The following is a 287,224-nucleotide window of genomic DNA, read 5'->3' on the forward strand; positions in this document are numbered from 1 at the left end:
CAGTAAGAGTTACTGACGTGCATTTGGCCACTTCGGCGTCCTCTGAAGTGCACCAGCTGCGGTGACTTACCCTACCATGCGGAAGTGAATTCAGGTGGTACCCTACTGTGTGTGTATGAATTCAGGGGGTACCCCATGTGTGGGGCTGTGTGCTGAGTGCTCAAAAGAATGCCTGATGTTTCCGTGGCCCCAGACACCGCATAAAGCCCTGTACTGTTAGCAGGACGTGGCCACATCCACAATCTCGTGAGATCCTTGTAAGAACCTCATGATACGTATGCCACTAACCCCTCATTGTGGATGAAGATCCAGGCTCAGAGAGGGAGAGCTACTTTCTTGAGATCCCACAGCTTTGGAAGCAGAGCTCAGGCCATGACGGCTTTACGGCCCACTACAGGGTTGCTAACTGTGTCCTGTGCCACTTCTCACAGGTGTTAAACAGAGCATTTCCTGGTCTGCGTTTGGAGGCTCTGCCAGGGGCAAGGTGCGTTCCTGACCTGGCTGGATCCCAGGCTTTGGGAAAGGGCAGGTGACCTTTTCAAGGTGCCATTTCCAGCCTTCCTTGTCCCCTGGAATTCAGGCCAGACCTGCGAACAACAACCAGGTCAGTAGGAAAGCCTCCAATTTCAGAGAAGATATTCAGATGCTTGCCACAGAAAGCAGTGAAGATTGGCCCTGCCACCTGCCCTGTCCTTGCAGCCCAGAAAGGGCTGGGGGAGGATGCTGGAGGTGAGGTGGGGTGTGAGTGAACACGGAGGTTTTGTCACCTTCCTCCCATCGCTTCCACCCCACACATCCCAGAACCTGCCTCATTAAACACACTGGGAACTCTCTGCCCGCTAGACCTTCGCCCCAGTTTCCAGCTCAGGTCAGGCCCACCTCTTTGAAGGAGCTTTTCCTGGCGAAATTCATTTCCTTCTCTGATTTCACAGTGCTTTATTTGTTCCTATTTCTCCTACCTGGAGCTCCCAGGGGAGCGGGGAGAGAAAGTTCTGCAGGTGAGCTCCAGGGCTCCCACCCCCAGTTCTAAATTTGGGGATTTGACATCAGCTTTTCTTTCTTTTTTTTTAAAGACTATTTTTTTTTTTTTTAAGAGCAGTTTTCAGTTCACAGGAACATTGAAGGGAAGGTACATAGGTTTCCTACACTTTCCCTGCTCGCCACACACAGTCTTCCCCACCAGAGCGGTACATTTTTTATAATTTATAAACCTCTACCTCATAATCAGGCAGAGTCTGCCGTTTACATTTAGGATTCACTCTTGGTCTTGGACACTCTGTGAGTTTTGAAAAACGTAAAATGACTTGTATCCACTTTTGTAGTATCGCACAAATTAGTTTCACTGCCCTAAAAATCCTCTGTGCTCCCTCTTTCCCAAACCCTGGCAGCCACGGATCTTTTGACTGTCTCCATAGTTTTGCCTTTTCCAGACTGTCATATAGTTAGAATCATACAGCTTTTTCAGACTGGCTTCTTACGCGTTTAAGTTTGCCGCTTGTCTTTTGATGGCTTGATAGCTCACTTCTCTTTAGTGCTGAATGATGTTCCATTGTCTGGATATGCCACAGTTTCTTCATCCATTCACCTACCGAAGGACGTCTTCAAGTTTTGGGAGTTATGAATAAAGCTGCCGTAAACATCCATGTGCAGGTTTTTGTGTGGACATGAGTTTTCATCTCCTTCGGGTAAATACCGAGGAACATGATTGCTGGATGGTATGCTAAGAGCACGCTTAGTTTTGTAAGAGACTGCCTTCCAAAGTGACTGTACCATGTGGCATCCCCACCAGCAGTGAATGAGAGTTCCTGTGGTTCCACATCCTTGCCAGCATTTGGTGGTGTCAGTGCCCTGGATTTTGGCCGTGCTAATGGGTGTGTAGTGGTATCTCATTGTCTGGCTTTTCTTTCAATCCGAGTTTGGGAGACTGTGTGATTTCCAAAGTCACTTCTGCTCAGGAATTATGTGAGCAGAGCCTCCAGGAGGAGCGGGATTCCTGGCAGCCAGGGACTGACTCTCCTCTCACACCCTCAGAAGCCCCTTGTGCCAAACGGGAGTCTGGAATCGTTTGCTGAATTGGATTGACTTGGCTTTGTTGTTTTAGAAATGATGCAGTCCCCGTGAAGGGTAGAGGAGCTGGCACCTTGAGAATTTTTCCTAAATGAGAAAGAAAGACTCGTTTCTCACCTCATCCTAATGTAGGATTGGGGTCTTCCCTGCAGACTGGAGCTGCAGTACAGGGACAGCTCTGGGACCTCAGGGTTTGGCAGACTGGGGTTTGAATCCTGGTTCCTCCACCCATGGATAGAGAGATAGGCAAATTCCTACTTCTCTGTGCCTGAGTTTCCCCATCTGTAAAATGGGAATAATAATAGTATGACAATTTGGTGAGATGATACACAGAGCACTTAGGCTTGGGGCCCAGCTCGGGTCACGGCAAGTGCTCAGTTAACGTCGGTTACTATTACTATCATTATTGCTACCCTCAGGTTGCAGGTCTCTCGGGGCTTGAAGACACGGGAAAGAGCAATGGTCACATGGCCTTTCCCTGTCGCTGCCCTGGCTATGGCACTCACAGAGATGTTTCCTGAAGTGTTTGTCCCTGAAATGCTGATCACAGCGGGTACTCATGGGTCAGAGGAGGCATCCGGGGTCAGATAGGTTTGGGGTGACTAACCTCAGCAGAAATAAGCAGCTTTCTTTTCTTTTTCTTTAGTTTTTGATTGCAGTCTAGTTGGTTTACAATGTTGTGTTAGTTTCAGGTGTACAGCAAAGTGATTCAGTTATGCATATATATATGTGTGTATATATTCTTTTTTTGTTTTTGCTGTACGCGGGCCTCTCACTGTCGTGGCCTCTCTCATTGCGGAGCACAGGCTCCGGACGCGCAGGCTCAGCGGCCATGGCTCACGGGCCCAGCCGCTCCGCGGCATGTGGGATCTTCCCGGACCGGGGCACGAACCCGCGTCCCCTGCATCGGCAGGCAGACTCTCAACCACTGCGCCACCAGGGAAGCCCCTGTATATATATTCTTATACATATATATAAGAATAAGGGTATGTATATTCTTTTTCAGATTCCTTTCCATGATAGGTTAGTATAAGATATTGAATATAGTTCCCTGTGCTGTACAGTGACCTCGTTGTTTATCGATTTTATATATAGTGGAGTGGCAGCTTTCTTTACTACAAGGTTTCTCAGACACCCATGCAGCTTCTGGAAGGAGCAAAAGTGTGCGGGGCTTCCCAAACTTCCTTGGCCGGGGAACATCATGGCTCTGGGAGCACCCTGCCAAGGCAGATGACACTCGAAGGAAGGCTAGCACTGGGGAGTAGGGGCGGCCTTCCGCTGGCTGCTAAGACCTGTCATGATGTGGTCCTGCCACCTTCTCACCATGGTCTCCACGTCCTCCTTGACAGCCCCCCGGTGTCCTGGCCACGGCAGGCTGTTGGCAGATCCAGAACATGCTAGCTACTGCCTTACTGAGGACCTTCTACATGCTGTTCTGTTATCCCTTTCTTGGCCTGTCCAGTGAAATCCAGCTCATCCTTTTAGCCTCCTCTGCAAAGCCCGTAAAGCCTAATCCTGTAAACTCTGCGGGTAGAAGCAGGGGCCCCCTCTGCCCCCACCCCATCTTCTTCACCTTTTCAAGCCCTTATCACTGTTATGTTTCATGTCTGTGTTTCTCTTCCTCGTTGGATCATGGGCTTCTCAAGGGCAGGGGCCATCTCTCATTCCTAGCCTGGCATGTAGGTCTGGGGGCCTAGCACAGAGTGACAACACATAGAAGTCATTACTTTGATGTGTGCAATAGTATTTAGGGACGTTGCTAGCTTTGTGGTGAAGGGTAGAGTCACTGGCATCAGACAGACGTGGGTTTGAATCCCAGGCCCACCCTTTATTCATTATATGAACTTTCAGTACTTTTTAAACTTCTCTAAACTCAGTTCCCTCGTTTTCTTATCTGTAAGATGGTAATACTGTGACAGGGCTGCTGTGAGGATTAAGGGGTTCATTCACGTAGGGCACTTAGTTCAGTGGCTGCCGCACAGCAAGTCCACAATAAGGGTGAGATACCATTCTTCTTGCTGTTGTTGTTCTAGATCCAGGTGAGAACGCTTCTCCCCACTCCCGTGGCACAGACTGCCCTGCCCTTGACCTGAACCGACCTGAAGGGCAGACAGCGTGCCCTTGCTGCTGCCTTCCAAGTCTCCAGCGCGTCCTCTCCGCTGCCTGCCTCCTCTCTCCCACGGGTGAGAACCCACTGCTTTCAGCTCAGAGCTCCCGCCATCAGCTCAGCAGCCCTGACACAGCCGAGTGGGAATTTGTTTTATTTCTGAGCCTGTCCCCTCCCTCTCTCCCCTCTGAAAAAGCAATTAAACTTGTGTTTACTAGAGTGGGTGGCTGTAATCTGTCGTTTGCCCATCTTATCCTGTCGAGCTGCCCCACTTCCAGCCTGCTTTGCTTAGGCAGCGGAGGGAGATTTTGCATAATCAGTAAAAAACACGCAACTCAGAAAAGGGTGGGTTGGTTTCAGACCCGCAAAATGTGAGTACAGCTCCGGGGACCCGGATGGACCGGGTGTGTGTGGGGGGTGGGGCTGGGGACCCAGATGGACCTGGGTAAGGGGGGGAGGGGCTGGTGAGGGGCCGGGTCTTCCCTAACTAGTACATGCCTTTGCAGGGTCTTGTCTTTCTGTCCCTACTGGGCAGGGCAGGTCCCCACCCCTGACCCAGCCTGGTCCATCCCCGATATCGGGCCAGGGCTCAGAGGGGCAGGAGTTGTCTGCTGATCACACCCCTCTTTGCATACAGCTTTCGGGGGCTCCCCAGGGCCCCAGAAACCGTGTTCTCATTCACTGTGTCCTGTCCCCACCTGTCCCTCCCAGGGGCCAGTAAGGCAGAATCAAAAACATGCTGGGGATTCTGATTCCTGGCTGTGCTACGGTCCCCATTTAGGTTTCCCCAGAGCTGACCTTGACACAGGGACTTGAGTGCAGGTGGGTTATTTGGGAGGGGATTTCGGGAAGCTCAGTGAGGGAGTGGGAAAAGTGAGCCAGGGAAGAAAGAAAGTCTTAAAAAAACGTGTTTATGAGTGGGGGCTGCAGCTGCGGACACCTGGGCTCGAGCCCTCTGGGGACTCCGAGAGACTAAAAAGGACACACCTAAGAACTGTCCCACTGAGGGTTGAGGAAGCCAGCATCCTTACCCACTGGGGTAGGTTGCTTGTTAATAGCCCCCTGTGAGCCTCACCTCTCTGTGTCCACGCCCTGGCCTGGCCAAGGCCCTGCTCGCAGTGGCACTGGGCTGGGCCATGTGACTTGCTCTGGCCAATGGGGCTGTGAGCACATGTGATGCCAGCAGAGGCCTGGTGAGCACGTGCACTTAGGGGCCGGTTTTCTGGGAACACGGCTGCCGTCATAAACGCAGCCTGGACTCTCCTGACAGCGGACACCGAGGCGCCCGGCCCGCAGCTTCACCTAACCGCCAGGCATCTTCAGCCACATCTGGTCCAGGGCAGCTGCCAGATGACTGCAGCTCATGAGTGACCCTGCGAGACCATTCCAGCTGAGCCCAGCCCAACTGCAGACTCACCGGCAGATAAGCAACTGTTAAGCTTCTGAGTTTGGGGTTGTTTATTATGCCGCAGTAGGTAACTGACACATCCACGAACTCTCATCCTTCATTGTTGTGGGTTGCTGGGGTGGGTGGACAACTAACTCCCTGACACTCCTGGCTGGCCCTGACACAGATTCCTGTGGCCAGAGAAAGGCTGCGGTCAGAGAGATGTCCCGTTGGAGGTAGGATGGCCTCTCACTGTAGGGAACCTGTCCATCCGAGTGACAGGCAACTTCCAGATAGGCCAAGGCGATGGGACAGAGCTCCCGTAGCATCTGCTACAGCACCTGGCTCTGAAAATGATCCAGGGAGCTGCCCTGCAAATTCTGGAAGGCGCTCCTTCAGAATTCAACTCCACATCTACACTACACTACAAGGTAAATGCTACCTTCCCTCCCTCCCTCCCTCCCTCCCTCCCTCCCTCCTTCCTTCCTTCCTTCCTTCCTTCTTTCCTTCCTTCCTTCCTTCCTTCCTTCCTTCCTTTCTTCCTTCCTTCTTCACTGCACCTGGCACCCAGCTCCCCTACCATATTAAACACCCACCCCCCACCCACATAACAAAGGATGTGGAAAATGGGAAAGAACACAGTATTTGGGGTCAGATGGGTCTGAGTTGGCATCCAGCTCAGCTGGTGTTACTAGCAGTGACTTTCTGTCTGGCTGAGTCTCAGTTTCCTAGCCTGTGAGATGGTATACGCACCGACAGAACTGATGGAAGGAGAGGCATTTTCGTAAGTGTATAGCCCATAGTAGACCCCCAGCCAGAGAAGCCTGCTTTAGACTTGACCCCCTCCGAGGCTGAGGGGCAGATCTGATGGGACAGGAAGGAAGCAGGCTTCTGCCTCTCTTTCCTCTCGTAAAATGTGCAGCCTGGTTTTCTGTGGTGGTGGAGCATCTCCTTATTAAATAAGAAGCTCGAGTGATTAGGCTGTTCTCTGCGGCCTGGCTTATGTCTCATTTTCAACTCTTTTCATTTGTGAAGCCAGTTAGGAAGAGGCAGTTTTTGTTTTTTTTTTTAAATTAAATTGGAAAAGTTCTACTGGAATCTTTGAAATGTTCAGAGCAGTGGCTTTTTAAAATAAAAGGGAAGACAAAGGAAGCTGTCTCAGTCCTTGGGTCACACAAGAATTGTGAGGCCCCAAAAGTTGTTGGAAATGACAACCGTCTACCCTTATCCAGGGACCGGCTTTGTTGTAGAGAGAATCCTAGGGTTTGTTGCAAGGGGTTTGCCCTCCGAGTCCTCTCTGGAGAGCACTTCCAAGGAGCCGTGCATTTTATAACTATTAAGAGTTTCGTTTGTCACGTCAAGGATGTAATAAAACCGGTCTCCGATGCTTCACAGAGAACGTTATGTGAGGATGATTTGATAAAGTTAAAAGTGTTCTACAAAGGTAAGGTATTATTAGTGGCGGCTGGGATGTCCTGAGAAGGAAGGAGTTTCCCAAGGTCACAGGGTAAGTTGGTGGAGGAGCCAGAAAAAGAAGCAGAGCCTCTTCATCTGGAGTGTTGGGATCTTGGCTCATTTTACTGACATGATATCCACAGTGCTGAGAAGAAAGCCCAGCACACAGTACGTGCACTGTGAATGCTGTTCAATGAACAAATGAATACATGAACGAATGATGCTCTAACAGTCCTAGGAGCACGAGGGACCACATGACCCATCCCTGCAGGACCTTCCAACCCCATAACAGGCATTCTGGACTGGCTTCTTCGTCTGCTTATTCCTCTGTCCTCCCACCCCACAGAGCATCCCCTTTCCCCCTCTCCCCTGTGCCCACCGGTGGGAGGTTGTGATTTAATCCCACTACTTCAGCCCTCCTTTTGCTGTGTGACTCTGCAGTTTCTCCCATTAAAAGGCGGAGGGGGGGCTTCTCTGGTGGCGCAGTGGTTGAGAGTCCGCCTGCCGATGCAGGGGACGCGGGTTCGTGCCCCGGTCCGGGAAGATCCCACATGCCGCGGAGCGGCTGGGCCCGTGAGCCACGGCCGCTGAGCCTGCGCATCCGGAGCCTGTGCTCCGCAACGAGAGAGGCCACAACAGTGAGAGGCCCGCGTACAACAACAACAACAACAAAAGGCGGAGGGTATTTCCCACCCTCTGACTTTGAGTTGGGGGATAGGACTTGCTTTGGTCAATAGAATGAGGTGGACATAACAGTGAGCCTAGTTCTCAGCACGGGTCTTTTTTTTTTTTAGTTTATTTTATTGAAGTATAGTTGATTTACAATGTTATGTTAATTTCTGCTGTACAGCAAAATGATTCAATTATACATATATATTCTTTTCCATTATTGTTTATCATAGGATATTGAATATAGTTCTCTGTGCTATAGAGTAGGACCCTGTTGTTTACCCATTCTATATATAGTAGCTTACATCTGCTAACCCCCAAGTCCTACTTCATCCCTCCCCTACCCCTTCCCTCTTGGCAACCATAAGTCTGTTCTCTATGTCTGTGGGTCTGTTTCTGTTTTGTAGATAAGTTCATTTGAGTCATATTTTAGATTCTACATATGAGAGATATCCTACAGTATTTGTCTTTCTCTGTCTGACTTACTTCACTCAGTATGACAATCTCTAGGTCCATCCATGTTGCTGCAAATGGCATTATTTCATTCTTTTCATGGCTGAGCAATATTCCATTGTATATATGTACCATGTCTTCTTTATCCCTTCGTCTGTTGATGGACATTTAGGTTGTTTCCATGTCTTGGCTATTATGAATAGTCAGCACAGGTGTCAAGAGGCTTTGCATGACTCTGCTTGTCCCCTTGGTCCTCTGCCACAGTCTAAGGAAGAACACGCCTGAGCTAGCCTGCCGTCCCCAGGAGAAGGATGAGAGACCTGGGGAGCAGAGCCCTAGCTGAGCCGGCCCGGTACAGCCCAGCTCATCCCAGAGCCCCAGCCAACCTGCTGTGAGGAGCTTGATCAATGCTTCCTGTTGTCCGTCACTGAGGTCTGGTGCTTGCTTGTTCCACAGCATAACTGAGGCCATAGTTAACTGATACACCATTCAAATCTTCCAAATCTTCTCCAGCCTGGATCAGTATTTATCTCCCCTTGGAAGCCTTTCCTGACCTCCCCAAGCTCCTTAATGCATGAGTTCATTCATTCACTACAGTTGACCCTTGAACAACATGGGTTTGAACTGCGAGGGGCACCTAACATTCAGATTCTTTTCAGTCAATACTATAGAACTACACGATCTGAGGTTGACTGAGTCTGCAGATGCAGAACCATGAATATACCTGGTCGGCTATAAAGTTATATGGGAATTTTCAACTGCACGGGGCAGGGGTGATCGACACCCCTAACCCCCATGTTATTCAAGGGTCAACAGTGAATGCCTACTCTATTTCAAGCCTAATGGTAGAAGCCAGGAGTAATAAAGAGAAATAATACAGTCCCCCTAGGATCTCCAGTCTAGTGGGGGAGACACGTGCCAACAGACGTCATTGTTATTACTCTAATTATTAATGTTCCTAATATATTAGCTTATATTTGTTGAACATTTCCTGTATGAAGCACTTTGTATACGTTACTTCCTGTAATCGCCACAATAATTCTGGGAAAATATTTTATACTCATGTTACAGCTGAAAACCCTGGAGCTCAGAGAAGTTGACTTACTTGCCCAAACAATATATCTGTAGAGGATCAGGGATTCCAGCTGGAGTCAGCCTGACTCCGGAGCCTGGATTCTGCTTTGGGGATGAATGCGGTCCAGGTGTGCCCAGGTGGTGGTGACAGGGAGGGTGTAATTGGCTTTTCCGAGGCTGGTCCTGAAAGGTGCGCAAGGAGAAAGCCAGGCAGAGAAGAAAGAGCCCTGAGGTGCGGAACACCGCAAATGCAAAGGCCTGGAGGTGTGAGGTGAAACGGTCCAGGCTTGGGAGCAGAGGGAGGGCAGGTGAGACGGGGATTGGAAGAGCCACCTGCAGCCATACCCTGGGGAGCTTGCTAAAGGTAGCTTCCTGGGCTCCTCTCCAGGATGGGTTGGGGTGGAGACCAGGCACCTGCAGCTCTGGTTACGCTTTGCCTTTGGTGAATCTGATACTCCCTCCAATTAAAAAACCTCTGCCTGGCCGAAGCCTTTCCGTTCTCCCTACGTCAGCTCTCTCCCTCCTCTGACCTCTCATGACTCCTTGTCATCAGCCCCCAGCTTGGCACAGATCTGCCCCCGACTGTGTGCCGTGAGCCTCTTATCGGTAGCCAGACCGTGGGTCCCTGAGGGCAGCTAGGAGAATGGTACTTTTTGCAACCCCAAAGTACTTGTACCCAGGATGGGTGGCCCACCGGATTTGTCAGTTGATTACAGAGTTGGAAATGATGATCTGGAAGCCCCTTGTGTGAGGCCTAGGGTCTGTATAAGCGTATCATCCTCATAAACAATGTATTGTAATTACAGAACATCTTCCCCTGGTGCTTCGTTAAGTGCTTTTTATTCTTGACTTCATTCCATCCTCGCAGAAGCCGTATGAGGCACGTGCTAATTTTCTCAGCTATAAAATGTGGACGATGAAGCTCGTCGAAGGTGAGTCACTTGCCAAAGTCTCAGACAGAGCTGGCAAACCAAACCCCAGAGCCCCCTTAGCTTCAACTACCTTCCTCTTTGGTGGGGGCTCGGAGGAGGGGCTCCAAAGCAAGGCACGTTCTGAGAAGCCTTCAGGGTCAGGTGCAATCAGCCTCAAAACCAGCTGGGTTGGTGGGTAGCAGGCAGGACACCTGACCAGGGTCAGGGCCCTGGGTTCCAGTCCCGCCTCTGCCACTAAGCAGCCTGGGATCTAGAGAAGCCCCTCTCTGCTCCGTGCCTCGGTTTCCAAACCTGGGATAAAGAAGGGGATGGATCTGTCTTCTGTGTTGACCTTGCAAAGTGCAGGGGTGACGTGTGCAGTTCCCGGGAGCACCTGGCAATCGGAGAAGTGGGGTCCGCACTCTCCGCCCCCTCCCCTGGGTTGGGGTGGCCCTCCCCTGGTCCACCCAGGTCCCTGGTCTGGCCAGCTCAGTGTCGGGGGCACCATGAGTATGCAGCCAGCAACTCTGCCACGGACATCGCCCCAGCCCGCCTTCCTGGTTCTACAAAGGCCCTTGCTGAACGTTTGGCTGCTTCCAGGTAACGCTGTGAAAACCCTTCGAAAGACGAGGAGCTAATTGACGCTCATGGGGACAGGCAATCACTTACCCTTGTTATGTCCGCAGCCTCTGTGTGGGCCACGCAGAGGGCGGTCCTCCTGTACTCTCTGCAGAGGGCAGAGCAAGGGCAGAGTGTCATGGTTTTGCTGCCATTGTCACCTCTGTTTGCTGAGCTCCTTTGCAGGCCTGGACTCAGTTTACCTCTTGGTGTAATCACCTCTGCCTTCTCAGCTTCTCCAGGGGAACCAGGCCACGGGCTGTCTGTCTTCCCTGGCTCGATTATCGGGCCAAACCTGGGACGTGGGCTGCTGGGCTCACAGATTATCATTAGCAGAGAGGTTTGACTGCCCGGAGACCATAATAAATCAGTGTGCTGGAATCATCCTGAAACCATCCCCCGTCCGCCCCCCGGTCTGTAGAAAATTGTCTTCCATGAAACCGGTCCCTGGTACCAAAAAGGCTGGGGACTCCTGCTTTATAGAACGTATTTTCTAAGGCACATTTTGCTTAGTTACTTTGCTTATTGTCTGCCTCCCACACTAGAATGTCAGGTTCACAGGGGTGGGGATTTTTGTCTGGTTTGCTGACTGCTGCATCCCCAGAGTCTAGAATAGTGCCTGGCGTGTAGTAGGTGCGCAGTGAATATTCATTGTATTAGCATGGCTCTGAATCAATTCAGTGAATCCACGCAGCTCTGAAAAAAAAAAAAGGTATTGATGCTGGAGCCACTAAACTAAGGCACCCTGAAGATGACTTAATCTTTTTAAGCTGGAGAATCGGGAGGAATTTGGGCGTGCACAGAGGTCAAACTGCCGGCCAGTGTAGATGCAAAAGGGGACAGTGACATGGTGAGTCAGGACGACTGGGCATTCTATCAGCCGCCATTAGCACCTTGAGAATGATGTTTATTTGGCCAGCAATGGCCTTTGATTGTCCCTGCCCCTCCAGCCCGGGCAGGGAGAGCCGCCCCTCCGGCCACCAGATTGAAAAGAGGCTTGAAAGGCACTGCCATCCCAGCGTCCGGTTTCCCTTCATCAGTCCCATTTCTCTGGCAGCCGGTTAGACCCCTCTTCCCTCTCCCCCAGCTCTCCTCTAAGCCTCTTCATCTGACAGCTTCCAGGCTGTGATTAGGGAAGGTACTCTTCCCACTGGCCACGATGCAGTGCAGTCAGGACACAGAGGCAGTGCATGAACATAGCTTCACGCTCACGCTCTGGGCTCTCCTTCAGAAGAAGAGAGGGATACGGCGAAAAAGGAGAATATGCGGAATAAGGCAGAAAATGGGTGACGCAGCATCTCAGAGAGAACTCCAAAGTTTTCTGGTCCATTCCCCTGCCCCACGGTCTTCCTTCCCCAGAGAGCTGCGGAGTTTTCAGAGAAAGGCTCCCCAGGCGACACTTTCCTTAATGAAATGGCCACCATAGATCCAGGAGGTGGTGTTTCTCTAAGCGAGGTTTGCAGACCCCTGGTCTCAGAGCCATCCAGAGTGTGTGCAAGTGTGCAGACTCCCGGGCCTCGTTCCCAGACCCACTGGATCATAACTCATGGAGCAGGTGACCCGGAATCTGCATTGTAATATCTCCCTGTGGCTGGGGGGTGGGGGCAGGGCCACCTCCAGGTGTGATGGTTCATGAGGAAGAGGTACAGGACTCAGCATACCCCGGCTACGATTTTACTACAGTGGAAGGAAACAGAGCAAAATTAGCAAAGGGAAAAGGAGCCTGGGGGGGTTGTCCAGAGGAAACAAGATGCAAACTTCCAAGAGCCTCTCCCTGGAGTCCCTCAGGGCGAGCTGATGCCCCCAGCACTGGGTTGTGAGAACACGTGTGAAATGCTGTCTCCCAGAAGACGTCCTCAGAGACTGGGTGCCCAGGGATTGTACCAGGGGCTGGTCATGCAGGAACCTTCTGCCTGGCATGTTCCAAAGTTCCAGACTCCCAGAAGAAAAGCAGGGCTTCAGCCTAAAGCACGTTGTTTGCACGACAGGTCAGGTAATGTGAGCTGCTCTTATCAGCTGGAACCTTCTCCAAAACCAAGTTCCCAGAGGACAGCCAAGGCCAAACCTGCAAGCAGGCCTTTCAAAGGACAGCAGTCTCAGGCCTACTATGTGAATGTTTGTCTGCACCACCCACTTCCTTCCAGAGGATTCCTAGGCACTGTAAATTACGAGACCCACTGGTCTGATGGATAAAGGTCAGTCGACCAACTCCATCTCTGGTTACTGTGTGACTCATGGTAAGTTAATTGCTCACTCTGAACTTGGCTTCCCGATTTAAAACAGAGGGGATACGTTTCCTCCCAAGGAAGTGAAATTCATATCTCAGGTAACCTCCTCCTTTACTAAGCAGAAAGGAGAAGCCCCCTCTTTTAAGGAGTCCTGCCATGCCCAGGCTGCTGGACCAGGATTTGACCTTGGCTGTGACGTAATGAGGAAGAAGGAGAGAAGTAGCTGGGAGGGGCAGTTCCTTGGACGCACGAAGATTTGGACCCCAAGTCGCCCCTTTAGTGCCCTCCCCTGGGGGACTCTGCACCGAGAGCCGGGGCTTCCCCCTTGACAACTTGGCACTTGGGGTGGGAGTGGTGGGACCACTGAACTGAGCAAGACCCAGGTGCTGCCCTGGAGGGCAGGGGCCAGAGTGTGGATGGAGGCCGGCCAGCGCTCAGGATCTTGGGACACCGGGAGGGACACCCCTGCTCTGACATCAGTTGGACCTGAGACCTTGGACAAATCATGTCGCCTCATTGAGGTCCGTGTGCCTTCTCTTTAAAATGAGGCTCTAATGCCTAAGATTTAAAGAAAGGTTGTAAAGATTAAAAAAGATAATGACAACATTTTGTTAAAGAAAAGATAACGAATAGTTTTGAAAGAGATTTGGAAATGTTACAGGGGAGTTATACATGACGTAGCTCTGCTGATTCCTCCTCCCAGGGCTGGTAGACAGTTTGGACACTACGTCATTCCCACCAAGGAACCCTGAAACATCTTCCCTGAGTAGATTTCCACCCACCTGACCTTGGCCCTGGGCAGTAGAAAGAACACTTTGTTGAGACTGAGGGCTGGCTCTGGCACGAATGTGCCTGCTGACTTGGCAAGTCTCTCTCCCTCTCTGAGCCTCACTTTACCCCCTCTGCCAGATGGGAGCAGTAGTACTTCTGCCCGTTACCTAACCACCACTGCAAATTCTTTCCTTTCTCATCCTGTTCCAGAACTGCCCCCGAGACACATCTGTGCTGAAGGCCTGGGACCAGCATTTCTCTGAGGGACTGTCCAAAGGAGAGCAGAGAACACTGTCTTGGATGGGTCCCTCCTGGAGACTCTGCAGCATATTAGCGCCATAAGGGCTCTGAGAAGACCTTCAGTAAAGGAAAACTTCTCCAGCCTGTATGCTCGCAGACCTCCTTTGGGCAGAACACACGTCAGCATCCTGCAGGACAGTCTATGGCATTCTCTGGGTGGTTGCCAGGCCAGAAGGACCCAGACGAGTTGAGTGCCAGGTATATGTACCAAAGCCGGATCCACCGACTCCCCAGGTCAGCAGCAGCTCATCCTCGCCCTTGACCTCAGTCCACCTTGAGAGACGATCTTTGAGGCTGGAGTTATAGTCATCAACTCCCATTCCTCCAGCTGTTCTTTGGTTCCCAGGTGCCTGAAAGTCCCTAAAAGTGCTGCTTGAGCCGAAATTCAGAGGGCATGCTAAACCAGGTTAATTTAGGGCCCACGGCAATGAGCAGGTGTCCTTCCCACTGGGTTGGTTGGATACATGAGTTAATTTTGTTCAAGCTCCAAGAGTCTTGGGGACTTTGGTGCTGAGGGTGTACAGATGTGTTGAGGGAGGGGCCCCGCATGGAATGGGCGTCAGGGTCTGCAGGGACCTGAGGAAGGAGAGCTGCATACTCAGCACTGCAATTAATGGAGCTAATAAGGGTCCGAAGGTCAATGCCAGCCAGGGCGCTTGGCAGGTGGGGCGGACATCCCTTGGAAAACTCTACATCGGCATCCTGTGAGTCGGAGTGGAGAGCGTTTGGCGGGGGAGGGGTGCCCCATGCAAGGCTGGGCAGGGCAGTCCAGGGCAGCAGAGCAGGGAGAGGTGTCCTTCTGAGCGGCCCAAGCATGGGCAGGGACAAGAGCAGGGGTCTTGAAGCAGCCAGCATTGGGTGTGAACCTCGACCGAGACCTGAATGAGCTGTGTGTCATTGGGCAGCTTCCCTTGCCTCTCTGAGCCTCAGTTCCCTCATATGCAAATGGACACAAGAGTGACCGCCCCCCAACTCAGAGTAATGAATGGCTTAACTTGGGTTAAGTGCCTAGAAATATCTAGCACGTAAAATGTACTCCATGAATGCTACTTCTCTCCTCTCCTTTTAGAAAAGCTCAGAGACTGGCAGAAGCGTTTTTTCTTTTTAAACTTTTAATTGCACTGTAACATACACACGGAAAAGTGCATACTCTTTTGTTTGTTTTTTAATTTAAAATTTATTTCAACTCCTCTGGGGCTGGAAGTGTTACAAAACCTTAAAATAAACCTAAAACGTCTTGCTTTTATCATTTTTACTTAGAGCACCAAAAAAAAAAGATTTTGAAATAATTTGAGACCCACAAGAAGTGGTAAAAATAGTACAGGGTTCCCATGCTTTACTCAGCTTTTCCCAATGATGTCTTACATAACCACAGAGCATTGTCAAAACCAGGAGGTTGACCCTGGCACAATACTATTCACTAAACTGAAAAGTGTGTACACCTTCAGCGGACAGCCCAGTGGGTTTTCACCAATGGAACTCAGCCCTGGAACCAGTGCCCAGATTAAGAACCAGAACATGACTGGCACCCTGGAAGGGTCTCTCATACCCCCTCCAGTCACCTCCCCTTCCTCCAGGGTAACCACGGTGAGGCCTCACTTCCAACAGTATAGATTTGCTTTGCATGTTTTGGGACTTTGTGTGTGTGGACTCAGTGCATGTTCCTTTGTGTCCGGCATCCTCTCCTCACCTGCATGTCTGGGACCTCCATCCACTCTGTGGCCTGTAGCTGTAACTGGCTCGTTCCTATCACTGTGTAGGCAGAGTTTTATCAAGGAAACAACCCTGCATGAACAGGATCGCTGTCCCCAGGGTGGTCCTTTGCTGCCCTGCTTCAGTGGGGGCCAGAGGAGTCGGTCTCATGGGCTCTCAGTCTGAGCGGTGCTGTTATGGGCTGAGTTGTGTCCCCCCACATGCATATGTTGAAGTCCTAACTCACACACGACTGTGTTTGGAGATAGTCTTTAAAGAGACAGTTAAGTTACAATGAGGTCATTAGGGTGGGCCCCAGTGCAACTTGATTGGTGCCCTTATAAGAAGAGATTAGGATACAGGTAAGGAGGGATGACCACGTGAGGACACAGGGAGAAGGTGGACACCACACGCAAAGGAGAGAGGCCTCAGAAAGAACCAACCCTGACGATACTTTGGACTTCCTGCTTCCAGAAGTGAGGAAATAAATGTCTGTTGTTTAAGCCCCTCACTCTGTGATGCCCTGTAGCCCCTGCACAGCAATAGGGATGTCTCCTCCCTGGTCATCTCCTCTGGATCTGTAAGCCCCAGGCAGCTGGGCTGGTGCCCAAGATGACTGGGACGTGGGGTTGCCTGCTCCCAGGATGTGGCCTCTCTGCCCGTGCCCAGGCCGCATACCAGCTGAGCCCAGAAGAGGTTTAAGCGGTTCTTTTTTTTTTTTTTTTTTGCGGTACGCGGGCCTCTCGCTCTCGCGGCCTCTCCCGTTGCGGAGCACAGGCTCCGGACACGCAGGCCCAGCGGCCATGGCTCACGGGCCCAGCCGCTTCGCGGCATGTGGGATCTTCCCGGCTCAGGGCACGAACCCATGTCCCCTGCATCGGCAGGCGGACTCTCAACCACGGTGCCACCAGGGAAGCCCTAAGCGGTTCTTTTCTTGGAAGTTTAGCACAGCACAGAGGCTAAGGAGTGGGAGTTGCTCAGACGTTCCGGCAACCCCACAAGGGGGCGGGGCCGGCCTGTTCAGGCCTCTGCTGGGGACCCCTGAGCTGATCTATAATTTCCTCCCCATCACACTCCTCCCTCTGTCTCCTCGTGACACCTGCTCCTGCCCAGGCCTGGCCCCAACCCTCAGGTCACATCTCTCTCCCCGAGCATAGCTCAGTCCCAGCACCAGAGCGCCCCAGGCCACCAGGGAGAATGTGTGGCTCGGGCTTTCTGTGTGGCTCCGTCGGCCACCATGCCTCTCTGGGCCTCCCCTTCCTCCTGCGGGATTGGGGCTGGGGGCAGGGAGTTGGCCCAGCTATTGGAGGAAAATGTGGAAGGCGTCTGGGGACACAGGTGCGACCCTGTGCAGGGAAACAGTAGGAGTGTGGGGTACAGAATGGCACAAACAGCTCAGGATGCCTCTGTCCACTTTTCCTTCCCTTCCCAGCCGGCTGACAGAAGGTAAAAGAGCCTCAAAATTGGGCAGGGTGGAGGCCAGGGGCTTCCCGGAGGAGGTGGCTGATGAGTGTGGCAGGTCCCAGGCCCCTACTGAGTTTGAGTGTGTTTTGTGGGGTTCAGAGTGGGTGATGGGGGAACCGGAACAGAGGCGGGGAGGACATCCAGAAGTGTTGTGTGGCCAGGGGCTGGGGCTGAGGGACTAAACCAGCTGAAGCAAAGCATTTGATGACAGTGTTAGAAATAAGGCTGGGAAGGGCCTGTGCGGTGAGAGCAGGACTCTGTCCTGTCTCCTTACTTGATCGGGATCGCTTGCTTTTCGTCTTTTTCACGATGGTGTCCCGGGTACCTCAGTCAGCTCTTGCTGTGTAACAACCACCCAAACCTCAGTGGCACTTAACAAGAAGCCTTCACTTCTTACTCACTGTCCACTGGGCTGTCGCTCAGGCTGGCCTTGCTGGCCTTGGCTTCAAGCTGGGCCTTGGGCCCAGGTCTGCTCCATGCATCCCTCATCCTCTCTGGACCTTGGCTACCCAAGGTGTGTTCTCCTGGCGATGGCAGATGTGCCAGGGAGAAGGCCTAACAGTCAAGCGTATTTGAAGTCCCTGCTCCTGGTGCATCCACTAACATCCTGTTGGCCAAAGCAAGCCACGTGGCCATGTCTAACATCAATAGGGCGTGGAAGGGGAAGTACACACCCATCCTGAAGGTGGTGGGGAGGGAGACAATATTTGCTGTGCAGTAATCTAATCTACTTTCTATTAGCTTTTGCACAAAAGGAAGTTTTTTTCCCCTTAAAAAAATTCAAAAACCATTGATTGGGATGATTGCATTCAGAAAATCTCCATGGAGCATCATTTTGGGGTCTTATTCTGCACCTGGAACATCCCCTGGTGACCTTGTAGCTGACATGAATACATCCATGAACACATCCCACTCCGCCAAGGCTCCCTACTCTCTCACTGCCTCCCCCTGCTGGCAGCGGAGGGCATTGATCAAGCCTGACCGGGACCTGACAATGGACCTCATTCATTCTGGCAACAAGCTGTTAAGAGATAGAGCTTTAAAAAAACAGTCACCTGTGTTCAAAAGCTGATTCTGCCACTTTGTGGCTACATGATCTTGAGAAAGTTCCTTAACCTCTTTAAGCCTCAAGTTCTCTGTGTATAAAATGGGCACAATACTGGAACTTTTCTCTTGGAGTTCTTATGAGGATTGAGAACGAGAGAGTAGCCCCCGCTGTAGGAGCCCAGTAAGTGTTTTCTGTTCCTGGGCCAGGGGCTTTCTGGGTCCGAGGAGATAGCAGTTAGGTCCTCACATCAGGACCCACCATGCCCTTAAACCCAGGGAAGGGTCCATCTGTGATGCTAGCTTTCTGCCCCGAAGCTAGCTGCCCCCAGGGGCTGCCAAAATCACTCCCCATCCTCTTGGCCCAGAGCCCTGACCCCAGAGCACCCTGACTGTGTTGCCACAATCAAAGATGCTTTTCCTTGGATTCTGGCCACTCATCTCAACCAGGGACAGAGCCTTGAATGTCATGTCCACTTTCGGAGCTGCCCCTGTCTGCAGGCATGGACCATCTGGTCCCCAGCTTAGGGAGAGAAAAGCTGCTCAGAGCCCTCCTGACACGTCCCTGGGTGCCATGGGCAACGTGGCCAGCATGCCAAAGTGGGCAGTGAGTCCATGTGCTGGGCCGGCACTGCTCAAACCTGCTGGTGCACTGCAGTAAAACAGCCTTCAACTTAATATATGCTAATTAGATTTTAATGCCATTCAGATTTCCAACAGTAGTGCCGTGTTAGCCATGGCAAGTTATAATCATATCTAATTGGTCATTCTAACATAACAAATTTCTTGGATAAATTATTCTTTTTTTTTTTTGCGGTACGCGGGCCTCTCACTGTTGTGGCCTCTCCCGTTGCGGAGCAACAGGCTTCGGACGCGCAGGCTCAGCGGCCATGGCTCACGGGCCCAGCCGCTCCGCCGCATGTGGGATCCTCCCGGACCGGGGCACGAACCCGTGTCCCCTGCATCGGCAGGCGGACTCTCAACCACTGCACCACCAGGGAAGACCCCGGATAAATTATTCTTAGTTAATAGTCCCCCAGGAGCAACCTCAAAGCACACACACACACACAGACACACACACTCACTCATATATATATTTTAGGGGAAATTGAGAAAAAAGGACAAGATGGAAGCAGGCGCCCAGTGAAGCAAATTTGTTATTTCAAACCTGGACTAGTGCAGGACCTCAGCCAGAGCCTCCAACAAAAGCCCTTGGGGTTGTTAGAACCTGGAACAGAGTCCTGAGCCTAGGAGGGTTCTGGGTGGGATCAAGGTCACTGCCTTTGAGGGTGGGGTACCCCCCCAGGTAGACGGCTCCCATCCCAGGAGGTGGCAGCAGGAGGGGTCACCAGTCTCAGACCTTAGCCCCTACTCAGCATGGTCTGCGTCCCTCGGGGAAGCCCACCCTGGCTGCAGAAGCTTTTCCCCTCCCTCTGAGACTGGCCGCCCTGGAACTCTTCCCTGGTACAGATTCCTAGGTCCCCAAAGAGGTAAAAGGGGCACCTAATGGCTGAGTTAATATTTTCTTTACCAGGCAGAATCACTGAGTATAATTCCAGAAAAAGGGATGGGGGGTGAGTCAACCCAGTTTCTGATCTTCACGTTACCACTAAGCTGCTGTAACCCCGGGCGAGCTGCTTGGGGCCTCTGTTTCCCAGCTGGGATATGGGTTGAGACTCAGCATACATTTCTGCTTTAGCTGGAAGGAAGCGGTCTTTTCTCTGGAGTTGGAGCTTAATGGAGCACCCAGAGGGTCTGGAGTGCGAGCCTGCCCCTTTCTTTTCTCCCTTTTCTGTCGGGTCACTCTCTGTCCTCTGAGGCTGCCACTGGAAAGTGTGGCTGTCTGCATGCACTCGTCCACCTGCTGGCAGTGCCCTCAGAGGGTGGGTGGTGCAGTGGCCCTGTCCTCCCACTTGGGAGGGGAGGGGAGATGCGTGTAAAGAGGATGGGATTTCCAGTTGGGTCACCCCTTTACCCATGTGATTTGGGCAAGTCCCCCTCCCCTTTGAGGCCCCCTTCTTGCGCCATTTATTAAACGAGCATGATAGGTCCTATCTTATGCAGATTGTAAAGAATCTGAGTTTGTAACTCTAAGTTTCTCTCCCTTTGGTTCTCTTCCTTCTTCTCCATTCCCCTCCCCTTCTGCTGGCTTATTTAAAGGCACAGAATGACCTTGTGGGGGAAGGACCACGTGATCTCTTTTATCTAGTACTAAAGGAGGGAGATTAATGTTAGCATCTCCTGCCAAGTGAATGATAATGACAGGTGACATTTATTGAGCGTATACTATATGCCAGACATTTTTCTAAGTACTTTATATGCGCTCTCTCATTCAGCCCTCAGAGGTGAGTACAGTTATGATCTCATTCTAGAGACAGGCCACCCAAGCACAGAGAGGTTATGTAAATAGCCTGAGGTCACACAGCTAGTCAACAGCTAAGCCAGAATTTGAACCCAGGAGAGTTTGGCTCTATAGCTCACCTCTTTAACCACCTACTACACAGTCCTGCCTCTTGGACTGACCAGCTTGAGATCAGTAGAATATTTAGGAGAACCATCTGCCTTGGAGGACCTTCCAGGAAGAAGGAAGGAAAAGGAACTGAATTCACTGAGTTTCTGGTCTATACCTGACTCTGTGCTGGGCTTCTGACCTATGGAGGCAAAATTGCCTAATGCATCAAGCCTAGGTCCAGATCTCTTCTCCAGGACTTATTTGCTGTGTGACCTTCAGCAAGTTACATAACCTCTCTGAGACTACTTCCTTACTTGTAAAATGGATCTAATGCTTCCTATACGGCGAGGTGGTTGTGAAGATCAAACTAGATGATACATGCAAAGTGCTTAGCGCAGCCCTTAACACGTAGAGAAGATTTGGTATATGGTAAATTCCTAAATATAGGAATGTTGATATTTATGCAAATTCATGCATATGGAAACATTGCTATTTAATTTGTTACACACATCCTGTAAGTTGCGTAATTATCCCCATTTTATAGTTGGAAAGACTGAGTTCAAATGGGTTAAGCCACTTGCCCAAGATCCCACAGTGGGAATGTGGTAAAGCCGCAATCTGAGCCCTCAAACACTTTCAACCCCAAAGCCTTTCAAAACTCTGGCTGTCACTGGGGAAGGACTGTCCCTGTGGTCAGAGAAGGAAGGTCTCTCGGGGAGGTGGAGTTTGAGAAGGCAGGGGTAGGGGTACCAGTTTAGGGAAGGGCTCCTCCAAAATGCTTTTTGTCTGTGGCCCTGGGATCTCCAGGATCGATGGAGGAAGGGGTGGGAGGGAATGGGAGCCTGGGGTGGAGACCACAGCTGCCTGGGGCAGTAGGAGAGGGGGAGGAGAAGGAGCAGAGGGGAGGCGAGCCTCCTGAGAAGGTTAGCCCCAAGGTCAGATGCAGCTGGCAGCCCAGGGCTCCGCTGTGAGTGCTGACATTTAGGCCTGTCGCTGATGATTGGGCCCATTTGGAAAAAAATGCATGTGCTTTGCACATCTATTTCCTTCCACCCATCATCACTCAGGGCTGTCTTCCCTAGAGGAAACCACGGGCATAATACCTGACATAACAGCTTAAGCGCTTTTTGGAAAACTCCCCAGCTCCAGGCTGGGCTGCAGGGCTAGTCTCTCTAGCTCCGTCTCTGTCTCTGTCTCTGTCTCTCTGTCTCTGTCTCTATTTCTCTGCCTCTGTCTGTTTCTCTGTCTTTATCACACTCTCTGTTTCTCTCTCTTTGTCTCTATGTGTCTCTGTCTCTGTGTGTATGTCTCTCTTTTTTCTGCTTTTTTCTGTGTGTCTGTCTCTCTGACTCTGTGTCTCTGTCTCTCCTCTATCTCTTGTCTCATTTCTATCCACTCCCCACTTTTTCAACCTTTCTCTTCATCTCATTCAGTCCAGATCTTGGTCTCTTTCGAAGGTTTCACAGAAGCCCAATTGGATTGGAGAGTTCTCTTCCAGAATTCCTTCCTCCAGGGACCCCCTTCTCTGTCCCCTCCATCCCTCATCTCCAAATGCCTCCAAGGAGACTCCTGTCTCTCCAGGATGTCTGATCCCAGTGTGAGCCTGACCTCCAGCACCCCAGACAGCTCTCCTCGGATGGTTGTCCCTGTTCCCTCTCTCCTTCCTTTCCCTGCCCCCTTCTCCAAGCCAACCCCATCCTCGGTTTCCCTCTCTTCTCTTTCCAGATCTCCCTCCCCACTCGACCCCCGACCCACCGTCTCGTCACTCAGAACCACAGCCCTCTCCCTTTCATTTTCATCAGCAGCCAGGGCTCCTGGGGGAGCCAGCCCCGACGACACTGGCCTTCCCATCCCTGCCCCCATCCTGGAAATGTGAAAGCGCGCATCCGGGTCTGGGCGTCATGTGGGGCTGTCAGCTTCCCTGCAGGGGCAGAGCCCAGAGACAGACCCTTGTTTTTGGTTTTGTTTTCTCTGCTCTGTGTACGTGTGTGCACTTCATAAAACATATAGCCTTTCTGGGGTCAGGATGGCTACTCTGAAAACCTGGGTCCTCGTGTAGGAGCCATGGTTGACGATTCCATGTCTCCCCTCAGACAAGGTGGCTGTGGCCCCTGGTGGAGACGGCTGCTGGCATCACAGAAGCCTGCACGGTAGGCAGGTCCCCAGATCTGCTCCTGCCCAGCCAAGAGCCCAGCCAGGCTAGAAGCAGGAGGGCTGGACGTCTCCAGTCCCATGAGGTGGGTTGGGGTAGAGGGGTCATGTGACTCCTCTTCTCATGTGACTCCTCTCGGGGGTGTGTGTGGGGCCCCGAGGCACAGTACCCCAAGGCTGAGAAGACGGTGACCCCAGACCTCGCTTCTCTCGCAGGTGCACAGGCGGAGGGAACGGGCACAGCAGATGCTGAACCGCTGCCCTGGAAGCGGCAGCACTGAGAGATCGTCACGTGCCTCCCCCACTTCCTGTGACCAAGTGTTCACAGCTCGAGAGCCCAGGCCAGGGAAGGGTGGTCCTGTCTTGGGGCCGCCGCACATGGGACTGCCAAGTTCTCCTTGATGAGCCCAACAACAAGGGCTCGGCTGCCCAGGAGGGGGATGGAGGTGGCCCCGTTGAGGCCTGGCACCCTGGGGGCAGGGATGGGTCTCTGCACGGACCGACAGCTGGACTGACTGACCTGGAGCCAAATGGTGGAGGTGGCAGAACTGACTTTGATGCCCCTTCCTCTCCTACAAGACCTGGCTGTGAAGTCACCACCTCCTGGAAGCCTCCCCTGACCTGTCCAGTCAGGACAGTCTTTCACCCCTTCTGTGACCCTGTTGTATTCTTTCACGTTTTTGTTCCAATACTTACTACATGGCATTTCAGTTGCTCTTTTCCTCGACTCTGTCATTCTGGATGGATCAGGTGCTCTTTACAGTAGGATCTGCCCAACTTGTCTTGGTGTTTCCCCTGCCTGGCGTAAAGCCACAACAGGGGGATGCTCAGAGTCTGTGAAATGAGTGAGTAAGCAGGTGGACAAATAGACGAAGGGTCCGTCTCCCTGTCAGGCTGGGCTCGGTGTCACCCATCCCTCCTTCCATCCCTGCAGGCCTAGGTTGAATAAACCATCCTTTTCAGCCTGCTCAGGGCTCAACATCCTCAAACTCAGACCCCAAAGCAGACGGCCGCCCTACCCGCTGTGGACCTCGAGCCTCCCAGCTGGCTCTCTCTGGACACGTCCCCTGCCACTTTCTGTGGTTCATCCACTTGCTGCTGAGATATTAACGCACCTTAGGGGTCAGTTGAGCCCAAAGACCACACTGTTAATAAGGGAAAGCAATTCCAATTTCATGCCTACATGGGCTTCCCTCTATTAAGACAAAAAGAAGGAATAAATCTTTTTTTATTCCTTCCAGAAAACAGGCAAAGGCATTGTGTAACATTGGCTTAGGTAGGATTGCTGGCAGGTAACAGAAGGGGGAGCCGCTGGCTCACGTGAGACAGAGCAGGGTTTTGGGGAAGAAGGAAGTCGGCCGAGGAGACAGGCGGTGCAATGTAGTTGTTGCTGCTGACCTGGCCTGGATGTTTATATTAATGGATATGAGAGACCTTTCAACACTTGAAAATCATCTTCTGTACTGTTGCCTGCAAGATGCAGGCAGGCAAATATGTATCAAATAAATGGAGCGTTTAGTTGTTACATTTTTGAAGGAGAAATTGCAGTGAGGGGCCGTTTGGGCTTCCCAGTTGAAGTGAGAGTAAGTCATGGTGGATGGGAAAGCACGATTCCGGAGCATCAGGCTCAGAATGGGGGGTGGCGTAGATTGTAAACACGGCCCTGATCCGCCTCCTGACCTGTATCTGCTCATTATGCAACATGGCTTCGTAGTTCTTCTCATCTAGAAGTGGAATAGATTTCTCCACCCCTTGAATCTGGGCTGGCCTCATAGCTTGTGTTGGCCAATACAGTGCAGCGGAAGTGACAGGAGGGCAAGTTCCCTGAGGTCAATGGGGTACGACAGACGTGGTCTGTGCCACTACGAGGCCTGACCCTTAAAGTCATCCTGTGTGATTATATGAGTTTCCTACCGCTGCTGTAACAAATTACCACCAATTTAGTGGCTTAAAATGAGGAAAATGTATTCTCTTAAGAGAGTCCTGGAAGTCAGAAGTCTGCAATAAGCCTTGTGGAGCTGAAAGTGTTGGGAGGGCTGCTTCCTTCTTGAGCCTCTGGGGTTGAGCCTGGTTCTTTGCCTTTTTCAGCTTTGAGGCTGCCTGGATTCTGTGGCTCGTGGCCCGTTCCTTGCATCATGACAATCTCTTGCTTCTGTCATCCCATCTCCTTCTACTGCTTTCTTGCCTCCCTCTTTTAAGGACCCTTGTGATTACATTAGGCCCACCTGGACAACCCAGGACACTCTTCCCATCTCAAGAGCCTTCAGTTAATCACATCAGCCAAAATCCCTTTTGCCAGGTAAGGTAGCAGATTCACAGGTTCTTGGGCTTAGAACGTGAGCATCTTTGGTGGGGGAGCTGTTATTCTGCCCGTCATTCTGATCCTGCAGCCCTCTCTTTCCCTGCCCTGCAGATCGTAGAGGCCACATATTCCAGTTGGTTTAGCTGCAGGATAGAAGAGGATTACCCAACCTGCCTTGGGCTTTTCATGAGCCCCAAATAAGTTTTTATTATGTTAATCCCATAAAACTCTGGGGTTAATGTGTTACTGCAGCCTAGCTTCTCCTATCCAGATCAACACAGTCTTCCAGGGCTCTCCTTGGTGACCCTCAGGTTTTGGCCACAGCTCAGAGATGCCAACCCCACCCATCTCCAGACATTCTCAGCCCTTCCCTCCAATAGCTGAATGGCATGGGGAACCTTCTAGTAGTTGAACAGGAAATTCTGGAACCTCTACCATTGACTTATATGTGAAATTGATTGACGTTGGCCTTGGCTATGTGACTTGCTTTGGCTAAAGGAGTGTTCAAGGACATGACAGGCCAATGCCTTAACTGCGCTTCCATGGTTTGAGTTTTTTTTTTCTTTAGCTAGGATGATCTACCATAAGAGGATCAACTGTCAGACAGCCACAGCCCCTTTAGCCTAGGCCCCAGAGAAAACAACCATGGATGAGACCTGTGCCCAACCCATCCCCTGGAATTCAGCCCAGATAGCCTGTTGCTTGAAGCAGAGCTGCCCAAGTGAGTCCAGACTATATCAGCTGAACCACTTTGTCCTAAACGTAAACACAATCATAAATACTTGTTGTTGCCTGCCACTGTGATTTGGGTCCCTTTGTTATGCAGCATTATTGTGGCAAGAGCTGACTATTACACTTGGCCCTGAGGGAACTTGAATTTCCTGAGTAGAGTCTCTGGCCACTTCCCACAACTGGATTTGTGTGAAACAAGGAGCTGCCCCTCCACCCCTCCTCCAGGGAAGAGCATGCCCTCCATGTCCTTCATCATCCCCCTCAGTGCCTGTCCCGAGGTTGCATGTCCGGAGGTGCCCAGTTGCTGCTATAGACCAGGAAGAATACAGAGCCATAGACCGAGGTGGGGAAAAATGTTCTGTTTTAATTAAACTGACCAAAGAAGCCAAGACATGGACAGAAAGAGACTAAGAACAAGACTGGAAGTAGTTTAGAAAAGAAATGAAAACCAATTGCAGAGATGTCAGTGCCAGATGGAATGGAGGGAGCAGGGCTGAGCCTTCACGTCAGCTCCAGGACCACTGTCAGGGCGAGCACCAAGGTGAGCCGGATGCCAGCAGGGCCAGACGTGGAACCTGTGCAGGGAGCAGCGTCAGGGCCTGTGACCCACCCGCTTTGCTTTCTGGGGGGCACAGGTGTGTGGAGCCGGGGGACCGCAGAGCTTTGAAGGGCCCCAGCCAAGAGTCTGGACTTCAGTGTTAGGATGGGCTGGGTTCAAGTCCTAGCTCTGCTATCTGTCCCACCTGGTTGTGCGTGACCTCTTCCCTGTCCCAGGCCTGCTGGGTGGAGGTCAGGCTCTCCGGTGGCCGTCAGGACACTGCAGTGGGGACTAGGCGTGGGGGCCTTCATCATGAACTGTGAGATTGGCTCACTGTGGGAAAGGGAGGGCTGGCAGGCCTGGGGGGAATGTCTGTGTCCCATGGGGTGGTGCCCAGCTCGGGGGGCAGCTGAGGGAGGGCAGTATAAAGGGCCCCACCATCCTATGAAGTGGTCAAGGGCCCCGGATCACAACCCCATGGTCAGCGCTAGACACATCTTCTTGGGACCACGGCAGCCGAGCTCTCTGAGAGAGACTTTGTCCCTCGAACTCCCTGCCAGCTGCTTAGGGATGCTTAATTGCTTTAGTGCCCACTCCTGACCTTTGACCCAGACTCGGCCCAACTAGAGGTCAATTATGCGCCTACAGCATGAGGGAGGGGCAAGGTCATACAAAGGGGCCGTTTAGGGGACCAGAGATTTTAAGCTAGAAGCTCTGAGAGTGGAGACTTACCATTGGAGTCCTCCGTTCCTTTTGGGATATTTGGGTTTTCTGTTGGGAAGAACAGAAAGAGAACTAGAGCGTGGATGGCATTTGGAACTTGGCGAAGGAAGCCCCTCATCCAGCACCCGCTGTGTGGTGTCATGTGCACCCTCTCAGGGCAGCCACACGGCCTCTGCGGGCTGGGCGGTATCCGCCCCATTCTACAGATGGAAAAACTGAGGGAGGGGAAACAGTTTGCCCAGCGTTGCCCAGCTGCTAAGTGGTGGGTCTGGGATTTGAACTCAGGGTTCTCTAGCTCCAAAGCTGTTATGGTTTTAACCACTGAACTGTAGTGCTTCCCTGTGGGGCACCCTCTTAGGGCAAATTTATGGGACTTGGGCCCCTACTGCTCCCTCCTCCTTGGGAAAGCTCCAACCAGGGGCCTCCCCGGGTAGCCCTCCCGATCCGCTAGTTGGGCGCAGCGTACCAAACACGATGAGCCGGGTGTGTGTGTCGGTGGAGCCCAGAGGGTTCTGGGCCGTGCAGCGGTACATGGAGCCGTTGAGCTCAGCGGGAACCCGCTCCAGCACCAGCTCCTTCCCGTCAAACTCAGCGCTGCCGTCCAGGAGGCGGCTCCCAACCCGCGTCCATGTGAACATGGGCTCTGGGAAGACTTCGTTCTGTTGGTCAGAGCAGGAGAGAGTCGGGTCACAGGAGGAACCATCCTGCCGGAGCAGGAAGGGGCCAGAGGCATGGCCTGGCCAGGGTGGGTATTAACACATCTTCATCGGATGGGTTGGGACTGGCTGCCCAGACCCCAGGAAGGAAAGGACTCTAGGGCTGGAAGGAATGTCAAGATCCATGTGCCGTGTCTGCTCTAAGTTGCAGGCGGGCGAGCACATCCATGCGTGCACCCCATGCCACACCTCGTGGAAGCCAATTCTGCCGTGACACAGATTAGGAGACTCGGACCAGCTGGCCGTGCTGGAGGTCAAGGGGAGGGTCTCAGAGCATGCCGCCAGGAATGCTCGTGTCCCGTTGGTGCCTGACGACCGCCCGCCACCCTTGCAGATGCTCAGAGAGAGGCTGACCTGAAATCCATGGACCAGAATCCTCACTGTGTCCCCGACCCGGGCTCTGCTGGGCGTCATCATGATTTGGGGTCCTTTGGGGGCAACTACAGGGAGAGGAAGGCCAGGTCAGAGAGGTGTGTGTGTGTGCGGGGAGAGGAGACTAAGCAAAGAAAAGAGGTGCTGGCGGAACGGAAGAGAAAGTTCCCATCCGGATCATTCATTCATGCCTGCATTCATTCATACACGTTCATGCCTGCATTCATTCATACACGTTTCCCGAGCCCTCGCTGGGACCTGGGGATTTAACGGCGTACAGAGCACAGTCCCTGTCCTCATGGGGTTCACTCTCAGTGGGGTCAAAAGACGAGCACAAACTGGTGTAACAAGGGGTCAGATCGGAGAAGCCCAGGGCACAGTGGAGTCAGGGACACCCAAGGGGGGTGCCACCTGGGAGACGACTCAGCTGCTATAACAGGGAGAACCCTGCTCCAGCGCCCAGCCCTGCTCAGAACACCCACACTCCCACCTACACCAAACCCTTGTGAGATGCGCTCCTGCCTTTATCATCCCCATTGTATAGCTGAGTTAACTGAGGCTCAGAGAGGGGAAGTAACTTGTCAAAGTTCACACAGTGAAGAACTGGGATGAAATTTCTGGTCTCATTACCCCTGCTCCAGAGAGCCTTCTACCAGGTTAATATGCCCCGTGGGGTTTTTCTGGAATCTCTGGGTTGGAGGTGAGTGGAAGGTGGCAAAATATGGGGGTAACCATCTCCCTCCCTGGGCCTGGCCTGTGCCCTTCCGGCCTCTCTTCCTCACCTGCTTGTATCACTTCTTTCACTTCTTTTAAGTGGCTTAACTTCTCTGAACTTGGGAGACAAGATGCCCAAGGGTGCTGCTCTCCTATGAACCAGAGCACATCGGGGATGGAAGAGCCACTGGGATCACTGAGTCCAATCTCTCAGGTTTCAGATTGGGAAACAGGCCCAGGGGTAACGAAGAGGCTTATCCAAGGTCACCCAAAGAGCCAGTTTCTCTTCTCATGACGTTTGCGCCAGGCTTCTTTCTGCCAGGTCCATTCATCACTCATTCATTCATTTAACAAGTAATCATTGAGCCAACTGTGTGGCAGGCTTTGGGGCAGGGCTGGGGACGCAGTGGTGATGGAGACGCGTGCCTGCCGACACAGAGCTTACACTTTAGTTGGGGAGACATTTGACACACAAATAAGTACGTGAATAAGAAACTACTGGAGAGCCATGGCACTGTGTGGAGAATTGGACAAGTGGGGAGTGATGGTCTGAGTGTCTCTTCCAACGAGCTGACATTTCAGCTGAGATGAAGCTCCTGAAAAGGGTTCCAGGTGGAGGGAACAGCCAGGACATGGCGCTGAGGTGGAAGGTCAGGGGTGATGGGGGTGGGGACTGGGCCAGACCCCATAGAGCTCCCTGGGCCAGGGGGAAGCGATAGGGTTTTGATCAGAGTGCCATGCTCTGTGCCACTCTCCTTGGACATCTTCCAGGGGTGGCGGCAGGAGAAAAGCTTTGTCCCTAGGCCCCGGGGCTGGCCTGGGTTCTCCTCATCTGTTCCACCTGCTACCCGAGCCTCTCCTTCCCACTCAGAGCTGTCAGAGCAGAAATCAGAGCAGCTGGCAGATGTGGGTGATTTCCTAGGCACTGCCAACCAATTTCATTCATGAGACCAAAGGACTATTAATTAAACCACGAGCAAGACACCTGAAGGGCCGTGTGGGGCGGAGGGAGGCATCAGCGGGAAAGCCAGGCCTGTGAGGGGGAGGGAATGGCAGGGAAGGTGCAGGCAGCTTCCGCTGCTGCGTCCACCCACGTAAGAAAGGAGTCTAGTCTGTGTGCCCCTGGACCAGTCACTTACCCTGGCTTTCCCCAAACACAGGGTGGGAACAGCCAAGGCAACCCTTGTCCCCCCACCACACTGGGCTGTTAGGAATATCGGGAGACGGTGGGTTTAAGGGCTAACATTTGTCCAGAGCGTCCTAAGTGCCTTGCGCTCTGTGACGTGCTTTATGCACGACCTCATTTACACTTCCAACCTCTCGAGATTGTCCCCATAAGGCAATGAAGGCTTGGGGAAGTCAAGTAACTTTCTCGTCTTTTTAATGAACATTCAAGTGCTGTCAAGGTCCCCTTGCAGGTGAGAAGCGCTGCATAGGCTGGTCTGGCCCTGCGTCATTCAGTCTCCTCTTCTCGTCCTGCCGGGATGGCACTGTCCTGCTGCAGCCAGCAGGGGGCGCGGAAGGGCATCCCTGTCCCGGAGAAGCGTAAGCAGGAGAACCAGGGCGGACAACCTCGTCTCCTGGGTCAGATTCCTAACTGCCTCGGTTCCAAAAGAACCCACCCACCCACTTCGGGCCGCGCCTGGGCCTCCTGGCCCCAAGGGGAGGGAACTCACATTTATCAGGTGCCTGACATGTGCTAGACGTCATTCTAGGACCGTCTCACCCATCTTGGTGTTTACGAGGCAGGTTGCCATGAAACCCATTTTGCAGGCCGTAAAACTGGCTCCCAGGAGGGCAGTGGCTTGCCCGAGGTCACACAGCAAAGAAGTGGCAGGGGCGGGACCTGAAGTTGCACAGGTCTTTAGAGCGAAGCTTGGAACCCAGGAGTGGAGGAGGGGGAAAGCTGGATGCCTTCTTCCACGTGGGCAGCCAGACCCCTCCCCCGCTGCCCTGAGCTGCCAGGTGCAGAGGCTCCTGTGTGGAGCTGACCCCGAGAGGCAGAGGGTGGGTAGGCAAGGGGTCTGCTTTGCCCTCACTCTTCCAAGCTCGATCCTGGCAGCTGCCGACTGGCAAGAGCCTTGGTGGCAGGTGGCCCCTCTGACTCCTGCCCTCACTGCTGTATCCAGATGCTTCTGGAAGCCGGGCCAGCTGATGTCACCCACACGCTTCCACCACATGCTGACACCCACTAGCAGCTCCCGGTGGTCAAGTCCTGGCCCCTCTCTCCTGCCCCTAGAACACATCACTGAAGGTACCTGAAGGAAGGTTCTCAGCCCCCGGGACTTCCCTCCCCTCAACCCCTGGACATATGGAAAGAGTGGGAGTCAGGAGACCCAGGATTGAGGCCTGTCTTCTACTCTCCAGTTACGTGACTTGGATGAGTCAATCCAACTTGTTGGGCCTCAATTTTCTCACCTGTAAATGGGGAGAATAGACTGCTATCCTACTATTTGAGGAGTTGCTCTGAAAATGACAATGGGGGAGAGATATGAGATGGAAATGTGAAGTGGTGTGCATCTGTTCAGGGGCGTACAAAAAATCCTGATTATATAACTGCTCTCTTTACTCTCCTTAGCATTTTGCTGCAAGGAGAGCCTTGTGAAATCTCACGGAAAGCTCCTCTAGGCGCCCCACCACAGGAATTCTAGGTGTTCACTAAGACAACCACTCACCCACTTATTCACCCATCCACACATCCATGCGTCCATTCGTTCATCCAACCAAGCATTCATTCTATCCATCCATCCATCACTCTCTCATATTATTCATCCCTCCATCATATCATTCATCCATCCATACAAGCATTTGTTCTATGCATTCATCTATCATTCCATCATATTATTCATCCCTCCACCATAACACCCATCCATCCATTTTCCATCCATATACCTACCCATAAACCTACTAATCCACTCACACACCCATTCATTCATCTACTCGAACCATCTAGTTCTTTATGCCTAATCTGTGTCGATCACTATGCAGGGCAATGTTGGGGATACAATAATGAGTAACAACAGTAGCTTATATTTACTGAGTACTTACTCTGTCACTATGCTAAGCACTTTGTATGCACGCCTTGTTTAATCTTCACAACAACCCGGAAAAGTATTAAGTAATTGATTATTAGGGAAGTGTTTATTAAGTCATATGTTACAGATTGTGCTGAGCCCTGTACCATGTGAACAAGGCAGGTAAAGACCCTGCCCACGTGCAATTTAAATTCTAGTGGAAGATCCAGGCAATAAGAAAGTATATCATATACTTGCACGTGGAGATAAACGCAATGCCAGAAAGCAAAGCGAAGTAAGGAATTGATGGGGCCAGGAGGAGGAGGCTGAAATAGGGTGTTCAGGGAAGGAGCCTCTGAGTAGAAGATTTGAGCAGAGATCTGATGAAGGAGGGATTGAGGATACCTGGGGTAAGATTAATCTAGGCGGAAAGGAAGGACAGTGCCAAGTCACAGAGGTGGGTCTGAGCTGGGCATATTCAAGGAAGCGTAAGGAGAACCCTGTGGCTGGAGCAGATGTAACAGAGACGAGTGTGAGAGATGAGCACCGTGGGAATGTAATTTTAGATGTGATGGCGGTCTAGAGGATTATTTTGTTTTGTTCTGACTTTCATATATTTTCAGATGGTGAGGAAACTCACATAAGGGAAAGGCACTGTTCTTAAGAACACAATTTGACAAATCTTCATAAATGTGAACATCTGTGTCACCACTATCCCAGCCAAACTCGAGAACATTCCCATCCCTCCAAAGGTCCCCTGATGCCTCCTTCCAGTCAATTTCCACCCTCCATAGGTAAACACTGTTCCACTTTCTATCCTCAGAGGTGTGCTCCATGTTCTAGGAGTTCATATAAATGGAATCGTGCAGTCTGTACTCTTCTGCCTGACGACTCTCACTCAGCACAATGTCTCTGAACTCCATGGTGTATTAGGAGTTCATTCAACTGTATTGATGAGAAGTGGTTCATTATATGAATATATCACAGATTTGTTCATCCATTTTCTTAGTTACGGACATTTGGGTTTTTTACAGTTGTTGTTGTTGTTGTTATGCATAAAGTTGCTGTGAGCATTCAGGTCTTTGTGGACGTATGTTTTCATTTCTCTTGGGTAGATACTTAGGAGTGAAATTGCTGGGTCATAGAGTAGGGAGGGGTATTTTTATCTTTGTAAGAAACTACTAGTTTTCCAAAGCAGTAGTACTGTTTTATACTCCCAGCCCTGTGTGAGGGTTCTTATTGTTCTACGACCTTGCCAACATTTGGTGTTGTCCGTCTTTCCCATGTTAGGCATTTTCGTAGTTGTGAAATGGTATCTCACTGAGGTTTTAGTCTTCATTTCCCTAATGATGTATATCTTTTTATATGCTGATTAGCCACTTGTATATCTTCTCTTTAAATTTTGAGTTATCATTATTGATCTGCAGTAGCTCCTTATATATTTTGGATACAAATCCCTCATCATATCTCTGTACTGAGAGTATTTTCTCTCAGTCTGTAGTTTGCGTTTCCATTTCGCCACATTTCACTTTCTTAAAAGTATCTTCTTAGGAGCAGAAGATTTGGATTTTGATTAAGTCCAATTCACCAATTTTCAAATTTGCATTTAGTGCTTTTTGTGACTCTTTAAGAAATCCTTGCCTACCTCAATGTCACAAAGATATAGTCCTGTGTTTTGCCCTAGAAGTTTTATGATGCTGGGTTTTACATTGAGGTCTGGGATTCATCTCAGGTTAATTCTTGTGTGTGTGTGTGTGTGTGTGTGTGTGTGTGTGTGTGTGTGTGTGGTAGAGGTCAGGTTCATTTCCTCCTTAAGTGTGTCCAGTAGTTCCGGGGCCATGTATTAAGAAGCATTCTCTTTTCCCATCGAACAGCCTAGGGACCTTTATCAAAAATCAACTGACTGTATGTGGGTCTATTTCTGGGCTCTTTTTTTGTTCTATCAATCTGTCTACCACTGGAGGGTTTTGGGTGGGTGTGTATGTGGATTTATATTTTAGATCAATCAGAGTGGAGAACAGAAATGCACATAAGTGGAAGCAGAAAGGCCAGTTTGGGGGCTACTGTAATAATCCAGTGTGAACTGCCGGTGCTTAGATGTGGTGGTCGGAGAGGAAACCATGAGACAGGGTAGATGTGGGATATATTCTGAGGTTGAGCTGCCAGGGCTTAAGGATGGCTTGGCTGTTGGGTAGGAGAGAAGAGGGGGAAAGTGGGTGACTCCAAGGGTTCTGGCGTGATCAATGGGAAGAATGTAGTTGCTATCTACTGAGATGGGCTCTAGGACCACCAGGCGTCTGTCTTCTTAGGGGCAGTGGCATCTGAGCTGGGGAGGGCATCCCTGGCCATGGGAACAGAAGAAGCAAAGGCTCATCACAGAGAAGCATGCCTCAACCCTTGCTGGCCTAACTTTTAAAGTCCTGACCAGATGACTGGATTCTGTGCCCCGGGGTCATCTCATGCAGCCCTCTGTCTCACCCCCATGGCCAGAGTACAGGGTGCCTTGATTGTGTGAAGGGCAAGCACTCACTCAGGACCCCTTTGGTTCACACCACTCTCCACCGGCTACACCCACTGGCTCCATGGGTCCTCACCACAGCCCCACAGGATGGGCAGTAGAGCTCAGTGGTTAGGAGCATGGGCTCTGGGGTCAGACCTGGCTGGGTGACCTGAGGAGAGTTGCTCTAAGCTTGGGTTCCCTTACTTATAAAATGGGGATAATGATGGCGTCTCTCCGCTGCCTGATAGGGTCACTGCAAGGAGATCTTGGAGAAAAGCATCTTGCATACAGCCTGGCTGCCAGCACATGCTCCAAACATTTATGAGGTTACTATTATTCCCCCACTCAGCAGGTCAGAGAACAAGGCTCAGAGACCTAAGAGGCTTGAGACCTCACCAACTGACAGCAGCTGCGGTAAGACGGGAAGCCAGCCTGGGGGTCTCTTCACTCACCCACCCGATTTGGCCCCTTCGCCTGGGTGGCCCTGCTGTGTCCCCCAGTTCCCCGTGGGCACACACATATCTGTCATGCCCACTGCCTGTGAGTGGGCCTTTCTCTTGCTCTGATGATGGAGGTTGGGGGTGCACACCAGGTGGCTCCGGTCAAGGGAACCATCTGGAATCTGGGACAGGGCAGGCAAGTGCTTTACTATGTCTTGGGATAGGGGGTGGGAAGGGGGTGGAACAAGCCAGTGGCAGCACCCCGTCCATCACTGGGAGATGTGAACTGCAAGCTCACCTTTCCAGCTGCTCGGAAGTCCTTGTCTGGTCTCGTCTTTCTCATTCTCTGTGGGGGTGGGACAGGGAAGCCCTCCCGTGGGAAGTCAAGCCTTGGGCAAGAGAGGCTGGGGGTGGCTTTCATGGGCAAGGCGTCCCGTTGAAGAGTCGAGGCTGCTCTGCCTCCCAGCCTGGAAGCAGACTGTATCTTGGGGACAGGGAGGTTCAAATGCAAGAAGGAACTCTGGGAAGAATGGAGGGTTCAGAGAAACTGGGGGCGGGAGTTCTGGCAAGGTGGGAAGGCTGAGAGAGGGATCTGGGCAGGCTCTGCGTGGGGATAATCCCAGCGCCTGGCACAGGGCCTGGCCGTAAGGGGTGCTTGTGAAGTTTCTATGGCATGATGAGCAAATGGTACTCAGGGGGCAGGCACCATGACAACAGATGCCCTGAGGCAGCACAGTGAGTGGAGGCTAAGGGCAAGACACTGGGGCCACACTGCCTGCCTTTGAACCCTCCCCCACTTACCTTGCGCAACTTACTTAACCTCCCTGCACCTCAGTTGCCTCGTCTGTGATAGAGGATACTAATAACGCTGACCTCACTGAGTGACCATGAGGATTACCAATTCGGTAACTGGGTTACTAATTGTGTTCATATGAGAAAAGCAACGGTCCATGGTATATAGTAGGTGTTCAGTAAATGTTAGCCCTTATTATTATTTTCTGTGTGGGCAAGTGGCCTGTGGGAATCAAAGGGCCATTTTAATCAGACTTCAGACAACTAACCCCATAGCCAGCAAGGGTGCCCAGTCCTGGGGCTGGTAAGTTCAGTGGTTGGCATAGGGGAATTGGAGAAGGCACCAACAGACCTGGCTGGAAATCCCAGCTCTGCTACTTACAAGTTGGCGACTCAGAGAAAGGGACCCCACCAAACTGAGCCTCAGTTTTGCTCACCTGTAAAATGGGACTGCGTGGTAAACTGCTTGTGAGGAGTGAATGAGAGAATCCTTGCATATGTTCCTGGCACAGAGTAGGTGTTATATGTACATGAAATCCTTTTCTTGGTGTTTGGTGCAGGGTTTTCTGGTGGACTCGCTAAAAACAGAGACGGCCTTTGGACCCCCAGGCACAGGCTGGGGTCTCAACCCTCGTCAGTCATTGCTATCTGTCCTCAGTCATGAGGGGCCTCGGTTAGGGGCTGTAGATGTTTCCATGCAGCTCTTCACCACTGCAGGAGAGGCAGGGGACAAGCCCTGGCATCTTGGGCTCTGGGTTCAGCTGCTGGGTACCGAAAACCAAGGTCCAGAGGGTTGTGGGCAAAGAGGGCCAGTACTGGGTCAGTGTGCCCAGCTCCCTGCCCCACCCCACCCCAGTCAATACAAATCCTGGCTCTGAGAGCCTCATATTTCTAGTAGAGAAGGTTCCACATGTCCCGTCTCCCTGCCTTTACTCAGCTGGGAGGAGATGTACAAGGGGAAACAAGGATCTGCTCTGGGGACATACAGACTTGGTGCTCTGTGGGAAGAGGAAGCAGGCCCCAGATGGGGATTGAATTCTCAGGCTGAGCTATCCCTGGGTATCCAGTTTCCTGGTTGCGCCCACGTCCCACATCCCTGCAGATGACAGGGTTTCCATTGTACTTAAAAGTGTAAGCGAGAGCAGTATCCTCCCACGTCCTATACGTTCCCTACCCCAAGCTGGCAAAACTACCTTCAGTATTCCTGACCCTAATCCGACAAGCTTCCGACCTGCCACACTCATGATCCTTACCTAGTAACTGTCCCTGCACTCAAGGGTCTCTTATTTCAATCGAGAAAACCCCTTTGTCACCTCCTATGTTCCCATCCTTCCCTGGACGTTTCCTGACCTGACTCAGCAACTCTCCCTTATGAGTCCCAACTCCTGTGTCTTCTTCACTCACCCAGCAAACTTTCCTGGGAGTGTCCTGTTCCATCTTCAATCTTGAAAACCTCCCATGTTTCTAACACTGATCTAGCAAAACTTCTGTGACTTCCATATCCTTGATCCTGCTGGACCAAACTCCCCAGACCTCCCTGTAATTTCCTATGTCCTCCAACACAGCTCAGCAAACCTCCCAAATAGCCTGCCTCTGACCTCCGTGCCTAACCCCGACCCCGGCTCGCTCCAACTTCCCATCTCCGTGGTGGCCGGCAGCCCGCCCTCTTCCAAGGCTCCCCACCGCCCATCTCTGCAGGGGCCCTGCAGAGTGGCTTCCGTCGAGCCTCACCCAGCGTGACCTCTGCCTGCATGGGCATCGACAGTGCCGGGTGCGTGACCTCACAGCTGAAGAGGGCTTCGTTGTCGATCTGCGGGTTGAGCGTCCAGGTGAGCAGGGCGCGCACCTCCACGGTGCCGTCACTGCCCGGCGTACGGCTGTGGCTCAGGAAGTAGACGGGCTCGGAGCTATGGACCCAGCGGGGGAACTCGCGGCTCACCACCGTCTCGGGGATGTTCTCGGTGGTTGGCTGGAGGGGGATGCTGGGATCCGGGGTCAGGCTGCGGGAGGGGCGCTCTGTGTAGGAATGCCCGCCCCGGCTCTCAGCGTCCAGCAGGGACAGTGACCTCTGCATCTTGGTGTCGTCCAGGTCACGGTGCAGCAGGCCGCGGAAGGGCCTGCTGTCCTGGAGGGGGCCGGAGCTAGCAGCCGGCGGCTCTGACAGGGGCACTGCGTCGATGGGCTCCCCATCTCGTTTGAAATAAACCTGAAATTGCAAGGAGGGTGTGGGAAAAGATTTTGCCCCAATGACATGGACCTCCCAGTGGGCTCTCAGAGGAACTGGCCACAGGAGTCCAATCCTTCAGGAGCCTCCTCCTCCTAGTAGCCTTCCAGATGGACCGCTCTCTCCCTCCAGCACCCCAAGCGCTCTGAGTCAGCTCGGTTCAATGGGGACACGCAGGCTCTGGCGGCAGAGGCTGAGCTGGTGAGCCTCTTTGAGCCTCAGTTTCCTTACTGAGAACACCTACTTCATGAAGGGAATGAGAACACTTACTTCATGAGGCTGTTGGACGCTTAGAAACAGTGCGTGGAAAAAGCACCCTGGACACGGCCCTGGCAGCCCCCCTGGGCTCCAAGGGTGTGGTCCGTGCCCACCTGGGGAGAGCAGGTGGGTGAGAGTGAAGGTGGAAGAGCGCCAGAGATTAAGTGAGATGTCAGAAGGAGAAGGAAAGGATCTGTGTGTGTGTGCGCACATCCTGGAGGTTTTGGAGAGGAAGACAGGAAACAGGTGTGCGTGTGGGAAGGCGCTAGGTGCGGAATGAGGCAATAGGCCGCATATTCTCACTTCCTCCGCCAACAGGGAATTGGAGTTTTGAGAGGCGGCATTTCATTTAATTTGCTGCCTTTTTATTTTGGTACATATGCCAGGGGCCTGTGGGGATTGGGTGTATTTTTTTTAAATAAATCGATGGGAGACAGGGTGAGAGGAGGACAGGAAGCAGCTCTGGGGACGCTGGTGCCAGTGGGGAAAGGGAGCCGGAGGATGCGGAGGAGGACCAGGTGGGGGGGGCGAATGAAACGTGGGGTGCGCAGAGTCTGTCAGAGTTTACAGCTCCAACGAAGAATCTCTTATGCACATAATAGCCTGCTTTGGGGTTTTTCTTTCTTTCTTTCTTTCTTTTTTGAAAAGTGCTTCAAAAGCAGGTTTGTAATTTATGTCAAAGAATTCTTTCAAGTTTTGATATCGCAGGCAAACGTAAGGTGCCTGGAATGTGGGGAGATGAGGACCTTTCAGATATATATATATTTTTTTACATATATATATTTGAATATTGTACTGCTGTGTCTTAAATGGCAGGAGATGGCCAGCTCGGGGAGGAGGGGGTCTTCCTGCAGCCCCAGGGCGGTGAGGAGACTTTCTCTGTGCCCTGCAGAAAAGGAGTTTTTCTTTGGAGAAAAAGACGAGCTTGTCTCATTTTCGAGAGGGCAGACGTCTTTACGGGCTCCAAAGGGAAATCTTGGGACCACGCTCTTCTCTCGCCAGTTGCTGGCTCTGAAGCTGCTTTTTCCTCTGTGTCCTCAGGACTGTAAGGTGCAGGTGGAGGGAGATGGGCTTCATCAAAGGCTCGTCTCTGCACCCCCGCCTACTGCCCCCTGTGCCTCTGAGCACCTGCTTACTGCCCTGTCTTGGTTCTCTCCACTCCTGTCCTGTCCTGGACAGCTGGTCCTGGGGTGGGGCTGGCCCGGTCCCAAGGTCACCCCACTGGATCCTGCCTGTGAGACAGTCAAGGGTCTGGAAGGAGGAGAGCCCCTGCCTCCCCACCTTGAACTCTAATCCCCCTGCCCAAGGCTCCAGCCCCACCCCTAGTGATGTGTGAAACTCACAAGGTCAAGACTCAAAGTATCATATAAGGTTAAACTTGGCCTTGGGAGCAGTAGCCTGTAGGTTCTCAATATGGTTCAGGGAACTCTCAGGGTTCCACAGAGGTGCCTCAGGGACCCATTAGGGCAACTTGCCCTTCCTTCACTTTTAAATGTTTTCAACATGGGGCTTCCGTGTATTTGAATCAGACCAAACAGGTCCTGATGCTTCTAAAAATGCTGAAAAACAATAATGTTGCCCACAACCTAAACCTCCTCAAAGAACCTGAGGAGCAGAGGGCAGGTCTCCTTGCTCAGGGTCATTTGGTGCATGTGACGTTAGAGGCTAGAAGACAGCCCCCCACATGCTCTCCCATCCTAGCCCCTCCCCCCACCCCGCCCCTTAGAGCGGCCATGACAGTAACTCGTGAGCTGCACTGACAGGCCTCAAAGCGCTTAGGGCGGGGCTAATAAGGAGTTGGCCCAAACAGGGATTTCCCCCTCCTCCCCGCTTCCCACCTCCCCCTTTTCCTCCCTCCTTCCTACCCTCCCCAGTGGACTTGGAGCTAGAGGACATGACCTTGAGTCCCAGCTCTGTCAAGAACACAGTGGCTGACTCTCTCTACATCCCTTGCCTTCTCCGGGCCTCATCTGTCTCCATCCTGTTCAATAACTGGGATAGGGGTGTGCTTGAGGCTGGGCTCCCCTGAAGACCACCCTCACTGTGCAGTTCAAGGATTTCAGGGTCCAGGAGAAGCGGGAGTTCTCAGCACCAGGGGGCTGGGAGCAACAGAGGCATATGGGCGCCTGGGTAGGTCAGATGAGTGGACAGGGTCAAACCAAGGCAGACGGGGCAGAGTTAATTTATGCAAGCTGTGGCCTCTATCCTTCATTCTGCAGAGTGAGCACTGTGGTGACAGGGGCAGCTGGACGGGCCATGAAGGAGGGGGGCCCGGCAGGGACAAGGAGGGATGACTCCAGAGGTACTCACCGTGGGCGCCGGTTTCCCTCCCGACACGATGCAGACCAGCGTGAAGTTCTGGGCTTGGTAGCGGCTGAAGGGGGCTGGTGTATCAGCGGCCACCACCTCAATGGAGGTGGGAGGAGCTACTCAAAAGAGAAGCACAGGAAGACCAACGCTTAACTGGAAGGTTCGGGAAGAGTTCACTGATTACCTAGGATGGGCCAGGTCCCACACTGTGCATTGGGGTGGGGGACAAATATTGCACAATTCCAGGGGGTGCCACTGGCAGCAACGACAGTGAGAAGGATGTCCCTACTGGGCATACAGACAAGGCCCTGCCTCACAGGGCTTACAGCCTGGTGGGGAAGACAGCCATGAATCAAGTGATCACACGGTCAACTGTGCTAAGTGCATCAGATACCAGGAGGTATAACAGGATGTAAAGGGACCCGCGCAAGCCTGAGGAAGCGACGCCGTGCTGTGCCTGAGGACGCAAGAGTAGGCAGAGGACAAGTGTGGCAGGTGGAGGGAACAGCATGTGCAAAGGCCTCGTGACAGTTGGCTCAGGGCAGGGGGGATGGAAGGCAGGCTGTGTGGTGGGAGGGCAAGGAGGGGGGACGTGGTGCCTGCTGGGGCTGGGGAGATGTGCAGGGCACCGCTGGTGGGTCACCGCTTGCAGTGGTGTGCCGTGGCTGGTTCCTACCAGCTCCTGAGAGCCGATTGTGATGTTGCTGGGAATTTTGTGAACCAGTTCTTAAACTGCTGCTAGATCGAAACAGGCCACGGTGGGCATCTTTACGCCATGGAAATCAGCCACCATTGCAAATCAGGGCTTTCTTGTTTGTTTCTTCCGCCGTCCCCACCCCAGGCCCCCAGAGAGCAGGTTTGCCAGCCCACCGCTGGCTGTGAGTTTTTCTTCTTTGTCCTGAGAGCAGGAGGAAGAAGGTTTCAAGCAACAGCAGAGATATGATCTAAGCTGCATTTTGAAGAGACTGGAAACACAGAGCGCTGTTTAAGCCAGCGAGATGGGTCGCTTAGACCGTGGTGAGGGCAGAGCGGGAGAAGCAGATGACTTTGAGAGACATTTAGAGCCAAGAGTCTTCCCTCTTTCTTTTTATTTTCCCCCCAAAGTTGGCTTATTTTGATTGGTCCCGCTTCCCACCAGCTTCCCTTTCTGCTCTCCTCACCGCCCACTACTGGCTGGTTTGCCAAAGCAGGTGTTCCCAGGCACCGTGGGTTATTGAGAGGTCAAATGTGGAGCCATCGGGCACTCCTGGGTCCAAGTCCCAGGGAGGTCACCACCACCTCCATGTCCTTGGGCAAGTTACCAAAACTGTGAGCCTCAGTTTCCCGATTTGCTAAGTGAGATTAATCCTTGGCAGACACATTTGAAGGATGAACCAGCTAATCGATATGAAAGGGCTTAGCACGTGCTAGGAACTCACTAGTCTTATGATTCTTGAGATTATTTCCACAACTTCCTTGTCATCAGCAGGACAGGAGCCAGAACCTTACAACTTTGCTTAGGAAAGGCTGTCAGTTCTGGCTTCTTGTAGCCTTAGGTCAAGTGCAGTGGGGGACACAGAGAAAATGAAGAGGGGTGGGCCTTTCCTTCCTGCAAGGGGTTTTCACTCCAGTTAAGTTTAATTAAATCCGACAAACATTTCCTGACACCTACTAGGTGCGGGCATGGTGCCAGGTGCTCACCACAGGCACCCAGTGATGAAACGGATACAGCGCGTCGAGAAGCTCACAGTCTGGCGGGGGTGACAGACGCCTGGCAACTCTATTTTAAGGTCTAGTGAAACGAAGCCAGGTATGAACCATTCATTCGCTCAGGCAGCCGCCATGTGCTGTCGCAAGGGAAGCAGAACAAACGGGAAACAATGGGAGAACAATAGATGGAGAACTGTAATTAAGTGTGAGGTGGTAGGAAACAGATGGGAAGTGGGGTAAGGAATTCCGAGAGGGGAAAAACACACCAGAACACTTCAATTATCCACAAGTCACAGTCTGCGATCTAAGTTTTCTAGGACTCACTGAAAGCCTGGATCCCACGGCAAGAACCAACAATGACCAACAGTTAGGAGCCAGGAGCTGTTCTAAGCCCTTCACGTGTGTTAATTCATTTAATCCTCACCATGCATCTACATGGGTTTATTTATTCCCATTTTACAGATGGGGAAACTTAAGAGGTGAAGTGGCTTTCTGGGGTTCACAGAGTTTGGGTTTGAACCCCAGCACCCTGGCTCCAGGGCTCAAATACTAAGCTGGAACACTGAGATATCTTTGGAAAGAAGAAAGAAGTTCGTACCTATCAGCGCCTTTAGCCCGGAGTGCACAGTTTAGCTGCTGGGAATGCTCATTTACCCGACACATCTCAACTCTCACGGATACCTTTAATCCAGATCCTTGGAGGAACTCTTCCCGTGGGTGGCTCTACTCAACTCGGATGCCCCAAAGATCAAGGGACCATGCCAATTAGAGCTTAGAATAATTCTCTGTCACTGCTCATGGTGGCTTATGGGTAGGGATGAGTGTACCCTCCAAGAATCCTAGGCAGCGGTCCCCAACCATTTTGGCAGCAGGGACCGGTTTTGTGGAAGCCAATTTTTCCTCGGACGGGGTGGGGGGATGATTCAAGGGGTAATGCGAGCGATGGGGAGAAGCTGTAAATACAGATGAAGCTTCGCTCCCTTGCCCACCGCTCACCTCCTGCTGTGCGGCCCAGGTCTTAACAGCCAGTCCACGGCCTGGGGGTTGTGGACCCTTATACTAGAGGCTCAGGGCTAGTCAGGGGGCACCTTTAAAATCCCTCATTTCTTCTTTCTTACTTTCATTGAGCAAACAGGAATTAGACACCTAGAACCTTCCTTATAGGATTGCTTTGAGGAATAAATGAGATGATGCTTACAAGATGCCTAGCACATAGTAAGCCTGCAATACAGTTTAGCAATTTTAATTAATATTATTTATCTCACTATTATAAAAGAGATAGTATAGGACAATGGTTAAGAGTATGGGCTCTAAATCACACTACCCAGGGTTTAAAGACCAAGCTGTACCATTTGCCAGCTGTGTGACCCTGGGCAAGTTATGTAGCCACTCTGTGCCTCAGTTTCCTTATCTGCAAATTGGAATTATAGAGTACCTGGGAGGATTCAATAACAAAGTACCTGAAGGTGTTTTGAAAGTGCATGTCAGATGCATTTATCAGCCAGATTTATTAACGTTCTTTCTTTGAGGCTCTTTGCTACTTTCCGGGAAAATAAATCATCGTCTTTGCCTTTGGGACATTCACGGTTTCGTGAGGAGAGCAGAAATGCCCTGGACCTGCACTGTCCAATACAGTAGCCGCCCATCCCTGTGGCTCTTAAGCCTCTGAAATGTGGCTTTTTCAAGTTCATATGTGCTGTAAGTGTAAAATACACATTGAATCTGGAAGACAATTTTTTAAAAGCGTGTTAAGTATACCATGAATATTTTTATATTGGTTACTTACTGAAATAATACATGGGATACACTGGATTTAACAAATATATCATTCCAATTCATTTTAACTTTTTAAAGCCTTTTCTTAATGTGGTCTTTAGAAAACCTACAATTAAATATATAAATATATATTTCTATTGGAGAGGGCCAGTCTAGACCTTCCATTTTACAGGTAAGCAAACTGAGGTCAGAGAGAGGGAGACATTTGCCTACAGTCACACCGTCAGTCAGTGGCAGTGCCTGGACTGGCACCCAGGCCTTCCAAATCCTGACCAGGCTTCTTTGTACAGCACAAGTGCTCCCCCCAACACACACACACACACACACACACACACACACACACACACACACACACGTGTTCTGGAGATCTGCACCCAAGTCACGCACACCACCCACACAGACCCTGATTGGGAACTGTGTTCCTGTCCCTCGTTATACTTCTGAGCAGGTGTTAGCAATATGTACAGTTAGTCAAGCTCATAAGACAATAACGGACTTCAGTTGTATGGAGCAGGACACGGCAGAGCTGCTAATATTGGCGTGGACAGTCCAGGCTTCCCACACTCTGCATCAATGTATTCCTCAGTTGCTGTGTCCTAGGAACATGTCACTCTGCATCTTGCCTCCTGTTGCCCGCCGGAGGGCTCTGAGTGCGGGTGGTCAGGGAGCCGTCTACACCCGGGAGTCCTTGGCTGCCTCGGGATGCTTCACTCCACACGTCATCCTCTCCCCCTTCTTCCCCTCTTCCCTTCCGTTGACTACGTCCAGCACTCTTTCCCCCACAAACTGCTGCTTCTTAGGCTCGTGGTCTAGCACCTTCCCTTACTCTCAGTCTTCCCCGTGCCCATCTTCTTCTCTACTTCCATCTCTCCCTCCTTTTCCAGTCCCATTCTCACCTGTATCCCCACATCCATCCCCATCTCCATCCTTTTCCTTTTCTGACTCCATCCCCATCTCCATCCCCACCTCCATCCCCGTCTCCATCCACTTTTTTTCTTCTCCACCTCCATCCCCATCTCCATCCCCACCTCCATTCCCATCTCCATCCATCTTTTTTCTTCTCCACCTCCATCCCCATTCTCTTTTCCATTCCTATTCGCACTTCTATTCCCTTCCCCATCCCTAAATCTACTCCATCTCTATCCCCATTCCCAACTCAATCCTCATATCTGTCTCCATGCCATCCCTCCTCCAAGCCCAACCCCATCTCCATTCTCATCATCCCCATCCCTGCTACAATCTCTGACCAAGGTCAAAGCCCCCTTATGACTCTATGCCTGGAATAGATCCCGTGGCCCCCGAAGCAGTATCCAGTCAAAGACAGATGGCCAGCTGCAGTCATGGGTATAAAGGTCCTGGACGAGAATAATCCCAAATTCAAAGCTGGGCTATAGAATGAGCAGTATAGAGCAAGGCCACCTGGCTATGATCCAGGTGGCATATAATGGCAAAGAATCATTAACAAAGACCCCTAGATCACCAATTTCTCCCCATTCTTCTGAAGCAGTGCTCAATGCACCCCACACAAGTGCCTCATTCCTATGGACTCTGAGAGTGTGTCTTCAGGGATGTCCGTGCTAGTGCAATGCTCTCCTGGGGCGAGGGTGGGTACCATGCACCTGAAAGGACCCTCCTCAGAGACACTGGGCAGGCATATTTGGCCTGGGCAAGGGAGAAATAGTAGTAGTCATAGCAGTAAGAGCCTAGACAAAGGCAGAGCTTCAGAATTTACAAACCACTTGTGGATATACCACAGTACTTGTGTAACCCCAGCCCTGTGCATTAGGGAGAGCCCCTCAGTTCTACAAGTTCACCATCATGGTCAAACAGAGGCCCCTGCCATAGAACTCCCCTGAATCCACTGCCCCCAAGTCAAGCCAGTGGACTTCCCAGTTTATTTATTTATTTTTAATTTTGGCTGCATTGGGTCTCTGCTGCTGCGTGCTGGCTTTCTCTGGTTGCGGCGAGAGGGGGCTACTCTTCGCTGCGGTGCGCGGGCTTCTCGTTGCGGTGGCCTCTCTTGTTGCGGAGCACGGGCTCCAGGCGCACGGGCTTCAGCAGTTGCAGCACGTGGGCTCAGTAGTTCTGGCTTGCGGGCTCTAGAGCGCAGGCTCAGTAGTTGTGGCGCATGGGCTTAGTTGCTCCGCGGCATGTGGGATCCTCCCGGACCAGGGCTCGAACCCGCATCCCCTGTATTGGCAGGAGGATTCTTAACCACTGCGCCACCAGGGAAGCCCCCCAGTTTATTTTTGACTTTGCCTTAAGCAGAGTGAATTGCTGCTAGAAGTTTCTTCGACTGATTTTGTCCAGCATCTGGGAAGGTAAAGCGGCTTCACATCTGACACGGCCACACAGCACAGCACGCCTCTGTTCCAGGCCATTGAGGAGGGGGCAGGAATCAAAGTTATTTTAGACTCTACTGTTAACATCGACACAGTGAGGCAATGGTTGGGTGATCGGTTTTATGAAATTAACTCTGAAATATTGCGTTTTTCTCTTGAAAGCAGAACTTTGTTTCGGTCATCGTAACTCACTTTGCAGATAATGTGATGGCTCTTAGCTCTGTAAATCATCCTTTGGCTTTTGCAATTCAGGAACACAAACCTGTTGTGATATAAACCCCAGCAGATCTGGGTCTAACTGTATCTACTGGAGTTAAATTCTCTCCCCACCATGAGGCTCCCCCCAACTCCTCCCAGGGAACCAGCTCAAATAGAGTGAGGCCAAGGTTCCAGCCCAGGCTCTGTTACCAACATCCCATGGGACCTTGGGCAAATCAACTGACCCACATGGACATCAGTCTTCCCATCTATAAAATGGGTTCAATAAAACATATCCTGCCAAACTTTCAGCTTCCAAGATTTTGAGAGAAGAAGCGAGAATATGGACATAAACCTTCTACAAGGATGTTGAAATAGAAAGGGATTATTTATATTACCTCTTCAATTGCTCTCACTTCTCCCTGGGCTGGGAGGGACATAGAGGGGAAGTTCTTCTTCCTCTCAGGGGTGACCACTGTCTGGAGGAAGGGATAATCTCTCCTTTTCCTTGGGTACCTTGTGCTAAATTGGTCTTAGCACACTCCTGCTCTGGGTGTCATTTATCAAAGGGCAGTAATCAATTAGATTTTGGGGAGGAGTGGGGGAGGGAAAAGACAAGTTCAAAATTACATTATTTGCAAAAATCCATTCTTTCCTCTCAGCATGCCTGCTCTATTGACTGTCTTCTGTTTCAATCAGATACTAGTCACTATACCATATTCAAAAAAAAAGAAAGAAAACCACCCTCAATATAAAAGTGTTCATGAATATAAATATTCCTCCATGCTTCCTATTTTAATTTCTTTCTTTCTTTTTTTCTGTCCCACATCTCTGTGTCTTTCCCATCCTCGCTACCGGTCTCTCTCTGCTTCTTTAAGATGCTACTCAAAACAGCATCTCTTCCAGGAAGACTTCTCTGCTCCAGCCACACAGAAATGCCCCAGGTTCCTTCCTCGCCTTGCTCACCTCCTCTGTGCCCCGGACATACTAGTCCTTCTGTTGGTTAATTCGGCTTCATCCTTCAGGTCTGCCCTTAACTGTTGCCTCTTTCAGGCAGCCTTCCAGCACTTTCCCAGACTGGGTTAGGGCTCACCCTCTGGATTCCTGGAGCATCCTGTTCTTGTCATACCCATAGGTGCTTGTCATTCTGTCCCGGGCCCACGTCTGTTTCTCCATTAGGCTGTGTGCTTTCTGAAGGCTTTGTCTTTCTTTAACCTCAGAGCTAGTGCAAGCCTGCCACGCAGGGATTCAATTTCAATTCCTGTTTGCTTTTTTCCTTCTTTCACTTCTAGTACAGACAAGCACACAATCTGTGGAAGGAATCCCGAAAGACCTTGCAATGCCGTGGGCCCTGCCACCACCTCTAGCCTTGTCTCGACCCTCCCCCCAACACCATGCTCCAAATATACGGAGATATTTTTGGTCTATAAACACCCTAAGCTTGTTTCAACCCCGGGGCCTTTGCATCTGCTCTTTGCTTTGCCTGAAGTCCTTCACTCAGCTTTGAGCAAGGCTAGGTCCTCCTTATCTTTCAAGTCTCAGCTCAAATGCCACCTCCTAATCTAAGCGAGGTGCCTCTTCTATTCTCTGTCACAGCACCTCGTTATTTCTTCATAGAACACATCATAAGGTATAGTTATTTCGTATACTGGTTCTCACACTTGTCTTTTTTTCCAACACACCCCAGTAGTATGTAAGCACCATGAGGACAGGAACTCTTCTGTCTACTGCTACATCCAAAAGGATTTGCTCAATAAACATTTGTCAAATGAATGAGCTTGGAGGGGGGACTTAAGTGTCCTGCCCTCCCATCCCTGTCCAATTTGGAAGGGCTGAAATCTTAGCCATGTCCAAGCCCCTCTCTCCCAGCAGAAGCCTGAGGAAGAAACAGCCCACCAGCAGAAGGGGGGCTCCAGCAAGAAAAAGAGAGAAGGAAAAGCACAACGCTTTGCTTTATGGGAAAATTAAATATTGAACTGAGTAGTGACGGCAGCCAAGGGGAAAAAATACTGACAAAAAGCCCCCAAATGGAGCCGCCATCAGTGACAGGAGAGAGAAACGCAGTGTCTGTGCGTATATGAGCTGCAATGGGGCCCTTTTATGTGGCATCTGCTGAGCCAGATCACAACCCCCAAGCTTGGAAGCGAGTGGGAGCCGCGTGCCGATGCACCGGCGAGGGGTGGGGATCTGGGTCCAGGTCGTTGCCAGCGTCGGTGGCCACTGCCCAGACCCTCCCTACCTGGAGACAAGAGGCCCTTCTGAGTGGAGCGGGGTCACAAGGGTACCCAGTGGCTGCGGGTGTAGCCCATCCACCCCGCCTTCCTCTCTGAGGAGAGCTGGTTGGCAGCCCCGTTCACCGGTTCACCTGCCTCGCCCCTCCCCTGACAGCTGTTGTGCTTTCCAAGTGGTAGGAGATAAAATTAACAAGCCCAACTGGAGGCCCTGGCTGGCTGCTCTGGGGGAGCAGGGGAGTGCGAGGCGGGTGGTGCAGCGTGGGAAGTGGTGAATCGGTGAGGCTGGGCCAAGCAGGATGCAGCTCGGGTTACTGCTAACGCAGAAATAAAATCCTACGAGCACCTGTGCACACACACAGACACACACACACACATAAACACACACAGACACACACACACACATATGCATACGCACACACACAAAGACACATAAACACACATATGCATACACACACACGTATATATACACACACACACACACATATATGCACACACAGACACAGACACACATAAACACACACATATGTATAAGTGCACACACCGCACACACACAGACACACACAAGGTCAGTGGGAGGCCACAGGTCTTGAGGCCGGATCTGAATCTGCATGCTGGCGCTATTTTGTACCTGTGCCTTTAACCTGGAAGTTCTCAAAGTGTGTTTCCCGGGCCAGCAGCTTCAGAACTTGTTAGAGATGTAAATTCTTGAGCCCAATTCCAGACCTGCTGAATCAGAAACCTGGGGGTGGGGGTCCAGCCATCCAGGTTTTAACAAGCCTTCCAGGAGGTTCTAATGTAAGTTCCACAGGGGAATTACTGCCTTGACCTTCTTAAGCTTCCGTCTTCTCGCAGGGACAAGACCCACTCCAAGGTAGTGTTATGTGAACTAACCATTAGGTCCGTAGTGGGTGCTTGGTAACAGTTGTGAAAATTATTACCAACTGGGAGGACAAGGCTCAGGGGAGTTGGAGAACCTCAATCCGGCTTCTCCCGGCCTGGGCAGACAGGGCACAGGGAGAGATCCCTGGAGGCTTTCCGGCTGTATGCACTGATCGGATCAAAAGACCTCAAATCCCCAAACTACCTGCCCCTACAAGTGGAGCAACTTTCCGCTTGTGCCCTGATTGGCTGCTTGTCCACGTTCCGTGTCTTCTGATTGGCCTCCTGGGCTGCCAGCCCCAGGTGGACCCTCCCCCCACCTCCGCTTTGCTGTCCGGAGGCAGCCTGTCCAGCAGCCTGTCTGCGGCTACCGCGTGTGACTGCCCCAGCCCTGCCACGCCACTGTAGTTTATGTGGCAATAGAGTGAATGTGTTCAGGCCCACGATAAGTGCCATTTCCGCAGAGATGAAATCTGTGGGGTGTGACACGAACCCATTTTAAATAGCAGCAAGGCTGGCTATTTGGGGGATGTTTTCAATGTATCCCAGAGGTATATATAATACGCATGGGCGATTTCACCAGGTGCCATCGTTTTAGCTTTATGAACGAAGTCTCCAGAAGCCTGTGGAAGCTTGGGGGAGGCCCTGGCAAGTGGGCAAGCACATTTGAGATCTGGCCAGGGGCAGTGACGCTCAGCTCAAGTTCAACTTCAAGTTCAGGCTGCTCTATTAACCCCCCCGCACCCCTCCCAAGCCCCTGAGAACAATGGGCTGGAGCCTGGAGGCTCTGGGTGGGTCTCACGCCCTCTTCCCCAACGCTGGAAAACCTCTGTCACTTCCAGCAGAACTCTGTCCCCCTCAGGCATCGGGTCCTGGTGTTCTGGGGCTTAGAAGAGAGCTCACCCCTGGACTTCCCCACCCAACCCCTGGGGCACCTGGCTCCCAGGTCACAGGCTTTCTGCTCACCGGCAATGTGTCCCTTAGGCAGGTGCTAGCTTCCTGGGCCTCCCGCATAGGACAAGGGTGACACTGGTGCCTGCGGGTGCCTGTGAGGACTGAAGTACTTGGCTGGGCGTACTCCCACCAACCTCCCAGCAGAACTTCCCAAACCCCCAACCCCCCAGCTCCGAGCCCTCCCTTCCCATAGGACTCTGCGGCCATAGTCTTTCCTGTCCCATCAGCATTCTAGGATTGACTTCCTGAGTCAGAGGGCAAGCGAATCATTCTTGCTTCTCACTTCTCACAAAGCAATTTCCAGGGGAGGCAAGTGGGGGTTAGCGGGGAGGGGAAGAGCCATGGAGAAGGGGCGTTTTGTGGGAAAAGGATTGTGTATTATTTCCTCCTTGACATTTTACTATGAAAATATTCAAACCTATCAGAAAGCTCAAATAAATGTACAATGAACACTCATGAATCCATCACCCAGCTTCATCGATGAGCATTTAACTCTACTGGCTTTATCACACAGCTACTGGACTGTGTCTTTTCCAAGAGCAGGGCGAGGCAGAGGCAAGCTCATTCCTCTTGGGATCCAACTCCTGGCTAGGGCGGTAGGGCTTGACTTGGGGGTGGGGGAGTCTCAGAGATCCAGCCCTCATGATCTCTTCCCCTGGTCTTTCCATGGCCCATGTGCTGAGGCCTTGGCCACCTGTCTCATCTCTGACCTCTCTAACCTCATCCCTCACCAGGTCTGCTCCGGCCTCAGTTCTCTCATCTGTAAAATGGGCATCACAACAGTACCTACTGCATAGGGTTCATGTTCGTGGCACGCTTTGCAGGATGCCTGGTACTGGTAAGTCCCTGTACCTACTGGCCATCATATTTATGAACAGTAACTTCCATCACTGGCCTGAACAGTGGCTGGACTTTGCTGACACCACTCACTCTGGTCACTGGCCTGGGAGCTTCCTCAGGTAAGGACATTGGGTCATCCTGCTGACCAGGGCCCCAGCTAAGGGTAGCACAGAGCAGATCTCAGCGAGCATGGGCTGAGCTGATGTTTGAGGGGGTGACTGGTGGGGGGGGCTGGATTTGCTCAGTGAGTATCCTCCTCTGCACCCTGAGTCTGGGGTCCGTGGGGTCCCCAGCACACAGCAGGTTGGGTGAGGGGTGGGGAGGGCCCTTGACCATCACTTCTGCTCACTGGTCACTCTGAGGCAGGTTCCATGCTAAATGCTTTAATGCATTAGAGCCTTACAGAACCTAGAAGTAGGAATTATTATCTCCATTTTACAGAGGCAGAAACTGAGGTTTTCAAACGCACTGGTCCGTGGCTACTCAGCCAATAAGGACCAAGGCTAGGACTTGAACCCATGTCTGGCTTAAGCCCTCAGCCTGGCCCTGCTTCTCGCCTTCTGTGGGGTGTCTCTCCAGGCACCGGTTTCCTGTGTGGTCTGGTGAGGGGGGCTGGCCTAGGTGGGTCCTAAAATCCCCCTCCAGTTCAAAAAGTCTATGGCTCTATGTGGGAGGTCCAGAGGGGGCAGCAGAGGGTTCAATGTTAGAGAAGAGGAAAACCGTCAAAGATGGTTGTCAGACAGCTGTCAGACAGCAGGACCGCTCAGCAGAGAAGGGCCCAGGCTCTTCCTGATGGGGAGCCTCAGGAGTTGGGGTCTCTGCTCTGATGGGCCTGGGATCCACGGGAAAATCAGCTGGGAGGCATGCCTGGCACCAGAGTTTCACAGTGAATACACTCTCTACCCTCACAACTGCTCCCAAGTCCCCCGGCTGCCTCGGGGAGTTTCCCAGGCCCATCCTGGCTCCCATGGCATCCCTGGACAGACGTCACTGGATTCAGGGCCCCCTCACTTTTCCTCTCTGCCTGTGACCAAGCCCGGTGGACAGAGGGAAGGCAGGGCCCCCAGCAGCTTGGCATGCAAGAAGAACTTTCCCAAGAGGCTCTTACCTCACCTCCCCTGCTCCCACCTGGAGCACAGCAGTTGGCCTTCTATGGGCTCAGGAGCCAGCCTGTCCAACTTCACATCCTGGCTCTGCCACCTGTTAGCTGGGTGACCTTGGCAAGTCACTTACCCTCTCTGTGCCTGTTTTCCTGTTTTCCTCAGTATCTATCTCATAGGGTTCTTGTGAGCATTGTATAAAGAATTTAGACCTTTAGACCCTGGCCTGGCACCCAGTAAGCACTGAATAGATGTCAGCCGTTGTCCTTATTGTTGCTGTTATTATTATTGTTTCTTACTACCCGCTCCTTCCTGTGCCTTGGGGTCCCGCCACACAGGAGTGCTCTCTACTTGCCATGCTTTCCTGTTCCCACACCGTTGCTTACAGGGCTCCTTCTGCCTGAAATGCCTCCTGTCCTGTCTGCCCCAGCCTACTTGGCCCAGCTCTACGCCACCTCCTCCATGAAGCCTTCCTGATGCCAGCCCCTCGGGGAGAGCCTCCGTCCTGGGAGCTCTCACATCCCTCACCTTGCACCCTAGTCCTCCCCCATCGTTCTTATTTTCCATCTGCTGGAATTCTAGAAACCTGTGCCCTTATTTGTCTCCCCATCATTCAGGGACTCCTTCAGGGCAGACACTGGGTCTTATATCCCTCTCATTATCCCTGGAGCATACAGGTCAGGGTCTGGATTCAGAGAGAGGGGCTAAGAACCTCCATTTGGTCACTTGTTAGCCAAGCAATCTTGGGCCAGTTGCTTCATCTCTCTGAGCCTCAGTTTCCTCTTCTGTAAAATGGGCATAACCATGATCATTCTCTCACCAGCTGAGAATTAAACAAGAGAACACTCATAATGAACTTAGTACCATGCCTGGAACATAACAAGCACTCTGTCAGTGTTAGCTTTTGTTATTAAGATTATCTGTTGGGAAGATTATCACTCCTAGGCAGTGAGCTGCCTCCTTGTGTACAGATGGGGAGACTCAGTGAGTCCAGGGCTCCCTGCAGGCTGGCAGCAGAGACAGCAGTGCCGACCCCAACACGCGCTATACTTGGAGCGTGGTCCTGGTCTGTTTCCCCTTCTGTACGTGAGGCGGTGGGATTACTTCCCTTTCCCCAGGAGTGGCTATAGGCAGCAGACGCTCTTCCAGGGACCGGCTCACCACCTCCCACAGCCGCCCCATCCCTGCTCTCCCAGCTCCTGACTCAGCTCTGTTAACACCTGTAACTTTAGCCTTGGGCCTGTTCCTTAAATCACTGGGCCTGATGCACGACAGTTTTGGCGGCCACATGTCCCTTGTCATTAAGGGGCCTGTCCCAGGGAGGGGAAGTTTACCTTCTGCCAGAGACACTAAATCCAACTCCCAGTGGTGGAAAGGATAAAGCATCGCATGGACCTAACACTTGTCACGGTCTAACGATGCACCTGCAGGCCCGCTCTGGTGGGGTCGGGAGGCTGGAGCCGAGATGGGTGGATAGTAGGTGGAGAGAGGCAACCCTGGAACGAGAGGCGAGCCCTGGTCTGTGAGATACAGAAGGTCCAGGGAGTTGGTGAGAGCCTTGGGGGACTGTGGCCACCTGCTTGGACAATTCCAGGGAGCAGATGAATTTCTAGCTCAGCTCAGGAGGGCATGACAGGCCATTCCATGAGAGGCTGTAAGGTGGCTCCTTAGCCAGGTGGTCTGGGTTTGAAAACAAGCTCTGCCACTCACTCGCTGTGTGACCTTGGGTGAATTACTTAACCTCTCTGGGCCTCAGTTTCCTCATTTATTAAAATGAGTAAGTACCTACCTCCTAGGGTTGTGAGGAGTAAATCGATTAATACATTTAAAGTGCTTAGAGCAGTGGTTGGCCCCCTGTAACCAGAAAATTCACCACTAATATTAAGATGGATCTCTCTCGGTCCTTCCCCCATGGCAGGCACATAATAGGGGCTTATAAATATTAGTTGAAACGAGGACTTGTAAGTGTGATGAATGAATAAGCAAATGGTCTGTCTGTTTCCCTCAGAGAAGAGCTGGTGACATCAGCTCTGTGGCCCCAGGGAAAAGATGCACAAAACAGTGCATATGCTGCTTGACAAAGCGTTGCACCTTCCAGCCATGATCACGGGTCAGAGGGGTTCCACAGCTTTCCAAATCGAGCCCTTTGAGTGGATGTGCTTCAAAGGCCCTGTTTCCATCCCCAGCTCAGGGACTCAGGTCCCCATGGAGGGAGAGTGGTAATCAGAGAACATTCAGGTTCCTATTCTAGGCTTCCCTTTATTAGCAGACTCAGTGTTCTCTGCTGTAAAATGGGGACACTGATCTTGCTGACTTTCCGGACAGCTAGGAGGAGCAGCTGACAGTGCAGCCCAAATATTCCATGCTGGCCCTATTGAGAGGAGCCTCGGTGTCTGGCCGAGGCCCAAAAGGCTGCCCACACTCAGGGAGGAGCCATGTCCCTCCTGGCAGCCTTGTGTAGTGGAAAAATCGGGGGCTCTGGCTTTCAGCAGACCTGAGCTCAAAGCCCAGCCCACTCACTGCTGTGGGACATCAGGCAAGTTCTCTGCCCTCTCTGAGCCGTCTGCAGTTTGCCCCCGTAACTGAGGCAGCATAGGGCCTGCCGAGGAGTGGGTAGACGTGAGGGAGGATTGGTGAGCTAATGTACTGTGCTGGGCCTGTCGCTGAGCACACAGTGGGCTGCGGTCAAGGGCAGTCCTCCTTTGCGGGGCTGTGTGCAGAGAGGCAGGGACCGAGGACTCTAGAAGCCTGTCCAGGAGGTGGTCAGCAGGCTCTGGGCTTTGCGGCTGAAGCTGGGAAGTGACCGTCCTTGATAGATGACCCAGTTAGCTGCAAAGAGCTCCTCTGAGCCCCAAACCCATCTGTCTGGCCCCTCTCTGAATGAGGTCTCAGCCAGTGACCTCAGCTGGCTGAGGGCCCGTGGGCGGGCGGGTGGGCAGAGTGCGCATCTTTCCTCCAGGTCCCCGGCCAGGTCCAGGCACTCAAGACATCAGTGTCCGGTCTCCGAACAGGCTTTATGTCCATCCTGGAAGACCCTGGCCACCCTGGCCTCAGTCCTCTGGGCTCCAGCCCCGCCTCTGGCAGCCAAGCCCAGCCAGCTGCCTCCGGCCCCTGATGCCCATCTAGAAGCCCCGACTGGTGGGGAGGAGGTCTGCAGAGGTCCTGAGGACTGCAGCCCTGGCCTCTTCACGCCAGCGGCCCATTTTCTGCGGTCGCCGTCTGCCGAGTGAGGTCACGTGGTTTCACTGGTACCTTCTCAGGGGAACATCTCCAACCTGTGCCAGGTCCTGCCATGATCTCCACATCTGCCCCCGTCTTTCCAGTTGGTCCCCATGCCCTGTGGCTTCTGTCTGGAAACGCCTCACATGCTCAGCCTCTCCTGACTGAACCCTGGGCTGGCTCTTGCCATCTCTCCCCTCCTAACTGCCCTCCCTGCCTTCAGAACCTGCCAGCAGACCAGGCTGAGCACGATCTTCTTTAGTTCCCACAACAGCCCTATGAAGTAGGAACCTTCATTACCCCCAGTTTCTAGCTGAGGAAACTGAGGCTGGGAGAGGATAAGTCACAGTGAGACTGTGGAGGGATGGGATTGGACTCAAGGCTGCTGGATCGGTCCCTTCCTGATCTCCTCCACCAGGGCCCAGGGTAGGAGGCCACAGTTGTCACTGCCTGGCTTATAAGGCTCCCACTGGGCTGATGTCACTTCCTGCAGCTCTGATCCTATTCCCTGGCCCTACTGCCATTTCCAGGGTGAAGGTTAGGGCAAAATGGGTGAGAAGTAAGCACTACTACTCTTTTCACGAGTGCCCAGTGTGAGCTTGGGACATAAACCTTTACATTTCATGCCTCAACAGGGGAGATGCTACTGCAGTCCCCATTTAGCAGATAGGAAAACTGAGGTTCAAGGAGATTAAATAGGCTGTCAGTGTAGTGTAGTGGTTAGGTCTCTAACCACTGCTTCTGGAGCCAGGCTGCCTGGGTTTGAATCCCATTTCTGGCCTTGCTGGACCTGTGCCCTCAGGTGACATTTTTAACCTCTCCATTTTCACACCTGTAAAACGGGGAAAGTAACCGAAGACCCTACGTGAGAGGTCTGCTCTGACAATTAAATGCGTTAACAGGTGTAAAGCAGGGCCGTGCCTGGTGTGTAGCAAATGCCCCATAAGCATTTCCTGCTTTTATTACTCGTAGTTGCAGAGCTGGGTTTCGAATTTATGGCTGAAGCCAAGGCCTATACCCTTAAACACCCATCGATTCTCTAAGGAAGTAAAGGCTGTTTCTAGTCTACCTACTGAACAGAGGTGTAGTTCTTCAACTGGGGTTTTACCCAGCCGTCTGTTCCCAGTTTGGAGGACCACGGGCATTTACTGTCACTCACCCAGGGTGGGTGGGAAGGCTGATGGGGGAGGGGAGAGGGCTTGGAGGTACCCAGATGTTTGCCTGGGGGACAAAAGGCCCAGGTCTGGTCTTCAGGACCCTGGGGGCTTCTGGGGTGGGAGGTGGAGATTTGGGTTTGCACCCTCTTCCCCTCAGCGCCCCAGGACTCCTCTGCAGCTCTGGCTGGGAGGATCCCAACCCGCCCTTTCCTCCTAGCCCGTGGCCACTGCACTCGCCTGGGGCCGGTTCAAGCCCAGCAGGTGGCTCATCCTCTCCTGCTTCGAGACAAGGGAATGAGTTGATCCTTTCTCACCCAGCAGGTGTCCTGGGCTACGGAGAGGGCTATAATGGTGGCTCTGAATCTTGCCTCCCAGCTACCCTGCCTGGGGACCCCCAGGGATTCTCAGACCAGCCGTCTCCATCCAATGACTAACCTGCTCCCTGGACCACCATTTACAGCAGCTGTGCACTGGTCCCGCAGACAGCCTCCCAGGCCCCCACCGCTGTCCTGCCCCACAGGCAGGGTTTGAATTCAGCTGAAGCCCACTTTCCCACTGGCATCCTACAGAGAGGCAGGGCTGTGCTTCTGCTCTGCTCAGGCCTGGGGAGAAGCAGCAGGTCTTTGAGGGATGCAGGGTCTGCCCTCAGCCCTCACATCTCCCCATCCTGCTTGGAGCCAGAGACATTTCTCCTGCCCAAGTCAAGAGAAGTCCTCAACACTCCAATTATTGGTCCTGGGAACACGCTCCTCTTTTAGAGAGGAGGACTGGGCTGGGAATTCAGAGACTGGAGCTCCAGAATCTGGTCTCACTGCTTTCCACTGCGGCTGTACCCATTTACACAAAACTAAAAACAAAACTACCATAGAACCCAGCAATTCCACTCCTGGGTATATATCTGAAAACCCCCAAAACACAAATTCAAAAAGACACATGCACCCCAATGTTCATAGCAGCATTATTTATAATTGCCAAGATATGGAAGCAAGCTAAGTGTCCATCAACAGATGAATGGGTGAAGCAGGTGTGGTATATATATATATATATATATATATATATATATATATGGAATGGAATGGAATACTACTCAGCTGCTAAAAAGGATGAAACTTTGCCATTTGCTGCAACATGGATGGACTTGGAGGTTATTATGCTAAGTGAAATAAGTCAGACAGAGAAAGACAAATACTGTATGATATCGCTTATATGTGGAATCTGAAAAGTACAACTAACTAGTGAATATAACAGAAAAGAAGCAGACTCACAGATATAGAGAGCAAACTGGTGGTTACCTCTGGGGAGATGGGCAAGATAAGCATAGGGGAGCAAGAGGTACAAACTACTGGATATAAAATAAGCTATAAGGGGTGGGGGGGGAGGGATAAATTGGGAAGTTGGGATTAACATATACACACTACTATATATAAAACAGATAATCAACAAGGACCTACTGTATAGCATAGGAACTCTACTCAATATTCTGTAATAACCTAAATGGGAAGAGAATTTGAAAAAGAATAGATATACATATATGTGTAACTGAATACACCTCAGACTAACACAACATTGCAAATCAACTATACTCCAATACAAATAAACATTTTTTAAGAAAAGGAGAAATAAGCTACAAGGATACATTGTACAACATGGGGAATATAGCCAATATTTTATAATAACTATCAATGGAGTGTAACCTTTACAAAATAAAAGAATCTGGTCTCAGAAAGCAGAGCTTCAGAACTCTCCAGAAATCCGAGATTCTGGTCTGGCCTCAAGGAAGTGGGCTCAGCCTTCGTCACCCTGCCAGGAATGTTTTTAGCCCTCACCAGCCCCAGGGTGAGATTCTTCTAATGGGAAAGGTCCAGGAACTGGCCACGGGAGAACTTCCCATGAACTTGTGGTCCAAAGTCACACGGCAGGGGAGCAAGCAACGCACACTGGAGATAGATAGACCAATGGAATCACAATCACAATTTTCTCCTGTGTGTTTCTTCTAAGAGTTTTATAGTTTTAACTCTTATACTTAGGTTGATGATGGATTTCGAGTTAAGTTTTGTACACGGTGTTAGGGAAAGTCTACCTTTATTATTTGCACGTGGCTATCTGGTTGTCCCAGCACCATTTTTTGGAACAGACTCTTCTTTCCTCATGGAATTGTCTTGGCATCCTTGTCGAGAATCAGTTGACTATCAATGTGAGGGTTTATTTCTGTACTCCATTTTATTCCATTAGAAGAAACTCGCTCTGGGGCTGGTGAGAGCTACAGGCAGGCTGGGGGGTGACAGAGGCTGAGCCCATTTCCATGAGGCCAGGCCAGAAAACCACTGAATCGTGTACTTTAAATGAGTGAATTATAAGTTATGTGAATTCTACCGCAATAAAAATCAATTTAAACAAAAACAAGGGGGAAAAAAAAGCACCAGATGCACTTAATAAAAATTCAGTAAAACACACTGAAAAAAAAAAAGACAAGCTATGCAAAGTTTATTAACAACTGTTCTCCGTGTCCCCTGGCCTCAGGTTTAGAAAAGCTTATAGTGTGGTTTGGTGCCATTGTGGCCTCGGGTTGCAAAGTTCTACCTTTATCTGCCAACCTCACTTGGAAGTCTCCAGAAGAGACACAGGGATCCCAAGATAGAACATTTTATTAATGCTTAACAGTCCTCTGTGACGTCTAGTAGAGGGAGTGGTTAAGCGTACAGGACGCATTTACCCTTGCTCTGGCACTAGCTGGCTAGATGGCCTGGGTAAGTGATGTAACCTCTCAGATTCTTCATCTGTCCAAAGGGAAGTGGCAGTACCTGCCTTCCAGAGCTGTCGTGACTGTTCAATAAGTTCCCTTATGAAAAGCTTAGCACGGTGCGTGGCAGGTGAGCAAACACACAATGAACAGTGACTCTTGTGGTTGGGAGCCAAGAGTATGGGCTTTGGAATCAGACAGTGAATCTGCCCTGCTCCCTCCTGGGTCAGTTTCTGTTGTGGGTTTAACTGTGTCCCCCCAAAACATATGTTGCAGTCCTTACCCTGTGAATGGGACCTTATTTGGAAATAGGGTCTCTGCAGATGTAAAGTTAAAATGAGGTCATAATGGATTAGGGTGGGCCCTCACCCATTGTCTTGTGTCCTTACAAGGAGAGGGAAATTGGGACACAGGGACACAGACGCTCAGAGGGCGAACGCCAGGTGAGGATGGAGGCAGAGATGGGAATGATGCGTTTACAGGTCAAGGATGCTGCGAATTGCTGGCAACCACCAGAAGCTGGAAGAGGCAAGGAAGGACCCTTCTCTAGAGCTGTCAGAAGGAGTATAGCCCTGCCGACACCTTCATTGTGGACTTCTAGTCTCCAGAACTGCGAGACAATACATTCCTTTCGCTTTAAGCCCCCAGATTATAATCACGTGTGACGGGCAGCCCTGGGGATGCAGCACAGTCCCCAGACCTTGCTTCTGCATCTGTACCATGAGCTACATCCCTCAGTGGGACATGTCCTCAGCACCTAGAACTCTGCTTGGCACGGGGGAGCTGATGAATAAGTAAGTAGCCATGGAATTGGTTGCATGAAGGCATGAAACCCACATGGCTCGGACCTCACCTTCTTTGAGTGTCACCTTCTTAGAGAGGCCTCGCTGTCCACCTTGTTCACAATAGCCCCACTTCCCTCTGCTTTGCTTGACTACCCTCTGACATATCACAGGTCCCAGCTGTCTACTTGTTTGTGTCTGCCTCGCTTCCTGCACTGACTGTTCCTTGAGGACGTGGAATTTTGTCTGTCCAATCGCCGAAGCTGAGTTCCCATGCATACGACAGCACCTGAATGTACCAGGTGCTCCATAAATATTTGGTAAATAAATGAATGAATGAAGAATGAATGAATAAATGAGATTTAGAATGCCCGTGTGTATGGACAGCCAAGTCATCTTCTAATATATTTCAACCAAAAAGACATTCTGATATTGTTTTTACCAGACAGAATAGTTCGATACTGGACTGTCCATGTCACACGTGGACACTGACCTGGATTTGGACCCAGGTCGGCTGGACTCCAAGTTCAGTGCTCCGTTCAGAGGGTCTAAGTAGTGAGGGGGGCGCTGGGTAGTAGCGGATGGGAGAACCACTCACGGGGACTGGGGCACAGGAATGGAGAAGCGGGGGGCACTGATGGACGTGCTTTTCCTCCCCCCAGACTCCTGTAAGCCCCCTAGAGGGACAGCAGCCCCACTGGCCATCTGAGTTTTGAATGCCAAGTGCTCCCAGTTGGGGCTCAGTCTCCCCAAGGTCCCCACTCTCTCTACTCTGCACTGCTCCCCCCTCCCCCTCATGCTTGCTTGACATTTGTGTCACTAACAGCTTTTGTGCCAAAGGTTGGGATGTTTCCCCTTGGGAGCTCAGAGATGCTGTTAGGAACACCAGCTCTGATCTTAGGCAGACCTGCTGGGAGCCCCAGCTCTGGCACTCGTGTGGGTGAGCCCCTTAAACTCTCAGAGCCTCCGTTTCCTCATCTGTAAAATGGGGGTGGCAATGCCTACTTCGGGAGGTGCTCATGACGGTCACATGATGAACCATGGATTGAATACTCAGCACACAGGGCTGGGCAGATAGCCGTGCTTGATGGCTAGTGACCTTGATTATTAGCTCTGGGTTAAAGGCCCCCTCAGTGGCAACTCTGCACGGCGAGGGTGGCCAAGATACCCTGTGCCTCGGTCTTGCGGCAAAACCGAAAGAACAGCCTCTTTTGGCTTCAGCAGGTGGGAGTATCTGGGCCTCTCAACATTTAACTGATTGTAACGTCCCAGCCTGAACACGCTCCCCCGCATATCCCACGCCCCTAAGAAGAGCCTCCGAGAGCCTTCTGTGACTGTGCACAGTGCGTTCCCGGGGCCCAGCACGCAACTTTCAAACTGGCTTATAATTTATCTGCTGCTCGGATGAAAACATTTTAATGAGTGTGTGCAGCACGAACCCTCGGTGTCACCCGTGGGGCTCCCAAATGTCTTTCCCACCACAGAGCGGGGATGTTATAGGCGTGAAATTACAGCTGCACTCGCAGTTTGATCTCTACCCAGAGGCCTCTGGAAACAGCGCGTTAGAATGTTCTGGAAGGATGCAGGCTTGGTGATAGTGGGCTGGGGTGCCCAGTTCTCCGGCGGACCTGCTCTGTGCTTTTGATGTAGGTGGGGGCCTGGGCGCTCCCCACTCTCTAGGCTACCTTCTCCCCACTGTCCTGGGAAGTTTCCCTTTGACCCCCAAATTGGACAGGGGCCGTCTTGCCCCACTGTTCCTTGCACAGCCCTTAGGGTCCCTTAGGAGACCTAAGGGCTTAGGCCCAAAGGAGACCCCAGCTTTCAATGACCTCCACTTACCTGGAGGGAAGGTCTCTGTGTGCGTGTGTGTGACAAGAAAGGGTCTTTCTATGCAATGCCACAGACAGGCCAAAACCATGAGTTGACTTTAATTTTTGAAACCTGCCTTGAAATATATTTAAAGGAGACGGTCATGGGGGAGGAAGGGGGAGGCGGGGCAATTTTTAAACCTTTCTAATTGTGCCTGATTTTTAACTGACATGATCACTATTTGTTGTGAGAGATATTATTATTCATTTATTTATTTTGAAGTACAGTTGATTTTCAATGGTTTTTTTAGAGATTTTTAAAAAAATTATTATTATTATTATTATTTTAGTTGTGTCGCATGGCTTGTGGGATCTCAGTTCCCTGACCAGGGACTGAACCCAGGCCCTGGGCAGTGAAAGCGTGGAGTCCTAACCACTGGACATCCAGGGAATTCCCTGATTTACATGTTGTGTTAATTTCTGCTGTACAGCAAAGTGGTTTGGTTATACATATATACGTATTCTTTTTCATATTCTTTTCCATCTGGTTTATTACAGGATATTGAATATAGTTCCCTGTGCTGTACAGTAGGACCTTGTTTTTCATCACTTTTATATATAGTAGTTTGTAGAGAGACACTATTTATGGGTCACTCGGCCTGTGCGTGGGCCCAGAACATTCTGTGCTATGCATCATCTCATTTAATCCTCCCAACCTTGGCTAAGTAAGCCACTTCCTTCTCTGTGCCTGGGTCTGTGCAGTGGGCATAGTGCAGTTTCTGCCTCATGGGCTGACGTGGCCGCCGGGGTTATGGGAGATACTACACGGGCAACTGCCTTATACTCAGCCCCACTGTCTCTCCCAGCCCTCCCCTCACCAGTTCGGACCTTGCTGAACCTCAGAAGCCATGCTGCTCTGGGCCAGGGACAGCCACAGCCCTGTGGGGCCCAGAGCCAATCCTTTCCTCTCCCTGAGCCTCAGTCTTCTCATCTGGGAACTGGCGATAAGGGTTATCCTGGCCCTGAGGGGCCGCGGTTAAGGATCAGGTGAAATACTCTATGGGAAGCACCGTGGAACTGTCACAAACTGGCCAAGACTGAAGTGTGGCTGTCATTTTCAAACTTGGGATGTATCCTGGCTCCTCCCCTAGACATGTGATGTCTGGACAGGCAGACTTACAGGAGGATGGTCACACAGAGGCCGGCCACCCTGACACCCAGAAACAGGGCAGGACTGGACCCCCTTTCCAAGGAGCCAGTGGGCACAAACCTGTGAGCGTTCACTTCTCAGACGGGCTTAAAGCTCCCTGGAGTCAGGAACAGTGGCTGGCTCTTCTCTGTGCCAGGGCTGAAACCAAGGGCAAGAAAGAGGCAGCCACAGCCGTGCCCAAGAGCAGGCAGGCCAGAGACAATGTCAATAAAGACAGTGAAATCTGGCCTACTGAACCTCTTAGCTGCCTTGTGCTGGGCTAGGTGTTTTGCAAACCTTTTCTATTTTTTTTTTTTTTTTGCGGTACGCGGGCCTCTCCCTGTTGTGGCCTCTCCCGTTGCGGAGCACAGGCTCCGGACGCGCAGGCTCAGCGGCCATGGCTCACGGGCCTAGCCGCTGCACAGCATGTGGGATCTTCCCGGACCGGGGCACGAACCCGCGTCCCCTGCATCGGCAGGCGGACTCGCAACCACTGCGCCACAAGGGAAGCCCAAACCTTTTCTAATTTAAACCTCACGATCATCCTAGGAAGGAGGCATCCTTACCCCTATTTTACAGATGGGGAGACAGAGGCCCGGGGAAGCTAATGAATCCAAGGTTGCATGGCGGATCTGGGATTCAGCTCCAAACCTGTGTGTCCTTAACTTGTATGCAGATGGGGCATCCTCCTGTGTCTGGGGTGCGGTGACAATTGGAAGGAGGAAGGAGAAATACATTCGCATATAGATAAGAGTATAGATACGGCTGTTGATGCATGTATGATATAGATATCAATAGAGAGATATACAGAATTAGTATTTTTTGAAGACTTAGAGGTTTAGACCAGTGGTTTAGACCAGTGGTTCTCAAGTGTGGCCCTGGCACCTGTAGCATCAGCATCATCTGGGAACTTGTGAGAAATGCAGGTTCCTGGGCCCCACCCCAGATCTGCTGAATTAGGAGCTTTGGGGGTGGGACCCAGCAATCTGTATCTTCACAAGCCCTCCAGGCGATTCTGATGCTCATTCAAGTTTGTGAACTACTGGTTTAGACCATGGGCTTTGGCCTCAGATGGCTGTTATGACCCTAGACAAGTCATTTCCCCTCATATAACGGGGATTATAACATCTCCCAGCTCACAGGCTGTCGCCAGGATTCTGTCGGAAAATGCGCATGGAGGCTGGGAGCTCGCGCACTGTCAGGCACACGCCATGGTGGGGCGAGGCATCAGGTCCTGCCCGCGTGGCAAGCACCGGTGGACTTGACCCATCAGGGGACAGCTAGGCTGTAGGGACCAGTGACAAGCACGGTGACCTCTGAGCACTGGGGACAGTCAGAGGACTGATTGAGATGGGGAGGGGTTGCTATTCCAGGGAGAGTCCCACCCAGGGATGCGCTGAACTTCAAGGGGTCAGAGCCTTCCTGGGGGTGCTGGCGTGGGTGAGGGTGGAATCCCTGGCCCTGCCCCTCTCTGGTCCCTCCTGGTAGCCTCAGCCTGCTGCTCAGTAAGTGGGATCCCGGGAGCTGTCTGCCCCATCCCTGGATTGACTGCCACCTCCCTGTGGGAGGAGCCCAGAAGCACAAAGCCCGTTGCTCCTTGGAGCCTACCGGGAGCACACCACCTCCTTCAGCTGGGATTGTCAGGCCAGCTGTGCAAGCCGGGCTGGTCCCACGAGACCTCTTTGTGCCTCAGTTGGAACTAGCAGAGGAGGTTTAGGGTTATCTGGTTCTACCACCTTATTGTACGGATGAGGAAACCGAGGCCACAGAGGGACAGTAACCTGCTCAGGAGCCTTTGGTGAATGGGGGAGGAGTGCGCCTCGTAGCAGAGGTGGCTTTGAGGACTCTGGTTGCTCACAGGCACCAGAGAGCAGAGCCTCTCAGCTGGACCTTCTACACTGCCTCCATCCGTGCAACATAGCTGGCCCAGGAGTCAAGACACCCGGGTTCCGGCCTCAACACTAAGCAGCCTGATCTCACAGGAAGGTTTTGTGATCCTTGCTGTGTGACTTCAAGCAAGTTGCTTGCTTTCTCTGTGCCTCTATATCTATGTCTGCAAAATAGGGATAATAGTGCTAGTACCTCCTCTTGGGTTGGCTGTGAGGACTAAATGACATAGGTCTGGAAAGCACTTAACCTCGTGGCCTCCAGGGGCCTCCCCTGAGCCCTCTCCCTAAACTGACTGCCACCTCCCCTGTATCACTCTTGACCCCATTACCCTGCGTGATTTTCTTCCCATTATTTGTCACTATCCATAATCACCTCACTTACCCATCTACACATGTGTTTTATGTTTGTCTCACGCACTGGACACAAACTCCCAAGAACAAAGATGTTTCCTATTGCAAGTATATGGCCATTTCCTGGCACGTGGTAGGTGCTCAATAAATATCTGATGAGTAAACAATTGAGTAACACATCCCTCATCAGACTGGGAGCCCCTTGATGGGGCAAACCGAGTTTCATTTGCACCGGCTTCCCTGGTGTGACCAGCCTAGGGCTGGGTACCAAGAACACTCCTTGTCCAAGTATTACAGAAGCCGTTCCGTGGGCGGGTGACTGCAAGAGGGGAGGTTTTCCTGGCACTGCCACCTCCTGGCCATGGCCTGTCCCCTAGGAAGCCAGAACACACCGCGTGCCGCTGCTACAGGATTCAATGTCCCTCTGGAGGTCGGGCCTCTGGAGGTTTCCCATTTCCCCAGAAGCAGTGGTTTCCACGAGGCCTTTATGCTTTCATTGACTGCCTGAGTATGGCAAGCTTTGTTTCCCTGGTAAATATCATTTGATAAGAAAATCAGGGAACACAGAGTCCGGAGTCAAGGCCAAGTGCCTAGAATCCTGGCAGCAGAGCTGACCCAGAGCCCAAGATTGTGCCCGGCAAGAACGTCAGCGCTGGAAGGGGCTTCTGAGACCACGTGGAGAAAGGCTTTGTTTTACAAGTGGGGAAACCGGGGCTGGGAAGGGGACACAGCCAGCCCGAGACAGGCACTAGTATTCTTATCCCCATTTTACAGATGTAGAAATGGAGGCACAGACACAGGGTGGGAACCCAGGAACCCTGACATCCAGTGCGGCACGCTTTCTAACTTGTCCCCTGACGCTTCAATGTCCTGGAAAAGGCTTGGGAGGCACAGGGAGGGAACATTCTCTCTGCAGTAGGTATGCATCATCACTGAGATGCTGTCTCAATCCCCCTCCCCCACCCTGGAGGCTCCTGGATTGTCCTCCCCCCGGGGGAGTGCCCACCCCCACTGCACTTTGCTACAGGTGCTTCCATGAACGTGGCTCCTGGCTTTCACCTGGGAAAGGTGCCCATGCAACTCAGTATTTTCTCCCCGTGACCTCACCAGGTCGCAGAGCCTGAGGCTAGGAGATCCACGAATGATCCACTAGGCCTGCATCCCCCCCCATCTTACAGAAGGGGAAACTGAGGCCCAGAGGCTGCGGCAGGTTGCCACCCCTCGGGAAGTCTCAGTGCCCCTCATGCATTCCAATCAACATGTCGGAGCCCCTTCAAAGTGCCTGGTCCGTGAGGCTGCAGGGATGAGGTACAGCCCTGCCTTCCTCAGGTCCGAGTGTCAGTGCCGGTAGGAGAAGGGGTTCCTAAGAGGCCACATCAGTCACGCCTCAGCATGGCTGGCCTCCTGCCCTCGAGGGCAAGGGTGGGAGAGAAGAGGGTCCAGTGCCAGCACAGCAGGTGTTTCCCAGGACAGCCCCTCTGTGTGCGTGGGTACACACGCGCACACATACACACGTATGCACGCACGCGCACACACACACACACACACGCGCACACACAGGCACACGTGCACGCACACAGTGACGCCAGTGCCAAGAGCCCTGCACTCACCCATGACGTTGAGGAAGATGTTGCCTGATGCCAGGACCACCTTCTCCCTCGTAGCGCGGTCGTAGATGCCCACGTGACACTCGTAAGGACCGTTGTCAGAGATGCGGACCTCGGGCAGCCTGCGGGGAAGCAGAGGCGCAGGATGAGGGTCCCTGGCCTGGGGCTGGCAGTCACAGTGCTGCAGTAAACCAGCCCCAAAGCCCCACCATCCAGCCTTCTGTCAACAACGCTCCTGGACCCACCATGCAATGCCCACGTGCTGTGCTGGGCGCAGAAGAAACATTTATGGAACACCGACTGTATGCCAGGCCCTGTGCCTGATGCTTCAGAGGATGAAGGTGTGGGCTGTGTGTTCAACTAGAGTTGAATCTGTGCTCCTTTCAGCTGCTGAGCCAGGGATGGTGACGTGCCCGCTCCCAGGGTCCCCCCTGAGGATGACGTGGACTGAGGCGCCTGTCATGTGGTTCAGGCTCAAAACTGTCACCTAGTCCACCAGCTCACTCATTCCTCACAGCTGCCCCCGCCACAGGAATTGCTCTTCCCATTTCATAAACATGGAAACTGAGACTCCAGAGGGGATGCAATTGCCCCCCCCCCACATGGCTATTAAGAGCCAGGATGGGAATCTGAATTCCTCTCTCCACACGGCCATGCTATCACTTTATGCATGGCCCTGGAGACTTGAGAAGAAACACAGTAAAATTCTTGTCTCCATGGACCGCCCCCCATCCCGATGGATAAGGAGGCAGGGAAGCTGATCAATGCCCCAAATCCCATGGGACTATGGAGAACAGGATGGAGGTTCCTTAAAAAAGTAAAAATAGAGTTGCCACGTGATCCAGAAAACACAGCCCTGGGCATATATCCAGAGAAAAATATAATTCAAAAGATACACGCACCCCAATGCTCATAACAGCACTATTCATAATAGCCAAGACAAGGAAGCAGCCTAATGTCCATCATCGGATGAATGGATAAAGAAGATGTGGCACATATATACAATGGAATATTACTCAGCCATAAAAAGAAATGAAATTGAGCTATTTGTAGTGAGGTGGATGGACCTAGAGTCTGTCATACAGAGTGAAGTAAGTCAGAAAGAGAAAAACAAATACCATATGCTAACACATATATATGGAATCTAAAAAACACAAAAAAAATGGTCATGAAGAACCTAGGGGCAAAGTGGGAATAAAGACACAGACCTACTAGAGAATGGACTTGAGGATACGGGGAGGGGGAAGGGTAAGCTGGGACAAAGTGAGAGAGTGGCATGGACATATATACACTACCAAATGTAAAATAGCTAGCTAGTGGGAAGCAGCCGCATAGCACAGGGAGATCAGCTCGGTGTTTCGTGACCACCTAGAGGGGTGGGATAGGGAGGGTGGGAGGGAAGGAGACGCAAGAGGGAAGAGATATGGGAACATATGTATATGTATAACTGATTCACTTTGTTATAAAGCAGAAACTAACACACCATTGTAAAGCAATTATACTCCAATAAAGATGTTAAAAAGAAAAAAGAAAATGTGGTGTGTGTATACACACACACACACACACACACACACACACACACACACACACAATGGAATATTACTCAGCCATAAAGAAGAAATAATGCCATTTGCAGCAACATGGATGGACCTAGAGATTATCACACTAAGTGAAGTAAGACAAAGTCAAATATCATATGGTATTGCTTATATGTGGAATCTAAAAAATGATATACAGGGCTTCACTGGTGGTGCAGTGGTTTAGAGTCTGCCTGCCAATGCAGGGGACACGGGTTCGTGCCCTGGTCTGGGAAGATCCCACATGCTGCGGAGCGGCTGGGCCCGTGAGCCATGGCCGCTGAGCCTGCGCGTCTGGAGCCTGTGCTCTGCAACGGGAGAGGCCACAACAGTGAGAGGCCCGCGTACCACAAAAAAAAAAAAAAAAAAAAAAACACAAATGAACTTATTTACAAAACAGAAATAGACTCACACAGAAAACAAATTTATGGTTACTCAAGTGGAAAGGTGGGGGGAGCGTTAAATTAGGAGTTTGGGATTAACATATATACACTTCTATATATAAAATAGATTTCCAACAAGGACCTACTGTATAGCACAGGGAACTATATTCAATATCTTGTAATAACCTATAATGGAAAAGAATCTGAAAAAGAGTATCTATCTATCTATCTATCTATCTATCTATATAAAACTGAATCACTTTGCTGTACACCTGAAACTAACACAACATTGTAAATCAACTATATTTCATTAAAAAAAAACCCAAATCCCATGGGAAAGGGTGAGCTTATCCATGCGTAGAGTGAGCGGGGAGCAGCTGATTCTGCCCGAGGTGGTCAAGAGGCCTTCTCAGAGGAGGCGACCCATGAGGACAGGAGACGCTCCCTCAAACCTTCTTCCAGACATGTCCTCTAAAGGGTAAAATATTGGGACTTCCCTGGCAGTCCAGTGGTTAAGACGTCACCTTCCAATGCAAGGAGTGTGGGTTCAACCCCTGGTCGGGGAGCTAAGATCCCACATGCCTTGCAGCCAAAAAACCAAAAAAAAAAAAAAAAAAAACAACAGAAGCAATATTGTATTAAATTCAATAAAGACTTTAAAGATTGTCCACATAAAAAAATCTTAAATAAAAAAGTAAAAATAAAGAGTAAATATTTTAGGCTTTGTTGTTTCTACAGTCTCTGTCACAACTACTCAACTCTGCTCTTGTAGAGCAAAAGCAGCCCCCCTTAGTAAGTGAACCAGCGTGGCTGTGTTCCAATAAAACTTTATCTATAATCATCAAATCTTGTATTCATACAATTTCATGTGCCATGAAATCTTATTCTCTTTTTCCAGTTTTTTCTAACCATTTAAAAATGTAAAAAAATTCTTGGTTTACAGGCTGCAGGCTGTAGTTTGATGATTTCTGTTCTAGATCCTTCTACAGGGTCTACAGGGTCAGACCACGATAAAATGAGTTGGTTTGGGGCTTCCCTGGTGGCGCAGTGGTTGAGAGTCCACCTGCCGATGCAGGGGACACGGGTTCGTGCCCCGGTCCGGGAAGATCCCACGTGCCGCAGAGCGGCTGGGCCCATGAGCCATGGCCGCTGGGCCTGCGGGTCTGGAGCCTGTGCTCCGCAACGGGAGAGGCCACAACAGTGAGAGGCCCGTGTACCACAAAAAAAAAAAAAAAAAAAATGAGTTGGTCTGTTGTTCTCTCTCTCCATGGAAATGTCACTGGGGCAGCTCTTTCCTCACTCCTCTCTGACACTGGGTTAGAGAGAGCCAAGTTCAAATCCTGCCCCCACTGTTGGCACGCTGTGTGACCTTGTGTAAGCCATGCTGTCTCTGAGCCTCCATTTCTTATCTAGAATATGGAGCTGATGCTTTGCAGGACTGCAGTGAGGATTAAATGTGATGATGTTACTGCAAGACCTCTGTGAGCAGGAATGTCACATTAAAATGGTCGCAGGACCATTACCTGTTGTTCCTGGATCCTGTGATGCCCTGTGAGGGAGAGGGGATTCCTGGTGAGATCTGGACACTTTGAAGGGGAAGAGCCTTGACCTGGAGTTCAGAAGCTATGTTGTTGCTGCATCAGGGAAATCTGTGTGTCCTCCAGCAAGTCCCAGCCTTCTCTGGGCCTCATCAAGCAGCCGAAGGGGAGCCTATTCTGGCCACAACTTAAAGAAAGTGGGGTCTCTGTGTCTGGGTCTTGGAGGTTCTCACACCACAGCAGAAACCCGGGGGAAGAAGCTCATGTTCATGGAACCCTAGTAAATGCCAAGCATAGTGCTCTACCCACCAAACTGGCCCAGCAGTCCTATCAGAACCTCGGTGGAGGACGAGGGCGTTGGCTAAGAGCACAGGCTCTGGAGGCCTGGACGCCTGCACCAGCCCTGCCGCCAAGAAGGGGGGTTCCTTCAATTCTGCTCTTCGCGCCCACCCCCATAGCTAACACATTTCCCTCTCCATCAGCTAAGCCTCTCTCTCCATCTGTTTCTACTGAGCAATCCAACCTCAGAGTCACTCCTCTCTCCTTTCATTTCAGCTGTCCCCACCCCCATCTTTGTCTTCCAGCTACTTTTTCCTGTGACTCACTGTCCCCCACCTCCCCCACCCTCCGTGCCCACACACACACACCTGGGCGCCCAGCTTCTCTCTCTCCATCTCCGGACTCATGGAGGAAGCCCGCCCATCTAACAGAGCCTCCTTCCCTCCCATCGCCCAGCTCACATTAGCATAAACAAACACCTTCATTTCCATAGAATACACAGAGGCTGACATCTGGTCTACCGACCGTCACAAAAGGACTTAAAGAACGGGACGCTTTTCATCAAGGAAACTTTGTGGGGAAGATGCTGCCTCCCATCTCAGAAGAAAAGAACACCGTGACAGCGGAAGCAGCAGGGAACTGTCTTCCCTCTGGGAACTATCTTCTTTGTTTGTAACTCAGCTAGACTGAAAAAAAATAGCCTCTCTACTGGGCAGGGCTGCTGAATGACAGTCATCTAGAGTGACATGTTTAGGTGACACTCATAGGTGCCTGTTATAGAGGCAACTTTCTTAAAGGCCTTGCGTAGGTGACAGGTATACAGGTGACATGCTCAGGTGACAGCTCTGTGAAGAAACAGGCTCCAGGGACACATGGAGCTGGCAGCTACAGATAATAATGACACGGTTGACACAGGTGGAAATGCACAGGTAACCGCCACATAGGGTGATATATGCAGAAGATGTATTTCTGTGCTAGGGACACAGGTGACGTGTTTAGGCAATCACTACACTCATGTTCTGGTGACAGTAACACCAGCAATATGTTTGGGTGACACAACACGGGTGGTATATAAGACAGCTCAGGGTACATCTCGATTGGTGCTTTATGAAGGAGGCGGTTTTTTGCTTAGGACTATTTCTACAGCCTCGGATGTTTCTTCCTCCACGAATGGTCCTGCTCTCCGCCAGAGGTCCAAGCCACACTTCGGGCACCATCCTTGATGTCTCCCATTTCTATAATCCCCAAACACAGTCAGTGACCAAGTCCTGGATGTTCTGCATCTTAAATTAAATATGTCCTGAACCATCCTCTCCCCTGTATCTCCACTGTCAACATCTTTTCTCACCTGGAATATGGGATGAATAGTTAACTGGTTTCTCTGCCCCTGCTAATCTCCCTCCTGATCTGTGCACCAAGGTAGACCCCAGATCTTTTCAAATGCAAATGGAATTAATGGTACTCCCCTACCTAAAGCCCTTCAAAAGCTTCTCTCTGCTCTTTGAATAAAGACCAGAATCCTTATCTGGGCCAACAAGGCTCAGCACAGTTGGTTCCTGCCATATCCCAGCTCCCCCATCCTCCAGCGACAATGGCATTCTTTCCATTCCTCCCATGTGCCAAGTTCCTTTTTTTCAAAAAGAAACTTTAAATTATATAAAATTTACAGAAAATTTGCACAGAGAATACAGTCCCCAAACACCTCTCACCCTATTTCCCCCATTGTTAACTCTTACAAGACCATAGTACTCTTGTCAGACTAAGAACCATGTTAATACATCGCTATTAACGCAACTCCAGACTTTATCCAAATTACACCCGTTTTCCCACTAATGTCCTTTTTCTGTTCCAGAATCCCATCCAGGATCCCTCACGGGTGACAGTCCTAGGTGAATTGAGCCAAGTATCTTTTTTGATTCAGCACTTTTGATTGCAACAGTCTGTTTTCCTGAGAATGTTGCATTTTCTTCCCCTGGCTACATCCTTCAAGTTACAAAGGTCACTTAGAAAGTGACCACCTGGACCGGGTGGCTGTGGTAGATTGATTGCATTGACGGCCTGGATTAACAGCCTCCCTGTATCTTGCAAAGTGCCTTCGTAGTTCCTCTCACCTAGAAGTGGAGTCTATTCCCCCATTCTTGGCCTTGTGACTTGCTTTGACCAATAATATGTGGTGAAAGTGATGGTGTGCAAATTCCAAGTTTCAAAAGAATTCTCTCTCTCTCCCTCTGCCTCTGTCCTGAGAACAAGCCTCTGATGGAGGCTGAGAGCAAGTGGAGGGAGGCCCCACTTGGCCCAGCTGGTCCAGCCAAGGCCACACTCGGGATTGAACCTAGCCAACCCCAACCTCGTGAGCTATAATACATTGCTTTAAACCATCCTCATTTGGGACTGCTTGTTATGTATCCATAGCTAACTGATACAGCAGGTCTCTGCATGCCTCTCCTGAGACGTTCTTGTCTACACTGTAACTTAATGACATGTTGGTAACTCGCGAATGTCCTCCTCCCCCACACCGTGCACCATAAAATCCACGAAGGCAAGGTCTGCATCCAGCTCGCTTACCAGTGTATCCCAGGGCCTGGCCCAGTGCTTGCCATCATGGTTGGTACTCAGTCAATAGTTGCTAAATGGGTGGATGGTGAGACCTTCCAGGAGGCTATGGTGTGAGCCTCCCTCTGCTGCGAGCCATGCAGCCCCCCATCCCCCACCCCACCCCAAGGCAGATTCTGGTTCTTGTCTGCAGATCCAAGAGCTTCCAGTCACAGCTCTGATTTGGACCAATCTGCCCTTCTCAGCACCTCGTCTGAGCTTGTGCCTTCAGTGCTATCCTTCTGAAGTGGATTAAGTGGCCCAGAGACCCCCTTTCTCCAGATTTGAGTGGCATTGATCTGCATGCTGGCTAGAAGGCCTTCCGCAGACAGCAGGGCCCCGAGGGGGCGGAGGGTGAGGAGACCTGCTCTCATCAGCCAGGGGCTGCAATCGATAAACTATTAATAATGGCAAAGGTTTCTGGCGAGTTCAGTGTAATGCATTTTAGCAGCTGGAGTTTACCGACACTGACAGCGGTTCTGAAGGGCAGGCGAGTAATTGTGTTTTTGAAAATCTGGGCACAGAGATAGCGGAGACCCCACTGGCTGTCCCCGTGGCTCAGGTGAGGTCAGGCAAGAGCTGGTCACTGGGGCTTCACAAGGCCCAGGGCCAGGACTGTAGGCTGTCCACACTCAGCACAAGTATTTACACCTACTGTGTACCACACCCTGTGCTGAGCCTTAGGGGTGGGGGAAGGGGTAGACACAGAGATGCCAAGGATTTGTCTCCTGCCTCTGTGCCTCCTTGCCCAGGCTGTTCCCTCTGCTTGGACCACTTTTCCTTGCTTATCTACACAGCAAGCCTCTAGCCATCTTTCAAAGCCTAGCATGTGAGTCTCACTTTCCCCATTTATGATCCCTCCCCATCAGATAATTGAGAAGATTACGTGGGATAACTCAAGGGCTTAGCCCAAAATGGTGTGGCTTGAAAGTCCAATGGACTAGAATCACTAGATACATAGTGGTCCTAAAGCTTTACATTCAGATGCTGCCTCTGCCAGGCAGGCTGCCCTGACTGCCCACCGCTCCCTGTGCAGACAGAGTCCCTCTCCACCTCCCCAGGGCTGTGTCTGTCTGGGAGCACCTACCTATCCATATCACGCTACCTTGGTACCCTTTTGTCTTCCCTCCCAGAGAAGCATATGAGCTACTTGAAGGCGAGCCTGGCCACGTGGTAGGTGCTCAGAGAATATTCAGTGTATGAATGAGGGCGGCAGAAGCTACCAGGGCCAGGAGTTAGGTGCCCTGGGCTCTGGTCTGGGCTCTGCACCTCACTAGCTGCGGGAGGTTGGGTAAGGCCCTTGGGCTTCTTTGGGCTTCGGTTTCTCCATCTGATAACTGGGTGTTATACTATCTGCCTTGTGGGATTACAGCCTTTGCAAGGAGCTGATATTTATAGAGATTTACAATGAGAGGCGTGTTAAGCATTTTAGCCTGTCTCCCTGGATCCTTGACACTACCCCATTATAATGCAGTATATAAAACCTGCGCTGGTATGTATTCTATAGCAATAATAATATTATTATCCCCATTGTATAGATGAGGAAACTGAGGCACCCAGAGAAGAGGGAACGTGAGGAGGTCACAGAGTGAGTAGGTGGGTGCTGTGATTCGAAACCGAGCCTGATGGATGCCAGAGCCCGGGAGAGGTCTTTGGAACCCCACTGCCATCCCCACACTGTAAGTCAGATCTTCCTTTCCCAGCAAATTAATTTGAGTCCCTTGGGACTGGAATTTGCCTCCACTGCTCTTCATCTTTGTGTTTTGAGCCGTGCCACCTCTCCAGGTTTTGAGAGCCATCTGTTTCCTCCCTGCTGGGAGAAGGGATGGTCTTTTATTTTCCTAAATTGCCTTCTTCCAGCTTCCAGTGGGCCCCTTAATTCTGATGCCTGGAGTTTGCTGAGCCAGTTGTATTCACATTCCCCACACCTGATACGACTCTACAGCCTCTGATCATCTTTCCTTTCCTGACTTTGTCTTTCCACTGGGAAGAGTCCTAGATTCTCCCAGACTGGAGATCGTGGACTTGGGAGCAGAGGGTGGGGCTGGGATGAAAACAGGGAACGGATCTCTGAGTTACTTTTCCTGTACTGTCGGCAAATCAGACGATCCAGTAAGTGACTTTTGCTGAGACCTGAAACCTAAATTAATGACATGCAATTGCACTTAGAGCAGAGCCTGTCACGCTGTAGGTGCTTGTCAGATTTTTTCCCCCTGCACCATGAATGTATTAAAATTTTAAAACAAACTATTAAGCATCTACCATGTTTACGGTGTTGAGTACATAACGTGGAAGAAGACAGAACAATAGTGATCTTCCTCAGTTTACCATGAGGTTACATCCTGATAAACCAGTTGAAAATTGAGAATATCATAAGTCGAAAATGCAGTTAATACACGTAACCTCCTGAATATCCTAGCTTAGCCTCACCTACCTTAACTGTGCTCGGGACACTTCCCTTAGCCTGTAGTTGGGTAAAATCATCGAACGCAAAGTCTATTTTACAATAAAGTGTTGGATATCTCATGCAATTTGTTGGACACTATACTGAAAGTGAAAAACAGAATCGTTACCTGGGTACAGAATGGTTGTAAATGTATCGGTTGTGTTTACACTCGTGATCCTGTGACTGGTTGGGAGTGTGCTGTCCTGCCCAGAATCATAAGAGAGTCTGGTACTGCGTATGGCTAGCCCGGGAAAAGACCAGAATTCAAAAGTTGAAGCCCGGTTTCTACTGAATGTATGTCGCTTCTGCACCATTGTAAAGTTGAAACATTGTTAAGTCGAACTATCGTAAGTTGGGGACCGTCAGGCATCACTATAAAGGTGTCTTTTTTTTAGTTGAGTCTACATATATGCCTCCTCCTTCCTAGGAGAAATCAGCTGAACATTAGTTAAGTTGACCCTGGATCAAGGTCATCATAACAAGCACCGATCTCATCCTGCCATGTCTTGGGGGTAGTGCAATGTGTTAGGTTCGTTTGCCCTTACACTATGTCTCCTGGGATCCTTGCCTTTAACCAAAACATTTGTTGACAGATTTATTGAGGGCTGATTGACAAACAATAAACTGTGCATAAAGTTTGCACATTCGATGGGTTTTGCCATATGCATACACCCTTGAAACCATTGCCACCATCAAGATAATGAACATATCGCCCCCAAAAGTTTCCTTGTGTCCTTCTGTAATCCCCCCATTCTGCCGCCAATGCCAGGCAACCATTGATTCCCTTTCCGCCACTGTTTCCTAGGATCACGTTTTCAGGGTTTCATATAAATTGAACCACGGAGCATGTCCTATTTTTTGTTGGATTTCTCTCACTCGTCACTGTTATTTGAGATCCATTCATGTTGTTGCCTTTGTCAATAGTCCATTCCTTTTGAAGGTTGAGTGGCCTCCCATTGCGTGGCCATAGCCCCTCCTATCCATCCACTGACCTGCTGATGGATGCTTGGGCTGCTCTCTGTGTGACTATTACAAATAAAGCTGCTATGAACAGATGCGGACAAGTCTTTGTATGAACGTATCCTTTCATCTCTCTTGGGTTCATACCAAGGAGTGGCATGGCTGGGCTTATTTTAACATGAAGACGTTGCTCAACCGTTTTCTACAGTGAGGACTTCTCCACTTTGTATGGCTTTTTGCCTTTGCACGCTCTGCTCGGGGTGCTTCCTTGAGAAGCAGCTCATTCTCCGTGACGTTATTCCTACCATCAAAATGCTCCTCTCAATCCCTACTATCAAAATGCTTCTCTCCATCCGCGGTGAGCTCCAAGCCCAGATAACAAGTCCTGTGGGAATCGTGTGGCCACGTGGATAAAAAGGTTGGGGAGGAAGGGTGGGAGCTATGGGATTTCTCTAAGAGAAAAGTGTGCATGACATTTCCTCTGACCCTCTTTTCTTCTAATGTTCTTTCGGGGGATGGGAGCTGGCAGGACAGAGGACACAGTGGTCAGCTCCTTCCCTCCACTCTACTGACCCTGCTCTGTCTGGAACTGCTCCACTTTTGTCTTCATTCTTGCCATGTCTCCCTGCCTGAGGCCCTCCAGTTTATCTCCTCCCCACCCTGCTGCCAGAGCGACCTTCTCACAGTGAGAATCTGGCCTGTCCTTTCCCAAATTAAAACCTTCCCGTGGCTTCCATACACTGGAGGATCAAGCCCAAACTCAGTCTGACTGTAGGCCCCTCCTTGATCTGGCCCCAAACCCAGAAAGGAGGAAGGGAGAGAAGGAGGGAAGAAAGGGGTGTGTGGCCTCACATCTTCGGCAAAATTCAGCAAGTGAATTTGCTGAAGAAGACTTGTCAGAACCAAACTTTTATAATTTACCCTATTTAAAAAGCATTTTGTCATGCAAAGGTCTTCATTTATATAGACAGTACCTCATTCTGGGCTAATGAAAAAGATTCAAGTAGCAATTGATCCTTTGAGGATCCGCTTTAATGAACAGATGAGAGAGACTTTCATTTGTACAACCATTGTTTGCATAGAAACGAAGCTTCTAAGGGGCCTGGAAATAGTTCATTCTAGCAAGTAGGTTAAACACACCCCCTGCAATCCTATTAGCCTAGTGCCTGCCCAGCTTTCCGTGATGCCTGCTGGAAAGCTCTCAAGTGGAAAGTAATGAAGTTTTACTGTTCCTGCTCCTGCCATGGTTCCTTGATTGGTGGCACGTTCCCTGAGGCCTGGATCTTGTTTCTCGCTCCCTCCAACACCTGCTTACTCTCCAAGTTCAAATGTCATGGCCCCACGAGGCCGGGGCAACTATTACAGAAAGTCCGCTCCACCTCTGCAGAGTCTTGAGACAGAATTAATAAAAATGGCCGTGAAGGGGCTTCCCTGGTGGCACAGTGGTTGAGAGTCTGCCTGCTAGTGCGGGGGGCACGGGTTTGAGCCCTGGTCTGGGGGGATCCCACGTGCCGCGGAGCAACTGGGCCCGTGAGCCACAACTACTGAGCCTGCGCGTCTGGAGCCTGTGCTCCGCAACAAGAGAGGCCGCGACAGTGAGAGGCCCGCGCACCGCGATGAAGAGTGGCCCCTGTTTGCCACAACTAGAGAAAGCCCTCGCACAGAAACGAAGACCCAACACAGCCATAAATAAATAAATAAATAAATAAATAAATAAATAAATAAAAGAAAAACAACACAAGCCAAGCTGTAGAATGAAAAAAAAAGTGGCCGTGAAGTCTGGCAGCCGTGGGTGCTATTGGGATGTTTGCTAACAAGACACTTGAAAAAGGTGTGCTGTTCTCTGACAAAGGATGGGGGCGGGGGCTGAGGCATCTGCTCTTCCCCCTCCCTCGCACCTGTGCAGTTTGCAGAGCCTGGCTGGGAGCTCGTGGGCAGCTCAGGTCTGTTTGTTTGGCCCAGTTGCCCAGGTGTGCACCTGCACAGCTAGCCCCAGCTGCTTCCCCTCCCCGGCTGCCCTTTTCCTTCACAGGCCCTGGATGGCTGCACGAACGCCCCCAGCACTCAGAAATGGAGTGGCTACTGGGGGTAGCATTTGTGGCAGCCAGTAGGTCTTGGAAAGCACCTGGGGACAGGCAAGGAAGGGTCTGTCTAGACCTAGACCCTATCTCGGGATGGGATCCTCTATAGGACACCCTGGGAAGGCGCTGGGGTATAAGGCTCAAACTTGAATGTGTTCAAGAATCCCCTGAAGATCTGGTTCAAATGCAGGTTCTAGTAGGTTTCTGGGGAGGGACTTGAAAGTTTCTAACAGGCTCCCAGGCGATGCTACTGCTGCTGGTCAGCAAGCCCCAAGTCTCAGGTTCTCAGCCCTCCTCCCTTGCCTTGGGTCCATCCATCTGTTTAACCTTGCCCTCCCCCACCAGACACACTGGGAGGTCCCCTTCCATTGGCTTCACCAAACCAGCCAGAACCTAGAGCTTGGAAGGCCTTGGCACATGGTATGTCCCTCATGAATACTGTTGAATGGAATTTGCTTGAGATGGATAGATTTTGCAGCTCTGCATGGGTCCTTGAAACCCCCAGGGCCTGCCCCAAGCTGGCCACGTGGCCTCCATCACCCTCACTCTACACTGACTTGATGCTGAATCCCACTCTGCCCTCCTGGATCACACCTGTACTTGCTCCCTGTCCCCCAGCTTCTGAAAGAGGTGATGTGTTCTCAATCTTTCCTGGCCTCCTGGAAGTGAGTCTACCCTCAAGATCAGCTCAGAAAGTGAGACCCACAGACTAGACTTAGATCCAGGGCAAATGGTCTCATCCCATTTGGAGTGAACTTGGCTAAAGTCACCTGAAATGGTAAGACCTGAGCCTCCCCTGGTTAATACACTCCTGGGGAAGCTGCCTGTGAAGAGAAGTCTCAACCCCAAGGGGTCAGAAATGATTCCCTCGCTTCCTTTGGGCCAATCCTTAGATTTTCTCCTCCAGCAAGCCCTGTCCAGGAGCAGACTGGGGAGACATTCCCCAGGCAGGTGTGCAGCTCTGGGGACTGCACCAGGCAGAGATGCTGGCAGAGGAAGGAAACTCTCCCTTGAATTAATGGATTCATCCTATGGGCACAGGGTGCATGTGGAGGAGGCTGGGAGTTTTGCTCCTTTCATATCAGATCTTCCAGTCCAGCCTGGTCTTAACTAGGGCGACCAGCTAGCAAGTCCTGGTTTGTCTAAGACTTTCCTGGTTTTAGCACTGAAGATTCCTTGTCCCAGGAGCCCTTCAGCTCCAGGCAAATCAGGATGCTGGTCAACCTTCCATTTAACTAACGAGCATACTAGAGAGAGGAGTGACTTGCCTTGGTCCAGACAGCAGTCAGCAGCGGGTCAAGGATGGAGAGACCAGGCCACCTGTGCCAGGTGACCCAGAAAGGGCCCTGGGAAATAGACCCAGATGGCCCCCTGCAGCATGGTTTGAGGACTGTGATGGTGTTACAGAGCCCCTCACATGAGGTGGGGATGGGGGGCACATAATAGGTGTTCACTGAACTACCACTGGGATCGCCACGAGCCAAAGTCTCGATGAGTCAGGGTCTCATAGAGCCAGAAAAACCTGGTGCTATTTTTACGACACAAAGCCGGAGAGTGTGGGTCCAACTTCTTCCCCGAGCCAAGCAGGAGGACATGTCAGAATCTCTCGATGGGGCTGGGAGCCCTCAGCTGGAGACCCCACCACCTTCCAGACATCCCCTCTGGCTGGGGAGCCAGTCAAAGGTCTGGCCAGTCTAAACGTGGTGGGCTCACCTGAGCACACATGAGCAGCACCAATTAGAGGTGAACAGGCTGTCTCGAACCAGGCAGGGGATGGAGGGGGAGGGAACTCTGGGCAGGGGACATGGGGCAGCCGAAAATCCCCCCTACCTAGGAGCTGAGCCCCTCCCTCAGTGCTGAGAGCTTTATTACCTTCTACCTTGTGTGTTTTTCCCCTTCTTTTCAGAAACTGCCTGAACTCTTTTTTTTTTCTTTCCCCAGAACCTTTAAAAAGCCATTAGCGTGGGGACTTCCCTGGTGGCACAGTGGTTAAGAATCCGCCTGCCAATGCAGGGGACACAGGTTCAAGCCCTGGTCCGGGAAGATTCCTACATGCCGCTGAGCAACTAAGCCCGTGCGCCACAACTACTGAGCCCACGAGCCACAACTACTGAGGCTGCGTGCCGCAACTACTGAAGCCCGTGTGCCTAGAGCCTGTGCTCGACAACAAGAGATGCCACCGCAATGAGAAGCCTGCGCACCGCAACGAAGAGTAGCCCCCACTCGCCGCAACTAGAGAAAGGCCAAGGGCAGCAACGAAGACCCAATGTAGCCAAAAAAAAAAGTTCAAAAAAAAAAAAGCCATTACTGTGACTTTCATCCCCCTTTTCAACCTGAAAATGGTTTCCATCATGAAACCACTCAGTAGGTATGAAATATCTGTGGCTTCCAATTAAATGCGGGGCTGGTAGTTGGAGGGGAGATAATAGAGAAGGGCGGCCAAGGGGGAGAAGTTCCAGAACAGGCTAGCGCCCTTCCCAACCCCCTCCCTCCATTGGTCTTCCCCTCCCCCATCCAGGGAACCTCAGACTCATCGCAGGACTTGCTCCTGGCCCCAGATCTGTGGATTGGCGATTCTGGCATTAATGTGTTGTAATTGGGGCCCAATTACTCACTACCCTGACAGCTAGGCTGAGGACGAGTTGAGGCCCCATTCTGCCCCTCCGCTGACTTGCTGGCCCACCCCTGAGATGCATCCTCCTAGGTCCTAGAATTTCATGCTGAGAAGGGACCCTTTGTGCCGGATGGGAACTTACTGGGGAGGGGGGATGCTCATCCAAATCTAGCTCAGCCTCCTAGGGCTGTGTGACCTCAGGCAGGTCCCTTGCCTCTCTGGTCCTTAGCTTCTGCAGCAGAGCCACAGTGAGTCCTGAGGCTCAAACAATATCACTGTGGAAGGCCCCCCTCATTCCTGCCCAGAGCGCTGCTCCAGAGATGGCAGCTGGGATTTCCCAGTGGGCAAACAGGGAGTGACCTGTTTCTAATGTGGGAAAACGCCCCTTGGAAATCAAATTTTATCTTCCGAAGATGAATTCCTAGGAAATCATCTAGCTCTAGGGATCCTAGCGTGGGATCCCTAGATTACCCAAGCCAGGAAGTTAGTCACCAGGATGCTGGATGCTGACATTGTGGCTCACTGGTCCCTGCTGCTCTGGCCTCATTGATGCGCGGTTGATGGAAGATGGGGGTCACTGTGCCATCCCTCCTGGCCCTCCCCACCCTGTTCAGCTGCCACACTGAGCCTCAGGCCCCGAATCCCAATCCCACCTCCCCGTCTCTCTGTTGACCCCATTCCCCTGCCCCTCTGGCTGGCTGCTCGCCCCTCCCCTGTTCCTCCCATGGTGATCCCTCCCCCTCTCTCCCCCTCCCCTTCCTCTCCTGGCTTCTCTTCTCTAGCTTCTTGCCGCTGCCATGGAAATGCCATGGAAACCGCTCTCTCCGCATCCCGACTGATCCACTTAGCCCTTCACAGTCAGCCTGCTCAACTCAGGCTCTGGGCTGGGAGGTGGGCAAGGGCGGGAGGGGCCAAGGGGTCAGGACGTTCCTTCTACCTTGTCAACACCCCATGCCACCCCAGGCCCAGCAGGCACCTTGCATGCGGCATGTGCCCCGTGGAGAAAGACACTGGGTGGTGGGGAACTAGAAACCAGGCAGCGGGCCAAAGGGACCTCGGACAAGGGAAGCTGGGCAGTGAGCCTACTAGAAACGAGGCAGAAAGGCTGAGGACACGAAGCTGTGCCCGCTGCCTCCTTTCTAACCCTGCGGGTGCTTTGCTTTTTAACAAGAATGTCTGCCTCTCCGTCTTTGCTTCTGTACTTGGCAGTGGGTGAGAGCTGGCATCAGGAAGACGCCAAGCCCACTGGAACCAAGCCGGCCTTCAGCGGGAGAGGGAAGGTGTGGACTATGGCTGTCCCAGGGTTCCCCGTACTTCCCGGCACGAGTGACCACTCTGATCTTGTTCAGTGAACACAGCTGTGCCCCTACTGTGTGCAAGGCTAGGGTTAGGCCACTGGACCAAGAGATTCTAGGGGACAATTCGTGCCTTGCTCATCTCTGCGTGGCAGTTGAACACCTACTGTGTGCAAGACCCTGTGGGAGGCACGTGGAACACTGATCCCTTTCAACCCTCACAGAAGCCCTCTGAAGTAAGAAAAATAATAGTAGTAATAATAACTAATAGAGCTTCCTGTGTCAGATGCTCCCAGCTTTAATGCGCTATAGTCGAGGGATCTGGGACAAGTAATTTCACATCCGTGCCTCGGTTACCCCATCAGCAAAGATCAGTCTTCACGACCACCTCGTGAGGTAGGTATTAGTATTAACAGCCCAGTTCACAGAGGAGGAAACTGAGGAACACAGATGTTGTCTAGAACTTGTTGATGGTCACTCAGCCAGAGGATGTCAGAGCTCAGGCTTGTACCCTGGCAGTCGGGCTCCGGAGTGGATGCCTTGAGCCCCCGTGCTCACTGCCTTTCTAGGTTCTGGGCTTCTGCAAGTTCCCTCCCCCGGTCAGCGGTCAGTGGCTGGATGGAAACACACTCCCGCAGGCTGGAGAGTCATAAAGGGGAAGCAGAATGATCAGGACCTCTAAGGCTCTAGAGCAGTGATTTCTGCTCCAGGCCTCCTGCCAGCTGAGGGCGGCAGCATGGGGCCCTGGGTGCATAGCCTGGCTGTGCTTTCTGGTGACCAAGAGCAGATCGCATCATCTGCAGGGACCACTTTTTCCTGGAAGCGAACTCCAGCAAGAATCTATCACATGGGTCCCTTTAATATTGGGACCACAGTGGCCCAGAGGCCAATCTCTTCAACCACAGTTTGACAAAAGGATCAGAAAAGAGGCTCAAAGAAATGGTTCTTTACCCTTAGAAAAGCAGACAGCATGCCAAAGCATTGCAATTCAGAGAAGCCTCACCTGCTGGGGCCAGAGCCGGTGTACCCCTCCAGTGTGGCTGTCAGTCAGCCTGGCTTCCTGCAGGGAGAGGGTCAGGGGAAATATCCTCCAATTCTGAGATGGACATGGCAGCCAGCCGACATTCTGTCATTTGTGCCTACAATCACCCAGCAAGATGAAAATGACGAACCCCGCTGAACAGGTTAGGAAACTGAGGCCCAAAGAGGCCAAGCAATTTGTCTAAGGTCACACAGCTAATGCCTGAAAGAGCTGGGGTAGAGAATCAGGTCTGTCTGGCTCCCGGAGCCCAGGAAGGCCAAGCATCTGAGTGTGGCCTAGTACTCCTTCTCTCCTGTGGGATGGCCCTGGGGCTGCTTCAGAGCAGGACCAATTACCCCGGTTGAATAAAGCAGACCTTCCTTCTCCCTGCAAACCTGCAGCTCAGCCTGGAGCCCCTCAGGAGGACTTTCCCAACCAGTTCAGCTGATGGGTGACCCAGGGCCAAACCTGATTCCTGCTGTTTCATCAAAGCTGAGCTAAAAACAGCCTTGCTTTGGCAGTGGAAAATTGAAACTCCCAGCGTCCTCTTAAGGCTCTTAAACAGGTCAGCCCATCAAAAAACCCAATCCTTCAATCTGGGTTCTCTTAAAAAGTAGGGCAGGCCAATTATGTTTTACTGTCCTGAGCAACGTGGGGCTGGGAGGGGGAAGGTCAGGCCAGGGCACCCAGGGCTGCTGGCAGATGGGAGACAGAGAAGCCAGGCAGCCTCTCCCATCAGCCTCTTTGTCAAAACAAAATTAAGACGCCTGGACTCTCACTGGCACCGAGATCCCATCCAAGGTAATAGGTATTTATCTTAGTGTGTTCAGCTTTGGGCTCGATGCCATGGGGATATGAAACCTGAAAGGCCTCTTGTTCCCTGCTCTGTCTCACACCCAGCACAGTGCCTCGCACATAGAAGACATACAAGGAATATCTGTTCATACCGTCATTCATTCAGTATATTTTTACTGAGTACCTATTATGTGTCAGGGCCTGCCCTAGGTGCTAGGGACACAGCTGTGAACAATACAGACAAAAGTCGCTGTCCTCATGGAGCTGATGTTCTAGTTGAGGGAGACAGACCATAAGCAAAGCAATCTTACATTCATCACCTCCTTGTGAATTCCTTGGAGCAGCTCTATGAGATGAACAACAGTATGTAAATTACCACTGCAGTAACAGAAGCTGAGAGACAAAGTCAAAGACAAGGTCTCCTCTTCATGGGCTTACTTAGGGTCTGTGTAAGAAAGCTCAACAATTCAACAGTTATTCTCTTTTCATAGCAATAGAAGCCCTAATGGCTGGACACAGGACTACATGAAATAAAGACTACGTTTCCCAGCCACCCTTGCAGGAGGGGGGTGGCCTTGTGACTACATTCTGGCCAATGGGATGTAAGTAAAGGTGTTATGTACAACTTCCTGAAGGGTCCTTAAGGGAGGTGGTGAGTCCTTCTCCTTCCTCTTCCCCCTTCCTCCTGGCTGGAATGTAGTCCCCAGGGCTGGAGCTGCAGCAGCCTTCTTAGACTTTGAGGCAACCTTGAGAATGGCGGTCACACACAGTGGAGCATCAAAAGTGAAGGAGCTTGGGTCTCTGACACCATGGAACTCCCTACATGCTCTGGAGGTGTTACATGGGACTCTTAGGAGAAAGAAGACTAAAATTTTAACTAATTTAAGACACATTTATTTTGCGTTTTTGTGGCTTGTAGCCACAAAACTAATTCTAATGGATACAGCTTCAGACACCAGAGAGTGGTGTGGACTGCGAGGAAGAGAGAGGTCATTCCCTGGTTTAAATCCAGCTGCTACTTACGGCAGTCAATTGCTATAATTTGGAAATAACTGGTAAAAAGGCCACATCATCGTTTTTTGAAGAGAAGCCAAAAATAAAGATTTGTGTGTGAAATTTCAAAAGTTTGTCATTGATTTAATTTTAAGCTTTTTTTTTTTTTTTAATTAAAAACCCCTCAGGGTCAGTCAAACAGAACTTGTTTATTGCTGGCTTTGTCCTTGAGTCCTGGTTTGTGAGTGAGGCCCCATGAGAGGAAAGACTTACAGGGGAAACTGAAGGAGCCAGGGAGGGACAGAACTGGGACCATCAGATGCTCAGAGTTGATCCTGCCATGGAAGAGTTGGAGTGGCAGCCACCTGCAGGGTGTGTCCCCACTTCAAGCTCCCCTGGGTTTAAGCTTCTGAAATAAGCATCCTGGATTCTCAACAAGGCTGAAACAGAAACAGTGCTGTTTAACAAAACACACACACACACACACACACACACACACACACACACACACACTCACACCCCTTAACAGCAGAAGCAAAGCTCGCAAAAGTGAGCAGTGGCCGGACAGCCTGGTGAATGTTCATGGACACACCTCTTTCAACCAAAGCCTCCACCATCTGTTCGTTCTGCTAATCGCCAGTGTAAGGAGGAGATGAGCTCTTGGTGGTGGTGCTGGGAAAGTGGGGATGAAGAAAGAAGCAACTGTCCCCCTACCTGTGTTTGGGAGGGAGGGGCAAGGGCTCTCCCTCATGTCCACAGCAATGTCATGTAATAGTTACACTCACCCAAGGAAATGCCAACAACTGGGTGTGGTGTGACCCACAGTCCTGGTTTGGGAAGAGCCATCTATGGTCAACACGTCCGCCCCCTGGCTCTGAGGAAGTTCTTCCATGTAACAGGTTACCTTTCCCCACGTATCCTCCAGACCCACCACAGGTGCCTCTGCCTGAATACTTCAGATGCCAAAGATGGCAACGCTAAGAGCGTGGACTCTAGCCTGGCTTTGAATCCTGACTCCTCCACTGACTAGCTGTGTGACCCTGAGCAAGTGACTCTATCACTCTGTGCTTCTATTTCCCCACATTAAAATTAGGGGTAGTAACAGAGACCCACTATGGAATGGAGGGGCAGGGCTCGCACACAAGATAGTGAGAGAGTTGCTCATGCCACTGTTCAAGGTCAGAGAGGACAACTGACAAAAAGGAGAGTCTGTGCAGAGCTCTGAGCAGGAGAAGGACCCTCTCGGTCTCTGAGCAAGGGGTAGGAAGGCAGCTGTGGTTTCTGGAAGGCACTGGGATGCCATCCCCAGCAGCAGCAGGAGAGACCCCATTCCTCCATGTTCAGCTTTGGAACTCACGCTCTATGGCTCCGGCAGGACCATGCCCCTGCTGGGAGGGAGAGGACAGATGACGGCTCTGCTCCGGCAGGGCCCAAGGCCTCCCGGGCATCCTACCCCCTTGCTCTGCATCATTGCCTGGCAGAGCCCAGCCCCGGTGGCTGGCACAGGATGAGGACCCCCATTGCCCTCTGTCATACTTCTGTCTCCGACTGGCTGTGGGTCTTGGTTTCCCATCAGGGACTCTGCCTTCCAGAGAGTGAGCCTGAGAGGCAAGCGGGAATCCCTACACTGGAGCGTGGCTCCAACCTAGCAAACACTGAATAACTTTTCTGTGCCTGGCACTATGCTGGGGGCTTCTACACGGATCTCCTTAAACCTCCAGTGCATCCATCCATTTGCATTTGTCTCTCCAACCACCATCTATCCATCTACCCTTCTGTTTATCATCCATCCTTCTGTCTATCCATCCATCCAACTAACCATTCACTCATCCACCCAACCATTCCTCCATCCATTTGTCCATGCATCCAACAATTCTACATTGGGTGTCTACCATGTTCTACTCAATGGCACATGGAGTAATCAGTAGAGAGACAACAGTGAACAAGACGGGCATGATCCCTGCCCTCATGGAGATTACTTTCTAGTACTCCAGACAGGATTGGAACTAACCACCTAAATACATGTTTAATTAACAGTGTGATGAATTTCACGAGACATCGAGGGCACTCCTAGAATTGACAATGGGAGGACCTGACTAAGCTGTACTGGAACATCAGGAAAGGTTTTCTGAAGAAGGGACATGAACACAGAGGCCAGAAGAAGGAACAGGACTTGGCAGATGAGATGGTGGGGGAGGGCAGGCGGAGAGGGTTCCAGGTAAAGGGAACCAGATGTGCAAAAGACCTGGGAGGGCAGAGGATTGATGGTCACTAAAGAAGTGAGGGAAGATCCAGGGAGCGAGGGGCAGTAATACAAGATGTGGAAGGTGATGAAGGTTAGGGTCGGGCCATGACCTCCTGGGTCATGTTAAAGGGTTTGGCTTTTTTCTCAAGAACAGTGGCAGTCACTGAAGAGAGTAGAGGGGGAGGATGGAGGCATGACATGATTAGTCTGCATTTTCCACTCTGCCGAGGTAGAGAATGGGAAGAGGAAGGTCAAGAGCGGGGGTGGACAGACTACTTTGGAAGCTATTGCAATGTTGTCAGATGAGAAATGCCACTGGCTTGGTCTAGCTGGGGAAATAGAGGGAAATGAGCTATCTTGGAATTGATTCAGGAGGTATTAGGGATGGGACACAGTGGCTGATTGCACGTGGAAAGTGAGGGAGACAGAGGCACCTGGATAACTCCCAAGTTTCTAGCAGCTGGCAATGGTGGGGTCCTTCACGAAACAGCTGAGAGGGGACCACGTGAGTCCAGTTTGAGTTTAAGTTGCCTGAGAGACATCCGAAGAGCAAAGTCGGATAAGGGGCTGGATGTGCAGGTCTGGAGAGAGCTCAGGCTGAGGATAAAAGCCCCATCACCACTCCCGTTTCACACTCGAGGAGCTGGCCTCAGGGAGTTGGCATAACGTGCCCAGGAGCTGGGCCGATCCCAGTTCATCTCTGGGGAGAACAACATCATGAAACCCTGGATTCCAGTGCAGCTGCACTTCCTGCCCGGGGCCAGAGTTTCCCTCTTTTCTTAGATCCAGTGGCTCCAGATGGGCCAGCTTGTGCCGGCTTACAGAGAGCTCTCAGCTGACAGTGGTGTCATTTCCTTGGGGCCTAGTGGAAACAGCCTGGGAGATGGTGGATGGACCAGGGCGCACGCTAGCTGATGCTAAGATTCCCCCCACACAGCACTCCTGCACTCCCCACCCTCACTCCAGCCACAGGTCTCTGGATGCACCCCTGGCCTTTGGTCCTGCTTGTGCCCTCCGCCCAGGATGCCTTCCCCCTGTGTCTTTGTTTGGTCATCTCCCACTCCCTGACCCATCATGGTCTCTGATAAACTGCTCAAGCCCCTTACCCTCCTGCACCTCCATCAAGGAGGCCAGGTGGATACCTGTGCACTCCTGGGGTCCCCAGTTCCCATTGTCTGTCTGTCCAGATCTTCCCTGTCACCAATCCCCACCCCCCTAGGCTGTGAGTACCTCCCACAGCTCAAGAAGTGTGTTTTCTGTTGGTGGGAATGTACATTGGTGCAGCCACTGTGGAAAACAGTATGGAGGTTCCTCCAAAAACTAAAAATAGAACTACCGTGTGACCCATCAAATGCACTACTGGGTACATATCTGAAAAAAACAAAAACACTAATTCAGAAAGATACATCACCCTAATGTTCACAGCAGCACTATTTACAGTTGCTGAGATACAGAAGCTACTAAGTGTCCATCAGCTGATGAATGGATAAAGAAGGTGTGGTCTACACACACACACACAATGGAATACTACTCAGCCATTAAAAAGAACAAAATGTTGCCATTTGCAGCAACACAGATGGACTTGGAGGGCATTATGCTAAGTGAAATGAGGCAGACAGAGAAAGACAAATACTGTATGAAATTGATTATATGTGGAATCTAAAAAATACAACAAACGTGTGAATATAACAACAAAAAAAGCAGACTCACAGATGTAGAGAACAAACTAGTGGTTACCAGTGGAGAGGAATGGGGAGGGGCAATATAGGGATGGGGGAGCGGCAGGTACAGTCTATTGGGTGTAAGATACGCTCAAGGATGTATTGTACAACGTGAGGAATAGAGCCAATATTTTGTAATAATATACAGCCAACGTTTGTAATAAATGGAAAGTAACCTTCAAAAATTGTCTAAAAATTTTTTAAAGTTAAAAAAAATTTAAAAAAATAAAAAGGCATCACAAGTTAAAAAAAAAAAAAAAAAAGAAAGAAATGTGTCTTATCGCAGCCAGAATTCCTAGTTGCCCTCCCAGGTCTGGTGTATCCTCAGCATTGGTGCCAGTTTGCTGAGACGTGGGAGAGGACAGTGCTGAGAACCAAGGTTTGGCCTCAGACCACCCTGCCTGGGTCCCAGCTCTGCTCCAAGTCGTCCTCTCTGTGGCCTCAAGCAAGTCACTTCCCTTCTCTGATCCCCTGTTTCCTCATCTGCAAAGAGAGGTTCATGAAGGACGGCCCTCGCAGACTTATCTGACAATTAAAGAAATTCAAGTGTATGGAGATCATAACAGAGGGCCCAGCACATGGTACCCACATCATACACACTCCATAAACGTTTGCACTATTATTATTATTCATTAGGCACGAATCACCTTTCTACGTAGAAGATGACCTCCGCTAGCCTCCGGGGAATGAGTCAAATCTCTAAAGCTGGAATCGTGATAAGGGAGGATCAACCAGGCTGGGCTGGAGGATGGAGAGGGCTAAAACAGACTAGATATTTTCTTTGTTAAAAAATAATGTTGGGCCATGTTCATGAGAAGGCAGATGCATGAGAATAGGTTTATCAAGGTGGTTTTCAGTTCCACTGCAATTTAAAATAAATAAGTCAATTTAATGTTTACAGAGTGAGTTATGCCTTATTAGGGACACGGTGAGCTGAGGAAACTTGGCCAAGGAGAAATTTGAGAATTGGCCCCGGCCGTGAGGGTAATTACAGCAATGCGTTAGTGTGCAGTCTTGCCCAATGATAGTTTCATTCTGTCTAATTTATTAGCTTATTAGCTTTATGGTGAATATAGAAAGCTATACCACAACATGGGCCTAATTTGATCAGAGCCAAACAGTCATGTCTTCCCGAGGTGGTCTTGATAAAGGACGAGACCCCTGTTTTGAAATTGTTTCCAAGTTTTCTAGAAAGATTCAGGGCAGAGTTCCAGGCCTCTGGGTCCTGGGGCTGTGAATTAGAAAGGCAATAAAGGACAGTGGTCCAGAGTGCAGACCATCTGGTTTTAAACACCAGCTCCTCTGCTTTCTGGTTATGTGGGCTCAAGACCTTAGCTGGTCCGGGACTCAGTTTTCTCACCTGTAAAATGGGAGCAATAAATATTCCTACCCATATGGTAATCCAGAGCCCTATGGAACAGGGCCTGGCCAGATTGCTCACCACTGTCTCCCCAGAGCCCAGCACTGTGCCTGGCTCGTCACAGGTGTTTGGTAAATATTGTTGGATGAACGTGGCAAAGGCCAACATCCACGTGAGGTGCTTAGCACATAATCTCCACTACCCTCGTATCTCATGTGCATCCTGCCAGTTCTAAGGGCTTTACTAACTCATTTCAACCTCACAAACACCCTACGAGGTAGGTACTATTATCATCATCCCCATTTTAGAGATGGGGAAGCTGAGGCACAGAGAGGTAGTGACTTGCCTAGGGTCCCACAGCCAGTAAGTGACAGAGCTGGGATTCAGACACCAGGACCCTAGCTCCAGGGTGACTATCATGTCGCCTTCTGTCTTAAGCGTTCTTTAAGTTGTAGCTTTATTATTCATAACAAAGGTTCAGGTGACACCTTAATTTCAGGTGTCTAGCCTCTAGAATTGTGTGAGAATACACTTCTGTTGTTTTAAGCCCCTCAGTTTGTGGTATTTTGTTACAGCGGCCCAAGCAGACCCACATGGGCGGCCTCCACTCCAGCTGAGCATCTGCCTTTCTGAGGCTCTGGCACTGCCTCTCCCAGGAATACAACCAAAAGAAATGAATGGTCAGGTTCAAAGCAACTCCACTTGTCATCGTGAAAAACTGGAAGCAACTCTCTGCAATGTCCCTCCATGGGAGAATGGGTAAATAAACTGTGATCGAGCCAGGCAGTGGAGTACTATGCAGCAGTGACTTGCTGAGTGAAAGAAGCCTGATGCGGAAAGTGTTATCCTATATGTGTGCAGAGCAAAGGTAGGAAAGACTAGTTTAAGTGGATTCAAAAGTCAGAATCACATTTCCCTCTTGGTGGATGGAAACCTCGTGGGATGCTGGAAATGCTTTATATCCTGATCTGGGCGGTGGGTGGGCAGCAGGGCGTATGCCTGTGTAATGATTCCCTAAGCTGGGCCGTTTAGATGAAGCACTTTCCTGTGTGTATGTTATACCCTGATGTAAATAAAAGGGAAATACATAGATGGGGAGCCCCCACTGGAGAGCCTCAGAAGTCTCACAGAGGCATCTGGAGTTGCTTCTGTTGGTCTCCAAGAGGCTGAGGGTGGATGACTGTTGAGCAGCGGAGGAGGTGCATATAGCCGTGAGCAGGACGGGGGGCACTTAGTGGCATCTAAAGAGGAGTTATGACAAGTCCAGGGGCCCCCTTGGTCCATCAGCAGCTGGAGCAGCTGGCACGTGCCCCTCCCCACCCTAGATCTCAAGGGTTGGCATCATAGCCTCGGCAAGCAGGGGGGAAACATTGCGGGGAGAGCTAATGGTGCAGAGACGCAGCCCAGGTTCTCTCTCCTCCCGTGCCAGCTTCTCCTTATCAGCTCCCTCCGCTGGGCCCTGCTCTGTTCCCATCCACTCCATCATTCCTAGGGCACCCTGGGATTTTCCCCATCAGACTTCAGCACCTCCAAGCCCTCATGGCCTGTCTCCTGCACTGGTACATTGCAGAGGCAAAAAGGAGGCAGTCCTTCAGCAGCCAGCTAGAGGCAGTGGAGGGAACGGCCACCCGGGGTATACCCCAGCACCACAGGAAGTGTGGCGCACAGGCTCAGAGATGCTGAGTGATCTGCCCAAGGTCCCACAGCTCTCAAGGGACACATCTGGGCTCCCCACTCCAGTCCTCTTGACCCCAGAGGCTGGTCCTTTCCTCCATACACCCCAGACTCCTGCAACAACCAAACAAGTGAACGAACTTCCAGGCCCATGGTGATTGGTGGTGTGGTCTCGTGGAGAACAGGTACCCTCGCTGCAGACTGCCCGGGTTCAAGACTTGGCTCCACCTCTTGCCACACGCTTAACCTGGGGCAAGGCATTTAACCACTTGGCCCCTCAGTTTTCCCATCTGTAAAATGGGACCAATAACGGTTGTCTGCCCCATAGCTGTGAGTGTTTACCTGGCACGTAGGAAGCCCCAGACAAATGTTTGCTATTATAAAGAGCTGGTGTTTTTAATCATTGTTGGCTACAAAGATGAAAGCATAAAAGGTCACGTCTGCTTGGGAGCCCTTTGAGGGCATCAGACCCACAGAGAGACCCTTTGTGGGCACTTCCTGTTCTTTCTCAACGACGCTGGTGGGGAGAAGCCAGGGGTGGCAGAGCCCAGATCCCACTCAGCCGCAGCTTCTCCAACGTGGCAACGTGACTGTGGGTCCAGGCACCAGGCACCGAGTAGGGTCCTGCCAAGACAGCTCCAGGCAGCGTTCATGAGCACTTGGGCCTGAGCTCTGGCCGTTCCCAGCTGCTCTGATCCAGCTTGAGGCCTGCTTCAAATCCCAGATCTGCCCTGCAGGCTGCATGGGGTTCTGGGCATGGACGCAAGCTCTGCTGGGCCCATAGACCTCACAGGGTCATCTGGGCCATCCCCCGGCTTTCCCATCACACTCACATCAAGCCAGAAAAGGGGGGGCTCCTGCCTCTTGTCTGAACCTCCAGAGGAGGGCCCCTGGGGGAGGTGGGAAGTGGGGAATCGGGGGTGGTAGGCGGGGCACCGAGTGGTCAGGCTTGTCTGGTTGGTGAAGGAGGCAACAGGACAAGCACGGAGATGGCGACTCTGGGTTCTGGGCCTCTGACCCCTCAGGGAAGAGCCCACAAAGCAAGTTACCACCTCCTCAGCCCCCCGGCCCAGGAGGCCCACATAAGCCCATGCTGCAACCTTGGCACATGGGCACCTGGGCATGGAAGGTCCTCACCCTCATGCCCTGGACCCTACAGTCCATCCCACAGCCCCACACACTGTACTGCAACTGTCTCTTTATGCATCTGTCTGGGCCTCAGTTTCTGCATCTATAAAATGGGACGTGGGGCTTGGCCTACCTCATGGGATGTTGTGGGGATTGAATGACACAATCCATGTAAAATGTTGAAACCACGTCAGTGTTCAGCAAATAGCCCTTCCTTTGGGGGATGGGGAGGGTTTTGTTCTGCCCTCGTGTCGCCCTGCTCTGCTTAACTTGGCATCTGGCTCATCAGAGGCGCTCGGAAATGTTCACTGAATGAACAAGAGAACACCGTGTTCAGTGATTCCTTTCCCCACTCACTCCCCAAAAATCTCCAGGCCAGACTGCGGGTAGCAGCTGTACTCAGGAGGGTCACCTGGGAGGAGGGGCCGGGGAAGAGTCCCTGAAAAGCAGAAGGGAAAGCCCAATCCGTCATTCATGCTTTCCACCCTTCCTCTGTGCTGAGCTCTGCCGGGCCCAGGGGGGTGTTGGTGGGTGGTCCCTCCCTCCAGGAGCGACAGTCAAGGAAGGATGATGGGAGAGGCTCCTGAGACCCTAGGGAACAGGGGTCCTTGCTGGGGCAAATGGAGAGGGCCTCCTATGAGCCAACAACATTTCCCCTCCACTATTATTATTATTTTGCATTATGGTATAAAATTTGTCTCATACAGAAGTATATATACGTATGAAGCATATTATAGACACGCACCTGTGAGTCAGCCGTCTTTTACTTAATACCACCACGGGCTAGGTGTTAGGCATTTTGATGGTAAGAATTCCTGCAACGCTCACCATAGCTCGGGGTTGGGGGTGGAATCCTCATTCTTCTCCTACCAATGAATAAGCTGAGGCTCAAAGTCCTGCCTGGTGTCACCACAGATAGCATCTGTTAGAGGCAAACCATAGTTGCATATCTACCCGCATCATAGCCAAGAGTGATGGGGGTCCCATATCCTGGTACCCTGAACCTGCTGGAGCACTTACATAGCAGTGGCTGTGAGCCTGTATTCTGCCTCTGACCTCTCCCGTAGCTGGTGGGTTTGAATCCTGGCTCGGCCACCTTCTGGCTGTGTGACCTTGGGCAAGTCACTTAACCTCTCTGAGCTTCATCTTTTCACCTACCAATGGGGGTAGTAATAACCCCGACAGTGCAAGGATTTATGAGTCAATGTGTTAAAGCACTTCCCGCAGGGCATGAGAGCTTGATAAACACTGGCGCTGGCATTGTCGTTAGTTCTCAGGTCTCAGGGCTCTGGCTAGAGCATCACTCTCGTGGGGGAAGCAAAGATCCAGTCCATCGGTGAGTCCTGCCCGCTCTGCTTCCAAATTCTTCTCCCATCACTTCCCTCCCCCTCCCTCCACCCTAGCCACCTCTCCTCCCTGGTCCCTCTGCCTTCACTTTCACAACCTCTCCAATAGCTAAGGTGGGTCTTTTAACAACACACACATAGAAACAAGATCGACCTCGATGGCTCCACGTCACCCCTAGAGTACAATTCAAACTCTCTCTAAAGACCCAGAATGATCTCCAACAGCGGTTCTCAAACTTGCCTGCGTATTGGAATCACCTTGGTGACTTTGAAAAACTGATGTCCGAGTCCCCACACCCTTGCCCACAAAGTTCTAACTTAACCAGCGGGGCTTGGCCTGGGCATCAGGAGTGTGTAAAGCTCCCGGACGTTTCTGATGTGGACCATGGATGACGGCATTGGCCTCACCTGGGGGATGACTGGAGGCATAGGCTCTGGGGCCCTCCCCCAGACCCACGGGATGAGAATCTGTATTGTAATAAGCGATTCCTGGGTATGGAATCGTTCAAGAGGCCTGCACCCTGAGATCTGGCCTCTGCTGACTCCTCCCCTCATCTCCCACAATCCTCGCGGGGCCTGTCGATTCCCCAGCCTCTCTGGGCTTGTTTCTGCTCTTTCTTGTCGCATGGAGCTGGCTCCCATCCCAGGCCCTTGCTTCCTCCTCTGCCGGAATGCTCATTCCCCGGACTTTACGTGGCTGCTTCATCTTGCCATCCAGGCCTCAGAGAGCCCCATCCTCTCCCTGTGTTGCCAGCACAACCCCAGGAATATCAGCTCCGTGGGGACAGGGTTCTTGTCTCCCTTGCTCACCCTTGTCCCCCGAGGTCTTCAGTTAAGAAACACTTTTTAAACAACGAGTGAATAATTAGGGCAAGTCCTGACCACGGTGCAGGGAACCTGTTATCAGAACTTCATTCCACCCCCCCTACCGAGGGTGCTGCCTGACACTGGGCTTGCAGTTCCTCGGGGTTGATTCTGGGTGAAGACATTGTCTCCGAAAGGCCCCTGGTAAAAGGCAAACCGCCAGAGCTCCCTCCCCACCCCACCCCACCGGCATAGGGGCTCAGCCGCATTCACGGGGGAGGCTCCCAGAGGAGGCAAGTTCTGTGTGATGGGGAAGCTCTCCCAGCTCTTGTGATGGTCACTTCTTCTGTCTGTGCTGAGCTTGGTCCCCATAAATAGGGCCTGAGATCTACACTCCACAGGGTTTAAGCAAATGATGGGTGGGAAAGTTTTGCTGACAGTTTGAAATAATAATCCTACATTTGGATAATCTGTCAGCTCATCAGTTTAAGAGATCTCTACCGAGACCTTGTGCTGGACACTGAGGTCCTAGAGATGAAGAGAGGAAGGTCCCTACTCTTGAGGGACAAGACATCCTTGGTGATCGAGGGGGCACAGGCAGAGGGCTCCCTAGTTGCAATACCCCAGGGTATCACCAGAGGGCGGCAGACAGCTTTGCAAGCACTCCCCTCCCCTGGGAAGAAACTGGTGAGAAGGGTGCGTTCTGGGAGTCCCAGTAGACTCCTAGCGGGCTTGGGGACAAATGCAGAATGGGGGTGGGTGGGTGCAGTGTGCTGCTCTGTGCCAGCTGTGGACTCAGCAGAGTACACACATCTCAGTCACTGTGTCTAAGGTCTCCACTAACCCAAGACCCAACCACAGAGAAGTACCCAGGATCCCACCCCCAGTGCGGAATGGGGACCCACTTGGAGCCTCGGGACCCAGGGTCTGTGCTGCTGGGACAGCAGCCAAGACTCCAAGCCAAGAGATGCAAGCATGTGCAGGGAGAGGAGAATGAAAAGCATCGTGCCTGTGTGTGTGCGTGCACGTGTATGTCTGTGTGCACAGAACAGGAGGGCAAAGCCCCTGCGTGGGGAGGGGGAAATGCAGGAAAGGTGAAGATCACACTGAGAAAGGGACACCATAGGAAAAACTGAAATTCAAGGGGCAAAAGTAGAAGAAGGTCCACATTTACCAGTGGGACGTGAAGGGAGGCAGGACGCACCAGGACCTGGTGGTCCTTCGGGAGGGTACTGAGTTCCAGCCTGTGCCGCCGGTACTGGCCCACCTGGGCTGCTCATGGCCTGGGTGGGGGCAGATTTGTGTGAGTGAAAAATTGCGACCTGGCATGAGAAGAGCTGAATGCAATGCACAGGGTTCTCCTGGAGGACCGTCGGTAGCATTGATTCGCACGGAGGCAACAGGGTCGGGGAGGACGGGGCCTGGACCCACTGCTGGGCTTCAAAACGGTAAAGAAGGACAGGCGACTGCTGGAGGAGAGAAGCGGAAACTAAGATGTTAACACCAGGGGGTTGAGGAAGCGAGAGGAGGGGGCAGCAGGGGCAGGTGGAAAGTGGGGGGACAGGGGACTCTGTCGTGCTCAGTGAGGACTTAGGCAGAGCAGTGGAAGCATGTTTGCCTCAATGGATTTCTCAGCAGGTAAATGGAATTGACGCCACCAGCGGAGGCAGACAAGGAGACCTGGGAGTAGCATTTCTAGGGCCAGAATTGGACATCACTTGGTCTCCTTGGCCAGGGAGTCCAGGGGCCTGGAACTGCCAGGCAGTGTCTATTTTTAAGGTGGTGACTAACTCTGGCAGCTTCCTATCTGGAGGCATCAAGCATGGGGGGCCACAGATCCACTGTGTGTGTGTGCGGGTGCACATGCGCTCATGCGGGGGCATGTCGGGATGAAGACACAAGGTCACGTACCTTCACTAAGTCACTTGAGTCTCCAGCGCCTGGCAGAGGTCCTGGCACGGGGTGGTCACTCATGACTGCTTGTTGGAAGAGCCTGCCCCCGACGGCCCAGAGACCCCATATGACTCCAGTGGCTGTTTGAACGCCACGGCTTGGGTATGAACGCAAGTTGCCCCATGTGCAAGCTGTGTGACCTTGGACAAGTGACTGTACCTCTCTGTGCTTTCATGTCATCATCTGTATAACAGGATTCAATGAGTTTGAGATCTGCACTCCACGAGATGGTTGCTCAGGTTAAACCGATGATGGATGGAAAAAAGCTTTGCTGACTGTTTGAAATGACCATTCCATATCTGGATAGGCTGTCAGCCTATTGATTCAAGAAACCTTTACTGAGGGCCTGGGCTTCCATCCCAGGCCCTGTGTCAGGCACTGAGGACCTAGAGATGAAGAAGGGAGGGTCCAGTTCTAAGAGACAAGACCCAAGAGGGACAGCTGAGAGCAGGCGTCTCTGCAGAGCACTTCCTGCAGGCCCGACACAGAGGGTGGGTCCAGGAACTCTTCCCTAATGGATGTTCTGGGGGTGGGAGGCTGGGGATGGGGTCCAGTGAAACTTCTGGCTCAGAAAGTGTGGGTACACTCCACCTTTGGGGAAAATCCCAGGGGGCTGTGGAAAGAACGTCTTGCTCCTGAGCCCCCTGCCCCCCAGTTAAGGCCCCACTTCCCGAGAAGCTTAGCACCGGGCCCAGCATACTGTTATTACTCCATCTGCTGAGAGCTCGTGGTGTTTGGTGTGGGGACGGCCCAGGCTCCTGAAATCGCTGGTGCCTGTGAGGTCGCCCTGGACTACAGGTCACTGGCTGGTCCAGCTGTTTGGTCATCTTTAACCCAAACGAGTCTGGCCCCCGGGTACCTTAGGACATCGTCTGTCGCCCACCGGCTACCGGCAGCAACGAGAATTATCTGTGCCTTGCAGCTTCCCGCTGAAATCTTTGCCCCCATCTGCACATCGGAGCTGATGGGAGGTGCGCTGTGCAGCAGAGTTTTCCAAATCTCGCTGCCAACATCTTTACCTGGAAGACTTTTTTAAAAGACTGCTTCCCCAGGCCTTGCTCCAGGATGCTTGAATCAAATTCCGTCTTGGTGGGGCCCAGGAATTGATATTTTTAAGCAACTCCCAAGGTGATCCTAATGCAGGTGGTGCACTGATCGGCTTGTGGTGTAGACACCACGGAGGGTAGCTCGTGCTCAGGTGGTATAACTGGCAGCCTCTCCTTTAGGGCGCGGTGGGCTGTAAGGGGAGCGCTCAGCTGAAAACTTCCTGGGAGGCAGACTGCAGCCCCGACTCCTAAAACAATCCCTGGTTTTGATTTGGGGACCCAGCTGCCACTTGGGGTTGGAGACCTGGGGTGTTCAATTCTGATGCTACTCAGAGGCAGCTGTTATGAGCAAAGTGCTGAAAGGGCTCACGGGTATCCTTACAACATCACTGGCTCATTTGCTTCTTGGGTGGGAGAGAGAGGAGTGGGTTTACAGTAGGTCAAGTACTGGGTGTAACCTTGATAGTTCCCTATGAGCAGGGTCTGAGCTCGTCCACTCTCCCAGCACCCAGCACCAGCTGGGCACGTAGTAGGTGTCCAATGTGCGTTTGCTGAGTTCTCAAATAAATGAATAAATGAAGGACCATGTCCTGTGCAAGCAGCATGGGTTATGTACGTTCTGGAGACAGAAGATGTATGGTCCACTATACCGTGCGAAGAGGTGAGCTGTGGAATTCACACTTGCAAACCAACAAGGGTCAGAGGGCACGTTTTTGTGTACCAACGGTGGAGAAGGAGTTTGCCCTGCCCGCTAACAGCTGACACTGCAGAAGGGACACGGAACATTTCAAAGGGAAACAAACCCCTCTCTGATCTTTGGACCCAACAGTGAATATGTTTATTTTAAAACCAACCCCATTTTTCCTTTGGAACAGATTCCAGAGAGCTGTGACTTTGAAACCTCCGTCTGCCTACCTGGAGCAGCCTTGCTACTACTTCAGCACTTCCCTACCTGCCTCCGTGCCTTTGCACACACCGTGTCCGCTACCTGCAGTATCCGCTCCCAGGCTCCTCTTTGTCTAAAACCTACTTATGCTTCTAGGGCCACTTCAAACGCCACCTTCTCCACGATTTGCCCGGGCTCTCCATCTCTGATTCATCATTGCATTACATCTGAATCTTCCCCATGGTAGCCATCACTTGATTACCTGAATTGTTAGCTATTTATCTCCATGTTTTATCTCCTCTTTCCTTTCATCCCACAAATATTTATAGCTCCTCTCTAAATGCCAAGTAGGTTCTGAGGTCACTGAGATGAAAACGATAGAGCAGAGCCTCGGAGGAGCTTATGCGCTGGTGGGGTGGGGGAAGAGGGAGAAGGCTTTAAGCTCCATGGCGGCAGGGGCTGCGTCTTGCCCACCTCTGGGCACTGTGCCCCCCGCCCCCCAGCTCTGTGCCCTGAATGCAGCAAACACTCGATACGAGCTATCAAGAGACTACACGAACGGGTGCATCTCAAAGTAATAAAGGGAGTGGCATGCCTTTCCGTGTCCTCAATCGCCAGGCTCTTCTTTCATTTACTTGATTTCTCCCACAGCTCCCTCCTCTGATAAATATGAATTAGGAAGGTGTAACTGTGCACTCACATTCTCCACGAAGCCCCCAGGCTCTGCCCCATCCCCCCACCCTCCCAGCTGTTCTCAGCCTCCTGCAGGTTTGGGGGCAGGGGGGTGGGGGGAAATGGAGCCTGGTCACATGTTCACAGCGCGCGGCAATCAGACCTCACCTTTGCCTCCTGGCCCCTGCCAGCCCGAAGCGGTGGGCCAGCTCCCTCTCCCAGCTTCACTCAGGTTTGGAATCTAAGTCCTGAGACCTATGAAGAGACCTCTCTCTCCCTCCCCAGACCCCTCTGAGGAAAGCTTTGTCTTCCTTTCCTGACCCCTCCAAGCCATGCTCCGCTTGGCAACCGGGGTGAGCTTTACAACACAACACGTCAGACCCCAACCTTCAGTGGCTTCCAGGACGTTGAGAATAAAAGCCAACTTGTTTCCTTGCTCCCTGAACTCTGGCCACGCTTGCCCTCTGGCAGCTCCTAGATCACGCCAAGCTGCTTCTCACCTCAGGATCTTTGCACTTGCTGTGCAAAGAATGTGCTGGAATGCCCTCCCTACCTCCAGCCTGGTCTGTCAGGCTTCTTTTATCCTATAGATCCCTGCTCAGATGTCTCCTATAAGAAACCTCCTAGCACGCTCCCCCTTCCCCCCACCGCCGCCACACATACTCCACGACTCTCATCATCTCCATCACATTCCCTTATTTCCTTCATCACCTACTGAAGATATTTTTCCGTATTCTTTCAAACACATTTTTTTTTATAGTCTGTCTCTTCTCACCCCCTGCATCGTAAGACTCACCAGAGCAGGTCTGATTATGTCTCGTTCACCATTTTATCACCAGCACCGTCCCTGACATACAGCAATTGCTCCATTCCTTTGTGATAAATAAATGATGCCCGGGTTGGGGGAAGGTGAGGAGTCCTGAATTCCTTCTTCCAAAGTTTATCCCGCAGCCGTGAGAGCGTCAGTGAAAGACATCCACCACGCCTTCTACCACTAACTCATCCACTCCACAATTATCTACAAATTGTCCACACTGGGCAGGGGGTGCTGGGCTGGGTGGCTGGAGAGATGGCAGTGAAGACATCACCCCCAATCCCCATCCTCGTGGGGCTTCCAGTCAAGTGCAAGAGGCACTTTGAATACCCGGTGTCAGGGCAGTGAGTATGGGAGGGGAAGGGCACTGGGGTGCCTGGCCCAGTCTGGGCAGTCAGGGCGGGCTTCCTGGAGGAAGCAACATTTAAGCTGAACCTGAAAGGATAAGCAGGACCTCGGCAAAGAGAGGTGGGCAAGGCGTGGGAGGGGCGCACTCTTGAACCCTTGAGTCTAGATTTCCCTCACCGCCAAATGAGGGCCAGTGAAGCCTGCTTGGTGTTCCTAGGGACACCCTGGGCTGATGCGATGGGGCATGGACTGCAGCGGACTTCGGGAAACAGAAGGCACAAGGTGTGGTGGGGGGAGCAGGGGCTGGTGAAGGCTCGCTGTGATTCACCCTGACCTCCAAGGAGGTCACAGCTGCCATTTGGGGATGGCCACATTCTGCAGGGATTAATGAGTTTTGCCCACACAATCTTCCCCTCAGTGAGAGGGGGGTCCATGCATCTGGTCCACTTATGCCCGGCCTGATGGAACAGGTGAACGGGGCCTGAGGCAGGGCCTGAGAGGGCAGGGGTAGAGGATAGCAGATGTGCAGGATGCCCGCAGGTGGGACTGTTACTAATATCCTATGTCCCCACTTAGGGGCCCCTGAGAAACAGAACCTGAGACAAGGAATCTATTGGGAGCCGCTGGCTTATTTAGGAGGGTATCCCAGGCAGCTGGAAAGGGAGTGGGGATTGAGCGGGAGGGAAGTCAACACAGGTACATCCTGGAGGTTATTCAGTCCCGCTGGAGAACTCGTGGACAGTGGAGAAGACACATCTGAGTTGCCCCACTGGAGGGACGAGGGGACTGGGGTTTCATCTAACACCTCCCAGCAGTCATTGGCCAAGGCTGCTCCCAGACATCAACTCCCTGGCACTTGGGCTCCGACGTCTGCCACACCTGCCTTGTCCCCGCCATGGATGGCTCCTTCCCAGCCCACAGGTCTCAGCCCAGGGCCACCTTCCTGGGAGGCTCTGCCTGCCACCCCAGCATCTTAGTCCTCCTGGCACTGCAAGCTGCTCACCCCTCGTTACGTGATCACCATCGGACCCAGATCTTTGTGGAATGTGTCATGAAAAATTTATTGACGTCTTGCTTCCCTCGTTTCCTCTCTGTCTCCCCCACGAGAGTATAAAGCCCCGTCTTTCTTGTTCCCCACTGGATCCCCGGCACCTGCATCATACCAGGCTCCTAGTAGGTGCTCAGTTAAATATCCTTTGAAGGAATAAATTATTGTCAATTCCAAACTGGGAGCTCTGGGCTCTGAGGCTCAGAACTAGGAAGGCATTTGATCGATGGAATCTTTGGGGTGTGCAGAGGGGCAGTGACCTGCCCAAGAGGTCATGAACTGGGGCCCTACACCTGCACCCCCCAACCTGGGGACAGAAGCCCTGTCACCCCACCTGACTCCCATCCCTCCGGGAACCCCACCAGTGGGAGGAAAAGCTCTGGGATTCCCTAAGGCTCCCCTGGCTGCCCAGAAAATTGCTCTCTGCCAACTCTTGGTAATCTTCTCAGTCTCATTCTCTTCCCACTTTCCCCAGCTGAAGAGGAAGCGGCCCAGACAGCTGCGGAGCTGGGACTCTCTCTAGATGAGATGCATTAATTTGTAAACATCTTCATTTATATGTAAATGGAGTCTCACACCCCTCACAAGCCCTAACGAAGCCCTGCAGCCTCAGAAGCAGCCTCAGCCAGCCAGCACAGCTGCTCCTGCGGCTGCAACTCTCCGTGACAGAATCAGACTCTCCAAGAGGGCCTGCTCCTTCCTTCCCTTCTTCTGTGGCTTCCTTGAGGCCCCCCTGCCCTGCTGCTCTCTGCCTGGGAGACCCGCCCCCCATTGTAACCAAGGTTCCAGGAGAAGGCTGGGGAAGAAGAGAGCACTGGCCACAATTGAGCTGCTGTGTGACCTTGGACTAGTCTCTTTCCCTCTCTGAGCCTCGGTTTCCTCAGCTGTAAAATGAGAAAGGCAGTGTGGTGGAGGGGTGGGATGAGGTGGGTTGAGGTCCAACCAAGTTGATGTTGTTATAGCAGGGGACCCTTGGGCAAGTCCCTTGACCTTGCTGAACTTTGACCCCATCTGTCAAATCAGGACTACAGAAATTAATAATAATAATACCTGCCTGCATTCCCGGTGTTGTTAGTGAGGATCAAGAGAAAGAGTGCACAGGGAGGGTTTTGTGAGATTTGGGGAAAGGTGAGGGCTTTTTTTTTATGATGAGGAAAGGAGGGCTTTTCTAGGCAAGAAGAGCGTGCACCACTCAGCAACTACGGCTGCACTTTACGCAAATTATTAACTCAACTCACGAGGTTGCAGTGAGCTTCGTCCTGTTGTCATTCCCTTTTAGAGACTGGGAAACTCAGGCACAGAGTTACCAACCCAAGATTACGCTAAAGCAAGGGGGTGGAGGAGCCAGGATTAGAACTCAAGCCATCAGACGTAAGTCTCATCAAACCCCACAACGATTGTTTAAGCCAATCATATTAAGCCTGCTTTACAGGTGAGGACACCAAGGCAGAGAGAGGTCAAGGTCCTTATGGTCCAAGGTAACTCAGCAGGAAGTAGCTGAGCTGGGCTTTGAACCAGGTCTTTGCGTACCAGGGCTGTGCTCTGGTTACATGAGATGGTGGGGGTCAGAACCAAGGAAACACCCTGGAGACCATACCTGCAGCCGCGGGTGGGGGACTGAAAATGATGGTATGTGGGGAGCTGTTGCTTCCCAGAGACCTTGGTAACCAGGCAGAGGTGTGGCAGGCGGAGACGGGTTTCTGGGAAGCTGGAGGTGATCTAAATGTCCACCTGTGCAAAATCAGCTGTGGCTCCAGGATAGCTATTTGCTTCTCCAAAATGAGTTTTTACCTTTTGTTCATTTTGATGGTAACTGGTGGGTCTTAGGTGTGCTTTAAGGCACCCCAAATCATTTTGGGAAGCGGGTGTAGGAGAAATCATAAATAGATGGATGAAGGTATCTGTGTGGCCATTTGTACACCTCTTTGGAGCCCTTCACATCCACATTCTCACAAGATTCCCCCAACAAACGCTGGGTCTGAGGTCCTAACACAAAGCCCAGAGACAGGAGCACCCAGAAAGGTCCTCCAGGGGAGACACCCACCTTCCGTTCTCACCAAAGTGGGCATGGAAGGACCACCGGCCAGATTCCCCATGCAGGGCTGGATTTACCCTTTGCGATCTTCTTGTCCCATTTTCTACTTTTATCCACAGGGAAACTGACACCCAAAGGGCCAAGGAGGGTGCCCAGGGTCATCCACTCAATTTGCAAATTTTATTGTGTACCTACTGTGTGTCAGGCCTCGTGTTGAGAGCTGAGGGTGCAAGGTGAAGGGGGAGCATCCATTCTGTCCTGGTGCTCATGGTCACAGAGAGAAGGACCAACCTGTGTGTGGAGAGTGGGGCCTTATCCTCCTGGCGGGTCAGGGGTAAGGCATAAGCGGGGACGCGGCAGGCACCCACGAAGCACAGCGCGAGCCAGCTTGTCTCCTGCAGCCTCTCCCTGCGTGCCTGGTGTAGCCAGGTTGTCCTCTAGCTTCGGAGCAGACTGCCACTTTCTGCCTGGCCACCAGGCAAAGCATTTGGCTGTGTCGTGTGAAAAAGCATGCACGCGCGCGCGTGTGTGTGTGTGTGTGTGTGCATGTGTGTGTGTGTGTGCACGTGTGTGTGTGTGTGTGCATGCGTGTGTGGGTGTGTGTGCACGTGTGTGTGTGTGTGTGTGTGTGTGTGCGTGTGTTCTGGAGGAGCCGCAGCCATTGGCTTTGGGGGAGGTCGGTTCTGCTGGGGTGGCGGGCTGTCTAAAGAAGGTGTCCCACAGGAGGACCTGCTCGATTGGGTTCTGAAGGCTGATGAGGAGTTTACCAGGTGGCCAAAGGGAACAGCACCCATCAAGTGTAAAGGGTCAGAGCAATAAAATAGGATTGGGGCCTTTTAGGCAGTGGGTGGGAGGGGAGTGGGGCCGTGGGTGCCCACACGCCTAGAACACAGCAGGGCCTAGAAGGGGATCCGCTACCTTAAAGTCTTCTAGGAAAGGGGTAGGGGTAGAAATATGAAGTGTCTCCATCCCCAAGGGCTCTTCCCTCCCCACCCTGTTGCTGCTTTGAACCTAGGGTCCGGTTGTTTAGGGTCTGTTTTCCTTCCCAGGTTTAGAGCCCGTGGGGAAAAATAGGACGTATTCCACAGGCTTCTGAACCGGGTAGAGCTGGTTTACATCCCACCTCTGGCATTTCTGGCTGTGTGACTTTCGGCATATTGCTCACCCTCTCTGGACCTCAGTGTCCTCACCTGGAAAGGGGTTTGGAAAACCCACTTTGCGGGACTGTTGGAGGAGCCGTCTGGAGAGGCCGACATAAAGGGTCTGCTCCATGTGGCAGAGCTGCAACTTGACCCCTTCCTGCTTCTTCCCTCCAGGGGAGGATTCCCCTTGGGAATGGGTCCCCCTTCTGCAGCACAGCCCCAGCTCTGCCTTCCAAGCCCATGGAGGGTGATCCTGAGACCCCCCCTCCCCACTCCAAGAGCACTGTGTGTGGGATAAACATGAAAGGGCTAGAGAAGTGGCCCCCCGGACACCACCCAGCCCTCACCTCACGGTGGACTGGTACACCAGGTCCTCTCGCTTGCGGTAGTTCTCCATGTGGGAGAAGTTGGTGGAGAACATGGCGTCAAAAGTAAAGATCTTCTGTTTGATGGTGCCGCCATCCGTCACCTGCAACAGAGCACAGAGGAGTCACAGGTGAGTGCTCAGCCAGCCCTGCCACCCCTTTCCTCCAGGCGGTGAGTGGGCTCCCGGGATGCTGGGGAGATGCAGGCAGCCCCAGGAGAAGCCTCTCGGGGGAGATGTCACAACCATCACTATTATCCTCCCGGGTCATCCCCACATCACTGATGTGCAGGCTGAGGCTCTGAAGTCAAGTGCCTTCCTGAGGACCTACAGCTAAGGAGGAGTAGGGCTGCCTCTTCCTCTGGCCCTTACCGATGCACCAGGTGGTCCCACTTCTGCATCCCACTTGGCCTTGCAAAAACGACAAGCAAACCCTGGGGAGCCGCAGACAGGGCCAGAGAGTGTGAATGTGTTTTGCAGAGTCAGCCAGAGTGCCAAAGCCAACCCCACCCAAGGAGAGAGGGAATGGGGGAGCAGGCTGGATAGAAAGAGAGAAGAAATGGGGCCAAGGGCAGGCACCTGTACCAAGATCTCATACGGATTCAAACAAGCTAAACTGCAATGGTTTCCAATAAATTCTTCACGGGAGAAGACCAGAATAGCTAGGGAGCCCAGAGGAGGGGGAGGTCCCATCCTGGGGATAGGGTAATCATGGAGCGCTTCCTGCAGGAAGCAGTGCATAAGTTGTCTTCTGAAGGAAGAGTAGGAACCAGCCTAGTAAATGGAGGGAGTGCTTTCTAGGCAGAAGGGACAGCAGGAGCAAAGGCCCTGGGGTGGGAAAGAAGCATCTGTGCTCAGTGAAAGGAGACTGTGTTCAGAGTGCCTGGGGCAGAGAGGAAGTGAAGAGAGTAGACTCCGAGGAGTAAAATGGGAGCCACATCAGGGAGCGCCTGACGGGCAAAGGAACTCAACTCCCCCGAAGGCCAAGGAGGTGCAGAGTTTCAGATGCTATTCACAAGCTCCCTCTGGCTTTAGAAGAGATTGAAGGGACTTGTCTGGAGACAGGGGAACCTGGGGTGGCTAGGGAGAACCGAGTCTACTGACACCAGCGATGGAGAGAAGAGGACAGTGTGGGGGACTTGCCTGCCTCTGGCTGCCCTTGGGACAGGCCAGGAGGGGTGTCAGGAAGTCCCCGTTTCACATAGGAATATGAAGGAGGCCCCGAGAAGGCAGGGGCTCTCAGGAGGTGGTAATAAAGCCCACGCTGGAAGACAAAGGCTGCACAGGTGCCCAGCTGTTCACAGCTGATTAAAAGCCAGACCAAAGTGTGCCCTAATCCCACCTGCCGCCTGTCCGCATCCCCATCCCCGCTGCTGTGCTGCCTCTCGCTAATGAAAGTGTTACTCCACAAAGCAGCAAGGTATGTGTTGTCACTGCTTCAATTATTTATCTGTTTACTCCGCTGCAGTTTTCCGCTTGTCTCAGCAACTCTATTATGGAGTTGCAGCCTCGCTAACAGCCTGCAACAGGGAGGCCTCCGCTTCCTGAAGAAGTGGAATTAACTCCCTGTGGCTGTGTGCTGCAGGCAGGAGAGGGGGCTGGGGGTGGGGTTTCTCCAAGGGGCTTGGGGGAGGGGGGAGACGCTGGGATGGGGTTTCTCCAAGGGGCTTGGCGGAGGGGGGAGACGCTGGGATGGGGTTTCTCCAAGGGGCTTGGGGGAGGGCTCGAGATGCCGAAAGGTGCTTCCCCAGCCCAGCAAAGGCGGCCCTGGAGGTGGGTCTGCCACCTTCTTGAGAGGACTGGCCCCGGGGCAGCTGGCCTCCTTTGGGCACATCTGGACCCCAGCTGACTTGGACCACATCTGTCTGGCCAAGGTGGTAGTGCTGCTGGTTTAGGGAACACAGATTGAGTGCGATCCAGCCAGCATTTATTGAGCGCCAGCTGTGTGCCGTGCGTAGGAGACCTCTATTAGTCCCGGGGTCCCCAGGGAGCCCCGGCTGGTGAGGGTTAGAGTGATGACAACATTCACCAGCTCCAGGACCCTGAGAGGGATCAGTGGTGGGACTTCCCACTACACGGCGTCTCCTTGCCGAGCTCACACCTCTGTGTCTCCAGCAGGCTCATGCACCGCTCACACACTTCACTTGTTCCCTCTCTGAGGGCTTTGCGCTTTACTGACTGTGCGTGGGTGCCGTCAGAAGGCAAGACATCTCACCCTCTGGTCCTCTCACATTGCCTCTCACCGGTTCCCCAAACAGGGGATGATGAGAATGGAGGAAGCCTGAGGAAGAAGAGCAAAGTACCTGTAAACCAGGCCCCTGAACTGGGGGACAATTTTGCCCCCTCCTCCTCACGGGGACATTTGACAATGTCGGGAGCCAGTTTTGGTTGTCACAACTCAGGGGCAAGACGTGGTCCTTGTATCTACCAGGCAAAGGCCAGGGATGCTATGACCATCCTACGATGCACAGGCCCCAAAAGAATTCTCTGGCCCCAAATGTCAACAACACCAAGGCTGAGAAATCTGCTTGAAGCACATCTCTTTGTATAGAGCAGAATAGACAGTAATCTCCCATTTTGCAGATGAAGAAACTGAGGCTTGGCGAGGCAAAGTGATTCATCCGAGGTCCCACAATGGGGCTCTTGGCAGAGCTCTGGCTCCCAGACCAGGGTTCACATCCCAGCCACTAGGCTGAAAGGGCTGAGGATGAGCTAAGCGCCTCTCTCTCTACACTCAGCGGCTGCCTCATCAGGAGGCAGGATGCCAGAAGCCCGGCGGAGGTTTGAGTAATCTTCTCCTAAAGTCGTAAAAGTGGAAGGCATCCTGCCTGTTTGACTTGCAGCCTCGCCTCCCTTCAGGTACTGCTTTTTTATCTCCTCCTAAAATGCGGCAGCCCTTATCGTCCCAATTTCAAATTTCACTCCATTTTTTTTTTTTTTTTAATTATACAAAGGAGGAAAAAAAAATCTGTCAGTAAAACTGTCTCCTCAAATTTATTCTCCGGGACTGAGGTTTTTATTAGTGGGAAAATACACCCACACCCCACACGTACTCAACACATACCCACACACCCCAGATAAAGCACCGAAGAATTATCTGAATCGTAAATCGCTGTTTCAGGCCCAGGGACAGGGGAGTTTCAAGGACGCACCTAGTTTTACTTTGGTTTTATTTACATCTTTTTCTCTGGGGCCCGCGTCTGGCTGCTGTGGTTAAACTGGCCTCGGGCAGCCGGAGACAAGCACTGATCTCCTTCCAGTCAAGGCATCCACGGTCCCAGCTCCCTGCAGCTGGCTCTCAGACCTCCCTCAGCCTCAGGGAAGGTAAAGGAAAGTAACAGACTCCAAATTCACTCTCAGGCCCCAGGCCAGTAGGCAAGTAGCTATTTGCAAGGAGGTTATTCTGCAGTTCTTGGAGGTTTGAACCCCTCAAGACAGGGGCTGGGAGGGGGTGGGGGTAATCACAGGCAGTGGGCAGAGGGCATGGTGTAAGCCTGAGAAGATGCTGCAAGACACCTTCTCTTTAGTTCTAGAAACATGTCGCCAGGCCTAAGACACACAGGCACAGTTCTAGTCCCCATCGGAGAGAAAGAAATGAATTTCAGACACCGTTGCAGCCCATCATGAGCTTATTCACAGTCTGGTGGGGGAGATAACAGCACCCACAGTTAAGTGAGAGGCCAAAGTCTGGGAGATCATGGCTGTAGCAACAGGTATTTGCCAAGCGTCATCTGAGGCTCATGGAGGAGCCAAGAATTCCTTTGGGGGGGGGTGTGATCACAGGAGTCTTCCTGGAGGAGGTGGGCCCTTTTCAGGGGGTATCTAGTCTCAGGCTGCTTCTCCCTGCCTATGGGAGGCTTTTGAGCAAGAAGCAATACTGATTTCCCATACCCCAGTCGAATTCTTGATTTTTGGTTACTACTTTGTGCTTTTGAGCAAGCTATTTCACCTTTCTAAGCCTCAGTTTCCTCATCTGTAAAATGGGGACAACTCAACCTATCTTCTTGGGAGGATTAAACGAGACAAGGCTTGGAAAGGTCACCCAGCGTGTGGTCAATGCTCAGTGGAGACAGCTATTTTTATGAATACTAACACTTCTCTGAACCACCTCTTTTTCTGTGTCCCTTCTCACTCTTCAGGGCTGGAGAGCAGAGTATCTCTTGCTGAAAAGCCAGAGGATGCAAAAAATCAGTAAATGAAAGAAAGGGGTCCGTTTCTGGGGAGGGAGGCGGGTGGGAGGAGCCAGAAACCAGTGAGAGGGCAACTGAGAACTGGAGGGCTGGGGGTTGTGTGTGGGGAAAGCAGAGGCCCAGGAACTTGCTGAATTATTATATTATTCTATCAGCCCAAAGAGGGAGCTCGAGGAGGCTCAGAACAAGGACATGGTGGCAGGCTAGTCTCGGGGGCTCCAAGACAGTCCCGCGGTGCCCATAGTGGGTTGGGACCGGGAGATCAGGGCAGACAGAGAATGACAAAGCTAGTGGGGGCAGTCAAGGTGATGTTGGAGAGCCAAAGATGTGTGGGTTTTCCCTTCGCCAGAGGGAGATGTGCTTGTGTGTTCATTCACTCATTCATTCATTCAACAGATTTTTAGTGAGTCAATCAACAGGGCTTGAATGTGAGCTACTTCTAGAACATAAGCTCTATGAGGGCAGGGTCTTTATCTGCCCTGCCCAGGTGCCCTGGGCACCTGGTTCTTACTCAGTAACTATTTGTTAGAGTGAGTTGAACCCTTACCACATTCCAGGCGCTGGGGCACCACAAGGAAAAAGAGAAGCCATTCCTACAACACAGACCTGCCCCCAGAACAGCCTTCTGTGCCCACGCCCCAGTTTCATGGGGCTTCCCAACAGGACCAGGCCCAGTGGGGAAGGTGGAGGCACCATCCGTGCAGTGACGCCCCAGAAGGAACCAGCACGGATCTGAGGTATTTTTTCTCGGAGGTCATTCTGAGACAGGCTGGGACCTGGGGCCCTTTGCTGCAGTGCTTGTACCTAGACAAGTTTCTCCTCAAGCAACCAAATACAAAGAAACTCTATGGGACTAAAAGTAACTGAATGCATGCACCGTTGGGGTAGATTCTGGACCAAAAGATACAAAAAGACCAAAAAAAAAAAACCTATCTACCACTTCTGAAGAGCCGGGAGCAAAAACTGGGTGTCAGGGCAAAAGCAGTGTACTGCGCATGCCCCCTGCACACAAAACACCACAAGGGGACTGGGGCAGAACACCTAAGCCACCTATCTGGACACACCCCTACCCTCACCCCATCTAAGGAACCAGCTTGCCCCCCAGCTCGGCAAGCGAGCAAGGGAACCTCTCACTTGTTCTCGCTACCCCCTGCTTCAGCAGGGGCCCCAATAAAGCCTTGCCTGAATTTCTTGTCTGGCCTCTCGTCAATTTCTATTTATTGGGGAGGTCAAGAACCCTGGTCGGTATCCAGTCCCTGACTGATCAACTACACTGGACGGAGACCTGGGTTCTAAATCTCTCTGCACGTCTCCCTTCTCCGGGCCTCAGTTGCCCTAAATGCTCAATGAAGAGACGTGGGGCAGGGTGACCTCTGAGGGCCATTTCTACCCCGAATGCCCAAAGGTTCTGATTCTAGAACAGCTGGCCCTAGAGGCCACACTTATTCACGCTCGGTTTGCCCAGCCAAGGCTCAACAGCTGCCCACGGGTCCCGAGCCTGCCCGACCGTGTCCCAGGGCGCCGGCTGTCCCCGACCAGCAAATCTGGCTTCGGCCAGGCTGGGTTGATTTTCAGGCGGAGCCACCAAAGCGTGGCAAACGGACTGAGTCCTGCCAGCAGCGTGAGAGCCCGCAGGGGCCGACCAGGGTTTTCCATCTGAAAAACAAATAAGTCTCCAACTCTAGCCTCCTCCCAATGTCTCTGGGTGCCCTCATCTGGAACAGAAAAAAAAGAAGGGGGTAAAAATCAGCTCCCCCACCCCCCAACCTCCTTCTCTTTGTGTTCCACAAAACCAGTTACAGGTTGGAAATAGCTGTAATAAACTTGATATCCCACTTGTGGGCCAATCCCGCCGCGGCTGGAAAGTGTAATAGTGGCAGAGAGTGAAAACTGCTGGTGTACTTTGCTGGAGCTGTTTAAATTGCCTGCCTACAACATCCCAACTCCTCTCCAGCCGGGAAGGAATTTGATCTCCTGGAAATGGAACAGCTGAGGTTTCTGTGGCTGGGCAGTGAGAGGGAGAGTTTGCAAGGAGGGTTTTTAATGAACTGATTAGACATGGAGGAGTCATGGCGCCTGGGCTCCAGAGTCAGGCCAGCCCAGGTTCAAATCCCAGCACCGGCAGGTTCCAGGCGGCTCCCAGGCTATTAAAATGGGCAAGAGCAGGCTTCCCTGGTGGCACAATGGTTAGGAATCCGCCTGCCAATGCAGGGGACACGGGTTGGAGCCCTGGTCTGGGAAGATCCCACATGCTGCGGAGCAACTAAGCCCGTGTGCCACAACTACTGAGCCCGTGTGCCGCAACTACTGAGCCCGTGCACCTGGAGCCCACGCTCTGCAACAACAGAAGCCACCGCAATGAGAAGCCTGCGCACCGCAACGAAGAGTAGCCCCCACTCGCCACAACTAGAGAAAGCCCGCACCCAGCAACAAAGACCCAACGCAGCCATAAATTAATTAATTAATTAATTTTGCAAAATGGGCAAGAGCCATGGCTGCCTTATAGAGTTGTAGCTGTAGGGAAAGGGACACTGAAAGTGATGCATGGTGGCTAGAATGCTGGGCCAAGTGTGAAGAGGCTCAGTTCCTCCTTGGGGCTGTCACTTCCTGGCTCTGTGTTCTCAAGCAAGTCACTGATAGTCTTGGAGTCTCGGTTTCCTCATCTGCAAAGTGTTCATCGGACCTATGCCCCAGAGTGGTTAGCAACACTTTTTAAAAACCCAAATATATGTGAAAGCTTCCTGTAAAATGTGATAAGCATATCTAAAAACTTCTGCCATGCAATCGTCACCTAGAAGTCTCTTCCCCACCTCACTCAACCCCGAGTGCCTAGCATGGGATTGGCACACAGTCTGTCCTTATAATGTACGTTTGTGTCGTGAATCAACAAGTCAGCGAAGGAAGGAATGTTCTAAAGTCTACTTAGATGTGTCTCCATCCAACCACTCAGGAATTACGCTGAGAAAGCTCCCTCCGAGGCCCAGTGCAGAGATCAACTAGCGCTAGAGAAAGGCTTAGCTGGAGTCAGCCTCAGCACAGGGCTCGAGCCATTTGTGCATTCAAGCGTTCGCTTATTGATTGAGTTCCTTTCATGAGGTGTGTTTGATTCCAGGAGGGCAGCCATGGACACAGCAGGTGAGACGGTGAAGAAACATAATCATCTCACTTAAACGTCTGAGATGGGTGTCTTCCAACTCCTCCAGCAGAACCTGAAGCCCAGGAGGGCTGCGACTTTGCTGTGTTCAATGTGGTATCCACCACTCCCAGGACAGCCGGCTACAGAGGGGGCTGTCCGTCAATATTTGTACAGAAATGAACATGCCTTCTATAGATGCAAAAACTGAAGTCGCTGAAGGGCTGCCATTCACTCAGGCTGCCCAGTCTGTCAGTGGAGGAGTGAAGATTTTGAACCTGGGTCTGATTCCGAGGTCCAGAGTGGAAGTGGCCTAGGCAGTAGAGTGGATGAAGTATTGGGTTGAGGCCAGGAAGGGAGCAGGTATTCTAGGCAGAGGGAAACCACAGCAGGGTGCAGGACACCTGCTCAGAGAGGAGCAAGGAGAATAAAAATGGAGAGGAAGAGGGGACAGCGATGCAGCCTCCCCCTGGCTTACTGAGCAGCAGGAGGGGCACGGGGTTCCTGCCTTCCTTGTTGCCATGGTGACCCTGGACCACTCTTCCTCTAGACTCCCTGCCCGCCTGTTCTCCACCCTGAGTCTGCTTCTGCATCTCCTGGGCCCGGGAGCTGGGCCAGGGGAGCAACCACAGAGAGGAGAGGGCAGGCTCCCCTGGACCCTGGGGGGGGAGGACGCCGGATTCCCAGGGATAGCAGGGAGGGCTGGGAATCCTCAAGTCAGGTGCCACTCACCACTCTGGGTGGCCACATTCCACCCCCACTCCATCTCCCTTGTGGCTTCTGGCAGGGCTGGGCTCTGGGTAATTGGCTTCCCCTCGTGTGTGTGTGTGAGATCCGGTTTTTAACAGAGACAGCTGGTGTCATAAATTGCTTGTCTCATCTGGTTACCGTGCAAAGGCAGACAGCAGCTCAGGGATGAGGTGTGGGGCGGCCCGGGGGCCCGGGGGCTGGTAAGGATGGCAGGCAGAGACGCGGCGGCTGGCTTTGTGGGCACACACGTGCGCAGAGCCTATGCAAGTAGGAGGAGGTGCGTGTGCAACGGGAGTGAACACAAGGGGGTCCCAGGGGCTGCTGGCGGCCAGCTCATGTGGCTACGCATGAGTGCAAATAAGAATGCCTGTGTCCAGGGGCTTCGGGGATGGACATCTGTCAGCAGGGCGAGTGGACAAATCCACGTGCCTCTAGGCTACATATAAGGATGCGTGTGTGTGTGTGTAAAGCAAAGTGACGGTGAGAACATTTAGGGTAGTTCTAGATGTTTAGGGAAGAACATGAGGGTTTGTGTGTGTACAAGAAAGATTGTGTGTGTGCACGTGTGTGTGTGTGAATGATGCCTGTACCCACGGAGTAAGCCCAGTTTACACACCCTGTTCCCTGCTCTGGGCCGGGGGATAGGGGACATCAGCTGGGGTGGGTGTGGGGGGGCATGTGTCTGAGAAATGCCAGGCTGGGAGACACCATCACGCCAACGCTGTCCTCTTGCCACTGTCCACCCCCGGGGCAGGCTCCCACCAGTCAAATGCAAAACCACAGTCAGGACCCAACCACCTGAGCCCCCAGACTCCACCAGACACAGGATGCTCTGAGACCTCCCTCGCCATCTCCTGTGTACCCCCCAAAACCCACACTGCAGGGGCTGGCAGGCAAGAAGCAGGGGAGGCTGGAAGGACCTGGATAGATGCTAGACACTCAGACTTCTGTGCACAGCAGAATCACCTAGCCAGGTGGGAGTAGGATTTGAAAATGTCAATTTCTCTGGAAGCCCATCCCAGAGGTTCAAATGCAGTGAGTCTTGGGTGGAGTCCAGATTGGGGATTTTTAACAAGCTGCATGGAGTCAGTTGAATGCAGGCGTTGGGGATCAAAATGGAGAGACACTGCCCTAACTCCCGTGGACTCCCCCCCAACCAAGGCCTCTGCACAGCTTTCCCAGGTGCCGTACCCTTGGCGCCTGCGAGGCTCGGCCACTCAGCGTGGGAGGGACACTTGACCGTCCCATCTAGAACCTGCACGTTACAGAAGGCCAAACCAAGGCCTTCCGTGAGGGGAGAGACAGGCCCAGGGCCACACAGGAAGGAGGTGACAGGGCTGGGAGCCACGTCCTTGGCTCCAAAGCACCTCCTCTTTGCACCACATCCCACTGATGCTTGGGACCCCAGAAACCAAGGTTCACCATCAAGTGCTGTACAGATGCAGCACCGGGGATGTTCTTGTCCGTCCTCTGCCTTTGGGTCAGGGCACCCCAATCCCTGCTGTCTGTTCCATGCCTCCGGGTAATGATTCCCAGCATTAGAGATGGGCCCCATGGTCATGTAGTCACCCCAAAGACAGGGCTCTTCCCAGTATGGCCAAAGCTCTCCCCTGCCACGTTCTGGAAGAAGTGGGGCAGGGATGGAGGAGGAAGGAGGAACTTTTTCAACCACCTTATGTCTCCCTGACATACCTGCCCTCAGCCTTCATTCCTCGAACCCAAGTGACTACACTTCTCATTCATTCATTCATTCATTCATTCACTTGTTTGTTCATTGGTTCAGCACCTCCTGGCGGCCAGGCCTGTGGACAGAGGGTGTATCAGACAAGGTCCTGGCCATCAGGGAACTCCTAGAAAGGGCAGGGCAGGGGAATCACAGAAAGAAACATCAGCAGCACATGCTTGCCTGCCATGGGCTCCTCGGCATGGAACGGAAGTGGCACAGGGCAGACAAATAGAGAGCTCTGCCAGGGAGAGCTCAGGCAGTACCCACAGAAGAGGGTACACTGAGCTGTGCCTTGGAGGAGGGAGAGGAGTTTGCAGGGCAGACAAGAGGATGCAGGAGGGCACTCCAGACACAGAGGATGCCAGACAAAAGTAAGAGAAAAGGCCATGCATGGGTGAAAAGTGATGGGGAGTTTCAAGATGGATTTTGTGGGATGCTCTGTGGGATGCTGGGATGCAGAGTGTGGCCATGGGAGCTGGACCCCATGTGAAGGGTCTGGGTTTGGTAGTGATAGTCAGAATGCTAGGTTCAAATCTAATTCAAGATCTTGGGCAAGTCACTTCACATCTCCCTGCCTCAGTTTTCTCATCTATAAAATGGGGATAACAGTACTACCACCCCATAGGTGATAGGCTGCAGGATGATTTTTGCTCTTCCACATAAATTGCTTAGAAAAGAGCCTGGAATACAGTAAAGGCTCTATAATTGTGTGCTATTTTATTAGTTCTAAAATGCTTAGCACGGTAGATATGATGTAGTAGATATTATTATTGATATTATTTTGTCAGAAGGAGATGGGGAGCCACTGAAGGCTTCAAGCAGGGGAGTGACAGCTCCCACCAGGGTCAAAAAGATCCCTTTATCTGCAGTGTGGACAATACAGCTAGGGGCAAGCAGGTCTGGCTTGGGAAGAGGCCTTTGGAACAGAGAGAAGAGATCACTTTTCCAGCCCCCTTTTCAGGGCTGTGACTTGATTTTTGGATCCCCCAAGCTGGCTGGGCAGGTGCGGGTGTGGGTGGGGGCGTGGCTGAGTCTTGTCTGATCCCAGCATCTGTGTGCCTGTGTGCGATCCCCTACCTGTGACACCCCAAACAGCGTCCCGCAGTGCCATGCTCAGCGCTCGGTCCCCATGCCACCCCCTGGGCTGCCTGTCAGCGAGCACACCTGTGTGGACAGGTTGCGTCCAGCAAGGGCTCATCGTGGGGACAGATGCCCAGCTTCTGCCAGTCTGGCTGACTGACACAGTCAGGAGGGGCTGCCCATAGTGTGGAGGGACCTCGCTGTGCCAATCTGCAGGCCCTCCACACTCGGCAGGCGCTGCAGGTGACCAGCCTTCTGTCAACATGATTGGGCGCTAGCAGACCAGTGGACATGACCCATCAGCCGCCTGCGCCAGGCTGCCCACCTGCTACCCAGGGGGCGGGGCACGCCAGCGAACACTGCTAGGCTGGCACATCCTGCCCCCTGTAATTAGCACACGGCATGCGGGCAGCCGGCCCAGTGGAGCCTGACTGTCTGTCCGTCTGCAGCTGCCCTGGGCAGCCCCAGCAGCCTGCTGGAGAGAAAGAGTAAGAGCCTGGGCCCCCTCTTGGCTCAGCCACTACGTGGCAGTGGATGCTGGGAAACTTGCATTCTCTCTCTGAGCCTCAGTTTTCTTATCTGTTAAATGGGGCGGAGATGGCTATCTCTAAATTCACTTCCTGCTATTTCGTGCAGGTGGTGTTAGCAACAGGCAAACTCCGAGTAGCATAATTCTGCGATCTGAGGGGTGACACTAAGCTTATCCCTGCTCATTTATTTCTTCCTTCAACAAGAATTCACTGTGTCTCTACTATGTGCCAGAGACTGTTTTAGGTGCAGGGGATAAAGTCATGAACAGGCCAAAGACCCTCTTCTCCTGGAGACCTCATTCTAGTGGGAGGAGACAGATAATAAACCAAATTAAGGAATATGGAAGAAACACATCAGATCAGGACAAGTGTCCTACAGACAATGAAAACAGAGTGATGGATGGAGGAGGTGGGGACCACAGCAGATTAGGCGGCCAGGGGAAGCCCGTTTCTGGAGCTTAAATTTCATATTTAAGCTGAAATCCCAGTGAGGAGGTGGGGTCAGCCTGCTTGGAAAGGATCAAATTGCTTCCTGCCAGGTCCTTATGAAGTCATGTTTGTTCAGTGCTTCTGGCTTCTCATTCAGTCCCAGCAACACCCCTGTGGGCAGTGCTGTCTGCATTTTGCAGATGGGGACACAGAGTCACAGAGTGATTGCATTTGCCTACGTGCCCACAGTCCAGATTCAGCTCGGGGAATACAATCCTTTTTCTACTGTGTCTTCACAACTGACTTCTACTTTGCTGAAAACCAGCCTTAATGTTTGTCAAAGACTGTGTGACCTTGCACTTGTCGCCCCCCACTACCCCAGCTTGGTCTTAACAGCATCGTATTTTATTCCCCCAGCATTTAACTATGAACACTTTCAAACATAGAGAAAAGTGCAAAGAATGTTAACGCAAACATCCATATTCCTACCACCCACCTTCTGCAATGAGCTTGACCATGTTTGCTTTACCATATAGCTCTCTCCCTCTAGCCATCCATCCATCCACTTGTATTTATTCGGTGCATTTCAAAGTAAGTTGCAGACACCAGTACACTTTACTCCTACATGCTTCAGCACGCATATCATTAATCAGAGTTACACTTATTTTTAATTCTCTTTTGGTAAAATTTACATAAAATGAAATGCACAGATCGTAAGTGCACTACCCAATGAGCTTTGGCAAATGCATCTACCTGTGCAACCCAAACCTCTCTCATGATAGAGGACATCACCAGCACTCCAGAAAGATCCTCTGCCCTGCCCAGTCAATCCTTGCCCCCAAAGGCAACTATTATTCTGATTTTTCTCACACCATTTTTGGCCTGTTTTAGAATTTCATATAAGTGGAATCATACAGTTGGTAGTTTGTAGTGAAGGCTCTTCTCTCCCAGCATAACTTTTTTGGGATCCACCCTTGCTGTTGTGTGTGCCCGTAGCCCACTCCTTTTTATCGCTGAGTAGTATTCTATTGGAAGATGAGACCAGTTTGTTCAGCTGTTCTCTTGTTAAATAGACACCTGGATAGTTTCTGGTTGGGCTCTGCTATGTATATAGCTGCTAAGAACATTTTTATACCTGGTTTTTAATGGATGCATGTTTTTATTTCTCTTGCTACCGCTTTGTTTGCCAAACAGCCAGTTCATTTCAACAAGTGTTTTCTGAGCACCTACTACGTGTCTAGCACCTACCTGTGCTAGACATGGAGGTGAGTGATCCCAGCTCAGACTGGGGTCTTGGGCTCTGAAGCCTCCAAGGAGGCACAGGAAGTCAGGAGTGCCTGCTAGGAAACAAGGGATCTGCACGTCACCGTGTTTTATCCTCACAATAGCTTGGTAGCATGCTCATTGCGACCCCGGTTTTCAGAGGAGGCAACTGAGGCCAGAGTGTTGAAGTGACCCGTCCAAGACAAGTGGCAGAGCTGGGCTTCAAACTAAGGGTGACTCCAAACCATGCCCTTTCCTTGTCCTGAACGATGCAGGAGCAGCAACCCAGGGAGGCTGGTGATCTGCTCAAGGTCACATAGGCAGTGCCGTGACAAGAACACAGGCTCCTGTTCTCCCAGTGCAGGGCTCTTTCCCGACACCATGCTGGCTTCATCTTGGGAATCTTAACAGATAAGGTCTCAGTATTTGTTGAATCAGCATTCCCTCCTAGAAATAAGGCTGGGAGAGCTGTGTTATATAAAAACCTGGGTTATCTGTGTGTACCTGTGTCCCAGTGCACGAGCTCATCGGACTAAACTTGTTCCCTGTGCTTGCTGATCTAGGACCACAGGGTTACAGGCCCCAGAAACCAGGCAGAAGCCCGAGTGTGAGCCTCTGGCCGGTAGTGAGAAGTGACGGGACCGGTGTTGAGATGGATAAGCTATGTGGGACCGAACTCATTTAATTAAAAATAAAACCCTCAGTGTATATCAAATCAATACAATCTTCAGGGTGAATGTGGCCTCAGACAATGGTCTTGTGGGCCCAACATTAAGCAAATGAAGAAGGTGATGACAGTTGTTGGAAGGATAATTGTTGTGTAGAGGGTTAAGGATGGCTCCACATTCTTTGACACTCCCGCGCTGAGAGACAGGGGTTTATGCTCTCTCCTTCTGAACGGGGCATGTTCTGTGATGGCTTTGGCCATTGGAATACGCAAAAGTGCCAAAGCACACCAGTTTCCATGCCCAAGCCTTAGGAGGCTGGAGACTTCCGCTCCCTGTCTCTGTCCATGGTGCTGGACAGACCACGTGGAGAATGAGAGGGACCCAAAAGCCCAGCCTTGCCTGCACGTGAGTGAAGCTGCCTTGACCCCTGCAGACCAGACCAGCCGCCACACTGAACATGACCCAGTGACCCCTGGTGATGCCATTCAAAGCATCAGAATCACCCAGCCTGGCTCTGTTTGAATTCCAGACCCACACAATCACGTGATGTAATGAACTAGCTGGTGTTTTAAGATGCTGCATTTCGGTGCGATTTGTATGCAGCAATAACCACAGCTGCATGCTTCTCCTCTTGTCAAGGAGGAATTCCATCTCAGCCCCCACCTGCACACACAGGAAATGCCAGTGCCCCCTCCATTGCATTGTGAGAGCCTCTATTTGATTGGAGCAACATTTGGGTGTGCAGGGGAAGAGATCGGATCAGGTGAGATCCAGCAGGAAACAGTCCATGCAAAGAGGGTAAATGAGGAGGGTTCAACACCAGGTTTATTTACAAAGGTGTGAACAGAGCTGAGGGATCCCAGCAAGGCATGTGTGGTGGCACCTGGGGCAGGGACCAGTGGGAGCTGCTAGTTTTTTAAGGAGCAAAGGGAAAGGGGCAAAGGGGTGGGAGTTTTAACTGCACCTGAGAGAGTGGCAGATGAAGGAAAATGTCACCCAACAGGAACTTAGGTAGAGGGACACGGGGAACCAGGAGGGAAGAGCTGGAGAATAAATACACTGTCCTCTCAATTTCACCTGTCTACCCCCATCTCTTGCAGGTGCCTTCCATTAGCCAAATACGACTGGGAGTCAGCCGGCAAGAAAACCCATTGATGCTGCTAGTACAGGTCAGCTTTCAGGCACAAAGGATGGAGAAGGTAAGAGTGGGTCTAGTGGGTGGGAGAAGGTGTCCAGTGGACCAGGAATCCAGGGAGCCAAACTTGAGTGGCTACCTAGCTCGGCAAATTTCCATTAAACCCTGTTCCTTGTCTGGTTGACCCATAGCTGCATACAGCAAGGTCCCACCCTTCACCCCACCACTGCTCCCCCACCAGACAGTTCAGATGAGTGTGTGGGAAACAGTGGCATCAGAGAGGCTCCCATTCAACTGTCATGTTTCTTCCCACAGCTGCCTCATGTCTGATAACCAAGATGCAGCTGATGGGGGAGAGAGAGCTGAGCCCATCTCTGCTTCTTCATCACCACCAGGCTTCGTGAAATGGGGGTGCAGGGGAGCTGAGAAAGGAAGGCTGGTCCTCCACGCCCTTGCCCTGTGGAGTAGGTCCCGCCTGAGACGGGTCCTCCTGCGAAGCTTGGGACTTGGAGACTCTGAGCCCCAACATAGAGCCCTGGGTTGTGATTTCTCCCTATGACTCTGCTCCCAGGGCAGCTCTCCAAGAAAAAGCATGAGAGGGGCCTCTAACTGACCCCAGGGCTGGCTCTGCAGCCTGCCATCCATGCAGTCATAGGGGGCCCTGTGCTGAGAAGGTCTCACTCTTGGTTTAATGCCTTGCTGTTGCCATCTTGAAATTTGTAATCATTTTCGAAGGAAGGACCCCATGTTTTCATTTTGCGCCGGGCCACACAAGTTAGGTAGCCGATCCTATTTCCAAGCAAGCAAGAGTCTCTGGGACTGATTCCTTTGTCTTGATCAAGACCCAGCGAACTTTCTCTGAGAGTAAATATTTCAGGATTTGCAGGCTATACAGCCTGTGTTGCAACTAACCAGCCCTGATGTTATAGTGTAAAAGCAGCCATAGGCAATCTATAAACGAAGGAAAGGACATAGTTGTGTTCCAATAACACTCTGTAAAAAAAAAAAGATGGCGGGCTGGACATGGCCTATGAGCTATAGGTAGCCAACCCCCGGTCTAGATTGTAAGCCCCTCTTCTCCCTGTCTGCCTGTCTGATTCTGGTTCATTCTTTTTTTTTTTTTTTTTTTTTTTTTGGGTATGCGGGCCTCCCACTGCTGCGGCCTCTCCCGCCGCGGAGTACAGGCCCCGGACGCGCAGGCTCAGTGGCCATGGCCCACGGGTCCAGCCGCCTGGCGGCACGTGGGATCCTCCCGGACCGGGGCACGAACCCGGGTCCCCTGCATCGGCAGGCGGACTCCCAACCACTGCGCCACCAGGGAAGGGAAGCCCCCTCCGGCTCATCCTTGATGACTCAGCTCAAAAGCTTTTCCTAGCATCTCCAGGGAGAGCTCAGCTGCTCCTCTTTCGCCCTCACCCACACCACACCTGTACACGTTTATTTATTGAGCCTGAGCTAAAAGGCAAGTTTTGTGCTGAGCACAGGGGCTACAGTGGTGAGCAGGAAGGCATGGTTACAGCCTTCATGGAGCTTTGTGGTACACACCCAGGTGGGAGTCCTAGGCTAAAACCTACAGAAGGGCAGGGCTGGGATCGTTTGTTCAATACCATTTTTCACCAATCCTAGTGTAATAATGTGGTGACAAAATACACAAAGGCAAGGCTTTATGCTTACAACTTTTTTTTTCTAGTTGGGCCACTTGAGCCCCTGAATCATCTTTGAGGTGGACCTGGTAGGTGTCTTTAACAGAGAGGTTGAGCAACTTGCTCTAAGACACACAGCAACAGACTAATGATGGAGCTAGATTCAAACTCCCAGGCTGGGCCCATTTCAACCATGCCTAGGAATTAGCACTAAGCCCTGATGTCCTAACAGAGCCAGGAGGGATGCCATGGGCAGCTGGAGTCATGAGTCCCAATGAGGGGTGTGTAGATGTTCTCACTCTACAGTGGCTCAGCGCCGGAGGGGTGGCTGGTTTATTTCCTCTGGGGGAGAGAAAATTGAAAAGTCTGGTGCTGGTTCCTATTACAAGGAAACTGTTCAATAAAAATCACCCAGTATATTAAAAAAAAAATCTTTACCTGGCTTTGAACAAACACTTGGTGTTATTACAACGAAAAAAAGTCCCATTTGCTTTTCATTATAGATCTGTTGTATTTTGTTTTCTTGTCCCCAGAGAGCAAGGATTTCACTGGCAGAGTGATTAAAAAAAGAAAACAGTGGGCTTTGGAGTCCAACAATTTTGGGTCCAAATCCCAGCTGGACCACTGACTAACTGAGAGACTGAGACTGTTCATTAACTTCTCTGAGCCTCGGTCTTCTCATCTGTAAAGTGGGGATACTGCTGCCTCCTTCCCAGGGTTGTGGCAAGGATGAAATGATGATGTTGCCAATAGTTACTACTCTGTGTTAAGCACCTTCATAAGACACGTGGCCCCTGCTCTCAGGGAGCACGCGTTGTACTAAGAGAGATCAATTGTGCACAAATAAATAGAAAATCAAAAGAGAAAGACGATTTCAAGTGATCATTGCTATGAAGCAAACGAACCAGAAAGTGAGGGGCTGGAGAGGGACCTGGGGATTCAGTAAAAGGCCAGAGGAGGCTAAAACCCATATGAGGACGGACCTAGAGATTGTCACGCTGAGTGAAGTAAGTCAGACAGAGAAAGACAAATACCATATGATATCACTTACACGTGGAACCTAAAAGAATGATACAAATGAACTTATTTACAAAACAGAAATAGAGCCACAGATGTAGAAAACAAACTTATGGCTACCAGGGGGTAAGGTGGGGGAGGGATAAATTGGAAGATTGGGATTGACATACACACACTACTATATATATAATAGATAACTAATAAGGACCTACTTCACAGCACAGGGAACTCTATTCAGTACTCTGTAATGGCCTATATGGGAAAAGAATATTAAAAAGAGTGAATATATGTATATGTATAACTGATTCACTTTGCTGTACACCTGAAACTAATGCAACAGTGTACATCAACTATACTCCAACAAAAATTAAAAAAAAAAAAAACCCAAATGATAAAGCACCAGCCTTGGAAAGGCGTTTTCCAGGAGGAAGAGGTGAGAGCACCTGCAAAGGCCCTGAGGTGGTATATGGAGCTTGTTATGTGAGAGAAGAGAAAGGCAGCTGATGTGGCAGAAGTGGAGTGAGCAAGGTGGAGAGCTGTGGGCCCTCAATCCAGAGAGCTACCTCGAGCCAGATCACACAAGGTCTTAAAAGCTGGTGCAAGGAGGTTGAATTGCTGCAAAGGGAAGGCGTTGTTGGGTCTTAAGCAGGGGAATTCTCTGACTTGATTTACCTGTTTAAAAGGTCCCTCTGGCTGCTGGTGGAGAAGGGATTGTAGGGCCTATGGGGGCGGGAAGACCTGGCCAGAGGCTCCTCAGTCATGGAGGGAGACAGCGGTTCCCACTGAGGCATGAAGTAGATAGAGGCTTGGCCCCTGATCTATTTCCTCCCGCATATCTCTGCCATAGGAGGAGTTTTAATGCGTGTCTAGAGGCCAAATGGGGAAGATTCTAAAGGATTTTCAGACCTTGGGCAACTTTGAATTAAAATGCCTCTTTTGTCCAGTGAGCAAGGCTGTGAAAGGCTTGGGAAGCCCCCTTCCCCCACCGCCCCTGGGCAGCCAGGACCCCGGCAAGAAACAGGGGACATGCTTAGTCCATCAGAGATCCAGTTCCTTCCGAATCACTCATTTCAAAGCCAGAAAAGGCAAGAAGGGGCTGTCATGGTCATATAGGCAATGAGTCAGCAGCACCAATGTAACAGTGACATGATAGCAGTAATGACCACAGTGATGATAAAAGTATGTCCTGAGAGCTTCCCCGGTGCCAGACGTTGTACTAAGTACCTTATATGTGTTTTCTCACCAGATGCTCCCAACTACCTTATGAAGTGGGGCTCTTACTATTCCCACCTTACAGATGAGGAAACTGAGGCCATGAGAGGTAAATCGACTGGTCCAAGGTCACACAACCAGGAAGCATCAGAGCCAGGCTTGGAACCCGGTTGTAACACCAGTCATGTTGCCTCATCTCTTACTGGGAGGCTTTGAGTACATTCATCAGCCACCTCCCCTCCCAGCCTTGCCCCTCCGGCCTCTCAAGAAGCCCTCCTCCATTGCAGCGACTCTCTGAGTGAGAGCCGGCCAGGAGCCACCGTGGTCTTGGAGTTTCCCAGACCGGATCTCCTTGACACCTCTCCACATCTGTGAGCAAGGATACAGCAATCTCTGTGTAGGTCAGAGAGGTGGTGGCCACCTAGCTGAGAAGTGGCACAGGTGGGTTTGAGCCAAAGACTGCCCGGTCCCTCCACCATCCTGCTCCTTCTAGAGACCGGGCCAGCCATTATTGCCCCTGGTTGGTCATTTCCCACCTCCCACAGTGCCTGGAGGCACCGTGACTGCTTTTGAGCCTCGGGAAGGGGGTCTGGTGGAGGAGGAAAGTGGACAGAAGCTTTTCTGTGTAAGGTGGCCAACTGTCTAGGTTTGCTTGGGATTGAGGGACTTACCAGGATGCAGGACTTTTGGTTTTTGCACCTGGATAGTCACAAGCAAATCACAAGTTGGTCTTCCTAAGTGGAGGCCTTGGATGTGGGACATACAGTGCTAAAACTGGGAAAGTCCTGGGCAAGTAGGGATGAGTTGGTCACCTTAACTCTACGTCACCCATGAAACAGATTGAGGTTATAGGGTGACAGAGTCCATCAGTGTCAAGATAGCACTTTTTAACTGTCAGAGATACTCAGAGATGGACTGGGTAGCTAGCTATAGTGGGTAGTGAGCTCCCCATCACCAGAAGCATGTAAGCAACAGTTAGACGACGCTTGGTGGAGAGCCACTGAAAGTCCATCCTCTGTCCCTAACTCTATGAGGTGAGGCAGAGGAAAGGTCTCTCTGAGCTCAGCTGGGTTGTTAAGACCCCTTCTCACCATATTTTAGCTCCTTTTGGGCCTGCCGTCTGAGGGGCACTCCATCCCTGCTTTCCTCTACACCCCACTGGTCCACTAAGTGAGGCCTGAAAATTACTTGCACGGTTAGGTAAATATTACAGCAGTCAAAAGTGCAGCTTTGATGGGGGAGAAAAATATGTAATTTGCAGAAATACCACGGCATCAAATTACACATGGCCTCCGAGTGAGTAGCAGTGACTGACAGCTTCAGTGGCGCTGGTTCAGGTGGTTTTTTTCTTTTTGAAATCTCTGATAGACACCGATAGGAAGGAGCCTGAGATTCCCTCTCTGGTGGTGGGGACTGCCTGGAGGGCAGGAAGCCCGCTTTCACTGAGCCTGGCCTGTTTCTAGGGCGGCTATGGTCATGGTCAGAAATCTGGTCTCTAGTCAGTGGTGAGCACTGAGCAACCTCAAGGGGGCGCCTGGTTCAGGCTGTCTCCCTGGGGAAGAGGGCCTGCCTCTGCAGACCACCTACTGGGAGCCAGCTGCGTGCTAGTGCTAACGTGTCTCTATCTGAGTTATGGTACAACGGGCGCCCTCTGGCTCGCAGCTGCCCCGAGAGGGATGAAGTAGATGCCATGTGTTGGCAGCACCTTGGGGGATGTGAGTCATCCAGGGTGGCTCTCCCCAATCCTCTGCCCATTCTTCCTAGAATATCTGGGGCTGGAGAAGAAATAATTATGAGAGACCGAGCCAAGTGAACGGGACGGATATCTCAGAATTGTTTTCTCTCTTGTTAATTGAAGTCTTCGAAGAGCCACTTCCCTGAGCTTTGGGAGTGAGGGGAGAGAGGGGGTTTGGAATCTCTTAATTTGGTTCCCTGCAGGGCTGGTAATTCAGCCACCAGGAATGCTCCGAGCTCAAAGAGGTGGGAAATGAAGCTGCCAGCAGGCAGCACCAGAGCAAAGATGCTGTCTGGCTCAGCCTGGGAGCGGGTCCTTGAGGAGGAGATGCATGAGGGTGGAGGATGGGGACCGACGCTGCAAGATGGATCCCTCTGGAAGGTGTGTGGCAGGAGTTCAGAGAGCCAGAAGCATGCTTCTGAAATGCTGGAGAGCCTCTTGGTTTATGTTGAGGGAAACTGAGCTCCAGAGAGGGGAAGGGACTTGCCTAAGGTCACTTGCAAATTACAGTTGCCAAGTCTGTGGCTGTCTTTGCCTCCTGAGAAGACTCTCTTCTTTCTCAATGCTGCCCTGCAGGGAGGTGAAGGCCTGGGATCACCAGAGGAGAGCAAGGAAGGCCTCTCCTTGATGCTAGAGTGATGAGGGAGACATATCCTCAGACTGGGGAGATTCAGCACCTGCTCTCCGGGACCTGCTGGTCTAACGGCACACAAGTACTCCCTAGTCTGAGGGGAATTGGCAGGCTGATGGTGGAGACACAGCTCCAACCCTAAGGGAGCTCTCAGTCTGATGTGGGAGACAGCTCTGCACGAAGAGGTGCAGTCTCTGGACTTGGGGAAGCTTCCAGGCTGAGAGGGGACTTTGCCCGCTCCTTGCCTGAGGGGAGCCATGATCAACTCTTTCCCGTGAACTTGCTGACACTCCTCTTCCTCCTTCAGGAAGTCCTCCGGCATCCCACCCCATTACACAGGATCATAGCCATCTGGATCCTCCTTCATCCACTAGGAAGGGACTGCCAGTCACCCCAAAGCCTTGGGTAAATGTCCAAGCGGCCCCTCAGGGCATCCCACTTACCCCAGGCCTGTCATCCCGTCAGCATCATGCAGCCTCTCTCACCCGTAAATGATATCAGAGCCCATCAGAGGCTGCAGTCACCGCAATTCCATCGGACCCTCCCTTCTCAGCGCTGCTCCAGCCTCACTTGCACCTTAAGTAGCCATGCCTTTCACGTCCTGACATGTTTGTTTGCAGCTCATTTGCTCCCGGACTAAGAGGTTGCATTCAGGAGCTGGACAGACATCAAGAACAACTGACCCCCTCAGGAAAAGATTGCCCTGAACTGACAGTGGCGGAGGCTTCTCTGCACAGAAGGTCCTGGAGCTGTTGCAGCGGAAGGCAAACCCGTGTGTGTTTCAACCTGTAGACTCTGCCATCAACAGGGCTGAGGGCGATTCCTGCCTCGGGTGGCACGTGTGTGACCAGTGACTATCTCCCACCCAGATAAGCCTGTGGGACAGTTGTCCCGCTGCTCCCCTTGCCCCCTGCCCTGGAGCCCCCAAGAACGGAGGCCAGTTGCAGGTCTGATGCCTCCTGTCCTTCCATCTGCTTCTAGCTCTGGGAAGAACTAATTGGATTTGGTTTCACAAGTTGGTGACAAGTAATTTCCTCCACTCCCAAGCCATGTGTGTGATCGCCCTGGAAGAGAGACAGGCAAACCACAGCCACAGCCTCCAGCGTCCCACCTGAGCGCAGGTGTTCTTCTGGAGGGGCCGCAGGCAAGCCCTGTCTCTGGGCCCATTTCTCCTTCAGCTGCATCCCCCGGGGACCCAGGAGTCTCTAATACCCCATCCACAGCCCCAAAGTACTTACATCACCTGAGAACCTCCTACAAAGCACCAAAGAAGGAAACCTCAATGCTGATCACTCAGGGGACCGCAGGGAGAGAGCCTTTGGGGTGTATTTTATCATTTTAGAAAGACGTCTGCACTGCGGGTCAGGAGACCTGCATCTCAGAGGTGCCTCTACTACTAACAGGCTGGAAGATGAAGGCTGTTCGCTTTGAACTCAAGTTCTGTTTTCTCAACCGTAACATGACCAGAGGAGGCAGAGTAAACAAAGGGACGGAGTGATGGTGGGAAAGGGATTCCTTCCTCCACCGCTGGGCTGCACATGTTTGGAATCATCAGCAGGCATCCTCTCCTCCTTTCTTCATGTTTCACAAAGGGGCCCAGGGCCTTCTTCTCCAACCCCCCCTGCACTTTCCCTTTCCCCACAGCGGCTGCTCTGGAGGAGGAAGGCAGAGGGAATCCAGAAGGCTCTCAGAGAGTGGGTTCTGAGCAGGGGGACAGGACAGGGTAGATAGGAAACTCACAAAAGGCCAAGGAGGTGGCAAATCAGCTCCCCGCCTCATCTTCTCCTGAGCTTCCTGATTCCACTTTCTAATCCTTGTCCAGCTGAGAGCTTCCTCTGCCTTCCTGACTGTGGCCAAGCGTCACCTCCTCCAGGATGCCCACCTAGGTTGACTCTCTTGGATCAGGTTTTTCCAGTATCTCTCCAAATCTTCTGGCCCTCGGCGCTCAGTGACATTTCTTTTCTCATTACATGGGTGCTCCACCTCACCCATTAAACGACTCATTCCCATGAGGCTGAGAGCAACGTCTACGGCAACCAACAGGCAGCCAACCCCCAGATACATACATGTGTCTAAACAGCCAAGAAGACAGAGCTGCCTAGTTCATCACTCCAGATATGTGAGCAAAGAGTGCTTACTGTAACTGCCGTGGTCATTTTGTGCTCATTTGTTATACAGAATTACCACGGCAATAGGTAACTGATATATATATGGCTAAGCATTTGGGTTCCAATGGCCTGGGATCAGCTCCTGGCTCCACCATACACTAGCTGTGTGATGGACTGACCCTCAGTCTCTTCATCTGTAAAGTAAGGGTAAAAATAGAAGTCACCTCGTAGGGTGTTGTGAGGATTAAATGAGATGCTTCATATAAAGTGCTTGGAACAGAGCCTGACACATAGCAAGTGATCAATAAACATTCACTCAATACTGTGTTCCAGGGCTGAGCCAGAGGCTGCAAGGATAAATTTCCAGGTCATTCTCACCTACTCATAGTCTGACAGAAAGAAACCCTCACCCCCTGTCACTCAGCTCCACCATGGTTACACTAAATTACTAAAAACCCTTTCTTCAGTGGCCACTTCCAAGCTCTTAATCTCCGCGGCTCGAAAGAAAAACCTATTGAAGAAAATGCCTGCGGAAGGTCCGGGACCTCGGACAGAGTGGACAGGCTGGGCCTCCGCCTGCTCTTCTGTCTGGGAGCTCTAGGAAGGAGCAGGCTTGCCTGGGAAATGTGTGCTTCTGTTCTGAGATCCCTGGCTGTGTGAACCTGGTGCCAAAAATCTGTGTGAAGAGTGCAGACTTCAGGCAGCAGCGCAGCATGGGGGCAGGCAAACATGTGGACACCAGGCAGGTGGAGGCCTTCCTTCCAGCTGCCTGGTGGGCACAGACATCAGCCTGGAAATGGGTGCTGCTGCTGCACGTTAACATGGAGACTCAGCACCCCAAAGGGGGGGCTGACAGGGCACAGGGGTGCTGAGAGAAGTTGGGGGACGGGGCGTGGCAAGAAGGTGTGCCTGGGTGGGTGGGTTTGAGCTGGATCTGTGTGCCTGGGAGTAAAAGGATGGCATATAAACAATGACTTTCCAAGAGTGGGAGGTACACGGAGGACACGTGGGGGTGAGGATCTGTGCCTGACTGTAACACTGGTCCCACTGACCACATCTAGAACCCTGGAGCCAGATGTGTTCTGGAACTCAGGCCTCATTCTCCTTCTGGAACGTTGATATGCTGCTTGTTCAGTATATTATATAACCCACCCAGGGGGCTGAGGAATCACTCCGTAATCACCCACATCAATATTTCTGCAGTGAAGCGTCTAGATAGTAACACTAAGTAAGATAAACAGAGACCATAATGAGCTCCCATTGGCTCAGGCTGGGTTTTGCCACCAGGACAGTTCAGATCAGGTCCAGTTTGGCCACCAAATGGATGACCAAAAAAAACCTTTCAATTTTCAGATCTTTTTGGATTTCTGGGTTACAGGTAAGGGGTCGTGGGCTTGTGAAAATAGAGTAAGAACTATGACGTTCTGCTCAACAACCACTACAATAGCTGTTATGTATAGGGTGCCCACTGCGTGGTTGGCCCTGCTCCTGGGTCAGCTGGGCGATTCACCATAACCCTAAAAAGTGAGCATGGCCTTTCCCATTTGATGGAGAAGGGGAAAGGTAGGTTAAGGGAGTGTCTAAGTCAGCACAACTGGTAAGAGGAAACAGAAGCACATAAGAGGCAAATTGCACTCCGAGAAACATCTGGAATAAAGTGCCTAGGAACAGAGAGGTTCAGTTTCAACCAAATGGTCCATCAGCTGAATTTGCCCCTGCTGGCTTGTATGTTTCTGTTTATAAATAGAATAAGAGCATGACGGGGCCTTAAAAGTCTCTGACTTTTTGCCCAAAGTCTATCACGGTGTCCTCCTGGAAAGGGATGCCAGCAACCTGATCCCTGCTCTGGGCTCACTCCGTCCACACCCTCTCTCCCCATTTCACAGCTGGAGAAACTGAGGCTGGTGCACAGTGATGTGCCTGAGGGCACATACTGTCTTTGTGACAAGAGTCATGGGATTCTGGGAGTTCCCTGGTGGCCTAGTGATTAGGATTCTGGGCTTTCACTGCCATGGCCCAGGCTCAATCCCTGGTCAGGGAACTGAGATCCTGCAAGCCCCATGCCATGGTCAAAAAAAAAAAAAAAAAGAGAAATCATGGGATTCAAATGCACCCTATACAATATTATTATTAATGGCATTATACATTAGTTGGGCACTTGCTATACGCCAGTCCTCGTTCTGTGTGCTTTATGTATATTATCTCATTTAATGTAAGTGCTGGGGGTTAGGCTGGAAGCAAGTTTGCTACAGGTGGTTCTTTTTTTTTTTTTTTTTGCTGTACGCGGGCCTCTCACTACTGTGGCCTCTGCCGTTGCGGAGCACAGGCTCCAGATGTGCAGGCTCAGCGGCCATGGCTCACAGGCCCAGCCACTCCACGGCATGTGGGATCTTCCCCGACCGGGGCACGAACCCGTGTCCCCTGCATCGGCAGGCGGACTCTCAACCACTGCGCCACCAGGGAAGCCCCTAAAGGTGGTTCTTAAATGCTGGGCTTCTTGCTGGTGGGTTTCAACAGGAAGCTTGTAAAGTGGAAGAGGCCTCAGAGATTAGAGACTCACTTGGAGACAATAGGAGATAGGAGAGCTGGACAATCCCTTTATTCAGAGGGAGGGAGGGTAATGCAGGTTCCTGGGAATTTAAGATAATGAGCAAGGAAAACAGTCACTTTATTTAAATGAATTGAACAATATTTGGCTTCACTCTGTAAGAAGAAGCAGTTGAGGGGTTTTATTTTATTTTGGCCCTAGTAATACTACAATCTCCAGGCTGGTTATTACCTGTCACTTCCCGGGGAAGATGGAAAAGAAAATAGTTTCATCCCAGGCAATTGGAAACCGTTTGATTTGATGAGTTGTTGTTCCCACTTAGAAATTACAGGCACCAGTGCCAGGTGACCTGGCCCGGCTGGGTGGCTTTGTTTAACTGGTTACAGACAAGAGGGAAGAGGAGAAAATTTTCCTGTCTTTTCACCAGGAGTTCTCAAAATGCAGTGTATGTGAGTCCTGGGGGGGATGGGCAGGCAGTGAAAGACAAATTTCCAGGCCTCTCAGCGGTAAAGCCTTCTTAAGATAACAGCAGGTGGAATGGACTTGGTTCTCAGCAGAAAGGAAGAGCCCCCCTTAATACATGATTATTCCTCAAGGCGACGTCTGCAGCTTCCAGCTCTCTAGGGTCCACCCCTCTCTCATTCCAATTCTGGAAGAGTGCTGCTACAGAGTGCATCCACCCACTGTGTGCCTGACGCTCTGACTGCATTAATCTCATTAGATCCCCATAATGACACTGATCCCCATTTTATGGATGAGGACAGCGAGGTGCAGAGGGGTGACGGACTTGCCTGAGTCCCGCAGGTCTTAGGTGACCGGGATTCAAACTCAGACTTGACCTTGTAGCGGATGTCATTGGTGCCCATCCCCTCCACACCTACAGCTACACGCCCACTTGCTGCCATCCCCTGCCACTCTCTGCCTCAGGCTGTTTCTTTGGTTGCCAGGACAGCAGTGTTTACAACCCAGACACAGTCCTCACCAAGGGCAGACAAGGAGTTGGTGGACAGATACCCCAGTGTCCTTACCCCTTTGTGGAGGAAAGGATGGCTCTGAGTGTGGTCCAACCCTGCGATTCCAAGTCTGGTCCCTGCAGCATCAGCACCAGAATCATCTGGGAGTTTTTCAGGAATGTGAATTCTTGGGCCTCGCCCCAGACCGACAGAATCAGAATCTCTAGAGGTGGGGCTCTGGAGTCTTCTTCTAACAACCTCTTCAGGTGACTCCCTGCACGCTAAAGTTTTAGCAGCTCTCCTCTATACCATCACCCAAAGCTCCCTGGGGGACTGAGCCTCATTTCCCACCTGCTCAACAGCACATTCCTTTTTTTTTTTTTTTTTTTTTTTTTGCGGTACGCGGGCCTCTCACTGCTATGGCCTCTCCCGTTGCGGAGCACAGGCTCCGGACGCGCAGGCGCAGTGGCCATGGCTCACGGGCTCAGCCGCTGCTCAGCATGTGGGATCTTCCTGGACCGGGGCACGAACCCTCGTCCCCTGCATCGGCAGGCGGACTCTCAACCACTGCGCCACCAGGGAAGCCCTCAACAGCACTTTCTTTACTGGCTGTCTTCCCTTCCCTGTGTCACTTCCCTACTCCCCTACAACACTTCCTGGGATCACCTCTGATAGAAATGACTTGTAGTCAAATCTTTGCCTTGGGTGGGGGCATGGGGAGGCTTCGGGGAAACCTCCTAAGACAGACCCGAATCCCAATTCTTTCTACAGCACCTTCAAGGCTTAGGTGGGGAGGCACTCTGGGTGCTGACGCTGAGGATGACTTCTGAGGGTACCAGATCGTTCTGTTCTGGCTCGGGCCGCCAAGGTCTAAGAGCCCTGACTGACGCTTCTTCTATTTCTCCTCCTCCATCCTCACGCCTGACGTTTATAGGACACTGTTTCTGGGCCACACAATGTGCCAAATGCTTCACATGTGTCGTCTCATTTAATTGTTAGGACGATCCCCCTGGAGTAGGTACAGTGATGAGCTGCTTATCTGATGGAGAAGCTGAGGCTAGCTGGCCCAGGGTCAAGCAGCTTGGTGCCCCTGGCTTCCGATCCCCTATCTGAATCAGTACGTAAGAGCTATGATTTGACACTGGGGCGCCACTGGCTGTTTCTGGCCGAAAGGCAAAGAAATCACCCCAATCTTTTCACCCTGGCTCCACCTGCTGGTCCGTCACCCTCCACATCTTCCCCCATACAGGTGCCTAGTCACCTCCACCTGGACAAGGCCCATGCCAACCAAGACCGGATGGATTCCCGTGGCAACCGTATGGAAGTCCCAAGGATAAGGCAGAGCCCCCAGCCAGCAGCTCTGGGCCTCTTGGTCCTTTACCTGCTTAGGTCCTGGGACCAGCCACCTGGCCTTTCCCTAGACTTGGACAGGGAGTCATTTGGGAAGGGACATTGGACCTTCATTGTCCATTAATCACCCTCAGTGTCTCTCCTTTCTACCCTTTCTAGATCTTCCCTCATCCTCTCTTGATTTCTCCAGCTCAGAGAGTAAAGGGAGCTAAAATTTACTAAGAACGTTCCAAATGCCAAGCACCACACTAGAGCTTTCTCCTAAATCCACCCTCCCTAGATGGAAGGGTAGAAGCTTCTACGTCCATTTGAGAAGAGAAGAAGCTGAGCCTCAGAGGCGAAGGGGCCTCGCCAAGGCCACACATCTAGCACCTGACAGAGCTGGAGTTTGAACCCAGATTTGCCCGCACCAGTCTCTACAGTGTCCAGCCCCCCATCCTGTCCTACCACGAGCACTCCCATTCCTTCAGGTGGTGAGCCCACTACTGGAGTGCTTGAGCCCACCCTCTCCTCCACGCGCTGGGGCCTTGCCTCTTCACCTATTTCCCACCTTCAGCTCCAAGATCTCCCCAACCCCTGGCTCTGGCCCTTCAGCCTAGACATGTGTACAGCTCCCCATCCTAAACACACACACACACACACACACACACACACACACACACTTTGAAGCTACTCCCTCACACTCTTGTCCTTTCTCTTCTTGAATATGAACTTGTCAGGAGAGACAGTCCCTACCCCGTGGCATGGGTGAAGACTAGAAGGTTCTGGGAGGTGAAGGTGGAACGAAGGCCGCTCACAGTGGACTTCCATCAGAAGCTTCGTGGGCACCAAGCCCACTGGCCTTTATCACACCTCCTCTTTGTCCTCTTACATGGCTGACTCCTTGATTGGTGAAAACCTCCTCTTCTGTTCCACGGCCTTGGAGGAGGGTGGAAGAGTCTATATTAGGCCCCAACTAGATGCCGTGAACTTCACCAGACACTTTTTCTCTAATCCTGACAGTTAGGAGGTGGGTATGGACCTTTCCATTTCACAGATGAAGAAACAGAAGTTCTGAGCGTCTCCATGCAACATCACAGAGATGCCCCAAAGGAGAATCAAGATGAAAACCCAGTGTGGCTTGACGCCCAAGTACCTGGTCTTTGCAGTAAACCAAGCTCTCCCTCACGAACCAGCCTCAGGGGGCCTGGCAGACACCCATCCCAGGGTCAATCTTTCTCCTTTGCCGTTTTATTTATTCATCCAAAGGCTCAGCCGCCAAACCCGTTTCCTTTCTTTTAATATTTATTAGTGTTGCATCTGCTTTCAAAAGGATCCCATCAGAGGCTAAGGGAAGAGGGAGGGACGAAGGAGCTGGGCCTGGCTCCCTGCCTGATTCTGTTCACCATGGAACTCAGATGAGCATTCAGGCCTGGCCCTGCCTTGGGATTCAGTTGCAAAAAGCTTCTCTGGAACCCAGATTCATGGGAAGGGGAGAGACGAGCACTTCCCAGGTGCCGAGCACTGTACCAGAAACTTGACCTGGGTCTCACAAAATCACATGGAAGGAAGTATCTTCCCATTTTACAGATGGGGAAACTGAGTCTCAACAGGGTGAAGCAAACTCCTGAGGTCACCCAGCTGGCAAATGTGAGGGCCAGGGCTCGGATGCTGGTGTGAGCTCTATAACACCTCCACCCTAGAGAAGGGTCCTCTCCTTAAATTTTTGCACTGGGGTCTTCATTGTACACATGGGGAAACTGAGACTCAAACAAGCCCAAGCTCAAACCTTGTACTCATGACAAAAATCAAGACTAGAACCCAGGTTTCCCGGCTCCCATTACAGTCCTCTTTCCACCCTCCTGCCTGGCTTTGCCAAGTGCCAAGGTCAAGGTTACTGGAACCCCAAAGACTACAGAGTCCACCTCACCCTTAGAGGTCATGGAGTCCCTTCTCCTGCCTCTGGGACATTCTGTTCCTTAATCACCCTGGACATAGACGTGGGGAGGATGGTGGGGAGAAATCCTTTTAATTCTCAAATGTTCCCTAGAAAACATTCTGGGGAGAGCAAAGCCCGATCCAGGAGGGAAGTCCCTTCCCCCCATCCCTTCCATCTTTCCTGTGTATCTGTGGTGCGGGGGTCACCTTAGGAAGCTATAGTCTTCAAGGTTGTCGAGGAATGTGACTGTCCTGGGGGACTGGAAAAGACCAACTGAGGCTGCTAACTCCCTGTGCAAGTGGTTCCTGGGTTTCACAGGAGGGCCTGACAAGATGATTTACAAATTGTATAAATAGAACTCAGCAGACCCGCAGTCCTGCCTCAGCTCAGTGAAGAGTGCCATTCACTTGTAAGTGAGCAGGAGACTGCAGCGGGAGCCTCCTCTCCCGGGGGCCCCTCAGAAGACACGCATGGGAAGGGCTCATGTGGAGGGGAGGGAAGGCTCCCATGTCCTGGTACCTGTCCCGGTACTGAGCAAAGAGAAGGGGCCTGTGAGGAAAGAATGGCTTCTTTTTAACTATTCTTCCATCCCCTTTTCTGTAGCAGTCTATGGTCTGTGCCAAGTCCCCCCAGGCTGTAATGTGTGGGTTGACACACAGCGGTCACTCAACAGAAGGTTTGCTGGCCTGTAGGCTCAGTGCCTCTGCCACTGGCAGTTGGTGTTTGTTGATTGCAATTGAGCTCAGTGAGTTCGACACCATAGAAACTGGAGTCGGGAGCTTTACTTCCAATTCCCCCCATGACTCAACATATGATCTCTCCAAGCTTCGGCAGTCTTGACTGTCACTTGGGGAAGATGCCTGTCCTGGCTATAGTGTTTCATGGGGAAAAAATTAGATGACAGATGGAAATGTGCTTCATATATATAAAGTGTAATGCATTGTCATTACAAGCAGCTTTCATATGCATTCTCTCTACTGACGCTGTTAGGAAGTCCTTTCTTCGGTCTAACTTCTACCTTGCCTGCTGTGGTTTGGTAAAGATCTATGTATTCCAGACCAGTACGCCCAAAACTGGGATGGCGCTACTGGTCAAAAGGAATATAGAGATAAAAATAAAGTGTGTGTCTTCTTTAAAAAAATAACTTCCTCCACTTTCAACGCGTTGTTCAGAGTAAAGAGTATAATCTGCTTGACGGCCCCAGCCCATCAGCTTATCACTGAGGGCCTAGCAACTCCAAGAGGAGAGGATTATGCAAATAGAAATCAGCTTTCAAGAAAGTGGGCTAATCCAATATTACCAAAAGGGCTGAATTTGAGAGAAAAGGGAAGGCAACTAAGATACGTGTGCTGCAGAGACAGTGAGCTCGTTCCTGCTGTGATATGGAGCACAGAGCCCTTACTGGCACCTGAGCCAGGGTTGTCGGAGAGGGGACCTGGTCTCCATCTTCCTGATACTCAGAGAGGGAAGGAAAGGGAATTAGGTAGTGGACAGAGAAACTCTTTATTGCATTATTTGCTTCTGGAATAGCCCCTTCTCCTTCTCAGAAATCTGGCCAAATGCCAAGAAGTAGGTGTGGTATTAGAAGGCTTAAAGCTCAATGGGAAAGCTCAAATCCACCAGGTAGAGCATATTGTAGATTCATAAGGTCAGACCAAGGCCTTTCCTGCCCCCTTGGGAAATATCCAAGAGCACAGGTCACCTCCAAGATGGTGTCTGAGCGAGGGCCCTTGTCAAAGAAAACTGGGAGCCGGCAGCACCATGGACAGCTCCCAGAGACGGCCCTGGGAACCTGGCTCCCTTGGTGACCTGGGATGCAATTCAGATGCACTTTGATAAATGCTATGATTTAGAGGAAGTGGAGGGGACCATTGAAACTCGGAGCAGAAACACCTAACCCAGATTTAGGAGTGGAGAGAAGATTTCCAACCTGAAGGATGAGTCAGAAAAACCCTGGTGAGAGAGGAGAGTGAATCTGTTTCAGGGAGAGAAACAGCATAGGCAAAAAAGCCCCGAGGGAAGAGAGGGTGTGGCTTATTTGAAGAGCTGAAAGAAGTTCCTTTGTATGGCTGGAGCATCAGGTGGGAGGGGCTGGGTGAGGACTGTTGAAAGATGAGGTGGAGAAGTGGGCAGGGGCCAGATTCTGTAGGGCGTGGAACAGAGCAAGACTCCATTCTGAGGCCAATAGCAGGTTGCTTCAGGGTTTTGTGCAGTGAAATGACTTGATTACATTTACATCTTGAAAGCTCCCTCTAGCTCCAGGATGGAGACTGTATTGGGGCCAGGTAAGCCCCTAACACTGGGCAGGTCAGGAGGTGACAGACATCCTGATTAGGGTGATGAAGTGGGCTAACAGGTGGGGGCCTCAGGATAGAGGGCAGTGGACACACTTGCGAGAGATTTAAGAAATGGAATTGGCGGGACCTAGATGGAGATTGCTTGGGGATGAAGAGTGAGGAGGAGGGAGGGCTTAAGGATGACTCTTGAGGTATAAGAAGCAGGGAGGAAGAAAAAGGATACAGGGTGGAATCAAGAGGAATTACAGAAAAAAGGAGAGGGAGTGACTTAGAACAGAGAGAGGCAGAGCCACAGGAATGAGGGCTTGGAGCATAGGAAAGGGGAGGGCCATGAGAAGGTGGGGGTGGCTAGAATGATCTGAGTAAGGAATTCAAGTCTTTATTCTGTCACCCGTGTGTCCTGCCGGGGTGTGTCATTGTCTGTCCACAATCACAGCCTTGCAGCAGGACTGCACCAGACTGTGAGCAATTTTGAATTGACAAAAGCTGCTCTGCTTGGATGGATGAGGAAATCCTCACGAGCCCAGCAGGAGCACCAGGTGGGTGGGCACTAAGCAGGCAGCCAGCCAGGGAAGTGAGAGTGAGTTTGGCTCCCGATTGCCATGCACCTGGGGCAGTTGACCCTTCCTCCAAGCCTCGGTTTCTCACTCTGTAATTCAGAGGCTGGGTCGCTTCTCCATCCACTTCTCTACAGTGGAAGGGACTGGAGACTGGAAGAACACGTCTGGGCAGGGCCAGGCCTGTCACTTGTCCCGGGGTTAGTATATTTCACTTTGTGGATTCAGAGCATCTATCACTTGACAAAGCCTAAAGGGAGATGGGTTGGATAAACTAACTTCTCCATTTTCCAGAAAATCTCAGCCTACAGTACTGAGTGCCCAGTGTAAGGAGGACAAGGCCACTAGCTCAAAGTAAGTACTGGATGAATGAGTGGGTGGGTGGATGGATGGGTGGATGGGTGGGTGGATGGATAGATGAAGAGAGGGATGGATGAATAAATGGATGGGTGTATGGATGTATGGTGAACAAACACCTGAATGATCATCATGTTCTTATGGGCTCTAGGCATAGGCAAAGCGTCTTTGAAGCTTTCAGAAGTGGTACAGAGCCACCAGCCTTAGGCAGCCTATGTCCAGGAGTAGTGTAGGCAACAGCCTACTTTGTGGTTGATGAGAAATTCCAAGGCCATTAGCCATAACCTTAGAAGGTCACCTGACATAACACTGCTTTGGGAATAACAGCTTCCAAAGTAGAATAGAAGGGAAGAAGAAAGCTGATAAGAGGAACCGGGGCCTAGGCCAGGTCAGTTTAGGTGGTAGGTCAAGATCTGGTGAATGGGTAGATGGATGGATGAATGAATGCATAGATGTCCTTGGGAGGCTCCGAAAGAGGGTCATGGGGACCTTTGGGCTTCAGGTAAAGACAAACGCTACCAGCTTCACAGCCCCCGTACTCCTAACCCCTCCACATCTCTTCCTCCACTTTTCAGCCTAGGGGTTAAAAGCAGAAGTACTGAGACCATCTGTCTGGTTCTAATCCAAGGTCCAGTACCTTCTAGAAGGTAGAAGGTAGAATTCTACCTTCTAGAAGGTAGAATTGGTCTGAAATACCTAAGCCTCAGTTTCTGTATCTACAAAATGGTGACAGCAAAAGAACCTGTGTCTTAGAATTGGAAAGATTAGAGATCACTTATAAAGTGCTTAGCACAATCCCGAGACATAGAAAGTGCCCCTCAAATATTATTTATTAGCTCCCATGAACCCTGCTTTGCTCCTGCAGGGTCCCTTGCCCACGATGCCCTCTCACTCTCCCCTAACTTTACTTATCTTTCACAGCCCAGCTTAAAGTTTGCCCCTTTCAGGAAGCCTTCTTTGACCAACCTCACTCCCTTGCTTTGTGAGCTCCTAAGGGTAGGGAAAAAGTCAAGGAGTCCTTTGGCTTCTCCCTGGAGCCTTCAAGGTGGGAGGCGCCCAGTTACTGTAGATGATTGTCCCTGTCAAAGGAAGCTGAGGAGGCTGTCCCAGAGCCTTCATTGCCTGCACCTCCCCCCGTGCCTCCTCTTCCAGATAAAATGCTAGTAATAAAGTCACATTGAACTGGCCTGTCCTCTTAACTGGTGATTTGGCAAAGGACAGACTCCCTGCTAAGCATGAAAAGGCTTTAAAGTTCTTTACTGAGCTACCTCTGAGAGCCCATGCTGGATCCTAGGTACTGGCAGGATCCAGTCTGGAGTCTCCCTGGGCAGGACCACGGAGAGATAATGCACCTTCTAAGAGGCTGACGGGAGGTAGCCAGAAGCCTGGGGTCTGGCCCAATTCTCAAGGGTGTGAGCGGGCTCTCTCCCTTCCGCTCTAGATTTGACCCAAGGCAAACAACAGAAGCCTATTTAAGGACATTTGGGTGCCAGAAAATAGTGCAGCCCCTCAGGGGACTCAGGAAAGTCTGGGTTTGCTGTGGCCCCTTTGGTCTCTGGGTAAGGTGGCAAGGATACTCGGTAGCATCTTACGTAAAGGGAAGGTGGACCACACGTGGTGGATGAGGTTGCCAGGGAAAGCCATCTGCTTCTTGGGGAAGGGAGAAGCATTCATTATCGAGGAGTGGAGTGACTTCCTAAACTTGTCCTGATCCTGGAAAAGTTTTGACAAGATGCTACAGAGTTAGCATCCAGGGTCGTGGGCACGAGGGGGTTGGAATGGAAGGTGGCTTGGTAATTCTTCCCAACAATTATTCCCATTGGTTGAGAACCTCCTAGACGTCAAGCTCTGGACTTAGGACTTTTTACCTACACTATCTCACTCGGTCCTAATAACCGCGTGTGGCCGGCGTCATGAGCCCCCTTCACTAAGAAAGGAAGTCTAACATTCAGAGAGGTTAAGTAACTAACTCAAGATGTAATGGCAAGCAAGTGGCCGAGGTAGGATTAGAACCCATGATCTTCCTCACACCCCATACATTGTTTCTCAGGAGCCTGGAGACGGGGAAGAGTGAGGCAGGTTTGGGTGACCAAGCCGCAGTCCACCCTCCTCCCTCCCTCCCCTGCTGCGTAGATCTCACCAGATATGACCAAGAGAGGAACTTTGCCCCAGGCACTTCCCCAGCTGTTTGTATCTTGGACTTGCTGGGGAAGGATTTGGATAGAGAGGCACGTGTGGTCCTGGCTCTGGCCCCTGGCCTCTGCTTAGCTAGTGATAGCTGGGGCAAGTCCGTGGCCTCCTCTGGGCCACTCCTTCCGCCTGATAAGTACAGAGGGTGGTCTTGGACATCTCTAAAAGCCATCCCAAGGTTAAAACTCCAGGATCTTATGACCGTGTCTTTTAAAAGCATTGGTTAGAGAGTATCTCAGCATATTGACTTTATGGAATCAGAAAAAAAGCCATTTGGGGACTTTGACTTCATCCTGTGAAGGAAAATGTAAATGTTTCCATTGCAAGGATTATAATAAGAGTAGTAGAGGCCTCCTGGTCTAGCATAGTACCAGGTGTGTATCAATGTCACAATATCTGTCCATTTCTCTGCATCCCCATTACTACCGTCCATGCCTAGGCCACCACCATCCCTCACCTGGAAGACTGCAAGAACCTCCTAACTCTTCTCTCCACCCAGCTCCTGTCCTTAGCAGAGACAGTGCTGGGTGATCAGCAAATCTCAGTGTTATCCTCTTCCGGGGCATCTGGTCAAACTACATTTCCCAGGCTCCCTTGCAGTTGCAGCCACGTGGCAGGGTTCTGGCCGGCAGAATATGAGTAGAAATGGCCTACGCCACTCCCAGACGGGCCCACAAGAGCAAGTACATGACTCTCTTGCTTTTGTACCGACATTTGGAGGTAACCACGCACAACGTGAGGGTAGAGCCACAAGATGAAATGAGCCTGGATTCCTGAGTCAATTCATGGAGGAGAGCCGCCCAGAAGAGGTGTGACCCACATTCAACTTTTTGTGAACAAGAAACAAACTTTGTTGCATCAAGCTACTGAGATTTGGGGGTTATCTTGTTAATGCCGTGCAGCCTAGGCTCTGCTGACGCACACACTCTCCTGGAGTCCACTTTCTGCACGACAGCTGGAGAATTATTTTCAAAACATAAATTTGAATGGTCTTCAAAACATGTCGCTCCCTACTTAACACTCTCTACTACACCTGACACTACACAATGAATAAAATCTACAAAGCCCTGTGTGAGATATGCCTGTCTCGTCTCTGGCACATGTTCTCTCTTCCCTCTGTCCCCTGTGTTCCGGGCACACGTCTGATCTCTGGACAGTGTAACCAAGCTCAGCCTTTCCGTAGATACCCTTTTTGGCCTGGGACGCTCCTCCTCAGATCTTTGCCTGGCCCCTCCTTGTCATACAGAGCTCAGTTTCATCGTTACTTCCTAAAAGGCACCTTTTCTGACCAGCCAACCTCAGAAGCCCCAGTTACTCTCTGTCACAACATCCTAAATTACCTACACCACACACCATCACTGTCTGATAGTTTCTTGCTAATTAATGAATGAATGGTCTGTCTCTCCACCCCACTAGAGCAGGGAGATTGTTTGTCTCATTCAACACTGTATTTCGGTGCCTAGAATAGTTCTGGGCACAGGGTAGACGCTTTGTGAGTGCTCGTGGACTGGGGACACGAGCTTATAAAAGCTACAAATTTTACAGCTCTGTGAGGTGGGAATTACTATCCCCATTTAGCACAAGAGGAAACTGAGGCCCAGAAAAGTCAAAACCAGTAAACGACAGAGCTCAGATTTCAGCCTGGCTCTGTCAAACTCCACACACATCCTCTTTCTACTCTATAATTTTTTGCTTCTTTGGAAGGTATTTTAACTACGTGGGGCTTATGATCCAACACAGAGAAGGGAAGCTACTCTGTCTTTGGTAACTTCTTTTTACTCAGCCCTTGCCCTCAGGGCTTCCCTGTCTGATGGGGGAGACATGGTCCTTTTCTCCTGAAAGAACACACAGGCTGAGGCTGAAGACAGAATCCCAGCACCTGCGAGGATCACAAGGGCGCTTACAAAGTAACGTTTAGGTGAGCACCAGTGGTCAGAGCACATGTAAATTCACCAGGAGAGGGAGAGAGGGAGGGAATGAGAGGGAGAGAAAGACAGAGAAACAGAGACAGAGACACAGAGCCAGAGTGCTGTGATCAGGGGGCATCCACCCCTCCCTCCCCAGTGAGAGGAGGAGAGCAGACTGTCCCATGGACCAGCCGGCAGAGGACTCACATGCTGCCGAGGCTCCCCCAGCAACAGGAAATGAGTCTGAGGACACACAAAGGGGAGGTGGTGCGGAGCCAGGGCCAGGGGTGCAGGTTCTGACCATCGCCAACTCCTGCACCAGTGGGTTTCCACTGCTGCATCAGGCGCCCCGAACTTTCCCTTGTGCGCCAGAGGCGGGAAGGGGAGGCAAGATCTAGAAAGAGAACAAGTTTTGTTTTTTAAGGCTGGAAATTCTTCTCTTGCCACATGGCTCTCGGCCATTCCTCTGGTCTCAACCAGAGAGATATAGGATACAGGGTGAGGAGAGATGCTGCTAGACAGAACTGGCCTTGGGTTGTGAAGTGTTAATCTGGCCAAGTTCTCCAGGCTCAGAAAGGCTGCCCAGGATTCCCAAGCTGCTTTTGCACAGAGAGCTGCCCCTGCCAGGACCACCTTTGCATCTGCCCTCACCTTCTCCATCTGGTGAAATGATGATGCAGGAACCCATGCCTCCAACCTACCTGGATGTCACCTCCTCTCTGAAGTCTCTTCATATCCCACCACTCAGCAGCTTACTCCCTCTGCTGGGCCTCCAGCAGGCCCCTGGCCACTAATCTGTGCCCTGCACTCCACCCCCCACCGCCCACTCCCTAACTCGGCTGCCATCTTTGATCTTAGACCGCTGCAGCGGCCTCCAACCCAGAGCCCCTGACCCACTCTGGGGCTCCCCAACCTCCACCCGGTCCCAGTTCATTGACCTCACAGCTGCAAGCGATCACATAGACCATGCCTGCCGCTCCTCTGTGTAAAAAAGTGTTCCCTTCTTTGCCCTCAGGGTTAAGTTCAAGCATCTTATCAAGATGAATGCCTGATCCAGGGCCCACTCATCCCTCCAGCTGCCTCTTCCCATCTAGACCGCAACTAGATGGCCCACTTTAATTTTCGGGCTTGCCACACTCTCCCCCATTTTAGGGGGCCTGCACAGGCTTTGGGCTAAGTCAGCCTCATTCTTCAACCCTTAGCTCCTACTTTCCTTCCTTGGGAAGCCAACCCTGACCATTTAAGTCTGGCTTGGGCATCCACGCTACATAACCCCTTCATCATTTGACAAGAGGTTCTGATCTACGCCTTCTGCATCCCCCAACAGGATGTAAGCTCCTTGTGGGCAGAGAGAACCTGTCTTGTTCAGTGCTGTGCTCTCAGCATCTACCACAGAGCCTGGCAGCCCCGGGTGTCCAAGAAATAGTTGTTAACTAAATGAATGATGTGGGGATGTTGGACGAATGAATGAGTTTCACCCAGGGCACCTTGCCCGAGAGAACTTGCCATGTGGCATCATCGGACCTTGTGTAACCTATATCTGTGTCCTAAGGACCATGGTGGGCAAAAGCAAACATACTGGGTCATTTCTCAAGGCCCCAAGAAGGAGGCTGTCTGTCTGCTTTGGTAGCATTTTCCCAGCCTCCTCCCTGCTAATCGTTCAGAAAGCCACAACTGCAAGTTTCCCTGGTCTAATGGAAAATCCCAGCATCACTCTTCTACAAAAGCAATCTATAAATCACGCTTCACAACTTTGCCAGCACCACAGAAGCCAGCCTCCGACTGTCTGCCCAGAGCCTCCCACGTTGCGCAAAGTTTTGAGCTATACAGAGGGGTTAATTCCGGCAGCTTGAAATGAATCGCAGTGTCTCCCTTCAAAGTCGAGTCAGCCAGCACTGGCCCCGCTCCCACCGTGTGCACAGCCCCGTGTGGGAAGTGCGGAAGGGACAGAGGGAGGGAGAAAGCGTAGACTCAGCTTGCAGGAAATCTACAATCCCAACGAGCTGGCTGCCTCTCCTTTGGCGTGTTCTGTGGGCAGCTCTCTTCAGGGCTAAGGAACCATCCTCCGCGCCCTGTAGACACCTCTGTGCCTGCGCTTTTTCCTTTTAGCTCATGGTCTATTGGCCTGGGCGGACTGCGGGTGCATGGGAAGAGGAGGAGAGGCTTGGGGAAGGAACTAATATTCCGAAATACTTAATAGGAGTGTGGGTTCGAATCCCACTTCTTTAATTTACCAGCTCTACGATCCTGAGCAAGCCGTTGCTTCTCTGTGCCTCAGTCTCCTCATCTGTAAATGGGGACCAGGACAGTACCTTCCCAGAGGGTTGCTAGGAAGATGAAACGAGGCAACATATGTGAAGCGCTTAGACAGTGACTGGCTAGGGTCAATGCTCAGTAAACATTCGCTTCTATTGTTGTTGTTATTGATATTATTTTCCAGGCACTCTGGCGTGCACTTGCCAGAATGACCTCACGTTATAGCCACAGTACCTCATAGCGGGGTATTATTCCCTTCATTTTCCAGGCGACAGAACAGAGGCTGTAGACACCAGTGACCTGCCACACCCACCATAGGCTGCTTCCAGCCGAGGCTCGCTGGCCAGAGCACTGGGGCAGCTGCAGGGAACTCGCCATCCCCCGAAACACCTCTGTGCCAAGCGCTCTGGAAGCTCACACTCAAAGGACAACGTCCTCCTTCCCCGCTATTACCCAGGATGACGAAGACAGGTAGCGGGTGGACTGCGGCGGCCCGTCCCAGGTGGGGTTTTGGTGGCTCAGAGGAGGAAGGGGATGCCCCTGCTGCTGCCCCAGCATAGGTCAGAGCCCCAGTCTTGTCTCTGGAAGCCTAACAGAGCTGGCCCCATCCTCGGGTCATCAAGCCTGGCAGCCCTGTGAAATGGAGGATTCACATCCACTGACCATCTCAACAGACAAAGAAAATGGCTAGCGTGGGGCTCGGCGTCAGAAGGACCTGGGTTCGCGTCCCAGCCCTGCAACTTGTGGGAAATCCCATCACACATCTGAGCCTCAGTTTCTCCATCTGTTTGGTGGAGCTGCGTATAGCTCCTGTTTCGGGTGGTGCAGGGACACCCCTTAGCCTAATGCCCGGCATGATGTGACTCATCAGGAAGGACTCGTTCTCCCTCCTTGAGTCCCAAGCAGCTTCCAGAGAGCCTCAGCTGCTGAGGAATCTCCTATAATATCCTGAGAGCCTAGGGTGGGGGCTGAGCCTCAGGGTGGCCTGGGGCTCCTGGAGGCGCTCAAGTCTGTGCCTCGTGTGGGCAGAATGGCTCTCTGGTGCCACAGCGGCATGCTAGACAGGCTGCCACAAACCCACACAGTGGTTTGGTGTGAATGAATAAGAGGTGCCCCAAGAATGAGGCTCGGTGATTAGGGAATATGCTGGGTCCCTTTGCCTTCTCAGTCAGGCATAACTCCAGGGACGCCACAGCGAGACACCCGCTGCCATCTTTGCAGGAAGCCCAAGGTGATGAGACCGCAGAGGGTGAGCCTGGAGGTTGCAGTCCTAAGCTCCACAAGGATAATTAAGTTGACTGGTGTTAGATGGAGGGAGATTACAAGATACATGTTCCCAGGGGTGCGAGATTCTGGGAAGAGGGAGGGGGCCTGTCCGCAGAATGATGAGATGGTGTAATTAGCTCAAAAAAACCCCCAAAAGCAGGACTACAGGCAGGAAGATGCAGGGCCTGATGCAGCAGGAGCGCCAGGCAGAGTGGAGCCTGCTGGGGACTGCTGGGGACTGGGATGCCAGCAGTCTCTGAGAGACGCTCATTCAGGGAGAGTGAGCATGGTCCACAGGCTCGGGGGAATGTCTGGGAGCACGGCACACTGCATCTCCATCCCGAGCCCCTCAGGGCTGAGATGCTGCTTGGAAAAAATATGGACTGAGATATTTTCTCCTTTTTATTTCAAGCGAGTCCCAGATTCAAGGGCAGAAAGAGGGACAGAGAGCTGGCCAGAGCTGGCCAGTTCAAGGCCAGATTTCAGAATTAGGGCATCAATCTTCACTTTCCCTGAAAGAAACAACGCTTGCATTTCAGAGGTCTGGCTCCCCGTTGGGTTCAAGGCTAACTACTCCTGCCCCTGAAAGGGGAGAGGCATCAGTCAGGAGGCGGCTTGGCCTGAGGGTTAATGGTGTTTGAAGCCCGATCAGAATCTAAGTGGCTTTGGAAACCTGGTGGGATTTCTTCCCATCTTCAGGCTGCTGGTCTCAATACGTCTGCAGAGGACGGTACCCCAGCTACCTCACCCTGCCAAACACAACACGAGTAATCGAGGAAGCGGAACCTGGCTCAGCGCCTGGCACATAGTAGGAATACTTGTTCGCTGATAAATGCAACCTATCCAAAAAATACAGAAAAGAAAGAAAGAAAAATGTCAGCTGAGGAAACTGAATGCCTAAAGAATACAAGGAAAGCCACCACATGCTTATTAAAGAGAATAAATGAATTCATCTAATTTGTAGGATGCAAGATAAAGCCACAAAAATAATCAATTGCATTGCATTCTTTCATCCCAGAGACCCACAGAAAATCCAGTGAGAAAGATTCCATTTATATGGCTTCCTTTGTGGCGCAGTGGTTAAGAATCCACCTGCCAATACAGGGGACCCAGGTTCGAGCCCTGGTCCGGGAAGATCCCATATGCCGCGGAGCAACTAAGTCCTTGAGCCACAACTACTGAGCCTGCGCTCTAGAACCCGCAAGCCACAATTACTGAAGCCCACGCACCTAGAACCTGTGCTCCGAAACAAGAGAAGCCACCGAGACGAGAAGCCCGCACACCGCAATGAAGAGTAGCCCCCTCTCACCGCAACTAGAGAAAGCCCGCGCGCAGCAACGAAGACCCAATGCAGCCAAAAATAAAATAAATAAATGTAAAAAAGGATTCCATTTATAATAATAAAAAATAAATCCTTGAGAGTTCTTTTCATTTGGAACACAAGATATTTGTTCAAAGAAATTATAAAAACCCAACGGAGGCTCAAAATTAGGAAAACCATCAACATAACTCATTATGTTAGAAATTAAAGGAGAAAAACCATATAATTATTTCAATAGACTCTTAAGAAGAACTTAATTAATTTTTCTTTATAAAAACTCTAGGTGAAATTGGAATAGAACTAAAATTCTTTTACATGACAAAAATAGTATTTATTGGAAACCAGCAGCAAGTACCGTATGCAATGTTAAACGCAATCCTACGAAAACCAGAAATAAGACAAGGAAACATATTACAAGCATCCTGGAGATTTTAGGCAATGGAATAAGGCAAGAAATTATAAGAAATTCAATGAGTAACAACACCACCAACATTTACATAGTGCCAGACACTGTCCTAAATTCATTATGTGAGAGGAGAAAACGGGCATGGAGTTTAAGTAACTTGTTCAGAGTTACAAAGCTTCTAAGTGGCAAAGCTAGGATTTGAATCTCAGTGATCTGGTCCCAGGACATGTGCTTTTATACATTATGAGATACTGTCTCTCGGGTGTTAGAAGAGAAAGGTTATTATTTGCAAATAATATAGTTACATAACTTTTAAAAATCCAAAAGATTGAAATTAAACAAAAAGCCTATTAGAAGGGACAAGTGTCAGTAAGATGCTTGCAGAAAAGACAAACATGCAAACATCACCAGCTTCCTTTATTCCGCTAGGCAGAACCTCTGCAGCAGCACCTTGCACCTTGCCTGGGACAGAGTGGACACCTGGTAACTATTTGTTGAAAGATGAATCAATAGAGAGTACAGCATCGTTTGGAGAGGCCAAACTGGTTCAGCAATGCGGTTGGATTTCTTCGAGGGATCCGCTGAACGACTTCCCTCCAGCCTCCATCTGGTCCCCCTCCAGCACGTGCTCTCAGATGCAGAGGCAGGCCTCCAGCATGACCTGCAACAACCCCTTCAAAGCAGAGACCCCTGCCCGTCCCATCTCAGTCTGACACTGTGGGATCATGACATGCTGTGTTCACAGAAAACTAGAACACCATCATGCTCTAGTTAACATATGAAAAGCACTTCCTGCAAGCTGGGAATTGGCAACAGACAGTGTGATTTATTGTCCAAATTGGGATGATTTTGAGAGGTTGGTGCTATTATCATCAGCCCATTTTACAGGCACTGACGTGGAGGCTGAGAGAGGTGACAGAGGAAGAGGCAGAGTCTGGAATTGAACTCAGATCTTTCTGCTTCCAGCGTCCCTTTCGCTAAGCGGCCTCTTCACCACTGGTCCACACACTCCTTGGGGCACAGGCTGTTCTTCTTTGGAAGACCATCGAAAAGCACAGGGTTCTGCACATCAGGAATCGGGTCAACTTGGACTTTTAGGAAGAGTGGACTTGTAGGCTATTTACGGAACACTAACAAGGCTGGGTGGTAGAAGGCAGCAGAGGGGAGACTGCCACCTCTACGTAGTGATAGAGGCTCCCGGTGGCCAGGAGATGGGAAGGAGCAAGTGGAGTCGGGGCATGTTTTGAGGGTAGACTCAATGGAAGAGCTGTAGGCTGGGGGTGGGGCAAGGGAAGGGAAGAGCTAAAAAGAGCCCTAGGTTTTTGGCTGAAGTAACTGGCTGGACGGTGATGCCACTTACTGAGACGGGGAAGAATGGGAATGGGTTAGGGGGAGAAATACAGAATTTTGCTTTGGCTGTGTCAAGTCTGAGATGCTTATCAGATATCGCTGGGAGGGGTCCAGAGATCTGTAAAACTGGATGCAGCTGCACTTTTGCTTAAAATTCTTCGAATGTGGGCTTCCCTGGTGGTGCCGTGGTTGAGAGTCCGCCTGCCGATGCAGGGGACACGCGTTCGTGCCCCGGTCCGGGAAGATCCCACATGCCGCGGAGCGGCTGGGCCCGTGAGCCGTGGCCGCTGAGCCTGCGCGTCCAGAGCCTGTGCTCCGCAACGGGAGAGGCCGCAGCGGTGAGAGGCCCGCGTACCGCAAAAAAAAAAAAAAAAAAAAAAATTCTTCGAATGCTCCCTGTGGATACAAGCCAAGCTCCACTGCCTGGAACCCCAACTGTAGCTCGTTCTTCTCGGGTCCCTGATTGCCCTCAGCCTTCTCTCCTTCTCCTTCTCCAGCCTTCACCAGTGCCCGATGGGATTTCCATGGGCCACCCTCAAGGCCTCTGCACGTGCCCTTGGCTCTACTGGCCACGCCCTTTGTGGGCAGACGCCCTGTGCGAGGGGGCCGTGCAGGGAGGGGCGCGGGAGGGGAGGGTCCTGTCCTTTCCACCTGTCTGCTCTGCACGTTTGTCTCAGGGTAGGTGAACCGTGCTGTCTGCGTCATCTCTGCAGGTGGAAGCTGTGTTTTCCCTCGGGTCCTCCTTTGGTGTTGACAGCCCCTGCATGGATCTGTACCGCTGCCTCTGCAGACAGGTGGCTCTGGCTGTGGATGATGAGGACATCCTGAGGCAGCCGGCCCCGCCCCGTCCCCTGGCCCTCTCTGTCTCACTCTGGGCCAGAGCTAAGGAGCTTCCCAAAGGCGGATCTGGACGCCCCCTGCAGTTCTGTGGGCAAGCCTAGATGCTGAGAAGGTCTGGCTGTAAGGGGAAGTCAGGCCAGTGGATAGATCCTGCGCCGTCCTACTGTCTGCAAGGCTTGGGGTCTGTTACTTCACCTCTTTGAGCCTCAATGTTCCCAACCCTAAAATGGACAAGAGTGCCGGCGTCACATGGTTTCCGTGAGGAGCCAGTGGGATGATTTTGTAACGTCCCTGACACAACACTGGACCTAAACCATCGCGATGGCGTTGATGAGGAGAAGAAGGAAGAAAGAGGCTCCCCAAAGCCGGAGGCGTTCAGCCCTTCTGAGGGTGCAGTCCTCTGGTTGCCTGTCACTCGGGCGGAAATCCTTCCCACCCCTCAGGACACTATTTACGACCTTCAGCGGAGCCTAAGGAAAGAGCATTGCTTCGGAGTCAGAGAGTGGCTTCAAAGCTTGACCCGACCTCTCTCTCTTGCACAACTCAGAGCAAGGTGCTTAACCTCATCTAACCTCAGTCTCCCAGGCTCTGACATGAGAATTAGCGGGTCCAGCTTGCAGGACCCTTTCTGCCCTTCCCCAGTCCTTCCTTTTCCTTTGGTCAAGCCTCCCTGAGGTCTCTGAACGCCCGCAGCTTCTTCCTTCACGGGAGCACACAGGAGACGAGCCTGGAGAGGCGGGCAAGGGCCAGACCCTGTAAGAGGACACCAGGGCTCGGACCTTTGTCCCAACAGCAGCAGAGAGGTCTCGGTGATGAGTTTCAGGCAGGGTGACATGAACGGAGATGTGTTTTACGACACCTTCAGCTGCGGACTGCTCTTCTGTATCTGGTCTTACTAACTCCCTTCACATTCTCCCCCCACCTCTCTGCCCCCAGGTGTCTGAAGCCTCCTGTCTTTTGAATGTTCACTCAAGGGTGGGGCACCCACATGAAGCAGATTCCCAGAACATCTACAATCACCCCTCTCCTGGGGAATCTAGAACTTTCTGGATACCTGGTGTCCCACACTTGATGTGTGGGCTAGCCAAGCTGGCTGGAGGTTCCATCCCTACCTTGTCATGATGTCATCGCTGGGTGGCTGAACTTGACGTAGCACAGAAGTCCAGAGCTGAAATGGACAGTGTCATCCTGTTCTGGGCTCCCTTGGGCCAGGGAGCCAGAAATTCTTTCTATTGTATTTTTGATAGGAGGCCACTCTAAAATTTGACACTCTCAGGGGTAGGGAGCTCACCAGTCCTCAAGTCATCCCATCCATTTTTCTAACTGTGAGAAAATTATTCACCTCATCAACTAAGGGTTTACTTCCATGTCACTCAGCCACATCAGGTATTCGCTCATTCATTTATTCATTCTCTAAGCTATGTGCTCAGATACAAACAGGACACCTGGTCTTTACCAAGAAGGTTCTTACATTCTGGAAGTGAGACATTCAACTATTAGAATTAATCCCCCTGTTGTGAGCTCTCAGCTGGCAGGCACCTGTCCTTTTGGGGGCAGTTACCACAATTTCAAAGAAATTTGACAGTCTTCCAGGCCACATCACTTTCCCTGCTTAACTACAAGCTCCATAAAGACAAGACCCCACTGTTCTTACTCAGTGCTCTAGTCCCAATGCTTGGCACATAGTAGATGCTCAAGAAATAGCTGCTGCATAAGTGAACATCTGTGTCCAGTGTGTTAAGTCCTAGGGTAGAGTTCTGAGTATTTTAAGATGCCTGGGTCATGGTGATTGCATGAAGAAAAAGATGGAAGGGAAAAAAGGACGAGGAAATGTCTCTGGGGGTGACACTGCAGCTGACTTTGGAGGGCAGGTCGGAGTTTGCCAGATGGAGCGGGTAAGGGCATCGCGGGCAGAGGAAGTGGCATTTGCATTGGCACGGGGGTGGGAAAGAGTGTTGGCATGTTCCAAGAACTGCATATAGGCCGTATGATTCCAGTGGTAGGCCCATTTGGGAACGTGGTAGGAAGCACGGCTGGAGAAAATCAATCAATGGAGCTTGAATCAAGAACCTTGCGTGCTGGGCCAATGACCTTGAACTTGGTTCTTAAGGCAATGGGAAGCTCTTGCGAAGTGTGGGGCAGCCATAGTGTGTTTTATAAAAGGGCCAGGCTGTGCCTGTCTGCATCGGGGTGACTGTGATGACCCTGGGGACATCTCTGAGCCTCTTGGGAAGAGGACACAGTCATTCTTCATATAAGGATGACACACCCAACCCAGAAAAGGTGAGGAAAGGAGGAGGAAGGACTTAGGAGGTAGAAGCGTCCTGAGCTGGTTTTCTGGGAAACATCTCTCATTTCAGTCATGTTCTTTTATGTCACTGGTGTGCTGGAGCGGAAGTTCACCTTTAATTCTCCTCCCACAAGTTAAGTCAGCCCCCTTGTCATTTAAACCCAGCAGGGCTCAACTAGGCAGAGTCAGCTGGAACTCACACTCTGGGCTTCATACAGCTCTGGCGTCCACTGGCTCAGAGGGCCCGACAGCATCTCGGGCTGGGATTTCTACCCTGATGAGGAATTGCCCAAGCCCCACCCCGGGGAGCACCTGGCCGTGCAGTGCCAGCCTCTTCCACCACCCCAGGTCTGCTGGAGGAGAGGAAAGGAAGGCGGGGGGTTGGCCGTAAAATGGGAAAGAGCACGTCCTATAGAGACCATCTCACTTCATCCTGTCATTTTACTGATGAAACTCCTGAGGCTCAGAGAGGGGAAGTGATTTGCTCAAGGTCACACAGCAGGACATTTTGCCCCCAGGCCCCTGCTCTTTTCTTTTCTGTGCATTTGTTAAGTGTGGACAAATCAATGTGTCTACCTTGGACCTGCCAGTCTACCCTGTCTTCTCTTCACGACCATCCAGTGGGACAGCCTGTTACAGGTGGCGTCCACATGTGCTCCAACAGGACATCTTGTTATTTGGGCATCCACTCCAACTGTTGGCACTCTCCCCGTCACCCCACCAACGGTCTGGGAGCCAAGAGCCCTTATAAGCCTTGTGTGAGCACCTCTAGGCAGAGAAACGGGCTCATTGCCAGTATCAGACACCTGATCTTAATTCCCCAAAGAGGATAGATTTCTCTGGTCAGAACACCTTCCCTCATGCCAGAGTGAGTGCTGAATTGCTGCCAGAGCAAGCCGTTCCTTTCCCCCCTCTTACCTCCTTCTCCCGTCCCACAGTGTCTGTGCACACAGGTGGGCTGGCTGGTCTGTGGCATCTGGACTAAGCCCATCCCCCCACCGCTCTTCCCATCTAAAGCTGAATGCAGTGCCCCTGCCCGCCAGGTCCCTGGAAAGCTCAGGGACCACAGGCTTCCTGTCACAGCCTTGCAGCCCCTTGGTCTCCGAGACCCATCCTGAGTACCACCTTGGTGACCCGCAGGTGGAGGTAATGACGCCCTCCACGTTTCACCCTCACAAGCCCTGCACACCTGCTGTTGCTATGGTTGAACCTTTTAGGGGGTGTCACAGACCCTTTTGAGAACATTCGGTCCCTTTCCACTAAAAAAATGTACGCAACATACTGGGCATACTTTCTGGGGATCCAAGCACCTCCAGAAGCCTATCCACCCCCGCCCTAGGGATCCAGAGATGCCACATGAAGACTCTGGTCCAGGGCCTGTGGGTACCACGGCACACATGGGAGAAGCAGATAAATAACCCTCAGCCACAGACGCAAAGACAAGAAGGACTAAAACACCAGGCGATACCTCACTGATCGAAGAATGTACAAATGCGGAGGGAACATACGCTGGAGGATCTCTGAGCTCTGCCTGATGAGCGAGGTCAGAAGGCTACACAGAGGAGGGAATGAGTAAGACGTGGCCAGGCGGAAAAGAGGATAAAGGGACATGAGTGAAACCTATTCCTCCTGCACTGAGGGTGAGGGAAATGGCTTTTCTGTAGGCATCTCCTTTGTTTCACACAAACCCCTGGGAGATGCTTATGGGGAGCCAATCAAGCCCATTGGCTAGATGAGGAAACAGATCTTTACAATTTAATGACACCTGGACTTGGAAGCTCTCCCCTGGAGGGAAGAGGGTCCTTCTTTGCATCTCCAGCCTCATGTACCTTGTACTGAGCAGGGTTATGTGAATGGCTGTCATCCACAGGCCACTGAGTTAACTGGATGATTAGAGCTGGGATGTTTCCTCCAAATACCAAATGCATTGCTGAATCACCCTAGACTCCCCTAAACTCTTCCACATCCTTGAATAGGAGGGTGATGCTGCCATCAGTTGCGGATTGCAAGACGGGGCAAGTGTGGAATAGATAATGTCCTTGGTAGCTTATGAACGACATGCAAACGGAGATGGGCCAAACAGAAGCAATGGTGTCTTTATGTTATCTGCAAGGTTTGTCCAGAAGTTCAAGGTCAAATCCTTTTAATATTCAAAACCTCAAGGCTATTCCACAGCTGGTCTTAGCACTTCCCTCGGCCCACTGAAGCCAGGCTTCTGCCCCCACTAACTCTGAGGGGGCTGCTTTGGTCCAGGACATTCCTCGGTTATTTTAAGTCCTCCCACTGCAACCTGGAGGCAGCTGACTATTCTCTCTTTCTTGGATTACTTCCTTCCTTCGGGATCTGGGCACCCCACTCCGCCAGCTTTCTTTATATATCTTGCTGGCTGCTACTTCCCCATCTCTTCACTGATTTCCTTTCCTGTCTCTAAATCTTGAGTGCCCAGGGTCCACACTGGGTGCTCTTCTGTTGCGCCCTCCCTGGGGGCATCATCTCATCCAGGCCCATGGCTTTAGATCCACCCACACCTGGATGACCCTCAAGGGTAAATCTCCTGTCCTGACCTCTCCCCAGGATCCCAGATTTAGCTTCCCCTGCTGCTTTGCCCGCTCCATCTCCATGTCTTAGAAGCACTTGGAACGTACCATGGCTGATAAAGAACCCCTTCCATCCTTCTCCTCCGCCTACCCTCCCAGTTTCAGGAAACAGCGCCATCCCTCACATCTAGCTGCAAAAGCTCGAAAGCCAGGAGCCATCCCGCATCTTCCCTTTCCCCCCACCCCCCTGCACATGTCAGCAAGCCCTTGGGACTCTACCTGCAAGTCACAGCAGAAGTTCTTTGCCCTCCTATCCTCTCCACCACTGCCCTGCTGGTACTCACCAAAGGCACTGCCACCTCCTGCCTGAACTGTTCTAATAACACTGCTTCCAGTCTTGCCTCCCATGGTCCATTCACCCAGAAGTGACCTTTAAGTAAAGTTAACCATATCCTGTTACTTCCCTGCTTAAAGCCCTCCAAAGTTTCCTGCTGCCCTTAGAATCACTCCAGACCCAGTTCTCTGGAGCTCAAAGTCTGGCATGAATGGTCCCGCTCATCTGTCTCACCTCATCTCTTAACTCTCCCCCGTTCACTTCATTCCAGCCATGCAGTGGGCTCTCTTTCTGTTCTTTGAACATGCAAAGCTTGCTCCCAACATAGGTCCTTTGCATGTGCTCTTTCCTTTGCCCAGAATACTCCGTCTCCCCACTTTGGCATGGCGGGGTCCTTGTTGCCTTTGAGGTCTCAGCTTAAATGAGAGTCTTTTCCTGACCAGCGAATCCCTTTCCATCCCATCATTCTATTATAATTGTATGTGCCCTTATCATTATCCGGTATTTTCTTGCTTGTTTATCTTTTTAACTTCTCGCCCACCCCACCCCCGCCAACTCCCCCACATGAGCTCAGGATCTTGTTCTCTTGTTCCTTGATGCTCCCCCCAGTGCCTAGAACCATCCGACTCAGTACCCACGTGCTGAATTAATGTTGAATGGGTGAATGGAGCAGCTCCCTCTAACAGTTTCCCGAACACCAGGACTCGGTCCCTGCCTGAGCCGAGCGCATTATAATCACCTGAGGGAGCTTGTTAAACGTACAAAGACCCTGAGGCTCCAATCCAGGGGATTCTGATTCAATAACTGTAGGGTGAGGCTCAGCTATCAGTATGTGTTTACAAGTCCCTCTGGAAATTCTAAGGAGCAGTTAGAGTGGGCAACTCCTGCCTCTTGGCAACCAAACGTCCATTAAAAACCAAGAATTGGGTATGCAATAGTTGCAATTCACACTCTGACCTCTAGAGGGAGCTTAAAGCTGCTCCCATCACTCCACCCCAAGAAGGAGGAGCTGTCTGACATGGGATGGATACAATCTATGGTTGAGGGTGGAATACAAAGATTGCAATGGAACTAGACTCAGAAAGATGCTTGTCTCCTCCTTATGTGGCACTACATTTATTGTACAATCAGCTGTCCTTTGGTGGGCCTTCTCGCTGGTACTTTCTCTTTCCTCTTATGTGACTGGTGTGATAAAATTAGGTATGGGACATTCCCCATCAGGGAAAGCCTGCTCCTTTGTGAGGCTAGGGGCAAGAATGGAGAGCTGGATAAGGCAGCTCAGCCAGCGTAGCCCTGGCTCAGTGAAGAAGGCTTCTTGTCTTCCTTTATCCCTTCCTCCTCCATATCTTGGAGCTGTAAGACCTGTGAAGGGGGTAGCAAGGAGCAGCCAGGTTGAAAGGCTGCCAGGATGGGCTCCAAGCCAGGGGCCCCTCCAAGCCAAAGGCTGCCAGGATGGGCTCCAAGCCAGAGGGGCCAAAGGAGTGATGCAGCCCAGTTCTCCGGGACTTGGGCCCTAGCCTCTACTCATCACCAAGACTGTACCTGTCTTCTTGCCCTTATGATATCATTAGACTGTAATGTCCCTTTAGGATCATCATTTTCCATTTTGTTTCAGACAACAAAACATTTTGAAGGACTGAGGCTAAGAGAGGGCCCGTGCCAGGAAAGGCATTTTGAAATAGCTTCTGGCTTCAGGGGGAGCTAAGATCCATTGAAAGGGCTTAGCTGTGTGATGACCTTCCAAGAATCAAATCCAGTGAGTTCACCAGCAGAACCGCATAGCGGCAAAGAGGGCACACGCTTTAAGTATTATCTCTGCCTGTCTGTGTCGGCAAGGCAGGTGGTAGGCTGGATCTCAAGGAATCCTATTTTGGTGATCCTCCCACAACACATTCCACCCTGGTTCTATAACTTCCCTCTCTGGGATCCCTTGTTACCAAGAGACATGAGAGGACGGTGGCTGCCATTCGTTCAACAGGTCCCATCATGAGTTTTTGTTGAGCGGAATAAAAGGATTGCAGTGGCACTGGGCTTGTTTGGTTGCAGACATTATCTCATTTATGCCTACAATGTAGGTGGTTTCATGCCCAATTTCAGATGAGGTTTCTAAAACAGAAAGATTATGTCACTGCCTGAAGCCACATGCCCTGAACAGGTATGCAGGTATTCTGACGCTGAAGTCCTCTCTCCCTACCTTACCCTTCCCAGCCTCCAGGCTTAATCCTTTCTCTAATGGTTCAGAGCAGCCATAAACCCTCACTGCCCAGGCAACCAGCAGAGCCCTAGGGCGGGAGCTCGCCCCAGGCCAGGCAGCATCTTGGAGGAGGAATCTCCACCATTAAACAAACACTCAGGCACACGTTCCCCACAACGTGAAAGAGGCGAGATAAGGGGCTCTGAAGTTATCACTCTTTGTAGATCTCCTTCTCTCTCTGCCTTGCTCTGTGGCTCTTTTCTGTGGCCTTGTAACCTGAGCCCAGCACAGCTCTTGGGAACCAATTGTGAAGGAAAGAGAGGAAACAAAGGAAAGATGATAAAAAACTGCTGTGAAAGGTTAAATTCCCAGGATCCTCTGTGGCTGTTTAATGGATTTCTATGATATAAACAGACCTTTGGCTTTGCCTGTTGGGCAGGTGACCTCCAAGTAAATGAGTTTAGACAGCGTTCCCTAATAAGAAATGTTCCTTTTTTTCCAAACTCCACAAAGCTCCCTGAGTACACAAGGACTCACACTCACTCCCCAGGCAGACAGATACGATCAGCTAGACACAGATGTCCACCCGAAATGGCAGTGGGCTACCTGGCATGGTCTGTCAAAACGTGCGTGTGTATTTCCACCTCTAACATTTGTTCATGTAACAAATATTTACTGAGATGACTCTCCGCTAGGTGTTGTTGATATAATGGGGAAAAGACGTGGCCTTTGTGCTTGAGGTGCTCACGGCCCAGTGGGCAGACAGATATTTTGACATAATGAGGTAAGAGCTGGAGTATAGACCCTCAAAGAGGAATCAGGGAGGAGGAAGCGTCTAGAACTTTCTGCAGAAGTCAGGGAAGGCAACATGAGCTGACACAGTCTTTTTGGATGGCATCAGTGTCTTCATCTGAAAAACAGGCTTAACAATACTACCAACCTCAGTGCCAGCGTGAAAATGAAATGCAGCCATGTACGTATAGCCCTTAATCCAGTGGCCGGCACAGAGTAAGGTAACATCAATAATGTTAGTCACTCAGATTAGTATTAGCAGAATTACTGAAGGAGTCCCCAAATTTAGGTGTAAATGGATAGAAATGATTAAGTAGAGGATATTATTTATCATTTGTTTTCTATAACCAGGTCCCAACCTTAATGCTAGAATAGTTTGGTTGTTAGGCGACTGCCTCCTACTGGCCAAGCGTGGAATTGCATCCCTACTCTATTAGCGGCTGTATATTTTCTAGGGAAAAAGGAAAGGTATGTGCCTGAGCTCTGAAGAAGCCTGGGAAACTCAAATCTGGGAGGGGAACCCATGCAACAGTGAAGAAAACGTGGGAGATGGTGAAAAGGCTGTGAAGCATCCTTAAGTTGAACAGGACTTTGATAGATGACTAAGATGCCAGCACCTCAGGGGCCTGAAAACTTTCTTGACATCTTCTCTATGTTTTCAAAGAAATCTTTTGAGAATGATAAGCCCTCTTCCAACCCCCCATTCCCCGCAATCCAATGATGGCAGGTTACACAACAAATAAAATTCATTTTTCTGAAATTCACTTTACAGTGAATTTGCCTAGAAAGCTGGCTCAGTGAGCAGTCACTTTCAGTCCCTTGCCAGGAAAGTGCAGTACATTCCAAGGAGGGGCCATAAAATTATTTTTCAAATATTTACAGCAGGCTGTCCAATAGAACTTTATGTGATGATGGAAATATTCTATACCTGCTCTGTCCAATATGGTAGCCACTAATCCTATGTGGCAAGTCTGACTGAGGAAACAAATTTCTAATTTAATTTGATTTCATTAAATTTAAATAGCTACATGTGACAAGCGGTTACCATATTGGTCAGCACAGACCCAGGGGCTCTGATCATGTCCACTTTCTTGAGGCTATTCTAGAATTTTGTCATCTTTTTCTATAATTTGGCCTGACCATGGGGCAAGGTGTCCAAGGTGCAGGCCCTGGCCACTTCCTCCTATTTCCCTGCCCACCTACCCCATCCCCAAGGGGTCCATAGGCCAAGACCTTCCCAAATGATGAGACAGTGTTCTTGTTAACCCCGAGGGGGTGATCCCTTTTGCTTCACACAATTCCATCAGCTCCCCCAATTTACCCAAAGAATCCAATCCACTTGCTTCTGAAAGCTTCGGAGAGCTTAGGATGACCCCGTTGGTAAGATAACGTCTTTAGGACCAGAGGGGAGGCTGCTGGGCTTGACACATGTTTTGGGCCATTTTGTGCCCACTGGGCTGAGTGGGCAGAGGCAGCCTCCTCACAATGCCCTGCTTTTCCCTGCTAAAGGGATTGGAGACACAGCCCCGGCTGGACCTGTGTAATCTATTCATTTCCTTCCAAGCCGGGCTCTGTAAGCTCTTTCATGAAGGATGGGCAAAGGAAACTGGGGAGGGAAGCAGACACACGTACAGAAAACAAACAACGCTCGGCAGCTCCCTGTTTGGGAGGGTGGGCAGCTGGGGGAAGACAGACATGGGGGGGGATAAAGCTGTGGGGGCTTGTCTGGGGGGGATCCAGCTGGGGAAGGAAACTGGGGTTTCCACTGCTGCTTCTCCCACACCCTCCAGAAGCCCTGCCCTGGCTTTGGCTCCTGGAGCCCCCGTCTCGGTAAGCTCTTATCTCTCTGTTCAGCTGGCTCCTTGGGAAAAGAGGTGATAGGTGTCAGAAGGCCAGAGTGGCAGCAGGCAAAGAGAGAACTGACAGCATGGAGCCATTTCCCTGGAATTTGCTTCCGTCCTCTGCCCCATCCTCACCATCATAGACAGGGCATGCAGGGCTCCCCTGGTCCCAGGGAGAATACCAAGTCGGCTGAGCCCACTTCCTCAGTCCAGCTACAGAATCAAAAGGGCCCAAGTATTTGGCTCCTGTGGGCAATTTGCATGTGATTTGCATACATCTGCATCCCCACCCCCACCCTCATTCCAGACGCTCTCAGTCAAAGGATGTAAAATGAAATAAAATAAATTAATTAGTGCAGCCTACCATAGCCTGATATGCAGGGCCTGACACCCGTAAGAGACTTAACTGGTGTTCAAAGCGATCAATGTGATCGCAGGCCAGGATGGAGATGGGGGGGCAGTGAACGAGGGTGCTCAGCTCTGGGGCAGAGAAGGGGAAGGGGAATCTGTCTGCACTGGAAGCTAGGCATCTCGTCCTGCCCCAGCCACGCCCCTGGTCTTCAGAGAACACCGACGTGAGCCATGTGGAAGCCTGCTCTTGGTTTCCTACACCTCGGTCTGGCACTGCTGTTGCCCCAGCCCTGGTAGCTACTTCTGCAGGGAGATTTTCACTACTGATGCGGGAACATTTGATTTCAAACAAGAGCGAAGAGAGTTGCTTCAAAGGATGGGAAGGCAATGAGATGCCTATTGGTATTTTCCTGTTTTCAAGCTCCCTCCCACCTTCACTCCTATTAACTGTTCCCATCGGGTCTCTGTATTTCTCTCAGCAGGTCTCTCACTACCCCTCACTCAAGGCTGAGGAAGAGATGCAGTACCATCCTCAGCAGTGAGCTGGAGTTAATTTGTCCCAGTCCTCTGCCAGGTGCTAATGAGATGCTCACAGCGTGTGTCGGCCGAGCAGTCCCCGTATCATGTACACACACCTCTTAGTGATTCAGTTCATGGTACTATTTAACATATGTCTTGACTTTCTCTAGGCCCATTGATTTATCCAGGATGGAAACCTCTTCTAAAGCCGGGGCCCTGTGGGGATCCAACTGTCGGAGGTGATTCTAAGTAGGAGGGGCTACGATGCTAAGATGGGGAACAATGATGTGGGTTAAAAGGAGCCCAGGTCACCGCACCCAGCAAAATAGCAATGACCAGCAAATGATGACTCAAAGGCCAAGAAAGGAACAGTAACTACAGGACGGTTCAAAGCAAGACTGGACCAAGAGCAAGGAGGGAGCCCAGCTCCGAGTCAAGGCATTGAATGGTGAGTGGCCCCCAGCAGGATCCTCTAACATTGGGTTTCCTGGCACTGCACCGTGGGTGTGGCAATAGCTTGAAGGAGCACAGGAACCAGTTCTAGATGCCTCATCCCCAAGCTGCGCCCACCCAACCCCCCACCTTCCCCCTCCTCTCCCCACTCCCCACCCCCTACTTCCACGCTCCTTCCAGAGCAGTTACACTTGACTGTGTCACCCATTGGTTTCACTTGAAGAAAGGGCAACACAACTTACAAAGCCTAGGGAAGTGTTGGTTTTAGATCGGGGGCCGGCAAACTAAGGCTGGTGGACCAAGTCAGCCCACAGTCTGTTTTTGTATGACCCATGAGCCAAGAACATTTTTTTTACCTTTTTCAGTGGTTGAGAAAATTAAAAAGGAGAAGTAGATTTTGTGACACGTGAAAATTACATGAAATTCAAGTGTCCTTGAATAAAATTTTATGGGAACCCCGCCATGCCCTTCCATCGGCATGCTGTCTGTGGCTGTTTTCACACTATAACAGAGCTGGGTAGTTGCGACAGAGACCATATGGTCCCCAGAGAGGAAAATATTTACTATCTGGGCCTCACCGAAACATTTTGCCACCCCCTGTTGTAGCTCATGGAAGAGCAACTCTCCGCCTAACCCGTACCCCAGATGGCGGTACCTGGCTCTGTGCAAATCTGAGTGCGGCATTGCAAGAAAGTCAATGCCAACTGGACCTTCTCCTGAGCCCAGCCAGCCCCGACTCCCTTGTGGCAAAGGGAGACCAGGCTGGGATGCCCAGTCCAGACACATAGAAATGTCTATCGGTGGCTAAAAAGGCCAACACTTGTTTCCATGACCCAAAGCTGGTTCTCCTGTTGCCAACACCTGGGCCTCGGGCAGGTGGGCATCTCTCAGACCTCCTTAGACCTTGGGGTGCCAGACATGTGGACTAGTCCTAGGTGTAATCGGATTAGAAGGCAGACTATGTCTGTAATTTGATTTTTAAGAAGGCAGGGAGCTGTCCTCTTCTCTCTCCCCTGCGAAAAACATCACCCAAATCCTCATGCCCCAAATTCCACCCTTCGGTTCTCTTTAGTTACACTGTAATCAGGGCCTGCAGCATTCTTAGTAACCAATACTAGGTACTGTTGGGGTTTCCTGAACATAAGGGCATGTTAGGGACACAAAAGACGTCAGCACGAGATAGAAACTGAGGGCAGAAGAGAAATAGATACCTGGGCAAAAGGATCTTCCAGGAGGGGTTCAGCAGAGGATGGGGACCTAGCAGAGAGCACAGGACAGCTCAGGGCTGGTTAGGGCTCATATAAGGCCAAACCCGCGAGGATCTCCAGAGAGGCTCTGGGGACTCTACCCTCAGCCCTGGCCATAGGTACAGAGGGGACAGTGGGGGTGACTTACCCGGTACCACACGATCTCACGCATGCGGCCATCTGTCTTGAAGTTACACTTCAAGGTCACAGCATCACCAGCCACCACGGGTGGGAGAGGCTCAATGTTGACAGTCAGGTAGCCTATGGAAGAAAGGAGATGGGGTGGTGAGGGCATGAGCTGATCTGGAGGGCTGGGCTGACAGGTGGGGTGGGGGAAGGAGCCGGCAGAACTGTAGGGGGCGCTGTTCGCACTGTGGTCTATGTGAATGGTGATGGCGGGCCTGAGTGGAGCTCATCACCCTCTTCTACCTTCTCATCGATGCCTCCCTTTCTGAGAAACTTCCTGGCTCCCATGGATCCCTCCAATCCTGAAAACACTTCTTCTTGGGATGAACTGTCCCATGAAAGTAGGACCGGTTGGCACCTGGAGGAAGTGCCTCAATGTATTTCTACAAGATACCCCAGAGAAACGGGTCTGTGGTCCAACACTGCACCTCCATCCCCGCTTTTAGAAAGTCGCAGTGTGCATGAGCTTTGTAGGAAATGTACATGTTGAGATGCATTTAATCTAGTGCTTCCAAACGTATTTGAATACGGGTGCTCAGCCATCCCTTAAACCCCACCAGCATCTCATGCAGCCAGGGTCCCTGGAACATCGGGATATGGTGTTCTAGGCACCCATCCCCCTCCACTCCCAGCCTCATACAATGACTCCTGGTGAGAAGGGAAGAGAGAACTGGGAAACTGGCGTTTGCTTCCTGAAGCCCCAAATCTCCCATCAAGCACACCCTGACGCCCCAAAGGAGATGCAGTTCCAACCCTGGGCCATGGCGGTGGTGACGGTGGTCGCGGGGGGGCGGTGATAACAGGCTGACTGCCTGGAAAGGAGTCTCAATTGTCTTCAAGCACAGATGATGCTTCTCACCCCCCAGCTGTCCCCGGAATCCCTGCCCAGCTCCCAGGAGCTGGGGCTCTTCTCCTGCCAGATACACCCCGGGCGACACTGATGCCTTCACACCGAAGTCCAGCCTGCTGAGTCCTCTGACCCACCCCCTCTGCCTCCCAGGGCCCCATCCTCAGGGCATGGTGCCCACTGCAGCTCCATGAGGGACCTCATTCTTGGGCTGATCGTCCAGGCTCATTGGATTGGCTTCCTGCTGGCTGATGTCCAGCCATTGATCTAATGGAGCAATCCAGTCTGATTGTCTTAATGAGAAAACTAGCCAGAACGGATTGGGGGATTTGAGTTGTGCAGGCAACCTAAGCAGATGGAGCCCAGGTGTCTGACCCCTGCCTGGAGCTTCATGGTTACAACACGCTACGGAAAAAGAAGAAAGAAAGAAAAAAGAATCAACCTAGAGGGGATCAATTTGGAAACTCGAGGCAGACTTGACCTGTGCGGTCCAAGGCTTCAGGTCCCAATACCCAGGGTAAGGGGGTAAACCCGGGGCTCACCCCCAGGGGGCGTCTAACTTAGACCGAAGGTCAGGCTTGCAGGGAGCCCCACAGAAGACACATGGCCCGTGAGAGCAGTGATCAAGCTAAGCAGAAGGAAGGACCCATCTTCTGCCCCCTCCTCTCCTCATTCACTCTGCCCCAGAGTGTGCTCCCACCTGCTCTGAGCAGGCCCCGGGCAGGAAGCAGGATGGCTTGAGCATGGCCCTGCCCTCCAGGGGCCTACAGTGGAGGGACAGATTCACAAGACGATCACACTAAGCGGGCGAGGGTAATGGTAGGATTACGGCGAGGGACTGGGGGAGGGGAGAGGGGAAACCTGGCCCAGGCCGGATGATCCGAGAAGTCCCCAAGCCCAGCCAGTGCCAACCCATGACAAACAAGGAGGCCACCTGCAGGGGGATGAACCCCAATGGGAGGGGGCATGCTGGGGAAAGCCAAGTCAAGTGTGAAATAGTAATAACGGCTCACACTTCCACGGCGCCCACTGTGCCACACACTGGGCTCCGTGCTTAATACACACTGACTCGCTTAATTTTCACAACAATCCTAGGAGAAAGGAACTAGTATTATTCCGACTTTCCATGGGGAAACAGAGAGGCAAAGTAACCTGCCAGGATCACAGAGCTGTAAGTAGCAGAGCTGGGATTCAAACCCAGACCTTCTGGTTCAGTTATGACCACCACGCTACACACAGCTAAGGATGGGAGAGGTGAGAATGGGCCAGCAAACTTTTCCCATCCAGCCCTGGGAAGGATGGGAGTGTGTTGCTGGGGGACCATGGCAGGAGACCAGGACCTGATCCCCTCTGCTACAGTTCCCAGCCTTGGGATGACCCCCCTGCCGCTGCCCCCCTTCCCAGCAGGGCTGGGATGCGTGTCTCACCTTTGGAGCTACAGCTAAGATGAGCATCAACCGTCCAGATGGCTGAGGAGCTCAAGAACAGAGAACGGCCCCTCCCACCAGAAGGCGGTGGAAAGGACACATTTTCAGATGTATAAATCTTCCAGCCAGCCCAAGGCGGGTGCAGATGGTGCATGTATGTGAGGCGGGCCAGGGCGGGATGCCAGCTTGCAGGGTCACCGTTTCTTGGCGAGCCCTGAGGGAATCACAGGTGTGAGCCTGGTGGGCACTGGAGGAAGTGGTGGAAACTCTGGTGACTGGTGGTCGTGCTGGGAGCGCCAACAGGTGTAGCAGGTGTCTGGGGCACAGGCTTCACAGGGGCAGGCCTGGGTGAGAGCAGAGAAAGCCCACCGCATAGCAGAGAGAGGAGGTCCTTGGGATACCGGAAGAGGAGAATTAAAAGGTGGGGGCATGGGGGTGTTTCTGACCCCTTAAGACAGTATTTTCTGGCTTGTTTAGAGAATGAGCCGCTAATAGACGTATCAGGCAACAAGATTTCCATTATCAACTAAGTGTGAGAAATTTTGGTTTAAACGTGGTCCTTCCCTTCAAAATGTCTCAGAAACTTTCTCTCCTTCCTTCTATCTGTCTTGCCTTCTTCCATAAAAATTATTGAGAACCTATTCGGTACCAGGTACTGTTCCAGGCACTAGGGATACAACAGTGAAAACAGGCAGGTCCTGCTCTTGGCAGACGATGGTCCAGCAGAGGAGACGATAATCAAAGGAACAAACGATGAGAAATATGTCAGGTGGTGATAAGTGTAACGAAGAAAAGCAAATCAGCGTAAAGCAAGGGAGAGTAATGGGGGAGGGGTTGCTCTGGACAGGGCACGACCCAGAGGCTCCCTTGAAAGGGCCAGAATAAAGGAAAGTGTGAGCCATGTGTGACTCTAGAGGGAGAGAATTCCAGATGGAAGACGCCACACGTGCAAAGGCCCTGAAGCTGGAGTGTGCTTGTGATTCTCCAAACTTGGCTGGTGGTGGGAAACTTTTTTGTAACATTGTACACTCTGGAGCCCATTGTAGGATTACAACCAGGGCCAGCACGAGGGTGGGGCAAGCGAGATGCCTAGGGTGCCAGGCTTAAAGAGGCACTCACTCCCGCTGCAGGACCCTGAGCCTCATTTGCCACTTCCTAGCTCCCACCCTGCTAGAGTCCTTTGGAACAAACACTAGGAAACACCTCTCTCGGAAAGTGACTGTGTCTCTCATTCCCGAGGTCCTTGAAGTCACAGAGGGAGGGGCATGGGGGCGAATCGCTCAGAGCGGAGGTGTCTCCTCTTCTCAGCTCCCCTGGGAGGGGCGGAGGGGGCGTGCCGGGCCGCAGAGCAGGCAGGAGGCCTCAGCGTTAAGGACTAAAACCTCCTTCCCTGGGCGCATGGCGCTTTCCAGTTTCTCCCAGAACTTTCACTCGCATTTTTCCATCGGCTCTTGGAACAGCCTGCGCGTGTCTTCCTGGTAAGACGCTGCGATTACTGCATATGTCGCGCTGGAGTGTAATTGTCTGTTTGCATATCTGCCTCTCCTTCTGGGATGGGAGTTTCATTAGTATCAGTAGAGTATTCAAATGAGAATATGAGTGATGCTTTTTTGAGCTTTCTTCTGGGCGGGCGGTCTCAGTGCTCATGTCACCCTGTGAATATTTCTGTCACAAAGGAGGAACAGCAGTTCATGGGGGTGAAGGGCCTGGCTCAGTACTGCTGCCCTGTAAGCAGCAAAGCCGGGATCTGAACCCAGATCTGTCCGAGTTCGAGCGAGGCCAAACTGTCCACCACGTTTGCTACCGCCGCAGCAGAGTCACGGGACTTGCTGAGGTCATGTGAGGATTCGGGGGGTTGCCCGCCATTGGCCGCTGCATTGAATGTATCTTCATCAGAGGCCTGGCTCTCAGATGGGGTAGATGATGATGGAGAGAGGGAGACTGCAGACACAGAGGTCCGGGGTGAGATCAGGTCCCAGCGAGGGATGGGGGCAGAGGGGAGACCCCACTCCCTCCAGGCTCGAGAGCCTCACAGTGAACTGTGGGATCCCTAGACCTTTCCTACCCAAGGCCTGGAGAAGCCTCAGGCAATGCATGGGCTCTAAGTCTTGGGTTTGGAGGTAGGATCACTGGCCGGGGGAGGGAAGGAGAAGCAGGTGGCAGGGTGATTTTCTGACATATGTACCAGGCAAGGATTGCATCAGCCCTCGTCAACACCTGGATCACAGGTGAGAACTCACCTTCCCAGAAACAGACACACGGGAGAGGGGATAACAAGAGTTCATGGCCAAGGAGTTTTTTGCAAAAGAGAAACCCAGGGAAAGTTCTCCTCTAGGTCTAACATTCCTCCAGCTCCTTTTTCACAAAATCCCATCATCTTCCGAAGATTCCGTGTTGGTTCTTTCTCTGAAAATACCCTCCCCCTCACTTTCCTTGCTTCTCCCACCCACATGCTTCCAACAAATCTGAAGTCAGTTATCTGGTTCAAGTTACTAGCCCCACCACTCAGTCTTAACCTGGGCAAGTTATGTGGCCTCCATGGGACTCCGTTTCCCCATGTGTAATGTAGACGTGGGAACAATCACAGGGTCCAACATGGTGAAGCACGTTCTAGGAGTTTGTTCATCACGAGCCCTGCCCACAAGGGGGCACCCCTGAGCAGGGTGAGGCATCCCCATGCTCCCTCGTCCCCCAGTCCCCATTGTCCAGTTGAGGAAGGACGGTCCTGGGATGGAAGTGGGAAGAGTGGGGTCTGACATTGGAAGCTGGTCATGGAGTAGGAGATTCAGAAATGTCTAGCTCAGCCAGACATCCCATCTGGACCGGAATCAGCCAGAACACCCACCAGGAATCCTCTACAAAGCAGAGGACAGAAAACCAAAGGGAGGAGATCCAAAAAGCCCCGTGCTGCCAGGATCCCTGAATCAAGCCCCTGGGCTGGTGAGAAGGGGCCGCTGAGCAGGCAGGGGTGGGGAGAGACGGGCTCATCCACCAGCCAGGAGGCAGTGAATCCAGTCGAAAGAGCACAAGAAACGTGAGTTGTGGGCTCAGCTGTGCTGCCAACCAGCTCTGGCACCTCAGGCGGGTTGCCCCTCTCTCTGGGCCTCAGTTTTCACATCGGCAAAATGAGGGGTGAACTGCATTTTCGGGGTCTTCCAGCTCTGATCAACCCCATGTCAGATGTTAACTGAGCCTGAATCCTGACGCCATCGTTGCCTATACAACTCAACGCCATTTCTCCGAGAAGCGAACCTGTCAATGAATCAGCCACCAGCTAAAGATGGAGCTCTTTCTCGGCATTAAATTTGCCACCAATCAGCGTCGATGCGTAAGCCCTCCCCCCGCCCCCACCAAGCACCCTATCAAGAAGCTGGATCAGGAGTGGAAACGGGTTCACCTTAACTAAGCAGTTCATTACCCGGAATGGGGCCATCACTCTCCCCCTCTATCGCTGACAGCAGTTACACCACTCCTGTAAAGATACTTTCAGCCGGCCTTCCCTGGTGGCGCACTGGTTGAGAGTCCGCCTGCCGACGTAGGGGACGCGGGTTCGTGCCCCGGTTCGGGAAAATCCTGCATGCCGCGAAGCGGCTGGGCCTGTAAGCCGTGGCCGCTGAGCCTCCACGTCTGGAGCCTGTGCTCCACAACGGGAGAGGCCACAGCTGTGAGAGGCCCGTGTACCAAAAAAAAAAAAAAGATACCTTTAGCAAAATCGCAGGCAATATTTAGGAACCAGGCACCCTCCCAATGTGGTGATGACAAATAGTTCCTCTACCTGGAGACTCTCTTTGCAATATCCCAGCATCACTCCTTTCCCTTTTTCCAGCTCAGGGAGGATGTTTCTAGAGGGCTGGCTCATGTCTGGCCCCAGGCTAGACGGGAGTCAGAGAGGGTTTCCATGGGAGGGGTACAGGTAGTGCAAAGAGGCATGAGTTATACTAGGGTGACCAGGTGTCTCAGTCTCCCCTGGGACCCAGGGGTTTCCTGGAACAGGTGCTTTCAGTGTTAAAACTAGAAAGTCCCTGGCAAACCAAAACAAGTTGGTCACCATAGTTACAATCCCACCGTGGTCCACCATGGCTAAACCACTAGACCTCTTCACCTATTTCAGTCAGAAGGTAAGGATAACAGTCCGTCCCGCTATAAGGATTAGTGAGAGTAAATGCTGCCCTGGTACTTGCCTCCTCGTGGGTGTTCGGTAGATGATGGTGCGACTTAAGGACGTAACTTGTGCGATTAGGATTTGTCTTGGGCTTCCTGCACCCATGGATGCCCTTCAATCATCTTCGACCAGCAGCCAGAGAGCTTTCTCTAAAAGGCATGCCATGGCCTTCATAAGGGCCTTCAGAGCTTCTCATTGCTCCGCAGAAAGAGGCGCAGATGCTCTCTGGGGTGATCTGGCCCAGGCTTGGCTCTCACCCCCTATCCAGGTCCTGCTGTGTTCTGCTCTTCCTCGTGTGTAGCCTCAGTCTCCCCTCTGGGCCCCAGCACAGGCTGTCCCCTCTTTCTCAAGCCCTTATGCTTTGCTTGTGTAACTCTGTTCATCCTTCAGGGATTCATGGAAATCTCACTTCCTCAAGAAAAGTATCCTGGCCTCCCCAGGTTATCACAGTTCCCCAAATACCCCTCCCTTCCTATCACTTAGGACACTGAAAATGCCTTGTAACGATGTGTTCATTGTACATTCTCAGTGCACAAGGCCACTAACTCTTTCTGTTTGCCATGTTACTTGTGTGCCTAGAACAGTGCCCAGATCCGAGCATGTGTTGAATAAAGAAACACATTAATTCTGCCCATCCTCTAGGCTGTTCTATAGTTAGAGTGGGTGGTGTTCCCAGGAGGGCCTTCTCAGAAGCACCTCTTCCCTGTGGCGCAGCCCAAGCTCAGGGCCGCCGTGACCCCAGGTGCCTTGCGAACCTGCCTCTTTGATCACATCTGCTTGGGTCGATGTTGGTATTCCTGCAGAGTGTCCTCTAAGACTCCTCACAGAGGTCAGGCAGAACTCCGTCCAACAGAGGAAGTCACCACTGGGCGGTGAGTACCAAGGATGGTAGGACAGAGGGACCTAAGGAGTGAGTCAGCAGACAGCACAGGGGCAGAGCAAAGACCACAGGCTGCGGCATCCATGGACAGCGGCACTGGCTCAACCAGCAGGGCCCTGGGGCAGGAAGGCGGGCGTTCACCCGAGCAGGGTGACTGCCAGAGCTGCAAGGCTCAGAACCAGGGCACAGAGGCGCTGCTGCTGCATCGGAATGATGTCCTGCTTCTCCTGGGAACATTGGGCTGAGCTGGGGTCCCGGTAGCCTCCCCACCAGCAGAGGTAACCAGGTAGCTTGTAGCAGATGGGTTAGGAACCCCTAACATAGAGCACCACGTTACTGCTTGATGAACCCCTCGGATGTCCTTTGGCCTCCCAAATGAACAGGTCCAAAACTGAAGTGATGTGTCCCCCTCCTTCTCCCCAGTTCGGGGAACACCAGCAAGGCCCGCAGGCTCTACAGAATAAATCCAGAATTGAACTCTACACTACCTTCCTGAGCCCAGCCACCGTTTACTGCTGGTCTATTGTCCTGCCTCCTAGATGGTCCACCCACACTCACCTTTGTCCCTGCCCATCCCTCTGATTTCATCTCCCTTCACCCTCTCCCTCATTTACTCTACCCACACACAATGAACCCTGCTGATCCCTGAATACTCTGAACACATCTCCACCTCAGGGCCTTTGCACCAGCTGCTCCCACCTCCCAAACAATCTCTCCCCAGACACCCACTTGAATTGGCTCAAGTCCTCAATTCTTTCTCTGCTCAAATGCCTCTGCTGTGGAGAGACCTTTTCTAATTATCCTATCTATATAAAACAGCATCATAGTGATTCTCTAACTCTTTATCCTGCTTTATTCTTTTTAAAATATCTATTACTGCCTGATACATGTTTATTTGTTTATTGTCTGCTGATATATCTCCCCCCCACTCCCATACCCAACTGGGTTGCAAGCTCCATGAGAGCAGAGACTTTGTGTGTGAATATACGTGAGTGTTTCAACCTTTTTCTTTTTCCTGTTGTTCAGATTGGATAATTTCTATTGATCTATTTCAAGTTCACTGACTCTTTCCTGTCCTCTCTATTCTGCTACTGAGTCAATCCAGTCAGTTTTTAAGTTTCATTTATTGTATTTTTCATTTCTAAAATTTCCATTTGGTTCTTCTTTATAGCCTTTATTTCTTTGCTGAGTCTTTCTATTTTATTATTTTTTTCAAGACGATTTGTGATTGTTTGTTCAAGTATTTTTGTTACTTTAAAGTCCTTGTTAGATAATCCCAGCATAGGTGTCAATCTCCTCATTGGAGTCTATTGATTGTCTTTCCCCTTGTGAGTTGAGATTTTCCTGGTTCTTTGTATGTCATGTGATTTTAGTTTGTATCTTGAACATTTTAAGTATTACTTTGTGAGACTCTGGGTCTTATTTATATCAATTCTTTTAGTAGTTCTTTTAATTCTGATGTTCTTCCCCAAACTGCCTGCTAGTATTTACATATCAGACTTTTCAAATAGGTGTCCATACATTCTGTCCAGGTCTCATAGTTGAATTAATGGAAGATAAAGGGAGGCTGTTTATCTCACCATAGCCAGAAGTCCTTGAGTTTGTGGTTTTTAATCACTACTTTATCTCTTAGAAATTAGAACAGGTCCTGGCACTTAATAATAGCTCAATAAATATGTATTAGGGACTTTCCTGGTGATCCAGTGGTTAAGAATCCATCTTGCAATGCAGGAGATGCTGGTTCGATCCCTGGTCAGGGAACTAAGATCCCACATGCTGCAGGGCAACTAAGCCTGCGTGCCGCAACTACTGAGCTCGTGTGCTCTGGAGCCTGCACGCCACAACTACAGAGCCTACGCACCGCAACTAAGACCCGATGCAGCCAATAAATAAATAAATATTTTTTTAAAATAAATATGTATTAAATGAATGAAAAAAATGAGCAAATGAACATGTGGTCAGTGTTTGGCAACTTTCGAAGTCTATCTCTTATTATTATCTCATTGATCACCACTGCAACCCTGGGGGATAGTGTCCCCATTTTAGAGGTGAGGAGACTGAGGCTCAGAGATACAGAATGACTTCCTCGTGATCACACGGAACCAGGCTTGGCAAGCAGGTCCTTTGATTCTGTTTTGTTTTGTTTTGTTTTTTGAAGTATAGTTGATTTACAATGTTGTGTTAATTTCTGCTGTACAGAAAAGTGATTCAGGTCTTGCTTGGGGTGTAGTGGGATCACACACCAGGTTAGACCAGCAAGACACAGCACTTCCACAAGGGAGCAGCAGAATGACTGTGGCTGGGGCCATTTTCAAGTTCAAAGACAGCAGAGGATCCCAGGGAGGCCAGGGAGGTGTGTCTGAGACCCTTTCTGGGACTGTGAGAGACCTGAGGCTGGATGGATAAATTTGTCCCATCACATCCCTGACATCTGAACCCAGCTCTGGACAGTTCCCTTAGCCCAGAAGTGCCTATCTTGTGTCACCCAAGTTATCACTTGTTGATACAAAGTAACTAGAGAAGAATCAAAAGCAGTGAACCACCGTCTTTCTATCAGAGGGCAGGGCTGTTTCTGCCAGCAGACTGGGAGCTCCCTGAGGACAGGGACAGTGTCTCACCCTCTTCTGTGTCTGAGAGTGTAGAAGTGGTGCAGAGAACTCAAGGACCCCTCTTCCCTGGGAGAACCAGCTTGGACCACACCGAGACTTGACCTGGGGCAGACAGACAGTCAGGTGGTGGCAGCAGCTCCACCAGCTTTGTTCCACCTGCCGGAGTGGACCGTGGGAGTCAGGGTCACGTAAATTCCTCACGCCACCCTCCCCTTTCTGTGGGGCTCGGATTTATCTCCACGTGATAACAGGAGCTCCATGCACCACCACTCAGGAAGAAAAGAGGTCACCCCATCTCATGAAGATAAATACCATAGCGTGGTACGACAGCCGCCCGGGGCACCCCGCACCATGTACTTACTACAATAATAAATATTATTACAACAACCAATTACTGCAACCATATCTTTCAGGCAGGTATAGAGGGTTCTGTGAAACACACCCTTCCATCCTGGGCTAACAGGTGCTCCCAGCCGTCACCTCCTTGTTAGCAGAAATGGGGGCAAGAGGTGGGGCAGAAGATAGAGGGGGGCCTTTGAAGAAAAGAAAATGTCTGAGCAAAGAGGGGAGGTTAATAGCTCATCCGTCTCTAAGATGGATCAATTCTTCCTCTCCAGTAGCTCTCAGAACTGTGACTGCCCTGCACCAACCCTGCCTTGGTTCGGGCCCTTAAAATCCCCATCAGGACCCTGCACAGCCACCTTGCTGTTCCCAAGCCTCAGGCTTTGCCCCTCCAATCCACCCGCAACATCGGAGTCACAGTGATATTTCTGAAAGGCAAATATGATGACGCCACCTCTCTGGTTAATGCCATGCAATTTCCCCACCCCATTGCCTTCCAATTCAGGATCAAGTTCAGCCTCTGTCATGGACAACTGGGCCCCTAATGATCTGGTCTCTCTCAGCCTCTCCACCTCAATCAGTCTCTCACTGCGTCTGTGCTACCCATCCACCAACCCTCCCAGATATCCTCAGGTTCTTCTTTTTGCCTGTGCCATTTCCTCTTCCTGGAATGCCCTTTTGCTCTGAGTCCACCTAGGGAAATTTGTACACGTCCTTCCAGGTTCAATGCCACAATCACCCCCTCCTTGACTTCCATGAATCTGACACTCTCTCTTATAAGCACACAGCCCCCTGTAAACATCTCAATCATACCCGGTCCACATCGCTTCGTAATATAACATATGGTTCTTTGTGTATGTTTCTACAGTCAGGCTGGGAGCGTCTTAAGGTCAGGGGCCTGGCATTCCTCCCTGTGGGATATTTGGCACGTGGTGGATGCTCAGCCTGTGTGCTGCACGCATGAAGTAATGAATGAACCAACACATGAGCACTGCATGGGACGGGGCTCGGTGAACCGTGTAGCCCCGGGGCAGTGTGGATTGGGCTGCAGCCCAGCGTACTGATGTCACATCTCGGATCCAAATCCTCCTTTGTCTCCTCACTGCCTTTGGGATGAAGTCCAAACCCCTTCCCCCACTCATGGCCTGCCTCTTGTCCCTCTGCCTTTTCCATGCTGAGCCTCAGTCATCCTGGATTCCTTAGAGCTCCTTAAATATGCCTTGTCTGGCTACTGGGTCCTGGCACCTGCCATCCTTTTGCCTGGAACACCTACCATCACTTTACCCCCATCGCTTTGATATACCCTTTAGGTCTTAGTTTAGACATCACTTAATTTAGAGGCTGCCCAACATACACCCTGACTTCACCTACCTTGCACCCAGAACCCCCAAATCATGGTTAAGTGCCCCTCTCATGGCATCTAAAATAACCCTAACACGTTGCATGGGGTGACCCTTCATTTTGCCAGTCTGTCTCCCAACATTGTGAACGATGAGCTCCTGGACTGCCAAAAACATGACTCAGTAACTGCATGCTGGCCATGCCGTTGGTACTGAAGACATATTTATTGAATGAATGAATGGATGAATGAATGGATGAATGAGTCTACAGATGAACAAATAAATTCTACAGATATCTTCAGCTGGCCTTGCCTTAGCAATAACATCAAATTCTGTTGGGGCTGGAAGGTTTCTTTGGTTTTTTGCCTTATTGGGTTACAGATTTCCACTCTAATTTGAACCATGGAAAGACATCTAGACACGAAGCCCCCACCCTCAGACTCCTGGTTCCCACATCCCCCAGCAGAAGGTCAGGTCAGTTCTGGGTCACCAAAGACATCAAACATTTTACACCTCTGCAGGGAGACGTGCCTGCCACTTTCAGGTGTCCAACCCCTGCCCCAACCTCCCAGACTCTTCTGAAATATTCCCCCTCTGTGTTCTCCAGCCAGCTAATCAAATTCCCCTCTGTCAGAGGCAATAAATGCTCAAAAGCCTTGTAGTATTAATGTATTATTCATGACATATGTATTATTTATCATTAGTTTGTTTATTTATTATTAATTTGTGTTTCATTATTGATACTGTTGTGGTTCTACTATTAATAAGAAGGATTGGGAAGGCTGTTCTGTGGCCCTTTGAAGACACCTGATGCTTCTCTGATTGATTCTCCGGAGAGCCAGTGTCGGTCAGTTTTCTTCCCAATTCATGGATGGGAGACACTGAGGCCAGAGAAAGGCAGGGCTTGTTCAGTCATTCCTCTTCCCTCTGAGATGTAGGCAAGGGAATGTGATGGGACTGGGGAAATGCTTCATTAGGCAGTGTGCCCTGGGCTGACAACAGGGCCAAGTGCATAGGCTCCTGAAGGATGCTGATGCTGGACCTGCCAGTCAGGTCTCCATCTGGACCAGCTTGTCCCAGGCTCCTTTGCCCAAGTTCACATTGGGGTCTGAAGGTGTCTTTGCTATGCTTGTACACAGTGCTGCTCTGTGCTATGTGCTCCCCGAACCCCATTTTTTTTCCTTTTCCTCCCAGGGATTCAGCTGGACTACATTTCCCAGCCTCCTTTGCAATTTGGTGTGGTCATGTGACTAAATCCCGGCAGGGGAATATGGCTTCCAGGCCTGACCCCTAGAAACCTCCTGTGCCATCCTCCACACCCTCTCTCTATATCAGCTGCCTGGATGGACCCGGACGAGGACAGAGCCAGAAGATGGAAGAAACCTGGGTATTTGAATGACAGTATGGAGTAATGTCCTCCTACAGCCCCTGACAGACAGTAATATGAGTGAGAAATAAAATGCTATTGTGTTAATTATGAAATAATTTTTATAATAAATATAGTTTATATAATAAACACAAATTATTAAAAACAAAACCCCTGAGATTTTAAAGTGATTTGTTACAGCACTTATTCTACTAATACTTTCCATTAATATATTGCACATAGTAGGTACTCAGTAGGTTCTTCGTGAAAAAAAAGTGAACAGACAGATAAATGAATAACAAAATTAATCAGTGAGTCCGGCTATACTGTCACTCAGTTGGATTCCCAAACCATAGTTCTCCATCACAGAGGATCACAGGGAAGTGGCTTTTATGATCTCGAATGGAAATCTTTTTGTTATAAAGATGGTAAACTGAGGCCCAGAGAAAGGAAGGGCCTTGGCCTAGGTCACAAAGACAATTAATAAGCAATTTAAGACCAGGATTCAGGTCTCCCGCAGCTTATCACACCCATGACCTTTCATCTGATAGCTTGCCATCACCCTCTAGAACTTTCTCAGTGTCTTTGGGGGTTGGTGAGGGGAATCATCATTTCTTTATCTCTGGGTCAGTCCAGCATCCAAAGAACAGCTGGAACTGCCAGGGAAGAAGGATGAGAGACTGATGGGATACAGGATGCCCGTGAGATGCTCGACCAGCCACGGCTGCCTCTGTAGTGCCCTCTCTGGTCCAGGGCCACCAGGTCAGGGCTGGCTGTGCAGCCAACCACAGGGAAGCCACAGGTGGTGCAGGAGGAAAAGGAAATAGCTCCAGACCTTGAAGCCAAAAACCCAGGTCTAGCTCTCGCTCTGCCATGGACACAGAGGGCAACTCCCTCCCCTTCTCTGGGCCTCAGTCATCTCATCTGATAAAGGGGTTCATGGTGATTATTCCTGAGAGTAATGGTGATGCAAGATGAGACAATAGAGGGGAAAGTGATCTGAAGAGCACAATTGGGAAGGCCTCCTTCTTTGCATGAGGATATTGTCAGGGACCACCGGTGCCGAGAGGTTATGACCTTGGGCTTGGGAACCAGACAGACCTGGGACAGCTTCTGACTCTGCCACAGGCCACCTCTGCAGCACTAAGTTGTTTCATTGCTCTGAGCCTCAGTTTCCAACTGCCAAATGGGGATAATTATCCTTACTTCTTAGTGCTGGAAGGGGTGGGGGAAAGGGAGGGAGATGGCCCAGGCAAGGGGCCCAGTGCAGTGCCTGGCGTATGGGGACAGTGCTGACACAGATATCCTGGCCATCACTCCCCTGCCTTGACTGCCCCACTTCTCCACACCCTCAATCCTCTTTTACCAGCAAGACTCCTTTAAGGAGTTTGCTAGAAAGCTTTGGGGCCGATGACCCATGTTTCTTTTTTGTCTGTTTCAGATCAACCTCAAGAGCACGGAGGCTGAGAAGTCACCGTCTCCTAGTCGATTTTGTTTGTGTCCTCTGCGGAGATTTTTGAAGCAAAGTGCACTGAGGGCCTGGCAGTCCTGCATCCTCTGACGTCACTCAGCATCAGGAGGACAGATTTGTTAACAGGGAGGCTCCTCTGACTTAGAATAACATTTAAAATGGATGAGAGGTTATTAAGGAATATTTTAAAAGAAAAATAGTTATTACTCAAGGAGCACAGTCTAAGCTAGGTTATAAACTGGTCTTAATCAGTAAAATGAGGCAACTTAATGAAAAAAATTACAATTTAAAATAGGCCTACATTAAATAATAGTGTCTCATAAACACAGAAGTCCTTTAGCACATAAGAATGAATTGCTGGACTCAGAAGCTAAAGGCACAATAAAGGAACCCTTAATTTTTTGGTCTTTTATTTTTCTCTTCCAAAAGGCAACCCAAAGGAAGACTAGACTTCCTCGCTTCGGCACCAAAGGGTCTGGACATTTGCAAACGGAATTTGCTCAGTAACAATTCTGTTTCCTTCAAACTATTATTTTAAGACGTGGTCTGAATGAAGTGTCACTTTGTTCTCTGGATCTGCATCCGTTTTAAGTAAACACATGTGACATTTTTACCTCTGATGAATTAGGGAATGAACTCATTTTGCAGAATCAAAGCCCCTGAGTTTAGACCCTTCGGGCTGGGCAGCTCAGCTATCAGGGTAACAGCCTTACGGGTCCAGCGAGATATTGCATCTCTATTACAGCAGCCGTTAGAAACAGTCCAATGAAACAGAGTGGCCTCATCCAGGGACGATTTTTGCCCTCCAGGGGGATATTTGGCAGCGTCTAGAGACACTTTTGGTTGTCACAACTGGTGGAGGTGGAGACTGCTACTGGCATCGACTGGGTACAGTCCAGGGACGCTGCCAAACATCCAACAATGTGCAGGACATCCTCACAGCCAAGAGTCGTCCAGCCCCGGAGGTCAACAGTTCTGAGGTTGAGAAACCATGCAGCGAAGGGAGAAAAGCAAAATTCTGGAAGGAATGAACGTGCCCTCAGGAGTTCCCAGGCACAGGAGACAAAGAGAGTCTCCAAACATCAGGACCAGCTATCTGAAGCTGGGAATGTAGGTTGCTGGAAAATTTTCCCTCAACATGACCCCAGCACCAGGTGTGTCTAACATCTGACTTTCACCCAAACCTCTTTTCCACCCAAATGGATCAATTCTCTCCATCAGAGCATCTTTCTTGCCCTCTGGAACCTATTTTGATTTTGTGATAGGAGAATCCTAGGAGAAAGCTTTTTTTTTTTAATTTATTTATTTTTATTGATTTAGTTTTGGCTGCGTTGGGTCTTCGTTGCTGTGTGTGGGCTTTCTCTAGTTGCGGTGAGCGGGGGCTACTCTTCATTGCGGCGCGCGGGCTTCTCTTGTTGCGGAGCATGAGCTCTAGGTTCACAGGCTTCAGTAGTCGTGGCACGTGGCCTCAGTAGTTGTGGCTCACAGGCTCTAGAGCACAGGCTCGGTAGTTGTGGTGCACAGGCTTAGTTGCTCTGCGGCATGTGGGATCTTCCCGGACCAGGGCTCAAACCTGTGTCCCCTGCATTGACAGGCAGATTCTTAGCCACTGCGCCACCAGGGAAGCCCAGGAGAACGTTTTTTCACAGTCACCCTTGGCGAAATGGATTTATTCTGCAAATCAAGAATCCTAGCTCATAAAGGTGAGCGTCTTGAGGGCTCCTTCCTCAAAGGGTAGCACTCAGCGCTTCCCTCCTTGCTAATCTGACTCTGCCTGCTTGGCAGGAGAAGCAATCTGGTCTTCATGTTAATACTTTATAAACACAAACGTCCTGCAAGATAAACATCAGTCTATTACACCTGTTCGGTTGAAGCATGCCTGCTTGTTACCGAAGGCTATTTGGGCCTGATTCGCTCACGATATAACTTCTTCCTGCTGGAGGCCAAGGTGCAGATCGTAGGCATCTTATTGAGTGGAGGGGTTAGGTGGGGAGCAAGTGGGTTAGGGTGGGATGAGCAAGAGACATTTTACTCCCATCCTCCAGGGCTCAAGCTTTCTGCTTCCTAGAGGGGACAGAAAGGCATGGGGTCCCTCAACAAGAGTTGCATGGACCATGGGCCAATTTGCCACCAGGACAGGAATTCAGGAACAAGGCAGGGCACACTCCAACACCTGGCTAGTTTTAGTTTAAGTTATGAAAGCATGCTGAGTCTACTGTGGGCAGGTATTAGGTAAGCCCTGCCCAACCAGCCAGCCTTTCTGAAAACAGGCTGGAATCTTGCTCTGCCACTTCCTAACTCTACGCTCTTGGAATATGACACATCTGTCTTTTTATCTATTAAGTAAGAATCCTGATGCCGACCTCCCAGGGCTGGAGATAATAGAGGTACCAAGCTAACGTATCACTGAATACATGATTGACGTTACCACTGTTAGAACAATTCTATTTCTTTTTATAGGTATACTTTATAGTAAAATACTACAGTAAGATACAGTAAAACCTCAAGCAAACAACTCGATGCATTTTACTTATTACACACCCAAATGAACCACCATCCAAATGAAAATATAAGCCATTCCCAACACCCCAGATTGTTCCCTCGTGCTCATCTCCAGTCACTGCCCCCAACCCCAAGGATAACCTCTATTCTGGCTTTTCCATCCTAGATTAGCTTTGCTTCTTCCTGACCCTCCTATACAAACAGAATCACGCAAGAGGTGCCCTTTTGTGTCTGGCTACTTTTTTCTCAGTACAATGCTTTTGACAGTCATCTATGTATTGCCTTTATCTGGAGTTTATGCTGTTAAAAAATGTTTCCTGGGTAGTATTCTGTTGTACGAAATACCACAATTCATTTATCCATTCGACAATTAAGGGACATTTAGGTGGTTTCTAGTTTGGGGATATTATAAATAAAACCTATGGTTGTCATTAAAATATTAATCCTAGACCCAAGGGACAAATGGTCAACCCCTTTCTTCCCCTGGGAACTGATCCCCGTCCTTGGCCAGCTCCGGGCAGAGAAGCCCTCTGTTGTGTTATGAAGAAAATGAGTTTGCCCTCAGCATGCCCACGCAGCCCTCTGCACCCTTGCCCTTCCTCCCAGGGACACTCAGGGCATCCCTTAAGAGTCTTGGCCACTTACATGTCTTTGATGTGAACGCTTTCCCCCCACTGTTCTCCTAGGGGCATGTTGAAGACAATCTCTGACACCCCCCATGATAAATGACATGACATTTGATCCCGCTTTGCTTTTTACAAATGTACACATCCTTCTGATCTGGCGGGAAGGACAACAGCCCTCTTTTTCAGGTAGGAAAACTGAAACAAATTGATTCATCCACTTGTTCACTCACTGGACAAATACTATTTTGGATGAAACCCTTGCTAGTTACTGGGCCAGGCATGAGCCATGAATTGACCTGGTGGGAGATGCATAAACATAGGATCACACCCCCTGCCAGATTCTTCCCACTTTTGCATCTTCTAGCACTGAGTGCCCTTGTATTTTAACAAATCCACTGCTTGCTTTCTGTATTATTAATCTCAGCTCCCTGGTGAGATGAAGTTTTCTGTTGCTAGTTTTTTTTTTTTTTTTAATCCTTCCATAATACACAACACTCTTAGGAATACAGAAGTGCTTAATAAATGCTCCGAAAGAGTGCAGTAGAGACTGGTATTGCCGACTTGACTTCATAACTCCAGACTTACAAGTTCCACATTAGAGAGGCTTGCACATACCCAAATAGCTTTCTGGCAAGTACAGCTAAATCATATATCACACGTGTGTAGGTCAAAGAGATTCAAGGTCCAAGAAGGACTCAGCATGCCCTTGCTGGGTGTGAAGAAAACATGCCAGCAGCCTTTAGGAGCAGAGAGTAACCCCCATCGACAGCCAGCAATCAAACACGGACCTCAGTCCTACACCCACAAGGAAATGATTTCTGCAACATCCCTAACAAGTTTGGAAGTGGATTCTCACCCCGGGGGCCTCCAGATGAGAGCCCAGTTAGTTAACCCCTTGGTTCTGACCTTGTGAGACCCTGAGCAGAGAACTGAGCCTGGCCCACAGGGACTTCTGACCTACAGAAATGTAAGGTTAGAGATGGGTGTAGTTTTAAGCTGCTGAGTTTGTGTAATTTGTTATGCAGCAATAAAGGCTAATATAACATGTTTAGCTGAGACTGCAGTAGCCAGGAATCTTTTTGAAGCATCAATCAAATTGTGCCACTCCCCTGCTCCAAGCATGTTAATAGCTCCCATCACACTGGACAGCCAGAGCCAAAGCTGTCTCATGGTCCAGAGAAGTCTGGCCTGGCTCTCGCTACCTTGCTTCTTACCACTCCCTCCCTCTCACTCCATTCCAGCCAAACTGACCTCTTTGCTTTTCCATAAACATCACAAGCTCACTCCTACCTCAGGACCTTTGCACTTACTGTTTCTCCTTCCTGGAATACACTCATCCCAGCTATGCACATGGTTTGCCTATTCATTTCAGTTTGATCTTTGCTCACTGTCCTATCCCCATGGATACCTTCCTTGACCACCCAGTCTAAAATTCTCCAAAATTCCCACTTAGCATCTCTCTCTATCCCTAAAATTGCTTTATTTTTTATAACACTATTTCTCTGCTTAACAGTATATTTTAATTTATCCCTTTGTTTATTACCAATTATATAGACCCTCCTACCCCACCAATTATATAGACCCTCCTACCCCACCATGTCATTCATTGTTTGGAGAGGATCCATGGGCTGGCTCACTTTAGATGACCTTAGGATGATTGAGAATGAGTTAATAGCAGCAACAAGGACCCCTAGGAGGGGATGGATTTCCTCTGCTTTATTCACTGCAGTGTCTCCAGTACCGAGAACAGTACCTGGGAATCATCAATATTTAATAGTGTTTATGATGAGTCAGGCATTGCATTGGGTACCATCTATTGCTTTAATGAAAACAACAAATCAACACCACCATTCTTTAACATTGACAGGCCATCTTACAGAGCAAGATTTTAAAGAACTCCCATAGGGAGGATTTGGTACCTTTCTCACTAATCCTTAACAGTTAGCATTCATAGTTTCCCTAACTCTGATTCTGGGCTACATTTTGATTAGAATCCTTCGTAAAGGTCACCTTGATTCACTTGTCCCCTGGTTCCAATTGGACTGTAGGGTTTCAGGGGAGCTTGGAATCCAAATGCTCGAGCAGCATCTCCTGGCTACAAGACCTGGAGTTGTATTTTATTTCCAAACCGATTCTTGTGATTACTTCCTTTCACAATGGGCTGCTTGAGTCATGCTGCCATAGCTTCACTTGCTCAGAGCCCCCATCTCCATCCTTCTCCTTGTCAGCAAGATAAGAGGGAGTTGGGGAAAGACCTGGATGACAAATGGCCCCTGTATAAACTGGATGGTTTCTCCACTGAGAAGGTAACTTCCCACTGGGTTCTGGAAGAAGACACAGCCCTATTCTTAGCAATATTTTTATCTTGAATGACTTCTCCCTTTGGTGATTTCAAGAGTAACATTTGCTTATTGTAGGAAATAAATAATACAAGAAATTGTACAGAAAAAAAAAATCTCCTCTTGTAAACAACCACACAGAAAAAGCCATTGTTACTATTCTGAAATTCTCTCTCTCTCTCTTTAACATGACTCGGAGATCCTAGTATCACTTGACATGAAAACGCAAATCCTCTTATGCCCAATTGTGAAGGTTAATTTTATGTGTCAACTTGAATGGGTCATGGGGTGCCCAGATTACACATTATCTCTGGTTGTGTCTGTGAAGGTGTTTCCAGATGAGATTAGCATTTGAATCAGTGGACTTGGCAAAGGAGATCACCCCCCCCCCCAAAGTGTGTAGCCATCATCCAATCCATGAAGGGCCTGAACAGAACAAAAGGCAGAGGGAGGAGGAATCTGCCCCTTTTTTTCCTACCTCACTGCTTGAGCTGGGACATCTCACCTATCTTCTCTTGCTCTGGGACTGGGATTTACATCATCAGCTCCCCTGGTTGTCAGGCCTTTGGACTTGGACTAAATTATACCACTGGCTTTCCTGGGTCTCCAGCATGCAGACAGCAGATCGTGGGACTTCTCAGCTTCCATTATATATATATATATATATATATATATATATATATATATATATATATATATATATTCTGTTTTTCTGGGGAACCCTGACTAATACAGATTTTGGTATCAAGAGTGGTTCTAGAGGAAGAGAATTTTAAAGACGAGTTTTCTGAATTCGTTCGGGGGTTTCTGGAATTGGCTCTCCAATCTGATTAGATTTAAAGACGCTAATGACTCTATTTCTGTCCTAGTCAGTTCAGGCTGCTATAACAGAATGCCATAGACTGAGTGACTTACAAACAACAGAAATTTATTTCTCACAGTTCTGGAGGCTGAGACGTCCAAGATCAAGGTACTGACACATTCAGTGTCTAGTGAGGGCCCACTTCCTGCTTCATAGACAAATGTCTTCTCTCTGTGTCCTCGTGAGGGTGAGGCAGCTCTCCTGGGTTTCTTTTATTAGGATGCTAATCCCATTCATGAGGACTCCACCCTCATGAACTAACTACCTCCTAAAGGCTCCACCCCCTAACACACTGGGGTTTAAGATTTCAACATATGAATTTTGGGGAGACACAAACATTCAGTCCCTAGCACCAACATCATAATAATCTAAAACTTTTCCAGACTAGCCGAGAGAACGAGAGATTTCGTAAATCCTCTCAGATCCTGTATCTCCAACCTCAGTCTATATTTTAAAAAATTTAAAAGGGGTTTTTGAAAACCCAAACTGTAAGGAGAACATCTGCACCTATGAAGTAGTTTCCGCTGTGGGCTATACACTCCCCAGCTCAACAGGGAGGCAGGATGCAGCCCTGAGAGGTCACCTTGTCCATCCCCCTGCTTCCAGACTGAAACCAGGCCACTTTTTTCCATTCTTTAAAGGACTTCCCTCTAGTTCCTGTTCTGGCCCCACCCTTTGTCTTTCTTTTCAGAACTGAGAGAAACCAGCTCATGCTCCAAGAGCAATTAGACACAGATTGCCTCGTCGGCATGTTTGTAAACTGGATGCCTCTCCCACTTGACTCAACCGTCCCCAGGCCTCCTCCCCTTCATCTCCCCTCGATCCCCGAGCCTGTGCTCAGAGATGTCAAACCAACAGGCCCAAGCAATTGTAACTCAGGGAGTAAATCAGTGGCCAAATAAAAGAAACACATACACACCACAGCCAAATAGGGACGCTTGTGTGCCATTCATTGTTTGGAGAGGATCCATGGGCTGGCTCACTTTAGATGACCTTAGGATGACCGAGAATGAGTTAATAGCAGCAACAAGGACTCCTAGAGCAGTCGACCATGGTTGTTAAGTGCAGGTACTCTGGAGTCCAACTACCTGGGTTCATATCCCAGCTCTGCCTTGGGCAAGTGACTGTATCACTCTGAGCCTCAGTTTTCTCTTCTGTAAAACAGAGATCATAATAGGGTCAGAGGAGTTCATATTCTCAGAGCAGTGCTGGGGACCTGGTAAGCCTTCCACATCATAGGGCTTGTAGGATTATGCTGTTATCATGTACTAAAGGCTGCCAGACACCTTACCTCTGGCGTATGGACTCTCTCCAGTCCCAACAGGACAAGGGCTGGTCACAACTTGCAGATAAAGGAAACAAGGAGCAGTAGTCGCCCAAGTGTGGCCCAGGTGAAATCCTGCTCATTTTCTGATTCCGTAGGGCCCACCAGCTAAGAAGTGATTTTTATATTTTTAAATAGTTTTTATATTTTTAAACAGTTATGTAAGTACTCACATAGTATGTTCGATTTCACCTCTTGGCCTGCAAAACCATCTGGCCCTTTACAGAAAGTTTGCCAACCCAAGGCTTTGAAAGGGTTAAAGGCTGGGAGTGGGATTCTGACCTCTAAGCTTGTCCTCTTTCATATAGCCTCTGTTGCTTCGCTTTTGAGTGAATGTATGTCTTTCAGCTCAGACTGAAGGATATTCAAATACTATTCATTCATTCAACAACTACTTATTAAGGGTGAGAGGCAGAGGAGGAGACACAGGCCAGCTCACTGCTGGATGCCTGCAGCCTCGCCCCGCTTAGCCTTGCAGCAAGCAAAAGGTCTCTAGTAAACCCAGACTGATCAGAAAACACCTCCAGTGACTGACATCTGACGTCCTCCAGAGAAAGCCCACCTACCACCCACGCAGAAGCTCAGTAGCTTCCAGATCCCACTGTCACGTGCCTGGCCACGATGCGTTCTGTTTCTTCTCAAATTCTCTGGAATCCTGAAGAGCATCAGGAATGGTGGCTCTGGTCCAAAGCCCAGCCCAGTAGGTCCACCAGATCAGGCCCAGAGTCCTCTCCCTGGGGTGACGAGGGCTCGGGTGACCCATGCTCTGCCGCCTCCCTGGGCACCATTTTTGGTGTCTGTCCATTTCTTGGGCTTTATAGTGGTCTAGCAGGTGTGAGAGCTCCAATCAGAAATAACATAGTCATGTAGGCGTGGAGAAGGGCCACCTAAAAGTAATGCAAGTGGTCATTCAGTGAACAGGAAAGCCAACAGCTGTGAGTTTTGGTTCCTAGCGCTGGCCTTGGGCCATCTCCGCCCCAGCCTCAGCCCCATGGGCGGTGAGACGGCGCAGCTCAGCTATTTTGAATACTTGGAGGTTTATGATAGGCTTTGGAAAATATGGGTGTGTACAGCCTTATTCTCATCGTGGGAAAACTGACATTAGGAAAGTACACGGTAGAAATCTTATGTACTTTCCAGAATGTAAATAGAGTTAAAAGTGAAATTGTCAGGAGGCAGCAGGGCACTCAGCGGTGGGAGACGAGCTGGGCAGGCCCGGAATGGAATTTTCCAGTTGGTCGGTGCTCTCCTGGACTACATGGGCCGCTCTTGGGGTGAAAGGAGGGAGGGAGGGGGCAGAGAGGAAGGGAGGTTTGAGGTCATGGATTTAGCGGGTGAGTTTAATCAAAATTGGAGGCCAGAAATAAATGATTCTACTTCCAGGGCACAGAAATGGACGCCTGGGTCTTCTGGAGACCTCTTGCTGTTGACTGCTAGGAGGTTCTAACAGAAAAGCTTAGACTTAGATGTAAAAGTTAAAATCTTGGGGGTGGGGTGGGGGAGGGGTGCCAGTGAAAACAGGCAGATTCTCATGCCTTGATCAGGGGAGAAGCGGTCCAGGCCCCAGGTATACGGCCCCCTTGTTATTTCCTTGAGAGTCTCAGCCCCTGGATACCCTGGGCCAATTCTGATGTCCATTGTCAGTCAATATGAAGAAGTAATTGGGACGAGAAGGCTGAGTCATTGTGGCTGCTGCCTGCTCAGCTGGGCTGAAGACCCCACTGGGAAATTTCTGGTTGACAAATTTCTCTAGCTCTTTAAAATTCCAGCGACAATTGTGTGCCTAGGTAGGAAAGCCTTCCCTTCAGCAAAATCCTTAAAATGTCCTCGTTGCTGGATTAACCCCGTGAGCCACAGTTCTGATTTCACCGTTCCCTCTGCTCTACAACCTTCACTGGCTCCCCAGTGTCTGCAAGATCAAGTCCGTACACCTTAGCCTGGCCCTTCCAGGTGTCCGTCCAGCTGCCCTTAGAGCCACATCCCCAAAGAGCTCCATCCCCCCAGCACACACTCAGTCGCCGACCCAGCCACCCAGGGCTGCCCACCCACTCCAGGACGGCTCAAGAGCACTTCCTCCTCCAGCGCTTTGCTCAAGCTGCCGCCTCTGCCCACAACGCCCTTCTCATCCTTCTGCATCCTTCCAGGCTCAGCAACTGGTCCCTTGAGAGCCTTCCTGATTACGCTTCTCCCTAGTGTGGAAGAGACACTGTATCTTTGCTTCCATTAATGCTCATCTCTCTGACATGGCCCCCCGTCTCATGTGAACACTATTATCTATTTACACACCCATCTCGGGCTTAGAACAGGCTGAAGCAGCAGGGGAGAGAATGGGGTTATGCATTTACCGCAGATCCCTCATGTGGGCCGTGGTAAGACATGAGATGACGCACGTGCAACTGAGCAGGTGAGCTGAGTGACCAAAGCTGCTTCCAAGGATAACGGGGGTCCTCATCACCTGAGTTAGGAAGGCTTGGCCAAAGGGTGGTACTGTAGGATGAACTGTGTCCCCCCAAAATATATGTTGAAGTTCTCATCTCCAGGACCTGTGACCTTATTTAGAAAGAGGGTCTTCGCAGACACAATCAAGTTAAGATGAGGATGGGCTCAAATCCAATATGACTGGCTTCCTTAGAAGAAGAGGAAAATTTGCACGCAGAGACACAGATGTACAGAGTGAGGATGCCAGGTGAGGATGGAGGCAGGGATGGGAGTAACGCATCAACAAGTCAATTATGCTAAGGATCGCTGGCGACCACCAGAAGCTGGAAGAGGCAGGGGAGGACCCTTCCCTAGAGCTGTAAGAGGGAGCGTGGCCTGGACAACACTTTGATGTTGGACTTCTGGCCTCCAGAACTGCAGGGAATAAATGTCTGCTGTTTTAAGCCACTTCGTTATGCCAGCTCTGGAAATTAATACAGGTAAGATGGAAAGGAGGAAACCCGTTTACCTACTAGGCTCCGGATAATTCATGCCCATAATCTCATTTAACTTCATTTTGTCTGGGATGCAGGTGGCTTTTTTATTTTATAACAAGCTGACCAAGACCCAGAGAAGGGACGTGACTTGTGCACAAACCAACAGTTAGGAAGAGGCAGAGGTGGGATTTGAACCCAGAACCAATGCGAGCCTTCCCCCTGCCCCACACCTGACGGAGTCTCAAGGAGTCCCTGGCCAGGAGGAGAAGCAGCAGAACCCATGAGTGTGAGTGGCCTTTGCCCGGGTCCCTGGAGCCCCGTAGAACTGTCCTCACCTATCTTTCCTGTTCTGCAGCAGCAGACAACGCGGTTACCTGGGGACCAGTTCCTGTGGGATCTGCTGCCCAAGTATGAGCCCAGGAAGCTCAAGCATCTTATCTGACGAAGCAGGGAGGGGCGGCTGGCTCCCCATAAACTTTGCCCGTTTGTTAACATGTGTTCCAAGCTGAGATTACCCGGTGTGGAGCAGACAATGGAGACGACTGAATAAAGTCGGGAGTGCTGTGGCTGTGACTGCCTGAAGTGAAAGATAGTGAAGGAGGGGGATCTAGGGTGCTGGGGAGGGAAGAAGGGGGGCCGCTGCCCACTCCCTCTGGGCTCTGTTACCACAACCACAGGAAAGTGGCACAAGGCACAGTTTCCCATCACGCAAAGGCAACATCGCCAAATAAGAGACCCAGGGAGTCAGTGGGTCCAGGATGCTGAGAACTTCAGAGTCAAGAGGATGCTCTACGTGACAAGCCCTCTGGGAGGTGTCTCAAGGGGTGGTGCCCAAGCTGTACTCAGCAGACCTAAGGGATCTGAGGGGGCAGTCCCGGGCACAGGGGAGTCCCACAATAATCGCTACTGTAACGGGGACCTTTGTGGAGGTTCTACTCTGTGTCAAGCACATCTTTTGTCTTATTTAATCTTCACTGAGTTCTAGCATCATCCCCATTTTACAGATGATGAAACAGAGGCTTGGAGAGTCAAGTAATTTAAACCCATCACCTGACAGGTAAGTGGCAGGAGAGATTTAGGGGCATCTCCTAGATGGGGTGCGGGTCCCAAACCCACTCTTTAACCAGAGCAGCTCCCTTTTTATCTGTTTGATATATTAGGGTGCTTCTCAAGTTGTATGTAAAAAAAAAGTTTGCTTCAGAACAAAGGTCTACTTTTTTCACCTCACTTACAGGCTTTGAGACACAGAGCATCTACACTGGGTCCGGCATCCTTCCTCTCCACAGCTGAGCTGACAGGCACCCCAGGAAAGCTGCAGCTGGCCCCCCCGATGCCACAACCTGCCGTCTTCTGCCCGTGTTGTCTGTCTGCTTCTCCGCCCCGCGTGCTGCTGCCTCATACCCTGCTTAGCCCCTCGGGATTCTCCACCTGCATCAGGCTTCTGCTCACTCCGAGATGCTCGTCTCCCCCTACACGGGCCACCAGCCTTGCACCTGGCCCACACCGGATGTGGCATCCCAGCCTCGGTCCATGACCCACTGGGGAGGGGACCAGGCAGACGGAAAGGGAAGAATGGACCAGTCAGGAGCCCTGCCCACCGTGTGCCACGGAGCCTGTCACCATCACAGGCTCCTTCTTGCGGTGGGCGTGTGGGCAGAGAGGGAGGGGGACAATCTTCCCGTTGTCATTTTATGCCACTTCTCGGCAAAGAGCAAATCTTTTTCCCTCCGTGATTTCATCAGATCCTCACAGCACCCCAGGAGTTAAGCGGGGCCGGGAGAGAGGTGACAGTCCGGGGGTCACCCAGCTCTCAAGCTATGCCTAGGCTGTGTTCTGCCTGGCGCCCATTCTTGGACTCTTTCTTTAATACTCTGCTCCCTCTTTCGGTCCCGTGCATTTTGTGCTGCCCACCTGCTCCCTAATTTTAGACTATTTCCCGGCCGGGGAGGGCTGTTTGTTTTGCTACAGCATGAGGACAGCTCCCGGCAGGCCTTGTCTAGTGTCACAAACTCATCTGGAGACTGTCTTTATTTTAAAGGCCTGGCTCTATGGTTTCTCTGTGTTTTATAGGCAGGAAAATAAAAATAGGGGTGATGAGTGATGAATGTCCCCTGGAGCCTGGCTGCAACTCCATCTCTCAGCTATTGCTCTAGTGGTCACTCCCCTCCGCACGGGCAGGGGCCACCCTGCCCCAGCGCACTGGCATTCCAGGAAGCAGGGCAGGCAGGACCCCTGCCCCAGGGGCACTGGAGCTGGCATCTGAGACCAGGACATGTGCTACCTCCTGGAGCCTGCTCTGGGCATTGTCTCGGAGTCCTGACCTCCACGGGGCCCTTATTCTGGTGGAGCTCCCCCCAGCAGTGGACCCTAATCATGGCCACTTGGAAACAGGGACCTTTTTGTCAATCCAGTGATGATACTGAGATAGATTCCATTAGACATTTCTTCTTCATTATAAATGTTCAAAGGATCGCAAAGTATCAGCTACACTTAAAAACTGAAATTTGAGGCTTCCCTGGTGGCGCAGTGGTTGGGGGTCTGCCTGTCGATGTGGGAGGCGCGGGTTCGTGCCCCGGTCCGGGGCGTACAGCAAAAAAATAAAAATAAACTGAAATTTTAATCCTGCGATAAACCATAATGGAAAGGAATTTTTAAAAGAACATATACATATGTATAGCTGAATCTCTTTGCTGTACAGCAGAAATTAACACAACATTGTAAATCAACTATACTTCAATTAAAAAAACTGTTAAAGAAACCCACAAAAACTATTTTTCTGTAAAAAGTCAGAATAATGTCTGTGAGTGATTAAGACCCTACTATGTGCCAATCGTTTTAAGTACTTTGGATTTTTAAATCCTCATCCTCTTTTTACAGATAAAGAAACCAAGGCCTCAAGATATTAGTAGACCCGCCCCATCAGCACAGCTAAGAAGCAGCCACCGTGACAAGACCGACACTGACTGAGGATGGACTCACGTGCCGGGCATTGCTCCAAGCCCTTTGCTTCGCCACAGTCCCCTGGTGAGGTAGTCTTGATTATTTTCCCAGCTGACAGATGAGGAAACAGGCTCAGAGTGGGAAAGCCACAAACCCAAGGTCACACAGCTTGAGTGGCAGGACGAGGATTGGAATCCAAGCAGGCCGCCCAACCCAGAGCCTGGATTCAAGCCCTCTCTGGTGTGTTCCAGAGTCCATCCTCTTCCCTTACACCCAGGGGCCTCTCAGTAAATTCCGCTGCACTGAGCACCGGTAGGCATAAGGCAAACCCAGTTATTAGAACATCTGGCTGGATGAACGGCAAAGTTGAAGACAGAATTTGTGGGGCTATATGCACAGGGGGATTCCCAAGGTCCGGAAAGGTTAAGTAACTCATCCAAGGTCACACAGGTCACCGTGGGCAGCTGGAGACCTGGAATCCCAGGCCAGCCTTCCTCCTGGACTCTTGCATCTTCTGCATCTGAGGGACCCCTTTTGGGCCCAGAGTCCCACAGGCTTGCTGTCCAGGGCCACCTCATCTCTTCTCTCCGGGTCTTGCTGCCCTCCAGGTGCTGACAAGGCTGGGTTGCCTGCCCATGACCTTGGGAAGGGACAGGAGTGATTTTAGCAATCTAAACACACTCGTTCCTTGCCTCGAGATGCCCGAGCACTGAGTGATTTGTATGCTCTGAGCACGTCACCTTCTTTCAGGAGACAGAGAGGCTGCCTGAAAAGTCATTTTTCAGCATTTGACACAAAGTCTCTTTTGCTCTTTCGTGAAGCCAGATAAGCATCAGCAGCCAGGCCGATTAGAAAAAATATATACTTGGTATCGGGAAGCCAGGGAAAGACAGGAAGCCGCCCGTCAGTCTTCCTTCCTTGACTCATTCAGACGGGGGCGTGGGGCGCTTTCCCACCCGCTTCTGCGGCTCAGGGAGAAGGTTACCTTCTGGAGAGATCAGCATCCTGGGTAAACAGCATCTTGCTGGGGTTGGCAGCACAGGTCTGGGCTTGGGAGTCAGGAGAACAAGTATTCAAGTCCAGCTCTGCCACTTCCTAGGGGTGTGACCTTGGGCAAGTCACTTCCCTTCTCGGAGCCTCAGTTTTTGCATCTGACAAATGGGTATAAGAGTACCCACCTCATGGGGCTGTGATGCGGCTCAGATGAGATACTGCATAGAGCCACAGGATAGGGTAAACGGTGAGCTGGCCATATATGTCAGCCCTGACATAGATTGTTACGCGTGGCACCTCCAGGACCTCATGGAGCCCCCTGCTAAGCTTTGGCTGTGAAGACAGAGCCTGGGCTCTCTTGCTGGCATCTAAGTATATTGGTTGTTAAGCTCTTGGCCATGCAGTGTGTGTGGATTCTGCAGACAAACCAGCCCCTGTCCTCTGGGGGCTTTTGGCCACAGGAGGGAACCTACCACATGGGGAATGGGCAGTCCAGCTCCATCACTAAGCAGTGGCACACAGAGACTGTTTCTCTTCCTTCCCCAAGCATGCCACACACCCCGTCCCCCCTCCCCCACAGCAGGAAGGACCCTCCCACACTCAGCAAGGACTCAGACGGTACCCAAGACATGGCCCTTCCTCCCTGCATTGCGATTATAGAATTCAGTTCATTGAGCATTTGGTGATATCCAAATCTCCCCCTTCTTTTCCCCCTGCCACCACCAGATCCATTCAGCCCACTGGCATCTTTCTCCTGGATCCCAGCATGGCCTCCTTCCTGCCTCCCTGCCTCCAGCTTCACTTCACCCTGTTACTAGGAAAAGACTTCTACCACACCCAGTCCCTTGCTTAAAACTCTTGGATGCCTCTTCCCACCCCAATGTGTCTGTTTCAAGGGAGGGCTATCCCAACCCCCTCACCTTGGACACCTCCATCAACACTTCCTCTTCCCACCTGCTCTCTGGACACACCTGCCAGCTTCATCAAGCTGCCTGCAGGTCTGGAAAGCTCTGAGCTCTCGCTCCTGCTCGCAGGGCTTTGCACCTGCTGCTTGATCTGGCCACAGTGACCTTCCCTCTCCTTTCCATCACTGCACTGCTCACCTGTCACACTCTGGGAAGCATTCTCTGCCTCTGGGCTCCCCGCTGAGCTCCCACGATCCCCTGCACTTCTCCAGTGGCCAGTCTGTTTGCCTGTCTGTCGCCCCACCAGACTGTCTCTCATTCCAGGTTACGTTTCCAGTTTCCAGCACAGAATCGTGCACGATAACTCGTTGTGGAATAAATGAATTTACAGTGCACCTACGACGTGCCACTCCCCATGTTAGGTGCTGAAAACACAGAAGAATAAAGCAGGGTGCCTGGCCTGTAGCATGTCAAGACTAAGCACTGGGGAGAATGAGGCTTACTGTCAGAGAACAGAAGGTGCAAAGGGAAGGGAATTGGTTCCAGAGAGAAACAAGCACCAGGGCTGAGGTAGCTCAGAGCAAAGGCTGACATCTTAGCAGGGCGAGGGGATTGGGGAGGATTTAGAGGGGAGGTGGTCTCTGAGGCAGGTTCAGAAGGATGGAGAAGGAGGGGCTCGTCTGCCCCTCCCAGCCTGTTCTGATCCTCTTTCCAACTCCATCTCAGCTGATCTCCCACCACTGCACGCTCCCGCCACTCCCATCCATTCGTGGAGCCCCAGCACCTCAAGCCGCCGTGCGCCACTCCGCTGGCTGACATGCCAGTTCTTCCACGGGAGGCTGCCTGGTGGTGTGGGACAGAAGTGAACCTTCATGAAGATGCTCTTGGGTTAGAACCCAGCTCCCTGCCTCTGCAGCTGTCTACCCTCAAAAGAGTGGGCAAATTGGGTTTAAGAATGCCCCCCACTCCGACAACATTCATGTCCACCTGGAACATCAGAATATGAGATCTTATTTGGAAATAGGGTCTTGGAAGATATAATTAGTTAAGATGATGTGTCCTTATAAGAAGAGGAGAGATAGAGACAGACACCCATATGAGGAATGCCACGTGGCGATGATGGAGGTTGAGACTGGAGTGATGTGTCTATAAGCCCAGGAACACCAAGCGTTGCTGACAACTACCAGTTATAAGAGGCAAGAAAGGATTCTTCTGTGGCGCCTTTGGAGGGAGTCTGGCCCTGCTGACACCTTGATTTCAGACTTCTCGCTTTCAAAGCTGTGAGAGAATAAATTTCTGTTGTTTTTAGCCACCCAGGTGGTGACAATTTGTTAGGGCAGCCCCAGAAAACTAATAGGGTGGGTGTAAGAGCCAAAAGATGGAGTTCATGTAAAATGGTTAGCACGGAGCCTGCACGTAGTGAGTGCTCAAAACACGTTAGCCCTCACTGCTTCTTATCAATTCAGTATACGTATCTGCTTTCTCTTCCCTCCACCAGAAGCAGAGACCTCCTGTTCTGCAGAAGCAGGAATTCCTGCGGCTTCCCCTACTGCCCTGTTTGCTACATCTTTCACATCCAGCTTCATCCTAAATTCCTCCTGTTATTTTAAATTCCCTTATGGTCTGGGGACTTGGAAAACAAGCCACTCGGCTGTTTCTTCATAAAATCAGAGTCTCTGGGTCAAAAGAAATCTCAGAGGCCACTCCTCCCATCCTTCTCCAATTCCTGATCATCCTCTAAACCGCAGCACTGTCCCCACAAATAACTTACACGCACACTTTTCCCTTCAGCTCGCCCACGGCAGGCTCATTAGTATTTGTATATTGCAAGAATGTAATAGACAAACATCCTGCCAGATCACATCCCTCCCCTATTCAAACCCCACCGTGATTCCCACCTCCTTTGAAACAGATTCCAGACTCTGAGCCTGGCCCACAAGGTCCCCAGGGGCTGGCCCCTGACCACAGCTCCCTCCATGGTACCCTCCCCACGACCCTAAGCAGACCCTCTCCCCGCACCTTAAGGCTGCACTTCCTTCTGCCTGTCACTCCCTTGCCCCATATGTCTGCGGGCTTGTCACCACTCTGTTCGGCCGTCATGTCAAATGTCGCCTCCTCACACTGCCCTCCCTGACGGCCCCTCCTGTGCTGAACACTTATCTCAGCCCCATGAACTTGGGGAGGTTTTTCCTCTAGAGTGAAGGTTCTGTGAGGATTGGGATCCCCAGCACCAGGACAGCAGCCCCCCCTCAGGAGATGCTCAATAGATAGATGGGTGTTGAAGAAATGAATTGAGTCAGTCCCCTGCACTTTGTTTTTCAAAATATGATCGCATTTATTTTCTTGCTTAGTTTTCACAAATGCTTTAGGAGGAAGATTATCCCATTTTTCTGGCAAAAGGAGACAAAAACTGAACTTGTAATGGAATTTGGTACAGAGGTAACCAGCCAGAGTCTATCCAGACAATAGCAAGGGGAGAAACTCAAACCCAGGTCTTCCGATCCTTACCCATCCCACCCCCCGGCCCCACCACACACACTGATTCCAACCCTAACTGATCAGTGTGATCTTACCCAGGTGCTGAACCTCGGTGTGCCCCACTGCTGACTGAGTGGTGGCCTCTGTCCTCTCTGTGGCCCCAGGGCAGCACCAGCAGGGCTGACTGCATCAGGCGGGGTTCTAGGTGCTTTATAGACACACAAATTCACCCACTACTCCCATCAGCTCTGTGAGGCAGATCTTGCTCCCATCTTGCAGATGGGAAAACTGAGGCACAGACAGAGGTTGACTAACGTGTCCTGGGAAAATCAGAATGCAGCCTCCCGAGGCCCAGCCCAGAGCTGTGCTCAGGCCCTGTGTGCTCATTCCAGGCAGGGCAGCACTGCAGGAGTCGGATTCCAGCGCACTCACAGAAGCCCCAGGCAGGGGGAACTATCCTCATTTTGCAGAGGTAGAAAACGGGCTCCTGGAGTCTGAGCTAAGAATTCTCAGCCGGTAAATGACAGAGCCAAGGGACGAAGTCAGGACTGTTTGGCTCCAAAGCGAGTGCTCGGAATGGCCGGGCTCTTCTGCCCCTGAAACCTGGGGGAGGAGAGACAGACACACAAGATGGAAAAGGGAAAGCCTCAGGGGGCCCCGGGATGCAGGGGAGGAAGGAAAGCTGCTCCCTGGACTCTCAGAGAGGCAGGTACCACATGCCCGGGTCAGGCAGGGCCACCGTCTGTCACACAGGCCTTCTGCCCTCGCCCCACCATCCCCCACTCCATTTCCAAGACCCGCTGAGGAAGCCGGAACCACCTACTGCCCTAAGGCCAGATGCCCAGGTTGCAAACAGATCTGAGCCTCAGAACACAGGAGGCAGGGACCGGATAGAGTCCCAAACAGATGCCAAGTTCAAAAGAGAATCTCAGGGAAACACTGACAAACGGGAGATTCAGCACAAAAGCTTCCAAATGACAGGAGAAAAACAGAGCCAGATGGACCTGGCCTCCGCAGCCAGCAAAGCTGCCACAGGCGCGCTCTGCTCAGCCTGTCTGCTCCTGCATGACCGGTGAGGGCCCACCCTGAGTGCCCTCTGCCCAGCCAGCCTCCGTGGGCACCACTCCCCTTTGCCTGGAATGCCCTCTCTATTTTACTCTGAGTCCTCCCCAGGGTCTTCAGCAAATTCTAGCAGAATCTGTTCCCACTTATGAATCCTGCTCTGGTTCCTGGGACTTCCCTCATCCTTCTCTTTGCTATTCTTCTAGGCATGTCATCCACACACAAGCTTACCCTTCGATCACATCTTTCCTATGGGCGCAGGACTTCGCAGTTTGTAAGGCAGCTCTTTCACATCCACTGTCTCAAGGGACCCCGATAATAACCTGGTGAAATGGTTACTGCTATTCCCATTGGACACGTAAGGCTCAGAGAGGGCAAGTGACTGGTCCAAGGTCACACAGCTAGAAACCATGAGAGGCAGAACTAGAAGTCTGAGACTTCATTCTAAGTCCAGCTCTCTGGCCAGCGCCTGGCACACAGTGGGTGCTTAACAAGGAGTGGGTGAATGAAAGGGGTCCCTGAGGTTGAGGCAGCCCTCCTTTTCTTCCCCCTAGAATTTTTTCCTTCTTGGCTCCTGGAGACTCTCGGGGTCACCCCACGGTCTGACATCCCTCTGCAGGGAAGAGAAGAGGGAAAGGGAATTGTGAGCTCTGCTTGGTCCACTCCAATGTCATGTCAGCCCCCGGCAGGCCCGCCCTGATGCCCCCACCCCAGCTTTCCCAGCGGACTCGGCAGCCATCCGTCCGGCTCTCCCCTCAATCACAGGCCAAGATCACCCCATGATAAGGCCCAGCTGGGAGCACCTTCACCCCAGGGAGCTGGCATGATAGCCGGCCATGTTTTACAAGCTCACAAATCCCCGATAAGAGCTGGTCAGTCCTCTGGCTCCAGCGAGATAAGGAAATGCCCCCCTCTCCCTCTCTTGGCCCTCACTGAGCTCCCTGCCAGGGAAGAAAGACGGCGCCAGAACACGTCTGACGAGTATGGAGTATCGCTCTGGCTCTCAGGGACCCGCCCCGCCCCCCACCGCCCTATACAGTGGACATTACAACAACCTACAGGACAGGCTTTTGGTCCCACTGTGCAGATGAGAGGAGGCCAAACGAATCACTCCTAGGTAAGGTCCTCAGCCGGCGATCGCCCATGAGGGACTTGGGCAAATGTTTACCAAACACTTACTGTGCCCCGGGACTGGGCTAAGCCCATCACACACACATGCCATCGCACGCCTGCCTCCACTATCCTGGGGTAGGTGAGCTCACATCCCCATGCTGTGGATGAGAAACAAGGTACAGAGATGCGAACAAGTGTCTGCTGTAGGCTGGGCCCTGGGGACCAGACCGTGAGACGGAGAGCTGTGTGCAGTTCTTGGGGGTATTGGAGCTGGCATCTGTGGCGGGTGTGTGTCTGTGTGGGAAGAACAGGCAGAGGGGAGTGGGGCTGTGTGGGTCCGCCGGTCGCACTGGGTCTCTGGAGCCGAGATGACCCTTGCTCTGTATTGAGGCAAGAAGACAGGGCTCTTGTATCCCTCAGGGAGCCGTTGGACCGGGTGGTCTCTGGGGAGGTGTGACCTTGGGTTAGGCGGTGACCTTCAAGGGCAATTCCTGCAGAGGCTCAGCTGTGAGTGGCACCTGGGGGCATGAGTGCCGAGTCACATGGTTACCAGGTGTGAGCTGGGAGTCAAACCCAGGTCTGCCTGACCCCGTCAATCCTCAGAAGGATTACACTGGAGCATCTTGCTGAATAAACTCAGCTTCCAAATTTAGTTTTCTGCTCCTTTCAGGAGATTTCTAGAGTAAGTAGGAGCTAGTTGCCTCAAAGTTAGAAGACGTTGGCTTCTAGGCCTGGCTCTGCCACTGCCCAGCTCTGAGCCTGAGCTTCTGGTTAAATTGGGGGATGAACCCCAATTCACGGATGGACCCCATGTCTCTCTGGGCTCTGACCTTGAAGTTCTCTGTATCACCTAGGGTGATCCAGGGTGACCCAGCTTGTCTCTGACTCTTGCAGGGACCCCCACCCCCGATCCCTGCAGCAGCAGCTGGCCCATGGGCGCCACGTGTCCCCAGCCCCACAGGCCAGGCCGGGAGAGACATCAGTTCGCCCAACCAAAGGGCAGTGGTTAAAGGTTAGGGTTAGTCTCAAGGGGCAGATGCCCCAGGTTCAAATCCCACCTCTGACATGTTCTAGCTGTGTGTCCTGGGATAAGTGACTTCACTTCTCTGTGCCTCAGTTCCCACCTGTAACTGGGAACTGTAATAATGTCACCTCCTTCTTGGAAACTGGAGGAGCTAAAACTCATAAAGCATTCAGCAGGGTGCCCGGCACACAGGAAGCCCCCGTGCATCAGCTATCACCACCACACTGTCACCAACGGAGGATGGGCTGAGTCTCCATGCCTGGCTCTGTCCCCATCTCCTCCCCTCACGCTGACAACCTCCAAGGAAGTCCAAGCTCCAAAATGTCGCCGTCATTAATTTACCTTCACTGCTTTCTCTTCCTCTCCATATATTTATATTTTACTTTGGGAGGGTGTGGTAAAAGGCCCCACTCCCGGCGAGCAGCTCAGCCTTCCCTGCAGTGATCTAACCCAAGGCCATGTTTTACCGGCGTGCACTAACCCAAAGGCCCTATTTCATGGGGGCGATCTCATCAGCAAACTGTACTTCCAAGGCAGGGATCTACATTCATGGGTATATTTCGTGGCTTGAGATCTAATCATGGGGCAGTATTTCACAGCAGGGATCTAATCCCAGGGGTGTGTTTTGTGGTTGGGAGATCAGAGCAGTTCAAGGTGACTTTTTCCTCCTCCTCTTCTTCTTTTTTTTAAATTTATTTTTTATGTTGCAGGAAAAAGTGAAAGTATCCTAGCCAGCCACAACTTTGCCAACAGTTAGGTCACTGCTAATAAAAAGTAGAGTCTTTGCTAAATGGTGATTCATCCAGCCCTCTCTCTGGTGTCACAGAGACCTTTTGGGGCATGACTGGGTTTGCAAGTTTCCTCTCAAATCTAGGCTGGACCTCCAGATTCAGTGTCCAAGCAGCACTATAATTCCTGGTTCCTTCCTTCCTTCCTTCCTTCCTTCCGTCCTTCCTCCCTACCTCCCTCTCTCCCTCCCTGCCTTCCTTCCTTCTTTCCACAAATGTTCTGAGTGCCTGCTTAGTGCCAAGAACTGTGCTTGGAATCACTGATCCAGCAAGATATACAACACCTGTTTTGAATTGAATGTTTGTGAACCCCCAAAATTCATATGCTGAAGCCCTAACCCCCTAGTGTGATCATATTTGGAGGTGGAACTTTGGGAGGTCATTAGGTTTAGAGGCAGTCATGAGGGTTGGGGCCTCCAAGATGAGATTAGTGCCCTCCTAAGAGGAGAAAAACCAGCACTCTCTCTCTCTCTCTCTCTCTGCCATGTGAGGATACAGTGAGAAGATGGCTGAATGCGAGCCAGGAAGAGGGTGCCAACCTGTTGGCACCTTGGTCTTGGACTTCAAGGCTCCAGAACTGTGAGAAATGAATGTCTGTGGTATTTGTTGGAGTATCCTGAGCTGAGACACGACCCTTGCCATCATGATATTGCTCTATTAGGAGAGACATATTCAGCAAAGAGTCATAAGAGAGAAGATAGTTACAATTAGGATATGTGCACTGAAGAAAGAGAGAGGGGCTGTGAGTGTGTAGACCCCAGACCCAGCTGGGGAGGCCTCCCTTGGCAAGTGTCATGGAAATGGCGACCTGGAGGAGGGCAGGAGTTGCCCAGATGACGTTAGGTGGAGTTTGGGAGGCAGGGAGAGGAGGGAAGAGAATTCTAGGTGCTGGGAAAGGCATATGCAAAGGTTACTTGGAACCTGTTCAATCAGAGGACAGAGAGGAGACCAATGGCCTGAGCGGAGGCTGGAGAGGTAGACGAACCCAGGCTGCTGGGATCATGACCCCAATCCTGACACTTCTGAGCTGGGGGCCTGGGGCCAGAGCTGCTTACCTGGATTGGGTTTCAATGTCCTCATCTGTAAAATGGGATAATAATGCATAATCTATAAAAACATTGAATCACTACGCTGTGACACCTGAAACTAATATAATATTATAAATCAGCTATACTTCATTTTTTAAAAGGAGATAATAATAGTACTTACTTCAGAGGATGTTGACTTTTTTCTGTAAACAAAGGGAAGCTACCAAAGGATTTGGGGAAGGATTGGATTAACATTTTTTAATTTTATTATTATTATTATTATTATTATTTTTTTTTTTTTTTTGCGGTATGCGGGCCTCTCACTGCTGTGGCCTCTCCCGCTGCGGAGCACAGGCTCCAGACGCACAGGCCCAGCGGCCATGGCTCACGGGCCCAGCCGCTCCGCGGCATGCGGGATCCTCCCGGACTGGGGCACGAACCCGCGTCCCCTGCATCGGCAGGCGGACTCTCAACCACTGCGCCACCAGGGAAGCCCTGGATTAACATTTTTAAAGACCAGGTAGCAGGTACTTGTAGAACAGATTCCAGGAGGACAAGAAAGGAAGCAAGGGGTCCAGCTAGGATGTTGCTGAACACATTCAGGGGGAAAGGCGCTGGACTCTGTGGCTGACGAGGCAGACAGCAGGGGGCAACTCTGTGTGATAGTAGGGAGGGATCTTTACAGGCCTTGGAGAGTGAGGGGAGGGAGGTATGGAGAATGACTTCCAAGTACCCCGGCTTTGAGACAGATGGTATCCATCTTATTCCTCAATGGTTCTATGGGAGGGAGGGAAGGATGGAGAGAGAGAGAGAGAGAGAGAGAGAGAGAGAGAGAGAGAGAGAGATTGAGATTCTACAATCCATTTCCCAATCCTCTAGCAACTCACTGTTGGGGGAAGATTTCCAAGTCCCCCTCCCTTCATGCCCTACCCCTAATAGATTTGCCTTCCCCAAGCCAATTGCGAGCAAATCGGTCTCCCAGGTAGAGCACAGAAAGCTGAGATGTTCCAACACAATAAGTGTTTGGGGACAGGGAATAAAAGGCTTCTGGGAGGCTCAGAAATTCTCATTTAAATATCACAGCTCATCACTCACCTTATTGTCAGTACATCTCTCTAACAATCTTGCAAAACATATAATGCTTTGCCATTTTGCGAAGCACTTTCACCCACTTTATTTCACCTGATTCTCACAGCAGCCCCTGGGAGGCACGTAGACAAGTGGCAGCATGCCTATTTTGTAGATGGAGAAACTGAGCCTCAGAGACCAGACATGGCTCATGCAGCTACGGAGACACGGAAGGAGTGACAACTATAACAGTAGCAAACGTATACCGAGCGCTTGTTCTGTGCCTGGTACTCTCAGAGGCACTTTTAGACATTTTGATGTATTCACCCTTATAGCAACTCTATGAGATAGGTGTTATTGTTATGCCCATTTTTCAGAGGGGGAAATGGAGGCACAGAGTGACAGAGTGACTCGCCCAAGGTCACGTAGCTAGTAAGTGGGGGGACTGGGATCCTGACCCAGGAAATCTCACACCAGAATCTATCTTTAGCCACCAGGTTATACATCCTCCCAGTTAGGAAGGAGGAATGCAGCTCAGATCTGCTCAGTGTCTGTGTAACAATACTTCAGCTGTCAGTGGGCGACACAACCTGTGAGTTAAATGCCTGAGAAACGCCGTTAGGAATTACAAATCCACGTAGATCCTGCTGCCTGGCGGAACTCGGGTCCAAAACATGCTTTGTTTCTGTGTTTCTCTCGATCATTGGCTTTCATATTTAGAAACCATTTCAAAGCTCAGTCTGGGGAATATTTCCTAGAAGGTCATAGAAATAAGCAGCCAACTTCTAAACCTACATCCCAGAGATTGACAGAAGGATGGGCAGGGCATGTACCTGGCATTCTGTGAGTCCCAGATTATGGGTGCAGCCCCCAGGTGGGCCTATTCATCCCATTTATTTTCCAGTCTGTGGGGACGCCTTGCTCCTTCCCACAAGGGTGAGCCAGGGAGGTGGGACCACCCCAGACTTTGGAACTCTACAAATGGATGGGTTCTCATCTCTTTGAATTAAGATGGAGGATTAACCCCATTGCGTACAAGACAGGACATACATCCATATAAGGGATAAAGGGTGGCCAGCTCCTACAGAGGAGCTGGGTGAGGGAGAACACAGGCGTCCGACCACCCATCCCCCTTGCAGAAAACACACAGGTCCTTCCACCTGTGGGCAGGACACCAGCAAAAACTTGGGCTGGCTTCTGGTTTAGGGTCAGGTTTCCAATGCCCGAATCTCCTTATCTCTGGGTCAGATTGCTGTGCCTTCCCTGCAGGACAAGAACCCTGTGATCATGACAGCCTGTCACCAGGCTGCCACCTGTGTATGGTGGGAGCCCAGAGATGTGTCTCATTTGAATCTCGTTCGAGGAAAATGATTAAAGGTTCAGAAGGATTAATTTACGAGGAAAGATTAAAGACACTCAATCCGTGTAGCTTGGCCAAACCATGACCAAAGATTGGGGACTTCGGGGATGTTTCCAAATATTTGAAGAGAGTGGCAACCCTGGGGAGGGGCCGAGTGGGGTGATTTGGTCCAGAAGAAGGAAACAAGGGGGAGGGGAATCAGGGATGATGACAAAGATGAAACCGGAATATCTCTCTGCATCTTTGAAACAATGGCTGACATAGGTGCTTATTCTGTGTGAAGCCCGACCTGATGTAATTTAACGGGCTATGTCTGATGGTATCTGCTTTTCAGATGGGAAAATTGAGGCACAGAGGGTCACGAGGTTGATAAGTATCAGAATGTGAACCCACGTTGGCCTGACTCTTAACTCTCACGCCAAATTACCTTGTGATCACTTGGACTATTGTTCGGCAAATACCCATCCTTTCTCCCTTTCTCTGTGGGCAGAACATACTCCTCACCCCACCCGTCTAGGGCATGGTCCTGTGGCTGGTTTTGGCCTATGGGGTGATAGATGCCAGGAGAAGCTTGAAAGGGGCTTGCACAGTGGGATTTGCCCCTTGGATTGGCAGAAATCCAAGGAGAAGGCAGATTCTCCTTGAGAAGAGCTTTCCTCTGGAACCGCCGTTCTCTCAGCTGGGACCCCAGAGTGAATACACATGAGACAGAATTGAACTCAACTTGCAACCCAGAGCCAAGCCCAGCTGGACTCATAGCTTAAACAAAACTGCCCAACTGAGCCCAGCGCAGATCAGCCAACCCCCAGCCAACCACAGATTCATGGTCATGAGGGCAAATGATTGTTTTAAGCCACTAAGTTTGGGGCTGCTTGTTACACAGTGATAGCTAGTTATTGCATATTTCATGATACTTGAATGCTGCTCAAGGCCCTCCAGCACGGGGCTTATGCCAACTTTCCAGGCTCATCTCTGATCTCATGCCCACTGGTACCATATGCACAAGATTCTTATTATTCCTAGAATATTCTTTTGATTGCCATATGTCTTGCTGACGCACATTCATTTTTTGCCAGCTATATTGAGGTATAACTTAACATAAAATAAAATTCACCAATTCACAGATATGGCCTGTTCTCATCAGGTTTACCTTAATGGGGAAGAGAGAATTCCCAAATCTCAGAGAGAGATGGTACTGCAAAGTTCGTGGAATGAAGCCCCTTTATTTTATTTTCAACGGGGAAACTGAGTCTCCGAGAGGAGGTGGTGGTAGAGCCGGGCCACTTGACTCCTAGCTTAGTGCTTCATCCACCACTCCAGCAGGATCCTCAGACTAGGCAGCAGGTTCTGACACCGAGTGTAAGGTAAGATCATGCTTCAGCCTGGGCAAGTACCCAGCCACCTCCCGCAGGGACCTCTGAGGCTGCTTTTAGAACAGCACACGGGGTTCAGGTTACTCTATTAGAAAAAAGATATTACCGAGGCAAGGGCAGCCCGGCTGGGGAGGGAGGCGGTGGCTTCCTGTAATGCTTGGGCCTCCCTTTTGCAGCGGGTGAAGAAGGGTGATGTCGTGTCTGCAGGATAAGGACAGTGATGGCGGCTGGATCACAGGGACTCCAGTGATTCATCAGGGGAACAAGAGATGAGGGCATGGGGGCCCAGAGCCCGGGTCAAGTGGATGGACACAGGGGTGGAATCCACGGGCAATTTCCCCAGGTGGAAAGGCCTCCAACCCCATTTGGCACATTGGCCCCAATGCCACCTATTTGTACTGATGCCCCCTCCCTGGCAGTAAACAAGGGGACAGCTTGGGGTGGGGTGAGAGAACGGAATTCAGGAATGAGTCTCATTTTCACTCATTCATCCATCCACGCATTCATTCATTTATTCATGCAACAGGGGTTACCAAGACAGGCACAGGGCCTTTTTCTCATGAGACTCACAGGTTACCTAGTTCCAGCTCCTGCTCCAAGAGAAAGGACGGGGGTTCTGTGATGGCCTGCAACAGGCGGACGGGGCCCAGGCCATGGGCTCAGGAGAAGTAGCAGCCAGTTACCCTTGAGAGACACCTTCTGGAAACTGTGGCGGGTCTTCCGCTTTCTGATGGAAAGGAAGCGTGTCCTGCCGGAGGTTCAAGGCTTTGTCCCCATCAAGAAAGGGTTCAGACCCGACTTAAAGGATAACAAATGAGGTGCCTGGCGTATACAGATGTCCAGATATCTGCATCTCCATCCAGTTCTGGAACTTTCCAGCTGGGAAACTTTGGGCGAGTTTCTGAACTTCTCTGAATCCACTTTCCTTATTTACAGCTGAGCTCACCAGACACAAAATGAACGTAAGTGTCCATCACGCTCCATGTCTGGTCTAATGACAGCAGTGGGTTCAAGATGTGCTTAACAGAGGCCTTCACACTGGCCTAGATGCTGCCTGGGCCCAAAGACCCAGCCCAGGTGGCCCAGAGATGCTGCCCGGCCAGACATGCCCCTGGGTCGGGGTGGGGTGGGGAAGGTCAGTGCCTTCAGAAGGCTTCCCCTACCACCAATCTCTGCAAATACTTGGAGGCCGAATTCAAGAGAGAACAAGCTGACATTCTGCCCTAATGGGGTGGAGGGCACCTTTCCAGGGCATGGTGGGGCCTCGGGAGCAGGGAGGGTCTTGCGATGGAGGGCGGGTCACTGTCTGCCCCCGCCCTCTGAGAGATTCCTGCATCATCCATCTAATCTGCACCGTAACCCAAAGGTCCTTATTGTCAGCACACGCAGAGTTTGCGCTGCTCCAGCCAGAATATTCTGGGCCCAAACGGCGTTTGGGTCAGTGCACATGGTCCTCTAACGAAAAGCGCCCTGTCCCATCAATGTCACCGCCACAATCAGACAAGAAGCTGAGCGGGGCTGGAGCTGACGTCTGTTTGGTGTTTGCCAGGGCAGCGTACTCACTGCGGTGTGTAGGATGGGGCTTCGGAAACACCAGGAGATGCTAAACGGTGCCAGAACATGTTCGCCTGGTGACTTAGGGTCCACCAGCCCCTGCAGGCGTCAGGGCCCGGAGAAGGGATCAGAAGGGGGACCAGAGCTGAGGCAGGTGCCTCCCCTTCCCTGGGGAGGAAGCTGAGCTCCAGCAGAGGGGAGAGCTGAGCTCCTGCTGGCTGCAGGACTCCCAGGTGGGGAGACTGAGCCCGGAAGCGCAGGAGATCCGCACAGGTTGCAGGGGGCGGGTGCTTCAATCAGGGCCCCCAACTCCTGGTCACCCCCAACTTCCAAAACAGAGCCTAGAAGGCTCCAGAGCAGACAGGAGCTGGAGTGCTTGAACTCGGCCTAGGAGGGGAAAGCAAATCACCTCCTCCTCCTTGCCTTACGCCCTCCTTGCCTGCACCTTCCAGACGCCTTCTTGGCTCACACCTCGGACTTTTCCACACTTTGTTTTATCGAGTGATGCTGTTGATATACTAGCCATGTTACTCTGGGCCGCGCCCGTCCATCTTTCCAGACCTCACATCCCTGGCGAGGTGATCCTTCCTCACGAGGAGGGGTGAGGACTCAAGCCAGCATGCCAGGTACCATGACTGCTGTACCTACCATGTGCCGGAAATGTACCACTCATTCATTCGCACAACAAATACTCAGTGAGCGTCCACCGGATGCCAGGCACTGTCCTTGTTGCTAAGGACACAGGGATGAGTGACATGCAGTCCCTACCCTCGTGGAGCTTATAGTCTAGCAGACCACAACCAGGTACACATCGACAACATATACTATATATGGTAAATATCGTATCATATGTTTCTAGTTGTCACATGATGTGATATTAAGAAATGATAAGCAACGGAGAAAATTAAGCAGCGTAAGGAGACAGAGAGTGAAAGGGTGGGAGGGGTTATTAGGATAGAAAGGTCAGGAAGGACCCCACTAGGGGTGGTGACATTACAGAAGAGATCACCCAAAGGAGGTGAGGGAGCGAGGCAGGCGGATGCTGGGGAAGAGGGTTCCAGGGGAAGGGAGAGAAACACCAAGGCCCCGAGTCTGCAGCATTGTTGGCAGTTCTAGGGCGCCAGGGAAGCCAGGGCAGCTAAAGCTGAGGGAATCACTTGTTATTGTCATCATTATTATTGCTATTAATTTATTATTATTCCTTAATATAAATATGATATGTGATCTGGGCCTGAGTGATGGGGTCCTAGCTTCCAAATCCTCACCACCCTAAGGACCCTCACCCCCAGGACGGCCCCTCTTCACCAGTCCCAGCTTCCCCAGGTCAAGCAGCAGTCCCCGCCCCAGGCAGGGCGAACCGATTCATCCATCCAGGCCAGTAGGCACAGTGCCCAGGGCCCACAAAATATTCTCATTTTGATTCCTTTTACAATCAGGTGGAAAAAGAATATAACAATAATGAATATAAAACCTTGAATCCAGCCTGGATTGTATTTGCTTTTATACCAGTGTGGTCATAAAATAGACATTTTAATAATTTCACATTGAGGAAGGGGGTCACAGGGACAGTCGTGCTAGACCCAGCTTCAGTGTGGTCCCCCCTCTGAGGAGTGGGGGGGTGCTTCCGCTGCCCGTGGGTGGCCCCTTGGTGCCTCCAGGACCTCAGTTAGGGAAGGCTGGGGTTCGAACGAGCTACCCGTTGAGCTGCCACGAGCCCCTGCCAGCTGTTCGGCTCCCTGCCAGCTGGAGCCCCTGCCCGGCTTGGGCAAGAACGGGTGACCGATGGCTGCCGCTGCTCCGACCCTTTCTCCTGTGTTTCACTTCTCCAAACCATACACAGGGACATCTCTGAGAGAGCGGCTGCCTCCATTTCTTGCTGAGTCCCCCTTCCTTCCCTTTAAATCTAGCGAAGCAGTGATTTAATATTAATATTTATTCATGTACTCAGTCCTTTCCCTGTTAAATAATTTCTCATCTGTCTGAGGCTTCTGAAGGCTAATTTAAAACAGATGTCACGGTTATCTAACTTATGCCCTCAGATTCTCAGAGAGAAGGGCGGGGGGTGGGGGCATCTGCATCCCTGCCCCCATCACCCACACCGCTCCGCCTGCTACGAGGGGTCTGGGTAACATGGACAGATCTGTCCCCCAGGAGCCAACCCCCCAGGCTGCGAGGTGGGGAGGCGTCCACATCTCTGGCTTGCTGGGGAAGCTGACACCGGGACTTAACTCTAAAAGGGAGAGGGAGCTGTCAGGAAGGGGGAACTGGGGAGAAGGAGAGAGGAAAAGGACATTTCACGTGGTGTTAAATAAACTGCACACATAGAATAACAATAATAGAATAATAGTTAATACTTGTACAGAATTTAATATGCACCTGGCACAGTTCCATGCATTTTACATATATTAACACATTTAATGCTCACACAACCCCAGTGAGTTCTGTAGTATTGTCCCCACTTCACAGATGAGGAAATGGAGGCAACATGAGGTTAGATAACTTGTCTGATATCACGTGCTAGTAAGAGTAGGATCTGGTATTTGAACTCAGGAAGACAGAGGTGGGGCTGAAACCTGAGTTCCCTTTTGGTCGCCAAGAGACATCTGTTAAGGTTCCACTTCCTCATCTGTAAAACGGAGGAAATACAGCTTGCTCACAAAGGTTATTAAGGGGGTAATAAGATGACCTGGGCAACACCTGACTGTAGCATCTTTGGGCTGACCTACAGCCGGTCAGCAACAAATGGATGGGTAATTGACACACCAGGTATTCAGGAGATATCCTCCTGTCTCCTTCCAGCCTCCATCTCTTTCCCTCTCTCTCAATGCCTTCTTTTCTTCTCTTTCCCAAAAACCTCACACTTCAAGGTTACGTCTGTTACAGCTGATTGAAATCTCAGTGATCGCATCAGTACCAGCTAACGAGAGCTGACAAAACAAAAGAAACGTGTCCCATTGTGGCTACCTTCACGACCCAGCAACCTGCAATCCCAGCATGTTGACTGGGAGGCTTCCCAGCCCCAACCCCTGCCCCTTTAGGTAAACCCACTGACCTCAGAGACTCTCCATTCAACCCCCAGGAGGTTCAAATCCAGATTTTTAATCCCTTCTCCACCCACCAAGAAGCTTGGTTTGCCATATGATGTACTTTGAAGACAACAGGCATATTGGACATTGCTTTTAAAAGTACATGTGCCACCTCCCCAGTTCAGCCTCTAAGACCCAGGCATCCTCCCACGCACAGGGTCATTGCTCTAAATGGAGGGAATTCCCAGCTTGAGTGATGATGAGGCGGGAGTAAGACAGTCAATCATTCCTCCGGCACTGTGCGAACTCATGCAAATTAGCAAAGTGCAGACCACATCAGTAAGTGTTTTTGTGAACAGAGATGAGGGGACGGGGCAAGGCAGTAATCAGCTGGAAAAAAACCTTAGAGAAATACACACACACACACACACACATACACACACACACACACACACACACAGAGTTCTTGCCTGCCATCTCTGGGCACGTGCTCAGAGCTCTGTACGGACTTTTTGGGCAGAGGCAAATCTTGAACACTGGACCTCCTGCCCTGTGGCTTGGACCCTTGAGAATGTGCCCACTGATTGGATTACTGCTGGCTCTTTATCCTCCAGAGTCCATGGCACCCTTAGTTTATAGAAGGGTTTGTCCTGAAAGTTCACCTACAAGTCAGCTCCTTGGATCAGGTAATATATCTTCCCAGAGACGCAGTGTCAGCGGGCGCGATAAAAAAAGTCGTGGAGAAAAAGGCACAGCCTGTGAGGCCGGCACACTTCAACAAGTCATCGACCCGCTCTGCTTCCTCATCTCTGAAAGGGACAAGAAAAATACCCGCCAACCTCAAATGAGTCTAGAAAAATTAAATGATGTAATGCACTTCAAGTGCTCACACCCAATAAGCGCTCAATAAGCCGTGGGCGTGGCTTTGGTATCATCACCGCTAATGTTGTAGCCGCATTGCTGTCATTATTGGTGGTCGCTGGAGCCCCAGGGTAGCCCCCGAGCCCCCTGTATGCTGGGTGTAGCTGACTACGTTTTTATCTGTAATGGTGGCTGCCCAGGATCGGAAATTGTTTCCTTGGGGAATTGCTCTGTGTTCTCAATCCTCTACCACCGGGACCAAGGAACTCTTCCTACCTCACCCAGGAAGAGAAGGAAAGCCCTGCTGAGTTGGTGTGGTGAAGTGGGGGGAGGGGAGAAAGATGGGGGCTGGGAAATACTCCTAAACCCCAGTACAAGGAGACTCTCCACCTCAATGGACTAAAGCATTTCTCCTTGGGAAGCTCATTCCTGGGAGCATCCACCGTGTGCCGTGAGGTACCCTACTTACACCGTAACCCTCAGTCTCAACAACAGTTCTGGGGGGGTGGGCATCATTGCCCCATTTTCCAGATGGGGCTTCTAAGCCTCAGCCTCAGTCACTGTCAAGATCACCCATGTAGAGCCTGGTGAAGGCCAGGCTGGAATTCAGGTCTCTTTGGCTCCAGAGTCCATGCTCTTCCCTTCCCTTTGCCGCGAGGCCTCCAGGTGTCTGAAAACTGAAGCTCCAGGGGTCTAGTGTTCACAGCTCAGGTATGTGTAGTCTGAGACGCGCCCAATCTCCCTCTGGCCGCTATTTGGCCAAATGAAGAGCTCTGTCTCTTTTAAAGTCGCTGCCCCATGTGACGCTGCCTTCCCAATCCTCCTTGTACCCACCCCCCCCCCCCAACACAGCCCATGGCCCAGGGAGCAGGAAGCCTGGTTCCTAACCAGGCTCATTGCTGTGTGTCCATAGTTAAGTCCTTTGACATCTCTGAGCCTCATTCTGCAGGTTCAGAAATCCAGGCCAGTCGTGGGGTCCTTCCTGCTCCACAAGGCGGGGGGCACACACCCAGGGAGATAAGCCTACAACAGGGGTGCACAGGGACTGGCGGAGAGCCAGCACCCTACAAACACGCCAGTCCACTGGGCATGATCTAGCATCGGGAACGGGGCACGAGCCCTGGCCTCCACCAGGGGCCCATGCGCCTCTCCTCCGAGAGGGCTGGGAGAGTTACTATTAGCACAATCGTTTTAATCAGGGTGTGATTAACAGGCACATGCATAATTCACCTGGCTCTTCCCTCTGCCCTGCTCTCTGCCTTCAGACACGGAGGGGACACGGCACGGGCTCCTCAGCCCTCCCTCCACCGCATCCACCCCTCCTTTGTCCTGGGTGAGGGGCTGGGTGAGAAGCGACCCCTGGAGAGTGGGCCCTCTCAGGAAGCAGGATTTGGAGCAGTCTCTGCTCAGGGGACCCCACATAAGGGATCAAACCGAGGGAGCCTCCCCCAGCTTCTCCCCAGGACACCTCCAGCCAAGAGGGAGAGATCCAGGCTGACTCTCCCGCCCTTAACCTTGGACGTCTACCTCGCCCTCCGCAGCCTCCCACCCCCATTGTCTCTCTAAGGGGCTGCTTTGTTCCCCTGAGTCCTTCAAAGACTCTCTTCTACAGGGGCTGACTCTACACATAGACTCCACGCTGGGTGAAACAGGGGGGCCCATTATTTGTCCTAAAATCACCTTCTTCAACCTTAGATCTCATCAAGTGTCAGAGCTAGAAGGGCCTGTTTACATCAAGCAATCCAATTCCTCCAGACTCTAATGGAGAAATAGAGGCCAGAGAGGGCAAGTGACTTGCCTGAGGCCACACAGTACATCTGTGGCTGAGCTGGGACAGCATCCCAGTCTTTGGGCACCCAAGATAGAGAGCTTCTCTCAAACTCACACAGATATGGAGGGGCAGGGTGTGGGGTAAGTGCTGGGAGGTAGAGACCTGGGTTGGCCACTTGACTTGGGACAAGTCACTCACCCTCTCTGGGCCTCAGTTACGTCATCTGCAAAATGATGTGGATGCCACGGGTCCCACCTCAGGGGACTCAGTGATAAGAATAATACAGAAAGCATCTAGCCCAGAGCCTCACAGACCCTAATTGCTCAATACGTGGTCCCCAGAAGCAGAACCGGGTCACGGATTTGCAGGCATGCAGTTTATTTCGGGGGGGGCGGCATGCAGTTTATTTCGGGGGGGGCACAATTCCAAGGACCACTGTCAGAAGCCTGGAGAAGCCGAAGTGTGTTATCAGGCAGCTTGCCTTGGAGGGCGACTGGGGCTCAGTTCCCTGGGAGAACTCCGGGAGCTGGTGTGAACAGAAGCCTCAGAGCTATCCTGCCCGGGGGGGGGGGGGGGGCGGCGGGGGGAAGCAGACAGGGATGGGGTGGCCAAAATAGGTCTTGCAGGCAAAGATAGCCCTTCGGCAAAGAAATGCAGGAGCTGGCAGGTGAAAAGTGGCTGGTGCACTCTGAGTGAACAGAGCCTGAGCGAGGGGTATGAGTGGGTACCACCAGCATCTGTACATATTAAACAGCTTTTTATATAACCAGGGACGTGGGGAGGGACTGCTGGGTCTTCTTATCAGTTCTTCTCCTGCTTTCAGAACTGTACATTTCCGTCACTTCAAAGCTTCCATTTCATCAGCAGCAGGAAGCATGGTAATGAAGCAGGAAGGTTTGGGACCAGATAAAAGAAGAACTGCCTATCTGTGAAGATGCTTAAACCCTGACTACAGGGATTCGGAGGACATGCGGAATCCCTTCCCTGGAGCGTCCCAGAGGCTCACTGGTGATACCAGGGAACTAGAGAGGTTTAGACTTAGGGCCTCAGCAGAGCCGACGGAGAGAGGGCCTTTCTGCCTGTGATGTGTATTCCCTACAGGAACTCGGTGGAGAGGGCTATCCAGGAAGCCACAGGACAAATGGGGCTGAGCTGCCTACAGCATCCGTGGGTGAAAGGCATTATTTTTATATTCAAATAAACCCAGAGCTGGTGGATCCTTATAATAAAATACTACTCAGCAATAAAAAGGGACGAGCTGTTGATACATGGAACCACATGGGTAAATTGCAAAAGCATTAGAGTGAAAGACACCAGACCCAGGAGACACAAACTGGTTCCATTTACATGAAATTCTAGAAAAGGCCAAATTACGGTGGCTGAAAGCAGGTCAGTGGTTGCCTGGGCCTAAGGCTGGGAATGAAGGGACGGTGTGTGTGTGTGCGTGTGTGTGTCTGTGTGTGTGTGTGTGTGTGTGTGTGTGTGTCGGGGGGGGTGATGTATTTGTTCTGTATCTTGATTGTGGTGGTGTTTACACAACTGCAAACGCTTGTCAAAATTCCTCTAACTGGACAGTTCAAGTTGGTGACTCTTTTCGTAGGTAAATTATACCTCCACTGAAGCTGATTTAAAAAATAAGGAAAATAAATAAATCCAGTGTATCTCAGAGTGGGATGACTCATGGGTCAAGACACACACAGACCCCCAGCCCCCTCAAAGGCACTTGACTGGTACAGAAAACACCTACGTAGGAATTCAGACAGGTTTATGTTCAAACCCCAGCTCTGTCCCCTTGCAAGCTGTGTGACTTTGGGCTAGCCACCTCACCTCTATGAACCTAAATGTTCTTGTGTGCATAACGGTGCTACGGACTGAATTGTGTTTCCCTGAATTCACACATTAAAGCCCTAAGCCCCAGTGTGACTATATTCAGAGACAGGGTTTTTAGCAGGTAATTAAGGAAGTAAGGTTAAAGGAGATCATAAGGGTGGGGTCCTAAACCAATAGGATTAGAAGAAGAAGAAAAAGAGATTTCTCTTTTGTTCTCCATCCACAAACACGTACCGAGGAAAGGGCACTGTGAGCACACGCCGAGAAGGTAGCTCTTCACAATCCAGGAAGCAAGTCCTCAGCAGAAATGGACCACATTGGCATCCTGATCTTCCAGCCTCCAGACTGTGAGAAAATAACTGTCTGTTGCTAAAGCCACCCAGTCTGTGGCATTTCATGATGGCAGCCCAAGCAGACTAAGGCCAATGGGGATACCTATTTTGTTGTATTATTGGGAGGATAACATGAGATGATATGCACATAAGTGCCTGGCTCTGGGCCACTTAAGTGCTGAATAAACTTTATTTAACACAGGTGTTAGGTAGATACCTGCAGCTCAGGTAACAAGAAACGTCAAGTTGGCTAAAGCAATATTGAAAATGTACTATCTCACATAAGAAGGCCTGAGCTAGTGGAATTCTAGGGCTGGTTAATTCAGTAGCCCAGGCCTTCACCAAGTTCCCAAGTCTTACCTATCTTTCTTCGCTGCCCTCCGCAGCCTGACAGCCTAGTTCCCCTCATGACTGCAAGATGGCTGCAGTGAATCCAGCCACCAACTGCAGACACAACTCTCTGCCTTGGGAAGAAGAGGGATCATTTCTTTCCATGTGCTTCCTTTTAAACTTTCTTTCCATAAACTTTTCCCAGAAGCCCCCTTGCAGACATGCTCTCATTGGCCAGAACTGTGTCAAGTGCCCGTGACTCCACCAGTCACTGGCAGAGGGAATGGGATAGCTGAGATTGGCTAAGCCTTAGACCAATCGTGACTCAGTCCTTGGGGCTGGAGGTGGTGCCGCCTCCCATGTCCACATGGAGGAAGGTGAATTCCTGCACAATATTAAGCTCTTGTTAGAAAGGAAAAATAAGCAAGGATGATCGTTAGGTACATGACCAGGAGAGTTCGTGACAAGAAATCACAGTAATGGCTTTAGTTTACGGAGTGCTTATGGTGTACATTGTGCATCATTTAACCCTAGCAGGAAATGTGAATTCCCCTTTTGCAGCAGAGGATACCAAGGCTCAGAGAGGGAAGGTCACTGGAACATGGCTAGTGAGTGGCAGAGCCAGAACGAGAACTCTCCGTTTCTGAGGACTGGATTCTTAAGCACTGTGCCCAGCACGGCTATTACCTTATCCATTATTATTTTTACCCTTGCTGGGAATTCATGGACCATCAGGCGCTTCCTGGTCCAGAGCAGAGAGGAAAGTGATTTCCCCTCCACTTAACTGTAAAAGCCTCAGTTCCTTCACCCTGTCCCACAGACCCCTGACTCGAGGGAGTCTGAGCAGCCCTACCGACGATTCTTTGGTGGAGAGAATTGTTTCTAAATAAAGCGATGGGTGTTCCTTTTTCGGACTGGTCTTTGTACCAGGGACAGATTCTCCCTGAGCCTGGGGAGGTTCTGGAACAGAAGCGGTCTTGAGGGCCTAGAACCCAGTGACTCCTCCTCGTGCTACACGAGGACAGAAATCTCTCCAGAGCCTTTCAAGTCCACTCTATGCACCCAGCCTCACCTCTCCAGGGTCTTCCTCCCCATTGGCCTGCATCTCTGTCCTCCCCTGGCTTTGGTTCATGTTCTGCCTCTTACCCAGAATGCCCTCCTCCCTGATTCCCTGCATCCACCGGAGCCTGGCACCCTTAAGTCAACCTCCTCCAGGAAGCCCTTCCTGATGGTGCTACCTACTCCGTCCTCTCCCCTCTCTGAACGCAAGGACACTCACAGACAATGCCAATGGGGTCCAAGTCTGCAGCCTGTCAGAATCATCGTGGGTAAGTGGTGCCAGTAAATAAGATTTCCCCAGGTTACATCAGAGCTAGGATAGCCGTGCGGTTAAAATCATGGGCTCTGGAGTCAGGCAGCCTGGGTTCAAATCCCGGTCCTGGCAATTGCTGCTGTGGAACCGTGAGCAAGTTACTAATCTCTCTGTGCCTCGCTTTCCACACCTGTAAAATGGGAATAATAACAGTACCTACCTCAATAGGACTGTTATAATGATTACATGAGGTTCAAAAAAAAGTAAAGCACGTAGAATAAAACCAAGTAAAAGCCGTTTGACACATATGAGGTTTCTCTACCTGCGGAATCAGACTCTTTAGAAGTGAGACTCTGGATTCTGTGTTTTTATGTATCACCCCAAGTGGGTCTTTTGTAGCCAGCCAGCAAGGATTCAGGAGCCATGGATCTGTCTTATTCTAGAATCCCTACTCACAAATGGCCGTTGGCTCCCTTTTGCCAATAACGTAAGACCTCATTGCCCATCTAGATGCCTGGTCCCCAATATCCTTTTCTCACCTCACCTCCCTGCCTTGTCCCCCTGCCATTGCATGCTTTAAACCTGTGTAGGATTTCCCAAATGCAGCATCTAGGTTCAGGTGTGCTTTGCACATGCTGTTCCTTCTAACTGGAATGCCTTTCCCTGCCTTTTCCAGCATCAGCATTACCACTCACCAGGTGCCTACTGCATGCTGGGGGTTGTGACAGAACCTGGGTTTCAACACAAAGCCTGTTCCCTTAACCACTTCCTCGATGTCTTATTGGCACGGCTGCTTGATCGAACCCCTCCTGATTCCATCGCCTGCAGAGTAACATACCCCCCAACCCACACTCATAAAGACCCTGCCCCGTTTCTGGCTTACAGCCCACACATTTTCAGATTCGCCTGCCACCCCCACAAGACTGGCAGCTTATCTCCAGCACCAATGTGAACCCCAAACTCTCCAGTACCAGTAACCCCATTTCCAATCCTTTCCCCATCCCCAGGACTCTGTGATTTGAAAGCTCGCTCTCCCTACCCGACAAGCAGTTGGCAATAAGCTCATCTTCCAGTTTTATTAATCAGGCATAACTAACTGTCTGGGAAAACTCCTTACCCTGCACTGGGGGGAAGCCGGGGCTCCAGCCGCAAGCAAAGGTGCTCGCTAACTTGGCCACCTGTGCCGTGGTCCTCAGGCTGGGGGAAGCAGCAGAGGAAGTGTATGATTTCCCTGAGGTCTCATGACAAAATGGAATTAGCTCTTGAACCCCTGGGGTGCCTTTGTAAATCGGACCGAGCAGGAGATCCCTGCATAATGGCTGGCATCTCGATCAGCATTACAAAGGGAGAAACAGGATCAGAGGAAAAGAAGAAGGAAGAAATGTTGCCTGGGCTGCCTTTAGCTGCTAGAGGGCAAAAACTAGAACTCCCCAAGCAAGGCGATTTGACTGCACGGTTCTCTGCTCTTTCCCACCCCCAGGACCTAACAGCAGACCAGGCGCACTCAACGTGTGTCTGAGAACATGCCTTGATGTGAGTTCTGCCCATGGGGACCTGAGCCCGGGCGTGGGGTGGCTCTGCTTGGGCCATCAGGGCCCTACCTGGGTCCTGAGACCCCCGCTGCGTGAGGATGGGGAGAATCGCTGAGTAAACAGCAATTCCCCCACAGCATCCTTGCTCATTAAATATGAACACTGTCCATTTGCTCCTACGTGAATGCACCGCCCGGGTGAGCACCCCGGCACCCTCGCCTGCAAACCCAGAGAAAAGCTCGGGAGCCCTCGCTTGCTTCCCTGCTCTCTCATCGCCATTTTTATAACATCTCCCGGGCTCCTAGGTCCCTCAGAGCCGTCCCCCAGCACCAGTCCCTGCCCCCCGCCCAAGCTCCCGCCCCAGAGCCTCAAGCTTCTTGCAGATGACCTCTACGCAAGGCACAGAGGAAGGGTCCCAATCCCAACTTTGTCACTTACCAGCTGGGTGACCTTGGGCCTGTGACTGGTTTCTTCAGCTATAAATGGGCGAACTTTTACTACTGTGGATCTGACGTGAGCACACCTGTACTGTAGAGTGCCTGGCACATGGTAGGCTAATTCCCATATAAGGCAATGCCTCTCCTTTGCCATCCTCTGCCCCTCCGAAACATGAAAGAGTAGTTAGAGAAAAGACTGAGTTAAAGAAAGAAGGAGGGGATGGGGAGATAGAGTGACACGGTCTCCAGCTGTGGCAACACTGCGGGATCCAGTGGTCCAGCTCTGGGTCAGTCCCTCTGTCCTCGGTGCCCCTCGTCAAGTGGTGACGACTGCGGATGCAGGGAGGGGGTTCTGTGCCACTAGGAAGCCTGGACGTGGAGCCGAGTGATGCTCTGATATCACAGCGATTCTTATTTATGCAACAATGTGTGCATTCAGCGTGCCACTGAGTCCTTAACCTGCCCGGTACCAGCCATAACGGCCTCCACATATCATCCTGAATTCCCTTCCTGGGTAGTTTAAAAGAATGAGAGGTGACTTAATGGCAGTGTTTAAGGGTTATTATATATAAGTTAACGGCCAGATGCTCTTCCGTGGCGGGTAGAGCGGCGCGGAGGGGGCTCTGGCAGCAACGGAGGCCCTGGATGGAGTTCAGAGGGTTTACTGCATCTTCACCCCACCCCACCCCTAAGGCAGCAGGGTGGACCACTGAACTCTCAAGGTCTCCTCCAGCCCCCAGGAGACATTTTGGACCACGATGCTAAGCTTGTTGGTCTCTTCCAGCCAGCAATGGATGCAATCTTTAAAAGGAGAGCAGATATCCCTACAATAGACGAGATGAATGTGTTTGGCTGAAATGGAACAGAGAGAAGAATGAGGGTCCTATGGGAGGAGACCTGGCTCTGGGATCCACAGTCAGACACAGTAATTTAGAATGGCACCTGGGGCCCTACGGAGAGTCGTTGCCCTGGCCACCCAGCCCCTCTTGCTATGGGGAACAGCGAGAGGGCGTTCTCTGGGGGACCCCTCCTCTCCTCTATATCAGCAGGGATAGGGGCAAAGGTGAGGCCCCGTGTATGTTCACCACCATCAGATCAAGAGGGTGAAGGTACTAACTGAGGTTCCAGCAACAGATGGAAAGGAAGGTGTCCTTTTCTCCTAAGAAAAGAATCAGAGAAGGCACACCGTAAACCCACGCTGGCTTTGCCAAGTCCACGCTCTGTGGGAAAGGAGGGGAGTCGGCAATGCAGATGGTTGGAGGGCACTGAACCCTGACACGGGGATGGATTTCGCTAGAACGACCCCCATCCGAGACCCTTTCCAAGCAGCACGAGGGTGCACGGAGAGGAACGCAGGCGCCCTGGGTCCTGAGCCCAGCTCCTCCACCCAGTCCCTAATTCAACTGTGGGAAAAGTGTTTCACCTTTTGGAGCCTCAGTTTCCTCCCTGGAACAACGGGGTCAATAATAAGCACTTGGCAGGTTTAAAGCAAGAATTAGATGAGATGACGTGCTGAGCACTGAAGTTCTTTCCTTCTGTTGTCTTGCTGAGCCACCTGGAGCCAGTAGGGGCTCCTGGACGATTCCTCACCATCTTGCGATGTCTTTGGTCATCCTTTACTTAAGACCCATCCCTCCAGGGTCCTCAGCGGTCTGTGCCAGGCTGTGCTCTCCCTTTCTGCAAGCTCAGTCTCAGCCCCAGGCTGCCTATGATTGACCCTGTGGCCACTGATGTGGAACTTGGACTACCTTTGCTCGCTCATGTAGCCGTTCGTTCTCTCTGCAAGCACTTACAATCTCACGGCCACGCTCCAGCAAACACTCGTGTGGTCTGCTTGTTTCAGGTCGGGGGTTCTATTTCCCCAACAGATGCTCCACGCCACCTCCCACTTCCAACCACTCCCACTCCTTCCAGATACCCCCCAGATGGAAGGAGACACCATCCATGAAGGTGGTCTCTGCTTCCTGCCCCTGTCCTTCAGCATACTGGACCCTCCCCTGAGCAACGCCCTCCCCCCGGCTCCTGCCACCTGCAGAAATTCTCTTCCACTTTCAAGACTCAGATATATGCCAGCCCATCCACGAGTGCCTCCCTTCCCCATTTTGGCTTTGGAGGACCCGGCACAGGTATTCCAGGCACCCCTCTAGACTGTGAGTACCTGAGAGCAAAGACCTGGACACACTCGCCTCTGCATCCCCCTCCCCTAATGCCCTGCATGTCCCGGAGGCTTGATAAATGAGCCGTTATTCATAAAGAAAATTACAACAGCTACAGCGCACTGAGTCCGTGATATGGGCCAGACGTTTTATAGACATCATCTCATTTTATCCTCAGAGCCACCCTGCCAGCTCGCTATTATTAGTTTTATTTATAGAAGCAAGACTGAAACCCAGGTAGAGTGACTGGCCCAAGGTCACCCTGCTGCTGTGTAAAGTGCCCAGACTTCAGCCCAGGTCAAAGTGACCCCAAAGTCTGCCACACCCTTCCCCCTGGACCACACTATCTCAGAAGACAGATTAGAGGACCATGGTAAAGACAAACACTCAGTCTTCTAGATCAGACCTGATTGTAGATATTCAAATTCAGGGATTTGAGGAGGCTTTAGGACATAGTGAGAAAAAATATACAAGTAAAGATTTTTTAAAAAAAGATAAAGTGAAAAAAAATATGTGGGACTCTGTTATGGGCTGAATTGTGTCCCCTTTAAATTTATATGTTGAAGCCCTCACCCCCAGTGTATCAAAATGTGACAGGACCTTTTTGGAGACAGGACCTTTAAAGAGGTGATTAAGTTAAAATAGAGCCTTTAGGGTGAGTTCTAATCCAATCTGACTGATGTCCTTATGATAAGAGGAAATTTGGACACACAAGAGAAGCCAGGGATGTGCGTGCACAGAGGAAAGACCATTTGAGGACACAGGGAGAAGGCAGCCAAGGAGGGAGACCTCAGACGAAACCAAACATACCAACACCTTGATCTTGACTTCTGGCCTCCAGAACTGTGAGCAAATAGTTTTCTGCTGTTGAAGCCACCCAGTCTATAGTATTTTGTTATGGCAGCTCTAGCAAACTAATATAGTTTCCTATTATAAATTTTATCCTTAATACATAAAAATTTCCTAGAAATCAATAAGAAAAAGGCCAACAAGCTAATATTAAAAATAGGCAAAGCAAATGATAGATATTCACAAAAAAAGGAAATACAAGTGGCTCATAAACACATGAAAAGATGCTCAACCTCATTCATGATAAAACTGCACTGAGATATTATCTTTCACTTATCAGATGGACCAAAGTTCCAAAGGTTTGCTAATGCTTGGCAAGACTGTTTGGTGAGGCTGTGGGGGAATAGGGAGGCACTCTCCAACAAGGCTGGTGGGAGTGTAAACTAGACAACCCTATAGATGGTGATCTGCATATTCAACTGAAAGAAAGAAGAAAGGAAAATGAAGAGAGGAAAGAAAGAGGGAGGAAGAAAGGGAGCGAGGGAGGACGGAAAAGGAAATATGTGTGCTCTGGAGTCAGTCAAACCTGCATTCAAATCTCAGCTCTGCCACTTTCTAGCTGTTTAACCTTGGGCAGTTACTCACCCTCTCTGTGCCTCGGTCTCCTCACCTATCAAGGGATTCCCTTGTAATGGTACATCCCACATAGAGTGCTATAGAGATGGAGCTAACATCATTCTACTATTTTTTGTTGTTGTTGTTTGCGGTACGCGGGCCTCTCACCATTGTGGCCTCTCCTGTTGCGGAGCACAGGCTCCGGACGCGCAGGCTCAGCGGCCATGGCTCACGGGCCCAGCCGCTCGGCGGCATGTGGGATCTTCCCGGACAGGGGCACAAACCCGCGTCCCCTGCATCGGCAGGTGGACTCTCAACCACTGCGCCACCAGGGAAGCCCCATTCTACTATTATTATTGCCATCGTCGTCCTTCAATGTGCCAGCCACAGGGTGGTCTCGTACTGATAGAGTCTGTCCTTTTCATGTTCTCCATTTCTTTTCAGTAAAGTGATTCACCGAATCAGCAACTAAACTGGATTGATAAAAACAATGGCTATCACTGCATTTCCCTTTTCACAGACTAAACACATTTTCAGGAATTGGAAAACACGTCCTGTTGGATCCTGAGCCTGACGTTGGGTGTGGGAGGTCTGATCTCCATACTTAACCCAGGAAGCGCCCCAAGCTGTCATCAGGTTATACAGGCAAAGAAGACCTAGGTGGACACTTCCATCACCTCTGTCCCTTCCCCTCTCCCACCCCAAAGTAGAGGGGGTGCATTTCTCTGCCCATCAAAGCTGGCTGCACCAATGGTGTTTCGGAGAGAAGCTGGCAAAGTGCAGGTCTTCAGAATAAAGCTGAGTGGATGGAAAATATAGGCTTGTCTCAGGAGCCTTGCCTCCTGCTGGGGAAACCTAGGCCAACGTGCGTGAAAAGAACGAGGCTTGTCCAGAGCCTTAGAAAGTCGCCCCGGCCCTGAGTAAATGTGCCAGGTCCATATCAAAGAATCTCCGCCCCAGGGCCAAGGACACGAAGGTTTAGATACAGATCCACCTAGCCTCCCATCCTGCACCCAGCTCTTCCCTCTGCCGTCTCACCCTCACTCATTCCTTTTGCCACGTCCTCCTGGACCTCCTCCTGTGACATCAACACCAAAAACAGGATAATAATCACTATTTGCTGAGTACTTACCACCTGCCTGGCACTGAACTTTTTTTTTTTGGCAACAACCCTACAAGGTAAGTGTGATGATCCTTCGTTTAGAGTTGAGCGAACAGCTTCGGAGAACCGGAGCAGTCTTGTCCAAGGCCGGCAGCTAGCAACCAGCAGAGCCGAGCATGGCCTCAGGACTTCTGACCCCAGAACATGGGGCCAGCCTCTGCCGCAGTGCCCCAAACCCCCACGGAGACCTATTCAGTTTAGAAGAGTCACCCCAGGGTGATCAGGAATCTAAGTTAACCTCCCCCAATCCACATCCTGCCAACCAACTTTAATTCACCCTCCACTTACTGCCCTGACAGGCCCCTTCTACAGTGTGACACCATCATGGGTCTCCCCAGGTCCCTGACATTTCCTGTCTTGGTCTCTGTCATCCTTCCCTGAAAGCAACCCCTCCTATGCATCTGGGCAGTAGGGCAAATACCGGTAAGTTTCATATCCTTAGCTTGCTAAAGCTTCTATAGTAAGGAGAATGGAATGAACATTTATTGAGTACCTACTATATGCCAGGACCTATGCCATGTCCCTAATATATATTAATAAACCCTATAAGGTGGGTCTTTTGCAGCTGAGAAAACTGAGGTTCAGAGAGGTTAAGGGATATGCCCAAGGTCACAGAGCACTCAGGAGACGCTGGGATTCAAACCCAGGCCTGCTTCATCTGCTTGGTTCCAAAGTCTCTGTGCCTTTGGCCCCATCACTCTGCCTCCGGCAGTAAACGCTTAATAACTGAACACAAGGACAAAGCCTCTTTCTACCCCATTAGACTGTTGTGTGAGTTGGGAGCACATCTGTCTGGCATCTGCTTTCCATTCGAACAAATGTTTTGTTTTTCTTTTTTTAACTTTGTTTCCTAGCTTTTCTATTCTTTAAACAGCCTGGCAGGTCTCTCAGCCGGGGGGTTTCTGAGGGCACAGATTTGTTTGTTCTCCTGTCACCGGCGGGGTATTTGGAAGAAGCTCTCGAATCCTGAGCAGCTGCCTCTGCCCAATAAGCCCTACGAACGTGGGCTGGGACGAAGGTAAGTAAGGCTTTGGGTGCCCTGGGTACACTTCTGGGAATCGAGCAGGTGTCTGCAGGTCCCGAGGAGAGAACACAGTGCTGGAGTCACAAGGGCCCGGGCTGGCATCCCAGCTCAGACATTCACTCATGGTGCCATCTCCCATAATCCACCTCAGTTTCCTCATCTGTAAACTGGGGATGATAGCAGCGCTTAGAGGAGGGCCTGCTGTAGACAGCAGGTGTTCCATAAATGGTGGGGTTGGGAGGACCTCATAGGGACTCTGGGTGGAGAAAAGGAGGGCAGCAAGGTTGAGAGTGGGGAGGACAGAGTCCTTTCCGAGTTTGCTGAGCTCAGCAGCAGGCCCGTGAGACATCCCCGCCAGTCCCTGGTAGACCCAGAGGCCCAAGGTTTTGCAGCTGGTCTCCTGTGCTCACGATTGCTTCCTGGTGTCCACATGGGTGCAGGGGATGCATGAGGTCATAGCCGCCGCCCACCTGGCCCAGTGCAGGCAGCCCATAGAAATGGCCACCTCCACCCCACAGACCTCACCCACCACGCCCTCTGTGATCCCAACCCTCCGAGCCTGCATTTGCCTAGCACTTTACAGTTTAGGAAAATTGCCCATAGACCCTTTCTGCTGGTTTTGCAATGATTCTGCGAGAGCGTCTGTGCAGGACCTGTGATCCCGGATAGAGCAGGAAAGCAACTTGCTTTTTCCCCTGTAAGTGGGTGATAATCACCAGGATGGGAGCAGCTGTCAGCTCGCTGAACAGCCTCACTCTGAGTGCCAGGCGCTTCCCATGTGTTTCCTCATTCAAACTTCCCCAGGCCCTGAGAGTAGGTACTATATGATTCCCAGTTTGCCAATAGAGAAATTATGACTTAGAGAGGGACATTTAGGCAAGGTCACCCAGCCAGAAAGTGGCAGAGGCAGATGTGTGCTTAAGTCAAACACCTGTGCTTCTCCCCAGGAAGCTGCATCCGGGAGAGAAAGCCGGGTCTCCTGGGAATGAAGACGGCACTCACCTCTTCTCTCTCTCATTGTGGGAGATTTAATAAATATAATAGCTACCATTTGTTGAACACCCACTGTGTGCTGAGTACTATGCTGACTGTTTGAACTACTTTGTCGTTTATTCTCTCAATCTATCCTGTAAAGGAGGTTGAGCCCATTTTACAGCTCAGTCTACTGAGGCTCAGAAAGACTACAGAGCTGACTAAGTCTCAAAGCGAGGTTCAAACTCCCGTATGCTTTTCTGAGGAGATGGGTCTGCGTATTAATAAAAACTCAGGCTGCAGCTTTTCTACCTGTTTATAACGCTCCACAAGCCAGTTTGGTGAAATTCCTGGGGAGACGGAATTTCTTCTCTCCCTCTAGCCACACCCTTCCCAATTCTTGCTCACACCCTGTCCCTCCTAGAAGATCCATAAATGCTTCTACATCTGTCATCCGGTGACCCGGGATCATGTCAAGATTTGGATGTTCAAAGGGGAGGGGAGTGGGGGAGGAGGCACAGGGGACCCATGAAGATGCCATTTATCACAGCGTTTCATCAGCTCCCTGTTTGGAGTCCTCCACGGCACCCTATTACCTACCTTCTCCAGAATCTAAACTGCAACCTGCCTTGGAATGTCTTCAAAAGACAGATCCAGCCTGAACCTGGCCCTACTTACTAATCGTTCTTTCACAGGACAAATTCGTCTTGGATGAATAGAGAGTCCCAGAACTGTGCTGGACACCAGGATACAGGACAAAGAAACAGACTAGCCCTATACCCCATGGAGCTCGCAGTCTGATGGGGTGGGGGGGGGGGACGGATGCTACATGTGCAGTGACAGCACCAAGTGACAGACACTATGATGGGGGTGGTCACAGAGAAGCCATCAAACGCAGCGGTCCTCCACCAAATCCAGGGTAGCGACCCTCAATCCAGGGATCCCAGGGGGCAGAGGAAGTTCTGAGAGGAGGAGTCACCCAAGTAGAGCCCTGGGGGATGAGTGGGAGGGGATTCCTCAGCATCCCCTAACTCTGAGGTTGTGCGCGTCTCCCAGCTCTCCAAACTCCCCGCATTCCTCTCTCCTCCAGACTCTTTTCCTGGGCTGCCCTTTCTTCTGCCAACTCTTGTTGCTAAGTATCTTTCAGGACTTCCCCTGCTCTGAACATCCTCTCCTAACTGCCCAACCCTGACAATTTCCCACGGCCCCTCATTCATACTCTTCAGCACTTAACCTGAAGAACACAAGGCTCAGAGAGGGGAGATGACTTGCCCAAGGTCACACAGTAAGAAAGCAGCACAGTGGGGATTTGAACACGAGCCTCAGGGCCCTGCAAAAGGCAGAGAGGGAGAGAGAGAGAAATTGCAAGCCTCCATAGGAATTCCAAACGCAAAGGCAGAGGAATGCCCAGCATGACCCTTGAGCAAGGGCAGGCGGGGAGGCTCCCGGAGGGACTGTTAGCCTACGCTGCCCTGTGGTGTGTCAGCAGGCACCTGGGCCTGGGTTGGTGGGCAGCACCGGCTCAGACCACCCATCAGCAGGATATTAACAAGCCGTCCAATCAATTAGGAGCCAATAATTAAAATTCATCTTCCTTCCTACTGCACAGTATTAAACCACAAACACTTAATTATATGCCTCTTACCTCGCTGATTTGCATAAATGGGAAGAAACACTTAACAGCAGCAACACTAATTAATGCCCGGGGCGCACTGTGGCTCTAGCGGCCTGTTGGCAGCTTCTGCTTGGGCTGAGGGTGAGTCCTGTGCAGGACGCAGCCAGGGTCAGAGAAGCCACGGGCAGGGTGTCCTCCGGTTGGAGCTGGGGTGCGGTGGAGGGCACACAGACAGACAGAGACGCTTCAGACTCACCCCACCCTCAGGGAGCTCCCAGTCTGAAGGGGGAGGCACTGAGCTTCTCCTTTTGGAGATCCCAGCCTGATGAGAGAGAAAAGGGCCTACAGAGGATATTCCTAGTCTGATGGGGGAGACATAGGTCCTTCCTTTGGAGGGTCCCAGGCAGATGGGAGATGCACAGCCTCTGCCCTTGGGAAGCTCATGGCCTAGTGAGAGAGACAGAGTTCACGCTCTGAGCAAATGCCTACTCGGATGGAGGAGACAGAGCTCTTTCCCTCCAGGAGCCCCGAGTCTGATGGGGTATCAGCCCCTGCCCTGGAAGTGGCAAAATCTGATGAAAGAAAGTCTTGGTGTTTGGAATCAGGCAAACCAACTCTGTGACCCCCCGGGAAAGTTACTCTTAACTGCAATTTCCTCATCTGCAAAATAGGCACTTAGCATGTCATTAGCGGCTGCAGCCCAGGAGGAAGAAGGGCCTGGCTTGCAGCGTTTCTAAAGTCCTGGCTGGGAGGCAGGAAGCCAAGGGCAGGCGCTGGGAAGATGATGATGGTGCCTAGAGACGAATGAGCGCCCTGCCCGGGGAGTCCCCAGGTTGAGGCTGCACGGTGAGGTCCAGGGACCTGGAAGGATGTGGTGAACCAGACTTGCCTGGGCCCACCTTGCAGGTGAGTCACCGTGATGGGGGCCTGCTTCAGCCCCGCCTGGGGACAGACAGTGAGGCGGCATTAGAGCTCCCGGGAGCCAGAACCACCCTCAAAACGTTCTCGGGGGCAGAGAAGGGTGGAGGGCTGGGGAGCCTGGGTTCTGGACCGGGACGGCATAGCGGGTAGCCAGGGCTGTTGAAAGTTATTTGGAATCTTGACTCCAGCTCTCAGTCCCGCCTCTGCCCCACCTCTGGCCTCACACCCACTGCCCCTTACACCCGTGTTACCTCCTGGCCATGCTCTGCTTCCTGGGCTACATATACTCAGAGACAGAAGCCATGTAGCTGGCTGTTAGGGAAACCTAGAGTTGCTTGGGGTCTTCCCCAAGCTCTCTTTATGAAACCGGGTTACTAAACTTTTAAGTGACATTAGGGAGAGAAACCCAGGATGCTCTAGACCTCCCTGAGGACCCTCATTACAGCGGATCACAGGGTGGGACTGGTGGCCTTGGTCTTGCCTTCTAAGCAGCAACACTCAGGCTTGGAGTCAGGTGGGCCTGAGTTGAATCCCAGCTCTGTCACCCATTTGCTGTGCATCCTTAAGCAAGTTACTTACCCTCTCTGAACTTGTTTCCTCATCTGCAAAGAGGAGAGGATGAGATGTAAATAGGAGCATGAAGTGGGAGGGTGCATGCACAGCACTCGGCCCATCCTGGTCTCCTTCCTTCCCTGGCTACCACCTCCTAAAGGTCTAGGGTTCCTGAAGGCCCTGGAAGCGACCCCCTCAACCAGCCAGAACAGTTCCCCAGTAGTGGGCAAGGCCAGGCAGAGCCCAGCCCCTTCCAAGAGGGCAGAAGCCGTTCTGCTGTGTCCGAGAGGGGCCTGCAAGCAGCCCACTTACCTGGATTAGCTCCCAGCTGGGTAACTATTTACACAGATTGCCAGGCCAGTGGTACATCATAATTATATATTATATGTATTAATACTTCACCTTTTGCCAGCACTGCATCTGGGCCTGTCAAAACACGTACCAACATTAATCAATTAAGCTCCCAGCCTCCTTGACCGCCCACAGTTATTAGCTTCCCTTTCCTCATCCTGGAGGGGGCTGGGAGCCAGGCTCACCCAAGGTTACTGCCCAGGCCTCAGGGAAGGCTCGGCTGGGTCTGGGCCTATAGTCCTGGCAGAGGGACACCAGCTTGCCCTCCTCCGGCCTGTACCTTGCCTGTCTCTGGCCTGTCCCTGCCCCACTCAAGATGCTCCACGACCTCCCCACCAGCGCCTAAGCCTGGGTCACTCTTTCTTGATTTCAGGGTTGCCAGGCTGGTCTCTGTGTCCCTATAACTTGTTTTGGGGAGGGACTGGCACCCAGCTCTTTGGAAACCCTGGACCCCACGTGCCCTGTGCCCTTCCCCTTTGGGAGCTCAGCAGAATTGCCCTTGGAGGGGTCGGTGAGTCCCCCGGGTCAGGCCCCCCTTTTATCTGCTCTGTAGCTATGTTTGATGAATCCTTAACAGATGGCAAGCATACACCGATGCTGGGTTCTTATTCCCATAGCAACCCTACAGAGCAGGTATTAGCCCCATTTTACAGACGAAGGAGCAGAGGCCCGGAGACTAACGGCTCATCCAAGGTCACAGGGCCACAAAGTGGCAGAGTCCAGACTGAGGCTCGGATCACCCCTCAAACAACTTCCACGCACGAGTGAAGGTGTCTCTATGCCACCGCCTCTGCGGGGTGCTGGCGCGACGGGCAACCCCCTCCAGGGGTCACAGTGTGGGGGGCAGTGCCGATGACAAAGGCAGGGGGTGAAATCCAGGCTCATGCAAAGTGCCATGGGACCCAGGGAGCGGGGCGGGGGGGGGGGAGGGGAGCAGGGAGGCGGAGCAGTGGCTTCTGGGCTAAAACTTGAAGGACATAAGGAGGGGTAGGGATGGGGTACATTCCAGGTGGGAACGACATAAGCTAAGCTATTTAGGGTCAAAGAAAATGGAGCTGTCTTGTGTAGCCAAAGTTCATCCTCTCCCCTCCCTTGAGCTTACTTTTGCTCCTGTCCTCTTGTTTCCTTTCCTCTTTCCTCTCCCTTCCTTAGAGGAGGAATGCCCTGGAGACCTTGAGACTGGCTAGAATCAGGAAAGGTCCTGGAGGGTTGCCTGGAGGAAGAGCGAATCTAGTAGTCCTGACCTCTTGACTCCGTCTGCTGCAGCTGGGACCCCCAGGTAGCATGAGTGACACCTCCCTCTGCCAGCCCCTGCCCATCACCAGCCCCTCACAGCTGACCGTCCCTGGGGGCAGAGCCCCTCTCTCACCTCTGACGCAGCCCTCCCTGCCATGAAGGGAAGGTTTCTCAGCACCAGATGCATTGTGGTCAGGAACACACATGCATTCTCTCCAGGCAGGACCCAGCACAGAGTCAGGGAGGTGACAGGGCTGACCCCAGCCTCCCTGAGCCAAGCATTAAGGTCGGAGAAGAGAAAGCTGAGCGGCCTCTCCTTTGCTTTCCTTCAGCGCCAAGCAGAGTCAGAGGAAACAGAGGGAGCGCACTTTGAATGGGGAAGTTTTCACGAAGGAGGGAAGTTTGAAAAAAGGTGTAAAATGGGAGTTGGGACTGGCAGGCGTTGAAAGGGGCAAGGGTGTGCTCAAAATAGGGGGCAGAACAGCAAGGTCAGGTTCTATCCAAGTCCCTGTATGGGGAGCCCAGGCAGGGAGGTACATTTCGATGGTATCAGGCAGGATATATGAACGAGAAAATCAGCCCAGGTAAAGGCAATAGGGAGTGATGGGGACTCGGGGGTGAAATGGGGAGGTATGCCCGGCCTAAAGGCATGAAGATTAACTAACACAACACAGACAGGTGATAAGAAACTGACCTGGAACCTAGGAATTGATGGGCACCTACAATTAACTCACTATGAGACAGTGGAAGGCTTGTCCCTGCTCTGGGCCTCAATGTGTCCATCTGTTAAATGAACGCATGGGCCTGTTACTACAGGGGGGCTCCCGATCTATCAGCAACCAATGAAATGAGATAAAGCACTGGCGTATCTGGGTAAATGGTGGTGGATTACACGGACGCTGTGCAGGATAGCGGGAGCAACACACGTCTGGGCCTCAGACCACCTGGAACGCAAGGCCTGGTCCCTCCCCCTCCACCAGCCACCACCCCCTCCCCCTCCCTAGCTGTCCCACCTGGAAGTTTGTTTCACTTTCCTGACCCTCGGTCACTGCATCTGTACAGGGGGGATCATAACACGTAACCCACAGGGTTATGAGAATTACAGGAGGAAGTGCCCCGTCCACGCTGGGCTCAGAGTAAACACTGCTCTCCTCCCGCCCCCTGGGCCCCATGGCTGCTGCTGTTTCACTGGTAACTGTACCTTGTTCTCCCCTCCCTGTTAGTCAGCCAAGTCACCAGGGCCTGGCTGAGCAGGGATGGCGTGTCCAGCCCCACGCCGGGGCTTTTTGATTCCCAGGGACTGTGGATTCCTGAGCTGCCCTGAGCCCCGCCCAGCCTTGTGGCTGAGCTCCTCTGCTGAGAGGATCTCTCAGGAGGGTGCCGGTGGAAGCCGCCTCAAAGCCCGTTACAGCCGTCTGCGGACCATAATGGGACGAACAGCTCAAGAGGACAAAACCGGCCATAACTGTTCACGGTTTACGCTGGAGCTGAAGCAAGGCCCGGGCACGTCTGCATCACTCTCGCAGCCTCGCCATCGGCCCCCTGTTCTAAACAGCGGGGCACGATAGGAACACACCTCAAGACACGCTTCTCCCTTCGGTGCCGCGGAGCCCCGTGACCACTGCTGCTGGGTGGGACCTGGGTGCCCTTGGGAGCTCACACCCGGAGCCCCCGAACCTCGGGATGTCACTACTGTTGGCTGGCACACTGAGAGCCAGCAATAAATGTCAGCCCCTGTGCTATTACGTCATAGCTATGGGGTAGATACTGTGCTGGGCTCTCTAATTGCATTATCTCTTTTAATCCTCACCTTAGCCCCATAAGACAGCTTTTCATATCCCTATGTCAAAGAAACAGGTTCAGAGAGGCTGAGTAAGCTGTATAGGATCACACAGCTACTAACTGGCCACGCTGAAACCAGAGCGTACGGCCCTACCCCAGGAAGCAGCATCAGGTTCTCAGGGGCGCCGTCGCTAGGGACTTGGGAGCTTTAAGGGGATGCATAATGAGTAGGGCAGGAACTTCATGTCCCTCACACGGCCACAGGCCAAAGTCATAGTGATGGAGGTTCCAGTCTAAAATCTCCATAAGAGAAATAACAATGATGACAACCAACGCCATTTGCTGGATCCCCACCAATACCAGCAAGATGGCAGTCTAACATCGCCTCCACCCTGCAAAGATACAGACACTTGGTCGCACATTCCAGGTGTGCGAACTAAAGTTCAGAGAGGTCGAGCAACACACTCGGGCTCACACAGCATCTAAACGGCCAAACTGGACTGGGGGCTCAAGGCTGTTTAGAACTGAGTCCGTGGTCTCTGCTTTGTAAACATCCTCAGCCCAAACATCACCTCCACGGGGGATCTGTTCTGACCCCACCCAGAGCCCCTGAAATTTACTCTGCCTGATTCGGGGTCTGCTTTCCCCACTAGAGTTTAGTTCCAGGAGGGCAGAAACACTGGGGGCTAACACACAGCTGGTGCCCAAGATGAATCTGTGGGATGATTGTGTAAATTCGTTCATTCATTCAACAAGCATATAATGAGCACCTGTGATATGCCAGGTCCAGTTCTAGGCACTGAGGAGACAGCAGTCAGTGTACATAGAAAAGTCCCTGCCCTCATGGACCCCACATCCTAGTGGGGAAGACAGACAATGGAACATAGACAGATGGTAAATGTTATGCAGAGACAAGGGTGAAAAAGAACAATAAAGCAGGCCCAGGGATGGAGAGTCGGTGACCACACATCCCGGAATGCCTGGAGCAATCCTGGTTTAAGCCTTTTGTCCAGTTCATGATCATTATGACTCCTTTCCCATTAAAATTGTCCCATATGGATGACAAATTGTCTGGCACCCTTGTGCTGGGAAACACTACGAAGCTATCTTTGATTAGGTGATGGGGCAGAAACTGTTGGTTTTCACCAATATGCAGGCCTGGCCCCAGACATCCTGTGAGCCCCTCTGCCCTAGTGTGAATCACTGGTCAGCCAATATTCACCCTGCCGCCCCTGCCCATCGTGGTGGAGTGCACTTCCCCTCCCACTAAAGTCGGACGTGACCACGACACCTGCTTTAGCCACTGGAATGTGGGCGTAAGTGATGTGTGCCACTCTGGACCTGGTTCCAGACACACTAGTTGAGATCCTCTGTGTATTCTTTCTCTTCCTCTTCAGCAGAACGCATACAGAGGAGCCAGTGAGGAGCCCCAAGGGTCCCCCAGGAAAGACAGAGGCACAAATTGGAAAAGGCTGGGATCTCTGAGCCACTGCTTGGAGGTAAGCCACCCAGGGGGAGCCTCTGAACAAAAGCAGGAATAAATGCTCTTGACTTGTCCCGAGCAAGAAATACATTTTTATTGTTAAGTTACTAAGAGTTTGGAGTTGTTTGTTATAGCAGCTAGTGTTAATCACCCTGACTATTACAAGTTGTCCATGAAGGCCTCTCTGAGGAGGTAACATTTGAACAGAGACCTAACTGAAGTGAGAAAATAACACCACACACAGAGGACGTGGCACGTGCAAAGGCCCTGGGGACCCAGAAGTCTCAGCGACTCATGGGGGCTGAGTCACATCCTTCACCACCTGGCCACCTTGCTCAGGTCACATATCCTGCCTGAAACTTTGTTTTCTCTAGTGCAAACTGGGACGGGCACTGCCCCTGCTTTTTTCCCTTACGGCACCAAGGTGGGGAGGCTGATGTGGTAACAGAGGAAGACAAGGGCTGTCAGCTCAGAGGCCGGCAGGCAGACCAGACACTCTCCACTTGGAACAGTCTGGAATGCACTGACATTTGTGACCCCACTTGGTGAGATCATGGAGAGGTGGCAGCTGTCCCAATGAGTGTGCTGGTGGCCTTGATGAGGTAGCTAGATCACTGGGGTGCCTGGAAGATGCTCCTCTCAATTCAGGGATCTCAGCTCCTGGGGAGGCTCTGAGAAAGGGATTTAGACCTTCTGGAATCCAGGGAGGAGGGCAGGGTGGAACATTTGTGGACTGCCTGGTCCCAGACAGTATTTACACACCTATTCTCACCCAGCCCCACAAGTAACTCTTAAAGGCACCCAGTGTTTCTGGCCCTGGCCACCCTTCTTCAAACACCTGGAGCTAAAACAGAATCCTGGGACCAGTATCTCCAGCGTGGGGCACAGTGACTGGTGCACAGTAGGGACCTAACTTTAAGCCACCTTAAGTATCTCAGGCCAGGTGTTATATATGGACTATCGCTAATCTTCCCAACCCCCCATAAGGTGGCTATTATCCCCACTCTCCAGATGAAGAAACTGAGGCTCAGAGAGGCCCAGGTTCAGAGCGAGTGGCAGCAGACTCCACCCCAGGTCAACTTGGTTCCAAAGCCTACATTCTTGCTATTGAAGAAACGAACACGTGACTCACCATAACAATAACTAGCATATAGGAAACCTGCACCAGGTGTGCCACTCAGCACTGCACTCACTTTATCTCAGAGAATCCTCAGAACCACCTTTGAGGCTAGGCATTATAGTACCCATTTTACAGACGAGGAACATAGGGGAGAAATGACTCGCCCAAGGTCACACAGCTGGGAAATGATGGAACCAGGATGGTGAGATGGATAAATGAAGCCAGGGCCCTACCCTGGAGGAACCCTCAGAAAGCCACCCAAGGTTTCTATGACCAGCCCATGTAACAAAGGCCTATTAGGGCCAATTGTGGGACTGGCCTGCTGCTGACAGCCCATGAGCTGTGCGGTGCTGGGGAAGCAGGTCTGGCTGGCTGGGCACCCAGCCAGAGGGGCGGAGTCAGCATATATCACCTCTTATTATTAGCAACATTAGCTCCGTGATTTGAGAACATTCACGGTATGGACACTAACGATTAGCACAGCAATGTGTCTGAGCCTCTGAACCGTGCCGGGATGCTCACCCCCTCCATCTGTGTGTGTCATTCTTGCCTTGAAAGGCCACTCAAGTCTGCCCCTCGCCCTGAAACTCTGGGGACTGTCCCAGCCCCAGTATCTCCCCTGAACACCAAAGACTCCCCACTATTGGCCACACATCTTCCCCGAAGGCTCTCTGGTTCTGTCTCTTAGTGCTGACCAGCAGGGGCTGGGCACACAGATGTAGGCACTGTGGGTGACACACATCGGGTCTGGTGTTGGTGCAGAAGAGGCGGGCTGCTGGGGGACGACCCCGAAACCCCCTCTGTGCACCTAGCCTGTCATGAGTCCCCGAGACGGCGCCAGACGCACGCTGGGGAGCACATCTTACTGATGCTGTAAGTGCTCGTGGATGCGTAGTTCAAGCACTGGGATTACGCTCTGGCTTTCTAAATGGATATAAAACATTAACTTGTTTGCAAGGGGGCTGGCAGGCTACTCTGTACTTGAATAGAAACAACCTCGCTCATTCAAGGATAAAACATTCATTCTTTAAATTATACAGGCTTGTGTTTTCCACTTTTTATTTTTATTTCCCCTTATTTCTGAGCAATGATATAAGCTGAATATGAGATCTCTTGCTTCCCGTGACCCACGTTCCTTCACTCAGCAAACATCTACGGGGCACCTTCTCTGTGCCAGAACTTCCACCAGGCACTGGGGACACAGCGGGGCTGGGGGGACAATACCGACCTACCCCTGCCCTGGTGAAGCTTACAGTCTGCTGTTGTGGCCTGGATTCTAGAGCTGACTGCCTGGGTTCAAATCCCAGTTTTACCACTAACCAGCTGTGTGGCCTTGGGCAAATTACTTAACCTCTCTGGGTTTTAGTATCCTCATCTGTAAAATGGAGATAATAATAGTACCTCTCTCACAGAGATGTTGTGAATTTAAATGAGTCATGTGTGTAAAAACCTAGAACAGCCCTGGTATGTAGGAGGTACAAACTTTTCAATAATAGTAATCATATATGCTAGCAGAGAATCACATGATGAACAAGCAGAGAAACGACCAAACAAAATTATTAATGACATTGACAAGTGCCCCAAAGGATGGCTCAGATGTGTTAATAAAGTGGGGAGAAGGAGTTATTTCAGTGGGGTGGTCAGGGAAAGCATGTCCTGGTCTCTCTGACTTAATTTGAGCCCCACAGGAGGGGAAGGCGGCAGCCATGGGAAGATCCTGCAAAGGGCGATCCAAGCAGGGGCAACTCCAAGTTCAAAGGCCTACAGTCCGGCCAGCTCCTAGCGCACCTAGAAGAGAGCCAGGAGGCCAGAGTGGCCGGAGCAGCATGAGCCTGGAAGAGAGCCTGACAAGCTGAGGTGAGAGGGTGGCCACCACCAGGGGAGGCAGGGTAAGGGCTGGCATTTGACTTCAAGTACAGTGGCAAACCTTGGAGGGTTTTAAGCCTGGAGGCGGTCTGGTCTGATTTACATTTTAATAACATCTCTCTGAACTCCCTGAGGAGCTGGGGGGGGTGGCGGGGAGAGGTGAGGGTGGCAGCCACGGAGGCCAGTTGGGAGGCTGTGACAAATGCAGGACGGCAGTGGTGGCCTGGACTGGGGGTGGCAGTGGCAACAGAGAGGAGCAACCAGATTTGGGATGTGTTGGGGGAAGAGTGGCCAGGACTTGTTCTTAGACTGGATGGACGTGCAGAGTAACAGAAGGAGAGGAATCAAGGCTGATTCTGGTTTTTTTTTTTTGGCATCTGCTAGGAGACATATGTTTTATTTCTGTTCTGATCCTGCCATTAACTAGCTGTGTGACCTTGAGTACGTCACCTAACCTCTCTGAGCCTTGCTTTCCTCACTTATTAATCAAGGGTAATGTTAGCTGGCCACTTACAGAGATGTGAATGTGCTGTAGATAGAGAGGCAGTAAAGAGGGCTGGGGAAAGAGGGGAGAGGAGTTTGTTGGGCCAGACTCTGGTCCCACCTGAGTCACCTGTGCTGACTTTGGCCAGAAACCAGTTCCAGTTTCCTTACCCATCAAATGAGGCTGGGCAGAATAATCCTCTGGTTTAGCTCCTCCCACCTGGACCAAAAGCAGATATTTCTACCCGGCCCCCGGCCCCCCCCCCCCCCCCCCCCCCCCCCCCCCCCCCCCCCCGAGAGTGGGGATGCAGCCGAGTGGTTGTGCTAGTGGGAGGAGCATCCTGATCTCTCAATATTGTCACTCCCCCCTACCCTGGAGTGATACTCCCTGGAGGGCCCAGGACAAAGGGTACTGGCTCAGTTCCAGCCTCTCCTGAGAGAAGCAATGACTCAGCCAAGGTCACCTGCTGAGTCAGTTAAGGGCCCAGAGTAGATCAGAGTTGCCCCACCTCCTCTATAATCCCCACCCCCCATCAGCCTCTTCTTCTAAAAGAGAGGGAAGGGCAGTCCCCAAACTGATTAAGCCTTCCAGCTCTGGGTTCTGAGACAAACAGGCAAGGGTTCTATGCTCTCTCACAGTTTGCAAGAAATTGGGAAAATGATGGAGGATGAGGAAAAATTACCATTTATCATGCACTCCCCTCTGCCTGCTTCCTCATTCCTATGCACTCCATCTTTATAATATTCTTGTTTTCTTCAATAGACGGATGTCTAAACGGGATCAGAGAGGGCAAATGATTTGCCCAAGGTCACACAGCAAAGGCAGGTTCAGTGCCACGTCCATGCTTTGTTCACTGCCCTGTTCACATTTCCCCCCTAAAAGACCAAGCCGGGCAAGGTCTTTCCCTTTCTGCCTGGGAGGGCTTGGGCAAGAGATGGAACGGAGCCTGGAAATATTTATTGAAGGGATGAATAACGGAGTGGCTAAATTCCTTCCCAGTCCTGGGTTCCATCCCCTGACAGAGCCTTGACCTCAGTAGGGAAGCCCAAGGGCAGCGGTTGGATTTATCTAACCTCCATCCTCAGGCTAGCAAATGCCCCCATGTGTTACGAACCTGCTCTGTTCCCTGCCCCGAGAAGCTGACATGAGGGGTGTCATTTCATTAGCCCCTCCCCACCCTTCTGTTTGGAGTCCAAAATGTCTACATAAATTACAGTCCCGATACTTATTGCTTCTGTGTTGCGCTGGCAAGAGCATGCGTGCACTGCATGTCCTGGCAGAGGGAAGGTCACCCCTAGGACTCTCTCGCTGTCCCCCACCCCCATCCCCTGTCCTAGGACCCAATGCTACTGGGACAGCAGGGAATGGGCTGTCTCGCGGGGCCTGGTAGGGGCAGGGGCATTCAGGCTCTGGGGAGAGGAGGCAGGTGGATTTTACAGGAGAGTTTTCACATGGTTGGTTTTGCCATTAACTTTGAATGCCTTTGTGGGTCTATAAAGTTCCCCATGCTGGTTTATAGGGAAGATGAATCGAGGAAATTGGTGGCAAAAACAGGGTAATGGGTGGCTTTCAGATGCCCACGCGAGGGTCAGGGAACAAAGGCAGGAAGCTGCCGTCTCCCCACAAAACCTAAGCCAATGATAACTTAAAAAAAAATAAAATAAAAATTCACATAAATTCCTTTCTGTTTCCCCTGCAAAACCCTCTGTCTCCGTGCACAGAAATGGCTGGCAGGATAATCACCGTGGAGTTAACAGTGGTCATCTGAGTGGTGGTATTCTCCTTTTTTGTTTGTTTGTTTTTGCGGTACGCGGGCCTCTCACTGTTGTGTTGTGGCCTCTCCCGTTGCGGAGCACAGGCTCCGGACGCGCAGGCTCAACGGCCACGGCTCACGGGCCCAGCCGCTCCACGGCACGTGGGATCTTCCCCGACCGGGGCACGAACCCGTGACCCCTGCATCGGCAGGCGGACTCTCAACCACTGCGCCACCAGGAAAGCCCTCCTTTTTGTGCCTTTCTAAATGCTCCAAATTATCTCCAGCTTTTGGGTATTACTTTTGTAATAGAAAAAAAAGTGATTTTTTTTAAAGTCAGATAATAGAAAGCAGCAGGAAGGAATGTTTTCCAAGGCACCCATGACTCACCCACAATAATAAGCCATCCCTGGGGCTCCTAGTCTGGCGTCTTGTTGTTTTCTCCGCGATCCTCCAGCTTGACAGATGAGGAAACTGAGGCACCGAGAACTTAAATGTTTGACTCCAGGTCACCCAGAAAAGGGGCCTCACGAGAAGCCAGCCCTCTGCCCCTCCCAGCCTGGCCCTCATCCCCGTCTGTCCAGGCTCTCCGGGGCCCAGGGCTGGGAGGTTACGAATTACAGTCTTCAGGTGGCGTGAGGGGCTTTCACTTTGCAGGGTTCTGGGCATTCTTTTTGGTGGTCTGAGGGCTGTGTTTACTGGAGGCTTCTCTGGTCAGACTTAGAATGCCCTGCAGATGTCCTCAGTGGACTGAGGGACTGGACCTAGAAGCTTCCAGAAGCTTCCAGACCCAGGCTAGTCTAGGTCAGGATGGAGCAGAGGCAGAAACCAGCTGTGGAAGGAAAGGTGGGCCAGTTTCCCTCCAGGTTGGGGAGTAGAGCCAAATCAGCTATTTCAGGAAGGAAGGAAATGGGGGGCAGCCTCGTCTCTGGGCAGGACCCGGCTACACGGGGTGCAGCGGGTGTGAGGGCCCTGGCTCCATGCATGGAGCAGAGGAGGGGGTATCTGTGAGTCACCTGTGGACCCTTGTCCTTCCCACTCAATTCAGACTTACCGAGAGGCTGCCCTGTCCCAGGGAGACGGGGACAGACAGCTCCCCGTATCCTGCCTTCCTTCTTCTGTAGGTGTCTTTTCCGAGGCAACCATGTGAAAACATCGTGGCACAAAAACAGAATAGACACTCACGTTCCCCTTAGATCGAAATGTGATAAGGTCTAGGGCCATGGGCCCTACCCTCAGGGGCTCCCACTCATGTAGGGAGACAGAGCCCCTGCCATCATGAAGCATCAGGTGTCTGATGGGGGAGACAAGGCTCCTCCCTGCAGAGGTCCCAAGTCTGATGGGGGAGATGCAGCTCCTGCCTGGGAGGGTACACTCTGAAGGAGGAGACACGCCTCTCTATTATTTGAGAACTCCCACTCTAACAGAGAAGACAAGACCCTCACCCAGAAAAAAGACCTAGAATCCTTTTATAGAGACACAGAAATGAGGGCACAGGCCCACCGGGTCATCTGCATTAGACGATTCCCGAGGGACTCAATACAGAAAGGGGGGAAATCTCATGGAGAGCAGCCAGGAAGGCTACCCTGAGAAGGTGATTTCTCTGCCAGGCTCTGAGGACACGTCAGCCAGCAATGCTGGGTCCTGCCCTCAAGGAACTCGGGGGGCTGGAGCAAAGTAGAGGGTGCTGGATACTGACGAGAAAAGCTGGGATTGGAAACCCATGTAATGGGTATAGGCCAGGTTAGGAGCTTGGACTTTATGGCTGGGCACTAGGGAGCCATGGAGAGCTTTAAGCAAGGGAAAGGGTGGTCAGATTTGTAGTTTGAAAATCTCACCTGGGCTTCAGGGAGGAGGAGGGAGTGGGGGACGAGTGGAGGCAGGATGAGTGACGAGACTGTTGTGATGATCTAGGCAGGCGATGGGGGTCCAGCCTGAGGGCTTGGCTATAGGATGGAAGCGCTAGACCTGGCGGTGGAGGACACTGGACAGAAGACTTGAAGCCCCGTACTCTGAGCCCAGCCTGACAGAAGGGCCAATGAGGTCCAATGATGTCTGAGCTCTGAGCAGCTGCCTGGCTGGGCTCAAGGACACAGGCCCAGGGTCCTCCTCTGTGGATGCCCTTCGGTCTGCGGGCACCCTCGCAGCTGGACAGCGGACACCTGCTGTTACTAGGCCCGTGTGGGAACAAGGTCAGAGAGGAGAAGGCCCAGTGCAGGCCCTGGGATATCCTGGGGTGCCCCAGTTTGGAGGGGCCACGGGAACGTCAGACCACAGCCTCTGGTACCCCCATCAAAACACTCAGGTCCCAGTTGAACCCCTCACCTGCTAAAGCCACGGGCCATCCCTGCCTGCTGAGTCCTCCATCTGGATGGGCATTTGTCCCACTGGCTAGCGAAGCCTTCAAAGCAGGCAGTGCAGTGGTCAGCCCGAGGCCTGAACTGACCCATCTGGGAGAAGAGCTAATAAGCCCCTCAATTTGCATATATGCAAACAAGGTCCACTGTTGACAGAGCAATTAGCATAGCCCACTGCCTGGCAAGGCCACCAGGCTTGGCCGCGGTGCCTGGGATCTTATCTGTTGGGCTCAGCGCCCGACTTCTTCTCAGCTGAGGCCTGGTTGGGTGGATGATGAAGCCCCAGACTGGGCTCGATGCCCCCTTCCAGAGGGCAGGGGAGCCTGTGCAAGGCTTCCTGGGGAGGAACAGGGAGGCCTGTGGAACTGGAAAGATTTCCTGGGTCGTGGCTTCTTATCTTTTATTTTGGGCAGGGGGAGAAGGGCCATCAGGTCATAAGATGCGCATGGGACATCTGACCACGGCAGCTCTGATAATATGGCAAAAGGAAAGAGCAGGGCTTTGACTTGGGGGAGCAATGAGTTCTAATCCTGACTCTGACACTTGCTGCTCTATGACTCCGATACTTTGAAATGACCTCTCTGGGTCTCATTAGTCTCATCTGTAAAATGGAAGCACTGCCTCCGACATAGGCTATTGAGAGGATTAAAGGAATCCTCACAGTGGAGTGCTAGGTGTAAAGTAGCTGCTCATTAAACAGCATCCCTGTGTCACCAGCCATGCTTTGCAACAGAATAAAAAGCATACACTTGGTTTCCTTCTGCTTCTTTTCTCCTCACCCTGTTGGTTTTTTTTTTTTCAACATCTTTATTGGAGCATAGTTGCTTTACAATGGTGTGTTAGTTTCTGCTTTATAACAAAGTGAATCAGCTATACGTATACATATATCCCCATATCGTCTACCCTGTTTATTTTTCATCTGAACTGTGTTTTAAATGTTGTAAAGCATATTTCCATCCAATAACTTAGGATACAGTTGGTGAAGTTGGCTGGCGACGTATCCCCATTTTACAGACAAAGAAACTGAGGCCCAGAGAGGTGAAGCGACTCGCCTGAAGTCATCCAGCAACTTGGCAGTAGAGCAGGGAATCGGGCCTCCAGGCCCCTCCCTCTCATGAGTTCTTTCGGCTGTAGCAGTTGCTGGAGACCCACAGCACTCTACCTATCCTCTGTGCTTCTGCCTCTCCCTGCCTCTCTCCTCTCTCTCCTCGGGTCTTCATTCTCTGTCCACATCTCTGCGTTCCAGGCTCTCTTTTCCCTGAGTCTATCATTCTGTCAAATGCTTGCTGAGAATCAGATGACAGCCAACCCTGCTCAACCAGAGAGTGGGAAGTTCCTTCCTGGGTCTGACTGCAACTCCTCTTGCTTTAAAATCCATCTGTATCCTCTTTGTCATCATCAGCAGATGGGGAAAACTTGGTTCACCATCTTCTTCATTGAATAACCATCATCATCATCATCATAAGTAGAAGCAAAGCAAATCACTTCCCGGAGCTTTGAACTCCCCCTCTCTCTCCCTCTGGTCTTCTCCTGACCAGATGAGACCTTAACTTTAAGGCCCTTTAACCCTTCCTCACGAAACCAATTCCCATCACCTTGGATGCCTCCCTTCTTCAAGCTCTAGTTGCCCCAGCATCCTGTCCCACTGGGTGACCCCAGAGGTTGTGAAGAGAGAGGAAAGGGTGGGGAAAGAGCTGGGGGTCCGCAGTCCTGTGCTCTAGTCCCGCTCTCCTGTGTGGGCTCTAAGCCATCATCACTCCATGACTGCAGACATGTGCCAGGGACCGTGGGGAGCAGAGGGATGTGCATGACACACACACCTGCTCCCTCCTTTCCCAGAGAACCAGAGAGCAATTAGCGTGCTCTCTGGCCTCAAGGAACAACTGGGGACAAGGGACAGTCAGAAGAGGATTATAATCCTGGGTGTAAATGCTATGACGGAGGAAGGAAGCCTGTGGGAACACAGAGGAAGGATACCCCAGCCAGCCAAGTGCAGGGCATGGTCAGGGAAGGCTTTCAGGAAGAGGTGACTTCCAAGCTGAATCCAGAGGGACATCTTGGCACGAGCCAGGTCAAGAGGAGGGAAAGGCAGCGCAGGCAGAGGGGACAGCAGGAGTCAAAGCACAGAGACGGCGCTGAATCTGGTGTATCTGACCAGCTGGGGTACTAAGCATGGGGGTGCTTGCTTCTGTGGCCTGGGCACCGTTCTATGTTTTACAAATACATACTCGCAAAATCCCCGCAGCTGCCCCTAAAGTAGGTGGAATGATGGCTTGGTTTGGGCTCCCCCATATACAGACTCAGAAAACAGTTCAAGTGCAGGTAGCTTCTTTGGGAGGTAACCCGGGAAACTTCAGCGAGGGAGTGGGGAAGAGAAGGCAGTCGATTCTGTTGTGTTACCACACCAACTACCACCGCGGAGCCCAAGCCCACTGTGTATCTCTGGGAGCCAGTGTAGAAGACACTCCCGGAATGAGTGTCCAGGTGTCCAGACCAGGAATGCTGCCCCCAGGCAGAGGGTCACTGCGTTCACAGTGAACAGATTGTGGTCTTTACAGAAATGCCAAGGGGGCTACGGCTGGGCACTGTCAGTGTCTGCTACTGTCTTAACCCCATCTCACAGATGAGGAAACTGAGGCCCAGAGCATCCAGGTCTCACAGCCAGCGCACCGTAGGGCTCAAACCCAAGGTCCTGCCCCAGAGCCTGTGGTCATAACCATGGAGCCACACTGCCTGACAGGGTCCACTCCCAACAGGAGGACAAGGGAGCGGTGAGAGATGAAGACAGAAGGTGGGCAAGAAGCACGGGAGGCCGAGACTTGCTGGGAGGAGAGTGGGTAAGGTGCCTCGCCCAGGCAGCCCTGCTGTGTTCTGAGCGCTGGAAACGCACTGGGGAACCCCACGGACCTCATCAGCACTGCAGCCCAGGCAGTGCCTCTCCAGAGCCCTGGGTTCTGAGCCTGAATCAGATGCCCCACCCTCTGGTTCAAAGACCACATTTCTCCAGCCCAAACTAGAATTTCTTGTTAGACGTGGCTTTCCCACTGGGAAGGGAAGAGTGAATTTATTCATGCACACAGTCTTACAAAGGTTTAAACATTAGCATGCATTTGGTTATGTATGTCACAAATTGTCTTTATTGAAAAAGATTAAAAAAAAACCTTGCAATTTGGACCATCCTGGAGAATCTAGAAAATACAGTCTCTGTACACAGAAGGGATGAGAGCTTGTCCGCAGAGGGATCAACGGTTATGAGTATGGGTTTTAGAGTCCCAGCCAGAATCGAGCACATAGTAGGTGCTTATTAAATGCTTGATGACTAAGTGACTGGGGCTGAATCCCAACTCTCCCACAGGCTCTGTGCGTGGCCCTCTCTCTGCCTCAGTTTCCTCATCTGTAGGAAGGGGACAATAATGTCCGTGAAATGGGGTTGTAGGTGAGATAACTCAGGGAAGGCCCTGAGCAGCAGACTGGCTCATAGAAAGTGCTCAGTTAGCAGGCGTGGTGGCAGCAGCACAGTAAGGGGACTGAGGGAGAGGACGCTGGGCTGGCATCCAGCCTGTGCTTCTCCATCTAAGAGGAGACTACGTGGGCGCGACTGGCCTGGGTGTGGCAGGGAGCAGTAACGTCCCTAAGAGACCCTCCATCAGTGAGGGATGGGGATTGGTGGATAAACATCCCAGCCTCCTGGCGATCCTGAGGCGTGTCCCCACACTGCCTCTCAGCCCATCCAGCTGCAGCTGTATCAGCTTCCCTCCTTCTTCCGTCTCCCTCGCCCCCTCCTCTGCTGGTGTGTCCTGGGGTCCTTCCCAAATAAACTACCTGCACCCGAATCCTTGTCTCGGGCTCCACTTTGATGGGAAACCCCAAAAGCAAGTGATAACGATGCCCGAGGTAGTCATAGCGTCCCAGCACTAAATCCCTGAGAAGTGAGGACCACACAACACCACCCTCCCTCCCACTTCTCAGGCTGGTGTCGGAAGGAATGACTGAGATAAACAGCAGGACAAAGCTACAGAAAAGAAGCAAGTGAGGCCACATGTACTGGGAGGGATTATTATATTTCCGCAGTGAGATAAGGATCTTAAAGCTCGCTGATTCTGTAGCCCGCATGTGGGGTTCAGGCACTGACAGTCTCCAGCTCTGTTAATCCCTCCCGCCCCCGCCTGTCACTTAGAGCTCCATTCTCTTCGGCCCCAACCCTGGGGCAGATAAACTGAAGTGGATCCAGCCTCATCAACCTTGGCTGTGACACAAAGAGCACCCTCCAAGCAGGGGACCTGGTATGTCCAGGGCAGGGGAAAGAGGGGGTGTCCCTCGGCTCCTGTCCCAAGGTCAGGCCCTGCTCAAGGCTCAGCCCTGCCACTAACCCACTGCCCATCCTGGAGCAGGTCACTCCCTGCTCTGAGCCTAGCCTTTCCTCCTCTAAAATGTGGCGGACAAGGCGGCAGACGAGCGAGGGTCTAAGAGCCAGGAGCTAGACTGCCAGAGATGGAATCCCAGCACTCACTTGCTGTTCAGCCTTGAGTCAGTTACTTAACCTCTCTGTGCCTCTGTTTCCTCATTTACAAAATAAGGAAAATAACAGAGTCTAACTCATGGAGTTTTTAATGCAGGTTAAACACATTAATATTCATGAAGCACTTAGAAAAGTGCCCTGCACACGGTAAGTACTACACAAATATCTGTTAGATAAACACCTATATTGCTTACTTCAAAGGGTTGTGGTGGTTTCACCAGATGAGAAATACATAAAAATCCTTCAGATGTGGTGGAAATCCATGCAAATATATTATAGTCATGAATTCTCTTTATATCTCCATTTCCCAGAAGTGGCTTCCCTCCGTGGGCTTTGTAGCGCTAAACACAGAGAAGGGACTTTGAAGTTTCCCAGAGCCAGCTGTGAAATACGGCACTGCCCCTCACCAGTTCTAAGCAACTTCATCCCCGAGCCTCAGTTTCCCCATCGGGGATAATAATGGTGCACAGCTCCTTTTTTTTTTCCTTTTTTAAAATTTTTTGGCTGCGCCGCACGCAGTATGCAGGATCTTAGATCTCCGACCCTGCAGTGGAAGCGCAGAGTCTCAACCACTGGACAACCAGAGGAGTCCCAGCATATCTCATAAGGTGAGGTGAGCATTAGGGGAAGACAGGTCAGGAAGGCACCTGGTACAAGGGCTGCCCCCCAAGGAGCCCAGTTAAGGTCAGTTTCTCTCCCCCGTTCCCCAAGGGAAGTCCCTTCACTTCTTTGGGGATGTGGGTACTCACCTGCGATGGGAACCCGATGCACCAGTTCACTGGGCTGGTGGGAGGTGCGTGGGCTGATGCCCAGGAAAGCTTGAAGCTCAGGCCTGGGGAGACCATATGCTCCGTGACAGTCCCCTTTTCGTCTGGAAAAATCTGTTGATTAATCTAAATCGCAGAGAATCCCCTAATCTCCCAGGCATGGCCGTGGAAGTCTATGTAGGATTTTTCTGCCTCACCGAGACTGACTGAGGCCACAGTTGGGGTGCATCTGTCTGGCCTGAGCTGGCCCGTGGGGGAGGCCCGCAGCCCAGGGCTCTTCCACCACAGAATCCGGGGGCTGAGGACCGCACGCCGGGGGCTGAGGACCGCACGCCGGTGCCTGGAATTTTCAGGACCCGCGGGTGTGGGCTGGACCGGCCTTTGTGGGCGGGGCGTTGAAGAGCCCAAGCCCAGCCCAGTCCTCCGCGGCTGGCCCTGAGAGAAGCCCTGAGATGTTTAAGGCGCTGGTTCCCACGTGCCTCACCTGCTTTGGCCTAATGTATTAACCTAAATGCTTATGTCCCAGATAAGAGGCCAGGGAGAGGAGCAGATAGCGCCTGTGAGAAATTCACCCTCCCCCGGGGAGTTGAACTGGCATCAGATAGACCTAGAGAAGAATCAGACCAGGAGGAAAGGGGTGGTGACAGGACCTCTGCCCTGGAAGCTTCTGAAGCCCTGTCAACAAGGGACCAGAACATCCTTCCGGCTCAAAGAGAGTTTGAGACGACAGCCCCACCCCCTCACCTTAAGGATGGGAAAATGAGGCCCAGAGACGGTGAGGGACACAGCAGAACAACACAGCCAGAGTGGGACCAAGTCTCTAAACTGTCAGCACAAAACTCAACTCCCCCAGAGGATGTGCAGTGAAAATGCTACAGGTGAGAGTTAAGAACAGTCGCTGAAGGGAGATGATTTTCCCTCCACGCATTCATTCATTTGCTCATTCATTCGCTCATTCATTCATTATTCAACTGAGAGTAATCGGCAGGCACTCTCCTAGGTGCTAAAACATACGTTATCTCTCACTAGTTTGTAGCTCCTTAAAGGCATGGACCACACCTGTGCTGCTCACGGCTCTATCCCCAAAGCCTGGCACGTAATATGAGCTTGATAACGCGGGATTTATCACACTTAATTCTCACCTGCAAAGAAACAAATTCTTATTCACATTTTACCGTTAGGAAACTGAGGCTCTGAGAGGTAAGGGGACTGGCCCATGTGGTCATTACGAATTCATTCATCAGGAAATATATAATAGTTGTGCACCTATGATGCGCCAGCAATGAACAAGAGGACAAGGCCCTCAGGGGCTTCCAGCCCAGGGGAGGAGTCGGTTGTGGTCAAATAGTAAATATGCTGGCGATGGGAAATTATAAACTGAGGTGGGGGTCATGGTAGGAGGACCATTATTTCATATTCTAAGCTGTGTGGGCCTCAGCCTGTGTCATGGACAGTCAGGTGGTAGAGGGAAGGACTGATGGTGAGAAGGTAGCATTTATCTGATGCAAAAATTGCGAACTCAGGTGAAGTGACTTGCCCAGGACCACACAGCAGGCATGCAGTGAAGCTGGAGTTCAAGCCCAGTCTCTCTGCAAACCCACTCCTTCTACCGTATCAGAGGACTGGGAAAGACCTAAGACAGGAGACAGCAGTTGGACGAGAAACTGTGTCCTGGTCAGCAGAAGCCAAATGGAGCTGGAGGCCCTACTCCCCGCGATCTGGGCGCCGCAGGGCAGAGGCCTGGCATCACCCCCAGCCTCAGTGAATGGGTGTCTTAAAGCCAAATCCAGCTTTCTCTTCCCCCCTCCTCCTCTCCCTTTATGGAGACGCTAATTTTAGCCAGCCACATAGGCAGACTGAGCTCTTAAAAATGGACTGATTTAGCCTTTTCCTTAATTGCTCCAAAAAAGCGCTTTGCATCTAGTGGGGAAGAGAATATAACTCTATTTAGGTTAAAAATTTAAAGCCAAATTCTCCCTGGTCTGGCAAGAAGAGAGGAAAGCACTTAATCCCGTCTCGGTGGTCTCCCCACCCCCAGCCCTCTCCCCCCGCCACTCAGAGCCTCTGTGTCTGCCTCACAGGCCTAGACCCTACCAGGGGAGAAAGCAGGGACGCACCGGGAGCCTCACCAGCCACTCAAGTGAGGGCAGGGCACTTCTGAAGCACTCACAGGGGAGATTTGCAAAATCTCCTTCCCTGACAGCCCCAAGAGGTGGCCAGGGCCCAGAATCCACTGACGGGGCAAAAGTCTGCAATCATTTACCAGTTCTTGAAGTTAGCCCATCCCTGGGTCATCTCAGCCATCCTCTGTCTGCAGGCTGGGGCTGCCAAGGCTCAGCCAGGTTCAAATGCTGCCCTTCCCAAAGGTTCTCTAAGAATTCCATTCAATAAACACTGAAAATCTGCCATGTGCCACGTACCATGCTTAGTGATGAGAATCCAACAGTCAATGAGGCAGGAATGCCCAGAGGGCTGACCATAAATGTACGTGTTCCCCTAGTCATAGTTCAGTGTGGTTCGGCTCACTAACTATCACTTCATCCATCCAGCCATCCATGCATCCTCCATCCAGCCTCCACCCATCCATCCTCCATCCATTCATCTTCTATCCATCATCCAACCATCTTTCCATCTTCCATCCATCCATCTTCCCATCCATCCATCAATACAAATATTTAATAAGTACATATACTGTGCCCAGAACAGTGCTAGGTACTAAGGTTACAAAAATTAATAATACAGAGTATTTTTTTTTTTTTTTTTTTTTGCGGTGCGCGGGCCTCTCACTGTTGTGGCCTCTCCCGCTGCGGAGCACAGGCTCCGGACGCGCAGGCTCAGCGGCCATGGCTCAAGGACCCAGCCGCTCCGCGCCATGCGGGATCTTCCCGGACCGGGGCATGAACCCGCGTCCCCTGCATCGGCAGGCGGACTCTCAACCACTGCGCCACCAGGGAAGCCCAATATAGAGTAAATAAGACAAACAGAGACACTGTTCTTATTGATTTCATGGAGTGGATGCGGCAGGCAAGTAAACAAGATATTTACTGAGGCAGAGACAGCATCTGGCTACCAAAAATACACACACACACACACACACACACACACACACACACACACACACACACACACACACACACACCCTGGCCGTGCCGCATAACATGGAATTGTCTCTGGAGGCAACTCCCACCTCCACCCATGGATGACATTTCCTAGATGCCTCTTTATTTTCTCTTCCCTCTTCCACTGGCTGGAAAGGAGCCCTATGGAGCCCCAGGAGACGGCAGAGTCACAAGATATAAGGAGCCTGTATCTCTGAGTCTCCACATGGAGGAAAAGCACCCACCTTCAAATATACCCACAATGTAAGTTAAAAATACTATTTTTGAGACTGTGCCAGTGAAATTTGGGGGTTCATTTGTTACAGCAGCAAGTGTCACCCTATCTAGTATAATTACATTTTACAAAATACCTTTCTGTAAGTGAATGAAGGGATAAAAACATGCGATTTGATTCTTATAACAACTGCATGTGGTAGCTAATCGTTGCCCCCATTTATGGATGAAAATCCTGAGGCAGAGAGGCGAAGTAACTTGCTCAGAGTCACACAGCTGGTAGGTGGTGGGCCAGGCTTTGAACCTGACTCCCATATCCATTCACTTTATGTGACAACGTGCTCCTAGTCGGGGTACAGATAGGGAACCTCAGTGTGAACAGGAAGGGCGACGTCTTCACCTCCCTCTGGGTGCAGAAGTTGAGGTGGGGCATTTATCCCAGGGCCACCAGTGTGGTTTCTGTTACCAAGACGCATGGAGGAGAAAACTAAAAATCTGCCCTGGGTGTTTCCCTCCCCATGCTGGACCAGAGGTCCCGAGCAGGGCCCCTTTCCCCAGCAGTCGCTGTCTTTCTTCAGCGGCTTTTCTCAGTCCATAAGAGGAGCCCCTTTCCCTCCTCTCAGGACAAGAAGAAGCAAGGATAGGAGACACTGGGTTTCCACCCCTGGGAGGCAGTCGGCTTCCTTCAGAGGCCTGGCCCAAGGCTGGTTTCCACCCCTTGTTTGGCAGCCCAGGCAAACCACCAAGATATCTCCATTGGCCGGCCCAAGGCTGCCAGAGCTGAGGGGGCTCCGGGTCCCCCCTCCAGGCTGTCAGAGCCATAGTCAGAGCTGGTCGAGCCACTGGAGCAGAGTGGCTGACAAGGGGCAGCCAGACAGGAACAAGTCCTGGGCTTGGTGGTGGCAGGAAGCCCCACTGCAACCCCACAGAAGGGCTGCTGCTCTCCACTGAAGGCCTGGAGTCAAGTTCCTTCTCAGATGACATTTTTTTCTCCATGATTGTCTGGCTATCAGACAAGGAGATGGTGCTGTGAAATGAAGGATGTTGAGCTTTTGAGAGCAGCATCTGGGTGTGAATCCAGGCTCTGACACTCACCAACTGTGTAACCTCGGGCAAGTCACTAAGCCTCTCTGAGCCCCTCAGTTTACCTATCTGTAAAATGGGACTAATAACGCTTGTGTCACAGGGGATAGGGAGAGGATTAAATGGCATAGCAGGCAACTGATAATTTAAGAAGGGAGAAACAGAATCTGAGAATGTTCTAGCTAGAAGAGCCCTGAGAGATCTGGGAGGGAAAGTGAGGCCCACAGGGAGTCAGCCACTAACCTTGGGTGGAACAGAAAGGCAGATGCTTACGATTTGTCCTTCCTGCTTTGGTTTTGCCACCTTTTCCTCTGCCTCCCTGTCTCCTTCCCACAGGAGCTCCTCGTCCTGGTGTGGAGAGGGGAACCGAGGAAGGGGAGGGGAAGAAGCGGGTGACCCGTCTCTGAGACGCTCGTCACACTCAGAGGCTGGATCACGTGGGTTTTCCCACGGCTTTTGCCGGGGGTGGTCGATGCTTTTACTGGTCAGAGATGGCGCCAGATGCTGGCGTTGCTACACCTGAGCTGGTCCCTCACGTCTCATGTCTGTTCCCCTCTGTTCATGGGAGCCAAACGTCCACCGCGATGGCTGTTGGGAGGACTAAAGGCCCGTGCCCTCAGGGCCTACCGTGCAGGGCACTGGCCCTGATCATGCTGTCCTCTCCCTCACACCCACCCAGAGGCACCAGCTCCTGCCCTCCACCCACCACCCTATTGCTCAGCCTCTGAGTCTTCACTGTGGGTGGGCGTGTGTCTGGGCCGAGAGCCCAGAGAGGGTCAGTGCCTGAGTGAGAACCTCATCCGGGCCCGGCAGTTGAACCAATGTCCATCCCAGAGCCCTCCATTCATGGGAGGGGTGGAGGGGGTGCACAGTAGGACTAGGTCTATGGCGGATCCCCTTGGGAAGACTGGAGGGGTCCCCTCTGCTGACCCAGTCCTCCTCTCCTGCCTCTCACCACTCTCCCACCTCCCATCCCTCCTTCCTATTCCCAGCAGGGGTCAAAGTTCTCCATCCTGCTGCCCTCCCAGGTGGTCCAAGGTCCTATCACTTTCTCTCCCTCCTCCCTGCCCCAGGCTCCGCAAGTGAGGAATTCTCCCCCCTCGCTCCGTGTAATGCTATACCGCTAATAAGATTAAAACATACCTCCTGGGCTTCCCTGGTGGTGCAGTGGTTGAGAGTCCGCCTGCCGATGCAGGGGACACGGGTTCGTGCCCCGGTCCGGGAAGATCCCACATGCCGCGGAGCGGCTGGGACCGTGAGCAATGGCCGCTGAGACTGCGCGTCCGGTGCCCGCGCTCCGCAACGGGAGAGGCCACAACAGTGAGAGGCCCGCGTACCGCAAAAAAAAAAAAAGAAAAAAAAAAACACACCTCCCTCTTACAGCATCGATTCATAGCACTGATTTACTGTTGCTTCTCGGCTGCTACAAAACGGATGCACGGGCTGCCACCTTAATCTCTATCCAACTCCTCACTGCTGGGGAATAACTGCTAATTAATACCTTTCTGCTTCCCGACGCCTGCCAGCTTTGAGAGCCATCGATACTCTGTGGGCTCCCTGCCACCCGGCCACTCACCTCCCCACTCGCCTGGGGCTCCAGCCCCAGGCCAGAGGCACCCTGGGGGTCCAAGGTGGAACAAGAGAAGGTGGGCTTTTCCGCTTTCTTGGTCCTCCCACTGGACACGCAACACAGATAGACACAGCAAGCCAGCAAGAGGCGGAGCCTAATGCAGAAGGCACTGAGTCAGACCTCGGTTCAAATCCCGGCTCCTAGTCACACCAGCTCTGAGATTTTCACCTCTGAGTCCCAGCCTCCTTGTCTGCAAAATGGAGAACGCCACAGGGGATGTGCAAGAACTAAGGGAGAACAGGTCAAGAATGTACCGCACACAGTCCCTGGCCTCCTGCTTCCTTGGGGCCTTTGTCCCAGGCCTGGAGGGGGTGCCATTACCATGGGCCAGCTGAGTTCACAGCACTGGTGTCAGGGAATGGCAGGTGGTCATTCCTAATGCTGGGGAGCAGGGTCCAGGGGAGACCCCATCAGAAGAAGTTAGCTACAGACATGCAGCCCGGTCAGGAGATGCCAACGTCGGAGCTCAGTGAGACTTTCCCTGCTTCTTTTCTTCTCCCTTTTCAGCTCAGAAGCCACCTCCTCCAAGAAGCCTTCCTGGACCACGCAACCTAGAGAAGCTGCTCTGTCCCTGAGCCCCTGACTATCCCATAGCCCCATATTCTCCTCACAATACGGCATCATCCAGAGTTAGGCTATTTACCTATGTGTTTGTTCCTGCCTCGCCCACCAGGATGTCAGTCCCATGAGGCCTAAGCTCTTGACTGTCCCATTCACATTGTCTCCCTGGGCACGTAGTAGGAGATCAAAAAGTATCTGATAAATGACTAGCAAGTTCTCCATTAGTATTAGCTAATAATAATGATGATAAGCAAGGTTATCACTTCCCTCTCCCCTCCAATGAAGAGCTGATTAAATGCCGTCTCTCCTTTAGTGGGGGATCCTATTAAAAAACCCATTGCTACTGTGTATTCAGTGTCTACTACGTGTCAGTTGAGAAGCTGAGGCTCAGAGCAGTTACACGCCTTGCCCCAGATGACACATCTGGCGGGTGACTCAGCGGCCATTCAGCACCAGGTGGGCCACGCATTCAAAGCATTCTACCCGGCCCCCTGATAGGGCACAGCACGTCCCACCAGGAGGGAAGGGGAGAGCTGCTTCTCTACCAAAAATATCTGGACGCCAGTGTTTTCCTCCTGGAAGCCCGACAGCCTGCTGAGAGCGAGGCATTCCCTCCGGTCGCTGGTGGCTATAACATGAGCAGCCTGGGGAGGAAAGCCAGCCTGATCTTGGATGTGCTCGGTCGCACAGAGAGCGTCAAGAACGCAGGACCAGGTGCATCTCCCTTTGGACTCGTTCCTCTCTGAACCAATTCCCCCTAGCGGTAGCTGCAGGACCAGATGGGGTGAGGGATGTGTGAACACACGGAATTATCATTCTAAATCCCCAAGTCTGCCTTTACCTGCAGGACAGCCCGGCTGGGGGCCCCGCTCTGTGAGGGAAGGAGGTGGCAGCCGTCTGCCTCCCCGGGCCGTGAGAGGTGGTGGTTTGGAGGGAGAGGAAGCCCCAGGACTGCGCCTGGCAGATGGGCCAGCAGAAGCCAGCGCGGGTGCTTTTAATAAAACATAACGAGGTGTGGGATCATTAAATGTTTCGTCTAATTCCAGGCTCCCGTGGGGGTGGGGTAGACCAGTTGGGCTGGCAAAGGAGAAAGGTTTATAGGGGGTACCCTGAGGCTGTCTGGGGGCCGGGGCAGGCACAAGTTGCGGGGGCAACAGGACCCAAGCCTCTGGGCCAGGGCCGGGGTGGGCGTGGGGCTTTCTCACAGGCCTCCCTTCCAGCTTGGAAAGAGGCGGAAATCAGAGGCTTTTCTCCCAGAAATGGTCCCCTCCTGCTGGGGACCTGGTATAAGCCACTGGCCCCTCTGGGCCTCAGTTTCCCCGTACGTAGCATGAAATGAGGGTTGAATTTAACAGAAAAACGCTAGAACCTCCTCTACTAGCCCTGAGGAGGTCCATACTTCCTCCCCATCGTGCAATCCACTCATTTTCAAATTCCTTCAGAGTAAAGCTGGAGTAGAAGCCAGTCTGGAAAAGAGGCAAAGCAGAGCCCCTGGATCGAGCTGGGGACAAGGGCCCCTGAACCATTACCTTGACTCACATTCTGGCTGCCCAAAGTGGTATGGGGGGTACGTCCATGGGAAACTGGGGTTCTAAGGAGCACAGTTTGAAAACCATGGGTCTGCCACATCCTGCCTCAACTCCCCCATCTCCAAGGCCCAGCTCATGTCTCAGAACTTCACTGGAGGCCTCCCTGATCATGAAACTGCCCTGGTCACTACCAACCGTTTCCCAGCTCTTGCCATCCTAACATTCACTGTGGCCAGTGATTATGCTTCTTTACTTGTTTCCAGCCAGTGCACAGGGTCTGAGACATAGTAGCTGCTCAGTGATAGGGCCCCTCCCACACATCTGCACTTGGCCAGCACACTTACCGGGCCCTATTCTTCTTCATAGCAGCTATTACTTCCTCTTGTTATGTATTCATGTATGGACTCTGGAAGGTAAGCTCCAGGAGGGCAGGCTTTATCTTTATCTGTTTCTATTCACCATCATATCTCTAGTGCCTAGCACACCATCTGGAACGTGGTAAGTGTCCAGTTTGTCAGATGAATGAAAGGATGGGTGAATGGATGGAAGGATGGATGGATAGATAGATGGATATATGGCCAAAAAATATAGGGCCAAAGAAAGAAGGAATGAATTCTCCCTTTCTTCCCTGAGTGGGTATGAGTCTGCCAGGCATAATAGGTTCAGTCAGAGCTCAAAATGTCTTTGAGCTGAATCTCCAATGACGCTATAAGCACTGGAAAGGCAACTCTATCCTTCTTCCAGATCCCGCAGCATCCACACGGGCTCTTAGCAGTTCCATAAACACTTACTGATGCCCGCTCTGTGCCAGAACTACACCAGGCACAGGAAGCACGGAGATGAGTTACAAATGGCCTCTGTGCCCCATGGTGCTGTGAACAGAGTAGGTGCACAGAAAATGTTCGTTGAATAAATGAGGTCTAAAGTGAGACCTGAATGATTAATAGGACTTAGTCCGAAGAAGGAAGTAGTTTCCAGCCAAGGGAATGACAAGTACAAAGGCCCTGGGGCATCTAGGAGTACCAAGTTTTTAGTGCTGAGGTCCTATGTGGCAGGAGGGTTAGGGTTTTTTTTTTTTTTTTTTTTTTGCGGTACACGGGCCTCTCACTGTTGTGGCCTCTACCGTTGCGGAGCACAGGTTCCGGACGCGCAGGCTCAGTGACCATGGCTCACCGGCCCACCCGCTCTGCGGCATGTGGGATCTTCCCGGACCGGGGCACGAACCCGTGTCCCCTGCATCGGCAGGCGGACTCTCAACCACTGTGCCACCAGGGAAGCCTGAGGGTTAGGCTTTTTGTCCAGATTCATGTTCTCCCAAATGGTTCCCCACAGGTGGCACCCAGTGCTCTTCCCAGAACTCTGTGCACAATAGGTCCCCTCTGAGGTCATGCTTTCTGGGGAATGAGAGGGAGCGGTGATGAGCCATAGCCCCTCCCATTGCCATGAATATCTCCCTGGCCACCTCCACGCCCACCGAACCCCACACTCATCTGCTCGGACCCACACACTGCACTAATTTAACCACTGCAAATACCTCTTCTGTCTCCTTTCCAAGGGAAATAACATTATTTAAGTAAAGCCCTTTAAATTTTAAAGAGCTGGGTTGGACTTCCCTGGTGGCGCAGTGGTTAAGAATTTGCCTGCCAGTGTAGGGACACGGGTTCGAGCCCTCGTCCAGGAAGATCCTACATGCCGCGGAGCAACTAAGCCCGTGTGCCACAACTACTGAAGCCCGCGTGCCTAGAACCTGTGCTCCGCAATAAGACAAGCCACCACAATGAGAAGCCCGCACACCGCAACGAAGAGTAGCCCCCTCTCGCCACAACTAGAAAAAGCCCGCGCTCAGCAACATAGACCCGACGCAGCCAAAAATAAATAAATGAATAAAATTTAAAAAATAATAAATTAAATAAATAAATAAAGAGCTGGGCTGTGTGCTCTCTGCGGGAAGCTTTTAGCAGCATGCTGGAAAGAAAGAATAATAACGAGGCCAGAGACAACAGAGGGGAGCTGAGCTGCCACCCAGTGACTGCCCAGGCAGGGGGCCCAGGGCCAGATCCCGCTGCTGCTGGAGCCCCTGACCCCCTCCCCCAGAGGCACGTAGGAGCACGATGGGAGGTCCAGAGAGCCCCAGAATCACAAAAGGTCAAGTTGGAAGGGATCTCCGGCAGAGAAGCAAGAAGGCAGAAAGGACAGAAAGCAGTTAAAGTGTGAGACATCCTACGTTCAAAGCTCAACCACTTAGTAGCTGTGCAAACCTGAGCAAGTGGCTTAACCTCTCTGATGATATAGGACTTTCCCTAACACCTCAGTGGATTAGTCATCCCCTCTTCTACGTTCCCATAAGGACTTGGTAGCTATTTCAATTTTAGAATTTTCAATATTATTCCATAATTTATTTGTTCGCCTGCCTATCTGCCCCAGGAGACTGTGGACTCCCTGAGGACAGGCACTGGGTCTCATTTGCACCTTAGTGCCAGCCCTGGCACAGGGCGCAACTCAGAGCAGGTGCTCAGTAAACGGCTGCTGAATGGAACTGAAATGAGGCCGAGTTTGTGCTCCAAGGAAATGAGTGGCTATTGGAGCATCCTCGTCACAGACAGCTGCTCTTAGCAACACTGCCTGGAGGCAGGACGCTTCATCCCAAAGGTGGGAATCTGGAGGCATCAAATATGTCTTAAAGGAAGTATTTTGGACCTAGACGACAGTACTCTCCTTCCCAATCTTATTATCCATCCAAGAATCTTAGAACTGGGTCGTCCAGACTCACTCCTTTGTTTTATGGACCTAAGACTCAGAGGAGTGGGGGAGGGTAAGCGCGTGATGCTGCAAGTTGATGGAGGAGTTGAAATCAGATCCGGTTTGGTGCCCTTTCCACCAAACTGATGTTTTCTACAGTCGCTTGCAGGATGAGGCCAAGTGGCACAGAGAAGCTTTTTTAAAAATTCAAATGGTCACATGTTTAATGTGAATTAAGAAAAAATATGTCTACTCAGTACAACAAGCCTATACATTATTCCTTTGTAAAATACAAATGAAAATAGAGGGAATCAGTTTAAATTTGATTTTAAGAAAATCATGATGTAAGAAATAACTTGGGTGGGATGTAGATAAAGTCATGAAGGAGGTGACTGAAGTTTGCCCTGTGCCCCAGGGCACGTTCAGAGCTGGTAACCAGAAAGCACCACTCCACCACCCCGGGACATGAGCATGGCGGGCAACAAAAGCTCCCCGAGACCCAAGCCCAGACCAAGGAGTGGCCCAACATTACTACGATGGATGCCCCGCAGCCCGCACATAGGGGAGGTCCAGCCTGCAGGACATGGTCCCATATTCGACTGGAAACGAGTCTCATCTAAGTTCATGTGAACAGTCAGGTAGATGGAAAGGCGGCTGAACAAAGGAACCTCACCTCCACCAACTTGGACACTGAGACCCGAGGGGGCTGTTGGAGGTTTTCCTAAGGAATATTGACCTCCAGTAAGCGATCGATCCCCCCCTCCAAAGGAGCATGCTGTCACTCAGTCAGTAGGCAGGGCTGAGACCGACCTGCAGGGGGACAGGGCTGTAGCAGGGCTGGGGGAAGATGGCAGTGTCGACAGACGGCACGCGGGCAAGGGGCAGGGGCACTCTGTCTTGCCCAGAGCACTTCAGAGAATAAATAAGCCGGGGACGAAATTGCCGCTGGTATTTGTCACAGCTATTTCAGCAAAGCACCGAATGTATAAGCGTCTCGAATTTCAACTGGCAAAATTAGGCCTCATCAAAGTCAATCTGAACAGTCAAGGTAGATGGAAAAAAGGGCCGGACAAAGGAAAATAGAGGGACACGAGGACAGTCCCCTGAGCCAACTGAGAAGCTGGGAGCCAAAGGGGCTGTTGGTGGCCGTTTTCCCAGGAAACAGTCACTCCATTTAGAAGCCGGCGCCCGCACCCCGCCCCCCCCCCCCGCCGCAGACTCCAGCGACTTGCTGAGAAGGTCCCTCGAAATGTAGAATTGGCACTCTCAGCTTTCAGACGAAGGATAAAGGTCTGATGATCCAAAGGGCTAACTTACTCACTGTTAACTCCCTTCTACCCCACCTGCAAGGGAGGAAGCAGCGTCTGGCAAGAAGAGCTAAGACTTGGAGAGCACCTGCCTGTCCCCTTGGGAGGAAGGAACTCTGAGCCCGTTCATGATGGATGTGGACCAGACTGCACATGGTAAGAGCCAGTGGGGATGGCAGGAAGGATTACCTAAATGGATCTAAGAAGAAAGAACCTCTCTGTGGGAAATGGGGTGGAAAATAGACCGGGGAACGAGGCATCGGAATGCCCTGGGGTGGAGTAATCAATCGGTGCGATGGACCAGGGGACAGGAACGTGTGGGGACATTGAAGAGTCTTGAGCAGAGACAACACATCACAATGGTCAATACCAGCAGTGGAGGGTGCAGGCGTTTCCTCTCTGCAAACTGCAACGTTCTCCCAAAGTTACCTGTCCCTTCAAGTTCACGTGCCCCTGAAAGGCCAGTTCCGCGTTCGTAAAGCCCCGTACTCATATGTTACATTTTGGCTCAGGAAAATCTAGCATCTAGCACAGGATGGGGCATAAGGCAGGCATTTTAGTACCGTGATTGTTATTAATATAAGTAGTGACCAATTATTTATTAGCATCACACGTCATCTATTTCCATCATCTTAGCAACTCTGTTGGGTATGTAGCGCAACGTCCATTTTCTAGACAGGGAAACTGAGGCTAAGCTTAGCAGGATGGTGTTATATCTCTGCTGTTTGCTCCCCAGCTCACTCTTTTCCCTTCTCCACCCGTTCTGTGCCTGGGAGCCCAATTGCATGGGCTTCCAACTGAGTTTGGTCAATGGGCAGCATCAGCAAGAGACCCAAAGGCAGGAGGAGGATGAAATTGAGGTATTTCTTCCTCCAGCTCCCTGCCAGGTCCCCAAGAGTTGGCTGCATCCCTCTACCCAGAGCCACAGTCCTGCACGCAGCCCTCTTCACACAGCCCTCTCTCCAGTTGCTACAGGTGGTAGTAACTCCCCACTGGTCTTGGCCCCAAGGGCTGCCCTCCCTAAACCCTAAAGCCAGTAGTCCCTTTAATAAGCCCTTCATGGACCCCCCAGGCTGAGCTAGGTGTTTCCTGCTGGAACCTGCTTGGTACGGAGAGAAAGAAAGTGTCCCCAGATTACAGAGCTTACAAACAGTGGCACTGAAACCCCAGCCCTCCTCTGCCTCCAAAGCCCATGTCATTCCATCTGAACTGCGGTTTCTCAGCCACAGACGTTCACACCCGCAGCTGCCCAGATTGGCCACATCTGCACGCCACCTGCTCCACTATGCACTTAACATTTTTCTTTAACTTGACTCATTTTTTTACTTAAATAAGCCATTTGAAAAAGAGAGAGTGAATTTAAATCACTGCCCCAAATGGCAAACCAGTCTCACTTGCCTTAAACAGAGGATGACTGAAAAAGAATTATAATGAAAACAAAACACTGTTATTAAAACTTTTACTCCCTCTGGCTCGCTGCAGGCATGTTGCCCCGCACCTGTTTTTGTTGCAAAGAGAGATTAGCAAGCGAAGGGGCGTTAAAGACAGGATGGCATCAGCCTGAGGCTTTCTCCTTGGCATAACTAGGAGGACAGCATGAGAAAGGAACAGGGAAGACCCTCCCTCTCTGTGATCCCTTGGTATTTATTGCCCGTGGGGAGGCCCCACCTAAAGAGGAACATCGTCCTAGACGTGCACTGTCCAATAGAGCTTTCCACAGTGATGGAGACGTCTTACCCGCAGCTGTGCTGCCCAGTACGGGAGCCACCTGCCCCGTGTGGCTGTTGAGCCCGTGAAATGTGGCTGGTGTGGCTGAAAAACTGAATTCTGTTTCATTCGGTTAAATAAAAGCCGAGACACCTTGCTGAGTTTTAATGTAAATGTCAGTTGTCACACACAGCTCCATGTTGAACACAGCTCTGGATTGTAAGCCCCATGAGGGCAAGAACTCGCCTATTCATTCTCCTCTGGATTTCTAGAGCAGCACGGTGCTTGATTGCCAAGAGCATTCAATTAATTCTCGACGCACCAGTGGATGAATCAGTAATTGAATGAATGAATGAACTGTACTGCTTCTTGCAACAAGAAACTTCTCTCTGCATTCAGACTGTCCTGGGAACCACTAGCTCTTCCTGGTTAAGTAACTCTATTCCTCCCCATCCGGTTGCTCTCCTCCCTCCAGGCTCCTCAGTGGGGAGACAGGCTTAGGAACTCGACTTCCAACATGCCTCCTCCTCTCCAAGCTGAGCTCAGGTCCACTTCTCTGCTGCCACCGAGCAAACAAAGAAGCTTTTGTGGTGTGGTTGCTTTTGCTGCCCCCATCTCACTCCCTCCACCCCCGACTGGGATATTAGGTGCTTGGTGACAATTAGCAAGGTATCACCTGCTTCTGTAGAACCAGGCACCTGGCCTTGGGTTACGGTACGGCCTGAATACCCACCTGACAAAATCCTGCGCACTCCGGCACTGATCAACAGCTCTAGATGCGGATGCCACCCACCCTCTGGCCATGCCAGCCTCTGTCTTCATCCCTGCACTGCCCCCTCCCCATGCCCAGCCCTGCACGATGCCAGGGCAGCCGGTGATGGACGCCTTCCTTTGGGGCAGCATTAAGCAGCGGGGAGGAAGAGATGGTGCTCGGAAGATAATGGAGGCGCCAATGATTGGTGACAAACAGCCCCGCCGGAGGAGCGCTGAGTGCCTCTGCAGAAAGAGAAACAAAAGGGCAAAGGGAACAGCTCAGCTGCCTCTCTCCCTGGTGACTCCCAAGCTGCTTCTGTGATGTATGAGGCTGGGGGGTTGCTCTCCGCCGGAGTGCCGCCAAGATCCCCACCCAAGTCTGGGGCACCCTGATGCTCCCCACGCAAGGTGGAGGTGGGTCTGCCTGACTGAGCCCTGGGATGGCCCCCAGGACCTCGAGGGAGAAGACCTGCACCCCCCCCCCCACCACCACGCGCACACACGTCACGCACGGTGTGGGCACCAATGGGAAAGTCACCCTCTCTGGCTTCAGTTTTCTCAGCTTTAAAATGGGGGAAGGATATGGTGCATTGAATCTCCCAGCTCCCTCCTGGCCCCAAGGCTCTGTAATTCCAAACCTGAGGACTCGCTCCATGTGGGAAACCTACAAGGTACCCCTCCTCCTGGGCACTGGGGCTGAGTAAACACTTCTTCCTCTTCAGACTTGGGGGCATTCCAAATGTCATTACAACAGCAGCAGCCACTTTTCCCACACCTGCTGTGTGCTAGGTACCCTGCATACAGACCCCTCGTATTACGTGAATTTCCCCTGCCCAGCAGCCCCACCCCACGAAGCCACCATGATGAGTCGCGTGCTCAGCTGGAGACATCAAGGCTGAAAGCAACGAAGAGGTGATCGGAGTTCACACACTGGGTAAGTGGTGGAGGTGGGATCTGAACTCAGGCCAGACCCCGGAGCCCATGCCCCCTCGGGATGTAGATGCTTCTCCCCAGGAGAAGCCACCCCCATCGCACTTGGTTCAGGCTCAAGGTGGGACAGCTCCATTCCAGGCGGGGGTCTGGTCTTCCCTCCTTGCCAGGTCTGGACACTGTGGGGAGGTGGGTAGCGTCCAAATAACGGCGCTTCTGCCACGAGGCCATCGTCCCTTCGGGCGCCCCAGAGCGGTCATTCATAACACGACGGCGTGGCAAAGGGTTTCCGGTTTCAGGTGGCCCAGAAAAGCCAAATTCATCTTCCTAGAGCCCTGGTCTGGGAACGTCACTCCCCTCTCTTCAACTGCCCCCCGTAGCCCCCAGGCTCAAATCCAGACCCCTCGCCCTGGCGAGCAGGCCCTGGCCAACAGCTTCAACCTCATTCCCCGCTTCTCAGTGAGCACCTTATGCTCAAGTGAGGCCAGCTGCCTCTCTGTCTCCCATCCTCACACAGCCTGACAGCGTCCTCATTCCCCCCTCCAGGGCTTCGCACGTGCTGCTCTCCGGCCTGGGACTCCCTCCCTACCTCCCAAGATTGTTTCAATCCCTCAGAGCCTTCCCGGGCCACTCCCTTCAGTTTCCAAGGATTTATTCTTGGTATCCTCGTATAGGCCATTTATTATACGTAATCTTTTATTGTTCTCAAATGAGCCCGTGCTGTGTGGGGTGGCCAACGGGCCAAAACTCCTTAAGGGAGGCCTCTTCCAATCCAGAATGAGGTTGGCGCAGCTGGTCAATTAACACAAGTGACTGGATCCCTTGCCTTGACTCCAAAGTCAGCTTCCAGGGGAGGGAGAAGAAAGTGCGAGCTTACTGAGCCTCTCAGAGGGACCCCATGGCCAGCTGAGCCCATCCTGAGGGTCAGGAGGAAGGGAGGGGTCGAGACTGAGGGCTAGCTGCGTGCCAGGGGCTTTCATGTACCCATCTCATTTATCGCCACAACACCCTCTAGTTTCAAAAGACGGGGAAACCATGACTCAGAGAGGTAGTGACTTGCCCAAGTATATACTCTGCTAGGAAGTGGCCGGGCTAGGCTTTGAACCCAATTCACATAAAAACCAAAGTATATTAATGACCACCGAGTGGCTCTTCCACAGAGACAGTGAGTGAGGAAGGATGGGCAGGCCCAGCGGCATGCTGGTAAATGTTTAACAGCTAGCTCTGGGCTGGGGAGAGCTCTGATCTGCAGTGTTTGCTCATTCCGTGGTATAAATACTCCTGCCCTGGTCAATTTCAAGCCACCAATAAGGTAAACTCAGAGCTGGGGAGAGATGTGTAAATCGATGCCCGGGTGTGAATCCAGGTCTGTCCCTCACCAGCAGTGGGACTTTAGGCAAATCACATGACCTCTCTAAGCCTCATTCCTCATCTGTAAAATGGGGAGACTGTTATCTCCCAAACGGGACTTTCTGGGAGGCTTTAATATGACTTTGTGGGAACACGGCTAGCACGGGACTTAGCACAGAATAGTTGCCCCCTCCTTCCTTCCTTCCTTCCTTCCTTCCTCCCTTCCTTCCTTCCTTCCTCCCCCTTCTTTCTTCCTTCCTTCCCTCCTTCCCCAAACCCTGCACCCATCACCAAACAAGGAGAACCCAGAAGGAACAGGAAGCCCTTTAGTCTTCCCTCCACCTTCTACTGTTGGCTCATCCCCCAGACGCCAGCCGTGATGCCAGTTTGAGTGATGGTGGGCAGAGCTGGACAATGGACACATTCTCACACCAGAAAGGACTTCCAGAGGTGATTGAGCAGGGCCAGGAAACAGGCCCTGGGCTCAGTGTCTCGACCAAACCCCAGATTCAGGGGAGACATTATTCATTCATCAGTCAGTCAGTCATTCAACAAACACATCTTGAAGATTTGCTCAGAGCCAGGCCTTGTGCCAGAGCCAGTGGTGCAGGGATGCCTGCCCTCAAGAGCTCTCTGTTCAATGGGGAGACCAACCGATGACCATTTCCAGCCCCAGAGGAGGGTTGTTTTAACAGCACGTTGCCAAAGTGCTGCTGGCAGCACTCACAGGGGACACCCGAGTCAGCAGGGGTAGGGGTGTTGTGGAGGGCAAGAAGTGGGTGAGCAGAGACTTGGAGGGAGATGTACGGGGAGTCAGGGGCTGTGCTGGCTGAGGGCAGATGTCTGCTCTCTGAGCCAGGAAAGGGCAGAAGTGGGGGAGGAGGTGGAGGACATGAGGCTAAGGCCAGAAACCTCTGAGCAGAGGCCAAGTCTGCGGGGCAGAGAGGTGGCGGCTCCGGTCCCCAGGCCGTGTGACTGCAGCAGCAACCTCCCCTGTGGACTGGGGATGCAACACCCATCTGGGCAGCCGTGGAGGAGGGAGGAGGTCACATCAGCAAAATGGCTACACCAGCACTCAGCTCACAGGGCAAGCTTTCTGGTCAGTTTACTGGCCTGTGAGCTCATGGGGAGCTCACCTGTCTCATTCCAAAAACCTAGGGGTGTGTGTGAATGAAACAGCGCAATGAGTTGGGGCGGGAAGGAAGGCTGAGCGTGCAGCGACAAAATCCAGATTCCAGTCCAGCCACTTCCTACCACCATCTTTCCATCTCCCTGAGGCTCAGTTTCCCTTTCACGTCTGATGTGAGAACTAAATGGAAGGATGGGCGTGGAAGCATCTCGTCCACGCTCAAGTACCACCAGCAGGTAGAGAGTTAGGAGGTCTGGAGTCAGAGTAGGCATCACTTTGATTATCTGAGAGTCTTCAAGAAAGACAGAATGTAGTTCCGGGAGCAGAAATTTACCAACAGGAAGTTCACCTGTGAATCCAGCCTAAATTTCACACGTCATAAGCCTTTGCGTACACTTTACTGTAGAGAGCCACACACCCAACACCTCTCCACGTACCCCAGCACCAGGACGCACATGTCTAAAGGCCAAAGATGCTCTATTCATCCAAACAACCCACCGTGAGCGGGTTGTGGGTGAGCATCCGCCATGTGTTTTGTGGGGAAGAGCAGAACCAGACGGGGTCCCCGGCTTCACGGAGCTTCTAGTCTACTAGGGTGGGGGATGGGAGGGTCCCAGTGAGACTGGTTCTACCCCCGAATTTCACGGGGAGAAACAACTCGGGTCTTGGGTCTTGACTGCACCCAGGGTGGGTGTGGATGGGGGACAATGCGCCGAGCCTCCAGGGAAAGCCGGGGAGCAGGCAGGGGAATCAGTCACCCCCAGGCAGCAGGCCGTGAACCGTCCTCCAGGAGTTACCAAGAGCGGTAATCAGCAACTCTAAGGCTCATCGTGCCGAGGGAGGGTATCAAGTGGAGTCCTTCTCTATAAGAGGCAGAAATCAACTCCAGACAACTCAAGCCAAAAACAGTAACTGGTGGAACATTATGGGGAATTCATGGAACCCAAGGACAAACTGGGCCTGGTATTGGGAGGACCCACGCGGCTTGAGCCAGAGCAGCTCTGACGTAACCATGGTTAATACTGGTAACAGTCATCTGAGCCCACAGGATTAAGCTAAGAGCTTTGTACGTCATGATTCGTTCCACCCTGTCAACACCCTGGGAGGAAGGTCCCATCATTATTAGCCCTGGGGAAACCAGAAGAGTACAGCGTCTTGGGGGCCCCCATTGATAAGGGGGACTTTCCAGTAGTTCTCTGTCTTCCTCTGTTCACTATTCAGCTTCCAGGGACTTTGTCAGATGGGCTCATCTTGGGGATGACTTAGCTGACTGTGCCAACCTACCAAGATGGAGTGCAGTTAGTACGGTGGTGAATAATTCCCCAGGGCAAATCTGACGTGTTGCCGGGAGAAGTAGGAATGGCTGGTGGACATGCTAAATGCCAGATTCCTTTCCTGGGTGTCACAATGTCCTTTCCTGCTCCTTTGGGCTGCTACTCTCTACACCTCTAGCTACGTACATACTGTATTTATTTGCTCCATCCATGGAATCTTGGCCAATAGGTCTCGGGGATCACGAGCCCCCTCTGCCACCGGACCTCACTGCAAGTGTCAAGGTGGGTTCCAGGATCTCACCCACCTGGTTCCTTCCCAGGAATTTCATCCTGAAGACAGACGCCTCTTAGGAATTAACGTCCCACGTTTCACCTCCACTGACATTTCTCATTTAAAGCGGGGACGCTTTGCACCCTCTTGCATATGGTAGAAGCCGCTGCATTCCTCCTTCCAGCGAAGAAAAAATAAATCCTTTCTCCTCTCCTCCAGGAGCAGCCGTGTCTTTGGATTGCTTCAGACCTGGGTTTGAAACTCCTGGTTCTTCCACTTAAAAAAGGTTCTGAGCCTCATTCATTATTTAAGAAAGAAAAGAAAGGAAGGAAGGGGGGAGGGAGAGAAAGAGAGAGGTATCTCGGGCCTCTTGTCCTCACCTGCAAAACATGGCTCATGACACCGCCTCATGGACTGTTTAGAGCATTTAATGCATAAAGGACGTCTAACAGGTGCGTGATAAATGGGAACTCTCCGTAATGTCACTCTTCTTTCTCTCAGTCTTCAACTAGACCCAAGAAAGACAGCCTTGAGTTGAGCTGGTCCCACCACACACAGTCCTACCTCCAGTTCTCTGCTCCCACGGATTTCCCTCCCTGGCGCATTAGCCCTTGGCTTATTTATGTTCTCCCTTTGCTTCAAGGTCTAGTTCAAGTTCTCCCTCCTCTCTGAAGCATTCCCTTTATACCTCCCAAATAATCACTCTTCCCCCGAGAACCTCCTGTAGAGGACATCAATCCACTTGGCATCTAGCAGGTATCAACAAATTTCCACCTGGATTTTCGTTCATCTTTATGGGTACATGCCCGACCCCTCGCCCCACTGGAATGACGGTCACCGTCATAGGTCTTTCTCTTTTCAGATGTGCTCTGCCCACAACAGATGCCCATTCATTCTCTTGATGATGACGAGGGCTTTCAGGGACACGCCGTCTCCCATCTGTGCAGATGAACATACTGGACAATTTTATCTCACTGGGATTTGGGAAAGAGTAAGGCATCCGGACTGGGCATTGGACACACAACAACTGTCTGTGTGGCTGGAGCCGAGGAAGCGACTGAGACCCCTTCTCACCAGGAGACAGCAGAGCACAGAGGGAAAGAGACAGTGCTGGGTCTGAATCTCAGCTTGCCACTTACTGACTGGGTGGCCGTGGACAAGTCACTTAACCTCTCTGAGCCTCAGCTTCCCCATCTGGAAAATCACTTTAACTCTCAGGGTGGTTATTAAACAAGACAAGAAGAACAAGGCGCATGGCACCGTGCTGGCACAGAGTGGGAGCTCAGTCAGGGCTAAATAAATGAATTTCAAGGGGCCCGGGGATGGAGCAGAGGTGGACTGGGTGGCGAGCCAGGTTAGACGCCTCCATGGATCCCAGGAAACCCAGTTAACAGAACTAACCAGCCTCCTCTTTGTTTGGCTCTTTGGTCTCCCGCTTTGAAGTCACCACTGCTATAACCCAGAAACCCCAGCGCGTCACTTAATCGCCTTCCACCGCCCCTCTCCCACCGCCCCTCCCTCCAACTGTAGCAAGGTTCCGGTCTGGGTGAGACAGATGTTCTGAAAAGCTGGGGTAGCCAGGCCAATCTAAGGCATCACTGGTACCTTGCCAGCCCTTGCCCACACGCCCTGTCCAAGGAACACTGGAAGGGAAGAGGGAGCCTGGCGCTGGACCAGTCGGGACCCGGAAGGCTCCAGTACTCATGCCATTAACAAATCTTAAAACTCTGGGCCTCCGTTTCCTAATCTGTGAAAAGAAGAGCTTAAACCCATCTTGCAGTGGGCGAGGACTGTGCAGCAGTTAGCACGTGCTGGCCACACTACAGCTGATCCGTGTAATACTGGCTATTGAAAAAAAAACACAAAAACACAGCTATGATACAAGGAGAGGAGCAATGTTAGATTGTTTAAGGGGACAGCTGCGGAAAGACCGTTCGATGCCGGGTCTCAGTACCCGCTTCCACCAGGGCAGCTGTCCTTTTGTGCCTATCATCTTGTCCAAGGCAACAGGTTTAGGGGGTGGTAATCAGTTCCTACACTAAAAGGGTTCTCCTGGTAAAAATTAGAAGTTTCAGAACCAATGAAGTAAGAGATCTTGGAGGTCGCTTTAAGCTCTAACATCCCCTGCACTTAAAAAGCAAAAACTAATTCAACCTCTCAGGAAAAACTCCAGTTTGCACCTTGGGTGGGAAGGGAGTGGGGTTTATTGCTGGCGGAGGGGCCAGGCTGGGGTCGGGGCGGCAAGGGGAGCGGGGGCGGAGCAGCCTGGCCCCGGCAGGGCCCTTAACTCCCCCGCCAGCGGCTGAGAGCAAGCCGGGCAGGGGCCTGAGCCCCGCCCCGCGCCCCCAGCGTCGGGTGGAGATGGTGAGCGAGCGAAAGCGCGTAAAGTCCTCACGCCAGCTTGTGCGTGCACAGCTCCCCTGCAGTCTCGGTGCTGCGGCTTCCTCGGCTCATCCGACTCCGCCCCCGCATCCCACCCACCCGTTGACACGCGGCTGCCAAGAGAGAACTGGAAGGGCCTGTGGCTGGGGCCTTTGGCGCGTCCTAACTCGGCCTGCCCACTGCTAGCCTTCGCGGAGACTTCGCCACGGCCCAAAGAGGCAGGTCCATGAACCACTGTCTTCCCCGCGCCCCCAGGGCCCGGTGCCCTCTCTCTCCCAGGCCACCGCCCAGGCACGAGTGCATCACTGCCTTCACAGTAGTGCCCAGACCAGGTAAAATGGGAACTGAGGAGTTAAAAACCAAGCGGGTTTCTCCTCTTGGAGAGTCAAGATACTGGGGAGTGGAAGCAGGGGCAGGAACTTCCAGCCCAGCCAGTCCTGTGTGCAGCCGACTGCTCTCTCCTCCCAGTGCACAGACCCACCCCTCCACAAAGGTGAGCCCCTTGGCTCTGCGGCCCATAGGAACATAACCGGCGAGGGCGCACTGCCCGTGCCTCTCCCTAGTAGTGACTGCCATTGCCCCCCACTGGGCAGGCGTGTTTCTGAATGCCTGCCCTGGACTCTACCCTCCCCGCCCTCCGAAGCAGCCCCTGGCAGGGGGTCCGGCACAGCCAAGTGCCAGGTGCACGGCTCTCGGTCACGTCCAGGAAGGGCGCCCTCCCCCGGCAAGCCGGCCTGTTGCATCTCGTACAGACCCTTCTCGTGCTCCCACCCCTTCGTGGGCACGGATGTGGAGCGGGTAAGGAGGGATCCCACTCTCGAGCACTCTCATCTCTGCAGGGAAGGGAGGGCTCCCCGGCTGCCCAGGACCCCTGCGCGCGCCCCACGCTCGGAAAGTTTCCCATCTGCGATCCGGATCAGCGCTCTTCCCTCACCCTGAGCAGCGGAGCTCAGAGGCCATGCCGGCTGCCCCCGGTCCAGAGGCGCTCACCCCCGGCGCCAGATCCCCCAGCCTCCAGCCAGTTGCAGAGGCGGGCCAGGGGAGTGGAGGCGCCAAGACGCCGGCTCAGCTCTCCGCAGCCCCGCAGCCCGAAGAACGCTGCTCTCGGGTTCTGGGGAAAATCGCAGGGTGGGGTCCTGACGGAGCGGGGTTTCCCACCAAAGCCTTTCCCATCAGTCGCCATCCTCACCCCTGCCGCGTCTCTCCGGTTCTGCGCATTCCGGGGGAAAGGGGTGCTCCCCTCCTCCCCCCAGCCATCCCCGCTCCCTTCAATGTCCAGGCGAGGGCTCCAGGTGCCTTTCAACAAAGCCCAGTGCCCTCTCCGTTGCGCTGGAACCGGGACACCACCCCCTCCCCGCCCCCATATAACCTTTCCCTCTAGAGGCATCCGAGGGAGGGAGCCGTCACCCCAAAGTTGGGGGGAGATTTTCATCACTTTGGAAGGTCTGTTGTTCCAAGGGTAAGGGGACAAAGTACAGGGCTTGCATTACTTCTGCTTTACACCAACCCCTCCCCGCTCTCTGCCAGCAGGACCACCATTCAGGCTCGAATTCTGCAGCTTCTCCCATCAACAGACCAAGCACTCTTCAAGGACCTCGGGGTAGACGGGGTGCGGTTATTTTAGGGGGGACACCCCTTCCCGGAAGGCACTCTCTCAGAGTTTGGCTAAGCACCTCCCGGTGGGGCAAGGCACACACACGGCAGAGGACAGAGACGGTTCCCCCACCTTCATCACCCAGTTGGGCTAGGGACTGAGACCCTACTGGTCACAATGGCTACGTTTTGGCACCCCGCATCCTCCTCCGCCTCCGCGGCAGAGCCGGGATGTAACTCCAGACGGGCTGGTTCTGGGCATCCAGGTTTGGTACTAGGCTTAGGGGGTAATCGCGGACGCGCACCCTCTAGTCTCCGCGCCCACGGCTCTTCGCCGGTCCAGCCTCCCTCCCGCCCAGGTCGTAGCGAATGTGTTGGCTCGCTGCCCGAAAGGTGCCGGGGTCGCCAGGTTGGACTGCCGCGCCACTTAAGACCCACCAGGCGGCGGCGCCGGGCTGGAAGCATCGAGGCTTCGGCGAACCCTGGACCCTGGAGCTGCGGAGGCACCAATCACTCTCTCTAGGGACCTCCTTCCAATGGGTCCAGCCCAGCCGGGACCAAGTCCATGCGGGACGCACACACACCGCTGCTCAGACCTTCTCAGCCCCCGGACGCGTCCATGCCTCCCTCCACACTAGAACCACACACTCCACTGCACGCACACACACTCCTGGCCCACGAAGCAACACAACCCCCGCATGCCTGCACCTCCACACATCCCAGAGACGTACACTCCTGCTCAAGTGTCACACTCCCACCTCCTATGCACACACGCCCCGTGCCCCCCCCAACAGAAATACAGCCACTCCCTGTCACACATCCCTAAAGGGACCCATACACTTGGGACACGCGTGCAACGCCGCACCTCACACACTCATCCACCCTGTAACACGCTCACACATGCGATGACACAAGCTCACACACTTCACACCCTCACCGAGAAGCTGGCACCCGCTCACACCCCCAAACACTGGCTCACACGCTTTCTCACACACACACCTCTGTGTAACTGACATGGACACTCAAACACCCCTCCAGACACTCACTCGCTCACACACCATCACACACACTCACATCTCCAAATGCACTCCGGCAGCCTCTCCACACACAGCTCCCTCCCGGACACCCTCACACTGAGACGCAACAAAGACACACACACGCTCATACACACGCGCACACGCACACCCTGGCACAGACCCACGAGCGCTCTCTTCAAAGGAGACATCCTCCCTCCCTCGTCAAGCAGATCACCTCTGCAGACCCCCACGCCGGGAGCGGGGCTCGGACCCGGAGCCTCTCGGGAGCGACCCTGGCCCGCGCCCGCCGCCAGCTGCCCGCCCCCGCGCGCATCCCCAGCCAGGCTCCGGCCCGCGCCCGCTCACTCACCGCGCGCCAGGTCCAGGATCGCTGGGAGCAGCAGGCAGGCGCAGCCGCGGAGGCTCGGGGCGGCTCGCATGGTGGCCGGCAGCTGGCGGCGGCGGCGAGGCGGCGGAGGCGGCGGCGGCGGCGGCGGCGGCGGCGGCGGGGCCCCTAGCCATGGGCTCAGGCGCGCTCCTGCCTCCGGCCGCCGGCCGAGCCAGTGGCGGGCAGCACGGGGCGCCGCGGGGGCGCCCCCATGCCGTCGCGGCCGGGCCGCCCGGGAGCCGGGCTAGACTAGGCTCGGCCTCTGCCGGGCGCCGCGACCCTCGCGCTCGGGGAGACCTCCGGGCGCGCCGCAGCTCCCGGATCCTTGGCTCCGCGCGGTGTCCACCGAAGCCCGGAGTCGGATCGGCGGCAGCGCCGGAGTTTGGAGCCGAATCGCGCTCTCTCCGCCTCGCGCTCGCCTCTCCCGGCTGCGCGAGCGCCCCTCCCCTCGCCCTCCCTCCGTCCCTCCCCCTCTCCCCGCCCTCCACTCGCCGCTCTCTCGGCTGTATTATACAGACTTTTCTTTAATCCTTTCTGCGCTGTTCGGTTCTCGTCCGCTAAGCCGATTTATTGCAGGGAGAAGGAGAGCCTCCCACCTCCCGTCCCCCTCCCCCTCCTAGCGATCTTCCACCCCTCCCCCTCCCCCGCCCCTCTTCCCCCCAGGTTCCCCTCCTCACTCACAACTCGCTTGCAGCCCGTAGCTCGGTAACCCTCCCCCAGCTGACCGAGCACCCCTGCCCTCCAGGCCAAGCTCCATCTGATCCCGCTTCACCTAATCCCGTCCCTGGGACACCCTCGCCTGCGCGCCGACCCCCAGCCTGGTGGAAGGAGGCAGCCTCCCCCTTGAAAGCGAGGCCATCCGTGGAGCCAAACAGGCAGGGTGTGGCACGGGAGCAGTGGTCTTACCCCCTATTAAGGATTAGGGGCATCGGTGTTCTGAAACTTCCAAATTATGGCTGCCCTCCCCCAGGCACACATGGAAATGGGATATATTTTGTTCTTTCTTCCAAGAATAGCCACATTCCTGGACCCAGGCAGAAATGGGTAAGGAGCTGCGTGTTTCACCCTTTGGGCAGACCCGATTCCTCTTCTCCCTGGGCCTGAGGATTGGGGTTTGGGACTTGTGTCTTATCATTATCCTCCCGCCGACACACACACACGCGCGCGCACACACACACCAACCATTAAGCCTCAGGTCTGGCTGTGAGCCCTGGGAGGGGAGAGGTACTCCAGCCCTGGGAGTGGTCAGGGGTGACGTTAGATGGGGAAGTTCAGAGCACGGAATTTCACTCCATGGCATTCTAAGGAGAATCCCCAGCTTCTCTATCTATGTCAGGTTGCTGCGTCAGGCTGTCACTCTGTTTACCTAAATGGACAGTAGGTACAAAGCCAGTTCCATCTCCAGCAGCCCTTTGAAGGGGTGTGGGGAATGGAGTGGGCAGTGGGTGGCTGCTAGGCTGTCTCTTGGTCAGCCTTGTGCAGACATGCCCCATGGCAGGGAGCTGGTCCCGCCAGATGCCCTCTCCGAGCCTCACCACATCACCTCCCGGGGCTGCTCTGCTGCAGCTCATGCCCGCCCACCGCAGGGAAGGAGCGATTTGCATTTCTGAAGATCTGAAAGCACACATTCACCTGACAGGCTTTAGAACGATCCTCTCAGTAAAATAATAATAATGATCCTAATAAACCCTTATAAATGGGTGTTTGATTACAGTTTGTCCCTACGTGGTTTGTGGTTTTTTTTTTTTTTTGAATCAGACTAATTGGCTGAAGTTGATTAGGCTGGATACGGCTTGAACACTGGAGTCTTAGACCCTTTCTTCTCCCTCCGCCTGGCTGTTCTTTGCTCCCTCTTACCCCCACCCACCTAGGTCCACCCTTCTCCAAGCTGCTGAGGGTCAGCTTGAGGTCACCTCTCCCCCTCAACTTCTTTTTGGGCTGCCCCAGCCGTGCCATGGGACACAGTCCCTGACTGCCTCTTCTCTGCCCCTCCCCCTCCCCACCTCTGGCCCAGAACAAAGCCGACAGAATCCAAATGCATCGCAGGTGCTAAGCCCTCTGTGCCAGGGCCTTCCCTGCTGGGAAGCAGCCTCCAGCTGGGAAGACCCTCATGTTGGTCTGAGCTCCTCAGGTCAATGCCAGGCACCCCTGTATGGGCGTTCCTGCTCTGTAAGCCCAGCTGCAAATCAGAGTGCAGCCAGGCAGGTGGACAGGTAACAGTTCGCCAGGTGAAATCCTGCATATGTGAGGCTTACTGTCTGTACTCACTGTAGCCCAGCTGTTACCCAGGAGAGCCAGGGATCAGGTAGGATTCCAGGGCCTTTCTTGGTGACACTTCCTCCTAGTCTGGGTCCACACCGCCAGCTGGGAAAGGGACCCCTGCGGGGAGCACCGGAAAGGCAACCGTCAGTCACCTCCATTATGCCAGCTGCGAATGACACCTGGCAAGAGGCCGGCAAGGAGGAAAGGAGACCTGATATCGAGAAGAGGCTTCTTCCTAGGGCCAAGGATTGGGCTGGGGAATGGGGTGGGGCATTGGAGACCTCAGTTAACCCTCCTTCACCCCAAGACTTACGAATCTCTCTTTTAATATCACCCCGTATTATAATTATTGGTCCTCCTAGCCAGTGCCTGACACATAGTAGGCCCTCAATAAATAATTGTTGGGAGAATGAATGAATGAATGAGAGCAGGGCACTTTGTGGTGTCCACTCCATCCCTCAGCTCCTAGCACAAGGCTGGCACCTGGCAGGTGCTAGCATGCATCCTGTGGCCGTGAACCTTTGCAGAGAATAAACAGCCCCCTAGATCACATGTTCCAAGAGAGGACAATCCTGCCCAGGTGCACACTGGTTTCCCCAAAGGGGCTCAGCTGCAAAGTGCATGTTTATTACCATATGGTAATTGTTCTTAGTAATACTGCTGCCTCTGCGCACCCTCTCCTGGGGGCATACACTCCTCCAGCTCCTGTTTCACAAAACACAGCTTTGGAGGCTATTCTCTTGCTTCAGAGAAAGGTATATACGCAGCATTGAGAGGCATGGTTAGCAGAGGGCACAGGGTGACCTAGACAAGGGAAAAGTCACTCAGGGCAGCCACAGGCTTTTGATTTGCTTAACGTCACTCTGCGCCTGTCTCCTAATGTATCAACCGCCAGCAGCAGGGCATCCACTCTGCAGTCCTGGCACTGAGACCCATGAGTCACGGCGGGACATGCCTCTTCCTGGGGCACCGGCTGCGTGGGAGCCCTGGACCTCCCCGTGGCTGATGGCTGGAGGTGTGGCTGTCTGCCCGCAGCCTCCCTCTGTCCATGGTGCTGAGCTAGGATCTCCCAACAGAGGGCACTATAGCACAAAGCAAATTTCTCTTCTCCTCACCCTAGGGAACAACCCCAGAGGTCAAAGGGGCCCTGGGGTCCTCTGTGACCTCTAGTTTGTTTATTCCCAAGAGAGGGAAAGGGTATGGCATAGTATTCCCTCCCACAGCCTGGCTTCCAAAGGGATGGGTTCTGTTGGTTGGAGTAGGACCTCCTATGGGGTTGGATAATGATGCTAAGAGTAGTAAGCCTTTGTGAAAGCGCTTCTCCTATGCCAGGCACTGATCAAATACAAAATGTGAATAGAATCAGTGAATCTTCACAATAGTGTATGGTGTGAGTATTATCGTTATTTCTATTTTACAGATGAGAAAACAGAGGCACAGAGAGGCTAAGCAACTTGCCCAGTACAACACAGTAATAGGGCCAGATTTAAACCCACAAAAAGTGCAGAGCCAGAGGTCTTAAATACCCTTCCAGGCCAAGATACACACAGGCACACACATGCCCTGGAAGCCAGTATTTCAATGGGAAATGAGTTAAAAACAAAATTTTCATAAGCCCAGTGTGCTCCACCTCTCTCATCTCATTTAATTCTCATAAGAGCCCCCTGTGGCAGCTTTATCTAAGCCCAATTTATAGATAAGTAAACTGAGTCTAAGAGAAGTGAAAAGAATTACCCAAAGTGACAAAGGTAGAGGAATGTTGTATTCTGAGGACAGGAACCTAGTGTGGGCTTTCCCCAGGCTCTGCCCCAGAGAGCCACGCATTCCCTCTCTCTCCCTCTCTCTCTCTCTCACACACACACACACACACACACACACACACACACACACTCACACACTCACTCGTGCAGTCCTCTGGCTCCTTCTTACCTTACCCTCTGCCTCTGCGTGCTGGGAATTAAACATCCCCCAGGCTACATCCCAGACAACACGGAGTTTTTTATTGTTTGTTTAAATTAAACGCAACTGAAAGTGACACCTTAACACCAGTGACCCAAATCGATACGGAGTTGGCTGATTGGAATTAAGTCCAGCGCTGTGTCTTTAATGGACCTCAGCCCCACCTGGACTCAACCAGCTTGTCTCCGCTTGGGAGGAGACTGGCAGGTCGTCCATGGGGAATCTGAGGCTGTGGCTGCTGAATGAGCTTCAGCACCACAGGCCCAGAGAGAGGAGCTGGACAATGTGAAGGAGTCGGGGACAGGAAGTTAAGATCTGGGGAACAGCATGGGGGTGGGGAGGGTGAGAGAAGCAGGCCAAGCTGACACTGGAGACCAGCATTCCCCAAACTGGGCCCCACTGACCACTTGTTTGGCAAGTTTGTAATAAACATTCCTTGAGGGGCTTCCCTGGTGGCGCAGTGGTTAAGAATCTGCCTGCCAAGGCAGGGGACATGGGTTCGGGCCCTGGTCCAGGAGGATCCCACATGCCACGGAGCAGCTAAGAGCGTGCGCCGCAACGACTGAGCCTGCGCTCTAGAGCCCGCGAGCTGCAACTACTGAAGCCCGCGAGCCGCAACTGCTGAGGCCCGCGCGCCTAGAGCCCGTGCTCCGCAACAAGAGAAGCCACCGCAATGAGAAGCCCGCACACCGCAACGAGGATTAGCCCCCGCTCGCTGCAACTAGAGAAAGCCCGCGTGCAGCAATGAAGACCCAACGCAGGCAAAAATAAATAAATAAATAAAAGTAATAAATTAAAAGAAAAACACTTGATAACATTAAAATTAAAAAAAAACATTCCTTGAAAGAGGGTTCAGTGGTTCAATATATTTGAGAAATGCTGTATGTTAGTTCATTCTCCACATCTCGGAGATTTACAATTCACATGAGCATTTAAAGGCTATGAGAAATCCTGCAGAGTTTTCTGGTTTTATTTACTTGAAGTTCAAACTTGTTTGGCTTCAGAACCCTCTTTGCATAAATACCTATTCATATCTCACATCAAGAGTTTTGTAGGTCATGGGATGGATGGGAGATGCTGCCCTGACCATGGACAAGGCTTCTGATCTCTTCTTCGATTACCATAGTAGTTGTGATAAGGATGATGATGGTAATGATGATGATGATGATAAGAAAAAAAATAGCCACTGACAACTGATGACATTTATTGAGTGCTTACTATGTACTAGGTACTTTTCTAAGTATTTTGCTTGTACTAACTCATTGAATCCTCTTCAATACCCTACGAGGAAGGCTCTGTTTTTAACCCCATAGAATAGACAAAGAAACTGAGACACAGAGAGGTGAGGCCCCTTGCGTAAGGTCATATTGCTTTTATGTATTTCTGAAACTGTAAGGAACATGAAGATAAGGACCACATCTGACTCATCTCTTTATTACTTGTGCCAGGCAGGTGGCAGGTGCTCAAGACAGGGATAGAAGGAAGGAAGAATGGATGAATAGAAAGATGGATGGCTAAGAGAAGGGTTAGACGGATCTTTGATGGGTAGATACATGGATGTGAGAATTACTGGGTGGATAGATGGATGAATGGATGGGTGGATTGTGGGTAGATGATGGGGGGATGGAGGAACAGATGGAAAGATGGAAAGAAGGGTGGATGGGTGATGGTGGGTGGGTGTGTAGACAGATGGATTGATGGGTTAATGAGCACATGGTTGGAGGAGGGTATAGATGAATCGAGATTAGAAAGCGTCCGCAAGATTTGTACTTTTTCCCATATCATTGAATTTGCTAAGAATGAGAGACCTGGACTCACAGGTGTTAGTCATAGTTGGAAGGTAGCAACAGAGGTAGTCAGGAGCGTGGCAAAAAGCGTGGTCTCTAGAGTTGGTCTGTCTAGACCCAAATCTCATCTTCAACACTCGGGAAATAACTGTTGGAGGGAGGGAAGGAAGCAAGAAAGGAAGGAAGGAGAGGAGGGAGGGAGGATAGAAGGAAGGAAGAGAGGAAGGAAGGAAGGATTTGCTGTAAGAACCCAAACAAATTATTTAACCTCCCTGTGCTTTGATTTCTTCATCTGTATAATGGGGATGGGAAAAAAGAGTACCAACCTCACTGATTAAATAAGACAATCCTTCAAATGATGTAAGCACTCAATAAATATTAGCTGTAGCTATTACCCATGACCGAGGCAGCCATAGGATGCTATAATTACCCCACTCTGTGGTTCCTTATTTTCATCCTTAGCTTCCTGCACTTTGCAGTGGAGAGGGGTGGATGAAGACTCCAGGGTTATGATCTCAAGGGACTCAGCAGGCGGTTGCCGTGACCACGAACCAAAGACAAAGGTCAACGTAAACGGGATCTGCAATTCACTTATCTTCTATGGCTTTCTCCAACATTAGGCAGCCTATTCCTGGCTTTGGACTCTTGTCTCCATGATTGTCAAGTCTGGCTTGGAATCTTACGGGGTCACCCTTGGAGCAGCCCTTTTCTACTTTCCTTGCCAAGCCGCAATACCACCCATAGACAACAGGTGGCGACATCCAATATGTGATTTGTTCTATTTTTACAACCTTTTAAGTGTGAGGGCCTATATTATGTAAAACAAACCAGCTTCCTATTTCAAGAGTCCGTTAAGCTTTAGTATATTTACAATGAGGCATGCTGTCACAAACATATATACATAAGGTCCTTAGTCACAATTGTGTGATGGGTCCATAATACTACAGATGAGAAAATTGAGACCCAAAGCAAGATTGTCTGCTCCCTGCATTCTCACTATTTGAGGTGCATATAGTCTGCACAACACGGAAGTAATATTCTCTTCAGTTGGCTCACCTGTGTGTCTTGTCTTCCCAGGTCATAATGGAAGCTCTGGAAGTTCTGGGCACTTTTCACTTGGCCCCTTGGCACCTACAGTGCCACTCTGCTCAGGCCTGAGTCACAGTACTGGAGAGGCCAGGAAGCAAAGAAGGAAAAGCTAGCTAACCAGGCTAGTTGTTCAGTTGTGAGTAAAAGGTCTTTGTAATGAAAATGCTCTGGTTAATTACAAAGCCATCTGGTAAGACCTGACAATTCCCTCCTCTCCCCGTCAGCCTGATTTCTGTCTTGAGTTTCTAGGTCCTGAAACATTTGAGGAAAATCTCAATTCAATTTATAGTACAGGGAGATGATTCCATTTCTCTGGGCTTCAAAGTTCCCATTTCTAAGAGGCAAAAGGCCAAACTAGTTCCCTGAGGCCCCTGACAGGTGATGTCTTACCTGGGCATGAATCTACCTCCACCGTCCTTCTCTTTCTCCCTTCCTGTGCTACTGATGCAGCAGATACCCTGTACCTGAAGGATGCCTAGGCGTTAGAGAAAAGCTTTGGGGGCAGAGCCGTGTGCACCATTCCTTACAAAGATGGAACAGAGATTGCCATTCAGAGAGCGACAGGTGGTCCAGGAAGTGAGTCTGGGGGTGTGTATAGAGCTAAAGCTGTGGGGTTAGGAAGGGTCTTTGAAGACCACAGAAAGCAATGAATGGGGTGGCAAAGGAACAATGAAAACTACTCTAAAAACCTGCTTTGGCAATAATGACGTGGACACATCTTGCCCATCTTGAGATTCTGTGTCTCCTGACATTAGATCACTCTACACTGACTGGTCCTTTCCCAGCCCACAGAGGGAAATTTGTCATCACTGTAACCTTTACATCTCTGCAGAGATGCTCTTCATTCCCCCCCCCCCCGCTTTTCTCCCCAACTATTGATTGACAGAAACAATCCCGCTAACCCCTTAACGCCCAAGCCAGTGCCCTCCCTGCCTTCCTATGTTGCCCCTGTCCTGCCATGCCCAGCTTCCTGTCCTTCTTTCCATTTTCCCTGTCAAAAGGCTGACTCTGCAGAAAGACAGCTGGGGAATCGGTCTGGAATATTTCCCTGGAACTGGAGAGTATTGGGAAGCACAGAGGGACCCTCAACCCTCAAAGTTATCCATCCCTTAAAAGGGATGCTGATGGACGATGGGAAACACATAGGCATTGTGATTGCAAGGGAAGGCACCCAGGCTTTGGGGGCATGACAGCTCCAAGAAGCACAGGAACAGGGGTCCCAAACTCTAAAGGCATTACTCTAGTGCCCTTAAATAAGTGGTTCTAATGGGTGTCCCCCTCCACTAAGGGCATTGAGGCCACGCATATGCATTCGTCTTCTCCTCTGGACCAGGTGCTGAGCTGGGTGCCAGGGATACAGAAGCAGAAGGACACAGTTTGTGCCCTTGAGGCGCTCACGGTCATCAGGGATGGGTACACTACCAAGATGCCTGAATGCCAACCTCAGGGCTGCCCCCCTGCCCCTGTTCACCTAACCTCTTCACCATCAGGGTCCTGCACCCACCTGCCTGCTCACTTGGCTCTTCCTTCCCAGATGCCTCCCCAGGCCCCCCAGCTCCTGCTGTAACCCCAGTCCTAACCCCATGCAGGCTTACACTAAAGGAAGGACAGTTGGGTCTCCTCAGAATTGACTCCTGGACAATTCCTTGGACCTTATCCTGCACATAAAGCACAATGCCCACCTATCCACGTCCCAGGTCACCTGGGCACACCAAGGACTACAGCCTGGTAGGGACATCCCCCTTAAAATCCTTCACTGGCTTCTCATGGCCTGAAGACCAAAGCCAACACCCTTGGAACAGCTTACAAGGGTCTTCATCTCCACACTGGACCCACCTCTGCGGTTCTTAGTGCCCACTAAGCTCTCTTGATTCTAGGCCTTTATAAATGCTGTTCCCTCTGCTTGAAACACCCTTCCAGCCTCCCCAGCCTCCTTACTCCTATCTCCCTTACCCTGCCCCCATGTACCCCATGTACACCCTTTAGGCTGGCTGGCTCCTACTCACGTCCCAGGGCTTAGCTTTAGTTGTCAGTAGTTCTGGAAGTCTGCGTTAGATGCCTTCTCTGTGTTTGCCCCAGGGAATTAAGAGTATGGTGGTAAAATGAGCAAAGCAAAGGGAGAATAAGGAAGGGAAGGAGGGAGAGAGGGATGGAGAGACCCAGAAGTCTAAATCTAGAGCAAGGCTTGGCATCAGGAATCAGAACAGAGTCAAGATGCTGTCGAAAGATTGGAATGGCCAGAAAAGATGCTCAGCTTCTCAAGAACAATTTTGCCTTCTTAACTAGGGCTGCCTTGAATGGACCAGAGACAGAGGTGCTGGTTCTTGCTCCAAAACGTGTGAGATCACTGAAGCCTCCTGACACCTTCCCTTAGAGGAAGAAGCAGTACATGGTGGAACATTGGGCCCAGGAGAAGAGGGGCAGGCCTGCAGGCTGCCTCTCAGGGAGTGAGGTTGAGGGGTGCATGTGAAGGGGCCCACGCTCCTCTTGAGACAGAACCGTCTCCTCTGGCAGGACCGGCTCTCCATCCCAGGGAGGCTCGAGGGCGTCCTGGGTGCCTGGGGACCACTCATCTTCCTGCTTCCGAGTCGAACACTTACTTATCAAGATAATTGAATTCCACCTCCTTCCAGCTGCCCCCTTGCAGTGTCACGAGGGACAGGAGCCTCTCCTGAGAGCTTTCCTTGTCGCTGTTTGATAAGCCCCATATTTCACGCCGCGCGGTTGCGTTTCAGCGGTGGGTGAAGTCGTTTTATTTTTATCGTGCACGCGGGCATATAAATATGCACGAGATGCTCAGAAGCCCTTCAGCGTCTCTCTGGAAGGCAGGCTCGATGTGAGTGCGAAGGAGCATGGCACGTAGTTCAACCAGCGCACAGGCTCCGCGGGGTCGGAAGGTGCTGCCCTTACCAGTATCGCCGGCCCCACCCTCCTTACAACAGTGCCCTCACAGGCTCCTGAGAACCAGGTGCTACCTTGGCAAACTCTCCAGAACAAAATTTTTTTCAAAAAAGGACAGATCTGTGATCTCATCTTAACTCTGCTACTTACCAGCTGTGTGACCTTGGATAAAGACCTCTTCCCTCTTTTGGTTCTCAGCGCTGATGTCTACAAAAATGGGGTTAATCATGCCTGCCCTGTTAATCAGCCTCCCAGGTCTTTCTGAAAGAACAAATACGATGAAGAATCTGCAATGGGCTCTGAGAACTGTAATATACAACTGTAAGAGGCTTATCATTATTCCTCCCCAGCCATTCATTTGGAACAGGTTAGTGAAAGTACAAGACCGTATCTGGTAATACAGGCAATGGATGCTCTAGAGGTTGCAGGCTGCCTCACCCGTCATGGACAGGAGGAGGGGAAACAGCATTTGTTGACCTGCTACAGGGCTGGGTGCTTTATATATATTATGACATTTGGACATGACAGTGACACCTTGGGGGTGGTGTCATTCCTGCTCATTGATGAGGAAGCTGAAGTTCAAAATGGTTAAGGAACGTGTGCACAGTCCCAGGCTAGGGAGCGCTGGGACCCAACTTTGAGCGAGCGGTAGGACCGAACTTTCCTCTCGTGGCCCTAAGGGAATCGTAGTCTCTGGGTTGACTGCCTGCCGCTAGGGATGGTCGGGACGCTTGGGCTGGGGGATGCGCCATCCCACGGTGTGTCCCTCTAAGCCGCTCCATGGTGATGCTGGTGGGGGTGAGCCTGTCGTCCTGAAGGGAGTTTGTGAGGCCATCAGTGCCTCTGAAACCTGGGTCCAGACTTCGTCCGTCACACACAGGCTGAAGCAGAGAGGTCATGGCTTTCATCTGCCAGGCCTCCAGAGTCAGAGAGAGAAAAACCAAAGGCTTTGGTGGGGATGTGCCCCGGTAGAGGATGGATTGTAGAGCAGTGAGAACTCTCTAATGGTCAAGGTCAGGGGCAGGGGGTCAAAGGATGCTGAGCTCTGACCTCTCATCCGTTGAACTCACATCCCAGCATGTGGAAGATCAGGAAGGGAAGCAGGCTGCTCTCTTCCCAGGGACTGAGTCATCCCGGAGGCCAACAGCAAGGTCAAGGGCCCAGGGGCTCGGTGCCTGCTCCCCTTCCTCCCCCAAAGTGCTTCCTGGGCTCCACAGCCCTGGGTAGGAAGACTCAGCAGCTGACGAGGAAACGCCCTGAGACTGTAACTTGAAGGTCCAGTGGAGGCACAACCCAGGAGGTCAAATGCCGGGTTTAAGGGCCCAGAGACCAGGCTGGCTTGGACAAGGAAATTACCCAGTGTCACCGACATCAGTGTGCCGGGAGGGAGCCCCCCAAGCACGACAGGGAATGTAGGGGCAGACTTCTGATACTGCGGAGGTCTGGGGACAAGGGGAGCCGTGGCCGTGAGAATGAAAGGGGCTCAGTGGTGGTCCAGCATGATTTAAATGATAGAAAAAACCATCTTGATTTGTAAATGGAGAATTAGGGAGGCTGTCAGAGGGTGGCCCACGTGGAATCGGCAGGGCTCAGAATCTGGAGGAGCAGGTTGGTAGCTGTTGGATCAGAATCCTGTTCTTTCCGGTTTGATTTTTCTCTATTTTCTTTCTAATTTATTTCTGTTTTCAGGAAAGCTGGAAGCACCAGTCTCAGTCAGCTGTGGAAAGAAGGTGCATCCACACTCGGGCTACTGAGACAGAGGAGACGGTTGGCCAGACTGACGGGAGTAGAAGTCAAAGCTGGAGGACTCTCAGGAGGAGGTGGCACTCAGAGGCCAAGGTCAGATCCCACAGGGCTATCCCTACCTACGCAAGTGTTATTTCCCAGAGGGCTTCTCTGCTCCCCTCTGTCTCTCTTTTTAAACATTCTTTCAATTATGGTGAAGTACACATCACATAAAATGTACCATCTTAACTATTTTTAACGGTATGATCCAGTAGTAAGTCTATTCCCATTGTTGTGCAACCCATCTCCAGAACTTTTTCATCTTGCAAAACTGAAACTACATCCCCATAAAACAATAACCCCTCATTCTCCCCTCCCCCCAGCCCATGGCAACCACTACTTTATTTTCTGCATTGGTGAATTTGACTAAGTACCTGATACAAATGAAATCACACAGGATTTGTCTATTAGTGTGACTGGCTTATTTCACTTAGCATAATGTCCCCAGGGTTCATCCATGCTGTAGAACGTATCGCAATTTCCTTCCTTCTCGAGGCTGAATGATATTCCTTTGTATGGATAGACCACATTTTGTTTATCCAATCATCCGTCCTTGGGCACTTGAGTTGCTTCCCTCTTTTGGCTGTCGCTATGAACATGGGTGTACAAAAAACATCTCTCTGAGACTCTGCTTTCAGTTCTTTTGCATACATACCCCGAAGTGGAATTGCTGATGCATGGTCACTTCTCTTTAAAGAGAGAGGCTCCGTGGCATCGCCTGCCAGGCACCCCCAGCTACCTCTGCAGGTGGTAGCACGATCAGAGAGGCTGGAAGGCACACAGAAGCCTGGGAGGCAGGGAAGCCCTGCCGCCCTCACGGGCTGCAGCAGATCGTGGCAGACTTCACAGTCCTCTGCCCGCGTGGCTCCTGCATCTCGTGAGCCTCCCTGTAGGCACAGAGAGGAGCTGGAAGGAATGATGCTCAGAAAACTTACAGATACAGGAAAGGGGGACCCACGTGTCCTTGGCCACCACTAACCACTGCTAAGAGGCTGGAGATTTTAGTGAGGCAGCTAGCACCCACACACTAGTCCTGGTAGATGTTTGTTGACTGAATGAATGATGGCAGTTCCAAAACTGGAGAAAGCAAGTTCCACAGAGCCCTGAAATGTGGCTCTCTTGTTTACATGATGGAAGCTCAGTGAATGAGTGAATGAATGAATGAATGAGCATACAATTGTATCCGGTTGCTTTCTCTATAAAGCAAGAATATCCAGAGAAGATAAAAGGTCAAGAGCATTCAACAAACTCTCCCTGGACCCTGCTTGCTGCAAAGCAAGCACCTCGGTAGGCAGGGTAAGGGGATGGAGAGGGAACAGGTGTGGTCCTGCCCAGATGTGGCTCATGGTCAGTGCGGACAGAGGAAGACAAGTCCACCACCGTGTGCATCGAGGGGAGAATTAGTGTGAGGGAGAACAACGAGTCACCAGCAATCGCAGAAAGGGCCTCTGACATCCATTCTGCAACAGCCCTGGGCCAGGCGCTTTCTTATAATGTGTTTCATTCAGCAACCCTGGCAGTCAGGACTGTTCCCACCGCACAGGTCTGGACACATGGGGTGACCTGCCCAAGGCCTCACACTGCAAATGGCAAAACCGGGGCTTGACTCCAAATCCCAAAGTTCCTCCCTCTTCACCAACCGAGGTGGTCAGGGATGGCTTCCTGGGGGAGGTGACTTGAGCTGCAATGAGAATGTACATCTGCCTCTAAAGAAGAAAAATGTTTTCCAGGTGGAGGGAGAAATACCAGCCTAAGCCCAGAGATAGAAAAGGGCAGGGAGTGTTCAGGAATCAGCAGACATGTGTTCCAGTTGAACAGAGCGTGGTGTACATGTAAGGGAATGTTAGGAAATGATTGGCCCCAACCTTGAACCTGAAGCCAAGTACCCCAGATAATGTTGGGCAGTCAGGTCTAGTGCTCAGAGCTATGCTTTACCTGGACTCGTCTGGAGGCTGTGTATAGGGGGAACGACGGGGGACGGGGGGTGAGCCTGCAGACAGAAAGGCTGGGACCACTGCTGCAGTCCTCCAGAAAGGGGGAATTCATTTGTCTCACAGCACACGGGTCCCCAGGGGACAACGCTGTAACCAACCAGACATCCTCCTGGCCCTCATGGAGCTGACTATCATGGGGAAAACAGACAATAAACAGGTTAGCAACTAAATCAAAATGATGACAGGTTGTGACCTATACCAGGACATAATTAAACAAGATGATGTGAACAGTAACGATGGGAGCATAGTGCCATCAGGGAAGGCTTCCTTGAAGAGGTGACAATTTGGCTGGATAAGAAGGATCACAAGGAGCTGGAACTGCAAAGAGCAGAGGGAGAAACACCTTGAGGGAGGAAGAGCTTCCTGTGTTCCAGAAACTGGCTGACAGTGCCTGGGGCGAGTTTTAGAAGGTGAGCTGCGACAGGAGAGGAAACAGGGTCAGGGAATGGGTGGGAGTTGAGATTTTATTCCAGAGTGATGGGAAGACATCAGAGGGCTCTGAGAGGGAGAATGATGTGATCCGATTTGCACTTTTGAAAGACCCTTCTGGCTGCTGCGTGAAAAATGGGAAAGAGTGGGGGCCTGGTGGAGATGATGACACTGGTTAGGAGGCCACCACAAGGGCCAGAGAGAGAGCTGAGGCTGGCAGGGGGCCAGAGCAGAAGCCATAGAAATGGCCAGGGGTTGGGTGATGGGGGACTGATTGAGACTCATGGGCTCTGATTCCAGGGGGGAGGGGCCACGAGGGAGAGGTACCAATTGGAGAAACACTCTCTGTTTCAAAGGCAGGTGACAGCTGGGATAAAGCACTGCAAAGTTTGACCCTGGCAGCAAATCCAATTTTCACACATCTCCTTCTGGGTAGAATTTGCCTTCCCTCCGAGTGGGAGGTCAGAGCGAACCACTGCGATGCAACCACAGACTTCTTTGGGGGGTGGGGGAAGGCTGTCCTGGGGGGATTATTCTGGGCTCTGGGCTGCAAAACCCTGTCAGGCTGCTCGAAGGAGGGCAGAGGGGAGAGAAGGCCCCTCCCTCTCCAGCTCCTGCTCCGAGGGAGCCCCACTGATAGTCTGGACAAAAGCGCCAGGCATTTTTCTAGGGGCTGAGGATGCACGGTAATGAAAAGACAAAGTGTCCCTTTCCCCAGCCCTTCCCCACAGCCCTCCCAGGTGTGTAGGTCCCCAGCGATGGATGACCGCCTCCTGGCGTCCACACCTGTGTAATCTCCCCTTAATGTGGGCTGGACCGAGCAATTGGCTTCTGACAGACAGAATAGGCAATCGTGATGGGGAGCCACTTCTGAGATTAGGTCACAAAAAACTGTGGCTTCTGTCTTGGTGGTACTTTCTCTGGGCCCTCCCTTGCTCACTCTGATGACGCCAGCTGCCATGTTGTGCGCTGCCCAGTGGAGAGGCCCACATGACAAGGAACTGAGGGAGGCCAACAGCAGGCTGACAGCTCATGAGGAGCTGAGGTCTTAATCCAACAACCCATGAGGAGCTGAAGCTGCCAGCCACCACGGGAGAGGGCTTGGGAGTGGTTCCAGGCTCCTCTTCCAGTCGCGTTTGCTGTGACTGCAGCCTTGGCCCATTACAACCCGGGAGACATCCTGAGCCAGAGGCCCAGCTAAGCCACACCTGGAGTCCTGACCCCCGATTCTTTGGAGACAATAAATGCTGTTCTTTGAAGCTACTAGGTTTTGGGGTGATTAGCTATGCGGCAATGAATGACTAAAGCACTGGTGAACACTTATGAGATACTTAATGCGGGCCTTACATGCATATGTTTTACAGGCTGGGTGCCATCAGCCCATTTTATAGATATGAAAACTGAGGCTCAAAGAGGCTAAGTAACTTACCCAAGGCCACACAGCTAAGAAGTGGCTGCAAAAGGAATCAAACAGACGCAGTTGGCTCCAGAGTCTGTGCTCTTAAACATCACACAGAGGAGCGAGGCACAGTCCCTCCCTGGAGAGTGCCTAGTGTGATGGAGGAAGCACACACCCCACAGCAAAGGCATCTAGTCGGGAAGATGGCTTTGCAGCTTGTTCTGCACCCACCTTTAAATCAGCCAACGCACTCTCGTGCCCTCCAACCCGAAGGACCTTCCCAAACTGTCTTACCTCGCCCTGTCTTTGGCTGGGTTTCCTCCTTGAACCCTGATAGAACCCCAAATGTACCCCTCGGACCTACTTCTGGATCTGGCTCCCACCGTGTGCCAGGCCTTTGTTATACACGATACACATCATCCTATTTAATCAGGAAACAGCCCCCTTACAGGTGAAGTAGGTGAGGCCCAGAGATGTGAACTTCAGTATCATGTGGCCCGTAGCCAAGATCCACCTGACCTGCTGGGCTGTGCTGCCTTCCTGGTCCTGACGCCACTGGGATTTGAAATTGTTCTGGATGTCACAACCCGCAAACTGCAGATCACTTCCCATCCTTGGTGGGACCTTGTGATCCGTGTGCCCTCCAGAGTGTGCTATCCCTGGGAGATGCATGGGGGGGGTCTCTGATCTCCCCAAGATGCAGCATCTAGTAGACACCTACCACATCTTTCTTTGTTGAATGAAAGAAGGAAACTTGCTCACAAGGTAGGCCGAGGGGGCCTTTTGCCCTGTTTGCCCAGCATATCTTCCCACTTCCTAGCAGGGCTCAATTCTTTTGAATAAATTAATCCTTCCATGTGTCAGTCTATGGGACTGTCACAACTGCCCCACTTTTCATTCCCTGAGGGGCAGGCAGGGAACCCATCTCCTTCTTTAGAATTTGAATCTTTTTTTTTTTTTTGATGTTGGGGGTAGGAGTTTATTAATTAATTTATTTATTTTTGCTGTGTTGGGTCTTCGTTTCTGTGCGAGGGCTTTCTCTAGTTGTGGCGAGTGGGGGCCACTCTTCATCGCGGTGCGCGGGCCTCTC

The 287,224-nt window shown here is 51.7% G+C and overlaps 1 protein-coding gene across 1 annotated transcript; it reads right to left on the reverse strand.

Annotated features, from left to right (window-relative positions):
* Positions 1 to 26,221: 26,221 nt before the first annotated feature.
* IGSF21 (immunoglobin superfamily member 21) lies at positions 26,222 to 185,416 on the reverse strand. The gene is made up of 10 exons (XM_033842417.2): positions 184,729 to 185,416; positions 163,865 to 163,977; positions 106,376 to 106,497; positions 67,236 to 67,354; positions 40,479 to 40,594; positions 37,418 to 37,892; positions 28,209 to 28,294; positions 27,605 to 27,797; positions 27,148 to 27,186; positions 26,222 to 26,452 (listed from the first exon to the last, which is right to left on the reverse strand). The coding sequence occupies exons 2-10, from the start codon at positions 163,886 to 163,888 to the stop codon at positions 26,379 to 26,381; spliced, it is 1,248 nt and encodes a 415-aa protein (XP_033698308.2). The 5' UTR covers positions 163,889 to 163,977; positions 184,729 to 185,416; the 3' UTR covers positions 26,222 to 26,378.
* Between the last annotated feature and the right edge of the window lie 101,808 nt (positions 185,417 to 287,224).

Source organism: Tursiops truncatus, chromosome 1 (genome assembly GCF_011762595.2).
Source record: "Tursiops truncatus isolate mTurTru1 chromosome 1, mTurTru1.mat.Y, whole genome shotgun sequence".
Taxonomy (NCBI): domain Eukaryota; kingdom Metazoa; phylum Chordata; class Mammalia; order Artiodactyla; family Delphinidae; genus Tursiops; species Tursiops truncatus.

Excerpts from the sequence above, each read along its gene's own strand:
- IGSF21 (XM_033842417.2), bottom strand. The coding sequence starts at position 163,888 with ATGCGTGAGATCGTGTGGTACCGG. Across the intron at positions 106,498-163,864 it reads GTGAGATCGTGTGGTACCGG|GTGACGGATGGCGGCACCAT; the intron begins GTAAGTCACCCC and ends GCTCTGTTGCAG. Across the intron at positions 27,187-27,604 it reads CACCCGGCTCATCGTGTTTG|AAAACCCAAATATCCCAAAA; the intron begins GTACGCTGCGCC and ends TCTTCCCAACAG.